Genomic DNA, 213,860 nt, shown 5'->3' on the forward strand with positions numbered 1-213,860 from the left:
AGGGAAGCCCAAGAAGCCCATCAAGTCCAAGCCCACCATTTAAGCCCCCTCTTAAGACAAACACCAGTAGTGCTGTACTACAAGGTCAAAGGAAGTTCTTCAGGTGGAAAGCAAATATTAGATTGAAACGTGGATTTAAACAATGTCGTGAAGAGCACTAGAAATTGTAAACGTGGATAAATATGGAAGACATATTTCTCATCTTTAATAGTTTTTAAGTTGGCTGTATAAAGCAAAGGTAATGTATATTGTTTATAATTTGTTTGTAATACATGTACAAAAATGCATAACAACACAGTTGTACACTGGAATAGGTTTTATACCGTATACATGAAATGGTATGTTATTTGAAATTAGACCATAATAAGTTCAAGAAACACATTCAAAATTGTAGAATAGCCATTTAAAAATATTAAAAAAAAAAAACCAGAAAGTTAATAAGTCAAAGAGAGGAATATAATGGAAACTTTAAAGTACTAAAATAATTTTTAAAAGAAGGAACACTTGGAAACGAACCAAAAAATAACGGATGAAATAAATAGAAAGCAAATAGTGGATAGCAAGATGATTGATGTAAATATCAATAACTGCTGTTTAGTCGTCCAGTCATGTCTGACTCTTTTGCAACCCTACAGATAGGGATTTTCCAGGAAAGAATACTGGAGTATGTTGCCATTTCCTACTCCAGGGGATCTTCCCAACCCAGGGATCAAACAGCATCTCCTACATTGGCAGGTGGATTCTTAACCACTGAGCCACCAGGGAAACACATACACTTGATATGATGCAGCAAAAAATGTACATTACCTCTGTGATCTTCCTCTTCAAATCCTATAACCCTTGTTCAAATTCTATAATCCTTGTCCAATCATTGGAGAAACAAAAACAAATTCCAACTGAGGGGCATCTGGCAGAATTGCTGGCTAGTACTATTCAAAATTGTCCAGGTCATCAAAAACAGTGGAAGTCTGGGAGACTATCACAGAAGACATGACAGGTATATGCAGTGTGTTATCCTAGATGGGATTTTGGAACTGAAAATGAACATCAGGTAAAAACTAAGGAAGTCTGAATAAAATATGGACTTTAGTTAATGATTATCTCTCAATATTAGTTCAATAATTATAACAAATACCATGTTAAATTAAGAAACTAATAATTGGAGGGACAGGGTGAGATATATGGAAACTACTCATTTTTTTCCTATAAATCTAAAATTGTTCAGAAGATTTTAAAATATAAAAATATATTTTTTAATTTAAAATATATTATAAATTTATGTATATATGAATCTAAGACAAATTACTGTATTAAGTATTTAGCTCTAAAGATAAAAGTAAAAGAACAGAGTAAAAACAAATCTAATTTTAAAGTAAATAAAAACCACAAAACATATATAAGAACAAAAATAACTCCATAAAATTTGCTCTTAAAAATAATTTTAAGACTATATATAAAAAAGAAACAAATACTAGATATATATCCTCTGCTGCTGCTAAGTTGCTTCAGTCGTATCCGACTCTGAACAACCCCATAGACAGCAGCCCACTAGGCTCCTCTCTCTCTGGGATTCTGCAGGCAAGAGTATTGGAGTGGGTTGCCATTGCCTTCTCCAATGCATGAAAGTGAAAAGTGAAAGTGAAGTCGCTCAGTCATGCCTGGCTCGTAGGGACCCCATGGACTAGAGCCTACTAGGCTCCTCCGTCCATGGGATTTTCAAGGCAAGAGTACTGGAGTGGGTTGCCATTGCCTTCTCCAATGTATATCCTCAGAGATGTACAGATAAAGAAAATATTAGAGCTAGGTTGAAACAGCAAAACATACACACAAACAAATGCTAATAAAAAGGAAGTTTAGCAATATTAACATTAGACAATAAAAAATATATGATAAAAAGCTTTAATAGAGATGAACAAGGATGCTACTTAAATGATAAAAAAAAAAAAAACCAGACCTGCAAAAATCTAGGAATAAAACCACCATATGACTGAGCAATCCCACTCCTAGGATTCCCATACCCTGAGGAAACCAAAACTGAAAAAGGCACATGTATCCCAATATTCATTGCAGCACTATTTACAATAGCTAGAATATGAAAGCAACCTAGATGTTCACTGACAAATAAATTGATAAAGAAGTTGTGGTACATACACACCATGGAATATTACTCAGCCATAAAAAGGAAAGCATTTGAGTCAGTTCTACGAGGTAGATGAACCTAGAGCCTATTATACTGAGTAAAGTAAGTCAAAGAGAAAGATAAATTTGTATACTAATGCATATATATAGAATCTAGAAAAATGGTAATGAAGAATTTATTTGCAGGAGAAACATTCAGAAAATGAAGAGCATGGCATCCAGTCCCATCACTTCATGGGAAATAGATGGGGAAACAGTGGAAACAGTGTCAGACTTTATTTTTCTGGGTTCCAAAATTACTGCAGATGGTGACTGCAGCCATGAAATTAAAAGACACTTACTCCTTGGAAGGAAAGTTATGACCAACCTAGATAGCATATTCAAAAGCAGAGACATTACTTTGCCAACAAAGGTTCGTCTAGTCAAGGCTATGGTTTTTCCTGTGGTCATGTATGGATGTGAGAGTTGGACTGTGAAGAAGGCTGAGCGCCAAAGAATTGATGCTTTTGAACTGTGGTGTTGGAGAAGACTCTTGAGAGTCCCTTGGACTGCAAGGAGATCCAAGGGACTGAAGATCCATTCTGAAGGAGATCAGCCCTGGGATTTCTTTGGAAGGAATGATGCTAAAGCTGAAACTCCAGTACTTTGGCCACCTCATGTGAAGAGTTGACTCATTGGAAAAGACTCTGATGCTGGGAGGGATTGGGGGCAAGAGGAGAAGGGGACACCAGAGGATGAGATGGCTGGATGGCATCACTGACTCGATGGATGTGAGTCCTGAGTGAACTCCAGGAGTTGGTGATGGACAGGGAGGCCTGGCGTGCTGTGATTCATGGGGTCGCATAGAGTCGGACACGACTGAGCGACTGATCTGATCTGATCTGATCTGATTGGAGAAACAGACACAGAGAATAGACTTATGGACATGGGGAGAGGGGAGGAGAAGGTGAGATGTATGGAAAGAGTAACGTGGAAACTTACATTACCGTATGTAAAATAGATAGCCAATGGGAATTTGCTGTATGGCTCAGGAAACTCAAATAGGGGCTCTCTATCAACCTAGAGGGGTGGAATGGGGAGGGAGATGGGAGGGAGGTTCAAAAGGGAGGGGATATATGTATACCTATGACTGATTCAGGTTGAGGTTTGACAGAAAGCAACAAAATTCTGTAAAGCAATTATCCTTCAATTAAAAAATAAATAAATTTAAAATAAAAAAGCATAAACCTAATAAAGTGGGATTCAAATTAGAGGTGCAAAAAGTAATAGAATTATAAAAAAGAGTTATATATTCATACAAGGACATACTTTAGCACTTCTTCGAGAAATATATTATGCAAAAAAACTAGTAATAATTTAGAAGACTTGAAGATCACTATTAATGAATTGATCTAACCTGCACATAAAAAATAAAAAATATACAATCTTTTCAAAAACATGATCATTTACAAAGTTGAAATTGGTAACAAATAATGAACAAGAACATATTAGAGAAATTTCTAAGAACTATTAAGTCATTTTTCAAAAAAGAATAAATGAATAAGTATGTTGATGGAAAGCCTCAATATTAAAAAAAAATGCAAACTCTCCTAAAGCTAATATAATTCAAATTAATGTTTTTTCTTCATATTACTGTTCTTGTTGGAATTCGGCAAGCTGATTACAAAATTAATGTGGAAGAGAAGTTGTCCAAGCATGGTGAAGTTATGAAAAAAAAAAAGAATGAATAAGTAGTGCCATAATCTTTCCAGATATAAAAAACAGCAACACTTTTCTTCTTTCCTTTCTCCCTCCTTGTTCTTTTGCCCTCACCACTTTATTTTTCACATTCTAGCCTTCCTTAGTTTCTCCTGCTCTCCCTGTTTCCTTCCTTCCTCCCTTCTTTCTTTCTTACTTATTTATGTAACTTAATCCCATAATGGAAAGAGAAGCTTCAGCCAAGATATTGGAAAACAATGTTCTGTCTAGTGACTTCTCACACACTTCTGGCTTACATTATAATTTCAGGAATACCTTATCCTCATAAGTAGTCAATATTCTTTGGCTGAGCCATCAGATATATCCTAATGAAGGAATATCTTTGAAATAATTCTTCTCAGATAGTGAGATGGATTCCAAATTGAATTCTAGTAAAATAGATGAAATAATATTTAGTGAAATAGTACCAATCAGGGGATTATCATAATATTAGTGCTTTATATATTATAAATTAGCATTTATAATTAACATTATAAATCAATGTAAATTTTTGTATAATTTTAATAAATCACAGGATATCTCACTTTATTAAATACTGGTCTTACTCTTAATTCTGATTATGACTTTCTTTTATTCAGTCTATAGATATATAGATAATATAAAAGAGAGATATACTAGAGACAGCATATTTTTTAGTGTAATTTTACCAACCAAATAGCCACAGAAAAATTATAAGAAAAAATGTTTCAACTACATTTGTACTGAACATTTTAGTGCTTACAATAATATAGCATTCATAAAACCCATTTTATGCATAATGCCATAAATTTCACTCCTTCCCTCAAAGGTGATGAATAACAATACTAATAATAGTGGCAATCATTTGTTGAATGGTGACAATAAGCCAAGCTCTCAATCCTGAGCATTTTATACATATTACCTTCTTACAAAGTTTCAGCGGATGGAAATTATTCTTGTCCTCATTTTACAGATGACTCTTAGGCTGGTATATGCTAGAGATATGATTCAAATCTATGTAATCAGACTCTACTACACTTAACCACTTCTAAGTAAAAACAGTGAAATGTCTATTTGGTTTTCTTAAATCAGGAAAAACTTGTATTTGTATAGATGTTGATTTGTAACCCATACTGTTCTAGAATGGGAGTTAAGGTAACTTTCAAAATTACTTATATAGTAGATTGTATTTCTGGTCCCAATTTTTCACTCTTCCCTATATCTATGCCCTTTACTATGTGGTGTTACAGTTTATCTCATGAAAGAGTGAGATATTCATTTCTCCATCCTTGAATCTGAGCTTTATCATGTCATTTGCTTTGGCCTTTGCACACCAGTTCTGAGCACAGGCTGCAAGAGATCTTACATGTTTCTGCTTCTGTGTCGTGTGCCTGAAAACATGAAACCTGCCTCAGCGAGCCTGCAGATGATGAAAGATCTATACTGTAAAACTGAGCTGTCCAAAGTGTCCCAGCTGAAGCCAATCTAGGTCAGTCTAGGTTAGTTACTTCTAGTCAACCTCCAGATGTGTAAGTCCAGTCCAGACAATTAGGGCCACCCATCCAATCACTGAATCAACCACTGAAGAATTGATGCTTTTGAACTATGCTATTGGAGAAGACTCTTGAGAGTCCCTTGGACAGCAAGGAGATCCAACCAGTCCATCCTAAAGGAAATCAGTCCTGAATATTCATTGGAATGACTGATGCTGAAGCTGAAACTCCAATACTTTGGCCATCTGATGCAAAGAATTGACTCATTTGAAAAGACCCTGATGCTGGCAATGATTGAAGGTGGGAGGAGAAGGGGATGACAGAGGATGAGATGGTTGCATAACATCACAGACTCGATGGACAGGAGTTTGAGCAAGCTCTGGGAGTTGGTGATGGACAGGGAGGCCTGACATGCTCCAGTCTATGGGGTCACAAAGAGTTGGACACAACTGAGCAACTGAACTAAACTGAACTGATCCAATCCCTGTGGCAATAAATGCTAATTATTGTATGTCATTGAGATTTTTGTGACTGCAGATTATGCATTATTATTATGGACATAAATAACTGCCAGAATATAAATTTCAATGAGCAGAGATTGTGAGTGCTCACCTTATTCTAGATGCTAGAGCTACAGTAATTATTTAAACAGCCAAGGTCCTTGCTCTTTGCAGAGATTACATTCATACAAGGACACAGATTTTTTAAAATGTGTACAAGATACTTTCAGATAGTGAAAGGTACATGAAGAAAATCAAACCAGATGGTATAACAGAGACTGACTGGGAAACAGAAGATGTGAGGCATAGAATGTGATCAGGGAAGGAAACATTTTGGAGTGACATCACTATTGATTTCAGAAGGGACATTTGGGCTGGTAACAAGGAGTCAGCCATGCTAAGATCTGAAGGCAGATCATTTTAGGCAGAGGAAACAACCAGTGCTAAGTCAAACTCCAGGATCGTGTTGAGAGTTGAATTTTGTCCTGCATAAAGACATGTTCAAGTCCTAACCCCCAGTACCTATGAATGTGGCTTTATGTAAAAAGGGTCCTTGCAGATGCCATCAAGTTGAGATGTCTGGTACTTTTATAAGAAGAGGGAAATTTGGAAATTTGGACAGAGACAGACACACTCAAGGAGAGTGCTTTGTGAAAACAGAGACCAGTTCAAGCATTTAGAGACCAAAAAAAAACCCCCACCAAGAACTGTCAACAATGACCAAAAACCAAGAGAAAGGCATGGAAAACTAGATTCTTCCTTAAGATCTTCTAGAAGGAATCAACACTGCCTACACCTTACTTTTAGATATCTGGTCTCCAGAACTATGCGAGAAAAAAATTTGTTTTTTTTTTTTTTTAAGGCAATCTGCTGTTTGCAGTACTTTATCACAGTAGCTCTAGGAAAGGAATACAGCTCAGAACAAATTCAGTGGATTATAAGACCTGAAAGAAGACTCAGGAGCTACAGTATGGTGGATGAGGATGTTAAGTGTAGAAGTTGAATTGGGAGAGACTCAAGGACTCCAATATTTAGGGAAATGAGTTATTTTTTAGTTTTCAAAGCAAGGAAAGAAGGGAATGAAACTAAAAGAAAACAAGGGAAGGAAAGATATAATGAAACCAGCAATAAATTTAAGTAGGCAAGTATTCATTTCATCAGTTCCCTGTACTTGTTAGAAATGCATTATGAATATTGTCTTAAATTTTCTATCATCCTGTGCAGAGAGAAACTCATAAATCAAAGTTCTCTTAAGATAACACCAATCTGGTTGCCAATCACAAACAAGATAAAGTCTAAGTTCCTTGGCATGTCATGGGACTTTTTATTTGTGATTTCTGCTTATCTTTTCCATTTGACTTTCATTCATTCCCTTCCTCACTGTTGTTTGTTCAGTTGCTAAGTCATGTCTGACTCTTTGTGACCCCATGAACTGCAGCACAGGGTAGGACAGTCTTCCCCGTCCTTCACTGTTTCTGGGAGTCTGCTCATACTCATGTCCATTGAGTTGGGGATGCCATCCAACCATCTCATCCTCTGTCACCCCGCTGTCCTGCCCTCAGCCTTTCCCAGGACCAGAGTCTTTTCCAATGAGTTGGCTCTTTGCTTCAGTTGGCCAAAGTATTGGAGTTTCAGCTTCAGTATCATATATGAAAGTAATCAGATTGTCATAATTTCAATGCACCATTATTTCTGCCTTCCATGTTTGCACATGCTATTTGGTAAAATATTTTATCACCATCAGCCCCACATTCACTTACCAGTTTCTTCATCATTACATTCATTCGTTTAACATTTGAACTTCTTCTCTGTACCAGGCATCTTTAGTGTTAAGGTATAGTAATAAATAGAGTGTTTCCCTGGTGATTCAGGGATAAAGAATCCACCTGCCAATGCAGGAGACACAGGTTCGATTTCTGGGTCAGGAAGATCCCTTGGAGAAGGAAATGACAACCGCTCCAGTATTCTTGTCTGGGAAATCTAATGGATAGAGAAGCCTGCTGGGCTTCACTTTCTGGAGTTGCAAAGAGTTGGGCACAACTTTGAGACAAAACAACAAATAACAACAATAAATAGGATATATATATATATTCCTTTTTTTCCCATAGAGCTATGGTCTAGCAGGCTAGGCTGAAAAATAGAAGATCAATTAAAATTGTGTCAAATGTAATGAAAGAAAAGTACAAAGCATAAGGCAGGGAGAACCTGACCCAGGCTTAGAAGTTGAGAATTGGCTTCAAATTGAGAAATAATGGTTGAAAAGAATTATCAACACAAAGAATGAGGGCGCCTGTCCAGTCAGAGAAAGCTGCATGGTCAAAGGCCGTAGAAATGAAAAGAAGTATTTCATGTTCCAACTATCTGAAATAAACTGCTTCTCCTTTCTATCTCTCTTTCTTTCTTTGTACCTCCCCACTCCTGTTTCTTCCTCCTCCCCTTCTTCTTTCTCCCTCTTCTTCTCCTCCCTACCTCTTTGGTTGTTGATTTTTATTTCCACTCAAAAGAGGTGGTACAGCATCATTTATTATTTGTGTAGAAAATTATTTAAGATATGCCCCTAGTCTCCTTAACTGTTCAATAGGAACAGTAAAAATCCTTAACACTTGGATTGTATTGAGGATTGAATGTGATTGTGTGCCAATTGCCTCAAAAACTGACCTATTGCTCTATTTATTCATCTATTTGTCCTTGAGCATTAACTATTAGTTTTATGTGACAAACCTAGCCATAAGCGCTTTATATAGACAAAAGCGCTTTATATAGAGAGCTTTATATAGAGAGCTTTATATAGAGAGCGAAGGGATTGTTACAAGAATGTAAAAGAAAATAAGTCAAAGTGCAGCCATTATGTTGCTCATTCCTGAGCACTATAATGTCCTTGCCAACCCAGATTAATGATACAGATCATTTTCCAAATATGTATAATTTGGGAGATTTCCAAAAAACTGTAGGGTAGATCATTAAAAGCTACAATTAGCCAGTGGCCATCATTTCAGCCTTCTGTCACCATCCTCTTCCTTCCCCAGTTCCCATGAGGCTGATGCTTTATGATAACAACCCTCAATGTGGGCTAGTGGCCTAAGAGATCAGAAAAAACGTTTATATCAATTGGATCTCAGTTTACAGTTCTCTGATGGTCTGGTTCAAATATATATTTTAGGGGTGTCCATAAATCAGAAGCACATACAATGGCTGAATAGTAGGACAGTATCCCCTTTCTTTCAACAATGCTTTTGAATTACAGAATGTAATACATTCTCTGGTAAGAACCTGAAGTGAAAATCATCTGTACTTATGAAGTCCAGATCTTTTGGGCATCATTTGAGTTGGGGAAGACACTCCATGTTTTTAATCATACCACAAAGTCTATGCAGCCATGAAATTAAAAGATGCTTACTCCTTGGGAGAAAAGTTATGACCAACCTAGACAGCATATTAAAAAGCAGAGACATTACTTTGCCAACAAAGGTCTGTCTAGTCAAGGCTATGGTTTTTCCAATAGTCAGGTATGGATGTGAAAGTTGGACTATAAAGAAAGCTGAGTGCCGAAGAATTGATGCTTTTGAACTGTGGTTTTGGAGACGACTCTTGAGAGTCCCTTGGCCTGCAAGAAGATCAAACCAGTCAATCCTAAAGGAGATCAGTCCTGAATATTCATTGGAAGGACTGATGCTAAAGCTGAAACTCCAATACTTTGGTGACCTGATACGAAGAACTGACTCATTTGAAAAGACCCTGATGCTGGGAAAGATTGAGGGCAGGAGGAGAAGGGGACGACAGAGGATGAGATGGCTGGATGGCATCACTGACTCGATGGACGTGAGTTTGAGTGAACTCCGGGAGTTGGTGATGGACAGGGAGGCATGGCGTGCTGTGATTCATGGGGTCGCAAAGAGTCGGACATGACTGAGTAACTGAACTGAACTGAACAAAGTCTATGGTAAGGAATAATATAAATAGTAACAGACTCTCCAAACAAGAGGTTGTCACTGTTGGCCCATGATTGATACAGATTCATTAGGCGTTTTCACCTGTCCTCAACTTCTGACTTCTCTATAATGGGGATCAAAACCTCCAGTCTACACTCTCATTGTAGGCAGATATATATCTGGCTTGAAGGGATCTGCAGTCTCCAAAGCTCTTTTACCTCCAATTCACTCCCTAGTCTCCAATGCTTTGAATCTCTGACTTTCAAGGAAAAGTCAGAAATACTGCCAGATGACAGAGACTGGAAAATATTTTCTTTAAACTCTCAGTTTCCCCATAACAATATAACAGGGAAGTTGGCTCCACTTTCCTTAACATTTCTGTGCAATACTGACTCTTTTGAGACAGAGGAATCAGACATAAAGAGCAGTGTGGAGGTTCACTGGGAAGTCATCTCAGGAATTATAGCTGAGCAGAAATAAAGGAAGACTAGTTGGGCAAAAGAAATTGAATTTTAGTGCAGTTGCAGCAGCAGCCTCAGTCAACATAGGGCACTTACTACCCTATATCCAGGCAAAGTGGCTGGGTCTATGTACCCTTCCATTAACCAGTCATTGGAATATGGGCTGCCTCTGGAGAGGGGCCACACCTTGAGTTAGGCTTCTTCCTTCATTCAAGGATAACTCCCATATAGGACCATAGCTATAAGCCATGAGGAACCCATACATCTTCTGATTTCAGGGATTAGTTTATTTTTCCTGGGGGATGGGAAACATGCCACAACATCCACCATGTGGAGACATTGTGATACACTGGATGGGGTATACTGGGTATTTGTTTGGTTCTCTTCTCTGTGTTTTGTTGCCAAATGTGGATCCCTAAAGTGACAAGCATAGAGAAGGAAATGGCAACCCCCTCCAGTATTCTTGCCTAGAGAATCTTGTGGACAGAGGAGCCCGGTGGGCTGCTGTCCATGGGGTCGCACAAAGTTGAACACGACTGAAGTGACTTAACATGCATGCATACATTGGAGAAGGAAATGGCAACCCACTCCAGTATTCTTGCCTGGAGAATCCCAGGGACAGAGGAGCCTGGTGGGCTGCCATCTTTGGGGTCGCACAGAGTCGGACACGACTGAAGCGACTTAGCAGCAGCAGCAGCCTCAGCAGCAAAGTGACAAGCATAAGTCAAGAAAATAATTATGAGCGAAGTGAGATTGCCAAATAAAATTGAGTTGTGTGTGACTCCTATCAAAAACACTTTTTTTGAGATTATGTTCTGTGTACTCCTTTGGTGTTAAATATAGGTTTTAAATATCATATTTGGGATTTTTAAAAATGACAATACTATGTTGAGTCCACACATCCAGTTTTCTTCCTGAACACTTCCGCCTGGATGTCCCCCAGCATCTCTTAGTCATCTAATTCTCACATTAAGTCTATTCCTTTTATTCCTCTTTTGGAGAGTAGCCGAGGGTTATTAATAAAATCAACATTGTCATCTATTGCCACTCATTTCAAAAACTTTTGATCTATCCTAAATATCTCAATCTTTTCTCCTGTCTGAATTCAATAAATATGTATTTTTTAAAAAAAATTCTACTTAAAGGAAAAAAAAAAGCAAACAAGTTCTGACTATACTGCTCCATTTGTACTTCGTTAGTTTCTTTAGGTCTTTATTTTTTCTCCTCTGTGTGATTATTCAGACCAATCTTTCCAGTGTTGCCAGAGTAATGTGTATTTTTCTTTTTTAATATAAGTTGCGTTTCTACAAATCAAATATGCTGATGATAATTCATATTTTCAAAACATTGAGAATGTCATCCTTCTGGATTAAGTCCAGACAATTTATCAGTGTACATTCAAGACCTTTTATGACCACATGCCTCCTTCCCTCTTGGTTTATGTTCTCTCATTGGCCCAAATGCTTCCTAAATTTCCTTCAAACTGAAAGTGAAGTCATCTGCAGCTGCACAGGAATATTGCTTCTTCCTGGAAGGCCTTTATCCTCAACGCCATCCACCTGACTAATTCATGAACAGCCTCCCAAGTCCAGCTAAAGCATCACTTCATTGGGAAGGTTTTGCTGGCACCCAGACAAACAGTTACAATAAAACATGATAAATGTTTTGATAAAACAGGGTATAATGGAAGTAGGGAGGAGGGGAATTTAGTTCAAACTTAACACTGCAAGCAGGGCTTAGAGAACGTCACATCTAAGACCCGGACAATGACAGGAGTGAGTCAAGCATAGGTATTGGGGCAGACCGCTTCATTAGAGGAAAGTGCAAGAGCAAAAGTGTTCCTGTTAGAGGTAAAACCTAAGTTAAGAAATTTGACCTTCATCCTGAATGCCACTTGTTAAATAGGAACTGTAGAGAATTAGAATTGGTAGTGCTTAAGCTGAAAAAGCAACGTGTGTACTGTTTATATAACCCAGATAAAAGTTCATGCCACTCAAGCAAAGAGAATGGGAATAGTAATGGAAATAAATAAATTTGAGAGAATCTGGTATGAATACTCTCCCCCACAAAAGAAGTAAAGGAAGGAAGGAAAAGAAAGAAAAAAGAAGGAAAGAAACATCTCCTGGAAAGAAGTCTGCTCTCTGCTGCTTCTTTTCTCCTTTGCTTAGATAGAACAAACATGCTGGACATGTATGGAGGCGAGGTGCCTATGAGAAAGCTCTGTGTCTCCCTTTCAGTTTTGTTGTAAACTTAAAGCTTCTCTTAGAAAACTAAGTTAAACAAAAATAGAAGAAGAAAAAGAAAAGATTACGTTTCCGTATGGAGAAGACTCTTGAGAGTCCCATGGACTGCAAAGAGATCCAACCAGTCCATTCTAAAGGAAATCAGCCCTGGGTGTTCTTTGGAAGGAATGATGCTAAAGCTGAAACTCCAGTACTTTGGCCACCTTACTCGAAGAGTTGACTCATTGGAAAAGACTCTGATGCTGGGAGGGATTGGGGGCAGGAGGAAAAGGGGACAACAGAGGATGAGATGGCTGGATGGTATTACCAACTCGATGGACGTGAGTTTGAGTGAACTCTGGGAGATGGTGATGTACAGGGAGGCCTGGCGTGCTGCAATTCATGGGGTCGCAGAGAGGTGGACACGACTGAGTGACTGAACTGAACTGAACATTTGACTTATTTTGAACACCAGGTGGCAGTAGATATAACCTTTATCTAAAATGAATGCTTAAGGAGAGAACAGTTTGTATTTTGTGTATGCTCAAATTTTTTTCTACTATCTAGGGAGAAGGCAATGGCACCCCACTCCAGTACTCTTGCCTGGAAAATTCCATGGACGGAGGAGCCTGGTAGGCTGCAGTCCATGGGGTCCCGAAGAGTCGGACACAACTGAGCATCTTCACTTTCACTTTTCACTTTCATGCATTGGAGAAGGAAATGGCAACCCACTCCAGTGTTCTTGCCTGGAGAATCCCAGGGACGGGATAGCCTGGTGAGCTCCCGTCTATGGGGTCACACAGAGTTGGACACGACTGAAGTGACTTAGCAGCAGTAGCAGCAGCAGCAGGGCATACAACGGAGAGGGCAATGGCACCCCACTCCAGTGCTCTTGCCTGGAGAATCCCATGGACGGAGGAGCCTGGTGGGCTGTAGTCCATGGGGTTGCTGGGAGTCGGACACGACTGAATGACTTCACCTTCACTTTTCACTTTCATGCATTGGAGAAGGAAATGGCAACCCACTCCAGTGTTCTTGCTGGAGAATCCCAGGGATGGGGGAGCCTGGTGGGCTGCAGTCTATGGGGTTGCACGGAGTAGGACACGACTGAAGCGACTTAGCAGCAGCAGCAGCAGCAGCAGCAGGGCATACAAAGCACACATAAATGTGGAATATAATGTACTAATCTGTTAATTCCATCATCTATATCATTTCTGAGTCTGTTCCTGTTAATTTACTTTTCTGCCAGTTATGGTTCATATTTTCCTTCTTCTTTGCAAGTGTGGTAATTTTTTTAAAATGGATGCCAATCAGTGATAATTTTACATTGTTAGGTCCTTCAGAAAGTGTTGAATTTTATTCTGGTTAGCATTTTAGCAAGTTGAAACCAGTTGGATTCTTTCAAATCTTGCTTTTAAGCTTTGTTGGTGTAAATCTGGAGCAACTTTAAAACTAATTTAGCCCCACTACTAAGACAATGAATACTCTTCTAAGAATTCTACCAGTATCTCACATGTTACAAGGTCTTTACATGTTCACTGCAGGAATGCAAATTATTTCTAGCCCTGGTACAAAGGCCAAGACCATATCAAATTAGATCAGCAAACATTCTGAAGCTGATACATTTTAGGAAACTACTTTTCTCCTGCTGTTTCATTATGCATAATTTTATATGCATATGCATAAATAATCTTTATTACTCCAGATTATGTCTAAAATCTTCTTTGCATATTGTGTAGGTCTGTGCTCAGTTGCTAAGCTGTGTCAGACTCTTTGCCACCTCGTGGACTGTAGCCTGCCAGGCTCCTTTGTCTATAGGATTTTCCAAGCAAGAATACTGGAGTGAGTTGCCATTTCCTCCTCCAGGGTATATTCCCTACCCAGGAATTGAACATACATCTCCTGGTTGGCAGGTTTCCCCAGTGGTAAAGAATCTGCATGCAATGCAGGAAACGCTGGTTGGATTCCTGAGCCAGAAAGATCCCCTGGCCAAGGGCCTGGCAATCCACTCCAGTATTCTTGCCTGGAGAATCCCATGGACAGAGAGAACCTGGTAGGCTACAGTCCATAGTGTCGCAAAGTCAGACACCACTGAAGTGAATAAGCATGCATGCACGCACTCCTGCTTGACAAATGTATTTTTTATCACTGAGCCACCTGGGAAGCCCTTGCATATTGCATCATGTTTCTAGACCTTTGTAATTTTACTTTGAAACTACTTTTGAATGCTACTTTTTAGCTATGTATACAGAAAGACTTGTAGCTGTAGGCTCCCATTTTCACAACATTGTAATTGTCTTATCTCAAATTAGAGTATTGTCATTAGCTGCTGCTGCTGCTAAGTTGCTTCAGTCGTGTCCGACTCTGTGCGACCCCATAGATGGCAGCCCACCAGGCTCCCCCGTCCCTGGGATTCTCCAGGCAAGAACACTGGAGTGGATTGCCATTTCCTTCTCCAATGCATCAAAGTGAAAAGTGAAAGTGAAGTCGCTCAGTCGTGTCCGACTCCTAGCAACCCCATGGACTGCAGCCTACCAGGCTCCTCCGTCCACAGGATTTGCCGGGCAAGAGTACTGGAGTGGGGTGCCATCGCCTTCTCCATTGTCATTAGCACATACTAGTAAAGAAATATATTTCTAATCCTATTTAATGAGAAAAAGCAAAATCTGCCAGTACTACATTGCTTAGTTTATTGTCTCACATTGCTGCCTATTTCTTCTCCAGAGACTTCTATAGTTTTGAAAATTGGAGTGGCAATTGTGAAAAAAACAAATGTGTAGATTTCCACGTTGTGTGTGTGTGGTAATTTGCTTCAGTCATGTCCGACTCTTTGCAACCCTATGGACTGTAGCCTGCCAGGCTCCTCTGTCCATGGGGATTCCCCAGGCAAGAATACTGGAGTGGGTTGCCATGCCCTCCTCCAGGGGATCTTCCCAACGCAGTGACTGAACCCATTTCTCCTGTGGCAGATCCTTTATCGCTGAACCACCCAGGCAGCCCAAAGTAAAACAATTCTTTTCTTTTGCTTTGGTTTTGAATAATAATATTAGTAATTTCAAAATACAAACATCTCTACTTTTTTCTACCCAAATTATAGAAGATCAATTGTGAATAGTTCAAGAATTAATTGGTTGTTGGCTGGTTCAACCAGGTTCTTCTCTGCCTCCTGTAATTCAAGACTACCTTTTAAACTTTTCAATGGCATTATCTAGTTATATCTATATATAACACCATCACTGGGTACTTGGTGAATTCTTAGGGGCATTTAATGTAATACTGAATAGGAGACTCAGATGATCTTTTTTCTGAATTTAGACAGAGACAAAAATATAATAAATAATCCCAGCACTGCCAGAAGAGCAATAAAAACACAAGCAGCATGGACTAAAGGCAGAGATTACAAAAAGCTTGTGAGACTGAAAATGGTACATGAACTAAATAGATGGATGGTAACTAAATAGTTGGGAGATGAAACAGAATTAGAAAAAGAATGAATAATACACACCATACTTTGCAAATAAATTCACAGGCAAAATCTCACCAGGGACCCCTCATACAAATCAAGGAAGTTTTATTTTTTAAGACTCCCAATGAGAACACAGGTATAGTGAAGGGACTCCTACAGTGGCAAAGCGTGGTATACACTCATTATCAAAGCATGGTGTATATTATTTTCTTAGTGGCAGGGGGAGGGAGATACTAAATCCCTTTCCTACCACACAGGTGGGGAGAACGTTTTTTTGCCATGAAGAAAAACAGCTACACTTCATCAAACCAGTGGATCACCCAGCCTAGTACCTCATCACTATCCCAAGAGATGTTTTCTGGACAGTGTTATCTGACATTAACCACCAAAAGTGACTCTAATTTCCTATATGGTGCCATCATTTATCAGTTCATCTTGTCCCTGTCTTGATTTTACATCACCTCTAGGAAATACAAATCTAATAAACACATTCTATACTTTATAGCATGGTACTTTGATTTGTTCTTGATTGCTTCTTTAAGGCTTTGAGTGTTACAGAATTTGATCAAAATTCCTCTTAATCATATTAATAAATTTAATCATCTCATAGGCATTGATCATTATTTCTTTGTCTTAATCAGCTAGAGTCTTTATGTTGTAATTTACATCTTCTTGAGGAAAAAAATAACATGAGGTTGAAAGTCTCTGGGTTCTAATTATTCTGAATATCATATGGATTATTCCCTAATGTAACCCAGATTAGGTGTCAGGGAACTACAGAGAAATGGTTGGTTGAGCTAATTTTACATATCAGTGCATCAGACAATTTAGTTGAAGGGGGACTTCAAGGTGGTAAGAAAAGACAGTGACTTTACCGCATCTAGTCAAAAAGGCTGTCACTCCTACTACAGTTAATTCTTTTTCCTCTATCTGCAAATAATGAAGGAAGAGAAAGTGACTTGGTCACGAAGTGGCATTGAGAATTAGCCCCAAGTGACCGAGTGTACTCTTCAGCTGAGAGCCTCAGAAACTTGACAGCTAAGGTCCAAAGGGCAAATCTCAGATGCTCAGTAAGCCGCCCAGAAAAGTTAATCCTGGGGCTTGAAATTCTGTGTGTTTACCACTAGGTTATCATCTCCATATTAGAAGGTATGGAAGTAAATTACACTAAAGCTGCAAACGCCCATCATTCATATTTATATAGCAAGGTGATCTATCTCTTTTTTAAGGCCGGGATCCACTTTGCCACAACGTCATAAATCCTTCCATTTTCCTCCTTGGTGGAAATTTCCCGTTTCTCTTTGAGAAAGATAATTCGATTTTGTTTGCATCATTCTTCCTCCCAACAGGCTGTTGTAGAAAACGCGCGCGCACACACATGCAACCGCACACAATGATTTATAAAGATTTCTTTTCACAATCGCTCCTATCCAGCTCCGAAAGTCAGAACCTATATGACTGATGGCCTATCCAGATGAGCGGGTCCCAGGTGGGGGAAAGGCAACCTCTGCGTCAAGTCTCCCTCTCGACCCAGGGAGACCTGGGCTCCTCACTCCACCTTTGAAAGGAAATGCATTCTTTGCTTGCCTGGAAGTCTCGGTAGCCTGATCGATCTATCATAAAAAAGGAAAGAAAAATCGCAGCCTCGAAACAGGTCTTGCGCGCCACCATCCCCCCCAACAGACACCGTGGGGAAACTCCCAGGGAGGGAACGGATTCCCAGTATTGAATCACCGGAGCTCAGGGCCCAGGAGGGACTGGCGGGGTCACTGCCATCGGTCCCCACCTCCTCTGCCCGTGGTTCTTTCTCTCGCTCCGCGTCAAGTGGCTTCTCGGAAACGTTAGCCGATTCAGCAAAGCAGGAAGAGTGGAAAGGGTGATGGGGGCGGAGTGAAATAAGGGAAGGACTCTTCTGGCAGCTGGAGGAACACATACACACACACACACACGCACATTCTCACACTAACGCCCCATCCAATGGGGTAGGTGAGGGTGCGCAGTCGTGCGATCCCCTCCTCTGCTCTCTTCTGGAGCACAATGGAGAGCCTGTGGCATCTCCAACCCGGAGGTCTGGGCTAGGTCCCCGCCCAGCGCCCCCAGCAGGAGTGGAGGGCTGCGCGGAGCTAGGGTGGGGCAAGGGCGGGGAGCGAGGAGGGGCCGGAGAGCCGGGGCGGGGCCGCCGCCTTTCTGGGCGCGCCCGGGAAGGAGGGGCGCAGTGGCCCGGCTGGCCCTCGCCCGCGTTCACCAGGCGAGTGTCTGGTTTCCAATTCCGCGGGCTCCGGAATTGGGGTTGGGCTAGCTTGGGTGCCAGCGGCGGGTAGTGGCAGGCGCCGGCCGAGCAACAGGAGCTCAGAGAAAGAGGCAGCGGCAGCAGTGGACAGGACGCCGGAGGAGAGGAAGGGTCCCTGAAGCCCGCGCCCTCCCCGGGGCCAGACTCTGCGGGCACACTGGGTGGGCATGATCGGTGAACACTGTGGCAAGTAAGTGCCTTTTCTCTTGCTCCTCTGGCGTGGCGGGGACGGAGGCCGCCAGTCAGTCTCTCGCCAGTGCTCTGCTCAACCGCCACACCCACCTGTGTCCGTTTTCGCGTCTCTCGGGTTTTGGCCACCTGGAAGTAGAGCGGGGAGAAGTTAGGCGAGGAGGTGCCAGCGACTGGACAAAGGGGAGCTGGAAAGGCAGCTGTTTCCCTTGCAAGGTCGGTGTTTTGCCAGTTTTGACGGTGTGGGTATACTGCCAGATCCTGAAAATGTGGCTGTACCGAATGGCTACTGTTATTTCTTTTCTGTCTACGGTAGCTGAGTCGTCGGATGGGTTTCGGTTTCAGGGTTAGGTCGTATTCTTTAGGAGCAAAAAACATGTGTTCTGTATCCCATTTGCAAAGGTGAGCGTGCAGAACCCGCAGAGCTGACACTACCTGTGGGGTGGCAAGGATGCGCCGCACCCCTTCTGAGCACACAAACAGAGATGATTGACGGGAGGGTTAGCCTTATTTCTCGGCCCAGTTTATTTTCTTTTCAAACGAATGTGCATTTTGTTAGTGAAATTCAGATGGATTTCAGAATCATTTTAACTTTTTATCGACGTCAGCTGAAACTATCATTTAGTTTTTAGAAGAAAATAGTTGTTTTCGTTACTTCTTTTAAATACAAAAGCTTAAAACGAGATTAACAAACTAGAAACTTCAGTGCCAACTTTGGTGATTATAGCAAAGATTTCTCATTATTGTAGTGTTTATATCAGCAGCGTTTGAAATAATTTATTTTAGTGTTTTTTTTTATTATTACAGTAGCAGCGTTCGAAGTAATTTATATCTGCTCTGAAGGTAAGAGCAATTTTTATGTGAGAGAAGCTTAAGGGAAAGTTTTAAACAGCTCACTTCAATAAGATAAATACCAGATCAACATAGGCTTTTAAAAAGGATGATGGATTTTCATCTGTTGTTGTGAAGTCAGTGTTAAAAGGTTCAAGTTTTTTCAGAGACACAATTAATGTTCTTGTCTATTTCTCCTGATTCTACATGGGCAGGAGAAAGGTACTGTCCTTTCTTTCTTTCTCTTGGTGATTTAAAATATATGTTCATGATTTTTGCTTTAATATCAATAAGACTTATCTCTATATAATCTGCAAACCAAGTCAAATTATTCAATAGCCCATTTTATTGAAGTCTTCAAAGTATTTTCCATCATTTAAAAAATATAAACTAGAATTCACTTTTTTAAGAAACTAAGTTGTTAATCTTTATTTATTTAATCTTTGTTTAACATTTTAACAAATGTTGTTAATTATTTGAAAGCTTGTCTTATTTGAGCTCTATATATGGGATAATCATGATTGCTAGAACAGCTTATTCACAATAAAATGCTCGACAAAATATGGCATATGATATAATGAAGGATGTGCCCTGTATTAAGCAACTGACAATAGCTTAAGATAAGTTTTGTATTTTGTAGATGTTTTAAGTACCTGTCTATTTAGAGGTCCCCTTTTGAAGGTGAACCATTGTGAAATGGAGGGACATGGTGACATATTCTTATAGAAGCCAGGGGTATGGTGTGCCATGATTCCTGTGGTACAGGTTAGGGCTTCCAGGGCACCTGATGCTTCTATGGAAGAAAGATGAGTCAGGTTTGTCTCTCTGCCAAGAGCATCCTCCTGCCTCTGTGTCTCCTAGGGCCAGGAGCTAATCATGGGAGCCCTCCTGTGGCAGTGCTTCTGTGTTTTTGCTACCTGTTGCTGAGGAGACTTTTGGCAGCAAAGAAAAAGTAAGAAATTCAGAGGTGGAATCTGTGGGATCCTATTCACCCTATTTAATGTGACGGACCAACTTTCTCTGTGGCAAGGGAAAAAATAGAATCTTGTGTGTTTCATGAATAATAAAAATATTTATCTAATATCTATGCCTATTAGATATGTGAAAGAGTGTGAAGTACTGGGAAGAATTATATGCTATTTTTTCTAACCTTGTAAAGGAACTTAAAGTTTAGAGCTATGAATGAGTCATTCTGAATGTCATAATGGTAACAATTTATGATTTTCCCTAAAACTCTCTCAGGTCCTTTTCCCCAGTCTTTGTCATCTGAATTAATGGTTCCACCTTTCACCAAGTATTTACTGCCTTCTCTCCCTCCTCATAGCATTTCATCCCTAACCAGTCCATATTTCGATCTCTCAATCCTGTCTCCCAAATGCATCTCTATTCAATTATACTTCTCTGCTGTACCTCTTCCACCCTGTTTTCTTTATCTACCCTGCCACCAGATTCGTGGCATCATTATAATTTTAATGGATTCATGCTGCAGCCTTGATGCAGCCTCTCTACTTCCATAGTTTGCTCCCTTGTAATTACCTCTCCAAGAAAGCAACACCATTGTGTCTCCCCTTAAGAACATTCAGTGGGTCATAACTACATAGAAAAAAGGAATAAGTGCAGAAACACAAAAACGGATTATCAACACATTCCTTCTGTTAGCATCCAGCTCACTGTCTAATCTGGCCCTCCGCTACAGCCTCTCTGAGCGCATCGCCCACTCATTTATATGCTCCAGCCACCCTGGTCTTTTAGTACCTGAAACACAAGAAGCAGTTTCACTCCCTAAGGCCTTTTCAAATGTTCCCAGTGCCTGGACTGTTCCTTCCTCTATTTAAATGCCTCTCTCGTTTGCAGACTTAAAACCTCAGCTCAAAGGTCTCTCCTTCACAGAGATCATTCTTGATCTCCTTGTCAAAAGTAGACTGTTACACATTTGTTTCTGTCTTGGTACCTTGTCTGTTTCCCCCATAATGATTATTACAGCATGCAGGTATTTTGTAGATCTGTATATTTTGTGGTTTTGTGTACTGGATGCTCCAAACAAACAGACACCATGTCTTTCTTGCTGACCCTGCTTCCAGAGTCGTACCTGCAGTGGGGAAGTAGGGGGTTCCTAGATATTTATGAACAAAGATAAGACTTATTTCACCATAGAGTGCACTAACCCTGTAAACTTAAGCATTTGAGGATTCCAATTCTTTCTTTGTTGAGCATCTGGTAAGTTTACAATGCAGAACTATGATTCTGAAGAGGTAAAATTTAAATATCTTGAGATCTCTCAGCAGTATAGGCTTTAAGGTATTCAAAGGGAAGTAGATTATAACACACTCTAAAAAGGCAGTAACCACAACTGGATTAAAATGTATTTTAAAGAAACATTGGAGTGCATAATCCAATGACTTTATGACTTTAGTGCAAGTGACTCATAATATACAATGATGACCTTATTAGGTTTAAACCTACATCTTTCACCAGGATTTGAGGGTCGCTTTGTAATCACTAAATTTAAAATCTTGTTTCATAATAAATGAGAACATTGGGCTCAGTGGATGGAAGTATAATCAAATGAAGTGGAGGTCATGGATTGGTGCCCACATGATCCAAATTTGTGTTTACTCCAGACTCAAGGGGCAAATTATCTCACAAATCCAAAATATTCAGTAGGAAAACTCAGAGAGACACTGTGGGCTAACCCAGGAAGATCCATCACTATTTTGGGGATAGGAGACAGGGCTTCAGAAATGCTTGTTGGTTAATGATAGCATTGTATTTATACTGCAGTTTATGCACACACACACACACACACACACACACGCGCTTGTGTATGCCCACACTTTGTGTGGCAATAAGCCCCCTCTTTTTTTGAGCCTATACTTAATGATATTAAATGAAAAATAAGTTTTTATAGTAACATTTGGTTGAAAATGTAGCTTTCAATTAAGCACTTGGCTTTGATTAGTGATATTTTTTGTCTTGCAAGTGACCAAACATTTGTTTGTTTGTTTTTGGTAAAGAATTGGGCAGTCGTGTTTCTTCTTGAAGGACTGCACTACTTCATGAATTGTCACTAGGGATTTTGTTAAATTTGCCCTTATAGTGGTACAGTGGGGTTGTTGTAATGTATTGGAGTGCATCTGTGTACTCATTGAAGTTAGGCTTCCATTTTACATATCCTCCATTAACTAATTCATTCCCACATATAGTTATTAGGCTTCCTTCTTTGGAACTGTGTAGGATTAGGTTACTATTTAGTATGGCAAGGTCATAATGAAATGGATATCCTAAGATTGTATGAAAATGATTTGCTTATGAGAATTTATAAGAGCACATTCAAAAAAGGTGGGTAGATTACTTTTGTGGAATATGAGAGAACAGTTGATGCCTTGCCATCCTGCAGAATGAAATTTCTTCATCAAAGGTTTAATTTGCTTTTCCTTCTCTGTGTAGCTAGCAGCCAGTGGCTTTAGGCAACAGGGAAAACATAAGCCTTGGGCACCTAAAAGTAGAATGAAGTTTGGAGGAATGAAACCCTTGAGTGGTGAGGGAAAATGCCAGACCATGAAAGAGGGGAAGGAGGAGGGAATGTCTCAAGGAGTGCCAATAAACATCATCTGCCACAAACAAATTTGAGTAAATATTATATGGAGAACTGAATTATTCTCTAACTTTTTAGTCTCACTGAGAAAGTCATTCTCTTTTCATTTCTCTTTAAAATAACTGTGTTTTAAGTGAAAAGACATTCTGTCGTTGTGGCTTTTTAATATAGGAAATAGCTTTGGATTTTTAGAATAATATAACCTGGAGCTAAAAGCCATATATTACTGTTAAATTATACCATTACTTTAATTGTAATTTCATGGCTATTCGTTTTATAATTTCCTTTTGTTGTGTCAGGTGTTTGAGAGACTGCCATTATTGATCACAACTTTCTTTAAAATGTCTCTTTGGATTTTTTACAAAGCTGTCTGAATCATTTATCAACATCTGATAAAATTTTAATTGCACCTACGATTGTTCACTTAGAAATTGTTCACTCTTAAAGAGAGTGAGTACATTTACATTATCATTAACTTACCATCCCTCCCCTGAAATGAATGTCTTTTTCTTTCCCTTTCTCTCTTACATCTCATCTTCTAAACAGTAATACAAATTTCGCTCCACTGTTCGGTCAAAGTATTTATACAAATAATTGGAAAATTGAGCCTCTAAAGAAGAATTAATAAGATTAGATAGATGTATTAAAATACAAAGACATTTCTATACAGGTGGTTAATGAAATCTTCTTTGTGTTATATGCCAAACCAAACTTCTTGTGTCACCTGATTTTTTTTTTAAATTGGGGCAATTTCACGATATGTAGTGTCTGCCAACTGTATCAGTCATTCAGTGTAATTAAAAATGTTAACTTCTTCAGGGCCTGTGATTTACAAGTTCAAAAAAGAAGCAAATAGAAGTAAATCGGAGAAGGCAATGGCACCCCACTCCAGTACTCTTGCCTGGAGAATCCCATGGATGGAGGAGCCTGGTAGGTTGCAGTCCATGGGGTCGCTAAGAGTCGGATATGACTGAGCGACTTCACTTTCACTTTTCACTTTCATGCATTGGAGAAGGAAATGGCAACCCACTCCAGTGTTCTTGCCTGGAGAATCCCAGGGACAGGGAAGCCTGGTGGGCTGCCGTCTATGGGGTCACACAGAGTCGGACACAATTGAAGCGACTTAGCAGTAGCAACAGTAGAAGTAAATAGTACATATTCATATTGATACATAAAAATATAACGTGGGAAAATAAGAGAAATGTTGTTTGATAATAAAATATCTCCTTATGACTTAAATTCCACTGAATGTTCATTCTTTCAAGTCCAATGGAACTGCTTCCTTTAGGGCTTTTTTTTTTTTTTCTTTTAATTTTTTTTTCAATTTTATTTTATTTTTAAACTTTACATAATTGTATTAGTTTTGCCAAATATCAAAATGAATCCACCACAGGTATACATGTGTTCCCCATCCTGAACCCTCCTCCCTCCTCCCTCCCCATACCATCCTTCTGGGTCGTCCCAGTGCACTAGCCCCAAGCATCCAGTATCGTGCATCGAACCTGGACTGGCATCTCGTTTCATACATGATATTTTACATGTTTCAATGCCATTCTCCCAAATCTTCCCACCCTCTCCCTCTCCCATAGAGTCCATAAGACTGTTCTTTGAGTAAGGATAATTTGCTAACTATACATATGTTTTAAATGGAATAAGTAAAATATTTTATTGGTAAATTATGATTTTGCTTTCTCTGGGTGATGGTATAGAGTTAATATTGCTTATAGGTAAATTTTATGGGCCCAATATTTATAGGTAATCCTTTCATGGAACAAATTTTACAAAGTTGAAATGACCTCCCTCCTCCAATGTAATACATATATTCTTGTTATCCTGGAAAAATTATGGTAATTCAAGTAGGGAGAAGAGAAATGTCATCATCAGAGGTCAACTGGAAACATTTCAGTTCAGTTCAGTCGCTCAGTCATGTCCTACTCTTTGTGATCCCATGGACTGCAGCATGCCAGGCCTCCTTGTCCATCACCAACTCCCGGATTTTACTCAAATTCATGTCCATTGAGTCGGTGATGCCATCCAACCATCTTATCCTCTGTCGTCCCCTTCTCCTCCTGCCTTCAGTCTTTCCCAGCATCAGGGTCTTTTCCAGTGAGTCAGTTCTTCACATCAGGTGGCCAAAGTATTGGAGTTTCAGCTTCAGCATCAGTCCTTCCAATGAATATTCAGCTTCTTACAATCCTGTGAGATCATCTGACAGACTTTCAGGAATGAATGGTTGTGGAATAATGGCTATGCAAAGAATTTCTTTTGAAAATTCATATTGTCTCTCCTGTAATTCAGAATCTTTGTAAAATACTGTATAATGTGTTGAAAACACAGAGGAATAAATTTGTATTTACATTAGTGTAGTGAAAGAATTGTTTTCTAGATATTTCCTTTGCGGAACATATGATCTTAGTCAAATGCTGAAAAGTGAAAGTGTTAGTCTCTCAGTCATGTCCAACTCTTTGCAACCCCATGGACTATAGCCCACCAAGCTCCTCTGTCCATGGGATTCTCCTGTCAAGAATACTGGAGTGGGTAGCCATTCCCTTCTCCTGGGGATCTTCTTGACCCAGGGTTCAAACCCAGGTCTCCAGCATTGCAGGCAGATTCTTCACTGTCTGAGCCACCAGGTAAGCCCTAGTCAAATGTTTTCGCTTCTCAGATCAAATTTGTTATAAAATTGGTAGTGTCTATTTTTCAGGGTGGCTGTACAAATTAGGTTAAACTATATATATTATCAACAGGCATTTTAGTGTCTCACATTTTAGGGAGGTGTTCAGTAATGTTGGCTAGACATTTGGTAACAGTATATTATAGTCAAAATTTACCCGTTATATTTTGAATACAAATGGTGCAACATCTAAAGTTTAATCCTGTTTCAGTGAATACTAACAATACACTTTATCCTGACTTTTTCATGATAGTATAGTTATACATCTCAAACACAGGACCACTGCATTTATAACACTTGCCAGTGAAGTTTTCAGCTATAAGCTATTTCACATAGTTTATATGAAGTATGTAAGAACTTCTCAGTAGAAATACATGAGAGAGGCATTCAAAGATCAAGAATTTAACCATCCAGTTACACTTTATTTATGACTTTCAACCTGATCCATCAGAATTCTGCATTAATAGAGAGCAGGTCTGTGGAGGTGACCTGTCAGATGTCCTTTTAGTGACCTTACAACAAATACTATCTACTTTGATAGGAATTTAAAAAAAAGCATACATGAAATTTCTCACTTATGTATGAATTCAGACTTACTCTACTAATTCAATCATCAGGAGTATAACTTTGCATTTATAAATCAGTGAATAAAATGTGTGAACTTGAGGGAAATACTTGCCAGTTACATCCATTCTCTTACTTTATTCCGCTAGTGATACATGAACAAAAATCCACATCTTGTAAAGCAAATCATCAAATTAAGAACGATAATTAGTTTTTTAGTTATTTTCTTTAGGCAATCATAAATTTTGCTCAGATACATAGAATAATAAGAGGTGGGCTAGAGCAGTATCATGGAAACATAAAATAAGCATATAATGGATACATTACCATAAGGGAAAATATAGAGAGCACAATTTACATCTTGTTAAAATTACTGATTGCTCCTTGGAAGAAAAGCTAAGACAAACCTAGACAGCATATTAAAAAGTAGAGAAATCACTTTGCAGACAAAAGTCAGTATAGTCAAAGTGATGGTTTTTACAGTAGTTATGTACAGATGTGAGAGTTGGACCATAAAGAAGGCTGAGCGCCAAAGAACTGATGCTTTCAAACTGTGGTGCTGAAGACTCTTGAGAGTCCCTTGGATAACGAGGAGATCAGTCAGTCTGAAAGAAAATCCACCCTGCATATTCATTGGAAAGACTGATGCTGAAGCTGAAGCTCCAATACTTTGGCCACCTAATGGAAAGAGCCAACTCACTGGAAAAGACCCCGATGCTGGGAAAGATTGAGGGCAAGAGGAGATGGGGATGGCAGAGAATGAGATGATTAGATAACATCACTGACTCAATAGACATGATTTCAGCAAACTCCGGGAGATAGTGAAGGACAGGGAAGCCTGGTGTGCTGCAGTTCATAGGGCTGCAAAGAATTGGACAGGACTTAGTGGCTGAACAACAGCAATATTACTGATAATAACATTAATTTAACAGCTTTATGTGTGAGGGTATCCTTTTACACTGAGCAGTACATTAAGGGATTTGCTAATGCTCTTTTTAAATCCCCACGATCACCCTCTGAGGTGAGAAAACACTAAGGCTCAGAAGTTAGCTAACCTTCCCAGAGACTCACTATGATTATGAAACTTGAGTAACATATATATTCCTTTTAATGAAAGCAAAATCTTATTTATCCCAAGATTAAGCTTACAAATATCCCACAGAGATATACCTGATTCCTGTGTATTCTACAAACGCTTTTTTATAAGGGAGCTGAAATAATCTACATTTGCAATTAAACATACCAAACAGTGTAATTATAATATTAGAGAATAAGAAGAAGAAAGGTTGAAGCTTATTTAAATGTTCATCTTGAATATTGATCTTGGGGAGTGCATTTGTATTAAACTGAAATTGAGATGTAGGTAGGAGTTTGAAGACATTATATTATTATGAAATGCATCTATACATTTGAAGTGTTTCTGAGGTTGTTTTAGACATTGAGTAGCTTTGCTTTCTTGATCTAGGGGTATCACTATATTATTCTGACTTGCTGCTGCTAAGTCACATCAGTCGTGTCCGACTCTGTGCGACCCCATAGACGGCAGCCCACCAGGCTCCCCCGTCCCTGGGATTCTCCAGGCAAGAACACTGGAGTGGGTTGCCATTTCCTTCTCCAATGCATGAAAGTGAAAAGTGAAAGTAAAGTCGCTCAGTCGTGTCCGACTCTTAGCGACCCCATGGACTGCAGCCCATCAGGCTCCTCCGTCCATAGAATTTTCCAGGCAAGAGTACTGGAGTGGGGTGCCATTGCCTTCTCCGATTCTGACTTGACTTGGCCATAATTAGAATATTTTGCATGTTATGAGTTTCTCATATTCATACTCAAGGAAAGGAGACTTTTCCAAGGTGGGCAAAAGCTGAAAGAAGGATGATAGTGTCATTGAAAAGGGTATGTGTGTGAAATGTCTGGGGCAGATTTAGTCAGCTATGAGCTATGAAATGGAGTAGAAACGGGGAGTGGAGTGTATCTATGAGATCCTGGGTGTTAGAGGGTGGAGGAGAGATTGCCAAGTGATCTTGTGCAGGGTAAGAAAAGAAGAAGCCAGTATTCATCTAAAGTGTTTTTATGTTCTAAAGCTTAGTATTTATTGTCACACAATCAATTATTTATGTCAATTACAGTGATTCTTTAACATCAGTGCTGCTGCTGCTGCTAAGTCGATTCAGTCATGTCTGACTCTGTGCGACCCCATAGATGGCAGTCCATCAGGCTCCACCATCCCTGGGATTCTCCAGGCAAGAACACATCAGTAATTCAGGGTTAAATAAGGGTTTTAAAACATTTGGGGAAAAATAATTTATTTTATGTGACACATAATTTTCTAAGACAGATGATTTTCTATCAGTATCTGTTATCTACTTAGATACTGTCCTTTGGGTGGTATATAAAAAAAACGAGAAAATGGACCCCTGAGTTCTATGATATATCTCAGTCTGTTCTAGTGATTGTGCCTTGTCAGCTTATCCACTAGACTGTTAAAGTTTTAATAGCAGAGACCATAACTTGTTCATATTGGCATTTCTGCATGGTGCCATATACACAGTCATTCTTAATACATATCTCATCAATAAAAACAGATTTCATCAATACTTATTACACAATCATGTCCTTGACTTTAATTAAAAATAGCTTTTTCATTGAAATGGAACAATTTCTAAGAATATAGGAGGAAGTTAAGAATTTAATAATTTATACTTCTCTCATGTAGCTTTTTACCATCACAAGGTAAATTCACGTTTTTTATTTCTTACTTAGGGAAGGGACAGCATTCCTGCTTTTTTTCTTATTTTCTGCTCCAGTATGGGTTCATCAGTTGTAGATGACAATATTTAGCCTTCTTTGCCTTGAAGAGCTGAAATATTTTGACATGTATGCAAGTTGATGCTTTAAAAAGGCTGAAGCCCAAATCCTTTTCTAAAAGTGAAGGATTTCTGTTGAAGGATTCACATAAGAGATGAATCAGTAACCAGATAGTAAAAATAAAAAGTTCAAAGTAAAATTTTCAACTGACTTGTGTGGAGGTGATGATCAATCATTCAGCCCTATATGGCTGGCCTCCAGAATGTGTAGGTTAGGCGTTCGTATCCAAGGTGGTATCAGTGCCCTTGAGGTTTGTGGGGAGGGAAGACCTGGCAGAGGTCCCAAGGGCAGTGGTAAAGGGATGCAGAGTTGCCCCAGGTCCATTCCTAGAACTCTTAGCCTCACTATTCTCAGCATTTGTACATTTTCTTAAATTTAATGGTATTTCCTTCTTTCCTTCCCTCTTCCTTTGTTCACTCGCTTCAGCAACTATCTGTTGAGTAGGTATTCAGGGTACTACCATAGACACTGTACACGCAGCATTGAACAAAACATGGCAGTTTCCTGCTAGTTTTGAGACTGATAATGAATAAGTAAACAAATGGTTATCACTTCCTGACCTTACACTGTATACTGTGAGAAGAAAATAAAAAAAGCAGGACAGAACACATATAGGAAAGTATGCATTGTTTATTAAGGGTGGCTTTCGTCTTTTAGGGGTGGGTGCTATTTGAGCAGAGACCTGAAAGAGATAAGGAAGTGTGGAAGCCAGCTAAGTGACAGGAAATTTATTCCAGTCACAAGAAGCAGTGATCTCCATAGCCCTAAGGTTTATCTGATGTGTTTACTGAACAGCAAGGAAATCAGTGTGACTGAAGTACAGAGAGCAGAGTTGAAAATGGTAGAAGAAGGCCTTTTCTTAATTTGGAAAAGATTACTAAGTCTGCCTGGAGGCCTCTGTGATAAACCAACATTACAGTGGGACCAACGTCATAGCAAGGGACAAACTTTGGGAGGGGTGAAGTGTGCATGTTTTAAAAACTGGATCCCATTCTTAACGTGAGTACCACACAACCCAAATTAATGATTGAGAAACTCTTAATTTCCTTACAAATTTATCTTTTAGTCATTTTTTTGATGATTTATATGAAAAGGTCATATTATTTTACCAACTGCAATAGATTAGATTCTTGGTAGCCATTTGAAGAAAGAGGTAACATAGAGTTTACAGTTGAGAGTATCTAAATATTTAAATTCTGAAAATTAATATGTGGTGAAAGTACAGTAAGAGTTTGTATATTTTGATTACTTTTTATATCATGCAAATTATTTCTCATGAAATAATGATATTGCATATATGTAATTGAGTCCTGTAACTTCTTGGCCTTTTTGCTAAGATCAAGTTTATAAAGGAGTCCTGCCTGGCAAAATAGATAGCAGGAAAGCACATCTGAATCCCATCAACTTAGACCCAATGCTAACTGCTGTGCCTTTGGTATCTCCTGACTTCTTTACAGTTGTCAGCAAATTTTTGCGAATTAAAAAATAAAAAAATTTTTGTGGTAAAATATACATAGCATAAAATTTACCATTTTAACCATTGTTAAGTGTTTAATTCAGGAGCATTAAATACATTCACACTGTTTGCAACCATCACCACCATCCATTTCCAGAACTTTTTCATCGTTCCATACTGAAACTCTGTACCCATTAAACAATAATTCCTCATGCTTTCTGCTCCCCCCAGACCCTGGTAACGACCATTCTACTGTCTTTCTTTATGAATTTGCCTATTCTAGATACCTTATGTAAGTGAAGATATACATTTGCCTTTTTTTGTCTAGCTTATTTCACTTCACATAATATTCTTAAGGCTCATTAATGTTACAACATGTATCAGAATTCCTTTCTTTTTAAGGATACGTAGTAGTTCATTGACTGGAGAATCCCCATGGTCAGAGGAGACTGGCACGCTACAGTCCATGGGGTTGCAAAGAGTTGGACATGACCGAGCTACTAAGCACAGCACAGTAGCCCCTTGTATGTATATACCACACTTTATCCATTCCTCCACTGATGGATGTTTAGGTTGCATCTGTGTTTTGGCTATTATACATAATGCTCTGATGAACATTGTTGTACAAATAGCTCATTGAGTTCCTGCTTTTAATTCTTTTGGATATATAAAAGAAGTGGAATTGCTGCTGCTGCTAAGTCACTTCAGTCGTGTCCAAGTCTGCTGGATCATAGGATAATTCTATAATTAATTTTTGAAGAACTGCCATACCCCTTTCCACCATGACTGTACTATTTTATATTGCCACCAGCAATGTACAATGGTTCCAATTTCTCTACATCCTCATTAACATTTACTTTCTCTCTTTTTAAATAATGGTCATCCTACTGGGTGTGAGGTTGGGTTTCCCAATGGTTTTGATTTGCATTTCCTAATGATTAGTGAAATTTGTTTTTTCATATGTATATTGACCATTTGTACATTTTCTTTGAAAAAATGTCTATTCAAGTCCTTTGGTCATTTTAGAATAGAGCTGTTTGTTTTTGTTGTTGAGTTTAAGAGTTATTTATATGTTGTGGATATTGATCCCTTATCACACACATGATTTGCAAATGTTTTGTCTGTTCCCGGGTTGTCATTTTACTCTCCAATAATGTCTCCTGACACACAAGTTTTAATTTTTATGAAATCAAATTTATCTTTTTCTTCTGCTACCTGTACTTTAGGTACTACATACAAGAAATCATTGCCAAATCCAATGTCTTAAAGATTTACCGTGTTTTCTTATTTTTATAATATTAGCTCTTATGTTTAGGTCTGTGATCCATTGTTGATTTTTTTTTCCATTCCTGTAGATGTTACAGAGTTTTAGAGTCTCCCACTTCCCTTTACCCATCATTCCCAGTGGTTTGTTCTTTAGTGCAGTATTCCTTACTCTGAACATTTTCCTTTCAATAATGTCCATTGCATTTTTTCTTGTATGGCAAGATTAAAATGCTTAAATTATTGAAAAAGTATAGTAGTGATATAGAGGGATGCCTGGTACAGAAAGAATATTACATATTCACATTCTCCTAGTCTCTAATTGGGTTCTTTCATCCTTTAGACAAATATTATTAAAATTATTTTGTAGTTTAAGAATTATGATTCCTTTCTAACTAATTAATAGATTCAAGAACTCTTTCTATTCTCATTGTAGATATCAGTTCAGTTCAGTTCAGCTGCTCAGTCATGTCCAACTCTTTGGGAACCTATGGACTGCAGCATGCCATGCTTCCCTGTTCACCACCAAATCCCAGAGCCTACTCAAATTCATGTCCATTGAGTCAGTGATGCCATCCAACCACTTCATCCTCTGTTATTCCCTTCTCCTGCCCTCAGTCTTTCCCAGCATCAGAGTCTTTGCCAATGAATCAGTTCTTCACATCAGGTGGCCAAAGTATTGGAGTTTCAGCTTCAGCATCAGTCCTTCCAATGAACATTCAGGACTGATTTCCTTTAGGATGGATTGATTGTATCTCCTGGCAATTCAAGGGACTCTGAAGAGTCTTCTCCAATACCACAGTTCACAGTTCAAAAGCATCAATTCCTTGGCACTCAGTTTTATGTAGAGTCCAACTCTTACATCCATACCTGACTACTGGAAAAACCATAACTTTGACTATATGGAATTTTGTTGCCAAAGTAATGCATTTGCTTTTTAATATGCTGTCTAAGTTGGTCATAGCTTTTCTTCCAAGGAGCAAGCATCTTTAATTTCAAGGCTGCAGTCACCATCTGCAGTGATTTGGGAGCCCAAGAAAATTAAGTCTGTCACTGTTTCCATTGTTTCCCCATCTGTTTACCATCAAGTGATGGGACTGGATACCAGGATCTTAGTCTTCTGAGTGTTGAGTTTCAAGCCAACTTTTTCACTCTCCTCTTTCACATTCATCAAGAGGCTCTTTAGTTCTTCTTCACTTTCTGTCATAAGGGTGGTGTCATCTGTATATGTGAGGTTACTGATATTTCTCCCAGTAATCTTGATTCCTGCTTGAGCTTCATCCAGCCCAGCATTTCACATGATGTACTCTGCATATAAGTTAAATAAGCAGGGTGACAGTATACAGCCTTGACATTTTCCAATTTGGAACCAGTCTGTTGTTCCATATCCAGTTCTAACTGTTGCTTCTTGACCTGCATACAGATTTCTCAGGAGGCACGTCAGATGGTCTAGTATTTCCATCTCTTTGAAGATTTTCCACAGTTTCTTGTGATCCACACAGTCAAAGGCTTTGGCATAGTCAATAAAGCAGAAATAGATGTTTTTCTGGAACTCTCTTGCTTTTTGATGATCCAGCGGATATTGGCAATTTGATCTCTGGTTCCTATGCCTTTTCTAAACCCAGCTTGAACATCTGGAAGTTCATGGTTCATGTACTGTTGAAGTCTGGCTTGGAGAATTTTCAGCATTACCTTGCTAACATGTGAGATGAATGCAATTGTATAGTAGTTTGAACATTCTTTGGCATTGGAATGAAAACTGACCTTTTCCAGTCCTGTGGTCACTGCTGAATTTTCCAAATATGCTGGCATATTGAATGCAGCACTTTAACAATATCTTTTTTTGAATTTGAAATAGCTCAACTTGAATTCCATCACCTCCACTAGCTTTGTTCTTAGTGGTGCTTCCTAAGGCCCACTTGACTTCACATTCCAGGATGTCTGGTTCTAGGTGAGAGATCATACCATCATGGTTATCTGGGTCATGAAGATCTTTTTTGTATAGTTCTTCTATGTATTGTTGCCTCCTCTTCTTAGTATCTTCTGCTTCTGTTAGGTCCATACCATTTCTGTCCTTTATTGTGCCCATCTTTCCATGAAATGTTCCCTTGGTATCTCAAATTTTTGATGAGATCTGTAGTCTTTCCCATTCTGTTGTTTTCCTCTATTTCTTCGCACTGATTGCTGAGGAAGGCTTTCTTATCTCTCCTTGCTATTCTTTGGAACTCTGCATTCAAATGGGTATACTTTTCCTTTTCTCCTTTGCCTTTCGTTTCTCTTCTTTTCTCAGCTATTTGTAACGCCTCCTCAGACAACCATTTTGCCTTTTTGCATTTCTTTTTATTGGGGATGGTCTTGATCCCTGCCTCATGTACAAGTTCATGAGCCTCCGTCCATAGTTCTTCAGGCACTCTATCAGATCTAATCCCTTGAATCTATTTCACACTTCCACTGTATAATCATAAGGGATTTGACTTAGGTCATACCTGAATGGTCTAGTGGTTTTGCCTACTTTCTTCAATTTCAGTCTGATTTTGGCAATAAGGAGTTCATGATCTGAGCTACAATCAGCTCCCAATCTTGTTTTTGCTGACTCTTTAGAGCTTCTCCGTCTTTGGCTGCAAAGAATATAATCAGTCTGATTGCAGTGTTGACCATCTCGTGATTGGCCATATGTCGAGTCTTCGTTTGTGTTGTTGGAAGAGGATATTTGCTGTGACCAGTGTGTTCTCTTGGCAAAAGTCTGTTAGCCTTTGCCCTGCTTCTTTTTGTACTCCAAGGCCAAATTTGTCTTGGAGTTATTCCAGGTATCTCTTGACTTCCTACTTTTTCTTTCCAGTCCCCTATAATGAAAAGGACATATTTTTTGGGTGTTAGTTCTAAAAGGTCTTGTAGGTCTTCACAGAAACGTTCAACTTCAGCTTGTTCAGCATTACTGTTCAGGACATAGACTTGGATTACTGTATTATTGAACGGTTTGACTTGGAAATGAACAGCAATCATTCTGTCATTTTTGAGGTTGCATCCAAGTACTGCATTTTGGACTCTTTTGTTGACTATGAGGGCTACTCCATTTCTTCTAAGGGATTCTTGCCCACAGTCGTAGATATAATGCTCATCTGAGTTAAATTCACCCATTCCATTCCATTTTAGTTCACTCATTCCTAAAATCTCGATGTTCACTCTTCCTGTTTGACCACTTCCAATTTGCCTTGATTCACACACCTAACATTCCAGGTTCCTATGCAATATTGTTCTTTACAACATCGGAATTTACTTCCATCAGCAGTCACATCCACAACTGGGTGTTGTTTTTACTTTGGCTCAGTCTCCTCAGTCTTTCTGGAGTTATTTCTCCACTCTTCTCTAGTAGTATATTGGGCACCTACCTACCTGGGGAGTTCATCTTTCAGTGTCCTATCTTTTTTCCTTTTCATACTGTTCATGGGGTTCTCAAGGCAAGAATACTGAAGTGGTTTGCCCTTTGTTCTCCAGTGGACCACATTTTGTCGGAATACTTCTCCATGACCCGTCGGTCTTGGGTGGCCCTACATGGCATGGCTCATAGTTTCATTGAGTTAGACAAGGCTGTGGTTCATGGGATCATTTTGATTAGTTTTCTGTGATTGTGGTTTTCATTCTGTTGGCCCTGTTATGGATAAGGGTAAGAGGCTTATGGAAGCTTCCTGATGGGAGAGGCTAACTGAGGGGGAAACTGAGTCTTGTTCTGATGGGCAGGGCTATGCTCACTTCACTTCAGTCATTCAGTCATGTCTGACTCTTTGCGGACCCATGGACTGCAGCATGCCAAGCTTCCCTGTCCATCACCAACTCCCAGAGCTTACTCAAATGAAACGTATATCACATCAGTGATGTAATCCAACCATTTCATCCTCTGTTGTCCACTTTCTTCTCCCACCTTCAATCTTTCCCAGCATCAGGGTCTTTTCTAATGAGTCAGCTCTTCGCATCAGGTGGCCAAAGTATTGGAGTTTCAGCTTCAGCATTAGTCCTTCCAATGAATATTCAAGACTAATTTCCCTCAGGATTGACTGGTTGTATCTCTGTGCAGTCCAAGGGATTCTCAAGAGTCTTCTCCAACACCACAGTTCAAAAGCATCAATTCCTTGGCACTCAGTTTTCTGTAGAGTCCAACTCTCACATCCATACATGACCACTGGAAAAACCATAGCCTTGACTAGACAGACCTTTGTTGGCAAGTAATGTCTCTGCTTTTTAATATGCTGTCTAGGTTGATCATAGCTTTTCTTCCAAGGAGCAAGTATCTTTTAATTTCATGGCTGCACTCACCATCTGCAGCAATTTTGGAGCCCGAGAAAATTAAGTCTGTCACTGTTTCCATTGTTTGCCATGAAGTGATAGGACTGGATGCCATGGATTTCTGAATGTTGCATTTTAAACCAACTTTTTCACTCTCCTCTTCCACTTTCATCACAAGACTCTTTAGTTCTTCTTCACTTTCTGCCATAAGGGTGGTGTCATCTGCATATCTGAGGTTACTTATATTTCTCCTGGCAATCTTGATTCCTGCTTGAGCTTCATTCCGCCCAGCATTTTGCATGATACTCTGCATATAGGTTAAGTAAGCAGGGTGACAATATACAGCCTTGACGTACTCCTTTCCAGATTTGGAACCAGTCTGTTGTTCCATGTCTAGTTCTAACTGTTGCTTCTTGACCTGCATACAGATTTCTCAGGAGGCAGGTCAGGTGGTCTGGTATTCCCATCTCTTTAAGAATTTTGCACAATTTGTTGTGATCCACACAGTCAAAGGCTTTTGGCATAGTCAGCAGAAGTAGAGGTTTTTCTGATGATCCAACTGATGTTGGCAATCTTATCTCTGATTCCTCTGACTTCTAAATCCAACTTGAACATCTGGAAGTTCACAGTTTATAAGTATTGTTGAAGGCTGGCTTGGAGAATTTTGAGCATAACTTTGCTAGCGTGTGAGATGAGTGCAATTGTGCAGTAGTTTGAACATGGCTTGGCATTGCCTTTCTTTGGGATTGGAATGAAAACTGGCTTTTTTTAGTCCTTTGGCCACTGCTGAGTTTTCCAAATTTGACTACATATTGAGTGCATGCTCAGTAAATCTTTAATGCAATTTTCTGTTGATGGGCAGGCCTGTGTTCCCTCCCTGTTGTTTGACCTCAGGCCAAACTATGGTGGAGGCAATGAAGATAATGGTGACCTCCTTCAAAAGGTCCCATGCATGCACTGCTGCACTGAGTGCCCCTGACCCTGCAGCAGGCCACCACCAACCCACGCCTCTGCCAGAGACTCCTGGACACTCACAGGCAAGTCTGGGTCAGTCTTTTTTGGGGTCATTGCTCCTTTCTTCTGGGTGCTAGTGTGTACATGGTTTTGTTTGTGCCCTCCAAGGGTCAGTTTCCCCAGTCCTGTGTAAGTTCTGGTGGCTCTATGGTGGGATTAATGGTGATCTCGTCCAAGAGGGCTTATGCCATACCCAGGTCTGCTGTACCCAGAGCCCTTCCTTCTGGGCAGGCCACTGCTGACCCGTACTTCTGCAGGAGACATCAAACACAGATCTGGCTCAGTCTCCGTGGGTTCTCTGGGTTCTGGTGCACACAAAGATTGTTTGCACCATCTGAGTGTCTCAGCCTGGCTTGGGTTTTGATTCTAAACATGATTTCACCCCCCTACTGTCTTACTGGGCTTCTCTTTTGCCCTGGGACGTGGGGTATCTTTTTTGGTGGGATCCAACATTCTCCCATCGACTGTTGTTTAGCAGCAAGTTGTAATTTTGGAGTTCTTGCAGGAGAAGATGAGTGCCCGTCCTTCTACTCCAACATCTTCCTCTGCCACCAGACTCCTCTATCCATAGGGATTTTCCAGGCAAGAATACTGGAGTTGGTTGCCATGCTCTCCTCCAGGGGATCTTCCCAAACCAGGGATCGAACCTAGGTGTTCTGCATTGCAGGTGGATTCTTTACTGTCTGAGCCACCAGGTTACTCTGTGGCCAGTATGCAATCTGGAATTTTCTCCACTATTCTAAGCCTGTTTGCATTTATAAGACTCTAAAATTCTGTCTAAAAATGGTAGAATATAAGAAATACCATCATATTTTAATTCACTCCTCTTTGGAAACAGTCATACTATTCATCTTCTGACTATCTTTTAAACAACTGTCTCAAAAAAGAGTACATTTTAAGTGCTGTTATGTGGATTCCATCCTATTCCCAGATTAAGGTCAGGGCTACTGAATGCCTTGCCATAATGATAGCCTCTAGTTCCAAGAGGGAGTAGAGAAGTAGGGAGTATAGGAAGTTTCTCTGTGATGAGCATAGTAGTTTGATGGACATTTAGTTTGCAAAGGATTTGTAAATCCATGTTATTTATTCAGTGGTTCTTTACCATCCCTAATGAACTTCCAGTAAATAAGTTGTTTGTTTAGAATCTTAAAACCTTCTCTTCCTGCATTATGCATCCTAAAATAAAATACACCAAAAGCCTTATAAGTCGACGACAACTTTTCTTGATAATGCCTGCAAATATTCCAAAGAATCTCTTGGCGTGTGTACTGCTTAATTCACTTGTTCTGATATTGAACTGAAGGGCTTTGAGTCTATTGACCATTCCTGGTCTGCAAGGAATATTTCATCAGCAGCTGTCACTACTTAGATTTTACCTTGAATGAGTGTCTAGTCTTCTCATGCTTTAGCTTTAAGTTCTGGAGCATCCACTACTAATAAAGAATAATCCTCTGACCCCGTATGAGAAATTTTTCCCTTTTTGTTTTTTTGTAAATAATGTGTCTCTGTATCATGCAGACTGTTGCCTACCCTCAGCATTTTTAACCCATTGCACGATCCTGCTCAGTCCTAAAGAAGCATTTCTACTGTCTGTTGATTAATCTTCTATGAAGTCGCCACATTCCTTATTTTCATATACTTTAAATTATTTTATTATTTCCATTTGGATTTCATCAAATTCCAATTTTGGGTTGTCAGATATTTTAAATTCTCAGTATATTTTCATTTAACAAGCCTGATTGATTTACTAGTTTTTATCACGTCTGAAAAGCAATGCACATATTCTACATACACTCCATAAACTGAGCCTTAGGTTGGGCGGGGACCAGATGACGACTGTGTGATAGATATTGTCATCTGTTGATAGAAAGCGGTGTCATTTTGGTTTTACAATGATCATAGTTCAGTTTTAATCTTTAAAATATCCTGAAAGTAGAGACTCACAGACATAGAGAACAAATTTATGGTTACCAGGGGGAAAGAGGAGAGGAGGGGTATTTAGGGACTTTGGGACTGACATGTACACACTGCTAAATTTAAAATGGATAACCAACAAGGACCCACTGTATAGCACAGAGAACTCTGCTCAATGTTATGTAACAAGCTAAATGGGAAAATAATTTGAAAGAAAAGAGATACAGGTATATGTATAACTGAATTACTTTGTTGTACACATGAAACTAGCCCAACATTATTAATCAACTATACTTCAATATAAAATGAAAAGTTAAAAAAAATAAGTACAGCTCCTAAGAAAAGCAAGTTAGGAACCTTCTACAAAATTACAAACATGCATATCTTTTACCTTAAATAAATAAATAAATAAATAAAATACCCTAGAGAGGAAAAGTTTCTGTGTGTAGATAAATGCAAAGTTTATCTATTATGAAGTAATCAAATTTATTATCCTTTTTTAAGAATGTTAGGTGTGCAAAATAAATTGGTAAGAAAGTTGATAAAAATCATTCATAATAATCGGTAGGATTTTTGTGTACTTAAAACGTTATCAGGAAATATGCTAAATGAATGGTTAGAATGTACTGTACACTTAAAATGTACTAAAGAAATGTGCTTATGTTTAAAATGCATTGTCTCATTTTTTCCTCTAAAATGAACTTATTGGATAATCATTTTCAGTCCTGTTTTCCAATGCAGAAACCAAGCTTTAGAGAGATTGACTTGCCCCCAAACACAAGCTTACAAGCAATAGAGATAAGATTCATATTTTTAAGTGATAAATGCAAAATATGAAGTGGTGTGTATATAGAATATTATTAATGTGAAAAGAAAAATTAATAGGTATGTATGTGTTTATTAAAACACATAGATGGATACATAAGGGATTGGACCAATTATTATCTCAGGATAGGAGTCTGGGTGGCTGGGAAAAAAGGGAGAGAGGGAGAATCACTTTTTGTTATATGTACCTTTGTGTTTTGTGGCTGTATTTATTCTTCAAAAACAAATGTAAGGATGCTGTTTAGGGGAAAAGTGAGTCGTAAACCTGTAGTTTGGGCCCAACATTTCAACTTAAAAGTATTCTGTTCTTGGAGTTGCTGATTGCTCTGAAACTTTGGGCTGTAATCAAATAACATATCCTCAAAAATATGTCTAAACTGAATTTGAATGAATGAATGATGCAGGTGAGTGTTTAGTATACCATAATGTATATAAGAATATATGATATTATTAGCCTTATTTAGAATATTCATCTCAATTAAATAAATTTCACTATACAAAAATTTGAAATGCAGTAAATTTTATACAGAAGATCTGAGAATGTGCTTGACCCAAACACTAAGAAAAGCAGAGAGGCAAAAGTTGAGTTGGATGAGTCCAGTTAAGGTAAAATGAGCAACCTCTCTTAGCCTCAGACCTGACTCTAGGGACTGTGTGATTAACTCATTCCTAGGTCTGTGATTCCAGAAACATATCTTGAAAATAAAACTCTGCTTTCACACAATGAAAAAATACATATGCATAAAAAAGTGTGAACATTCTTATTATAAACTAACTATATAGTTTTGTAAAATAGCAATTCTATTTATTTTCAAAAATAAGGTTTACCAAAGACAAAGGTTAAGATGACAAACTGGCAAAAAATGATAGAACTTTTGTAAAAAGGGACCAATGTCCTTAGCATAAAAGACCCCTTATCAAAGAAAGAAAAGATGAAAACCCCAATAGAAAAAGGACTAAGAGAGTAAGTAGATTAAAGAAGAAACAAATGTTCCATGGAATGCACATTTTTAAATGTTTTTTTTTTTTTTTCCTATCAGATTGGCAAGCATTTTTCAAGTTACTATATTTAATATTGTTTGGGTATGGAAAAATATATACTTTTATATTGCTAGAGGGAATATACATTTTTACAGCCTATTTGGAAAACGTTTTGGCAGCAACTTCACTTTCACTTTTCACTTTCATGCATTGGAGAAGGAAATGGCAACCCACTCCAGTGTTCTTGCCTGGAGAATCCCAGGGACGAGGGAGCCGGGTGGGCTGCCATCTATGGGGTGGCACAGAGTTGGACACAACTGAAGCAACTTAGCAGCAGCAGCAGCATGTGCTTTAAAAAGACAAAGGAAATACATCAAAATATCATCAATAATTTGCTTTGAATAGATTACTTTTATTTTAATCTTTATGCTTTTCAATGTTTTCTAAAAATACCAATGAAAATTTACTATACTTATATTCAGCTATATTAATAACTTTAAATTAGTTGTGTGTACAACTTTCTTCAAGGTATCATATGTTGGATTTAACAGTAAAGCCATAGCTTTGACTCTACAGACCTTTGCTGATAAATGTCTGTATAGTCAAAGCTATGGTTGTCCAGTAGTCATCTACGTATATAAGAGTTGGACTATAAAGAAGGCTGAGCACTGAAGAATTAATGCCTTTGAATTGTGGTTTTGAAGAAAATTGTTGAGAGTCCCTTGGACAGCACGGAGATCAAACCAGTCAATCCTAAAGGAAATCAACTTTGAATATTCATTGGGAGGACTGATGCTAAAGCTGAAGCTCCAGGACTCATGTGAAGGGTCGACTCATTGCAAAAGACCCTGATGCTGGAAAAGATTGAAGGCAGGAAGAGAAGGGGGTGACAGAGGATGAGGTAGTTGAATAACATCACTGACTCAATAGACATGGGTTTGAGCAAACTCCGGGAGATGGTGAAAGACAGGGAAGGTTGGTGTGCTGCAGTTATGGGGTCGCAAAGAGTCGGACACAATTTAGTGACTGAATAGCAGCAGCAAGAACAAAAGTATTTTCTATATAACTTGGCCTTGTTATTTACCTACAGATTTTAAATAAACTATTGTTAATGGCAACATTTAAGCTGGAATTAATCAACAATCTAGTATTGTATCTGTGCCTAAGTTTCTGTCACAGTTGAGTAAGTTACCACTTTGCTAGAGATCCAGACATTTAGATATTTGTCCTTAATCAAGTATATGTTTCAAATAAAGTATCTGCAATTTGGGGATGCTCAACCACTGATGACATGGAAAAACATTCCTAATGAATTTTTAGGAGTGACTAATATAATTGTGTGTGCCAACAAAGGTCCGTCTAGTCAAGGCTATGGTTTTTCCAGTGGTCATGTATGGAAGTGAGAGTTGGACTGTGAAGAAAGCTGAGCGCCGAAGAATCGATGCTTTTGAACTGTGGTGTTGGAGAAGACTCTTGAGAGTCCCTTGGACTGCAAGGAGATCCAACCAGTCCATCCTAAAGGAGGTCAGTCCTGGGTGTTCATTGGAAAGACTGACGCTAAAGCTGAAACTCCAATACTTTGGCCACCTCATGCGAAGAGTTGACTCATTGGAAAAGACCCTGATGCTGGGAGGGATTGGGGGCAGGAGGAGAAGGGGACAACAGAGGATGGTATGGCTAGATGGCATCACTGACTTGATGGACATGAGTTTGAGTAAACTCCGGGAGTTGTTGATGGACAGGGAGGCCTGGCGTGCTGCAGTTCATGGGGCCGCAAAGAGTTGGACACGACTGAGCGACTGAACTGAACTGAACTGAACTGAATATAATTGTGAGTATGCATGACTAGTATAATTCAGAATTGAAGAATTTTAGCATGGATTTTCCAGTAGTCATGTATGGATGTGATAGTTGGACCATAAAGAAGGCTGGGCATCAGAGAATTGATGCTTTAGAACTGTGGTGTTGGGGAAGACTCTTGAAATTCTCTTGGACTGCATGGAGATACAACCAGTCAATCTTAATCAGTCCTGAGTATTCATTGGAAGGACTGATGCTGAAGCTGAAACTCCAATACTTTGGCCACCTGATAACAAAAAACCGACTCATTGGAAAAAAACCCTGATGCTGGGAAAAATTGAGGGCAGGAGGAGAAGGGGGCCACAGAGGATGAGATGGTTAGATGGCATCACTGACTCAGTGGACATGGATTTGAACAAACTCTAGGAGATGGTGATGGACAGGGAAGCTTGGTGTGCCGCAGTCCATGGGGTCGCAGAGTTGGACATGACTGAGTGACTGAACAACAACAACATTTGATTAGGTGATGTTTACCATACTATTCTCTCTTCCTATCTATCAGATCAAGCTTTTAACTTGAGTGTTTTTGGTTGTTATTAGAATACTGCTTTCACTAAGGTAGATAGACAGTAGCTTTTATTTTGGTATCATTAAAATGAGAAAAGACAATAAAAGCAGCAAGGTTTTCACTTTCAGTTGCTCAATCATGTCTGACTCTTTGTGGCCTACCAAGCTCCTCTGTCCATGGAATTTTCCAGGCAAGAATACTGGAGTGGGTTGCCATTTCCAACTCTAGGGGTTCTTCCTGGCCCAGGGATTGAACCCGCATTGGCAGATTTATTCTTTACCACTAGCACCACCTGGGTAGCCCCAGTTTTATATTTCTTGCATACATGAGGCTACACATAAAGTAAGGAATTGTTTCTGAATGTGTTTTAATTTTTTAGAAGATAAAAAGTAAGAACATCATAACTTTTTTAAAATTTTCTGATGTAAAGTCAATGACATGACAGTTATTGATTACTGTATTTGAAGATAATCTTAAAATATTAAACTCTCAAGTATTCATGATTTTACTAAATAATAATTGTAATTCACTTACAAATCAGTGTGGCATTTACATTGCCTTAAAGACAGGGTGCTCAATTCTTCCCGTATTTGGGTTAGCAGAAGTTGTCATTCTTCAAATGTTCAACAAGTTCCTATGACATCTAGATGCCATGCAATACGCTAGTGATAAAAGATACCCAAGATAAGTTTCCTGTCTAAGGAGCTTAGAGTCTGGTTGAAGAAGACAGGCATGGAGACTAATGAAAGAAATGAGGCATTATAGGAAATATGATAAAAATCTGCACTGGGGGGTAGGTAGAAACAAATTAGGAGAGGTGAGAGAAGGAGAAGCTGATGAGGAGTTGAATTTATATTTGAGGGAAGAAAGGTAGGAGATGAGATCAGATCTCTTCATATAAGAAGTGCTGAACTGAATTTTTATTTTACTTTTTTTTTTGAACTGAATTTTTTTTTTTTTTTTTTAGATCTTTGGCCCATTTTTTGATTGGGTCATTTATTTTTCTGGAGTTGAGCTGTAGGAGTTGCTTGTATATTTTTGAGATTAGTTGTTTGTCGGTTGCTTCATTTGCTATTATTTTCTCCCATTCTGAAGGCTGTCTTTTCACCTTGCTAATAGTTTCCTTTGATGTGCAGAAGCTTTTAAGTTTAATTAGGTCCCATTTGTTTATTTTTACTTTTATTTCCAATATTCTGGGAGGTGGATCATAGAGGATCCTGCTGTGATGTATGTCAGAGAGTGTTTTGCCTATGTTCTCCTCTAGGAGTTTTATAGTTTCTGGTCTTACGTTGAGATCTTTAATCCATTTTGAGTTTATTTTTGTATATGGTGTTAGAAAGTGTTCTAGTTTCATTCTTTTGCAAGTGGTTGACCAGATTTCCCAGCACCACTTGTTAAAGAGATTGTCTTTAATCCACTGTATATTCTTGCCTCCTTTGTCAAAGATAAGGTGTCCATATGTGCGTGGATTTATCTCTGGGCTTTCTATTTTGTTGAACTGAATTTTTGAAGTAATGAGATGATCAGAATAGTTGAAACTGGATAGAAGGAGCAGCATAAGAAAGCAGGGATCGTAGAATAATCTGGCTGCCCTTTGGGGAAATGAAATGTAGAGAGATGTAGCTGGAATGTAGTAGACACAAACAGGGGAAGGAAAAGAGGCTATCAGCACCTGGCTAGGAAAAGTTTTCTGTGTTTTTCCTAGCCATGGCAGATTATCCTGTAGGCAGCTGTCAGCTACAGAGGATTATTTTTAGCAGGGGAAGATTACTGAATTTCCCATTATAAAGGCAGGGTTTCTTGTACATTGAATGAATACTAGAACTGACTAAATTTCCTTGGTACTACCGAACTACATGCTTTCCAGCATTTTCTGTAGCACAACTCTTTTTTCCCCCTAAAGGAATTATTTTGGTGCTTCAATAAGAAAAACAGATACAAAGGAAATATAGGGTCCTTAACAATTTTAAATCTTGGTCTAGACTAATTCATTGTTCCAGCAACCCCTGATACTCCTAAATTGAAATCCACTAATGTGGCCCATGTCACATGTACAGAAATGACACCCGATTTTCAATTGATAGAGGTACCAAAACAGAGAAGTATGGAAACCCAAAGCCCCTTTTCAGGTGAAGGCTTAGATTCCTAATAAAGGCTCTGTTAGGAATTTCATCCCCTTTTGTAAAGTTTGAAAGTCTGACTATATTCTTATAATTGTGGGGGCAAAAGTATTTTAATAAGATATATCAGAATATCTTACAATATCATTGTAACTAAAGGGAAAATTAACAAATTTGAAGCAGAATATTTTTAATGAATTCATTAAAATTCTGAAAAAGATACCTTCAATTACAGCAGCACATGTATTTTAGCTAATGATTAAGAGTTTGTGATTGAGAATTGCTTTCCTAAGTACTTATTTACTTCCGCAGGTCCTTTCTAGGACATTATTTGGTTTCTTAGTTTCAGCCTTTCTGTACTTTGCTCTTACAGTAGGATTTTTTTAGAAAGTTATCATCATCATTACACTATCATCACATCATTACATTATCACTACAAGGGCTTCCCTTGTGGCTTAGCTGGTGAAAAATCAGCCTGCAATATGGGAGACCTGGGTTCAATCCCTGGGTTGGGAAGATCCCCTGGGGAAGGGAAAGGCTACCCACTCCAGTATTCTGGCCTGGAGAATTCCATGGACTGTATAGTCCATGGGGTCACAAAAAGTCGGACATGACTGAGTGACTTTCACACTTCACATCACCATCATTAATTTGTCGTTGTGTTTCATTTTTTGAATTTCAATTGTTTGGATAATATTTTGTATGTTTTACTTCTTGTCTCAGGGCAAAAGAGTGCACACGTCAACCGTGTAAATGTTTGTTGAGTTGAACAGGCTTTAAAAGTACATCATTAAATCACTATGGATTTATCTATTCTAAAATTTCTATTAAGCTATCTGAAGGAGAAGTGTGTAAAACTGAAACTCATTTAAATTATAATAGGAAATGTACCAATATTCCAAATTAGCAGTTTTTTCCCATTTTACAGGGATGAAGTTTATTTTCTAGTCATGTCAGTATAGTTTCAACATTGCATAATGTGTTGCTTAACAATATGCAGAAGAAATGACAGTAGAAAAGAGTATTTGTGATATAGTAGATATCATATATAATTTAGCCATATAATAAAAGATTATATTATAATGGAGGCTAGACTATGTATGTTTGATATATATATAATATATGTATATATATATATGTTCTAGTGCAGTGTGTTATAATGTTTTCTATTACTGTAAGATAGTAAAAATAAGTATATATACTAGATATATTATATGTATATAATATATATAATGGAATAAAAGACATTTTAACGGTCACTGTATTATTTTACATATACATGTTTGTAGGTGGCATCAGGTATGCTGATATGCTTCATAATAATTGTTTAAAACTCCAGAATGAGATTTGTTCCCATTATAATCAAGCAGGATAAGGCATTTTGGAAAAAAAAAAAGAAAGGACTTATTCTCTGGTAATTAAAATTAACTATATGAAAAGATTTGGACTCTGTGATTCCACATGGTTTTTCTACCCATCCCCCAAGCTTAATGACTTAGATGATCCTGTTGTATTCGCTTGTCCATAGCAAAGACAGATGGCTCAGCCAGGGAATTCTCCACTAGCTCTGCCTCTCTGAAACCACAAAGTCAGGAAATGTAATCAGAGTGCTCAGCTGAACCAGAGCAAGAGCTTTCCTAATGGGTAACTGTGACTTGAGAAATTACATCCATTAGATAAAGTGATTAAATATACATCAGTCCTTTGGCAAGGGAGCCATGAAGATATTGCAATAGAACATCATCATGTGACCTGTCTCTCCTGCTGGGAAAAAGAAACATGTTTTTACCTTTGACATGTATTATCTCTAAATTCCTCAGCTCAGTTTCAGGGAGACATTTTTTATAACAGGATTTATACAGTTCTGATTTTCTGTGAACTAGAAAACATACAAAACATTACAAAATATTTCAGAATTGCTCATTCCTCCACACTGTTTTTGTTTTATATTGTTTTTCTTCATGTTTTAGGCATTTCATACTTCAAGAATTTTTTTAATTCTTCCAGTAGAAACCATTTGTGTCCCCACATTAGACTTTTTTCACTTAGATATACACATCTTAAATATATACTTAGAAAAAATTTTGTTGTGCCAATGTTCATGCAGATTTCTCTTAGCATTCTAAATAGTTTATGTTAAAATCATGTTAAAAGAAAATTTAGCTTTAAAAAGAAATATCACTATAAAATAGCATTGACCTTGAATGTATTTAAAGTTCTAGAGAGTCCTGTTTCTTACTCTTAGTTATAACTACCTTTTGATTAATAATATGCTGCCCATCATATATTAATATACTTTCTACTAACCTACTTGAATCCATGCATTTAAAATGTTCTTTTTAAGTGATGAATAATCTTTCACTTTTTCCCTGGTGACCATCAGCAGATCGGAGAAGGCAATGGCACCCCACTCCAGTACTCTTGCCTGGAAAATCCCATGGACGGAGGAGCCTGGTAGGCTGCAGTCCATGGGGTCGCTAAGAGTCAGACACAACTGAGCAACTTCACTTTCACTTTTCACTTTCATGCCTTGGAGAAGGAAATGGCAACTCACTCCAGTGTTCTTGCCTGGAGAATCCCAGGGACGGGGGAGCCTGGTGGGCTGCTGTCTATGGGGTCGCACAGAGTCAGACATGACTGAAGAGACTTAGCAGCAGCAGCAGCAGCAGCAGATAACTGCAAGATGACTGACAGAAAATGTGTTTACAGTTATGGACTCATAGATAACTAAGTTGAAAATACCCTCCAAAAGAGTCAACTTCCTCACTTTATAGATAAATCCCTGAGTGCTCAACCTGTGTCTAGCATAATAGAAAGCACAATTAAAGACATGAGCAAAAGTAATCATCATTTTTGAAGTTTTCTTAGTGGATTCCTGAGCACACTTATATATACACTAATTCCTCTCTGCCAAACCAAGATTTCTCTTCGTATTCTTTTTTTATAATTTATTTATTTATTTATGCTGGGTCTTCATCAGTGTCAGGCTTTTCTCTAGTTGCAGCGAGCAGGGCGCTGCTCTCCAGTTGCAGTATGTGGGCTTCTCATTGTGTGGTGTCTCTGGTTGTGGAGCGTGGGCTCTAGAGCACAGGCTCAAAAGTCGTGACACCTCTGCTTAGTTGCTCCACGGCTTATAGGCTCTTCCGAGATCAAGGATCAAACGAACGTCTCCCACACGGCAGGCAGATTCTTTACTACTGAGCCACTAGGGAAGCCCTCTCTTTATATTCGTAAATCTCCAAGTCCTCAGTCAGCAGTTTTTACTATCTTACAGCAGTAAAAAAAAAAAAAAAAACAAGTCCTTCTTTAATTAGCTGTAAATTATATACGAAGGAAAAATGGAACCAGAATTGTAATACAGAAAAGTACCTTACAGATGTATAGTTAAAACCTCCCATTGTATAAATGTTCTTGGTGCCAGAGATAGTTTAGCTATAATGTAACAAGTTAAAGTCAAGTCTGTGAAGTCATTTATTGGTAGAAAGGCTTTGAACTAAAAATATAACAGACCTGATATGTTTCTATGAAACATTTTTATGTACACGATGATTCTAGATTCCTATATGTACTACCCTCAGTGTTTAGTAAAATTATGCTGTAACTTACAATGTAGTGCAGATATTATAATTTACAGAATTGACAATATTTTAATTCTCTCTGGCCATTGAAAATGTTCCATTTAATATTCCAAAATTGGGAGTTGAGGAAAAAGTATTCAATAGATAAGCAAAATATGTGGTTCAGTGCAGAAATTGAAATAAATAAAATGGATTATATAGAAAATTGTATAGAAAATAATAACTATGAGAGAAAACTGGAGAACTCTTATGTAATTTTGACATTTCTCTTTTATTGGGGTCTTGAGGTTTGAGCTTCTTTGAACCTCTTCTTGATTAAGGAATAGAGAAAAAAGTATACAACCATTGAATCAACGTTTGTTGTCTGCCTACTATGTGCCTTGTTAGGCTAACCATTGGGAAATGACAGATGAATAAGATGCCACATTATGATGAGAGGAACTACTTTGGAGATTTAATTAAAGTTGTCCTGGGGGAAATAATCCTTGGGCTGGCTCCTGAAGGATGAATGGGAATGCTCCATTGGACCACGGCCACTTAGCTAGATTTCTGGATAGGTGTGTGGGCCTGAATTTCAGGGAATGAGGCTAGGATCACTTAAGAAAGGCTTTTGTAGTTAATCTCATAAACAAACATTGATGATTTTTATTACAAGTAGAGAAGTGATGTTGTCAGTTTTTATTTACCACTTTGCTATTAATATGTAGTCTGTAGATTAGAGGTAAAGAGTGAAAACCTAGACATAAGAAACTATTGTGATAATGTAGATAAGATGTAAAGAATAAAGAGACAAACTGTGGGGGTATAAAAGGAAATGAATTTAGGGGTGATTTAAAAAGAATAATTAGTAGGACTTGTTGACTGGATATTAAGAGTCTATTCTGAATCCCCAAATAGTGGGTGATATTTGTTACTTCTAGTACTGGCTACTGATTAGTTGAGTCATTTAATGATGAGAGTAATATAAAAGTATAGGAAAAATAGATAAGAGTTTGTCAAATCTGAAGGACGTATCTGCTGCTACTGCTGCTAAGTCACTTCATTCGTGTCCAACTCTGTGCGACCCCATAGATGGCAGCCCACCAGGCTCCCCTGTCCCTGGGATTCTCCAGGCAAGAACACTGAAGTGGGTTGCCATTAGTATCTAGGTTGGAAAATAATTGTTTTTTTCATGTTTTTACAATGGAAAGCCTTTCCATCCTTAGTTTGTATCCTTAGTTTGTAAAAAGGCAATCCATATGATAATCAACAAACAACTGCGTATGTGCAGTGGTGCTATTTTAGCTGATTTCCGTTGGCTCATGAGTTGACTGCTGCCCGAAGTCCTCTCTGAGAGGCACCACATGACAGCTAGGAAGTGGGCCATCTCTCTCCCACATCTCTTCTTCCTGAGTGTGCACCTGTTTTGAGTACCTGCCATCTTACTTAGGAAAAAGGCTTAGTCCCTCTGGAACATGGTCATGAAAAGTTGCCAGTTCCTTATGTAGGTCCTGCATCTATTGAAATTCAAATTCAACTGGGCATCACATATTTTATCTGGCAACCCTGTCCTATATTTTTCTAAAATGTTCAACCTTTTCTGTCTCCTCATGACCTCATTATATAAGCTCTAGATTAGAATGTACTCCGTAAATTCTGGGACATGAACTTTAAGTGCATATGAAGGGTGGGGTCAGGGAGAGGTCGTCTACCAGTCAGTTCCAGGTACTTCTGACACTAATTCCTGGATTTATTTTCAGTGTTTTCATTTATCGATGACTTCACATAAAACCTTAATGTGTTTATAACTCAGGCAGAATGATGGAATAGTAATAACAGGGCCCCAGGTGTGTTTTGAGCATTAATTAGTTAATTATGGAACAGTTGAGAGGCATACTAAATAGCACAGAATTCAAGGCTTTTCACTTCAATTGGGGGTCCACTTAAAGAGCACTTTACTAAGCCAGGGAAAACAAATACAACTTGCCCATGAGGTACACAACCCACTAGGAAGGCTGATCTCCTAGTGTGGCCACTTGCATGAAAATATATCCCCTGGGTGTCAAAGGCTTTCTAAGAGCAATGATTCATGAGCCTCTTGGATTTTTAGGATGGTATTATTAAAATATTTTCATCTGTACTCTTAAACAGTTACTTGACTTGATTAAAATATTTTATGCTTTGATCCAGAAGTTACAGGTGTAAGTGGAAATGACAGACTACTCCAGAAAAAAAAAAAAAAAAAAAAATCCTAGAGGAGAGAGGGAAATGAGTTAGGAAGATGGAGAGAGTGATGGGTGGGTCAGTGCCTAGAGATTTTAGACAAACTTGCAATACTAATGCTTCTAGTTTATGTTCTCTAGATTCCATTCTTATTAGTTCAGGATCACTGTAATACATAAAAATATTTATTAAAAAAGACCAATCGGTTATCAGCAAATTGATGTAGAAGAGGAGGAGACATGTAGATGACTCAACCCCAGTCCCAATTCCCCGTCCTAATCTTCATGTGAAATAGTCAACCTTTCAAGCACACTGAGTTCTGTCCAGTCTGAGGCTCAAATGATTTGAATAGTTATCTCAAAACTATTGTGCAGGTGTCTTGTTTTCTATATTTTTGTTGTCTACGTTTTTCCTCTCCTGGCTTTCCCACCTACTATGAGAAGTCATATACTGTATCATGTACATTTGTATATTATATGCCTTTTTCATTGAGCATGACATTCCCACCTGAACCCATGCTGTAGCGAGAACAATGATAAGTTTCTCTGCACCTGTTCCATGTTTAGTAAGTTTCCAGTTCCTTTTGGTGTCAAACAATAGCAGGTATCTGTGCAGTCCCTCAGGTCACTACTGTGCTTGGTTTGTTGTCAAGGTAGCAGCTGAACTATATCTTTCACAAACAGATGGTAAATTTTTTTCCAGCTTGAGCAGAGCACCTCCCATTCATTAGCAGAAATGCCCCTAGAGACCCATTTCTGTGTTGCCTACATGGCTCAATCATTGTATACTTTAAAATGTCTAACATGTTCAGTGTTGAATTGTTTTAAAACATTTAAGTATCCTAGTAAATCCTCTGCATTGAGATGAATAAAAAGGGGTTCGGTTTCTCAAGTCAAGACTGAAAAGGTCTATGAGAAATGCCAAGTCATGGTAGATTCATTTGGGAAAAACAGAAAAGTTTTGTGCAAAAGATTCATGATCTTCGGTATTAAATTTTGGAATTAAGAATAGACCTAAATAATGAGATTTTCTGATGATCTTTTCCATTTTTATATCCCCTGAGCAAGCCCATTTTCTTTTTGAGAAATTGACTAAGGCAGGAAAGAGGGGGCAAGTGTTAGGGCATCACTGGTCCTTCTTCCCTTGTTTGTTTACAAGTGGTGAGACAAATGACCTCCCACAGCAGCACAGGTTAATCAAGAGACTCAGAGGAGCCGCGGATGAGACACTCCTTATTGATATTTCAGTAAGAATTCTCCATTTTGGTGGTTTCAAGGCAAATGACAATAGCTCCTCAGCCTATACATCCCAACAAGCAGACCTATTGACATAGAACTTCATCATGTGTTCCAGGAAGGCAATTTTAAGTGTAGAATACTCCCATGTTTTAGCAAGGATGCTAGGTCGCTGTTTTTCAACTAGACTGGAAAGTCTAATCTATAATACCTTTGTTCAAACAGTCTTTGGTTTCTAACAGATTATAACTTTAGAAAAGAAATTTTCTTGGGAATGAGAAAAATACAGGATAGGCACCGTTAGTTTTATTTTGGGTGAAGTTGATAGTAGGGAAAACATAGCCAAGGATATCATCCTTGTTCCTAATACTAACAACATGGAACTTTGGGAGCTCAGGAAGAAGGTAAGCAACAAATGTTCTCACCTTCAGCAGAACCTTCTGGTAAATATACTTGTTCTGTTCATTTGGTTTTTATTTTATTGGTTTTTAAATTTCTGTATTGACTTGAAATACCTGTTTATGCTGTGTGTTATCTTATAACTTGCACTTTTATCTCAGTCAGTATCCCCCTTTCCATAGGTTTTTTCCCCTATCACCTTTTAAAGGGTCTACTGACCTGAACATGATGAAAACTTTCAAAGCAGGGAGAATTGAGTTTGGCTTGCCTCGGCCCCTTTCTGGTATATTAGTATCAAAGTAATGTCTCTAAGTCTCTGTAAATTGAGATGAGAATAATAACTGTTTCTGAAAAGATTATAATTCTAACACAGTACTTAATGCTGCATTATCTATATATTAGTTTTCTTCTATAGGACAACCAAACCCCACCTTCGCTCAAAAATCATGTTCTCTCCTGATGGCATTTATAGTTTTGTAAAAGCTCTCTTATCACTAGCCAATTTTCTAAGCTATGCACACCACAACTCAGTACCAACTTTGTCATGAAATTACCTAAAGATAGCCTAAGAGTAGAGATTCTATGAAAGAACTTTGGGAACTCCTAAATTGAGATATGTATCATCAAGCTGCAATTTGCTGGCTATTCTTCTATACAGATGAGAGCCAGGGCCTCTATTTAGGCCATTTGATGCCCATCTTACATGGCAGCTGTGATATTTTAACTCATGCAGTAATTGGGGTTGTATTTGCAATACAATCAGCTCAAATCTAATTTATCAATTTTATAAGGTCTGAAACATGGTCAGAGCTCCCTTTCAGAGCCTTGAGGAAAAGCTGCTTTGCCAAGATAACAGAGGGCATGACTCAGGCTTTTCTGACTTGCAATCCTGCTTCACATCAGACCCATAAACTTTTATATTTAGCGACCTTCTCCTCCCATGTGTTTTGGATTTTTTCATCTAAAGGCACAGCTGTGATGTCAGTGATGTCAGCGGTGGGAATTTCCATCTCTGGGTTTATTATCTTGAGGAGTTTTTCCTGCTTGGACAAAGGATTTTAGGTGGCTTTCCGTAAAACACACGTGAAAGGGATCACTAAAAGGAATTTCAAAATAAATTAGACATTATTGGCAGTGAAGAAAACAGTCCAAGCAACAGGGAACTTTGTTTTGTGTTTGACAGAAGGGCTTCCACATACTTGTGTATTGCTAGGATGAAGATTATTTATACAGGTCAGATACATCTTCTTAAGGTTTGTCCTCTAGTCTGTTTTGACCAAGCCCAATACTCTACAAGGTTGAAAGATTCTGATGACGCATGAGTAGGAGGATGTCTTTTTAAGCCAAAGTATATGATTACACATCCTTAGTTTCATAAGATAACTTCTCACCAAAGGGCTTTACTTTGTGGTTTCTCATGGTTCACACTTCTGATAATTCCTAGGTGATGGTTAATAGTTCAGTGTTGTTAGGTTCCAATGAAATAATATATACTAAAAAGCCTCTAAGTGTTGTCAAGAAGCAACAGTTAGAACCGGACATGGAACAACAGACTGGTTCCAAATCGGGAAAGGAGTAATTCAAGGCTGTGTATTGTCACCATGCTTATTTAACTTATATGCAGAGTATATCATGCAAAATGCCAGGCTAGATGATGCACAACCTGGAATCAAGACTGTCAGGAGAAATATCAGTAACCTCAGATAACGGAGATGACACCACCCTTACATGGATGGAGGAGCCTGGTAGGTTACCATCCACGGGGTTGCAAAGAGTCGGACATGACTGAGTGACTTTACTTACTTACTTATGTAAGAAAGCAAAGAAGAACTAAAGAACCTCTCGATAAAAGTGAAAGAGGGGAGTGAAAAGTTGGATTAAAGCTCAACATTCAAAAAACGAAGATCATGGCATCCAATCCCATCACTTCATGGCAAATAGATGGGGAAATAGTGGAAACAGTGGCTGAGTTTATTTTTGGGGGCTCCAAAATCACTGCAGATGGTGACTGCAGCCATGAAATTAAAAGATGCTTACTCCTTGGGAGGAAAGTTATGACCAACCTAGATAGCATATTAAAAAGCAGAGACATTACTTTGCCAACAAAGGTCCGTCTAGTCAAGGCTATGGTTTTTCCAGTGGTCATGTATGGATGCGAGAGTTGGACTGTGAAGAAAGCTGAGCGCCGAAGAATTGATGCTTTTGAACTGTGGTGTTGGAGAAGACTCTTGAGAGTCCCTTGGACTGCAAGGAGGTCCAACCAGTCCATCCTAAAGGAAATCAGTCCTGGGTGTTCTTTGGAAGGACTGATGCTAAAGCTGAAACTCCAATACTTCGGCACCTCATGTGAAGAGTTGACTCATTGGAAAAGACCCTGATGCTGGGAGGGATTGGGGGCAAGAGGAGAAGGAAACAACAGAGGATGAGATGGCTGGATGGCATCACTGACTCGATGGACATGAGTTTGAGTGAACTCCAGGAGTTGATGATGGACAGGGAGACCTGGCATGCTGCAATTCATGGGGTCGCAAAGAGTCAGACACGACTGAGCGACTGAACTGAACTGAACTGAACTGAAAAGCACTGCAGATGGTGACTGCAGCCATGAAATTAAAAGAGGTTTGGTCCTTGGAAGAAAAGGTATGACCAACCTAGACAGCATATTAAAAAGCAGAGACATTACTTTGCCAACGAAGGTTCCTCTAGTTAAAGCTAGACTGGTTTTTCCAGTAGTCATGTATGAATGTGAGAGTTGGACTATAAAGAAAGCTGAGCACTGAAGAATTGATGCTTTCAAACTGTTGGAGAAGACTCTTGAGAGTCCCTTGGACTGCAAGGAGATCAAACCAGTCCATCCTAAAGGAAATCAGTCCTGAATATTCATTGGAAGAACTGATGTTGAAGCTGAAACTTCAATACTTTGGCTACCTGTTGCACAGAACTGACTCACTGGAAAAGACCCTGTTGCTGGGAAAGATTCAAAGTAAGAGGAGAAGGGGACAACAGAGGATGAGATGGTCGGATGGCATCACTGACTCAATGGACATTAGTTTGAGGAAGCTCCGGGAGTTGGTGTTAGATAGGGAAGCCTGGCATGCTGCAGTCAATGGGTTTGCAAAGAGTCAGACACGATTGACCAACTAAACGGAAATAAACTGAAAAGCTTTATAAAGCTTTAAAAGCCTTATAAAGCATATCAAAATATGCTTTTAATGATGATTCATTGATTCTAAATAATATGATATGGTTGATCATTTTTCAATTAAGTATGTGTCTGTGCTAGTTTAGGTTGGTTGATTGAAATGTGATCCTTCTAAAGCTAATGCAGTGGATTGGATCCATATAGGAACACTTAGCATTTATTTCTCCATGGAAAGATATATTATACTCTCAGACAGTCTTCCATGACCCTAGCCAGTTATCCACATAAGCACAGAATTGAACCTTAGCATTTTGAGTTTTACTATTTTATTGAGTCGTTCTTATGTTCAGTACTCCTTTCAGCACCATCTATATAAATAGATGGCTTTACATGCACTGTCTATTGTAATGCACACAATAACATTATGAGGAAAAGCACTGTTGTTGTCATCACTTCTTAGATGAGCAAACTTGATCTTAGATAAGACACTAATTCATTACACACAATCAGAAAATGATAGGACTGGATTTCAAAAGCTCATTTGTCTGACTTGTTCCTAATACAGTCCTATGTTCCTCAAGTCGAAGGCTGTCTTTTGACTGATTTTGAAATATATAGAGTAATTCTTTGGGCAAAAAAAAACAAAGTTTTATTTCCATTTTTTCCCTTTCCCAAAAAAGGTATCGGCAGGTATTTTGCATCAACTATAACTTCTTTTTTGAAACACAAACATTCCCAGTTCTGTAAAATATCGACATATGTAATGTCTCCTAAAAGCTTGGGGCTTCCATATGTAAAGACTTCTTGTTTTTGTTTCAAAATAAAACACCAGTTATAATTCTAAATGGGTTATCTCAAATATGTAATTTTCTGTAAAACTGGTGAAGAATATGACAAAAATTTTATGTGTTTTCTTTTTCACCACACTGAGAAAAAAAATCAGTCTTCTAATTATTTTATATAAATATAAATTTAGTACATATTTCACCTGCGCTAAATTTTGTGTTGGGTTGGCCAAAAAGTTCATTTGGGTCTTTTCCAAATACCTATAAATGCTTACTATAATAATCATTTACAGCCAGGAAAATCTGAAGGAATTTTTTTGCCAACCCAATAGTTAATTTCATGACACCTAGAAAGATGTAATACAGATATTACAATTAATTTTGATGTTGAAAAAAATTGCTAGTTTCAAAACCTAAAGTATTCTGTGTTCTAAAAGTATTTTTGCAGTATGAAGGCAGGAATAGATAGGGACATGCTTTCCAGAGTTCTCCAGGGAAGTTTTGGTGGTGGTTTTGAGGCCTGAGCAAGTCAAATAAATTGTGATTTGAACATGGGAAGGGCATATTCTGCTGTCTCCAAGTGGATTATGCACATCTAAGAAGGATGTTTGAAGATTTTTTGAAAAATTATTGCCTTTAAATTTTCAATCTTTTATGTCCACATTTTAATGTATATGCTATTTTGTAGTTGTACATGTAAACTACATGTTAGTAGTTTACACTAACTTTACCACTGCTTTAAAATTTAGCAGTGGTATAAATTCATGTACTGGGAGATGCTCAATTTATTACTATTGTTATTATTACTTTGCTAGTAAAAATGAGTCTGGGAGGTTTTCTTAATGATAAGGATTGCAAACATGATCCTGTAAGTATCACAGTCTTAAGGAAAGGCAGGAAAACTAACTGTAGGAATTAATTGTAGGGCTCATGATTGGCCTAGTCACAAACCTCTATGTGCCATTGACTGGCATTGATTGGCCTCACCACTGATTGAAAGCATTTATGTTTCCTAGTCAACCTTGAAATAACACAATAATTCTACATTATTTTAAAGTAAATATAATGTATTATTATAATATATCTAATATATATTGATATATATTTATTTGCTCTTTTTTCTGTTTGTAAGATATCATAATTTCTCAGATGTCAAGAACAGAATCTTCATGACAAGATTTTTGGAAAGTATATGCAGTCATCACTCAATTGATTATTATTTTGTAGATATTTATATAACATCCACAGAAATAAGTCTGAGACATTTCCTGTGTATTGACCTCATTATTCTGCAAGTATGCTTACAAGACAATAAAAGAGAGATGAGAATCTCCTAGTTTTCTTAAAATTAAGATCAAAACTTGCCTCATATTTCCTGAATGAAATGACAGGTTAATATTATTGATGAAATGATTATGGCTTGGCTTCTTTGAAGAATAAGCTGTTTTAGTTTTAAAAAAAAGCAATTAGGAAAATAATAAAGAAATGAAATAGCAATTCCTCTTCCATTTTTCCCTTTCCTCATATTGTCATAAGCAAAGTAATACAATAGCCACTAATTATAGGAAACCTCTCAGACTTTGTAATTTAATTTCCCATTTTCCCCACACAAACTATGAACTAAAAATTTCTTCACGCAAAGGCCTGGTTCATTCTCTTGAACTCTTATCAGTGTGTCTTTATGAGAACCATAAAAAAACAGAGACACATTTAGACTTATTGGCTAAGCTGGTTCCTTTTTCAAAAAAGAGCAAATATATGTAGGCTTATTATGCTCAATTCTTCCATCTACTATCAAAGTAACTCATCTTAAGCATAATGAAGTGGTGGAAGGCACTGTACTAAAGCTCAGAACTTGACCTCTAGTCATGATTCCAATATTTCCTTCAATATAACTTTGCAAATACTAAACTGTAAACCTCGATGTCACCATTTATTTTTAAAACAGATAGAATATCTACATTTTACATTTCAGAGCATTCCCATATGAGAAACAGGTATAAAAATTATAAAACCATTATAAGTCAGTGTATCTTTATGTAAGTCTATGTTATTCTTGAATGTAATGTTTCAGCAACCAGTAATGCTGAAGAAGCTGAGGTTGAAAGTTTCTATGAAGACCTGCAAGACCTTCTAGAACTAACACCCAAAACAGATGTCCTTTTCATTAGAAGGGACGGGAATGCAGAAGTAGGAAGTCAAGAAATACCTGGAGTAACAGGCAAATTTGGCCTTGGAGTACAAAAAGAAGCAGGGCAGTGAAAGGCTAGCAGAGTTTTGTGAAGAGAACACACTGGTCATAGCAAACACCCTCTTCCAACAACACAAAGGAAGAATACATGTGGCCATCACCAGATGGTCAACACTGAAATCGGATTGATTATATTCTTTGCAGCCAAAGATGGAGAAGCTCTATATAGTCAGCAAAATCAAGACTGGGAGCTGACTGTGGCTCAGATCATGAACTCCTTATTGTCAAATTCAGTCTGAAATTGAAGAAAGTAGGGAAAACTACTAGACCATTCAGGTATGACCTAAATCAAACCCCTTATGATTATACAGTGGAAGTGACAAATAGATTCAAGGGATTAGATTTGATAGACAGAGTGCCTGAAGACCTATGGACGGAGGTTCGTAAACCTATACAGGAGTCAGTGGTCAAGACCAACCCTAAGAAAAAGAAATGCAAAAAAGGCAAAATGGTTGTCTGAGGAGGCCTTACAAATAGCTGAGAAAAGAAGAGAAGAGAAAGGCAAAGGAGAAAAGAAAGATATACCCATTTGAACAAAGAGTTCCATAGAATAGCAAGGAGAGATAAGAAAGCCTTCCTCAGTGATCAGCGCAAAGAAATAGAGGAAAACAATAAAATGGGAAAGACTAGAGATTTCTTCAAGAAAATTTGAGATACCAAGGGAACATTTCATGCAAAGATGGGAACAATAAAGGACAGAAATAGTATGGACCTAACAGAAGCAGAAGATAATAAGAAGAGGTGGCAGCAATACACAGAAGAACTATACAAAAAAGATCTTCATGACCCGGATAACCACAATGGTATGATCACTCACCTAGAACCAGATGTCCTGGAATGTGAAGTCAAGTAGGCCTTACGAAGCATCACTAAGAACAAAGCTAGTGGAGGTGAAAGAATTCCAGTTGAACTATTTCAAATGCTAAAAGAAGACACTGTTAAATTGCTGCACTCAACATGACAGTGAATTTGGAAAACTCAGCAGTGGCCACAGGACTGGAAAAGGTCAGTTTTCATACCAATCCCAAAGAAAGGCAATGCCAAAGAATGTTCAAACTACTACACAATTGCACTCATCTCATACGTTAGCAAAGTAATGCTGAAAATTCTCCAAGCTAGGCTTCAACAGTACATGTACCCTGAACTTCCAGATGTTCAAGTTAGGTTTAGAGAAGGCAGAGGAACCAGAGATCAAATTGCCAACATCTGTTGGATCATCAAAAAAGCAAGAGAGTTCCAGAAAAACATCTACTTCTGCTTTATTGACTACGCCAAAGCCTTTGACTGTATGAATTACAAGAAACTGTGGAAAATCCTTCAAGAGATGGGAATACCAGACCATCTGACCTGCCTCCTGAGAAATCTGTATGCAGGTCAAGAAGTAACAGTTAGAACTGGACAGGGAACAACAGACTGGTTCCAAATTGGGAAACGTCAAGGCTGTATATTGTCACCCTGCTTATTTAACTTATATGCAGAGTACATCATGTGAAATGCTGGGCTGGATGAAGCACAAACTGGAATCAAGATTACTGGGAGAAATATCAGTAACCTCACATACGGAGATGACACCACCATTTGGCAGAAAGCAAGGAAGAACTAAAGAGCCTCTTGATGAAGTGAAAGAGGAGAGTGAAAAAGTTGGCTTAAAACTCAACGTTCAGAACTAAGATCATGGCATCTGGTCCCATCACTTCATGGCAAATAGATGGGGAAACAATGGGAACAGTGACAGCCTTTATTTTGGGGGGCTCCAAAATCATTGCAGATGGTAGTGCAGCCATGAAACTAAAAGACCCTTGTCCTTGGAAGAAAAGCTATGACCAACCTAGACAGCATATTCAAAAGCAGAGAGGTTACTTTGCCTACAAAGGCCCGTCTAGTCAAAGCTATGGTTTTTCCAGTAGTCATGTATGGATATAATAGTTGGACTATAAAGAAAGCTGAGCACTGAAGAATTGATGCTTTTGAACTGTGGTGTTGGAGCAGACTCTTGAGAGTCCCTTGGACTGCATGGAAATCCAACCAGTCAAGCCTAAAGGAAATCAGTCCTGAATATTCATTGGAAGGGCTGATGCTAAAGCTGAAATTGCAATACTTTGGCCATGTTGTGAAGAACTGACTCATTGGAAAAGACCCTGATGCTGGGAAAGATTGAAGGTGGTAGGAGAAGGGGACAACAGAGGATGAGATGGTTGGATAACATCACTAACTCAACGAGTGTGAGTTTGAGTTAGCTCCAGGAGTTGGTGATGGACAGAGTGTGCTGCAGTCCATGGGGTTGCAAAGAGTCAGACATGACTGAGTGACTGATTTGATCTAAATTATCCTTGAATTGGAAATGTATTTTTAATTTTTTTGCCTAAAAGGGTGCTATCAAGGGGTATTGACAAAACAAATTAATTCTTTAGAAAATATGTTGGCATATTTTCTAGCCTTTCCCTTCTCCAGAGCATCTTCCCAACCCAGGGATTGAACACAGCTCATAGCTCAGTAGTAAAGAGTCTCCCTGCAATGCAGGAGACCCTGGTTCGATTCCTGGATTGGGAAGATCCCTTGGAGAAGGGATAGGCTACGCACTTCAGTATTCTTGGGCTTCCCTTGTGGCTCAGCTGGTAAAGAATCTGCCTGCAATGAGGGAGACCTGGGTTCAATCCCTTGGTTGGGAAGATCCCCTGGAGAAGAGAAAGGCTACCCACTCCAGTGTTCTGGCCTAGAGAATTCCATGGACTGTATAGTCCATGGGGTCACAAAGACTCAGACACAACTGAGTGACTTTCATTTTCACTCCCACATTGCAGGAGATTCTTTACCAGCTGAGCCACAAGGGAAACCCAAGAATACTGCAGTGGTTAGCCTACCCCTTCTCCAGGGGATCTTCCCACCCCAAGAAACCAACTGGGGTTTCCTGTATTATAGGTGGATTCTTTAACAACGAGCTATCACGGAAGCCCTGGCATGTTAATGTCTGTCAAAAGTACAAAGAAATATAGATATAATAATAAAATATAGAGCAAGTACACAAAGCCATGTTCTTAGCATAAATTTGTACATCAGGAAGTAAACTTTATAATGTGATGAGAGGACTAAAACATTGGAAACCTGATAAAATAAAAATTAGAAACCTAGAATCAGTAGGATGAGTTGAAATAAAATGAATCCGAAGTCCATAGTGGAACTGATGTGGAAGCTGTGTTTGGTAAAATACACATGTGTCTTTGGGCTTCCCAGGCAGTGCTAGTGATAAAGAACCTTCTTGCCAATGCAGGAGACTTGAGAGATTTAGGTTCAGTCCCTGATTTGAGAATATCCCCTGCAAGAGGAAATGGCAGCCCACTCCAGTGTCCTTGCCTGGAGAATCCCATGGACTGAGCAGCCTGGTGGGCTGCAGTCCATGGGATTGCAAAGAGTCAGACACAACTGAAGTGACTTGGCACGCCTGAACATATGTGTCTTTGCCTTTAGATTGTATATATCAATATTAAAATTGTATAGTTTGAGAGAAAACCCAGGTCAAGTGCAGTCAATATAAATTATAAAATTTCTAAAATATTTTCTTTTTAGTTTGAGTTATTTGGGAATTTTGTTTTCACTCATTTTCATTAAGAGATGGGTTTCCTATTTGCTTCCTTCCTCCCTCCTTTCTTTCCTTCCTTTATCCCTCTTTCTTGCTTGCTTGCTTGCTTTCTTTTAGCTGTAATGCAGTAGACTAAAACTAAACAGTTTGTAGACACATATATCTCATGGTTTCTTCTCAGCAGATTAGCCAGTTAGGTTTCTTACCACTGAAATGGGATGTAGAATTCTAGAATATTGGGGAGAGTAAATTTCTTGTTGTTTATGTTGACAACAAAAGTGTTGTCACAGCATTTGCTTTTGTGATAAGAGAGCTTATGATTTGCCAGCTATAATTTGCTGCCTCTCTGGACAGTAGCCATTAGTTTCAAAGAGAAATCTCATAAGAGATGTTTTATGTATTTATATTCTGCACTAAGGTGCTCTTTATTTTATATTTTTGCCATATTATACAGAGATTATTTAAATGAAAGTCGGTTCATCTTACTAAGATGATCTTTGTACTAATACCAAGTTTCTTCTTTGCAGTGGTGAATTTATAATTAATTAACCAATACTTATTTGCAGACACTTAGATATAAGGGACTCAGTTTTGTTAATATATTTCTTTATTTAAATATAGAGTTCAGTTCAGTTCAGTTGCTCAGTCATGTCCGACTCTTTGTGACCCCATGAATTGCAGCACGCCAGGCCTCCCTGTCCATCACCAACTCCCGGAGTTCACTCAAACTCAATGTCCATCGAGTCGGTGATGCCATCCAGCCATCTCATCCTCTGTCGTCCCCTTATCCTGCCCCCAATCCCTCCCAGCATCAGGGTCTTTTCCAATGAGTCAACTCTTTGCATGAGGTGGCCAAAGTACTGGACTTTCAGCTTTAGCATCATTCCTTCCAAAGTAATCCCAGGGCTGATCTCCTGTAAAATGGACTGGTTGGATCTCCTTGCAGTCCAAGGGACTCTCAAGAGTCTTCTTCAACACCACAGTTCAAAAGCATCAATTCTTCGGCGCTCAGCCGTCTTCACAGTCCAACTCTCACATCCATACGTTACCACTGGAAAAACCATAGCCTTGACTAGACGGACCTTTGTTGGCAAAGTAATGTCTCTGCTTTTGAATATGCTATCTAGGTTGGTCATAACTTTCCTTCCAAGGAGTAAGCGTCTTTTAATTTCATGGCTGCAGTCACCATCTGCAGTGATTTTGGAGCCCCCAAAAATAAAGTCTGACACTGTTTCCACTGTCTCCCCATCTATTTCCCATGAAGTGATGGGACCAGATGCCATGATCTTCGTTTTCTGAATGTTGAGCTTTAAGCCAACTTTTTCACTCTCCACTTTCACTTTCATCAAGAGGCTTTTTAGTTCCTCTTTACTTTTTGCCATAAGGGTGGTGTCATCTGCATATCTGAGGTTATTGATATTTCTCCCGGCAATCTTGATTCCAACTTGTGTTTCTTTCAGTCTAGCGTTTCTCATGTTGGAGAGACTTGATATCAAATATTAGAACAAAAGGCAATAGATTTAAAAAGCTTCTCTTCCATCTTCATAAATTCATTATGTTTAGGGATGGGGGCCTATAAAAATACAAAGACCAATAGGTTTATTGTACTTCTACAAAATATGAGAAAATGTGTTTCCTCCCCAAGGCATATCTTTCATGTCCTCTTGGCCTCACCTATTTTTGCATATTTACTAATCTTTAATTACAATGTCTAAGTTACAGACTCAGAAATTCCCAAATTGTGTGCCTATCAATAAAAAGTTGCTGCCTATGAAATCCTTTTCCTTGACAGATTAAATTTCAGAGTTTGCAGTTACTTGTTTATGCCTTTAAGGAAGTTAAGAGCAAACTGTCATTTTAAATTTGATTTTCAAAGAGCAGTGTGACAGAAATGTGACATAATCACACCAACAGAGTATATGTACCTTCTCAGTGTTACTGATGTGTAGACATTCCTCAATTAAGTTTCTGGGGATTGTTTTATTTAATTATGAAGTCAGTTTACTAGATAAACTACTTGCTGATTGAATTTCTAAACTCAAGCCTGCTAAACAAAGCCAAATGAATCATCAATTAAGAACTCCAGTGATTCACATACCAAGACCTTTGTGACAGGTACATCCTCTCAGCCATATACTTCTGCATTTTGAACTTTTAAAATCATGAATATCCCTTTTCTAGTGTTATTTTTTCCTACATTGAGAATCAGCAACCTTAGTTGCTTAGTTTTGACTCTGCTTCACACAGCTCTGTCATCTTGGACAAAGGCACACTCTAGATGACATTTCGGTTAACATATTTGTAAATTGAGACGTCTGACTTAGATTTCCTCTAAGTTCCAGTGACTCTAGAGTAGTGTTTTTATACTGGATTAGTGAGTTGTGCATGTAGGTTTAACACACAGGCACACATACTCAAGGAAATGAGGGTAGACTAGAAGAGAGAACATCCGTATTATTTATAGTAAGAGTAAATATTGTTTGTGAAGTTTGTTTCAGATATAAGTGAACATGTATACTCAGCCTCAGTGTAAAGTTACACTGTGGGTCATGGTCATAAACTGTGAGGACTTCTCTAGAATCTTACGGATCTTTCCCACTCTGTTTATAATGGTTGGTTTGCAAATACAAACTTAAATAACACCTGTTCCCACTACAGAATTTTAATTGTCTTAATAGCCTTAAAAACACCATGTCCCCAAACAGTAAACCTCAGAATAAAGTAAACACAAACCAGAATAATTCATGCCTTGAATATGTATGATATAATTTTTTGATTATATTAAAAGTAGTCACGAGGGGAGGGAGGCAAAGGAGAGAAGGAATATATATACATAAAATTATGACTGATTCATGTTGTACAGAAGAAACCAACACAAATTTGTAAAGCAATTCCACCAATTAAAAAAAAAGTAGTCATGGAAAAGCAGAATGTGCTCAAGGCACTGAATACTATTTTGCCCTGTTAAGGTGAGGGCAAGTATTTCAAGTATTTTCTGCATCCTAAAAGTCCATTTGGTGGTTAAATTTTAATGTTGACTTTGCTGCACCCTATTCCTCTCAGAACAATGAGTCTGATCCTGCCGTCCAAGATTTGCATATTAAATCAAGATGATAAATAATTGTTGAGCCTCAGTAGATAGTAATTAATGTAGTCTACTTAAAGTATTCAAATTGTCTTTTTATTTCTAGGCTATAAAACAGATTTTAGTACTATCTTGGAAAATCTTGGTTTTGGAAAACTCCAATTAGGAAAAATTATTTTAATATAGCCATTTATATGCAGACCATTTGGACCAAGGTCTGAATGTACTATAGTTGTTGAAGTCCTATTAAAATATTACCTCTGGATTCATGAGAATAGTCCTTGGAATTTTCTTATAAGTGAAACTGTTATTTTGCTGTGCTTTGAACTTCCTCTTAAATGGCACCTACGATGTAGTCACTCTGTTCTCTTCTCTTTGGAAAAATAATACTAATTATGATATTAAAGTTGTTCAATTATAGGGTTGTTTTTATAGCTGTCTGCAATTCATAAGGACTGTACATCTTGAAGAACAACTTGCTTCTTGAAACCAACCTGTGTGGTAACATGTCAAACACTGAATAAGATAATTTTTTAAAATTAGAAATAATTGTGAAAAATGATATAATGTTTCATAAATGTAAAAAGCAGAAGCACATGAAATGTGTTTCCATGTGGTATATGATGTTATTAAGAGTGATTTAATTCAGTTAATCAGTTTAATTTAATATGAATCAAATTAATATCACAATTTGATAGTTATTCAATATTGCTTCAGGATTATTTGGAATTACATTCCGGTGCTAATAATAGTGACCTGAACACAGTAGCTTAAACTCCCATATGCAGAGTACATCATGAGAAATGCTGGGCTGGATGAAGCACAAGCTGGAATCAAGATTGCTGGGAGAAATAAAAAATAACCTCAGATATGCAGATGACACCACTCTTATGGCAGAAAGTGAAGAAGAACTAAAGAGCCTCTTGATGAAAGTGAAAGAGGAGAGTGATAAAGTTAGCTTAAAGCTCAGCATTCAGAAAACTAAGATCATGGCATCTGGTCCCATCACTTCATGGCAAATAGATGGGGAAATAATGGAAACAGTAGCTGACTTTATTTGGGGGGGCTCCAAAATCACTGTAGGTGGTGACTGCAGCCATGAAATTAAAAGACGCATACTCTTTGGAAGAAAAGCTATGACCAACCTAGACAGCATATTCATAAGCAGAGACGTTAGTTTGCCAACAAAGGTCTGTCTAGTCAAAGCTAGACTGGTTTTTCCAGTAGTCATATATGGATGTGAGAGTTGGACCATAAAGAAAGCTGAGCACCGAAGAATTGATGCTTTTGAACTGTGGTGTTGGAGAAAACTCTTGAGTCCCTTGGACTGCAAGGAGATCCAACCAGTCCATCCTAAAGGAGATCAATCCTGAGTGTTCATTGGAAAGACTGATATTGAAGCTGAAATTCCATTACTTTGGCCACCTGATGCGAAGAGCTGACTCATTTGAAAAGACCCTCATGCTGGGAAAGATTGAGGGCAGGAGGAGAAGGGGATGAAAGAGGATGAGATGGTTGGATGGCATCACTGACTCGATGGACATGGGTTTGGGTAAACTGTGGGATTTGGTGATGGACAGGAAGGCCTGATGTGCTGTGGTCTATGGGGTCGCAAAGAGTCGGACACGACTGACTGACTGAACTGAACTGAATGGAAGGCCAAGATAGACATCCAGGATTTGTCTAGTTCCTGCAAAATATCAGTAGGTACCTACACGGTCCTTCTCCTTCTGTTACTCCTGACTTCCAGCCAGAAGGTCCATTATAGTACAAGATGGTTGTTGGAGTGCTAATGCCCAAATTCAAGGCAACAGAAAGGAGGGAGGACTCAGCTTCTCCTTTTTCAGGCATCTACAAGGTAGTTCCATCAATACTTATTACATTTATTTAGTCAGAACTAGTCATACCCCTACCTGTGAGGAAAACTGAGTAATGTAGTTTTTCAGTACAGCTGATAACCCAGGATTCTTGTGTAAAAAAAGAGAGTGAGAATGAATATTAGAACACATACATTTCCTCTTTTGTTCCAAATGATGGGACCATTTGAGGTTTTTAAATTTTTCAAGAAGCAGTCTCATTATCAAGTAATACTGAAGGGTTTATTAAATAATCATTTATAGACATTGTGCTTTTTATTCAGAAAAAGTTACAAGTTTACAAAAACTTTTTATTCAGAACTTTTGGTCAGAACAAATTACAAGTTCAGGAAAATTATGAACTCTTTAGACTGGAAAAGAACTTAAAGATCATCATCAAAATTTTTCATTTTCCCAGTGGAATAACTGGCGCTAGGGTAAGCTGAGTAAAACCTGCTCCGGGTCTCATGGGTGACAAGAATAAGAGCCAGAACATAAATATGGTTTCCTAAGGTTCCTACTAATATTCTTCCCGCAACGTAATGGCATAAAAATTGCTGCACAGATTCCTATAGAAGTGGTTAGTCACACAGTCATCTCCGACTCTTTGCTGCCCCTTGGACTGTAGCCTGCTAAGCTCCTCTGTCCGTGGCATTCCCCAGACAGGGCTGCTGGAGTGGGTAGCCATTCCCTTCTCCAGGAAATCTTCTCGACCCGGGGATTAAACCCTCTCTTACAATGCAGTAAGTTCTTTACCATCTGAGCCACCAGAAGAGGAATGCCAGTGAAAGCACTACTCTGCTAGGAAGTTCTGGTTCATAATCATCTGTTCCTGGGTTTAATGCTACCAAGTACTCCATAGACCTCTCATCATTTCTTTAGTTTGCTCTGTGTGTTTTGATGCATCAGTGCCTTGGTTCATTTTGTTCCCACTGCCAGATCAATAATGATAATAATAGCAATCATCATAGTCGTTTATTAAAGTCTTACTGTTTTAGATGCAGTTCTGAGGAGTTTATATTTGTTGATTCATTTAATTCTCCATCATCCTTTCCATACTCATCTTACATGTGAGTAAATTGAAATGCCCAATTAAGTTATTTGACCTAGGTAACATAGCTTCTAAGTCTTGAAGTCAGGATTAAAAAGAAGTTCTCCTGCCTGGGTTATATAGTCAGGATAATTAGAAATATCTATTCAACCATGAACTTCTACGGAATTCTGGCTTATCTTTCCTACCCTAGCTCAAACACACTTCTACATCCTCATGTTTCTTTTTTTTTTTTTTTTTTAATTTTTTTTTTTCATCCTCATGTTTCTAAAGTACTTTTTCCATTCAGCCTCCCTTGTATTATGCTAATTTGTACATAAGTCTTTCTTAAAGACTATTACCCTTTAAAAATAGAATTTTTTCTGGTCTGTGTCAAATGGTTCTTTATGCTGATGAGTCCAGAGTTACTATTTTCATCCCCACTCATATACTGAGTGGGTCACTGAACATGGCTCACTACTTATTCACCTGTATACTTTATGTCTGCAGACATCTCAAACACATTATGTTCAAAACTGGACCCGTCATTTTTCTCTCTTGTTTAAGTCTCATCCTCCTAGTTTTCTTACCATCAGAAATTATGGAAGCATTTACTTGGTTGTCCAAGTTGGATACCTGAAAGCAATTTTTGATTCTCATCTCATTCCTAGGGTACCACATTTAAGTGTCAGTTTTAACTTTTCATGTGCTCTCAAATATGATCATGCTTCTGCACCTTGATATGCTACATTTTTGTACTCATTTGCTAGCTGATCTCTATACTGTAAATTCACCCTCTGCACTGTGGAAGACATGAGTTTTACTAAATACAGATTTGATCATTTTCCTGCTTAAATTAATTCACAGTCATTGCATCTTCCTTATTCTCCAACCCTCCTTTCTTTTCATTATTTTTTCAAGGACATAGTTCCTTTAAAAGGAATGGGAAGAGTGAATATTTCCCAAGTGAATTAGTGTCAATATCTAGGTCTCTAGCTCTGCACAGATATTCTTTATAATGAGTACTATAGTAGAAGTACCAAAGGTTGGACCAAAGCTAATGATAATGTAGTGATTATAACTGAGAAGAGTGGAGCCATTGTGGATTTATTGACAGCCTACAATACCCATCAGGAGAAGGAGAACCAAAAACTGAGCCATTTGCTCAGGGAGTTTACAGTGTAAACAGCAAGTAGACAATGTAAAAATCAATGAGAGTCAAATTAGCAAGTAAGTTCCTAAGAACCTTGGCCAGTGCTAAATCAGAGGGGCCCGTGGATGAAACTGTGGTCTAACCACAGGTTTCTCAACTCAGGAAGATTGACATTTTGGGCCACGTAATTCTTTGTTGTTGGAGGTGTTCCTGTAGGATGGTTAGCAAGCTCCCTAGACTCTTCCTGCTTGATGTTCATGACAAGCACTCCTCCTCTTACTGAGTTAGGCGTTAATTATAAGAATTGTACTTTTTTGGTGGAGATAATACAAGTATAATTTGGTGATGTGTGTGTGCTCGGTCGCTCAGTCATATCTGACCCTTTGTGACTCCATGGACTGTAGCCTGCCAGGCTCCTTTGTCCATGGAATTTTCCAGGCAAGGATATTGGAATGGGTTGCCGTTTCCTACTCCAGGAGATCTTCCCGACCCAGGGATCGAACCCATATCTCTTGTGTCATTAGCAGGCGGATTCTGGGACATTCATATTTTGGTGGATGTTTACCTAAAGGTGTGTTGTTTATTCAAAGTTGAAGCAAAGTATAAATGAGTCTCCGAGTGTTGACGGTTCTGCCATGTTTTACATAATGAGCAACATCTGGTGTCCTTTATATTGACAGTAAGGGCTTCCCTGGTAGCTCAGTCGGTAAGGAATCTGCCTGCAGTGTAGGAGACCCAGGTTCATTTCCTGGGTCAGAAAGATCCCCTGGAGAAGGAAATGGCAACCCATTCCAGTATTCTTGCCTGGAAAACCATGTGGATAGAGGAGCCTGGTGGGCTATAGTCCACAGGGTCACAAGAATCAGACATGACTTAGCGACTAAGCACCATATTGACAGTAATGTAATCATTGTGAAATTATTTTCTTATTTTAAGATTCTGCTCAAACAGAATGATTGGAGGATTTTTATAGTTTGTTTGCGTTCATTACTTTTCAGTTCTCTTGCATTCTAAAAGCTAGTGGCTTTCTAAAAATGCAGTGGAGACAGTCCTTGACTATTTGAAGCATTGAAATCATATATTCATTCTGAAATTCTTGTTGACTTTTTAAATAACTCACTGAGTGATGCCTACTTATTTCCTGTTTATAGTTTTCAGTATCTCTTTACAGTATGATTATGCTGTTTGAAAGCAGAGAAGAAAGTATTATTGAAGTACTCCACTGCTTAAAAGAACTTGTTGAATGAAAAAAATTAAGGAAAATGTTATTCCTTAAATACCAAGGCTGTTTTTAAAAGGGACAACTTTACTTAAGAACAAGTGGGGGAAAATCCATCTTCTAATGAATGATTATTATGGCAGGCGTGATGAATGTATTTTGAAATGACTCATCTCTTGAAGAATTTGATTCTTGCTTATGAATGTTGCTAAATTCTCTTCCAGAATGGGGTTACTGGAACCATCTGTAGTCAAAGAAAAAGAGGTTAAAAATTCAAGACAGTGTTTGTTTGTCAGTAGACAACATTTTAAAAAGTCATAGATCAAGAGAGATGACTTAGTCCTAAAAAATGCAAAAGCAAGTTATATCATGAAAGGTAATATTATACACTTCAAAGAAATCAGTCATATGACTTCAGAGTCATTGTACATATGTGCTCAGTATTTCAGCTTGAAAGGCTGATGTTGACCATGTTTTCTCCTTAATGAATGTTCAGTAGACAAGAGAATGAAATAAGTGGATGTGAACACTATACCAGATATGTTACAATGTAAATGGAACATAGACTCTAATTGCAAGAAATTTTATATAAGGAAATTTAGCAAAACAAGGAGCTGTTAATGAAAGCCAAAACACCAAGGAAATATTTAAGAAAGGTATAGATAATTTAGATACTGATAATTTTAGATACACAATGAATGAAATTTTAAAGTAAGTATGCTCTATGTGTGTGTTTTATTTATCTCAAAATGGGCATAAGCAATTCAGTTCAGTTCAGTCACTCAGTCGTGTCCGACTCTTTGACCCCATGGACTGTAGCACACCAGGCTTCCCTGTCCATCACCAACTCCCAGAGCTTGTTCAAACTAAGGTCCATTGAGTTGGTGATGCCATCCAACCAACTCATCCTCTGTCACCCCCTCTCTTACCTCCTTCAGTCTTTTCCAGCATCAGGGTCTTTTCCATTGAGTCAGTTCTTTGCATCAGGTGGCCACAGTATTGGAGTTTCAGCTTCAGCATCAGTCCTTCCATTGAACATTCAGGACTGATTTCCTTTAGGATGGACTGGTTGGATCTCCTTGCAGTCTAAGGGACTCTCAAGAGTCTACTCCAACACCACAGTTCAAAGCATCAATTCTTCAGCATTCAGCTTTCTTTTTAGTCCAACTTTCACATCCATACAGATGGACCATGGTTGGCAAAGTAATGTGTCTGCTTTTTAATATGCTGTCTAGGTTGATCATAGCTTTTCTTCCAAGGAGCAAGCATATTTTAATTTCATAATTGCAGTCACCATCTGCAGTGATTTTGTAGCCCCCCAAAATAAAGTCTCTCGCTATTTCCATTGTTCGTGCATCTATGTGCCATGAAGTGATGAGACCGGATGCCATGACTTTGGTTTTTGAATGTTGAGTTTTAATCCAGCTCTTTTACTCTCCTCTTTCACTTTTATCAAGAGGCTCTTCAGTTCCTCTTCACTTTCTGCCATAAAGGTGGTGTCATCTATGTAATCTGAGGCTATTTATGTTTCTCCTGGCAATCTTGATTCCAGCTTGTGCTTAATCCAGCCCAGCATTTCGCATGATGTACTCTGCATATACGTTAAATAAGCAGGGTGACAGTATACAGATGTACTCCTTTCCGAATTTGGAACCAGTCTATTGTTCTACATCCTGTTCTAACTGTTGCTTCCTGACCTGCATACAGGTTTCTCAGGAGGCAGGTCAGGTGGTCTGGTATTCCCATCTCTTGAATAATTTTCCACAGTTTGTTGTAATCTACACAGTCAAAGGCTTTGGCATAATCAATAAAACAGAAGTAGATATTTTTCTGGAACTCTCTTGATTTTTCTATGATCCAAAGGGTGTTGGCAATTTGATCTCTGGTTCCTTTGCCTTTTCTAAATCCAGCTTGAACATCCCGAAGTTCATGGTACATGTACTGTTGAAGCATGGCTTGGAGAATTTTGAACATATCTTTGCTAGCATGTGAGATAAGTGCAATTGTGCGGTAGTTTGAACATTCTTTGGCATTGCCCTTCTTTGGAATTGGAATGAAAACTGACCTTTTCCATAATTGCATAAAAAATTAGAAATGATTTAAATTTGACTGAATGTTGTGATTTTTTATTTGCTAACTCTGGTAACTCTACCTGAGTAGTGAGTAGGGGAGTATTGCCCTGTTGAGAGAACCACTAGTTTAGGCCAAGATCAAATAATATAGCATTCTTATGATTATTTAAATTACTTTATTATCAATCTTTATATTTCTCATAATCACAATATTCCTGTTTATCCCAGACTTTCCTGAGGATAAAAAACTATAAATATTCTATTAAAAATGTAACATTAAAAGAAAATTTAATTTTGAAGTATTTTAATCACTTAGCAAAACTGCCCTGTCTAAAATTAGCCTGTTCTTTTCATAACCTAGTTTCCACACAGTGAGTCAGAAGTAATTTTCCCTTATTAAGCAAGAATATTAGTTGAAAGCAAGAGAAATAAACATTGGCTCTCTCACACCAAAAGGAGTTTTATTGGAAGATTCTGGGTTCTCACACGGTCACTGGACAGCTTTGGGAATGTGGACAAGCTGGATGGGGAAATGAACAGACCAACGGGAGGGCCAGAGACTATTTGCAGACTCATCTGGCCAGGACAGAACTGCTGGACAGTTCTACCACAACTGGACTTTACTGTAGTTGCACAAAGACTCAAGCACCTAGGAATTCCAATTTGACCTTCCTCCATCTTGGCTTCACTCAATCCAGAGTAAAAGTAAAGGGAAAGTTAGTCCATTTGGATCAACTTAGGAGATGAGGCCTCACTATTCTAACAAGAGTAGAAAGGAAGGATAATTCACCTTAGATTTTTATAGTAAGAGGTAAAGGCTCAAGTTCCATCACCACTACTCTCCAAGGGACATCCCTGTTCACTCCAGTTAAGAAGGAAGATTGGTTGTTGGATATAAATGTATATACATATACACATACACACATACTTCTCTGCATAGACATATCTGTAATTTCCTTTGAGGTTAAAAAATGAAGCAAATTAATATCTGACTATGTCTAGTCAAGGCTATGGTTTTTCCTGTGGTCATGTACAGATGTAAGAGTTGGACTGTGAAGAAGGCTGAGCACCGAAGAATTGATGCTTTTGAACTGTGGTGTTGGAGAAGACTCTTGAGAGTCCCTTGGACTGCAAGGAGATCCAACCAATCCATTGTGAAGGAGATCAGCCCTGGGATTTCTTTGGAAGGAATGATGCTAAAGCTGAAACTCCAGTACTTTGGCCACCTCATGCGAAGAGTTGACTCATTGGAAAAGACTGTGATGCTGGGAAGGATTGGGGGCAGGAGGAGAAGGGGACGACAGAGGCTGAGATGGCTGGATGGCATCACTGACTTGATGGACATGAGTCTGAGTGAACTCCGGGAGTTGGTGATGGACAGGGAGGCCTGGCGTGCTGCGATTCATGGGGTTGCAAAGAGTCGGACACGACTGAGCGACTGAACTGAATTGAACTGATGTAAGACTGATCTGTGTGTGCAGTGAGTTGGAATAGATATACCTTTTATATCTTCCTTTGCTTGAAGCAAAGGAAGGCATTTTACCTCAAGTAGTATGACTTTTCAATAAAGTATCATTTTATATTTGAATTTGTCTTATGGTAGCAATTGGTAACCCCTTCTCTCCAAAGTAGGGGTTCCCTTGTAACTCAGTCAGTAAAGAATCTGCCTGAAATGCAGGAGACTCAGGTTTGATCCCTGGGTCAGGAAGATCCCCTGGAGAAGGAAACGGCAACCCACTCCAGTGTTCTTGCCTGGAGAATCCCATGGACAGAGGAGCCTGGCTGGCTACCGTCCATGGCGTTGCAAGCATTGGACACGACTTAGTTACTAAACCACCACCACCCCAAAGTAATAGATAATTTGTGGTGCTTTTCTATCTATGTAGTTGTAATACTGTTGTTCAGAGAATTCCCAAGTGATTTAGAACCCAACTATGCCTACTGTCTAATTTGATAAGTGAACTATGAAATAATATAATATGAAAAGGTAACACAAGTATGAAAGATAATGCACTAAAAGTAGATTATAGTACAAAGAAGCAGTTAAAATGATTAAACCTTAAGAATGTAAGTTTTAAGTTCTGCTTATGTTTATTTTAGTACTGCAGTGCAGCTATAACATGTATCTTAGAGCAAAGCACACAATACCAAGATTGCATACCTTGACAGTCATCAAGACAATTAGTCTCACATGCTTCCTGAAAGAGGAAAATTTTACTACAAGCGAGTGCCTTTATAAGGCTCTCAGGTTCTTTTTGGTAACTTCTATGATGTCTCAAGAGGAAGATAGGCATATATGTCTCTTAAGATTTATGTCTTTCGATTTATGTCTTGGTGTCTGATGTGATACAGCATTTAATCTTGACAAAATATTTTGCTTTGCTGTGTAAATGCCGCAGTTATCCTGCCAAGGATGGAACCAGATTTGTACACCCAGGGCATATCTGTCTATTGCCTTCCTCCAGTGATGTTATCTGGCAGATTCTTTACCACTAGCGCCACCTAGGAAGCCCCTATCAGGTATTCATGTGTGAGTAAAATGAACAACTATGGAGAGGCCTTCTAATTATGATTCAGAAAGCAGCCAGTACTTGCCCCACACCTGGTTCAGTTACTGTTTTTCCTCTGTATTCTCCAGATTTAGTTCTCCAGCAGCTTTCCCTTTCTTATCTAAGTAGGAGAGCTAGTGGTTGACGAATGTGCAAGTCCTCTTATCTCGAATTGTTTCACCTTTGTCTTCCTTGTTGTTGACAGTTAGGATCTAATTGACCTAGGTATTCCTCTCCTGTGCTGAAGCTGGGTGTAGGAAGGATCCACATGTTTCCTTTGGAGCCAAGAGGTAGAGCAGAACTTCCAAACTCATCCGAATTTTTTCAGTTCTCATGAAAGAGAGCTTGTATCACGACAGTCATACTAGAAGGTTGCCTCTCTCGTCTCCCCTGATGATGACTTTCTCTTTTATCAAGAGACTTTGGATTTTATGAATAGAAAATTTGTAAAGGGGATGTCATTGAACATAGGTGAGGATTTTAAAATGTTTTGGTGGTGGGACTTTCCAGGTGTCCAGTGGTTAAGGATCCACCTTGCAGTGCAGGGGACACTGGTTCAATTCCTGGTTGGAGAACTAATATGCCACATACTGCAGAGCAGGTAAGCCCACCTGCCATAACTAGAGCATCTGCACTGCAATAAAAGATTCTGCATGATGCAGCGGAGATCCCACATGCCACAACTGAGATGCAAGTCAGCCAAACAAATTTTTTTTTAATACTGTGCTGGCAAAAGAGCACTTTGGTTGTAAGAAATGGTTAATCAAGTGTATCCCTGCTAGCCAGAGTTGTCTGTTGTCTTGTTTGTTGTTATCAGGTGTTTGTTGTTATTTAGTTGCTAAGTTGTGTCTCACTCTTTTGAGACTCCATGGACTCTAGGCCACCAGGCTCCTCTGTCCATGGGATTTTCCAGAAAGAATACTGGAGTGGGTTGCCATTTCCTTCTCTAGGGGATCTTCCTGACCGAGGAATTGAACCCACATCTCCTGCAGTGGCAAGCAGGGTCTTTACCACTGAGATACCTGGGAAGCTCTCAGGTGTTTAGATGTCAGTAAAATGAGAATTTTGCAGTCAGATTTCTTTCATCACAGTATTATCCTACAGTTCCTAAAGTAATACAGAAATTGGAACAGAGCCTTTTGTAACTTAACTGTATCATCATGCAGATATATAATAAAGCTTTAATTTAACAACTTAGAAGATATTTGGCATCTTAACACTACGGAGTGAGTGAAATTGCCCTTGCAGGTTTGTGCAAAGTCGCTTCCGTCGTGTCTGACTCTTTGCTACCCTATGGACTGTAGTCTGCCAGGCTCCTCTCTTCATGGGGCTTTCCAGGCAAAAATACGGTAGTGGGTTTGCCATTTCCTTCTCCAGTGGATCTTCCCAACCCAGACCTATTCTAAAAGAAAACACACATGAATCCCTTATAGATGAATTTTTTAGCCCACTTAGTCATAATGATCTCAAGTATAATTAGGGCTCAGACATTGTGAATCCAGTCAAGTTCTGTGTTTATAAATTGTAAGCTTATTCCTTACCCAAGAGGGCACATTTATAAAAATTACCTCCCAAGCATAATAACTTAAAAATTGATCAGCATTTCTAATGGATCTCATATTTATTAAATCTATGCTATCTTTACTGTGTAAAACATTATTTTTATGTATTAAGTATAGCCCATTTTAATTAAAGTAGTTCAGTTTTGTAGATCTATTATCGCAGGTACATTCTAAATAATAGCAGTGTATTTACTTGATAAAATCAAATTACTGAGACATTGGTAATGTTACATAATATTAGTATAATTTTACACCTGTGATTTCTTCTTGTTTTAAATGAACTACTGATCTTGGAATTGCTTTAGATTTATGGAACAATTTTACAGGTAGTACAGAGTTCCCATGTAAACCATACTCAGTTTACTATATTAATGACAATTTACATTGTTATGGTATATTTGTTGCATTAATGAAACCATAATGATACATTATTATTATTAAAGAATGCTATTACTATACTTAGATTTCCCTAGCTTTTCCCCACTGTCTTTTTTCTCATCCAAGATCTTTCCCACATTACCAATATTACATTTAACCATCATGTCTCCTTAAGCGTCTTCAAGCCATGGCAGTTCTTCAGACTTCCTTTGTTTTTGATGACTTTGATGATTTGAAGAAGTACTGGTCAGGCATTTTGTAAAATGTCCCTGACTTGAGAGTTTCTGATGTTTTTCTCATGATTTAGATCAAAGTTTTGGGGAGGAAGACTATACAAGTAAAGTACCATGATCATCATATATCAAGTGAGCATGTTATCAATATGTTATCACTGTTGATGTGAGGAATGATTTGTCTTAAATTGCTCTTTAAAGTGCTTGTGTGTGGATTCCATGGTGCCTTCAGAAAGCTTTAAAAATAATTGGTACTCTAGCTAAAATCTTACCTATGGGAAAATATCACCATTTGTTTCTGGACAAGTGGCAGTTTCAAAGCAGGTTTTCGCTTGACAACCGTATGTATCAATACAACATTCTATTTTACTTCCTTTTACATTTGTCCACTGTCTTAAATAGTTTAGATTTGACTGAAGCTGATTCAGATTTTGACAGATCTTCAAAATGGTTTATTGAACCTATTTTACTTTTATATAAATTTAAATTAGCCATAGGTAAGAACCCAATGAGGAAATATAAAACAGAATCTGAGATTATGAAAGAATTTTGAGCATATAATTATTCTCCTGCTCCTTGAAATGAGTAAGTATATCTTTAATTGTCTAATCTCAATGAAAGAAACAGGAAGTTCAAATGGTGGTTTCTTTCTACAAGAAATATTGAAAGCTGTCAAATGAAACTAACTGCTAAAGGATTTCCACAGGAAATAAGAGAATAATTGTATTTTTAAATCTGTATTACATGTGTAAGACAAAATATGCTGATATCATTACAAAAGCCTGACTCTCATTAGAAAATTATATGGACAAAAATATATACATATGCTACCTGAACCACGATAGACTAGATACTGTCATTAATAAACCTGTTGGGTTTATTAGAGTCAGCATTAGGCACCTGCCGTGGCACTTGGAAACAGGCCACTGAGACCTTTGTCAGCATAAGATAATGGGCACAGACATTTTCCCCTTTCAGTCACTTATGTAAGAACTGGTTTGGGGTTTACTTCAGTGATTTCTGTGAGAGTCCCAATTTGGATTGTAAATATCTATGGGACCCCATGCCCTTCTTACTCTCAGAGGTTATTTCTATGGCAAGGGCTTCATAGGACTCTGAAGATTAAAGGAATCCCCCCAAACAGCTTCCTGATGGCTGCAGCTAATATATGATGACAAAAATCCAGTTTTTGAAACAGTATGTTCAGAGCCATAGAAAGTACCTATAGTCCCTAAAACTCTCTAGAGACTGTCATATTTCTTTGCTTGAAGGAAGGGATCATTCTTGTTCTCTGTTCAGAGACTCTATTAATGATACTTAAATGCTTCTTAGAAGGTGAACCAAGTGGTTGAATTCATTTCCTTTTGAGTCTGTTCACAAATACAAATTTAAGTTTAAAAAAAAAAAAGAAAAAATCTTAATGATAGTTCTTGAACCACCTAACTTTGTCTAAATAAAAAAATATCTTGCAAATCTTCATATAAAGTTCAGCAAAATAATGGGGATTTACTTAAACGAAACTCAGTAGCAGTCTAAATCTCTGAGTAATCAAAATGCCTCCTAGGGATATTTGTACTGTTTAACATTATGTTTATGAAGTAACCGGTTCTTTTATAAATGCTTTGCCATCTTTGGGCTCAGAGAGGTTGCATAACTTTGATATACAAGATCACGTACCTAGTTACTGGAAAACCTAGGATTCAAACTCTAGGACTTTTAGCTCCTGAACTTGCACTTGAATCATTTCTCTAAATCAAATCTCTGCTCATGTTATACACATATATTGAGCTATGTTTCATGTTTAAAAGGCTAATCATTTCAGTTCAGTTGTGTCTGACTCTTTGCAACCCCATAGATTGTAGCACACCAGGCTTCCCTGTCCATCACCAACTCTTGGAGCTTACTCAAACTCAGGTCCATCGAGTTGGTGATGCCATCCAACCATCTCATCCTCTGTCATCCCCTTCTCCTCCCACCTTCAATCTTTCCCAGCATCAGGGTCTTTTCTAATGAGTCAGTTCTTTGTATCAGGTGGCCAAAGTATTACAGGCTAATATATATCTATAAGCTGAAATATCCTCAAGTTGATCATGATTAATAGATCTTAATTACAAATTTATGATGAAATTGACCCCAGCAAGAAATTTAAATGAAAGAATGAGACAAGTTAATAATATTAATGGCCCCATTTATGGTTACTATATGAAAAACTCTCTCCTATCCTCTTTATATACACTTAATCATCCCAATCCTAACCACTCTTTGAGGCAGTGATTATTAACCCCATTTTCAAACTAGGAACCTGAGGCTCAGAGAAGTTAAGTCATATGTACGGAGTTAATAGCTGTAGAACATAGAATGTGGATTGTGATAGGAAAGGTCAAGATGATGAAATGATCTGTGAGCTACTGAAACCAGTTCAGATTTTCCTGTATTGAATGCAAGTATACCTCATGAAAACTTTTGTCCATTTTATATTTTACATTTTGGAAATTGAGTCGTACTTTCTTTTTTTTTTAATTTATTATTATTTTTTTTTACTTTACAATATTGTATTGGTTTTGCCATACATCAACATGCCATACTTTCAATATCTTATAGAAACTCAAATTTGAAAAGAAACTGGAGAAACTTATATAAAGTGAAAAATTATTTTTTTAAAAGTGTGCACATTCCTAAATAGCATTCATAAATTACCACATACCTTTAGTTTTCAGGGCTTCCGTGGTGGCTCAGATGGTAGAGAATCTGCCTGCAGTGCAGGAGACCTGGGTTTGATCCTTGGGTCGGGAAAATCCCCTGGAAAAGGGAGTGACTACCCACTCCAGAATTCTTGCCTGGAGAATTCCACGGACAGAGGAGCCTGGCAGACTAAAGTTCCATGGAGTCTCAAAGAGTCAGACATGACTGAGCAACTAGCACTTTAATTCTTAAGCTGATAAACATGCATCTTTTAATATATTTTTTTTTGCAGTGTTGTCATTTATTCCTGAAAGTTGAAGATCAGCTTTTTTTAAACTGAAGAATAACTGGCATATAACATTGTAATTAGTTTCAGATATACAGCATAATAATTTGATATTTGTATACATTGTGAAATGATTGCCACAGGAAGTCTAGATACCATCTGTCATACATAGTTAATTTGTTTTTCTTGTGATGAAGGTTTTTAAAGTTTATTTTCTCAGTAACTTTCAAATATGTAATACAGTATTATTAACTATAGTCACCATGGAAGAACAGCTTTTAAAAAGACATACTTGGAAAGGCTAAAGGTAACTCTTGGTATTTTTTTTTTTTTTTAAGCAGTATTAGCTAGTCCTCTCCATACTTATTGCTTAGCAAACATTATCTGGGCTCGCGTGAGAGACCACAGATTTGAAGGATGAGTGAGTGTGGGGGACACTCCCAGGAGGAGCATTGCTTACCTCAAATGAAAATGGAGAGCATAAAGGATACAAAACTGAAATTTCCAGGCTTAATAGTGATGAAGCGATATGAGTGATACAACGTGTGGTTGAATTGCCAAGTCATGTCTGACTCTTTGTGATCCCTTGGGCTGCAACTTGCCAGGCTTCTCTGGCCATGGGATTTCCCAGGCAAGAATACTGGAGTGGGTTGCCGTTTCCTTCTCCAGGGGCTCTTCCTGACCCAGGGATTGAACCCACATCTCCTGCATTGCTGGCGAATTCTTTACCAACTGAGCTACAGGGAATACAGCATGAGTGATGCTTAAAATGTTGAGAATTAAAAATAAAAATTAATATGGCAAAGAACTTGCTTTGCTCTTTTATTATCTTGGACTTTGTAGCTAGAAGGGAGCTAAGGGATTCAGGGTATTTTTGTTAGTCTTTCCCCCCTTTCCCCTATTACACTCTCCTTTTGTGTTTGGTTTGTTTATTATCTTCCTTCTCTTGCTCAACCTCTTTCATTTCCTTCTTTCCCCACCTAATCCCAAAATCTTCTTTCTTTAACTGAGCATGATAGAGATTCGGAGTTCAAAAATGTGTTGTTTTTATTGAATGGAATTTATGTTTATCCTTTCAGTTTTAACATGGAGACTTTAAATTTTCATATTTTACTTCCTACTACCTACTGTTCAAATAAAGCATAACCCAAAAAATTTTGTGTGGTTTTAATTGCATTTGTTTTCTCTATTAAATAATGAAACCTGGTAATTAATTTACAATGTTCATCTGATTTTTTGTAACAGTTTATGTGATTTTGGCTGTGCTGGATATCTGTTGCTGTGTGGGTTTTTTCTGGTTGTGATGAGCAGGGCCTACTCTCCAGTTGCGGTGTGCCAGCTTCTCACTGTGGTGTCTTCTTGTTGCAGAGCACAGGCTCTGGGGTGCACGGGCTTCGCTAGTTGCCGCAGTAGGGCTCAGTAGCTGTGGCTCCTGGGCACTGGAGCACAGGCCCAGTAGTTGCAGCGCACAGGCTTAGTTGCTCTGCAACATGTGGGATCTTCCTGGACCAGGGACTGAACCAATGTTTCCTGTGTTGGCAGGTGGATTCTTTACCACTGCGCCACCGGGGAAGCCCCAGTCTGATGTTTTGATTTGGTGCATTTGTTCCTTTAAAAAAATGGTTCTTAAAAGAAGTCACATCAATATTTTATGATTTTTTTAAAAGTAGATAAGCGTAAACCCTCCCTGAAAAATTTTATTTCAGCATTACTTGGATAAACCCTGACAGTTGTATTTTTTTAAGTTATACGCATGATTCCTTTATATACCTATGTTGAGAATGGAGTATACCTTCATTCTGACATAAATATTTTTTGGTAGCTATAGGGAAAGTACTTACTATTTTGAAATAGTAGTATTTAAGAAAATGACAGGGAATAAGACTCATTAATTTCATATTATGGATTCTTGATATTGTTCTCTATCCTCTCAAATTTCTCTGGGAATGCTAATTTTAAACTCTTAATATTCCCCTATGTTTGCTTTTTCCTTTCTTCTGGAGTTAAGAGTTTGATCTGTACATCTTAGTCCTTCAGTTTCATGTTTGGTAGTTTTGATTACCAGTTTACCCTTAGTTATCTATTAGTAGTTATAAATAAAAGGTTGTGATGTTGTTGGTCAGGGTTTCTTCTGCCTTTATGTAGGCCTGTTTTCCAAATAAGTACTCCCTTGAAAGGGCAGGATGATTTCAAGTTCTCTATATGTATCTGATGAGTTGATAGACTGGCTTCATTTTAGGATAGGTGAGCAAGAAGAAGAATCCATCTTTCCCCAGACTCTACTCCGCTTTCACCTAAAATGAATATGGACATTCTAGAGGTCTTATCTCAGTTAATTCAGAGATTAACTCTTTGGTTTTAGCCTCAGGATGAATTCTGCTGCCTTATACAGAAGTATAGAGGGAATTGTGGGATAGCGACCTGCAAGTTGTTAAGCTGATAATCCTTGGTTAGTCAACTTGGTTTCTGACATACTTGCTCGTGTGCCAACTCTATGACTTCTGTGCTAGAAAGAAGTATTTCTTTCTTGAACATTCTCAGATGATTGTTTTAGGCCTTGCCTTCTCCTTTTATCTCCTCTCTAGGGTAATCCCATCTGCTATCTCTTTGAAAGTGAAAGTGAAGTCCCTCAGTGTCTGATTCTGCAACCCCATGGACTGTAGCCAGCCAGGCTCCTCTGTCCATGGGATTTTCCAGGCAAGAATACTGGAGTGGGTTGCCATTTCCTTCTCCAGGAGATCTTCCCGACCCAGGGATTGAACTTGGTTCTCCCGCATTGTAGGCAGATGCTTTACTATCTGAGGTACCAGGGAAGTCTGTCTGTATCTCTATCGCTGCTGCTGCTGCTGCTAAGTCACTTCAGTCGTGTCCAACTCTGTGCAATCCTATGGACGGCAGCCCACCAGGCTCCCCCGTCCCTGGGATTCTCCAGGCAAGAACACTGGAGTGGGTTGCCATTTCCTTCTCCAACGCATGAAAGTGAAAAGTGAAAGTGAAGTTGCTCAGTCGTGTCCGACTCTTAGCGACCTCATGGACTGCAGCCTACCAGGCTCCTCTGTCCATGGGGTTTTCCAAGCAAGAGTACTGGAGTGGGATGCCATTGCCTTCTCCGATCTCTATCACTGTCTATCGCCATCTCTAGTTTTGTGAAAACTCTTTAGTATCTTTTTTTGGTTTTCAGTGATGTCATAAAACCCTTGGTTCCCTTCTGTGCATCTTTGTTTTCAATGTAGTGGGGATTTAGAAGCCAAAGAGTGATAAACACATGGAATAAGACCATTGTCATGAACTGGAAGCAGACATTGCTTTGACTGGAAAGATGTATAAGATAAAAATAGGTAGATGGTAGATGCATACGTACATAGGTAATAGCTAGAAAATAAGAGAGTTCAGAATACTTTCATAGATATTAATGCATGGAAATATGGTATTTTCAAATTATAAACTAAAAAGGAAAGAATAAATATTGGCTAATTTTATTAACTGTCTTGTTGCTGTTTAGTCACTAAGTCATGTTCGACTCTTTTGTGACCCTATGGACTGTAGCCTGCCAGGCTCCTCTGTCCTTGGGATTTCCCAGGCAAGAGTACTAGACTTGGGTTGCCATTTCCTTCTCCAGAGGCTCTTCCTGACCCAAGGATTGAACCCATGTCTCTTGCATTGGCAGGTGGAATCTGTACCGCTGAGCCACCAGAGGTCAAATAAATTTCAGTGCTTCTGTTTTAAGTACATTTTTTTGATAAAAAAGTATGACATTTTTAATGTTAAAATTTGAAAAAATATAAATAAATTAGTAAATAACTCCTAATCCTTCAGCTAGGAATAGCATTCATTAAATATACAGTACATTTAATTTCATACTTTCAATACATTTAAAAAAAACTAATACAATTATATAAAGTTTAAAAATAAAATAAAATTTTAAAAAAATTAAAAAAAATAAAAAATTGAGATGAAAGTAAGTATATGTTTTTGTTTGTGTACCCTATATTCTGTTATTTATATAAGATTTGTAAAATATATTAAATAGTCTTTAAAGCACTCCTTAGACGCCACTCAGTTTCCTATTATATGTTCATTTTTCATTTAATGAAACCCTGACAGTTAGACTTTTGGATTGATTACACTTTTTCAATACTATAAAAATATTGCAGTTATATCTTCATAAATGTTTAAAGACATCTGAGATTATTGCTTTTGGTTACTTTCTTAGAAGGGAAGTTATTTGGCAATAAAAATGAATCAACATATTTGTTGATAGATATTGCAAAATTACCCTCAAAAATTTGTACACATTATTTTTTCCCATCATCCAGATAGGAGGCTGTGATTTCCCCTCTACCCACCAAACTAGAGGATGATTATGGAATCTGACCCAAAGCTCTTTAACTTACTTTTTTCAAGACCCTCATGTTAAGCAAGGGCTTAACGTCTTCCTTCAATTTAGCTTGAGGAAAGTATCTAAAATTGTGGTACCACTGACTTGAATCACCCACCACCCTCACTGTTGGCATATACTTTAGTGACTTTTAAACTGTATGTTGAGAATGTGCATGAATAGAGAGTGAGGACAAGAAAAAACAGGGAAAAAGAAAATAACAATATTGGAAGAGTATTGGATATCTGAGGTCATGACATCTACTTACCAGAATTTCTGTCAAATAATTCTTGAAAGATGTGACACCTCCATTTGAATATAAGATGTACAGAAATACCAGCTCTTCAGCCATCTCTTCCCCCAGGAGACCAAGTATGTGTACACTTAAAGTCAATCAGGACAAGTAACCCCTCCTTACCTCTATGATTTCTAGAAGAGTTGAGGAATCTCCTAAGCCCAAACGGCAACTACACTCACCACCTTGTTTCTCAGAGAGAGGTAGTACCATTTCCAAAAGGCTACTAACTTCTGGAATCAAGTGATTTGTGACCACAGTTTTATAAATTGTACCAGGCTTGGCCTGCAAGTGCTAAAACTAAATCATAGCTTCTCCTAAATTAGTCTTACATCAAAAGATATTCTGTGTTTATACTGAGACCATAGAGACTTATGCAGAGATTGGTGTTGAACGTGTGCATTTGTTTCCATTTTCTAAACCTCTTTTCTTGACGTAGGACAGTTTTCATGGATTTCATGATTCTGTTTTCTTAGAAATTTTTTTTAATAGTTTTATGAAGGTGTAGCTTACATATCATAAAAATCATCCTTTAAAGTGTAAATTCAGTGATTTATAGCATAGTTACAGAGTTGCACAATCATTGCGTTATCTAATTTTAGAACTTTTTCTCATCTCTCTGAGAAGCTTCATTCCTATTAACCATTAACCCCATCACCATTAATGGTCATTTCTCACTATCCCCACCTGCTGGCCTCTGGCAACAGTAATGTTCTTTTTGTCTCTGAGGATGTATCTATTCTGGACATTTCACATGGATGGAACCATCCAGCCTTTTGCCATTTGGATCTGGCTACATTCATGGGGTTTTCAGGGTTCATCTGTATTGTAACATGAGTCCATATTTTGCTAATTTTTATTTTCATGTAATATTCCATTATGTGGACACACTGCATTTTGTCAGTTGACAGACATTTGGATTGTTTCCACTATTTGGCTATTAAGAATAATGCTGCTATGCACATTCATGTACAAGTTTTATGGGGACGTGTTTTAAATTCTTTTGAGTACTTACGTAGTAGTGAAATGATGAGTCATGATTCATTCTCTCATGAGTCACCCTGGCCTGCTTTTGAATGTGCACATTGAGATATTCCTTATCTTTCACTACTTTCTTAAAAAAAAAGTCATCTCAGCTTTAGTTTCCATCAAAATAAATAAATAATAAATGTTTCTTCTTATTGGTTTGAATTTATAGAAACAATGGAGTAAATGAATGCATGCATGCTAAGTTGTTTCAGTCATGTCCAGCTCTTTGCAATCCTTTGGACTGTAGCCCATCAGGGTATATTCTCAACTCAGGGACTGAATCCACATCTCTTACAATTCCTGCATTGGCAGGTGGGTTCTTTACCACCAGCACCCCTGAGAAGTCCAATGAAGTAAATAATCTTAGTCAAATACTTTAAAACCCAGGAAAGCCAGCAAACATGTAGTCATTAACTGTTCAAAAGCAATATTATTAGCTGCTTGTGGCCAGCAGCATAGACTTTGTTCTTCTCTATAATTATAAAATTCTATAATTCTGAATCCAGGTAGAGATATGTTCTTATTTCTAATTATGCCATTGCATGGCTTTCAACATGTTCTTTCCCGTGAATGATTGCTATATGTCTACTATTTATAAAAGGGTTTTAGTTCTGCATATTTGGAGAGGACACTAAAAGAGTCCTGGAATTTGTCAGAAATGTTTGAAATTTTGTTCTTAAATCAGAGAATTCACTACTTCCTCTTACATATGGTACCCTCTCTCCTGATCCATGCCTAATCTCTCTATCTTTGTTTCTACATTCAATATATAAAAAAAGAATGTGAGTTAAACTAATTATATTGTCCTTTACTATGGTCAAACCAGGTTTGTCTGTATGATTCGGTTCAACTGGTATTCCTTTTTAGAAGTTTCATAAACACAGAAGCTGTGTTTTCTCCTTACTCTCACAGCTCTATATATCCGATATAGAAACATGCCCAGATTAACTATTTGGTAAAATTATTTTAAATGAATATGAGTTAGCAAAGTTAAAAAGAAATGTGATAAGACACTGCCATGGCAAAACCCAGATTCAAGTGTGTGGTGGTTTAGTCGCTAAGTTGTGTCCAACTCTTGTGACCTAATGGACTGTAGCCTGCCAGGGAATCTTCCTGACCCAGGGATCGAGCCTGGGTCTCATGCATTGCAGGCATATTCTTTACTGACTGAGCTGTGTGATAAAACATAAAAAGGTTATTTTTCAGAAAAGCTAAATTTGCTTTATAAGTTTTTACATAAATTTACATTGCAAAATGATTGTTTTTATGTTGTTTTTAAACTGGCTTTCCACCTTTAAAAAATACATAGATTTCTGATAAGGGCTTCCTTGGTGGCTCAGAGAATAAAGAATCTCCCTGCAATGCAGGAGACCCAGGCTCGATCCCTAGGTCAGGAAGATCCCTATAGAAGGGAATGGCAATCCACTCCAGTATTCTTGCCTGGAGAATTCCATGGACAGCAGACACAGGTGGGCTACAGTCCGTGGTGTTGCAAACAATTGGACACGACTGAGCGACTAACACTACTACTTACTAAGGGTTGTTATTCTTATACTGTGCTCAAGTAGCTAAGGGGAAGAGTCATCCATCTTGCTCTAAACATAACTAGAGTTGATTTTAACAAAGCGGAGAAATCTGTAAAAGAAAGAATAATTAGTTTCAGCTTCCTTTCACTTCTTTTTCTGAATCTATATAACCTGTGTTGTCACTATTGTGATTTGCTTAATTTTTACGTTTCACAATGGAAAATAAAAGAGCAGACCATGGCTTCTCTTAGCTCATCCTCCCTTTGTGTATCAAGATATCACTTAATGCACAGTCTTTCAAGCTTTTCACAGCGGGTTGACATACTAGAAGTTGGTGTATCTCAACACTCAGGCAATCCTGATGCAGAAGGACGCATTTTTATTTCCCAGTGGAGGCGTTATGAAGTTACCTTGACTCAATGAAATAATGCGCCTATCATTTTAAAAATAAGAACTGTGATTTTTATGCTTTTATTTAGAACATTCCAAAATAATAATATATAATTTTTAAATTTTTCTTTCCTGCACTTTTTGTGTTGTTTTGTATATATATGTAAGTCAATTAAGGAAGTCATAATTTGAGTGCCTATCATAGTTTCCCACCACTTCATGGGAAATAGATGGGGAAACAGTGGAAACAGTGTAAGACTTTATTTTTCTGGGCTCTAAAATCACTGCAGATGGTGACTGCAGCCATGAAATTAAAAGATGCTTACTCCTTGGAAGGAAAGTTATGACCAACCTAGATAACATATTCAAAAGCAGAGACATTACTTTGCCAACAAAGGTTCGTCTAGTCAAGGCTATGGTTTTTCCTGTGGTCATGTATGGATGTGAGAGTTGGACTGTGAAGAAGGCTGAGCACCGAAGAACTGATGCTTTTGAACTGTGGTGTTGGAGAAGACTCTTGAGAGTCCCTTGACTGCAAGGAGATCCAACCAGTCCATTCTGAAGGAAATCAGCCCTGGGATTTCTTTGGAAGGAATGATGCTAAAGCTGAAACTCTAATACTTTGGCCACCTCATGCGAAGAGTTGACTCATTGGAAAAGACTCTGATGCTGGGAGGGATTGGGGGCAGGAGGAGAAGGGGACGACAAAGGATGAGATGGCTGGATGGCATCACTGACTCGATGGACGTGAGTCTGAGTGAACTCCGGGAGTTGGTGATGGACAGGGAGGCCTGGCGTGCTGTGATCATGGGGTCACAAAGAGTCGGACGTGACTGAGCAACTGATCTGATCTGATCATCGTTTTTTTTTAACTTTAAAAATTGATGGAGTAGGAAATGGCAACCCACTCCAGTATGCTTGCCTGGAGAATCCCATGGACAGCAGAGCCTGACGGGCTGCAGTCCCTGCGGTCTCAGAGTCGGACATGACTGAGCGAACCACAGCAGCAGCAATAACAAAGGCTCTGTGTGGAAGTCTTCAAAATTGAAGAAGTCCTTGAACAAGCAGACTACTTATATGAAAGTGGAGAAACAGAAAAACTTTACCAGTTGCTAACCCAGTACAAGGAAAGTGAAGATGCAGAGTTACTGTGGCGTTTGGCACGGGCATCACGTGATGTAGCTCAGCTTAGTGGAACCTCGGAAGAGGAGAAAAAGTTCTTGGTATATGAAGCCCTAGAGTATGCGAAAAGGGCACTAGAGAAAAACGAATCCAGTCGTGAGGCCCATAAGTGGTATGCAATCTGTATTGGTGATGTTGGAGATTATGAAGGAATCAAGGCTAAAATTGCAAATGCCTACATTATCAAGGAGCATTTTGAGAAAGCAATTGAACTGAACCCTAAAGACGCTACTTCAATTCACCTTATGGGTATTTGGTGTTACACAGTTGCTGAAATGCCTTGGTATCAAAGAAGGATTGCTAAAGTGCTGTTTGCAACTCCGCCTAGCTCCACCTATGAGGAGGCCCTAGGCTACTTTCACAGGGCAGAGCAAGTGGATCCAAACTTCTACAGCAAAAACTTGCTCCTTCTAGGAAAGACATATTTGAAGCTGCACAACAAAAAGTTCGCTGCCTTCTGGCTAACAAAGGCCAAGGACTACCCAGTGCACACAGAGGAGGATAAACAGATACAGACAGAAGCTGCTCAGCTACTTACAGGTTTCAGTGACAAGAACTGAGAATTTTTCAATGAAGTACCTAAGGAGCATTGCCTTTTCATCAGATTTTAAAGATAATAAATACATTAACTATAAAAAAAGAAAATTGAATCTTTCCCCAAACATTTCCAAAATTCCTTTTATCTTCTTTGTTCTTCTAAAACATTTCCCTAAATCATTTTTAATTCAAAATGTAAAAATGTTTTCTGATTTGTAAAATGGCATGTATTTATTGTGTGTGTGTGTGTGTGTGTGTTAGTCGCTCAGTCGTGTCTGACTCTTTGGAACCCCATGGACTGTAGCCCGCCAGGCTCCTCTGTCCATGAAATTCTTCAGGCAAGAACAGTGGAGTGGGTTGCCATTCCCTTCTCCAGGGAATCTTCCTGAACTAGGGATCAAACCCAGTCTCCTACATGGTAGGCAGATTCTTTACCATCTGAGCTACCAGGGAAGCCTATGTATTTATTGTAAGAAAATCTAAATGTGTAAAATAGAGTAAAACAATCTTCTACCACTTCACTTTATAGAAATGAGTTTCTTTAAGAGAGAGAAGCAGAGACTGTGAGTATGTCAGAATAGGATCAGGTGATGCAGAAAGAGCAGAACTGGGACATGGTGCTGTCAGAAGTCCTATCACAGAGATTTTTAAACAAGGGAAGTTGAATTGCACTAAGAGTAAGCACAGATGAAAAGAAAACTGAATTAAGCATTTTTAATTAAGTTGTCACTAAGATCCACGAAGTACTAAGTTCAAGTTCTTAAGTAAAGTTCATTAGAGGGCATGGGAAGTAAGTCATGTACATGGTAGTCACTTAGTAAGTGCCCATTCAACATGATGGTAATTATGTGAACACATTACTTCTTGCAATTGAAACCAGAATCTGTTTTTTATTATTACTATAATTATTATTATTATTTGTTAAGTGTCATTCTTGACTGGCAAACAGTTAAAGCTTTCTTTATTTCTCCTTAGGCCTCTTATGTAAGGAGTTGAAGGGGAAATAAAACATACAGGATGAAAAGATGGCAATGTTGCCTCCCCCGGGACCTCAGAGCTTTGTCTTCTTCACAAAACAGTCTCTTGCCCTCATTGAACAACGTATTGCTGAAGGAAAAGCAAAGGAACCCAAAGAAGAAAAGAAAGACGATGACGATGAAGGGCCGAAGCCAAGCAGTGACTTGGAAGCCGGCAAGCAGCTGCCCTTCATCTATGGGGACATTCCTCCGGGCATGGTGTCAGAGCCCCTGGAGGACTTGGACCCTTACTATGCAGACAAAAAAGTGAGTTTATTGTACCTGCAATGGTGTAGTTTCTCTTTACCTCTTTTGTACAAACAGATACTGAGATTAAGAGGAATTTAGTGAAAAATTACATCATGAAAACATGTTTAGTTAAAAATGCATATGTAGGATATTTCAGAATATGTACTTTTTCTAATTTTTCATCAAAACTGATTCTGTCACTGGCATACTATTTTGATTTTTTTTTTTGAAAATAGTGTTCAGTATCATGTTCTGCCCTTTAGACATGACATAAGTGCATCCTCATAGAAACAAAATAACTGTCAATGTGAGAAGTAAGACCTGGGTAAACGTCCAGAATGCATTTGCATGGAGGTGTCAGTTGAATCCGTGGGAATATATAAAATCACTTAACTAATTATAGGGTTTTGAGAGCCACTCATTTAGGGGGTTGGAGAGAATGGAGAATCTGAGATGGTCAGAAAGGTAAGACATAAATAAGAAAATTTTCCACTATTCAAGAAAAAAAGGAAAGAGAATATCTTATAAAATTACTCAGGAAGCTGAGGCTGGATAAAGACTATTGGAATGAACAAGGAGGATGAGTTGGTAACTTTTTTGCAAGCAGTTTATGTTGATGGAAATCAAAGCAAGAGAGTAGTAACTCTGCTCAAAACTCTGTAATGGCCTATATGGGAAAAGAATCTTAAAAAAAAGAGAGGATATATGTATAACTGATTCCCTTTGCTGTATGCCTGAAACTAATACAACATTGTAATTAACCATACTCTGTTCATTTTTTTAAAAAAGCAAGATAGTGTTGGACAGCAAGTGAAAAGAGGAAGTTTGAGAAATTTCCATCAGAAAGATGGTCACTTAAGGCAACAGAAAAATTGAAAACATTTTTTTTAAAAATAATGAAACGTTGCAGTTACAGTTTTTTTAGTATTTATTTTTGGCTGTGCGAGGCCTTCCTTGCTGTGTGCAGGCTTTCTCTCGTTGCGGCGAGCAAGGGCTAGTCTGTAGCTGTAGTGTGTGGGCTTCTCATTGCAGTGGCTTCTCTTGCTGTAGAACATGGGCTTCAGTAGTTGTGGCACACAGGCTTAGTTGTCCCATGGCATGTGGAATCTTCCAGACCAGGTATCAGACGCACGTCGCCTTGCATTGGTAGGCATATTCTCAACCACTGGACCACCAGGGAAGTCCCTTGAAAACCTTTTTTACATAGGGTATAAATAGCATGTTTAAAAGTGGAGAAAAATTATTCCCAGAGAGGAAAATACAGAAGGTTGAGTAAAGTAGTTAGTTGCTGATGTTAACAGACAAGGGATAAACCACAAGTCGACTTGAATTTGCATTAGAAAACTTCAGAAAAGTGGAGAGAAGCCTTACTGTGTGAGCCTTGTAGGGCAAATACGATGATTTAAGATATGTTGAAGTAAATGTAGGGACATCTGAGGAAATGCACGTTAAATACTGTCAATATTTTCCATGCTACAGGAGTGGAAGCTGTCCTTTGAGAGTCAGTCTTGGGAACAAGGAAATGGGAGAGTTTGAAACAATTGCTGTAAAGATAATTCTACCAACAAAATGAGAAGGAGGTTACCGTCATTTTTGAGACAGTAGCAGATACAACCAGATATAACTTGACAAAGAAGAGACAGTACAGGATAAAATCAGCAGGTTCCCTAACTTTCTCCCAATAACGCTTTGCTGCACAGCACCTGCAGACTTACCGTCAAGAGGTCAAGAGAGGCAGGATAAAGTCCGTTTAAAAGTTATTTTGATTTAAGATATAAATAAAAGGGCACATTTCTTGATAAGATAACTAGCAGACAAAATAAGGAATAGTAAAATGTCTTGTGAAATAGAAAATGTGATTAACTTAATTTTGATGGTATAAACACATCTACTATGAATAACAATGCATAATTTTTTGCCTTATATTAAAATCAGCATGTCAACAAACTGACAGCATGTCAAACAAGCAGAATACCTGAGAAGCCTTTGAGATAATACCCAGCATTCTTATTCACCCATCGGTACTCCGACACAGAAGAAAAGAAAGCTAACATGTTTTTAGGGTCTCTGTGATAGACACTGGATTTTTCATACAAATTAGCAACATATTCACCACAACTGGGAGAGATAGGAATTAATAAAGGATTCAAGGAAATTAATTAACTCACAAAATGTTACATAAACACTCGTAAATTCCGTCCTAGATTTTTTAGTTCAAGTTGATTTGACTCCCTACTGAGATGTTGTCCGGCATCTCTTAGTTTGGTTTTGTTTCTGTTGTATAGCAACTACTGTGCTCACAACTTTACAAAAATGAATGAGACAATGAGTGGATAAATAATGGAATAGGCAAAATTAAAAATGCTTTCTCATTTTACTTATTGATGTTACTTCATCCTGAAAAATGTCTGGCTCCTGCATTTCCCATTTCCAGAGAGGGCCTGGATGTAATTTAACCAGCCTCCTTAAGGAGGAAAAAATCTTTCTGGAGTAAATCCCAGTTCAGAGACATAAACTAATATTGGCTTAAAGTGACTTGGGAGGTAAGAAGAAAATGTTTGCATTTGGAGGATGAAAAATGGAATCATTTAACTCTGGGATAGACTAATGTAACAGAGAATATTTGGGTGGGACTCCAATCGCTCGCTTTGGCATCAGCTCCTTTCAGATGTGACACCAACCATGTTAAAAGCACAACGCACATCTGCATCAGAATATAATACTTAGGTAGAGCTAAGTCAGACTAAGTAATCTATTTTTCATGGCCCTTTCTTAACAGATAAATAAATACCCAAAGGGATTATTGAGTCTTCTTATTTTTATTTTTTGGTTTGGAGCTTTAAGTGATCAACTTTTGGTGCTGTGTCCTAGCTCCTCAATCATTCTTGGTTAAAACAGTTTGGACTTCCCCTTGCAACTTCAGGGTTAACTTTCATGTGGATTGAGTCTTTAATGTTTCAGGTTATTCGCACTAATAGATGAGAACTTTGTTTCTGCTACACTATAATCATTGCTTGGATTAAAAATCTTAATGACTCCTGATTTGACTTAGGTTCAGATTTTAACTTATGCTTGAGTGTAATGGTCAATACTTTGTTAAAAAAAAAAAGAACATTTAATAAATTAATGTAGAGGTATGCAGAGGTTAGGGCTTCATTTTCATATATGATGAATATATTAAGTGGCTTCCCAGGTGGCCCTAGTGGTAAAGAACTCACCTGCCAATACAGGAGACATAAGAGATGCGGGTTTGATTCCTGGAGTGGGAAGATTCCCTGGAGGAGGGCATGGCAACCCACTCCCGTATACTTGCCTGGAGAATCCCAGGGACAGAGAAGCCTGGTGAGCTGCAGTCTCTAGGGTCACACAGAGTCAGACAGGACTGAAGTGACTTAGCACGCATACATGTTCCCAGCATTTACCAAGAAGTTACAATGTACCAGAACTTAAAAGCTTCACAGACACTGAGTGCTGGCTCTCAAGTTGTGAAATGGTAGATCAAGTATTTAGAATACTATCTGTCCAACTCCAAAGCTTATACTCGTAATTTCATAATTCTCGAATTTTATGTTCAATAAATTATTAAATAAGTGAGCCATATTAAAATAATTTATTCAGACATTGACATCTGTGCATTTGCTAGCAGGAATTTAGAATTTTCTAGAGATATTCATTCTGCTACTCAAAATTTCATATCTGTTTTCCCGTCTGTAATTAACTAGTGGCTATGTATAAATCCAGATAATCCTAAAGAAGTTTTTAATGTAAATGAAAATTGGGAATTTGAATTTAAAAATAGTAAGCCAAGTTTTTTTTTTTTTTTTTAATTTCAAGTACAAGTTAACTTGATCTTGCCAAGTTGAGGCAGTAATATTTTCATGTTAGCTCAGGTGACTTCTGTTTCATGAAGCCTCCCTGATTATTCCAATAGACATAAGACCCTGCTCCCTCTTCACTCTCATGCTCTGCCATTTGAATTTCTCTGTATGATACCTGTCATGTCATGCCTTCTATTAGAGTTGTGCTGTCTGCTTAGTCACTCAGTCGTGTCTGACTCTTTATGACCCCATGGACTGTAGCCTGCCAGGCTTCTCTGTCCATGGGGATTCTCTAGACAAGAATACAGGAGGGGCTGCCATACCCTCCTCCAGGGAATCTTCCCAACCTAGGGATCGAACCCAGGTCTCCCTTGTTGATTCTTTACTTTCTGAGCCACCAAGGAAGCCCTGTATTAGTTACTGTGCTCTTAATCACTTTTCTCTGAAACCTCTTGAATGCAAAATTCATGCCTCACTTATGTTCAAATTCATTTCAGCATCTCTTATGCCATAGTTGCTCCCAGGTGGCATTAGTGGTTAAAAAAAGGCTTGTCTATCAATGCAGAAGAGACCTAAGAGACACTGGTTTGATCCCTGGGTCAGGAAGATCCCCTGGAGGAGGGCATGGCAACCCACTTGAGTATTCTTGCTTGGAAAATCCCATGGACAGAGAAACCTGGCAGGCTACAATCTAAAGGGCCGCAAAGAGTTGACAAAAGTGAAGCGACTTGGCACACACTCACGTTCACTAGACAATTGTAGAAAATATTAGATGAATGAATTTTAAAAAGCACAGTGCATCGAGATTTAAGAGAGCAATAATTGTACTCAAACATGAGGTATTAATTTAAAAACTAATTTTCAATATAAAAGTGAACTTTATGTTCAATTATGTTTTAACATAACTGGTATAGTAAAAGAGACCAGGAGTATAAAAAGTTGACCTAAGATAGTTCTCGTTTGTTTTCTCAGGAACACTACCACATACAAAAGCAAGATTACCCAGTTATATCTCTAAAATTTGGTGGAAAATATTTATTACATATGTTTACCACTCATAAACATATGTAAAATTCAGAGTCAACATCAAAAACACCAAAAATAAGTGTCTTCTGTTAATAGATAGCACGAGGAATTTGCTTGCCAGCCACAGATAAGTAAGAGCAGGCTTTGAGCTTAAGTGTTTCTGGTTTCCAAGCCAATTCCTTAGGTTGTTTTAATGTTTTGTTGTTATTGCTGTTTATTTATTTGGCTTTAAAATTTTTCAACTAAATACCAAGCCATGGAGAATGTAACTCATTATTCAGTGGTTACATATTTTTTAAATGGTTCTATTCACATTGGAGAAGACTTTTGAGAGTCCCTTGGACTGCAAGGAGATCCAACCAGTCCATCCTAAAGGAGATCAGCCCTGGGATTTCTTTGGAAGGAATGATGCTAAAGCTGAAACTCCAGTACTTTGCCCACCTCATGCGAAGAGTTGACTTATTGGAAAAGACTCTGATGCTGGGAGGGACTGGGGGCAGGAGGAGAAGGGGACGACAGAGGATGAGATGGCTGGATGGCATCACTGACTTGATGGATGTGAGTCTGAGTGAACTCCGGGAGTTGGTGATGGACAGGGAGGCCTGGAGTGCTGCGATTCATGGGGTCGCAAAGAGTCGGACATGACTGAGTGACTGATCTGATCTGATCTGATTCACATTTCAAAAAATTACCATGAATAGTAGCAAGCAAGTTCTTTAATTTGTGTTCTTTTATTTTAGCTGTTATTAGTATTATATGTAAAATAGGAAAATCAAATTGAGTAATAGGATTCTTTCAACTCTAATGTTCCTTAAATTCATGAAAATATTTTGAAAACTCATATTTTAGAACATTTGCTACTAACCCTGACAATAGCCAGGAAGTATTACAATTCTCAAAGCAACATGATAAAAATCAGGGATAGCTGGTTGCTATTGGGTTTGCATAAAATGCAATGTAATGATACAAGGAAGTTGTACTTAAAATAATTCCAGTGGCCACAAGTTATTGTTACTGATTTGAATGTTAAGGGATATGAAAAAGAGAACACTGCATTTTGAAAGCTGTAAATAATACATACCCATAAATGGCTCACTTCTTATTTTATTGAAGAAATGGACAATGGACTTGGAGTTCATTGGCTAACATGACGTGAATATCTCCATCAATGGCTTTGGAACCATATTGCTTGAGTCTGATGGCAGTGTTTCTTTAATATGACTCTACCACATGCAGAGGTAAACTGTAGCTATTAATGTACTAGATTGAAATTTTGGAATTTCAATTCATACTGTTTTCTTTTTGCTCCTGCAGACTTTCATAGTGTTGAACAAAGGGAAAGCAATCTTCCGTTTCAATGCCACACCTGCTTTGTACATGCTCTCTCCTTTCAGTCCTCTCAGAAGAATATCTATTAAGATTTTAGTACATGCATATCCTTTTTAAAATGCTTACTTACAGTGGTTCTTTAAAATGTAGTTTTTGGCTATTTTATTTAAACATAGAGTTTTCTTTCCTACCTGAGAAGACTCAGGTCTATCAATCTCAGTATAATTTGGTGCAGATCTCTGCATAGATTGGGAGTTTGGCAATTTGGGGCTTCCCAGGTGGTACCAGTGGTAAAGAACCCACCAGCTAATGCAAGAGACGTAAGAGATGCAGGTTTGATCCCTGGGTCAGGAGGATCTCCTGGAGGAGGGCATGGCAATCCACTCCAATATTCTTGCCTGTAGAACCCCATGGACAGAGGAGCCTGGTGAGCTACAGTCCATAGGTTTGTAAAGAGTTGGACGTGACGGAAGTGACTTAGCATGCATGCATGCGTTCATTATATCATCATCATCATGGCAATTTTAGTATTTTAGGATAAATTGCTTTTATCCATTACTCTTTTGTTCGGAGAGGTTTTTTTTTTTTTTAAGTCTATAGGCTCTTTTAGAATTATTTTCTAAGGAAAATTGTCAGCATTTCAACAAATGTCGTTATCAGATATTCAAAGTTACCATGTGTTCTTTGATCATATTCCTTGACTCTAAGCTACCGCATTCAGCATGCTTATCATGTGCACTATTCTGACGAACTGCATATTTATGACCATGAGTAATCCTCCAGACTGGACCAAGAATGTAGAGTAAGTGGGTATAAGTACATTTTAATATAGTCTTACTATGGTTGTTATCCTTCCTTTTTCATACCAGGAAGTTATTGCATGTATAAAAATTGTGGTGATTATCTTCCCATGTTCTATAGTTACTGTACTTTCAATTAGTTTTTCTCCTTTATTAACCTGCTAACATTAGAAAAGAATAATACATGTTACAGTCTTTTCTAGAAAAAAAGATCTTACCAGATACCCTGCCTGTTCTTAGACATGTCACGTCCTTGGATGTATTTCAGATAGGAACAATACAGGAATTTTCTAGGCAGATCTCATACCTGTGTTCTTAGTAAATACCTTTACTTTAAAATACCTCTACTTTCTGGGAGTGTTTCTGACATATACATTTCAAGATTTTCTGGAAAGATCTTAATTGTAATTTATTCTAATAGTTAGAATGGGCCCCTTAATCATCAGCCATACTCTAATCAGTGTCTTCCTTTGGTTGATCTGAGAAAAATAATTATAAAGGCTTACCTGGTACCATGTTCTTTTCACAATGGATTAATATCACAATGGACTCTTTTACCTAGGTACACTTTTACTGGCATATATACTTTTGAGTCACTTGTGAAAATCCTTGCAAGAGGATTCTGTGTAGGAGAATTCACTTTTCTTCGTGACCCATGGAACTGGCTTGATTTCATAGTCATTGTCTTTGCGTAAGTATTTTTTTTTTGAAACTCCAAACTCATGAAAATCTCAAAGAGCACAGTGTCCCAGTGAGAAAGAACTTTGGGATCAGACTTTTCCTGCATATAATAGTTTGATTTAAAAGATACTGCATGGAAACTAGTCATCAAAAAATGGTAATAATTTTTCAGAAAGAGCATTTCCCACTCAAACATGTATATATGATATTGTTATAATAGAGGATCTTTCTCTGTGCTCAGCATGTGGATGGATAGCATATGTGGTGCCAGTTAGAGTCACACTTTTCCCAAGTTCCTATTTAATATCTGGTAAAACTGATAAGAGAAACAGAGAAAACTCAGGCATTTATTATTAGCATGGTGCTCTTTCTATTAATGTATATTATTCAAGAACTAATAAAATATAGAAGCAAATCTTTTCATAAGGACTGTCACTGCATACTGAACCTAACATTAATGCATTGTGTATATATTACATAGGCATCTACAGTTTATTTTCATGGGAAAAATATCACATTAAGATATAATTTTAGCTTATTTATATTGCTGCTCTTTTCCTAACTATATTTGTCAGAACATTTCTTTAGTTTTAACATCTCAAACCTAAATGCAATATTTTCCCTCTGTCATTTTGAATTGTAAAAGTAATATATGTTCATTGGAGGGATTTAGACAATAGAAAGGGTCTTGAGATTTCTAGTCTCCAATTCTGTACACCTGCCCCACCTCTTTGTCCTTCATCCATGACTACTGTAGGTCCACCCACCACCTGCTAAGATAACACTGTGTCAAAGAAGGCTGCATCTTCTCAGGGATCTCCTTTTTTACTGAGTATAAATTACATGCCATAAACTTTATCTTTTTTTAAAGTATAAAATTCAGTGTTTTATAGTATGTTCATGTTATGCAACAATCACAGCCCTCTAACTCCAGAAAATTTTCATTATCCCAGAGAGCAGTCACTTTCCTTCCCTTCTTCCCCCAAGTCCCTGGAAAATACTCATCTATCTTCTGTATCTGGATTTGTCTAATGTAGACATTTCACATGAGTGGAACCTTAAAATATGTGGCCTTTTGTGGCTGGTTTCTTTTAATTAGCATACAGTTGTTAAGATTTGCTGATGGTGTTTTGTAGAACATTATCAATATTACCATAATATTGAAGTCTAGTCATTGAAGCATTTCATCGTTTATTTAGGCATTTAAGTGTATGAAGCCATTTTAATATTTGCATTTTGCTCACATCAAATGACTCAAATCAAATTAAATTAGTAATGATAGAAGCAAAAGATTTGCACAACTATAAATTTAAATAAGAAGTTCCAAGCATAGGAAACACCTTGACTAAAGGCACAGGTAAGTATCATAGACTCTATCTAAATTCTGAATAACTCTGATTTAATTCTGCAGGTATTTAACAGAATTTGTAAACCTAGGCAATGTTTCAGCTCTTCGAACTTTCAGAGTGTTGAGAGCTTTGAAAACTATTTCTGTAATCCCAGGTAAGAAGTAACTGGTGCGAAGCATTAGGTCACTCATAACTCCAACTATTTGGGAGTTGTTCTTTGTGTGTGTGTGTGTGTGTGGGTGGGTGTGTGTTGTCACCGTGTTTGTGTATAAACTCCCCTATTTCAGATATGTGACAGAGTTTGTGGACCTGGGCAATGTCTCAGCGTTGAGAACCTTCAGAGTTCTCCGAGCTTTGAAAACAATTTCAGTCATTCCAGGTGAGAGTGGGGTTAAACACCAGGGCTGACTTTGATCTTTTGAAGGAAAAAACAATAAAAACTTAATCTTAACATAATTTTAATTAAATTTGATCTCATGTCTTTCATAATTGTTATGAAAAGTCAGCCTTTGAGTTTAATCAATTGCATGAGTCTTAGAGGATGAAGATGGCCATTTGGTTCACATCTCAACTTGAAATTTTTCCTCCTGTTTAACAGTTTATTTTCCATTTTGCTTATCCAGGAATAAAAATTTCAATTTGTTTTACTGCTTTTCTTAGAGTGAAGAAAAGAGATATAAAAATATTAGCATGGGGAGGATTGCATGACACAATGCTTTTTTCTTTCCTCAACAAACCATTTCTTTACTGAAAACAGTTGTCACTGTATCCTGTAATTCAGCCTCTGTTTTGGTCATTACAAAGAGATGGTTTGTCTGACAGACATGTACTGAACTGACACAAGTTATTTTTTCAAGTGAGTGTGGCTATGATTTGAGCAACCAAATTATTCATTTTGACTGGTTATTCTCTGGAAATACTTTAAAGTTTTTAGTCACTTGCTGCAATATACAGAAACAAAATATATAAAACAGCAGATCCCCCTTTTGAGCTGGTAGACTTTTTTTGAACTAGGTTATTTAAGATCATTGATTTGATAAAGTGCATGCACTTCTAGGAAAGCTTGTATTTTGCTTTTGTTTTTCATTTAGAAACTTTATTTCATTTTGAACACCATTTCTTCGCTGTATTCAGGCCTGAAGACCATCGTGGGGGCCCTGATCCAGTCTGTGAAAAAGCTCTCAGATGTCATGATCCTGACTGTGTTCTGTCTGAGCGTGTTTGCCCTGATTGGGCTGCAGCTCTTTATGGGCAACCTGAAGCATAAATGCGTGCAGAGTTCACTTGCAAATAATGAAACAATGGAAAACATATTGAACACCCTCGATGAAGAAGAATATGCAAGTAAGAATACCTCTGTAGTTGCTAATAGGTTGAAATAAGGCTAAGAGCATTGTTCTTTTTTGGCAATGAAATGTTGCTTTCATTTTAATTATTTCAAAACCACTCAAATATACAGAAAGTTGCAACAGTGTGAATTTTTATTATGTTGTATTTTCATAAATTTCCCTTGGATCTGAGCTTTCTAGCAGCTCTAATATTGAGAACTTGGGATAGTTCCATAATTCTCAATTTCTATAAAATAAAAAAGAATAAATTCGGCTGTAGAGAAATAAATCTAGCTATAAATTAATGGTATTGACCATTAGATTTCATCATGAACTATATGTTTATATACTGTAGTTTTATTGTACAGTTTATGCTTACATTTTTTATAGTATGATTTATTATATAATAATACAATTACATTTTTATACTGGTATTATTTTTATAACATTAATCATGGTACAATGTCAATTATCACATATTAAAATATTTGTCTCAATATATTTCTAAAGATTTGTATAAGCAGAGAAATTTATTCAGCTTCATCTTATTATATTAAGCTCTATCCTCCTATTATAACCAATGATGTGTTTCACAGAGCTTTCTAATGGCTCCCCTCAGTCTAGCTAATAGACCATTGAAGTTTAATTCCTCAGAACTTGTTCTGTAGGTATCATTTCAGATGATATGTATACACAGTCCCAGAAGTCTACTTAATTCACGAATATATCTTTGAGTATCTTACAGAAAGCATAAATTGTATGTTTCCTAACAGTTATCCCCTACCACAGTTTCTTTCACCAAAGCTGATTAGTTTGAGTGAGAATGAGGTCTGACAAGATTGTACTTTCTGTCTCACACCTGCAGTGTGTCTGTATGATGTTACCCACAGAACCCATGAAAGTTAATAGATAATTGAATCCAGAGGTAAATGGATATACAAGTGCCTTAGATAGAAGGGGATCAGGAAAAAAAAAAAGAAGAAGAAGAAGGGGATCAGGGAGTAAAGGTCAGGGGTTAATTCTCCTTAAATAATAAAGAATCATATGCATCTTTTTTTTTTTTTAAACTCAGTGTGTTTTTCCTACTCACTGAGAAATATAAAGGCAAATAAAATCTAGATAATATAGGAAAAAACTGTAAATAAAGAAAACTAAAAAAAAGGAACCTAAAACAAGAAAACTGAAGATTTTCAAAGTAAAATTTTAATGTATTTTTTTTTACTAACTGAAGGATAAGGAATTTAGCAGATTTTCCTTTCCTTTTTTAATTTATTTTTTTAGCTTCTGATATTATTAATATGATCCTAAATTTTATATATTTCCCAAAGACTTTATTTCTAATTTTATGCCATAAAAATTTATATATCTTACAGGTAATTGCTGACGTTTATATTCTGTTTTATGAATTGGTTTACAGCACTTACTTAAACTTGACTTTTTATACTGTGATCACTATGTCCTTTTTTCAGAATCTTTGTCTCATTCCTGGGTTGATGATTTGAGTGATTTTTAAAAACATTTTAGAATTGCTATAAGCAATTTTTTTGAAAGGAGTAGTAAAAGCTCTTAGATTTTGCAGTGTGTCCTCTTGTTGTGTTTACAATGACAGCTTAGCTAAGAGTGAAATTTTATACCATCATCTTCTCCCTCAATTCTGTATATTATTCTTGATTTTAGTCTGAAATATACTTTCACAGCAGAGATTACTGTGTTAAATCTGAGTTTGATGTCCCACCTGTTTGTTGTGTCATGGAAGCCTGGTCTCACTGCAATATTTATTCAAGCATTCATTTATCATGTCTTTTTATTGAATGCTTCCTCAAGCTAAGCATTGTGCAAGTTTCTGGAGCTGCAGCAATGAGTATGGTAGCCTCAGACCCAGCATCCACAGAGCTTATCATCTTGGGGGAATAAAAGAATAAAAGGAGGGGAACAGACAAATAACAATATTATAAGTTATAATAAATGCTATGCAAAGAAAGTAAATCTCAGGGGCTGAGATACCAACTAAATGAGAAACCTTCTCTGAGGAGGTGGCATTTAAGCAGAGATATGAAGGATAAGAAGAAGTCATAACACAGTGTAAGTGTATATGGAGGCTGTTCCTTGAGTTAGAAGGAAGAGGCTATGGAAAAGCCCTAAGACTGAAAGAGTATGTATTTAAAGAATGGGAAAGAAAAAAGAATGGGAAAACAGCAGTATGGTTAGACTTTAGCAAAAGAGAGGCAGAATGGCAACAGAGAAAGTAAAGGGAAAAGGCAGGGGTCATTTCATGAAGGATATTTTAGCCCAAGGAAAGGAGTTTTGATTTTATTTTAAATGCAGTGGTTTTGATCACTTTTGCCATATGGAGAGTTCACTGCACAAGAATGGATAGTAGACTGAAATATTGAAGGCCATAGGATGTTGTTTCTGTCATCCAAACAGGAAAACATTGTGACTTCATCTTGAGAGAAGTCAGAAAATGAAAAGGGTGTGTTCAAGATGACCTATATAACTCATGGATGGATTAAAGAGGAGAGGAGGGCTTGGGGATCTCATCTAGGTTTCTGGCCATAGTAACTGGATAGGTGGCAATGGGAAATGAGGGAAGAGTGGGCAGGTTTATAGGAGAAAGTCACTATTACCCAGTTAAAATTGAGAAGTCACTCGGACATCCAAATGGAGATAGAAAGTAGACAGTTGGAGATTTAAGAATAGAGACCAGAGGAACTGCCTAGTTTGGAGATACATACTTTGAAGTATTCATCAAAAGGAAAAGATATGTACACACCTACCCACATTCTTCTGAAAAACCCTGATGTTTATAAGTAGGTAGAGAATGGGCAATCTGGTTTTTAAAACAAATTTGGTGGTTAGAAGCTGCTAATCTCCACAACCCTAATGTCTGAAAGCAGGTAGAGAGGAGTACCCCAAAGAAGACATAGAGAAAGAGTGGCCAGTAAAGCAAGAAGCAAAGATATAAGTAAGGATGCCCAGAGAAGACAGTAGACTGAGAAAAAGGGAAAGCTTGTGTTGAATGATGCTGCAAGATCAAGGATTAAGGTTAAGGTCAAGGATGATGAGGATGGAGAAATGTACATTAGCTTAAACAACATGGGAATCATTAGTCACTTTCATGCAGAAATTTCAGTGAAGTGGTAGGAGTACAGGGTGGACTAAGGCGGTGACAGGGGTGAATAAGACAGCAGAAAGAAGAGAAGACTGTGTGTGTAGACAGTTCTTCCAAGACATTTGTCTATGAGGGAATCAGAATAACAGGGACAGTGGCTGGTGTTTTCTTTTTAAGGTGGATTTTGATAGAGATATTTTTCTAGCGCTAAAGAGGAATGAGTAGTAAAATATGGATTAATAATTCAGGAGAGTAGGGAGAGGCAAGTCCTTGAGAAAATGGAAGAGCGAAGGGGAGAGACATCTCCACCATTGAAGCAGGAGGAAAGATGGAGGAGCAGGCTGCAGTGTTCATCAGAAGAGGATTAAGTCAAGCCCAGGAGTTTTTATTTCCACAGAAAAGTGTGAGATGTATCATTGGCTAGGAGTAACAGAATTCTTCTCTTCGTATTACATTCTCCCATTACATGTTAACCTTAAATTCTCTCGAGGCTAATTACCTTAATACTTTACTGTTTACTTGTTTAGGAATTATTTTCAAGTGTTCCACCAGACCAGCGTGAGCTTTCCCATTGCTTTCCCTTTCATCATTCATGCGCTGAATTGAATAGTTAGCCCTGCAGCATGCCTATGCAGGCAGCTGTAGAGCCCACCTTTATAAAGCAACTCCTCAGTGATTGGCCAATATGAATCAGCATTACCTTAAAGGATGACTCTAAAGTAGTCTTTCCATAATAAAAAAAGTCTCAGAGATTTATGGATAAAAAGTTACATGATAACCTCCTCCATCCTCATTCTGCCATGCCCACCCTCCCTGAGGCACAGGATTTTTTTTTTTTTTAAAGCACAGTGTGAGAATTTTCTCCCCAAACTAAGAGGCTTTATTGCTTTGTGTCTTCTAAGATTTGTGTCTTCTGCATAATGCCAAACGGTGATGTGTTAAGTCGGTCAGTCTTACCTGAAGTTATTTAATAAGAGCTGTTTCTCTTTGAGTATTTATATAGAAAGTGTGCGGCACTGTGTTAAGTGTTTTACACGCAATATCATATTAGTACTATTCAACAGCTCTTTGAAGTAGGTGTTCCTATCCACATTTTACAACTGCAATAGCCAAATCATAAAGTGGTAAAGCAATTCACTTACATATGAAAGGGTGGAAGCAATATTCAAATTTAAGTACATCTGACTTCAGAGTTTTTGTTCTACTGTTGCTCCAGAGGCTGCTAAAAATGATATCTTTATTTTTTTTTTTTTTGACTTGAGCCAAATAGGAAGCTGAGCCCCTATTAAAATGTTTTTTTCGTCCTTTATACCTTTACTATGTGCTTTTGGATTGGCCCTCTGTATTAAGAATAAGTTGTTGCAGTGAATAAAGGAAGAGTTATGAGTTCCTTTACACCTGAAAATGGGCACCAAGGGTACCATGAGAGGGGAAAATGTGCATTTATTTCAGTTCAATGTCCTCAACATTCCAGAACTTAGTAAGTCGTAAGTAGATATTGATTAGTGAATAAACAATGAGAGAATTTCAGAAAATACATTTCCTTTGCTTGTGGTTTTGCCTTGCCGGTTCTTCCTCTTCTGGAATACTTGGAGCTCTTTCCCTTCTCTTCTCCCTCCCTCCACTCCCCTCCCTTACTCCACTTCCTCTCTGGGTTCACTCATCAGATCCCCTTGGCCTGACTGTAGTTGATGCTTTCACTGACCTTAAGACATATCCATCCACTTACTTAGTTGACAAATACAATTAAATACCTAGTAATCATTTCAAACAAAGAACAGCTAAAACAGAGATCCTGGTTTTCCTTCAGGCCATTTCTTTGCCTCAATCTTCCTTATCCCAGGTAACTGGCACCGCTCTGACCAGTTGACACATCCCCGTGTCCCCTGTCTTCCACACATCCCACACACATTCCTAAAGGAAGAATAGATACCTTTATTCTACGCCCTTCTCTCCATATCCATGGCTACTCTCTGGAGACCTGTCACCTCTCACTGTAGTCTCTTAGCTTGTATCCCTGCCTCCACACTTGCCCTCCTATTGTCCAGAGTCCACAAAGCAGCCACAGCAACATTGTCTTGTATCTCTACTTCCTACTTCTATTGCTTCCTATCATACTTAAAATCCAAACTCCTTTCCATGTCATGCAAAGACTTGCCACATGGCCCCTGCCTATCTTTGCCACCACAATACCCCCAACTCACTACACTGTAACTGGGCTGACCATTTTGCTGTTTTGTCCCATATACCAATTTCATTTCCACCTTAGGGTTTTATTCTGCTCTTTACTCTGTCAAGATGTCTCTTCATCAGGATCTTTGAGTAGCTGGCTTCTCTGTAGCCTTTAGGTCCCAGTTTAAATGTCATCTCTTTAGAAAAGACTTCCCGGGCCACATTTGGTCACACTTTCTTAATATATTTTTATGGGGCATCTTCCCCTGTGTGAAAATCCCTTGTATATTTATTTATATACTTGTTAAGTGTTCTTCACCATCCCTAGCCTCCACCCTTACCTGAGCATAAAGCTTCATAAAACTGATGATCTTATTTATCTTGTTTGTCATTGTATTCACTGCCTGGCCCATAATAGGTTATCAGCATTTTTTGAGTGAGAATTTATAAGAATGCAATAAATAAATGAATGCCTATCGCCGGGCCTGAATGTATTTGTAAATATATCTGTTTTAGTTAACTTACCTGCTCAGCCACTCTGAAAGCTTACACTGCATAACGTGATGTTGTCCAATTTCTTCCTAAACAGAATATTTTTATTACTTGGAGGGATCCAAAGATGCTCTCCTTTGTGGTTTCAGCAGTGATTCAGGGTATGTAATATTTGTTTCAATTTTAGTCTAAAGACTGAAAAATAGAAAAAGCAAGTTCAATCAGTTTGCTAAGAAGGACCTTTGATTCTATGTTATTTTCTTAGATTTCATGACATTACTTGACGCATTTTGTCCCACAGTGAGTCCAGACTTTAAAACGATCATGGTTAATGCGTACTTTTGAAAGCAAGACGTAGGTATGCTTGGATTAAAACAAGATACCAGTCATACATATCTTAAGGAAGTAGAAAAAAAGTTACTTCCAAAAAACCCAACCAAGAGTTGTTTGGATAGTTTCTAGCCTTTCTTGTTTCCAGAAAGAAGAGTGATAAAATCAGCTTTTCTTTCCATCCCTAAATTCTACTCATTCTCCCATCGAGTACAGTTCATAGGTGACAGAATGCAGTGACAGTTTGGCCACTCTAAACAAAAGGGTCCCACGGACTTGGGTAAAGCTATTTTAAGGTATCATATTTATGTAAGTACCTGCTGTTTCTCCCATACACAACTTCATTTCTGCTGTAGGGCCTTTGTTCTTGCACTCTCCCTGCCCAGAGATCCCTTGACCAGACTCTGTGTACACAGGGAACATAAAAATAAACAAGATAAAGTTGCTGCTCCCAAAGACACATCAAAACACCTTTTATCTGTCATTGTGGATACCAATCTACCAACTTTAAAAAGACAAAAAGTCTAATTATAAATCTCCATGAACTTACACAATTGCTATCTGTTGACTGTTGTTGATTCTAGTTCACCTCAAGAATAATTTGGGGAAACAGTTTTATTAGAGACCTGTATATTAATATCAATCTTTGTGAATATAAGAATTTTTATATGATATCTAGTGAAAGTTTTCAAGTTTTGATGATTGTTGATGATGATACTAATAGCAGCTACCATTTATAAAATGTTTTTTATGTACAGGAAGTAGGTTAGGTAATTTGCATACATTATCTTTTTTAAACTTTAAAACAATCTTAACCTTTGGAAGTACGTATTATTATCTTGTCTCATGGAAAGAAGAAACGGCCTTGCAGAATTTAAGTAATTTGACAAAGTCAGCAACTAGTGAAAAGTAGGGATGGGGTTGAAACCCACTTCTTTCTGACTTCAAAAAGTGTGTTCTTAAAAATTATTCGATATTGTCCCCCTGAAAAGGAAATCTTGAGTTTTTGACTTCTCTGTAAGACTCTTCAGCTTGCATCCTCTGACTTGTGATATTCTTTCTCACATGTAGTCAGTGTCCAGAAGGGTACACCTGTAAGAAGATTGGCAGAAATCCTGACTATGGCTACACGAGCTTCGATACTTTCAGCTGGGCCTTCTTAGCCTTGTTTCGGCTAATGACCCAGGATTACTGGGAAAACCTTTACCAACAGGTGCGTGCCAAGAGAAGCATTCATTGTATTCACTCCACAAAAAAACTGATGTATGTGCTAACCAGCTTTATGTATGAGATATTTTATTCGATTTAGAATGGAGAAAACTCTATTGTATTAGTCCTGTGTGTTCTACTTCTAGTATTATTAGAATGGATCATTCTTAAATCATAAATTATTTTCTTATCTTTTCTGGGCTTTTTGATCTCCAGATCTCTTTCCCTCTTTGTGAATGTAGCATCCCATGGGGTCCTAGGTAAATAGCAAGAAATATCCTATAACATTTTCTCATAGCACTGCTATACACTCCATGCTTTCTACACATGCCTCCCTGCTTACAGTGCTCTAAATAGCAGGCTCTCCTGTGCTCACCATGCTTTGTCTTTTAACTACCTTGGACACTTGTTCTGGACTCAGTAGTATCTCCCCCAAATTCATATGTTGAAGTCCTAACTCCCAGTACCTTAGAATGACTATGTTTGGAGTTATGGCCCTTAAAGAGGTAACTAAGTTACAATGAAGGGCTTTCCAGGTAGCTCACTGGTAAAGAATCCACCTGCCAATGTAGGAGATGTGGGTTCAATCCCTGGGTCAGGAAGAACCCCTGGAGAAGGAAATGGTAACTCACTCTAGTATGCTTGTCTGGAGAATCCCATGGATAGAGGAGCCTGGCAGGCTGCAGTCCATGGGGATGCAAAGAGTCAGACACGACTAAGCAATTGAGCACAAGTTAAAATGAGGCCATTTGGGTAGGTTCTAAACCAATCTCATGTTCTTATAAGAAGGAAACATTAGGACATGAGTGAGAGACGCCACACACACACATACACACACACACACACACAGAAAATGCCAAGTGAGGACTTAGAAGGTGGCCTCAGGAAAAACCAAACCTGCCAACACTTTGATCTTGAATTTTCATCATCTAGGACTATGAGAAAATACACTTCTGTTGTGTAAGCTACCCAATTTAAGGGTTTTGTTATGGCAGCCTGAGCAAACTAGAATAGGAATGGAAGACTCAATCCATGACTCTAAGTTTTCCTCTCCTAACTCAACTGCAGGTTTCATCATCCATCTCTTGTAGTGGAATTCTTCATTCACGTGGCCATCTCCTCCAACTTACATGTGGTCTTCTGGGGACTGTGGGCTCTATCTTTTCACCTATATGTTATCAGCACCCAACCTCAAGAGAAAGGAGACCAAAAATGATTATTTTGTATTATAAAAAATAGGTTTGTGACATTGTACAGGAGACAGGGATCAAGACCATCCCCATGGAAAAGAAATGCAAAAAAGCAAAATGGCTATCTGGGGAGGCCTTACAAATAGCTGTGAAAAGAAGAGAAGCAAAAAGCAAAGGAGAAAAGGAAAGATATAAACATCTGAATGCAGAGTTCCAAAGAATAGCAAGAAGAGATAAGAAAGGCTTCTTCAGCAATCAATGCAAAGAAATAGAGGAAAACAACAGAATGGGAAGGACTAGAGATCTCTTCAAGAAAATCAGAGATACCAAAGGAACATTTCGTGCAAAGATGGGCTCGATAAAGGACGGAAATTGTATGGACCTAACAGAAGCAGAAGATATTAAGGAGACATGGCAAGAATACACAGAAGAACTGTACAAAAAAGATCTTCACGACCCAGATAATCACAATGGTGTGATCACTGGCCTAGAGCCAGACATCCTGGAATGTGAAGTCAAGTGGGCCTTAGAAAGCATCACTACGAACAAAGCTAGTGGAGGTGATGGAATTCCAGATGAGCTATTTCAAATCCTGAAAGATGATGCTGTGAAAGTGCTGCACTCAATATGCCAGCAAATTTGGAAAACTCAGCAGTGGCCACAAGACTGGAAAAGGTCAGTTTTCATTCCAATCCCAAAGAAAAGCAATGCCAAAGAATGCTCAAACTACTGTACAATTGCACTCATCTCACACGCTAGTAAAGTAATGCTCAAAATTCTCCAAGCCAGGCTTCAGCAATATGTGAACAGTGAACTTCCTGATGTTAAAGCTGGTTTTAGAAAAGGCAGAGGAACCAGAGATCAAATTGTCAATATCCACTGGATCATCGAAAAAGCAAGAGATTCCAGAAAAGCATCTATTTCTGCTTTATTGACTATGCCAAAGCCTTTGACTGTGTGGATCACAATAAACTGTGGAAAATTCTGAAAGAGATGGGAATACCAGACCACCTGACCTGCCTCTTGAGAAATGTGTATGCAGGTCAGGAAGCAACAGTTAGAACTGGACATGGAACAACAGACTGGTTCCAAATAGGAAAAGGAGTTCATCAAGGCTGTATATTGTCACCCTGTTTATTTAACTTATATGCAGAGTACATCATGAGAAATGCTGGACTGGAAGAAACACGAGCTTGAATTAAGATTGCTGGGAGAAATATCAATAACCTCAGATATGCAGATGACACCACCCTTATGGCAGAAAGTGAAGAGGAACTAAAAAGCCTCTTGAGGAAAGTGAAAGTGGAGAGTGAGAAAGTAGGCTTAAAGTTCAACATTCAGAAAACGAAGATCACGGCATCCGGTCCCATCACTTCATGGGAAATAGATGGGGAAACAGTGGAAACAGTGTCAGACTTTATTTTTCTGGGCTCCAAAATCACTACAGATGGTGACTGCAGCCATGAAATTAAAAGACACTTACTCCTTAGAAGGAAAGTTATGACCAACCTAGATAGCATATTCAAAAGCAGAGACATTACTTTCAGAGACATTACTAGATGAACCAACAAAGGTTCATCTAGTCAAGGCTATGGTTTTTCCTGTGGTCATGTATGGATGTGAGAGTTGGACCGTAAAGAAGGCTGAGCGCCGAAGAATTGATGCTTTTGAACTGTGGTGTTGGAGAAGACTCTTGAGAGTCCCTTGGACTGCAAGAAGATCCAACCAGTCCATTCTGAAGGAAATCAGCCCTGGGATTTCTTTGGAAGGAATGATGCTAAAGCTGAAACTCCAGTACTTTGGCCACCTCATGTGAAGAGTTGACTCATTGGAAAAGCTTCTGATGCTGGGAGGGATTGGGGGCAAGAGGAGAAGGGGACGACAGAGGATGAGATGGCTGGATGGCATCACTGACTCGATGGACGTGAGTCTGAGTGAACTCCAGGAGTTGGTGATGGACAGGGAGGCCTGGCATGCTGCGATTCATGGGGTCACAAAGAGTCGGACACGACTGAGCGACTGATCTGATCTGATCTTTCTCAGATTGCCACAGGTTCTTCTTTTGGCCTGTTTTGTCTGTTTCATATCTGAGAATATTATAAATGAATATAGAAATTATATGAAAATATAACTTTACAGGAAAAAATATGAAATATACAAATGACTGTTTAAGGATGCAAAAAGATACTCACCTTTACTGCAAATTAAGACTAGAGTGACATATAACTTTTCATCTCTTGGAATGACAAAGATCAAAAAGTTGATCAAAAGGAAGATACTGTCTGATTAAGCTATGGGGAGGCAGATTTTCTCACACATTTCTGTGAACCACTGGAGAGGCTAACATGGGAGTTTCTATGAAAATTAAAATGAATATGCCTGTTGACTTAAGAATTCCACTACTAAGAATTTATCCAAAAGAAGAATTCAGTAACAACTGATACTGATAGAAAAAGGAACTGAGTTTTTAGAGAAAGGATAAAGAGACTTATTTTTCAGTTAATATCTGTTGGTACAGTTTAATTTTTTAACATGTATTACATTTAAAAATGTTTAGTGTTAATTAAAAATATGTAAAAGTTGAATACATAAGTTCATTTAATAAGGCTATTTACCTTGTGGTAACATAAACATTAATATTTAATATATCAGAATGTGATACTATAGAAATTATCTAGTCCTATAATTTGAAAATGAGTAAAAACAGCTAGTTTTTGAGTAATTTTCAGACTAGGGGAGAAAAAAATTCAGAGTTATTATTAAGCTTATCATAGTGTAGAATCATATTTAATTTTGGTACAGGCTTAATACATTGCTATATCTTTTGTCTTGGAAAAGTGTGTGTTTTAATACTGATTGTTTTTTATGAAGATACAATTTTATTCCTTTATTTTTTGATAACATGAGACTATACAGAACTGCTCGATTTACCATGCCTTAATATGCCATTCAAGTTGAAATGATTTACCAAAAAAAAACCCTTTGTGTTATTAAAATAATGATTTCCTTTTTTGCCTAGACCTTGCGTGCTGCTGGGAAAACCTACATGATCTTCTTTGTTGTGGTGATTTTCCTGGGATCCTTTTATCTAATAAATTTGATCCTGGCTGTTGTTGCCATGGCCTATGAAGAACAGAATCAGGCAAACATTGAAGAAGCGAGGCAGAAAGAGTTAGAATTTCAGCAGATGCTGGATCGACTTAAAAAAGAGCAAGAGGAAGCGGAGGTATTTTTATTTGGTTTAAAATTCTTCCTAGAAGTGAACAGGCAAAGGGAAACAACAGAACCCCTGTGATCTCTGTCCGACCTTTCCCAGGGAGATTTTCTCTCCTGGATTCTTTCCTATAAACTGAATTTTCATTCTGGTGTGGTCAAAGGAAGCAATTCTGTATTGAGTTAGAGTTGACATCTGCTTCATTCTACCTTCCCCCTTACTCAGCTCACTTCAGCATGGAGAATGTTCTAAGCTCTTTTTCCTAAGCCTGTTCCCCATGATTCCTCAGTGTGTATGGTATTAAGCAAAGTCCCGAAACATTTATGATGTTATTTCCCCACACTAACAACTGTACACATGTCCTTAGGGAAAATTATGTTGATATTAGAGTTAACAAATACACTGTGGAGTAGAAAGCAAATGGGCATCAGTTTTGGTTAAAGTTGCAAAAATTTTAAGGTAATGTGAGATGTTGAAAAAATCATACTTATGATTGTGGCCACTTTAGGTTAAGTCACAAATTTTTGTGGATTTTTCCTTACTCCTCCCTCCAAAGGGGTACGTCAGTGGAAAAGTTTGAGGAAGTTTGTACTAAGAGAACCAAAATTTCAAGTATTTTACATAAGTTGATGGTTTGACCTAGTAAAATCTCTTCAAGAAATCTAAACTCTTGGGAGGAAGGTAGTAATCTGTAATGCAGAGAAGCTTTTAGGCAGAAAGATGTTCAGTGTAATATTTTAATATTAAAAATCAGAAAGCATTTAAAGTTCCAAAAATTAGAAAGTAGCTAAGAGGATTATAATATTTTTGTGTCTTGAAATATTACTCAGCCATAAGATATGTGTTTTAAGAATATTATGACAGGAAAAGGTGTTAATATAATAATATGTTAAGTCATAGAATACAAAATTGAATGTAAGATATACATTAAAAATATATGAAGACTGAAAGACGTGTTAATGCCAGTTATTCCTGGGATGTAGGATTGTGTGTAATTCTTGCTTTTTATTCACAATATCTTTAATTCCAAATTTTGTAAGGGTTGGAAGGTTTTACAAGGGTTTTTAATAATAAAACCTTAATTTTTATAAAAGGGTTAGCACTAGGCTATTGCAGGAATTTCCTGGGTAATCCCTAAAAGTGTCTTTTATTTTCTTGATATATTATTCTGTAATAATTAATATTATTTTAAAATAATTCTTTCTTCATTTAACTATAGAAGTGCATGAATCTATTGATAATATTGAATTATACTGTATACCTGAACAACTTATACAAATGAATTATCTTATCACATGGTTGATATGAGTTTTATGTCCCAGAATTATCTACAGTTAAAACTTTTACATATACTATTTAAAATTGCTTTATTATAAGTATAGTAATAGTATATAATTGTTTAATTATGAAACACAGTAGGGCTTTATTAACAATGCAAGAGAAGTGATAAACATACATTTTATAAGCTCTCAGTCATGATGCAAAGGAAACATTACTTCCCGTATGAGGGACATGATTATATGCACAGTATAATTAAATTTGTGGTAAAGAGGTGCATTTTGCAGTTCTTGGAATTGACTCACTGTATGTGTGTTCTCTTGGTTCAACAGGCAATAGCATTAGCAGCAGCTGAATATACCAGCATTGGGAGAAGCAGAATAATGGGTCTGTCTGAGAGTTCTTCTGAAACATCCAAACTGAGCTCTAAAAGTGCTAAAGAAAGAAGAAACAGGAGAAGGAAAAAGAACCAAAAGAAACTCTCCAGTGGGGAAGAAAAGGGAGATGATGAGAAACTGTCCAAATCGGAATCCGAGGAGAGCATCAGGAGAAAAAGTTTCCACCTTGGTGTTGAAGGTCATAGGCGAGCACGTGAAAAAAGACTGTCTACCCCTAACCAGGTACCACTGACACCCTCACATGTGTATTGCCAGAGGTGGGATCACGGAGTTCTGTCTGAGGGGAGGGTGCTCAGGAGAAGAGTGAGTGACTTCGTTAGTATGTTTTTAGGTAAAAACCTATTGATGACTGGGCATTTATGGAAAGAACATAGAGATGTATAGTCTTCCATTTAAGTTTGACCATTTTGAAGGAGCTTATAGTTTTAGAATTGTCATATCTTCTCCAATATAAATATCCAAAACACATGTTCATGAGAACCAGCGTAGAAATGAAGAAAACATTTACAGTATCAGTTACCTTTTCTTGTTTTTATTTAGTCTTCATTTTGCAGTGCCTCATTGGTTAATGATTAGTTTTGATTTGATTACTAATGATTTTGATTACTAATGATTAGATTAGTTTTTTTCTTTTTTCACCAGTGTAGGTACACCAGACTACTGTAGGTAGTCACCACATGACTGCAAGGAGTCACCACTTTAGGCACCACCAGAATATCAGTCACCCAAACCTTACTGCCTCTACCCCAAAAGGTACCAGTCTCTACCATCTAGTCCTTCCCATAGTCTCTTATTTCTCCTTGTGTGGAATTTCTCTTTCCTTTTTTTTTTTTTTCCCACTGACACCTCTGTATTTCAGATCTTCCTGCCTACAAACCTCCAGGAGCAAGAATTCCTATTCCTCTTTATACTTCCCTGGTTTCCACTGCACAGTCCCTTCAAATAAGTTTTCTAAAACCAAGTAGTTTTTCTGCTCAACTTAAAATATAAAAAGCAGACAAAAACTATGTTGAATAGCCACTGACTACAGAACAAGCCCCACGTCTTGTCAATGCCTTGGCTCTGATCTAGTCCCACTCTTGTCAGCCTGCATGTAGCCTCGGTCCACCACCACGGTGACTCTCCGCTCCATGCCCTATGTTCTCATGGCTTTTGACTTGGTGCACATGGTTTCCTCTTCTTCCTTGTTCTCCTCCTGGCATGGGGCCACCCATTCGTTGCCCCTTAGCTCAGGGGCCACCCATCCACAGAGTCCTCTGTTCTCTCTGCTCCTCCCAATCTGCTCTTCAGTTACCCACTTAGAATTACTCTCATTTTCATTTATGTCATTAAAATTTCTAGCTTCTGCTGCTTAAGTCTGTAGGACCCTACCAGATATATACAAAAGTGAAAGAATCCCTTCCTTCAAAGATTTCATAATCTAGTTGGGGAGATAGAACTTGAATGTAATATCGGTTAAAAAAAAAAGCAAAACAAAACTATGAGTGGAGCAGTTCAAGCTAGTTTTAAGGTAAAGACGTTACTATATGCATTTCCCATTATTCTCAATGCCTATCACATTGTCCTTAACATAGTAAGCACTAATGTTTATTGAATTAGATACACCCAAGGAATATGCAGTGTGATTTATACACATAGTTTATCTTGGACACAAGTCATATAAATGTGACTTGTTTTCACCTCTTTAGTATTGGACAGCTTCTTCTCCATGTTCTAATAGTATTATGGGGGCTTCCCTGGTGGTTCAGTGGTAAAGAATCCACCTGCCAATGCAGGAGACAGGGTTCAATCTCTGGGTGGGAAAGATCCCTTGGAGAAGGAAATGACAACCCACTCCACTGTTCTTGCCTGGGAAATCCCACAGACAGAGGAGCCTGACGGGCTACAGTCCACAGTTTCCCAAAAGAGTCAAACATAACTGAGTGACTAAACAACAACGACAAAAAATATTTTTAAGACTTTGTAAATCCATTGGTAATTAGAATGTCTTTCTTAACAGACCGTAACTGAGCCCTCAGTGTGCAGGGTAGAGTTGCAAGCAACGGAATGCAAAGATGCGTACAGTGTGGTCTTAGCCTCAAGAAAGTTTCAGTACTTAAGCAATGTAGGGGTTGATGTATGAACAGCTCGGTAACAGCTATTAGTATCAAATTCTTTTTTAAGTAATAATTTGTTTATAGCAACATGAATGGTACAGAATGAGTGGAGAGATAACTTGATGCCAGAAGTATAGAGAATGATACAGTAGCAGATAACGCACTTGGTCCTGAAAAGATGAACTTTTCCAGTCTCCTCATTCCTTATTTGAAAGAATTTGTTGTTTTGCTGAATTTCTTTGTTTTTAAATATGTTTCTTTTAAATCCAGTACAGAGCCCTCTGCCCTCAGGTCCGTGGTCTTCATAGGAGTTCTAGGAAATGCACGTCTGCTTCAGCAGATACACATCACCTTTTATTTTTCCTGCAGTCACCACTGAGCATTCGTGGCTCCTTGTTTTCTGCAAGGCGGAGCAGCAGAACAAGTCTTTTCAGCTTCAAAGGTCGAGGAAGAGATATTGGATCCGAGACTGAATTTGCCGACGACGAGCACAGCATCTTTGGTGACAACGAGAGCAGAAGGGGCTCCCTGTTTGTGCCCCACAGACCTCGGGAGCGGCGCAGCAGTAACATCAGCCAAGCCAGTAGGTCTCCCCCAGTGCTGCCAGTGAATGGGAAGATGCACAGCGCTGTCGACTGCAATGGCGTGGTCTCCTTGGTGGATGGACCCTCCGCCCTCATGCTACCCAATGGACAGCTCCTGCCAGAGGTGATAATAGATAAGGCAACTTCTGATGACAGCGTAAGGACGTTTTAAATAGCTCAGGCATGGTTCGGCCCTTATTCTTGCATCCATCACTCTCTCTGCTGGAGGGGCCTTCTCTCTGGTCCTCTGAATGGCTCTGTATCTTGCAATACTTTTTATGCTAGAAACACACCTTTAACTGATTAATGTAATCCTTATACTATTGTTGTAGGTATCCAATTCCAACATATTTAAAATCCCATTTTTGAAAAAATAGTACTTATCTACTGATATTATACTTGATTATGACTCACCCCCTTAGAAAACAATTTATATATCAGCATAAAATGCATTGATAATGCTAACATTATTAGTTGATAATAGGTTCCATGTCTGTAAGGAGATTTGTGTTATTTGCCACCTACTGCTATTTTTTCAAGTCACTACTTTATATATACCTTGCTCCAAGGGATCTTATTTGAGTTCTTAATAATTAATAATAGTAATAATAATAGCAGACACGTTAGTATTTATAGCAGCCCTAGGAGGTGATATATTACTATCCCTTTTATACACCTGGGGAAACTGAGTCACGGGGAAATGAAACAATTTGTGCAAAGTCACTCAGCCAATAAATGGTAGTCCTGAAATTCATAAAGAGGCCCTCTGTTTCTGAGCTTGTGGTTTTAACCACCACACTTTCTCTCCAGGATGTGGTAAACTTCTTAGGAATAGTTTAGAGTAACTGTGATTTTCCCCCACATATAAATGAAACACACTGTTATCATTAAAAGAAATACCAAAATTCTTTCATCTGAAATCTGTGAATAAAAACATAATATCCAAAATACATAGGTAAATGCAAACATATACATATAAGATAAAAATAAAACACCTTTCCAAAACAACAATTTCAAGAGTTCGGGAGTCATTGAGTGGTATGAGAAAAGGGTGTGATGAAGCCTGAAAGTGAGATCTTTCTGGTTTTAGAGTTTCTTGGTTATGTGTTAAGGTCACTCACCATGTTACATTGTGTTGCTTGATATCGGAAAGGCTTTGACTAACTTAACAAGCTCTGAACTTGTGCCACCTATTCATAAATCATATTTGCAGACAATGAAGTATTTTAAGTGAGAATGAAGTTCCATCAAAGCCATGGCCACGCATGCATTTCCGTTTGAATGCATGCATATGCTTTTAGGTCATATGTGACCTCTGTGCTTGCATGATACAGCTTCAGCCCTCTGTCAAGGTGTTTTTCTTATCAAACAAGCATGTTAAATTTCCATGGAATCATATCTTTGCTGTGTTTTGCTTTTCAATAATGTGTATTACCTATAAAAGATTATATAATGTATATCAGATTTAGAGATTATTTCCTATTTTTAAATGAAATGTTTCACTTAATACTTTGTTTTACCACAGAAAAATCATTATCACTCTAAATTCTAAGACTAAAACTACAGAGCTGGAGTAATTAGTGGATACTTTATAATTCAATAGAAATAAATGCAAAACATAATAGCGTGTAATAATGTACAGTTTAGATGAAAAAATTGCATGAGAAATAATATAACTTTGAGACCTGAGACATGTCTACATGGAGAAAAAAATGCTTTATCAACACAGCTATTTGTTTGACTTGGGGAAAAAAGAAATCACTGCTTCCAGAAAGTCAGTAAATTAGAGAGTATTTCAGCTAAAACATGGTTATAGACAGATCTCCGTGAGAAGCCACCTGCAAATATGTGTGTGTGTATCCTCACACATATATGGACATGCATGCATATATACACACATACATCTATTTATGCCTGTTTGTTTAATATACAAGCATATATAACTGTATCTAAACAACTATACTTTACAACTCTAAATCTGTATATCTATGTATATGTTTGTAGAATGGTGTGTGTGTGTATACACATATATATATATACATACCACATATTGCAACCCCATGAACTGTAGCCTACCAGGCTCCCCCATCCATGGGATTTTCCAGGCAAGAATACTGGAGTGGGGTGCCATTGCCTTCTCCATAAAGTTGTCTGAAGTCTATATGTATATATGTGTATGTGTGTGTGTATTGTTGGCCTGCACTGAACTGGCACAGTGTTTTAACTCTGAATTAGCTGCCAAGATTTAGAAATAAGACATCTTTACATAAATATGGTATACCTGGTAAAATTGAGCTCATATTCCTGCATGGCAGCAATCCTTTGAAGCCTCTTTTAGATGGAGCTTACATTCTCCATTTTGATACAGTGTCCATCAGTCTTAATCATTGTTTTTCTACTGAGTCATTCATCTTGATAGAGCAGTTCATGAGATCTGCTTTGGCAAGAGAAACAGTCATGACCATTGCCCTGTTATTGCCCCAACAAAGAATAATTACAGAAGTTTATCAGAGAACACTGAAGTTCTTCCTTTACACACACACACATACACCATTGCAAAACTTATTTAGCTGTTTTCATGTTAGGACTCTTACATAGTAAAGCTATCTGAATAAATTGGAGACCCAGAAAGATAGATAATGATAGTGATTATAACAATGAAAGCAGCTCATTTTAGTTTTTATTTCCTTAGTGTTAAGCCATTGAATCCTCATAACAAGATTGTGAGGCAAGTACTATGATTATTTCCATTTCACCAGTGATGAAATGGAGACAGGTTAAGTAACTCTCCTATGGTACACAGCCAGTAAATGGCAGAGCCATGACTCAAATCAACAGTCTAGGCTCTAATTACTCACTACAACTTTGTGGGCAAGATTTTATTTTCTACCTACAATTTATTGAAATTCCATTCTTAAACTGTAATTAATCATCTTTTTTTTTTCAGGGTACAACCAATCAAATACACAAGAAAAGACGTCACAGTTCTTACCTCCTTTCTGAGGATATGTTGAATGACCCCAATCTCAGACAAAGGGCAATGAGTAGGGCAAGCATATTAACAAACACTGTAGAAGGTATGGAATAACATTCTCTTAACCATACAGATTTTTAAGCAAAATTCAGGTAAGTCCTGGTCAGCCTCGAATAGATACAGCAAGTACTTAGGAAGAATTCAAAGAATGTAAAATGGTTATGAGCAATGGTAAGACTAACCAATAGGTACTAATGGAATTGTCTTTAGTACTTAAAAAGGGGATAAAGTTCTTTGTGATTAAAGACAGGCTTTGGGTGATAAGGGCTTCCCTGGTGGCTCAGACGGTAAAGCGTCTACCTGCAATGCAGGAGACCCGGGTTCGATTCCTGGGTCGGGAAGATCCCCTGGAGAAGGAAATGGCATTCCACTCCAGCACTCTTGCCTGGAAAATCCCATGGACGGAGGAGCCTGATAGGCTACCATCCATGGGGTTGCAAAGAGTCGGACACGACTGAGCGACTTCACTTTCTTTCTTTCTTTCTTTCTTTCTTTGGACGATAATGACCTTTCAAAGATAAATAGCTTTATGGTACTAAATGAAGACAGTGAGGGTGGCCCAGGGCTATGTGACTCTTTTACTGTATATACTCTTAGAAATCTTACCTAGTCTCTCGAAATTGATCATTTTTCTAACAGGCAAGAAAACAGTACCAACTTCCAGGTTCTGTAAGTTTCTGCTTCTGAGAACATTCTATAAAATTGTAAAATGGTAATATGTGACACAACATCTTTCAAGATAGTGATGCAAAAGCGCTAGAGAAAGCAGTTTAGAGAATATGATGTGAACAGTAGTGATCAGCCAAAGGGCGGCAATTTCAATAACGTATTGGCGCCCACCTTCTCTCCCCACAACAAGCCTCTGGTTCCACCTTATCCATGGGCTACCACCTCATCCCCCAACACACCCATGATGGGCCCAGACAGAGTTTTCACCCACCTCCTAAATTTATGATGAGAACTAAATGGGCTAATGGTGTGTGCTACCTATTGCATGAATAGCTCTATAAATTATTTCTAGTCTCTTGGTCCTGGGATTATTTTCACCTGTGAGCTGGCAAAAGCTTTTCCTGGAGAGAATAGAAATGTGTTATTATTGTAATGGATTCAGGGCATAGGGGAATGTATATATTGGGGTGTGTGTTTGTGTTTGTATGTATATATATTGGTTTGTATACATTTATCTTAAATATATACATTATCTGAATTAAGAAAACATCAATTCTTTTAACATCATATGTTAAGTGCTTGTTTCTCTCAGAGATACCCATAAATGCTCTTATTCATTAATTTCACTGCCTTCTTATGATTGATCTAATAAATGAATGCATGATATAAGATTTTTATGTTATATGCTATGCTTTCATAGAAAGGATATTGTTAAACTTACAAAGTATAAAGCAGAAGACTTGTTTCAATGTTAAAGTGTACTGCTGATGTGTATCTGGTTAGCAATAAAATATATAATATGCTAATGATTAACTTGGTGATCTCTGTGGTTTTTTCTTCCAGAACTTGAGGAGTCCAGACAGAAATGTCCACCTTGGTGGTACAGATTTGCACACACATTCTTGATCTGGAATTGCTCTCCATATTGGATAAAATTCAAAAAATTTATCTATTTTATTGTAATGGATCCTTTTGTAGATCTTGCTATTACCATTTGCATAGTTTTAAACACATTGTTCATGGCTATGGAACATCACCCAATGACTGAGGAATTCAAAAATGTGCTCGTTGTGGGAAATTTGGTAAGTCTGTTAATGTGTATTATGTACCCAGCACGTCTCTCTTTGGTTGTCATGATTATCATTCCTGTTTTTTTTTTTTCTTAAGTCAGATGGATATTTAGCTAGTTAGTTATGCATGTTCAGGATTCATAATGTGAATCATTGTACAGAGAGAAGTTTCTGGTAATAAACACTATGTTAAAGTAATTCTGCAGGCATATTGAGGTCTATGAATAACAGCCTTATCTCCATAATTGGTCACCATCTTGGGAGTAAATATGTGTGTTTTCTGACAGGCATGTCTGTTAGCAGCAACACTTTGAAAACTTGATACTTTCTAAGCCATTTTATAATTATTTTGCAGCTTACTTGTGAGTACATACCCTACAAGTTTTCAGAAAAACTACAGACACTTTGTTTTGACATATAGGCAAAGGATTCAGGCCTTTGGAATCCCAAAGTCCTTAGTTTGAGTCCTGGTTTTGCCTCCTACTTGTTATATGACCTTGGGAAAAAATTTTAATATCTATACTCTTTCATTTTCTCATTTATGTAATAATAGTATTTTCTTTATAAAATAATATTTTATTTTTAATATAACAATAATGCTTTATTTATATTACATATATAAATAAAATTAATGCTTATTTATTAATATTTATTGAGAGGAATGAAGACTTTCTACTTATTAGCCAGGCATATAGTAAGTACTTAAACCTGTTTTCATCAGTCATCACCATCATCATCGTAATCACCATGCTTTCTTTTTTTAAAATTTTTGTTGGAGTATAGTTGATTTACAATGTTGTGTTAGTTTCTGCTTTACAGCAAAGTGAATCAGTTATACACATGACGTATATCTACTCTTTGTTAGAATCTTCTCCCATATGGGTTGTAATAGAGTATTAGGCAGAGCTCCCTGTGCTACACAGTAGCTCCTTATTAATTATCTGTTTTTTATAATCATCATGCTTTTAATGAATCAGCAGAAACAAGCCTTAAGAACAAGAATATTTAGAAGTCAAAATGATTAAACTGGACACAGAAGAAATAACAGCAGCCTAGAAGGGATCTGTAAGCTTCAGGAAGATATAGGATTCTGTTAGGAAAGTTGATGCCAGAGTGACCTCTTAAATGGGCAGTGGTGATCACACTCAATTAATGCCTTATGGCAAACAGAAAGTGCTAGTTTCCAGCAATCTGCATAACCAGGCAGAAGTTCTATTTCACAGCCAAAAGGTCCCAGTGTGTAACTCTTGATCAATCATGAATAACTCTGGATGTCTTTGCAAAATGTCTGTATAAGATAATTTTGCTTTTGCCATGGTCCCAAATCAATTGCTATTTGAAGTCAAAGAGTGTTTCTGAGTTGGTCTTCTATCCAAAATTTCTTACACATATTCCAAGGCAGGATGTTTAAACTCATGTGCCCTGAGTTAGCATTCTTCTTTCTATTCCTAATTGCAAAAGGGCAGGACCGTCTAGTTTCTAATTGTTGGTAGAGGTCAGATCATGAATACCAGTACCTTCTCACTGAGTTGTCTGTATCACTGTGAATCCACAAATGATTCATCATGTTTCTTGTCTATACAGTCCCAAGTCTGGGTGCTCCCTGCCAGTCTTCTTGATGATGTATTATTTTACAAATGACTCACAGTTATAGAGCTAACCATTTCCCTTTGAACCTTCTTTGCTGTTTCTTTGAATCAAATTGTACCCAAGTGATTTATAAGACTTCTGCTGTTGCCTTTTTAAATGAGTCCTTTTGATGCCATGTCATAAATTAATGATGTTTTGTGATGTACTATTGTGTCAACGCTTTGGAAATCTTTGGGGCTTCACTGGTGGCTCAGAGGATAAAGAATTTGCCTGCAATGCAGGAGCCCTGAGTTCAACCCCTGGGTTGGGAAGATCCCCTGGAAAAGGGAATGGCTACCCACCCCAGTATTCTTGCCTGGAGAATTCCATGGACAGAAGCGCCTGGCAGGCTACAGTCCATCAGGTCATAAAGAATCAGACATCACTAAGTAGAAAATCTTACTTTAGCTGCCACTGTATCGATTAAATACTTTTTCCTCTTCTACTGATACATCTTTGGAGTGAGTCAACTTATTCCTTATTACTCTAAGAGCAGTCAGACCAAAAAAAAGACTGGCTCAAAGTTTCAGTATCAATATGTTTCCTTTTTACTATCTTCCAGAATAACTTGTTGACATAAGTTATTTAATAAGTGTTTTACAAAGAGTGCCTATCTTAATTTTCAAAGGTTTTATGTATCAGAGATTTTAGTGTGCTAGAAAAATGCTCTCTAAAGGTGATGAAAACTGATAGAGTCAGAGCTTCTTAACTCTTCAATGCTTATAGCTATAGGAATAGTGATAGTTGGTTTATAGGATTAAATGAAATAATAATATATGTTTATAAAGTATCTTTATAAAGCACATTGTCTGAAACACAGTAAATGCTGCACAAATAGTCATTATCATCATTAGGTTGTTTTCATACCTTTTAATACTAGATATATATTTTATTTCTCGTGTAGGTCTTTACTGGCATCTTTGCAGCTGAAATGGTTTTAAAACTAATTGCCATGGATCCATATGAGTATTTCCAAATAGGATGGAATATTTTTGATAGTCTTATTGTGACCTTAAGCTTAGTGGAACTTTTTCTATCAGATGTGGAAGGATTGTCAGTTCTACGATCATTCAGACTGGTAAATATAGACCCAACCTTGCCTTTATATTCTATGTATAAAGGGGTGATTCTTTGGTTTCACATTACTATTTTTTTTTTAACTTTTGGAGATGTGATTCAAAATATAAGATTAGATCTCAGTAGCTAGTAAAATGAAGTTCCTTCAGTAGCAAATGCACTTAAAAGCTCAACAATATTTGAATGTTTTAATTTTGGGATCTTGAAGACGTATTCAGTTCTACATGCTAGTATAATGATAGGGCAGTAATTTATATCACAATAAGAAGCTTATGGTTTATAGAATTTCAATCATTATAATATGTTCATAACTTTGTGGATTTCATAAAGTTTATCCCCTCAAAATTGCTGTCTGATGTCAAAAATATTAAAAAAAAATGACTTTTTAATCCTTTTCCCTCTAATATATTGAACTTTCTCCTTATGTCAGCATGAAAAAAAATTGTGAAAGTATCAGAAAATAGAATTAAGGATAAATGATCAATTCTAAATCAATTCTAAAGGATATAATATCTGATACTGTGATAAGAGATTTCCATAACTATCCTGAACTAAAATTACAGTTTCTTCAAAATATGTGTAGTAATTGTATAGTGGCAAATATAACAAAATAATAGGAATATTGACAGTAGATTAAAAATTAATAGTAAAAATAATTGATTTTAACTAGATAATGATAAGATTTTAGAATTAAATTTTGAAACAAAGTTCAAGACTGGAAACATTGAGAACTTTTTCATAAAAACTGATAATAAGTTTTGTGTTTACTCTTAGCTCCGAGTTTTCAAGTTAGCAAAATCTTGGCCAACACTGAACATGCTGATCAAGATCATTGGCAATTCAGTGGGGGCTCTGGGAAACCTAACCTTGGTGTTGGCCATCATCGTCTTCATTTTTGCTGTGGTTGGCATGCAGCTCTTTGGTAAGAGCTACAAAGAATGTGTTTGCAAGATCAATGAAGACTGCACACTCCCACGCTGGCACATGAATGACTTCTTCCACTCCTTCCTGATTGTGTTCCGGGTGCTGTGTGGAGAGTGGATAGAGACCATGTGGGACTGCATGGAGGTCGCCGGTCAAGCCATGTGCCTTATTGTTTACATGATGGTCATGGTCATTGGAAACCTGGTGGTATGTAATCGCCTGTTCATACATTTAAAATTCTCCATAGAAAATTATTATATGATGATATGATCATTTATTTTTATAATTATAGGGTTAATTAGGTCTAAAGCCATTAATTGTAATAGAATATTGACTATTTTAATCCAGTGAAGAACAGAAAAGATAATGAGTTATTGTCTTAATTTCTCTGCCAGATAATGCTTATTTATAGCTTTCACAATATTTATTTTAATGGAAAGTTTTCATTTTTCTACTTCTTTCATTTTGATAGTAATGTCATATGAATTAATCCATGGTTTTCATATCTTTTAAATGTTGATTCAAACATGAAGCTATGCTGGTAAACAGAATATGATTAAATTAATAATAACAAAATGAATTTATAATGGAACAAGGCAAATGGAAGGCCTAGTCCTGCTGTGTTAGTCATATATAAGACTAGCATCTATAACAAGTATCGGCAAACTATATGGCCCAAGGGCCAAATCCTGCGCACTGCCCGTTTTTGTATGATTCCTGCAAAGCTAAAATGTTTTCTACATTTTAAAGTAGTTTAAAAATATAAAGAAAAATATTTTTTTGGCACAGGGAAATTAAATGAAATTCAAATTATAGTTTCTATAAGCAAAATTTATTGAAAACAGATATGCTTATTCATTTTCATGTTGTCTGTAGCTGTTTTACTCTACATAGACAGAGATCCTCTGTCCTACAGAGCCTAAATAATTTACCACCTGGCCCTTTTACAGAAAAAGTTTGCCCACCACTACTCTATAGCATCTCTTTTACAAGTGATCTGCTTCTCCATTACTGTTTTCTTAGCTTGTATGCCTTCTGTTTCCTTCTATCTTATACCTACCTGTTGGTGGGAATATTCAAGCTTAGAGGCAGGAGAAAATTGCAATAAAATGCTTTTCAGTGGCTCACTTCAGTTTTCAAAGCCATCATGTTCATTTGATGTAGTTGGTCAGCCAGTCATCAAGTATGGTTGTATATGGTAACAGCCATATGATTAGGACCTTCACTTCCCATTGACTTGAAAACAAGTTGCTAGATTTTTTTTTTTTTTATCCTTGTAGCCCCCATGACAGCTTGATAGTTGGTAAGAGAGTAGACGTAAATGTTCTCACTGCAAAAAAATAGTGGTAATTATGAGACATGATGGAGGTGTTCCTTGACACTATGGTGGTAATCATTTTGCTGTCTATATGCTCATCAAACCATGTTGTACACTTTAAACTTATACAATGTAATATGATAATTATATCTCAATAAAGCTGGAAAAGCTAAATCTAATTACAAATTTGAAGGGAAAAAAACTATTAATATTTGCAATGATTAAGAAAACTAAAGGGAAAATGAGCCCTTGGTTTGTCATCACCATTCTTATTAGAACACACACACATCAACGAACATATATTTTATAGCAAAAAATACTTTTTTATTGACAATGAAGACCAACAGGAAAATAGTCTCAAAATTTCTTAATGATTCATCAAATTGATTTCTGTGATTTTCTCTCCCCTCCATCTCAGATTCTTCTCTTAAGCCTGATATATTAACACAGACATTTTTTTACTTATGCTTTTCTACTTACATTTCTGAGAAATTATTCTAGATGTGACCAAAATTAGTGGTGAGTCCTTTTTCCTCAGTTTGGTATAATTTTGATTGTTTAAATGTGAAGTAGATGTTTCTGGCCATGAAAAGACTTACACGAAAGGGTTTTTCAGTTATCTTTTTTTATATAAAATATTTTAAAAATATAATTTACATATTTTGAGCCCTCTGTGAGAATTTTTTTAAAAATAATATTCAGTTTACTTGTACCCTTACCTCTAGGAGGAAAACAGAAATGGTTTTGCACACAAAATTGTGCTTCAAGGACAGGAGTTATCCTGACCTGTTTTATAATATTTTCCAGGGCCAAAATGATTGACAGTAAAGCCACCCAATCATAATGCCATTATCTCATTTGAATTGGGTTCAATGGGCAGATCTTTTTCTTTGCTTTAAAAGTCTCATTAAGTTGCAAGTTGGCACAATTCTTGGACAGAATATTTTATTACAGGAACTCTGAAAGCATTATATGTTCCACTTATTGCAATAAGTGAAGTTTATCTTCTGGGAAAAGTAAACGCAGATCTTGGCTTAAGTTACCTTCAGCACAACAGACACTAGTCACAATTTTCTTGTTCTACTTGTTTCTCACAGGTAACAAATATTAAGTAAAGGCAAATGTCAAGAGGGCATTTTAGGTGCATAAAAGGGAATTTGGACACAGGTTTTCTGCTGTAGAAATGAGTTTAGGAATGACATCACGGTAATGGTGAGGGAGCATTCTCTTTGCTCCTCATGCTGGCCCTTTAAGGGTCGGGCTGACCTCTGCTCCAGCGTTCACAGAGGCTCACACATGGGAGATGATGAGAACTCTAGCTTCTCCTCTGCTGCCCCATCCTGTGTTCTTATCTATGGATGAAGATGTATAGAGCTCTTCATTGCTGGTTTGGATTTTGGCCTATATTTCAGAAAACTGTATTTATGTTCTTTTTTATTTCCCATCTCCCTGTTTCTCCAACCCTATTCTCCTCCTGACATAGGTCCTCAACCTATTTCTTGCTTTATTACTGAGCTCATTTAGTTCAGACAATCTTACAGCCATTGAAGAAGACACTGATGCAAACAACCTCCAGATTGCAGTGGCCAGAATTAAGAAGGGAATAAATTACGTGAAACAAACCTTACGGGAGTTTGTTCTAAAAGCATTTTCCAAAAAGCCAAAGATTTCCAAAGAGATTAGACAAACAGAAGATCTAAATTGTAAAAAGGAAAACTACATCTCTAACCGCACACTTGCTGAAATGAGCAAGGATCACAAATTCCACAAAGAAAAAGATAAAACCAGTGGTTTTGGAAACAGCATGGACAAATACTTAATGGAAGAAAGTGATGGTCAGTCATTTATTCATAATCCCAGCCTCACAGTGACAGTACCAATTGCACCTGGGGAATCTGATTTGGAAATTATGAACACTGAGGAACTTAGCAGTGATTCAGATAGCGAATACAGCAAAGGGGTAAGATTGTTTTTTACATATATTGTTTAATGTTATTTATTATGAGTTAAAATTTCAGATTTTTGCTGTCATGAATTCTTTTCTAATATGCATACTAATAGGTACTTTGTGAATTTGTACAGTAACTTCCTGAAGGTGCACGTGGTAAGGTTTTACCTACTGGTTCTTAATAACTGATACAATCTTATTTAGCTAGATTTGAAAGTTCGGGAATATGTAAGTCTTCCTTTCCTTTATTCCGTTTGTCATCAACGGTAAAGTCACACGCAGTCTGCTTTAATCGTGTCTGTTGAACCCACAGCTCTTCTCCATCACCTTTACCTTTGCCCTCTGCTTGGCTAAGCCATTTCCACATGGTGTCCCCACCCATATCTCTGCCTACATTTTCCATCTACTCTAATCCATCTGTTTGATTAATTTTACTCAGGTCCAATCCTAATCACATCACTCCTTTGAAGTATCCTTGATCCCCAAGATAGATTTGAATTGTACACTGTAGGTAAAAGCCTTCATATCATGCCCTCACAACCAACTGACTGGCTGTGTCACCCTGGGGCTCCTACCCCTGAACCAAGCCAGTTTTCTTCTGGGCCACATACAACTCACAACCTGCGTGATTTTGCTTGGGGTCTCCTTCTTCAGTCAAAATCCTGAGTATGCCCTTTAAGACACAGCCCTCAGTTTCCTTGTATATAAAATTATTAGCCCTTATTAAGAGCTAGGTGACGGTTAAATGAATTGCACATGTAAAATGCTTAGAACAGTATTCACAGTGCTCAGAAGTTGTACTGATTATTTAGCATTATATTTTATATTCTTAAAAAATTATTATATGCATCAAATGGTACTATAAACTCATTGAGAACAGGAAGCTTCATTACAACTTTTTTGTATCCTCCTTCCCCACCTCCAGGGGCATATATTCAAAGTATTATTGAGCTGCATTTTTATTAATATAGAATATAATCATAAGTGAGCTTTATGACAGGATTTTTATGGCATCTCTCTAAAGTTTTAAGATACCATTTTACAATATTTTTCCTCTCTTTAGGTCACATCTGAAAATATTTGACACGTATTTCCCAAACATCTTCTATCTGCTTGGCCCTATATTAAGATCTGGGTTTCCCAGGTGGCACAGTGGGAAAGTGAAGAATCCACCTGCCAGTGCAGGAGACCCAAGAGATGTGGGTTCAGTCCCTGCATTGGGAAGAACCGCTGGAGTAGGAAATGACAATCCACTCCAGTATTCTTGCCTGGAGTATTCCATGGACAGAGGAACCTGGCAGGCTACAGTCCTTGGGGTCACAAAGAGTCAGACATGACTGAGTGAAGGAGCACACACACACACACATATTAAGACCTATCCTTCTTAAATTTAGAGTGGATTTTGGAAAAAGATACACAGCTCTGTGTGTATGTGTGCACATGTGCATTGGCCATGTAACCAATACTAGGTACATAGTAAATGCTCAATACTTATTCACTAAATAAATATATGATTAATAAATTATGAATATATGTTTTAAGTAGCCAAAGAAATTATCTCCAAGATCACAAAGTAAGGAATAAAATATTTTATTTTTTATTTTAAAAATCTTTGCGTGGAAGAGGTTAATAACTCCAAAGATTCAGAAGGTATAGTTGTTTTGGTTTGAAAGTAGAAAATTCGATTCCTCATACCCTGTGCAGAAGCAGTAATCTGGGTCTAGACTCATGTGAAAAGAAAAACAAATTCAATTACCCATTTTTCTGCCTACAAAGTTTAGAGTTGTAAAACCCTAACTGCCTAGCAGACTTTCTGAATAAGCTTAGATTCTGGGTGTTAAAGCACTGTGGTAGCTTGGGCTTCCCTTGTGGCTCAGCTGGTAAAGAATCTGCCTGTAGTGCGGGAGACCTGGGTTCGATCCCTCAGTTGGGAAGATCCCCTAGAGAAGGGAAAGGCTACCCACTCCAGTATTCTGGCCTAGAGAATTCCATGGACTATACAGTCCTTGGGGTCGCAAAGAGTCGGACATGACTGAGCAACTTTCACATTTGAGAGGAATAATTTCTTACCTGGTCATTTTTTCTTTGCTCAAAGCTTGTGGCTATCCTTACATGGATCTCCTTAAGTCGCTGGCAAATATCATATTCTTAGTATGTTGAATTATAACATTTTAAAGGGAATCTAATAGACCTGTCCCATATAGCACCTCATTTTCTAATTCAGAAAGCCAGTAAGAGAAAGCAACTTTATCTACAGTTATGAAACTCGTTCAGGGCAGAGCAAAATCAAGTCCCAGTCTTGATGTGCATAAGTCTGCCTTTATTCTCCTGTCTTTGTCCCTTTCAGGGATAAAACTCACATTCCTAATGGGGTTCATACCCAGTTTGTCTCCCCTGGGATACTGAGCCATGCTTCTGAAGAACTTACATATCCTGTGGTATCCAGAGAAGGTTTGTGATGACATAGTATCCAACTCGGAGAAGGCAATGGCACCCCACTCCAGTACTCTTGCCTGGAAAATCCCATGGACGAGGAGCCTGGTAGGCTGCAGTCCATGGGGTCGCTAAGAGTTGGACACAACTGATCGACTTCACTTTCACTTTTCACTTTCATGCATTGGAGAAGGAAATGGCAACCCACTCCAGTGTTCTTGCCTGGAGAATCCCAGGGACAGGGGAGCCTGGCGGGCTGCTGTCTATGGGGTCGCACAGAGTCGGACACGACTGAAGTGACTTAGCAGCAGCAGCCGTATCCAACTGTCTATAATTAATGATTTCATCTGTAAGTTATTTGGTACTGAAATAGACTATTTTAACCATTCATAAAATTACTCTGCCACCTGTCCCATAAACCTTTCCTAAACCTAAAAAGCATGAAATTTAGTGCACTTAAACTGTGTTATCCAAAGACCATTTGATGGTAACTTAATATTTTTAATTATCATTGAGTTTTTTATGACATTGTAGTCATAACTACTTGAGAAAAAGTACATTTTTTCTACTTCATAGAAATGGAAATACGTGGCATCATTTTCGGGAGCTTGAGGCTACCTTGTAGGTCATAATTTAAAATACATAAACTAGTTTCTTTAAGTCATTTGCACAGTATTTGAGTTGGTAAGCCCTAAACAAATTGGAGAAGGAAATGGCAACCCACTCCAGTATTCTTGCCTGGAGAATCCCAGGGACAGAGGAGCCTGATGGGCTTCCGTTTACGGGGTCGCACAGAGTCAGACATGACTGATGCAACTTAGCAGCAGCAGCAGCAAACAAATGTTAGGTATCATGTTTATTATTGTATTCATCATCATTATTAGCCTCTAGAAATTCAGATTTTAAATTATGGGCTTTGAAATTTTGTCCTTAAGACATTTTCCATGACATATCTCAAAAGTGTGTCATCCTGAGTGTATTCAAACCTGCTTGACTATATACTGGACTTGAGAAGTAATGAAATTTCAAGATCTATAAGAAATTTGTTATGTAGTATTAAGCAGTTGCCAACTGTAACAACCTGCATCTAGTCTTCCTCTCCAGTGCCTTGTGATTTAAATGTTTCTAGTTATGACTTTGTTTTATTTTTCAATTCAGAACACTAAAAGGAATTCACATTTCCTTATTTACCTGAAGTGTTTCTACATCATTTCAGGCTAAGCTCTCTGCTCTAATTCCCCTAATCTTCAGCTCCCATTGAGTTCCCAGTTTTTTAATTGCTTATTCTCTCCTTTGTATCTTTCCTATATTTTCATCTTTGAAATAATTCTTGATGAACTTTTCCCAAAAAGGCAAATCATGATTATCCGATAGAAAATATTGCCCAACTGAATGTCGGTTATTTAAGTCTTAAGCACTACCTGGAGTATGGTGAAGAAGGCAGCCTCTGGAGAGAGAATTCTTGCCTTAGATCTTAGCCTTAATATTTACTGTCTCCATGGTTTGAGCAATTTACAAAATCCTCTGGTTATTTTTTTCTAGTTTACTTACATGCAAAATAGAATTATAATCAAGATTACTTTATTTGGGTAAACAAACAAGTGCTTGCTGAAAAATAAGTGCCCAATTAACAATTGCCATAGGTATGAAATTGAGTAGTCATGTACATACTGTAAGCAGCTATTTGCTACAGGTTAAATTTTTATGTGTAAAAACAAATGTAGGAGCTTGCTGCAAATGCCCGTTCTGGGCTGCATCCTGCAAATGCTCTCTGTCTAAGTCTGGATGCACTCAGAATCCTTGCCGAGGTGCTCCCAGTGACCACTGTGATGGATTGGTGGGCATAAATGAACCTAATTCATCTCTGGCTTGTCTTGATCCAGGTTTCTGAAAATTCATTTTCTTTATTCAAGGGCTGGGGATATATTCTACATTTGTCTGTTTAAGAATCTGCATTTTGAACAGGGGGAAATAAAATCTCTGACCTTTCCTACTTTCCCCTTCCCCATCTGGAAAATAAATCCACCCTGTCTGTTATGACCTAACATCCTTTTTTTCTTTTTTCTGCCCTCTTCTAGCATTAGCTCTCAGGCAAGTTTTCTTCTTCTGATAGACAGTTAGATATATACACTCCAGAATGAAGGCAAAATACTTTGTCATCAAATACCTTATCAGAAAATGACCAGAGATGAGTTCAAGTAAGGTGTTGAGTAAAATATCTTAAGAGTTTTGAGGCAATAATTGGCATTAGAACGCCAGCATTTCTCTGAGGATGAGTCTGTCTCAGAATCAAGAAAGACATGCTGTCATCTCTAGGGACCCATGAGAATAAGGCTCCTGTCACTGCTTCTCGGAATACACGCTGAACTGATGGCCACCCTCAGAATCAATCTCCTCCTGGGGTGCAGTGCAGCCCTCAGCAAACATTAACACACTGCAGATTTTCACCATTAGCATTGAAGTGCTTCACTATTATGAGCCTCAAATGAAGCATGAAATGCATCCATTCATTCAATAAATATTTATTGAGATCTACTATGCTCCAGGCATTATGCTAATAGTTGCTTAGAGAAAAAAAAAATTTTTTTTCAGCCAGGTGCAATAATTCAATGTGATTGGCATCTGGCTTAATTTTTTTTTCTGTTTTTAAATCGTGCCAAATCTCAAAATTGAAAGTTGTAAAAAACTAAATTACTAAGCTTTTTTTAATGGAGAGCTCTTTCTTAGAGGGTTAAAGGGACATCCTTTTGTTTTCCGTTATTACAGATTACTTCCTTTTTTGCTTTCAAGATGAAAGAAAAATAACCAGTTTATAGACTTGTGATGTTAATTATAGACTTGTGATGTTAATTTTGAATGTGTGTGTAAATTTCAGGGGAAAACGTTAAATTTATCCATTTTATTTCTCCAAATATTTTAAAACATAACAGTCATGTGGTTTTTGGAATAAATTCTGACAGGTTTCAGAGACGCTGGTAGCTATGAATCTAAAACCCTAAATCTTCTTTAATGCTCTTTTGACGAATGTATTATCAATGCTTGCTAAAGTGAATTTGTTCATCTTGTGTACTCAGCAGAGAGGAAAACATCCTCACAGAAAGATCTCCCCATTCATTCTTCCTCTACCCAAATGCAAATACTTAGCTTTCCTCAGTGGTTTTTCAGTGTTTTGAAACATTGTCTCCAAGTTGTGATGGAGCTAGCAGAGGTCCTTAGAGAAAGGAGAGAGAGCAATGAAACTTTCAAATTTACCTAATCAAACTTCTCACCTTCAAGGGAGTGTCATTTAAAACATTGCAAAAACAGTTATGCAAAATTTATGTTCTTAAAGGAAGTGAAAGCCACCTAAAGCCCTCATTCACTTTGATTATTGTGGGAGAAAAAATTGCAAAGGAATCCATGAGTAAATATTCCATTAACTGTGGCTATTCATTTTTTCAACTTCCATTTCCTAAGCACCTGCTTGTTGCCGTATGCCTGCTGGATTCTAGAAAGACGTCAGCAGTGTACTCATTTCCTCAGGAGATGTGGTTCAGAGTCTTCTTGGTCTATGGTGTTGTAAAGTGTTGTAAGTGGTAAAGAGTAAAGCTAGGTTCCTACCTTTGAGTTAAAACACCCACAAAAATCAGGAATTATAAATATATATATAAAAATAATTAAAACAGATTTTTTAGAAAACATATTGAGGCAGGATAAGGATAGGGTGACTAACCTTGACAATAAATTGGAGTACTTCACAATGGGGATGCCAGTTGAAGTATGTTTTATGATAAAAAGAATTCATCAGGTGAGAGAAAGAGTAGGGAGAGAAGGGGAGGAATGGAGGGAGACATAGACGAAGAAGGACAAAGAAACACCTTTCTGGTAGATGTAAAAGGCCCAGCCTGTGTGGAAGCATCCAGATACAAAAACACGCATTAAATACATGAGAGGATGGCCACATAGGATGCAGTAGGTGACTGAGGTTGATTGGAGCCAGATAGTGAGTGACGACTTACTGTGATTTGGAGATTGAAGTAGGTTTCTTTTTATTTAACAGAAAGGGAAAACTTTGTCTTGTGTTATTCTTTGTTGTTAGCAGACTTCTACTTTTAAAGGAAGTTTGGGGGTGTAATAAAGGTGAGGAAGCAGAGAGGATGGAAAGTTGTTGCAACCGTCCTAAGGACACTTGATGGAGGCTCAAGGTCAGGGAGTGATGGTGACACTTGGGATAAGTGAAAGACACTTCCAAGCTAAACTATAAGGGCTCAAGGTCTGGATATGTGAATTATGAGCTGTTTCAAAGGGCATATTCATTTTCTGTGGCTGCCATAACAGCGTATCAGAGACCCGGGGCTTTGTACAACAAGAACTGTATTCTCTGATAGTTCTAGAGGCTGTAAGTCTGAAACTTATGTGTCAGCAGGGCTATGCTCTCTCAGTGGGCTCTAAAAAGGATTCTCCCTTGCTTTTTCCTAGCTTCTGGTGGTGGTCTTTCATCCTTAGCCTTCATGATTAGCAGCTGCATCACTCTGATCTCTGCTTCTTTTGTCACATGGGATTCTTCCTGTCTTTTCTTTTTATAAGGACACTAATTATATTGGATTAGGGCCCACCTCAGTGACCTCATCTTAACTTGGCTACATCTGCAGAGACCCTCTTTCCATGTAAGTTCATATTCAAAGGTAACAGGCATTAGAACTTCAACATATATTTTGGAAGATACAAAGTAATTCATAATAAAAGAGTTTTGGCTTAGACGACTGGATGGATATTGATGCTGTTAAAAATATGCAGGAGGGAAATATTAAGGGGGTAGGGGAGAGAGAGTTTAATTTGGGGACATCTTAATTGTATTCTACTCACAGGATAGCTAAGTGATAGTGAACAGTAGATATTTGGAGGTTTTAAGAAGATAACTCAGAGTTGTAGACAGCTTGGAATTTTGTATGTAAATTTTAGGTCAGGTTCCCTGGGAAACCAACTGTGAGTAGTGTTTTCAGGTTAAACACCTAACGCCTGTATGAAATGATGGAAGCTAGTTGATTGGGCCGAGGGAGGAGTTGACATGCTCTGCAGTTGTAGCAGAGGGTTCAGCTGGTTCTATAGACATCGCTGGTATGTATGAGCCTTTGGAGTAATCCCAGATCAAAGCAAGGCTCAGGACCTGTGTGCCCTGAACCCATCAGTCATTGGATACAGGTTCTCCCTCCACTCTTCCAGGGAAGGGAGTATGACCTTGGGTAAGGCAGCTCCCTTCTGTATTTCATTTCCCAGAGAGGGACTCAGCTGTGAGCCTTCAGCTGCCAATACTCCTAGAAGGTGGAGGAATGAGTAGCTTGTTTGAAAGGCAGATCTGGGCAGTGCAACCACAGTATCCACTGCAATACAGGGACCACAGGAGGAAGAGGACAAGTGAATAACTTGACAAGTGGACATGAAAGCAAGCACCAAAGAGACCAAGGAGAGAATGTATATATTAGCCACTTTCATATACGCTATATAACTTTCCTCCTTACAGCAACCTGGGAAAGAGGGTGATGTTAATCTATATTCACAGATAACTAAAATGCTAAAGGATTAAGAAATAGTGCAGGTTAGTTGCTGATGTTTCTGAGAGTCATTTTAAATTTGAACTCCAGGCTTTAACCACCTCTAATACATATCATGGAAAGGCAAAAGCATGAGTAGGAATGTATTCTCTGTTATATCCCTGTAATGCGCAATTCATGGTCAGATTTTCTGTTACAATGGTATTGTGCATTTGCTGATTCATGTTCAGTTTCTAGTCCTCCTTAGTGCTAATTTATTAGCTTATAGTCTACTTTCAAAATATAACACAAAGCAGAACAAAGCACATTCCATGAGAAAATGAGAAGCCAGTCCAATGAGGATGCGTTGAGTAACGGATTCTATTAGATTGAAGGCACATGAAAGGAAGTGGCACCTAAGCTAGACATTAAAGAATGGAGATCATATTTTTGTGTGAATGTGGTAGGGGTGGAAACCCCAGGCAGAGGAACAAACAGTCGTGCTATTCATCTGATTCACTTAATCACTTATCCATCCACCCATTCATCTATTCAGTATTCAGTTTCTGCAAGCCATCATGTTTTGAGAAACTTTGTGTGCTTACTTGTTATTGCTTCCTTTTATTGATTTGATACAAATTTTAAATATTTGCAGTCATCGAGGTTGAATATTTTATGTTTTTTACTATATGGTGGTTTATGTTGAATATTTTATGTGTTTTTACTATGTGGTGGTTTTATTACACTCTTGTCAGGTCTGTCTCTCCTAAGATTTTTGTAAAGTTTTTTTCTGCTAAGAGGCAGTTGCAGGCAGTTTAGATTTCTTCTCATTATTCCATTTTAGAAAATATATTAATTTTTCCAGAAATTCATTTGATTTGGCAATATTCAATTATGCTTCTGGGGGGAGCTGACATCCCTATCTTTTATGCATAGATTCTTACAAAGACAAAACAGAATACCCCTATAGGATTTCACTTAGATCATCTTTTTGCAGATTGGTTCTAAACTGTTTAAAATTTTTTCCGCTTTATTGAATTTGTTCATGTGTCTAAAAATGATGAAATTTTGGTCTGATGTTTTTAAATCAATGTTTCTTAATTGTTATATTTTGATAAATTTGAAAACAGTCCTTTCATGTAATGTCGTTTGAATGTCAAAATTAAATCATCAATGCTAATTTTACAGTATGCTTCAAAAACCATATACTGGCACTCTCACCCCACTCCAAAATTGAGGATGACTTCCTTTAAAATGTCTGTTATGAACAGCAAACAGAATGCAAAAGGTTGCCCTCAGAAATTACAGTATTTAATTCATCTCATAAAAAACAGAATGATGTAACTGTTTAGTTCATTGTTTACAGTCTGTGCTATTACTCTGTAGCAAATATATTTCTATGTGTTTAGCATATAGCATGCATTGTCAAATGTAACTAATTTCTACTTACAGGTATGTGACTTTAAACACTTAAATCAGTTGATTAAGCTGTTCCATCATGCTCTACTTCCACACCTCAGTACCTAACTTTCTTACTTCTCACAGGGGTAAAAACAAACTGGATCCATCAAGGATGCAGCTCTGTGCTTTTAACCAGGCAGAGACATATGTGACCACTTTTACACAGGTTACCTAAAAAAAAATTCATACATATGTATATGATATTTTTTTTCAGTGTCATGCATGCTGTTCAGCTACAAAATCTCTCTGCCTGACCCATTGCAAGAAAGTAGAAACATACAATTGTGCCATAGATAAATTGACATCACAGCATGTCACGGGCAGTTCTATCTATTTTTGTTATTCTCTCGATGACTCCCTAGATATATCTCTCATGTCCTTAGGTGATTTCAAGTGCATGAGCTATAGATTTTTATTGGATAGATTATTAAAATAAGGTATAGCATGTAACAGAAACCACTGAAGCAGCATTTAATTTAAAAACCTCTATCAACTTCCCCTCCTAATTTAAGCTTTACGGTTGACCCTTGAACAACAGGGGTTTGAACTGCATGGTTCGACTTATAAAGTGATTTTTTTCAATAGTAAATAATACAGTACTACATGATCCATGGTTGGTTGAATCCACAGTTGCAGAACAGAGGATCTGAGGAACCGTGAGTGTGGAGGGCTGACTGTAAGTTTTAATCAGATGTTAGACTGCATGGAGGATTGTGCCCTGACCCCCATGATGTTCAAGGGTCAACTGTATATGTATAGATATATATCATATTAACTTGTCAGGCTTACTGAGATAAGAGTAGAGTTTTAATATTCTCACCATAACAACAACAACAAAAACGGTGATTATGTGAGGTGAAGGATGTGTTAACTAACCTTATTATGGTAAACATTTCACCGTATATTCATGTAATCTAATCACCTTGTTTACCTTAAATTTACACAGTGCCATATGTCAATTACATCTCGGGGGAAAAATTAAGATTGTCACATTAAAGTCAGTAAATTAAAATTTTATTAAGAAATATTTTGTGGGAGTATTATTTCAGGTATAAACATAAAAATCTTGTAACAAGAAAAGACCATTCTAGTGCTGGTCTTTTATTCACAGGTTAAGGAAATTGAGGCTCGTGCAGTTTCTGAGGACGCATGTAGAACCCTGAAGACAGAGACAGGGTTACCCAGCTTCTAAGCCAAACTTTGCATATATTTTGAAATAGTTTTAAGCAAAATGATAACTAGGGCTTTATTCCCTTATTGATTCAGTAATTAACATTTGATTTTTATTTGATCATATGTAAAGTGTATCATTAATAATTTACTGGGCCTATGAATGAATGAGTTATAAATGTCTGAAATGATTAATTTGATTCCAGAATCAATTTTATACACTGATGAGAGTAAGTTTCTGATTATGTACATTTGGCGCTCTGTACCTATGGCTTCTGCATGTGCAGATTCAATCAACTAGGGATCAAAAATATTCCAGAAAAGTCCAAATAGCAAAACATGATTTACCTGCATGCCAGCAAGTATTTACATGCATTTGCATTGTATTTACAACTGTTTACATAGCATTCACATTGTATTAGCTATCATAAGTAATTTAGATATGATTTAAACTATAAGGGATATATAAAGTATAAAGGATGTACATAGGCTATATGTAAATACTATACCTTTTTATATAAGGGACTTGAACTTATGCAGATTTTGATATCTTCTGTGTATATCTGTGATTATCTCATAAGGAGATAGATACACAGAGTAGCCTCAAGAAGATAAAAAGTTTAAGTGGAACATATTATGAAGTGGACACTAAATCTGTCAATAAGACATGAAACACTTTCTTAAAATTAGAAACAGATTAATATGAATTGCTATAACTAAAGTCTAACATATAAAAATATGCTACTCAGATATAATATCTTGTTTTAATTTTAGTATAGCTTGTTGAATGACTGAACTGGAAGGAAAAACCCATGTTAATAGGAATCATGCTTTTTTTTATACTTAATAGAGTTCATATTTTTAATTTATTTGTCATTGTTAGAATGTTTCTATTACTGTTTTCAATAATGAAAGCAAAACTTTATCCTGAAGTTCATACACTCTAGGAATAATAATGCTCAGTTTCAAATTTAAAAAGAAGCATATAGTTTGTTCTAGTTTACTTGCAGTTAATTTTAAAGGAATTCCTGAGTAAAAGACATATTTTTGTATTTGAGATTGATGATGATTTAGAGGCAATATTGTCTTAGAAAACTATTTTGCTCCAAAGTGTAGTCAGTCCTCCTTCTAGAACCTAAGTAAAGATACATACATATGCAATAGCATCTATATATGTATAGGTAAAACACTATTTTTGAGAAAACTATTTTTAGAAATACATATAGATACACACATATATATGCATGTATGTGTGTATGTGTGCTTAATTACTAAATTATTATTACTTTTTTCTTGTTATCAAACTATATTAGAGAACATGAGGTGCATATTAAGGAATGGTCATTCTCTAGATAAAGGCTCAGTTGCAAAGAATGACTTGAAATATTTTCTTTGGCAGAAAAAATATATTTTTATCTGTGCCAAATTCTATTTTTACACTGTGTTTGCATTATTAGAAGCCTGGATATATTTTTAAAAAATGGTAATTGTTGTATTATTGGAATTGTCATTCCTTGTCCTTCCTCCTTACAAGTGGATAGTTTTAGGAAATAGTATTCATCATTCAGAGGTACAGGCAGTTTGTTCTTCGTCATTTCTTTTTTATTATTGATAATTTGTAGCAATCTTAAGTCACAGAGTACGTGCTTTTACCTCACATTTTGCTGTCATGTTTGCCTATGTCCCGATCCTTATTTACCAACTTGCAGTATTCTAGCAGGCCTTAAAAGTAGAACTGTTTAAATATTTGTTCCCAAAACTTTTAAGGTATTCTTTCTGATTTGACCCACTGCATTCCAGCTATTTATATACTCTTCTCTGCAAATAGCACAAAGCCCCTGAATACCAATTGTTGTTTTACCTTTCAAGACCTTGAATGCCAGGGTGAATGCCATTTTCCATTAGAAAGAAGTGGATGAAACTGTAGGATCTGGCTGGGAAGTCTAAAACCAGTCCAATCTTCTTATATGACCAAACTTGCTTGCATTTTTTTGTTTGCTTTTATATGCAAGATCGTATCTTTCAGTCGCATAAATTGTCATGTATTGGACAGAAATTACCCTAGGTACAAGACTTTAAGAAAACAAAGAACTTTTAGTAAAGTGTTTGCTTTGAGTTTCCTGGTGGTGACTGAGATTTTACTTCATTATTTCTCCATTATCTAAAACTATAAACCAATTGATCATAAGATGGAACTGTTAAGTGGGTTTCCTGCTGAATGAACAACAGCTGTTCCCCCAAAGCCTATGCAGCTTCTCTAATATCAATAAACAAAACACTAGGAAAGGAAAAACTCTGTTTTCTTGTCCTTTATTTTAGACAGTGCTGGTGTTTTAGTTGCCCTTAATGTGGAGCCCCATGCAAGGTCACAGGTATGGAGCCCTGTACCAGGGTCACAGGATAAAAATCTCTGGAACTACCAAGCCCCATAGCAACTGTTTCCATGAGCCTCTGGATCTAAACTGGCCAGTTCCCTGACCCCATATTAAGTAAAATACCCACCCTATTATCCACTCCATAGTATCCTAACCAATCACCCAGTGCCACCATTCCAGTAGGAATTTTCTCTGTCTTGAGACTATAAAAAGTGGCTGCTAGCCTGCAAAAGGGTTCGGCTCTCCCTTGAGCCAGCCCACTGTTCTAATGGTGTCTCTCACTCTAATAAACTTTATTCTCTGCTCATTCTGTCTCATGTCTGGAAATTCTTTTCCAACCCGCACACAGACCACAACATTTTTGGTGGCCCGTACTTGGACTTGGGGTCTCTTCCCCTACCTCCTCACTTCTCCTTTCTCATAAGGACCCTCTGCAAACAGGCAAGTGGCTGTGGAAGCAGCTGAGGAATTCTGGCCAGGGTTACTCTCCAGTGTAACTCTCCACAGTGAGCGCCACTGCTCACTGGGCCCCAGTAGCTTCCGCCCAAATGGGTGATAGTCTCTCTGACTCCTTTCCAACTGAGGAATAGGCCGACCAATATTGCTCTGGGGCTTGGTCAGTTCCAGAGATTTTTATCCTGTGGCCTCGGTACAGGGCTCCACGCCTGTGAACTTGATATAGGGCTCCACACTTAACTATGTGAGAAAAGAATTTAACTAGTAAATAAACTATTTTGTACTAACCTAAATGGAAGCAAAATGAAAATTTAGACCACAGAGAGGAAAAAATATTTAATATTCCACTGATGAATGATATCTGGTATCATTGATGAATGATGTCTGGTTGCAAAGACACAACTGAGCTAGGAAACTGAACTTAACTGATCTGGTACATTTTTTACCTTGGAGCATTATGTTTTAAATATAATCTTGAGAGAAAGCAGAATTCCAGACAGACCAGAAGAGGATTTGAGGGACTTTATGGGGCCCAGAAGCTAAATCATGTAAAGAAAATAAATACCATTACTCTCAAGATAAAAACAAACATACAAATGGTAATATCATAGGTAATCTCTAGTTTTAAAAGTGCTGAAGAGAGTAGTGTTTGCATTTCTGTAGAAGGTGGGGGGAAAAAGGGGGGCCTTTCAATTGCAAGAGAGAGGAAAGCATATTTTGGCTTTAAATTCAAGTTATCCGGTAATAGAATGGTAAACTTGGAAAACTGGACTTCTAGTCACACAGAGCATAGTATAGAATTCTATCTATAGAATTCTTCTCTAAAGGTGCTTTGATCCTTTGTTATAAAGTTTACCATTTTACTCACTGTAGATTCAGAAACTTCACTATATGTATAAATTGTAAAACGAGGCTGTAAAGTTAAAAGATGCGTGATATTGGATCTAATCAAGTCTTTGAATCTAATAAAGTCTTCCTTGCTTACTGACGTACAGTGGAGCTTTTTAATCACTAATGCTTCCCATAGTTTTTTGTCCTTTTATGGCCAGCCCTTCCTTTTGATTTGCTTCTTTCAACCTTCTTCCTGTCCCTCGTGTTTCTCTGATTTGATGCTCAGGTGAGATAACTATTCTAGACTGTGCTGTTCAAAGAATATCTTTCTTTTGTTGTGTGAAGCAAACAGCCTTATAATATGTACTTTAAATGTGACATCTTTGGGATATTTTCAACACCAGCCGTCCTCTTTGAATAAGGCTTTTGTTGACTTCTGTGTTTCCTCAGTGCTCTATGTTGATAGTGTTTTTTGATTTTGAGTGCTAGACTATCAAGTTATTAGACAATCCTACTTCAAACTTCTCAAGATAAAATATGACCAACATTAATGAGCATCCATACTAGCATGAAGTAGGCTTACAGTGTGAATGTCTATTTCAGGAAATGTCAGTAAGAAATTTGTAAATGACCAACCTAGGGCAGTTTTTCATATGACACCTATATTTAACAGAATCTCTTCTTAAATGCAGTTTTGTAAAAAGCACACCTTCAAGGCAATCAAAAGGAAATGCATAAAGAATAGTTGAGCTTTACTTTGATCATATTTTCAATAGTGAAATAGCTACAGAAGTTTGTAGTCAAGATTAGAATGTTACAAAACTACTTTATTATTTTATGGATACACACTGAATATAGAAAACTATGTCCAAAACACATGTATAATATAATAATTACCTAAAGGAGACATAATCAGGGAGAGAGTGAAGGAGACTTGTATTTTTCATCATATACTACTGTACATTTGAAATTTTTGAGGCAAGTATATAGACTTTATTTAGGAAAGAAGGAAAAAATTAGAAAGTACCTACAGTCATACTATACTAGTGATTCTACTAAAAATTATCCTATTTTTACACTTGTTTCCACTTCTGTGTAGAACACCAAAGAAGAAAGATTCTCTGTTGACAAGCAAAGAATAGGCAAAAAGTTTATTTCATATTTTACTAAAAATAAAATCAACATGAAATTATAAAATGACCTATTTATAAAACCAAAGGAGAAATTTTTCATTCTGAAGTATTTATTTTACTGCTTTTAGTATAGTATAGTTATTCTTCCATTTCCAAAATCACAAGAAAGAAAGCTAAATAAATAGCAAATAACTGAATTTATAGAAATGAAAATAACCATATAATTATTTAAAATAACACAAATAATTGACTTGATCTTCTCTGTATACTAAATAAGAATAAAAAAACAGTCAGTAGTTAAAATCAGAACACCTACTATGAGATTTGAAAAATTTATCTTCAAGAGAAAAACTTTGTTACAAATGTAAGCCTTTCTATTTACCCTGTTAAAGAAACTTCTGCTTTAGTAAGTATTAAATTTAAAAGCTGAATAGATTAAAACTAAACTATCTATATTGCTAGGACATGCACATAAATATTTGAAAGTATATACAGTACTGAAATTACTACTGTGTGAATACTTAGTACATTCCCAGGAAAGCATTGATTTCCTAAAAACATTCTAAAGATTGAATTTGAAAGCCACAAGAATTTGACTTGTGATACAAATTATAGTACATATTGAATATTTTGATAATTTATGTTCCAGTGAGGAATAATTTTGAATAACTGTCATTTATGATATAAAATCTAAGTCAAACTCTGAATTTCATTGACAAAAAAAATTGCCATAAAACTTATGGGGGGTACATTTCAATGGCAAGATATGCTTCGTAAAATCATCTTAGTTTTTACTTATAAATTAACTTGGCATTAATCTGCTTTGTTAATGCTCTTTTGAAGAGTGGGATGCTTTCATTAATTTAACCCATGTTACAGCTCTGCGAATTTTAGTCATTTTATTTAGAAGTTATTACCAGGTGAGAGAAAATCATTATAATTATATCCAAGTGGTCAATGTTTTGGCTAAGGACAGTAAGGAGTTTTTTATTCTATCAACTGTTTCACCCACTGCTTTGCCTCAAATCCAAGCCAGTAACTTTTTTTCAGGATGGCAGTATTTGATTTTAGCTCCACAGAATCAAAGTGTCTTATCTTTCATGTCCCTAAAGGTCAAAATTGAGGGTATCAAATAATTGTAGTCTTTGGATATGGTACTTAAAATTGGTTTTTGTGGTAGTTGGCACAATAGGACATATTAGTAATTACAAATTTCCCCATTGTTTCCAGGAGTAATAAATATTTTAAAACCTTAAGTCTTACGGAATATCCAGTCTTATAATTAATTTGTATTTGCTTTAAAGTAATTTTAGATGAATACAATCAGTTTAAATAACCTACTTCTTAAATGAAATTTTATATTGATATTGTTAATTCATAATATTTTTAAAATCTTTGACATTGTGGGAAAAATACTTCTATGCTAATATAGATTAGAAGTATTAATTTTAATAGAGTATTCATAGTTCTTTACTTCAGTTATACAAATAGCTTTCCTTACTTCATTGCTTATGCTCATTACTTTATCAATGCCTTTTTTTTACTGATGTTGAATACTGTGTGGTAATAATAGTGTTGAGAACATAATGTGGTACCCATAAAGCACACTTTTAGCTTCCAAGTCATTCACTAAAAGTTAATAGTCTAGGCTGGGCCTGTGATCTTAATGCAATTCAGGAGACTGAAGAATAAATCTAAATGAAATAAGAATTTTCTCCTTTTTAAAACTTGCATTTTTTTGGGAATTATTCTTTTAAAAAAAACAAGTAAAGCTGTAATCTTAATAAGAGACTACATGCTGTAATAACTAGAGGTTTCCAATAATCACATGTCATTTAGCAAATGAGAATGAAAATTGAACTCTTCCATTGATGTGCTGCTCCATTATAAAATAATTTTAGGAAAGTCTGACAGAGTTTTGCTACAGTTGCTGTATGTATTTTTTCGAAAACTTTCTGTGTATCTGTGTGTGCGTAAACATCCTGTTTGATCACAAAGTCCTGGGTGGGAAAAAGCCTGTTTGTGTTATGATCAGTTTCATGATCATAATGACAATGAGTTCATTCCTCTCATGTGTTGGTCTGCCGTGTTCAAGTTCATGGAATCTTTGTTTCAGACTTTGCATGTGGTGCGCGCTTTAGTAGCCAGTATCTCTCGACATTATAAATACTAGTTATGATCTCTTCTACTCTATCCTGAAATTCCATCACTAAGATAGGTGATGATGAATAATTGCTATAGACGTTGACATTCTGATTCTGATACAGTATTTGACTTTTTTGTTTGTTTTGATGAAAGGCCTTCTATCTATATCATCCTGATACATATTCTTAAACCCAAGCAATGATAGAAAAAATATGTTTGGATTTCATTTTACACTAATTTTATTATTTTTTTAAATTTTAAGTATCAACAAGCTTTTTCTGCCAATTGTCAGATCAGACCTTTCCGTTATCAGGTGTTGGCAATTTGGCATTTGTATATTATTGCTGTTAGGGTCTTAGTTGTTCTAAAATAGTAATTAGTTGTATATATAAACTTATATTAAACATAAAACAAAGGTGTGGTCAATACTTTGCAAATGTTATAGTTTACATAAAAATTGTACCTTCAGGCTAATTCTGTCCTAATAATTGTTGACATACTAAAAATAATGAAATGTATTTTGCACAGGATGTGTAGATAGAAAGATCAAGCATAGATGCATTGTAAGGTGACCTGACCTCAGTGTATGTTTATATGTTTTTATGGCCATCGTATTGTTAATCTTTTTTTTCATAACACTTTGCATGACTCTGATGATCAAATATGGTTTTTAACAAGAGATTTGAATTGAACCCTAAATGAACTCTCTGGTGGGGTGGTGATTTCTTTTTAGAGGCTGAACCAATCAAGTTCCTCAGAGTGCAGCACAGTTGATAACCCTGTGCCTGGAGAAGGAGAAGAGGCAGAGGCTGAGCCTGTAAATTCAGATGAGCCAGAGGCCTGTTTTACCGATGGTAAGAGAAAAATTGAGACCTCACTTAACATCCATTTGTTAATGTTTTGGCCTCGGTCTTAAAGCCTAATGCTTACTTGGGATTGATGAATAAACTGTCAGAAGACTCCATTCCATGCTGATTTAGTCATGGCTCTTTGACTAGGCTTCTGTTTCCATACTTATGCTACTAATAGTAATTTAGAATGTTTATGTGTGTGTTATGCTGTAAAGCACTGCCATTTTTTGAGAGAAGCAAATAAGTGTGATACCCGATTAATGGAAATTTGTGTTTGCTCAAATTAGTACTATAAGCAAAACACATGGAGTTTCCTTTAGAAGTATCCCTATTAAAGGCATTTAAGGGTCTCATCTGGAGAAGGCAATGGCACCCTACTCCAATACTCTTGCCTGGAAAATCCCATGGACCGAGGAGCCTGGTGGGCTGCAGTCCATAGGGTTGCTAAGAGTTGGACACGACTGAGCGACTTCACCTTCACTTTTGACTTTCATGCATTGGAGACGGAAATGGCAACCCACTCCAGTGTTCTTGCCTGGAAAATCCCAGGGACGGTGGAGCCTGGTGGGCTACCGTTTATGGAGTCGCACAGAGTCAGACACGACTGAAGTGACTTAGCAGCAGCAGCAGCAGCAGCAGCAGCAAAGCCTCTGTGGAAAGTATTAATGCTAAACTATTTCAGACTGTAGGTGCTATTTTACTGAGATCAAACTTTACAAAGGCTATTTTAATCCTATAAAATACCAATGAGAATACTTATATAATAACTTAGAGATATTCATAACTTTTCAAATTCACAACTCTAATTTGAGTCTAGTATATAAGAGATATTACAGAAACACATTTTCAATGAATTGTAGCCTTCAACACTGAAAACATGCTGTAAACCAAAGTTTCAGTTGTGTAAGATGAATGCATTCTGAAAATACAACAGGCAACAATATGATTATAGTTAGCAATACTTTATGGTATACTTAGATACACAAAAGGGTAGATCTTATATGTTTTTGATTACCCATCCCCCAAAAAAGAAGAAATTGGTAACTATATGAAGAGATGGCAATTTAATTAGCTTGATTGTGGTGATTATTTCACAGTGTAAACATAACATATTTACAAGCTGTATAACTTAAATTTTTAATTGTCAATTATCTCAATAAAGCTGAAAAAAATGGACAGAATAAGAGAAGAATGTTTGCATGCAAAGTCACTTTAATCATGTCTGACTCTTTGCAACCCTATGGGCCGTAGCCCACCAGGCTCCTCTGTCCATGGGATTCTCCAGGCAAGAATACTGAAGTGGGATGCCATGCCCTCCTCTAGGGGATCTTTCCGACCCAGGGGTCAAACCCATGTCTCTGGTGTTTCCTGCCTTGGCAGGCAAGTTGTTTACCACTAGCACCACCTGGCAAGCCCAGAAGAAGAATAGGCAAAATCAGTCTAGAAAGGTAGAAGTCAGACTCATACTCACCTTTAGGAGGTACAGATTGGGAAAGGGCATGATGGTGATTTCTGGGTGCTTGAAAATGTTATATCATGACCAACATGGCTATTCCATGAGAACATTAATCTATATAGTTAAAATATATATACTATACTGTATGTACGTTCTCCTCAAGAATTTAAATAAATAGATAAATATATTTTTTAATGACCAGAACACCAAAGAAAATCTATGAGCAAACACACATCTCTTAGTTATATCATTTTGAGCAGCTGTGTTCCACTAGAGACTTTATACTCATTGGACCTGCTGGGGTAAGAGGTTCAGCCTGATGAATTAAACAGGGCAACCAATGAACAATGGCAACCTTCAGCTTATCTACTTATTTTATCCAGTCACCAAATAAGCATTAAGTACTTTCTGCCAGGCCTAGGCCTGAGCACTAGACAGAGCAGTTGAAAAATAGAAAAAAGTTTCTTACCCAAATGAAATATGTAAGTATGTAGTAGATCAGATAAGCAATATGTGCTCTAGAGAAGTAAAATGAAAATAGGAGTACCAAGGTCAAGGGGTAGAAGCCTACTACAATATAAGTAGAGTGATCAGAGAAGGACTTTCTAAAAAGATAACACTTGATCAGAGACCTAAAGGAAATTGAAGCAGATATATGAAGGAAGACTGTTTCAAGCAGAATAAGGAAGGCATATGCCCTGAAGTGGGGATATGCACATTTGAAAACAAAATCAAGGGGCCAGTATGAGTCGAACAGATTGAGAGGTGGGAAGATTGGTAAAAGATGAGGTTAGAAAAAAAAAAAAAAAAGATGAGGTTAGAGATGCAACAGAGGCCAGATCATAAGAGTATTGAAAAAACATAAGAATCTTATTTAGAAGTCTCACAACATGCCATCTTATAAGCAGATGGGTGGGTAGCAAGGGCAGAAGTTGGAAAACCTCTGAATGTTCCTGCAGTAATCCAGGTGAGAAGTGATGGGAAATTAAAAACTACTGTGGGAGTATAAGTGTCTGAATATATTTTGAAGTTAAAGCTGAAGGGATTTGCTGATGGATTAGATGTTGGGTGTTAAAGCTTTCTTTTCTTTAGAAGAGTCAAAGATGACTCCAAGCTTGGGGCCTCTGAGAAATACATAGTCTCCACACGAAGGGTTAAAAATGAGCAGGCTTGGTCTCCATGGGAAATCCACAGTTTGTTTATTTATAGTAGAAATGACCATGACCAAGCTGTGATTGGCTGACAGGCGTTGAGCTAGAATCAATGCCAATTTAGAGCAGTATTTGGCCTTCACAGGTTTTTGTTACCTGAATGGCAGCAGAAAAATCAAGGCAAATGTGTGAGTTAAGTCAGAATAATTGTGTTTTGGTGAAGACGAACACTAACAGGATTTTGTTGTTTATAGTCTCGCATGCATTTTTTCAGCTTCATAACTACCACTTTATCAGTTTGCACCTTATTCCTCTTCACCTTTTTCTCCTCCCTCTTCTTGTGTGTCTTTCTTTAGTTCTTTGTCATTAGTGTTATAATTCAAGGCTTCAGGTTCCTGCCCCAGTTCTAGTACCATTCTTTACTATCCTTAATTCTAAATGTCTTTGCAATCTGTATAATTATGAGCATGACATGACTCTGGTTCTGCTTGGTTTTATATTGTACTCCTGTTGGATTAAACAATTAGTAAATCAAAAAATTAGGATTAGGGTGTGAGAAGGATACACTCTTCCTTAAAAGGATGTGTTTTCTATTAATTTGATAGGAGGCACTAACTCAGCTCTGCCCTCAAGTGTTCTGAGTTCAACTTCCTAAAAAATAGCTAATAACTAATCCTAACTTTGATAACACAATAACGAACTCTTTTGTGCCTATTTTGTCTTTTTTTTTTTTGAAGGAATATATGGACAAAACATTTGTTTTAAAGGATTTATAATTTTTAAGTGTTTAAAAAAAGACATTTTCTAATCAGTTTTTACATTAATTATACTGATCATGCTGTTACATTTTTATTAATGGATAAACTGTCTTAGAAGAAGTCTGTGGTTTTTTTTTATTTGAAAGCGTTAGTTTAACATGATGAAACCAAGTGGAGATTTGATGTAATGGCTCATAAGAGCAAATAAATGAAACCACCCAAAAGGAATAGCATTTACCCGTGGGGACCCATTAAAATGTTTGAGAGGTTCTCTGTTATGTTTACATTTAATTAATAGTCCTTTTAAAAAAGAAAGTGTGATTCCATTGCTAACCAGCTAGGTTGGAAACATCTTGGGATATACCTTTCTATGATGGTCAGACAGGCAGTGGTCTTACACTCCTGTCTCAAAATAAGAGAGAAACTCTGTGAGGTATGATAAATCCTGAGGAAAATATTTATGCACCTTCATCTCAGATAAAAGGTTTATCTACTTTTCTAATTATAATATATAGTGCCTTTTCCTACCTGAATCATAAGAATAATATTCTCTTCAATCTAAATACTGACAAAAATAAATCCCAAATGGTAAAATCTTCTTGGGGCTTCCTTGATGGCTCAGTGGTAAAGAATCCGCCTGTCAATGCAGGAGATGCCAGAACTTAGAAGTTCCCAGAAAGGACAAGAACACATAAAATATACATGCCAGGGAAAATGTCAGAGACTTGGGGGGAAACATCGCTTGCTGCATTTCTATAAAGCTGAAAATTATTTACTAAGACTTACCTCCTATTAAGAATCAATGAACTAATTTCACTACAGAATCATAAAAGAAGTACAGTACATTGTCCAAAAAATGTATTTCATTAAAATTCTAGCTATGTTGTTTCAGGACATACAGTTTATGATTATATGAAGTTATTACTTGATAGGCTCAATATTTTAATGAAATATATTGCTTGATAGACAAGGAAATTATTTTTAAAGCACCCATGAAATTAAAAGGCACTTACTCCTTGGAAGGAAAGTTATGACCAACCTAGATAGCATATTCAAAAGCAGAGACATTGCTTTGCCAACAAAGGTCCATCTAGTCAAGGCTATGGTTTTTCCAGTGGTCATGTATGGATGTGAGAGTTGGACTGTGAAGAAAGCTGAGCACTGAAGAATTGATGCTTTTGAACTGTGGTGTTGGAGAAGACTCTTGAGAGTCCCTTGGACTGCAAGGAGATCCAACCAGTCCATTCTGAAGGAGATCAGCCCTGGGATTTCTTTGGAAGGAATGATGCTAAAGCTGAAACTCCAATACTTTGGCCACCTCATGCGAAGAGTTGACTCATTGGAAAGACCCTGATGCTGGGAGGGATTGGGGGCAGGAGGGAAAGGGGACAACAGAGGATGAGATGGCTGGATGACATCACCAACTCGAAGGACATGACTTTGGGTGAACTCCGGGAGTTGATAATGGACAGGGAGGCCTGGCGTGCTGAAGTTCATGGGGTCACAAAGAATCGGACACAACTGAGCAACTGAACTGAACTGAAACTTCTGAAACAAGTTTCTGAAAGCACTGTTCATTTTTGCTCTCCCAATTCTACTTTCTTTCCAAATGAGGTTTTATGTCTAAGATTTTTAAGAGAAGAATTAACTATAGTACCTCTTTTTAAATTCTTTCTTTTTTTTTAAAGTAATTTTGATTGTTTATTCTTTAATCAATTTTAATTTTTAAAATTTTCAATTGTTATTTCTCTAAGCCTCTCTTGGTCATAGCTCTGTTCACAGTCCTTCAGGAAACTTCTTCCTTTCTAACTTTTCTTTTACTTCAGCCTCTTGTACATTTCCCCCACTACCGACTCTGTCATTTCCTTCAGGGTTTTCTTTTCTTCCGCCTATCCCAGTGATGTACAGCTAAATGTTTAACAACCAGTTCTCCAAGAAAAAAAAAAAATGGTATATGTACTGCCATCAGTTGACCATATTCTGTTGATGTAAAGGATATGTGGTACACAATTTACAAATAATAATATAATCAACATCCTTCATTGACTATTCCATATAGCTATTCTCACAGAGTGTGAATTTTGCCAATTTTTTAAATTTATAACAATGATTGCAATTGATAAACAATAATAGTTTTAACCTGAAGGTTGCTTGGTATTTTCATTTACATTAATCAGTAACATGAAACAGACTTCCTGTCAGAACTTGACTCATTCATCAGTGATGTGAACAAATTTTTGCTGAATCAGATAATAGGATTTGAGCAATGAAGGAATATTTCCTCAAGTTTTTCATGCTATTCACAGTGTAATGGCTGCAAACATACATAACTTTTACTGTTTTATTAACATTTTATCCATCACTGTCTTAGTCTACTCTAGAAAATCAGCAAGCCTTGATTTATAGCACTTGATAACTTTTGTAAAGATTCCCACCATGACTCATTTCAAACTACTGGTGTCACTTTGCTGCATGTGGAGTTGAAAAGAGACACACAGTAGCCCAACAGTGTAACATATTTCTACCAACCAGGTAGAATACATAAAGATACTCAAGAGCATTCAGTTCAGTTCAGTCGCTCAGTTGTGTCCGACTCTTTGCAACCCCATGAATCGCAGCATGCCAGGCCTCCCTGTCCATCACCAACTCCCGGAGTTCACTCAGACTCACATCCATCAAGTCAGTGATGCCATCCAGCCATCTCATCCTCTGTTGTCCCCTTCTCCTCCTGCCCCCAATCCCTCCCAGCATCAGGGTCTTTTCCAATGAGTCAACTCTTCGCATGAGGTGGCCAAAGTACTGGAGTTTCAGCTTCAGCATCATTCCTTCCAAAGAAATCCCAGGGCTGATCTCCTTCAGAATGGACTGGTTGGATCTCATTGCAGTCCAAGGGACTCAAGAGTCTTCTCCAACACCACAGTTCAAAAGCATCAATTCTTCGGTGCTCAGCTTTCTTCACAGTTCAACGTTCACATCCATACATGACCACTGGAAAAATCATAGCCTTGACTAGATGGACCTTTGTTGGCAAAGTAATGTCTCTGCTTTTCACCAATTGTAAATTGTAGTAAAATTATTAGAGTAGTATGTTTTTAGTATTTATTACCTTTTCTAAAGTTATACTTTTAGGTTTATACACTTTAATTTTTGATAACAGCTGCATTTAACAACAGGCTAGCAAAATTTTCCTGACAATTTAACAATAAGTTGTCAAGACCAATGTGAGTTAGTTCCAGCATACCTTTGAATTCTCTTAATATAGCTGTTCCAGAATGTTCCAGACTTGCCCCTTTTCTCTCTTACCCTAAATACTTTTTTTGTGTGGCCTTAACAACTATCCTGATCTCAGCTGACACATACATGCTAATTATTCCTTCACATTCTTTTCCAGCCCAGACTTTTCCTTTAAACTGCACAGATTCACACCTTCAAATATCTACAGGACCTCTGTGCTTAGAGATTTCACTGGCATCTCAGACTCATTACCACCCCAAGCAGCTCCTGCTTCTGTGGTCTTCATTCATTGCTGACATCCTCACAATTGTCTGGGCTTCTCCCTTCTTCTTACATCCCATATCCAGTCAGTCAGCAAATCCACTGATTATACCGAATATGTCTTGACTCTGTTACTGCTCTAGTTCCTAACAAAAGCTACCCTAATCTGTTTTTCTTGTTGAGGATACTGAACCAGCACCCTAAATGGTTTTCTAGTCTGGGTTTTTCTTTGTACCTTCCCATCCCTCTTTTTTCTTCTCTTCCAACTTATCCTCCACAGTTGTTGGAGATGTCTATTTAAATTATGATCTTCCTATGTAGTTCTCTACCTACAACCCTTCACTTACCCGTCATCAGCATATAGGATATAGACCAAACTGCTTAAGGTGGGGGAAAAGATTTCTATAATCTGACCAATTTCTCTGCCTCATCTCTCATGCGTGCCTCTTGTGTACACTTTGCTTTCATCACAGTTCTGAAATACATCACAGTTCTGAAATAATCTCTGTACACATTTTGCTGTCTCTTGGCTGGAATTCCACCCAAACTCTTCTTGACTAACAATTTGATTTAATACACCTCTTCCAGAAAACCTCCTCTGACCTTACTTTTTTAACAAATTAAGCCAGCTTAGGTGAATGTCTTCCATGCTACCAAAAATAACCCCGGCATATCTGTCCTTTTCGTTGCTTTATCCTATTGTGGCCATTTATTTCTATATCTAGCTGCCTAGCTAAAAGCCAAAAGTAGATTCCATAAGAAGAAGAAACTATGTACACAGCTGAGTAAAATGCTTGCTCAATAAATGTTTGATAAGGATGTGAATGAATAAACCTAAACAACTTTAAAAATTCCTGTTTTTTTTTTATAGAAGTATGTTTTACATCTGTGATTCCAAAGTCAAATTGGTTTTTAACCTACATTATTTGAAAGTTTTATCTGCATCTTATAATCAAGATCTCTTTCTTTTGAACTGAATATATAGGTCCTTCCACTAATTTTTAAAATATTACTTAGAATGCTGTTTCTCAAAAGTGCTTTTTTATAGAGGAGTTGAAGCAGCACCAGATTGTAGACTAAATTCACATCAAGAAGGTCATGAAATGCAATATTATCTTGAGATTTATATTGATTCACCAATCATTACTTACTGCTCATTGTGTATCAGGATTACGATTGTATTAGGGCTGCAATAATAAATAACAGTATGTGGTTTAAATACTGTAGAAGACGTTGATGAGGAACTAGAGAAATATCCAATTTAGAAAACACAAATATATCCAAGTTAGAAATTACTGACAAATATTAAGAAAACGCCATGGAGATTTAGGAGATAAGAAAAAGCAACACCCAAGTTAAAATTATTTGAAGCTTCAGATGTGCTTGAAAGTATTTGGTTGAGGAATTATCATAGGGAGCACTTTGCATTAAATAATATTTCTTAAGTATTTTATTTATTCTGAATATCCAGATTTTACATGCATGTCTTTCTTGCCAGGTTGCGTACAGAGGTTCCCATGCTGCCAAGTTAACATAGAATCAGGGAAAGGAAAAATCTGGTGGAACATCAGGAAAACCTGCTTCAGGATAGTTGAGCACAGTTGGTTTGAAAGCTTCATTGTTCTCATGATCTTGCTCAGCAGTGGTGCTCTGGTAAGTGATCTGACACCTAATGCTTAAATGGATGGTCATTATTTTTAATAAATGTGTTGGAAGTTAAAAATATTGTGGCATTTTTTTTTTTTACTTAAAAATTAATCCCTCTGACCAGTAAAGGACAACATGTTAGTTACCTTAGTAAATACTTACTACATGCCAGGCATTATTCTTCCTCCTGGAATGCAATGATGTTTAAGACCCACAGACTTTTCTCAAGGAGATCAGAGAGCTTTAGGGAAGTAAGAAGCACGAGTGGTACAGAACTGGGATATGTTTGTAAGTGAAGTACATGCACGTTTAAGCTCTGGAGCAAGAAGAGTCATCTGCTTGGGAATTCAGAAAGGTAGATGATGTTTTGCAAAATCCATAAAGATGAATAGGAATTTTCCAGCCAGGAAGGTGGCCTGAGGGGAATGAAGCATGAAATAGCATGAGACATTTAGGAAATTGAAAGTTGTCAAACTGTAGAAAGTGTTGTGGGAGGAAGAGCAAATCCAGAGAGGTGGGTGGTGACCAGAGATACTGTGAAAAAGATAGACAGTGTCAATTTAGGAAGCATCTTGCATAAAAGAAAATACTGTAGTTTTAGTATGAGAATGGGATAGGTCTCTCATTCTTATACATGTGCTAACACTTTCTATGAGATTTGAAAAGGATCTGGGAGAGTTAGAGGCTCCCTGAGCTTTTTCTTGACTTAGAGAAGGGAAGCAAGAAAGTCCTGAGGGCTTGACTTTAATTCTTGCATTTCAGTTCCACTGTCATTCAGAAACTCTGCCAACTGCTGGAACCTTCTCTCAACATCTTAGTAGGTCTGTCCATTCTCTGTATCCCAACGTCTGTGTTTTCCTCAATATTGACAATAAACTTGTAAAAAGTGCTAAGGATTATTTTTAAAATATCGATAGAAAAACTTGGAATAAGATGAATAAGAATGGCACAAGTCCATAACTGTGGACAAGTAGACCACTGTTAACCACTAAAGATAAAGGTCCTTTTGCTTTAATTTTCTCTAACAAGGTGAATATTATTTAAACTTGAAAGAGAAAATTCTAATCCTTTAGACCTGTCTAGGTCAGCAGTCATTTTCAGTGGCTTCAGTTAACTCAGTTCTTTAAGTCCTTTCAAACTATTTCTCAAGGACTTTGTGGCTGTAACCACAGTATCATCATCTACCACTCACTAAAAGTTCTTGGGAAGGATCAAAAGGTGTCACATTGATGGAATGAATATAACAGATATTAGTAGAGCTGAAGCTTTTAATGAATGATAAAGGGTTGGTGAAAAATTCAAAGAAAGAAACCATCTTCTGTGCTCCATAGCCCTGTTAAGCTACAGCACTTGATTTTACAAACCTTTCCTGCTGTGTTCTTGACATAGAGCTAGGTACCGAGAATTCATAAGCACATAAGAGCTGAAGGAGAGGCTCTAAATCCTACTGCTGGCTTGAAGAAGAGTGCAGGGTGAGAGAGATTTATAGGAGGGGCTGACCCTGGAATCATGTCTTAAATTATTAGAACTTACTAGTTTGCAGGAGCGTTTAGGGGTGTCAGATAGTGGAAATCACTGAAAGAGTCAGAGATCATGGTTCTTTTATAGGACTATAGTAATTTCATTTTTTTGCACCCTATTTCTGGTGACCTCTGGTCACCAGCCTCTGGTGACCAGCCACCTGTATTGATGAGAACTGAGTGTTACACCTGCATGTGTGCTTGTGTGCTAAGTCACTTCAGTTATGACTGACTCTTAACAACCCTGTGGCCTGTGGCAAGGCTCCTCTGTCCATGAGATTCTCCAGGCAAAAATACTGGAGTGGATGAGAATGGGATAGGTCTCTCAATCCTGCAGGATGCAGGATCTTCCCAACCCAGGGGTCAAACTGGTGTCTCTTACGTCTATCTGCATTGGCAGGCAGATTGGTGACTCAGTGGTAAAAAAAAAAAAAAAAATCCGCCTGCGATACAGGAGATGCAGGAACCCAGGTTTGATTCCCTGGATTGGAAGATCTGGAGGAGAAAATGGCAACCCACTCCAGTATTCTTGACTGGAGAATCCCATGGACCGAGGGCTGCAGACCATGGGATTGCATAGTAGGAAACTTAGCAACAGACTTTCTTTCTTTTTCTCCCTTTGCCACTAGCGCCACCTGCGAAGCACATGTGCTCCACTGTAACTGTAAACCAGAAGAAAGCCAGCAGCCCCGTAATAGCATAATACGTCAGTGATCTCTTTATCAGAATTTCAGTTCCTGTTTTGGTCTTGAATCATAAGCTTTAAGTTGTACGGAATTTAAATTCAAATGTTATTTTCACAGGCTTTTGAAGATATATATATTGAAAAGAAAAAGAACATTAAGATTATCCTGGAGTATGCTGACAAGATATTCACGTATATCTTCATTCTGGAAATGCTTCTAAAATGGGTAGCATATGGTTACAAAACCTATTTCACCAATGCCTGGTGTTGGCTGGATTTCTTAATTGTCGATGTAGGTACTTTTGAGTAAATTTTAAAGAGGGTTTATTCTTAATAATAAGAGCTCTGAAAAATCTCACTAATGTTGTGTATTAATCATATTTAAATACGTGATATGCAAGAAACAGTTTTTTCCAAGGCATAGCTATGCCTTATAATCTCCTGTGTTCTCTCAGACTTCCTCTATGAGAAATTTGATTTTTGATACTTATACTAATAATTTCATATTTGATTTTTTTATTCACCCTTTTAATATATATGTTACATAGTTACTGCCTAGAAAAATGAATGGTAAGATGAATAATTTTGCAATATAATAGTTTTAAAGAAAGGCTAGCCAAAATAAGAACAGAAAGAATTTAGATCTTTTCTCTTAACCTGTAATTATGATTGAGTCTTCTAAAAATTATTATAAAATATTTAAAATCTTCACAAACTTCTTAAAATATTATCCCAAACTTTACTCTTTTCATCTCTCAGTTTAAGAAAAAAAGTTTACAAGCAGAGTTGAATTTATTTTTAGTTAATAAAGGGATATGGCTATTTAATAATGGAATTTGTTTGTATTTTGAAAATATGAAGTGTGATTCTCAATATTTTGGAGTATGTAATATGCAGAATTCAGAAAAGTTATATAGCTTCAATTTGAATTTTTAAAATATTTTGCAAAAAGCTAAATAAATTATATACACATATATATAATATATATGTGTATGTTTACAAAATGTCTTAATAATGCAACAGAGCAAAACTTTACCCAATATTCACAATATTCATACACATCTAGGCATATGGATTTAGGGGAGGAGTTGAGATTTTTTTTTTTTTTATTATCTCAAAAACAGAAATTTGTCTATCTAGCACTACTACTGCTACTGCTAAGTCGCTTCAGTCGTGTCCAACTCTGTGCGACCCCATAGACGGCAGCCCACCAGGCTCCCCCATCCCTGGGATTCTCCAGGCAAGAACACTGGAGTGGGTTGCCATTTCCTTCTCCAATGCATGAAAGGGAAAAGTGAAAGTGAAGTCGCTCAGTCATGTCCTACTCTTATCGACCCCATGGACTGCAGCCTACCAGGCTCCTCGATCCGTGGGATTTTTCAGGCAAGAGTACTGGAGCGGGTTGCCATTGCCTTCTCTGAACAAGGTCTATACTAGGACATAAATTTGGCTGAGTGAATGCCACACTCTTTGGACTTAGCTTTAGAATCACATAGTTCATTATTGTTGTTCAGTCACTAAGTCGTGTCTCTTTGTGACCCCATAGACTGTAGCATGTCAAGCTCCTCTGTCCTCCATTATTTCCCAGAGTTTGCTCAAACTCATGTCCCTTGAGTTGGTGATGCTATCTAAGCATCTCATCCTCTGTCACCCCCTTCTGCTTTTGCCATCAGTCTTTCCCAGCATTAGGGTCTTTTCCAGTTAGTTGGCTCTTCACATCAGGTGACCAAAGTATTGGAGCTTCAGTTTCAGCAACAGTACTTTCAATGAATATTCAGGGTTGATTTTCTTTAGGATTGACTAGTTTGATCTCCTTGCTGTCCAAGTGACTCTCAAAAGTATTCTTAAGCACCACAATTTGAAAGCATTAGTTCTTCTGCACTCAGTCCTCTTTATGGTCCAACTCTTACAACCGTACAAAACTACTGGAAAAACCATAGCTTTGACTATGCAGACCTTTGTCTGCAAAGTGATGTCTCTGCTTTTTAATATGCTATCTAGGTTGGTCATAGCTTTTCTTCCAAGGAGCAAGCATCTTTTAATTTCATGGCTGCAGTCATCGTCTGCAGTGATTTTAGAGCCCAAGAAAATACCCTGGACTTTATTCCAATTGAAATTTTGATAGTTGCTTTAATTAAATGTTCAGAATTAATAAGCAAGTAAAAAACCTACAAAAGTATGAAAAGCATATGTGATTTTATTATTCAGATATAAGAAATAACTTACTTTCCTTCTACTATTTCTTTTTTTCTGGTTAACTTTCCTTTAAATCTATTTCCTTAAAAAGGCATCTATTTTAACCAATTTTTAGACAATTAGTAGATAACTTTATATATAAATCATGTTGTTCTTGTCGAGTTACTCTTCAGTTCAGTTCAATTGCTCAGTCATGTCTGATTCTTTGCGACCCCATGGACTGCAGCATGCCAGGCCTCCCTGTCCATCACCAACTCCCGGAATTTACTCAAACTCATGTCCATTGAGTTGGTGATGCCATCCAACCATCTCATCCTCTGTTGTCCCCTTCTCCTCCTGCCCTCAATCTTTCCAAGCATCAGGGTCTTTTCCAATGAGTTAGTGCTTCGTATCAGGTGGCCAAAGTATTGGAGTTTCAGCTTCAGCATCAGTCCTTCCAATGAACATTCAGGACTGATCTCCTTTAGGATGGACTGTTTGGATCTCCTTGCAGTCCAAGGGACTCCCAAGAGTCTTCTTCAACACCACAGTTCAAAAGCATCAATTCTTTGGCACTCAGCTTTCTTTAGAGTCCAGCTCTCACATCCATACATGACTACTGGAAAAACCATAGCCTTGACTAGATGGACCTTTGTTGGTTGCTCTTAGTGATCTTTAAAATTGACTTGTTCTCATCATGCTTTATTATTTAATTGAAATGATTAGATGAAATTTTTGATTAATGAAAATTTTCTTTTTTGTAGGTTTCTTTGGTTACATTAGTTGCAAACACTCTTGGCTACTCAGATCTTGGTCCCATTAAATCCCTTCGGACACTTAGAGCTTTAAGACCTCTGCGAGCTTTATCTAGATTTGAAGGAATGAGGGTAAGAAAATACTAAACTTTCTAATATATTCATATTTCTTAATAGAGTATGAAATATGAAAAATGGGTAATTAGGAATTATGGACTGTTTATACACGTGCATATATATACATATGTATGGTCTGTTTATGTAAATAAGTGTGTATACATGTGCATATACACACATTTCAGTGCATATTGTTTAACAAAGAGTACGTGAAATATAGTAATGCCTCCTTCATATTATATTGTTAGGCAGTGATTCAAATAAGTTACTTTTCCCTTCCTAAATGAAAATCTTTCCTATGGTAGGAAATGCAAATGAAGGGGACACTATTAGTCCTGACAACATCTCTCAAATACAAGTCATGAAGAACTTGCCTGTATCAAGTGCTTAAATAATATTTTTTTAAGGAGTCACTCTGGGTAGGAAGCATAAGAAAAGACAGAGAAATAGCATCAGGCATCACTTTAAATTTCATTCTTGAAATATATGGTTCAATAAAAATGGAAATATCTCCAAATTATATTTGAGAAAATGGAAGCTCTGAGTTAATTTGCACTAGTCTGTATAGTGCCTGACAACTGATTCATTTTTCAGAAACAAACCAGGTGAGATAAATAATGAGTACCAGAAACCTAGCTTTAGGGCTATATTAAACCAGCAACTTCTTCATAAAATACATAGAGGATAAGAGGACAGTGACTTTATTTTCTCTAATGAGTCCATGTCCTCATTTGTTGCTACTCCCCTCAAATTTCTTCTTTTCCAGATAGGTTCCTGCTTTCTCATGCCTCCATTCTCTTGGCTGGGAATGCTTCTCCCTCCCCTGTCTCAACTCTAACTCATCAATATAGCAAATTCCTACTTATCCTTTAGACCTAAATTTAAATGTGCCTTATCTGTCCAGGTATAACTGGGCATCCTTCCTATGTGTTCAAACACATAAAATCCTTATTATATTGCATCATACATATTTATCTGACTGCCTCTCTGTAGTCTCTGAACAATTTAACATGCAGATTAATCTAGCTTGCTGCTTCTCTAAATGTAGTCAGCATCATTTGAAAACTTAGTAGAAATGCAAATTCCTGATTGCACCCTAGATCTGCTGAATGATAAACTCTGGAGTGGGGCTCAGAAATCTGAAGCCTCTGGGGAATGGTAGACGTCTTTTAGTCCAGCAGATCTTCATTGTTATTCTTACTAACCTAATTAAGACTATTACCTCAACCAGTTAGTGTATCCACTGCATATTGTTCCAATGTATATGAGAGATCATGATTATACAAAAAAAATTTCATAAGTAAAAGTCAATTCCTGTTTGTCATGTAAGAACTGAAAAATTACATTTCATTTTATACACAAAGGTAATATTGGAATTGACATTAATTTTGCTCTTTGAACATTAGTATATAGAATGTTGCCATCAGAACTTCTCACTGATCCTTGGACTCAAGCGGAGCACTTATGACATTTTCATGATCAAGGAATATACTTTGACCAACAAGACTACTTCCCTCAGTGATTAAGTCACTCCATTATTTTACCCTGTTCTTTGTTCTTTATCTGTAATACAGCTGAATAGGATGAAGGAGAATGTTTTAATGCATTTGGAGTGACAAATGTATCTATTTAGTTATGTTTATTAGCCAGGCAAAAAAAGGGACTTTTCTTCACAATGCAGGGTCATTTTTAAGAATATGATTGGAGACATTTTATAGTTAGCTTCCTTTGAAAAGACTTGAGGTTCTTGAACTTACTGACTTCTCCAAATGGCTTCTCATCAGAACAACATATATCCATCTCCCTCAGAGACCCATCATAACGCGCATTCTTTCAGCAAACATTTTCAACACCAACTATGAGTCAAATTTTGTTCTATAAAAGAAGTACAATGGTAAATAGACCCCAGCCCTCCAGGAGTGAGTCAGGACAGTGTCCATGGAGAGCTAGACAGGGGAATATTAGTTATTCTGTGGCTTCTGCTGTAAACAGTAGGCACCCAGTGCTACGGGAGTGAAGATGAAAGTGGCTGCCTGGGGGGACCTTGGAGGGGCTTCATAAGGAGGTGACCTTGGAGCCATGACTGAAAGAATGGACCCTAGCTCACAGGCAGGTGGGCATTTCAGACAGAGGTGCAACTCGGTAGAGAAGGACAGAGTTGCATAGGCAAGGTGTGTTTGAGCAGCGACTAGAAGGATCAGCACGCCTAGGTGATAAGCACAGTGGGAGGAGAAAGGAAATGAGGGTGAAAATGCAGGTTTGAATCATAGCTGACCACTTTGAACTCTCTAATCCTGTTCTTCCTAACCCTTTTGAGGGTGATGTACACTATAAAACTCTTGTGAAAGTATAAATCATCTCCATAAACAAAGCATGCCCATAATATTTTCATATAATCTCATGCCCCCATGGAACCTCTACAGGTCCAGAAATCGCAGGGTAGTAACTGTAGTTCTGGGTCAAGAGTCAACAACCAAAGCCCACAAGCTGGATGCCTGTTTTATAAAGGAAGTTTCTTTGGATCACATTGCGTTCTTCAGTCACTAAGTTGTGTCTGACTCTTTGTATGACCCCATGGACTGTAGCCCACCAGGCTCCTCTGTCTATGGGGTTTTTCCAGGCAACAATATTGGAGTGGGTTGCCATTTCCTTCCCCAAGGGATCTTCTGAACCCAGGGATCAAAACTGTGACTCCTGCATTGGCAGGCAGATTCGTTACCACTGAGCCACCTGGGAAGCCCCACTGGATCATAGCCACACCCATTGGTTTATGTATGGTCTGTTGCTACAATGGCAGAATGGAATAGTGACAACAGAGATCATATAACCTGCAAAGCCTAAAAACATTGAAGACAATATTTGCCAACTCCTGCTCTAGACAATCTCAAAAGTAATCAGGGATCCTTAATGTCTTCCCTTTTGGAAACGTCTTGAGAGCCTGCTCAACATATTGCAAAAAAAGAGGGAACATATGCTTTTTACTTATCAAGTTAGTCTTTAATGCATTTATCCCCAAATTCAGGGTAAAGTTTAAGAAGATAGTAAGTTTGGAAAGATGAGGTAATTAAGAAAATCTGGAGAGTGATAAATGTTACAGTAGTTGCCATGCAGTAGGAAGAGGCATTGGTGAAAGGTAGTAGTAGAAATGGCTGAAAAGCAGAAATAAAGGGAGCATGAAAGATAAACTGTATTGCATTTTTGTGTTAGCTGAGACTAGCTCTATCTGTATTTAGCCAAGGCTTATGTGTAAAGTTCTTTTTAAAGTTAGAATAATAAATTTGAAAAGATTGCTCTCATTCTGCAGAAGAGGAAACAGGGATCCTAAAGTCTTAAAGATATTTATGCATCACATAACTAGTGTCCATGCATGCTAAGTCATTTCAGTCGTGTCCAACTCTCTGCGACCCTATGGACTGTAGCCCACCAGGTTCCTCTATCCATGGAATTCTCCAGGCAAGAATACAGGAGTGGGGTGCCATGCCCTCCTCCAGGGGATCTTCCCAACTCAGGGATCGAACCTGAGTTTCTTAAGTCTCCTGCATTGGCAGATAGGTTCTTTACCACTAGTACCACCTGGGAAGCCCCATCACATAACTAGCAGAACCAATTAAATCTAAGGAGTTCAAACCACAAAAAGATTCCTAGTCTTAATTCCAGTTTATACATAGTAATGGTTTACATGGAAGACTTTTAGCACTGGTAATTCTAGGACTATGAACCTTTAAATGTACATTTTGTTTATTTAATCATTTATATTTATAAATTTCTTTCTTTTCTAGAGCATGCAGATTTTATGACTTCACCTTACATACATCAGGTTTTTGGTTTATTCTTTTATTTATTTAATTTATTTGAACTGTCATTTAATCTTAGTAAATTGTTTTGTATTGTTGCTAATAGTTTCACTGTGTGATCCTCATGTATTTTTGTAAACTCATTGAGCACGGGGCTCCTGTCTCATTTTGTCCTGCTTAGCACACTGCTGAGCGTATAGTAGGCATTCAGTAAGTCTTATGTCTTAAACATGTAAGGGTAGCTCTTCTAACTTTTTAAATTCTGCATAATGTTTCATTAATGTTGCCTACTTAACATTCTTACTGGTCCTAACCCTTCTTTTCTTTCTTTTGATGCTAGGTGGTTGTGAATGCACTCATCGGTGCAATTCCTTCTATCATGAATGTGCTACTTGTGTGTCTCATATTCTGGCTGATATTTAGCATCATGGGAGTAAATTTGTTTGCTGGCAAGTTTTATGAGTGTATTAACACCACAAATGGATTACGTTTTCCTACAAGTGAAGTGGAAAACCGTTCTGCCTGTCTTGCGCTTATGAATGTCAGTCAAAATGTGCGATGGAAAAACCTAAAAGTGAACTTTGATAATGTTGGACTTGGTTACCTGTCTCTACTTCAAGTGGTAAGTGACTCGTTTTATGAATGCTTGATATTTTAGTGCACGTTGGATGGAGGAGCTGTCATTATCATGTAGCTATTAACTAAAAATTAAAGATAAAGTACTGTGTGACAAAAAACAGAAGTGGTCTTTCGTAGAACATGTGCCTATAAACATGAGTTAAGAAGCATGGGCTCTATTGCACTGCTGTACAGGTGATTAATCCATAATCACCTTTTCAGAGTCACCTGACCCCCTGCCATTGTGCCTTCTGAATTGCTCCAAAAATGAATAGTCATTTTTTGGACTACTGCTTTCACACTACAAGGAAATCAGAAGGACTTGCCACTGGTACAGAAAGTCCTTAAGATATGGAGAAAAATTGCTTCTTTCCTTAGTTGTAAAACTCTCTACCCCCTCTGGAAAAATAAAAGTTCAGGTACAAAACTCACAGGCAATTCTAACAACGTGGAAATTCACTGCTGCTGCTAAGTTGCTTCAGTCATGTCCAACTCTGTGCAACCCCATAGACAGCAGCCTACTAGGCTCCCCCATCCCTGGGATTCTCCAGGCAAGAACACTGGAGTGGGTTGCCGTTTCCTCCTCCACTAGGACTGAGATTTAGAACGTGACTTGGCAATGTGCCCCCCCTCTTTTTCTTCTTGACACAGCATCTTTATGTTAAGTTGATATCTTGAAATATAATGGGCTCTCTTTATCCATGGCTTTGCATCTGCATGATGCAAGGGCTTGAGCATGGGCAGATTTTGGTATTTTCAGGGACTGCCCTGGAACCAGTCCCCCCTGCATGTACCAAGGGACAACTGTATAGTTCACTCACTTAATATTACTTAAAAGTTGTAATATTAAATACACTTACTCATTTATGGCTATTTTAGACTATGAGCTTTACATTCAGAGTCTATCAATGTTATATTTACAGGCAACATTTAAGGGATGGATGGATATTATGTATGCAGCAGTTGATTCTGTTAACGTAAGTATTGGTAAACATAACACCGAACTCTACAGTTTTGAAAAGCTTCTTTGTTGAGTTAGGCTGTTTCCAAACAGCAGCTCCAAGAAGCTCTTGCTACGGGCATGCTCACTGAAGAAAATCCACCTGGTAGTTGCCTCGGTTACCTGTGTGGCATTTGGAAACAGAGCTTGACTTAAATTCTGTGACTCTACTGTATCAGACAAGCTTGCATCTGACTTGCAGCGAGCCACTTTATCTCTCTGAGCCTGTTTATTGATCCATAAAAAGAAAATAATTCACCACTACCTCATGGGGCTATTCTCTGGATCCAGCTAGAAAATGTAAATAGAGAACTTAGTTCATCCTGGCAGTAATGTGTTCAGTAAATATTTATCAAAATAAAAATGAAATAACATGTTTTACTTATCAGTCTTACTGCTTTTATATTTTAAAGTGCCTTGGAAGAGTTAATGTGAAATAAGTCTCACACTAAGGAATTTTGAAAACTACTGACTAGTTTATATTATCACAAAAGTGATAATATTAGTGAAGATATTTCTATAATCAAATTTAAAAAGGAAAAATTTATATAAATATGATGTCATCTCTTTTACTGTTTTTTCTGGAAATAAATAACATGGATTGTAATTTACTTACTACATTGTCCTATAATCCAAGAAAGTGGATAAGCCCTTTGTAGTTATTTGAAAATTATATTTAGTATTGAGTAAATGTTTAAGAATGATTATGTTGAACTTTGACAACACTATGGCTTCTGTAAAACCACATTTACCTAGGATTGCACTATTTGAATTTCCTTGTCAGAGCATGTGAGAAAGAAAATGATGAATTTATTGTCAACATACGTTAACTTTTGTTAATTCCGTAGGTAGACAAGCAGCCCATTTATGAATACAGCCTCTACATGTATATTTATTTTGTCATCTTCATCATCTTTGGGTCATTCTTCACTTTGAACTTGTTCATTGGTGTCATCATAGATAATTTCAACCAACAGAAAAAGAAGATAAGTATTTCAAGTTTTTGTCATTGCCCTGAAAGACATGAACATTATTTTTCCAAAAAATATAATGTGAAATTTAATGTCAATTACTTCATTAGAATTTCATTAATTTTCCAAGTAGTTTTTAGTATCCAGTGATGGATATGCTTAATCTCATTCATCTCTGCACAGAAAATAATCACCCTGCGATACATGAGACCTGGGTTCAATTCCTAAGTCACGAAGATCCCCTGGAGATGGAAATGGCAACCGACTCCAATATTCTTGCCTGGAGAATCCCATGGACAGAGGACCCTGACAGGCTACACTCCATGGGGTCACAAGAGCTAGACACAACTTAGTAACTAAATGACCACAAAGTCCTAATTATTTTTAAGCAATACATCAACTATTCAGGTTTTTTCCCCCCAGTGTTCCCTGTGGAGACTTGATTAAGAAAACTCAGTGCATTAATTATTTATTCAAAATGCTTTTCATAAATAGTTCCTATATTCTGTTCTGAGCCATAAGAGGGATTATTGTTATAGACTTTGTCTTATAAACGAGAAAAGGCACAGAGATTTTGTGTAATTTACCAAAATTATGCACCTGGTAAGTGATAGGGTTTTAATAGTCAGTAGTTGATCTTATCAGAGAAGGCAATGGCACCCTACTCCAGTACTTCTGCCTGGAAAATCTCATGGACAGAGGAGCCTGGTAGGCTGCAGTCCATGAGGTCGCTGAGGGTCGGACCCGACTGAGCGACTTCACCTTCACTTTTCACTTTCATGCATTGGAGAAGGAAATGGCAACCCACTCCAGTGTTCTTGCCTGGGAATCCCAGGGACGGGGGAGCCTGGTGGGCTGCTGTCTATGGGGTCACACAGAGTCGGACACAACTGAAGTGACTTAGCAGCAGCAGCAGCAGCAGTTGATCTTATATACTTTGTATATTATTTAGGCCCCTTTCTACCCCCCAAATACTGTAATATGATATAGTTATAAATGCAGTAAGAAGTTAACAAGAAATGTAAATAGGCAGTTAGAAGAAAGCTAGATACAGCTAAAACATTTTTATGATGTATGTGACAATTGAGCATGCCTTGGAAGATGGATGAAGAAACACATAGCAACGGGGAGGCAAAAGGATAAGTAGTCCACAGCGGGTCAGAGATATGTCTGAGAACATGCACAGTGATGATAAAGGAGGCAGCAATCCAGGCAAAATACCAGTCCATTCAGTTGGGATGTAGTTTTGAGAAAAGAAATAGCAAGAGGTCTTGATTTGCTTGAGCACAGATCTGAAAAGCCATATTAGATATTTTTCAATAGGAGCTGATGTCATTGAAGTATTAAGGAAGAACATACAAGCAGGACATACACATTTATTAAGATTTGATGACATGTCTGATCCTGTGTAAAGTACTTTACACAGTAATCTTCATCACATTCTGTAAGTGTAGAGGGCATAGTATCCGCATTTCACCTCTCAGAGGGGTTATGTGCCTTGCACATGATTGGATAGCTCAGTAGTAGCTGCATCGTAGATCCAACTCTGAGGTCTTTTTTCCCAGAATTTATGGAAATCCAGCTTTAATTTAAAAAATTAATCTATCAGTGATATAGAGAATGACTGTAGGAGCCCAAAGACTAGGTTAGGCTCTCCTTTACCTGCTACCTAGACCACACTTCGGAGAAGGCAATGGCACCCCACTCCAGTACGCTTGCCTGGAAAACCCTATGGATGGAGGAGCCTGGTGGGCTACAGTCCATGGGGTCGCACAGAGTCGGACAAGACTGAGCGACTTCACTTTCACTTTTCACTTTCATGCATTGGAGAAGGAAATGGCAACCCACTCCAGTGTTCTTGCCTGGAGAATCCCAGGGATGGGAGAGCCTCAGAGTCGGACACGACTGAAGTGACTTAGCAGCAGCAGCAGCAGACCACACTTCATTCTCCAAATTAGTCATTTGCAGCACTGGAGAATGTTTGTGTGTGAGTGCTAAGTCGCTTCACTCTTTGCATCCCTGTGGACCATAGCCACCAGGCTGCCCTGTCCATGTGATTCTCCAGGCAAGAGTACTGGAGTGAGTCGCCGTACCCTTCTCCAGGGTATCTTCCCAACCCAGGGGTGGAATCCCATGTCATGTCTCCTGCATTGACAGAAGGGTTCTTTAGCACTAGCGCCACCTTGGGAAGCCCACTAGAGAATAGGGGATACATTCAATTAAGAGATTTTAGAGGGTAGGATCTACCGTATTGTTTGTGGTTTGCAGGAGAAAAAATTGTCTATGAAGTCTCAGTTTTCTCAAAGTAAACTGGGTTACTGTGGCTGTAGCACCACCCACAGGAAAAGAGACTTTAGAAGGATGAGGTATAGAATAACAAGAGGAAGTGATTTCAGGTACTGGCTTAGTATCTAAGAAAAGACAGATGTACTTGCAATGAAATGTCATTCATGATATGATTGACTGTTCATGGGTGAAAGAAAATGTAGTAAATATTGTGTTGTTTATGCTTACATTCTGAATACAGGTGTTTATTTTTCAAAGAATTTTTTAAATTCCTTGTTCCATTCTAACATTTTATATCTGACAGTCAAAGTTAGTATTATCATATATTCATGCCTTTAGGCAGAGAATCTTAAATAAATAATAATCTTGAAAAAAATATAAATTATACCTTCATTTCCAATGTAGTTATTTTTCCTACTTTGGTCATTATATATGTGTACCTGTGATATATAAGCACACATATATAGTTCTGCAGCATTTCCTATAGAGGATGAATTATACATGTATCTAGAAAGAGCAGTATGACCATGACAGGACAGCTACAGCCCTCACTGCTTTAGTCCCCTTGCTTTTAAATATTATTCTTACAACAAGAATTGCCACTGCAGGAAGATGGGATGAATAGACACCATTCCCAGTAGCATCAGGCAAAATTACTAATTTCAAAACCCTGTCAGCTCCTGTTATCCCCTACCATTCTTCCCGTGTTTCATTTGCATTTGAAACATGCTTTTTATCTTCTGCCCCTTTCTGAGTAAGTTTACAGTTTCTTTCCAACCTACTTGGAGAATGAAAGAAGACAGGAACAACCTGTCTTCAGTTAATAACCTACTACGTAGGAGGCCTCCTGTGCTATACAAAGTGTGTATGAATTCATCTAATCCATAGAACAAGCAAATGAAAGTGGTACCTTTATACGTGCGTATAAACCGAGGCCTATAAAGAGTAAACAGCTTGTTTCAAATCAAGAACTAGGTCATTGGCAGTCAGGGTCCAAAGTTGTGTTTGAGTGCAAAGCCCATCCAAAATGAAATGTGGCCTCTTAGTGCTTTTTAACTTCAACACTTTGATCTCGGTTTGGTATGAAAGTGTTAGTTGATCAGTCATGTCCAACTCTTTGCAACCCCACGGACTGTAGCCCACCAGGTTCTTCTGTCTATGGAATTTTCCAGGCAAGAATACTGGAGTGCGTTGCTATTTCCTTCTCCAGGGGATCTTCCCAACTCAGGGATCGGACCTGCATCTCCCACTTGGCAGGCAGATTCTTTACTGCTGAGCCACCTGGGACGCCCACCATTACCCATACCTCTTTCTAATAGCCAACCCCACTTTACTAGTTTTTCAAACTAGTCTTTGAAACTAGTCCTTAAGTCTTATAAATACTGTTTTTATCTTTAACAAATCTATGTGATAATTGGGTTTTAATAGTTCATCAGAAAATATACTTCTAAAATTTGAACTTAACGTTATTAATGAGTTCAGGTTATAAAAGCGAAATGTATGCAATGTATTTACACAAATGACTAGTACAGACCTTGGTACATGTAAGTAAATTCTAAGTAACATCAACCCTTTTCAGTAACAGTAACCTTATTTGGAACGTTAATAACAACCACAGGAATTATAAATAATTATTGAATGTTTGGAATGCAGTATCTTAATTGATCCTCACAACAAACCAATGAGGTAATTACTCTTGCAGTGTGAGATTATTCAACCTTCATTTCAGTTCAGTTCAGTTCAATCACTCAGTTGTGTCCCACTCTTTGCGACCCCATGAAACACAGCATGCCAGGCCTACCTGTCCAACACCAACCCACGGAGCCCACCCAAACTCATGTCCATTGAGTCACTGATGCCATTCACCATCTCAGCCTCTGTCGTCCCCTTCTCCTCCTGCCCTCAATCTGTCCCAGCATTGGGGTCTTTTCAAATGAGTCAGCTCTTCACATCAGGTGGCCAAAGTACTGAAGTTTCAGCTTCAATATCAGTCCTTCCAATGAACACCCAGGGCTGGTCTCCTTTAGGATGGACTGGTTGGATCTCTTTGCAGTCCAAGGGACTCTCAAGAGTCTTCTCCAACACCACAGTTCAAAAGCATCAATTCTGTGCTCAGCTTTCTTTATATTCTAACTCTCACATCCATATATGACTACTGGAAAAACCATAGCCTTGACTAGACAGACCTTTGTTGGCAAAGTAATGTCTCTGCTTCTTAATATGTGATCTAGGTTGGTCACAACTTTCCTTCCAAGGAGTAAGCGTCTTAATTTCATGGCTGCAGTCACCATCTGCAGTGTTTTTGGAGCCCCCAAAAATAAAGTCTGCCACTGTTTCCACTGTTTCCCCATCTATTTCCCATGAAGTGATGGGACCAGATGCCATGATCTTCGTTTTCTGAATGTTGAGCTTTAAGCCAACTTTTTCACTCTCCACTTTCACTTTCATCAAGAGGCTTTTTAGTTCTCCTTCACTTTCTGCGAAAGTGGTGGTGGTGTCATTTGCATATCTGAGGTTATTGATATTTCTCCCGGCAATCTTGATTCCAGCTTGTGCTTCTTCCAGCCCAGCGTTTCTCATGATGTACTCTGCATATAAGTTAAATAAGTTAAATAAAGAAGCTGAATAACAATATACAGCCTTGACACACTCCTTTCCCTATTTGGAACCAGTCTGTTGTTCCATGTCCAGTTCTAACTGTTGCTTCCTGACCTGCATACAGATTTCTCAAGAGGCAGGTCAGGTGGTCTGGTATTCCCATCTCTTTCAGAATTTTCCACAGTTTATTGTGATCCACACAGTCAAAGGCTTTGGCATAGTCAAAGCAGAAATAGATGTTTTTCTGGAACTCTCTTGCTTTTTCGATGATCCAGCAGATGTTGGCAATTTGATCTCTGGTTCCTCTGCCTTTTCTAAAACCAGCTTGAACATCTGGAATTTCACAGTTCATGTATTGCTGAAGCCTGGCTTGGAGAATTTTGAGCATTACTTTACTAGCATGTGAGATGAGTGCAATTGTGCGGTAGTTTGAGCATTCTTTGGCATTGCCTTTCTTTGGGATTGGAATGAAAACTGACCTTTTCCAGTCCTGTGGCCACTGCTGAGTTTTCCAAATTTGAAGACATATTGAGTGCAGTACTTTCACAGCATCATCTTTTAGGATTTGAAATAGCTCAACTGGAATTCCATCACCTCCACTAACTTTGTTCGTAGTGATGCTTCCTAAGGCCCACTTGACTTCACATTCCAGGATGTCTGACTCTAGGTGAGTGATCACACCATCGTGATTATCTTGGTTGTGAAGATCTTTTTTGTACAGTTCTTCTGTGTACTCTTGCCACCTCTTCTTAATATCTTCTGTTTCTGTTAGGTCCATACCATTTCTGTCCTTTATCAAGCCCATCTGTGCATGAAATGTTCCCTTGGTATCTCTAATTTTCTTGAAGAGATCTCTAGTCTTTCCCATTGTATTGTTTTCCTCTATTTCTTTGCATTGATTGCTGAGAACGGCTTTCTTATCTCTCCTTGCCATTCTTTGTAACTCTTCGTTCAAATGGGTATATCTTTCCTTTTCTCCTTTGCTTTTTGCTTCTCTTCTTTTCTCAGCTATTTGTAAGGCCTCCTCAGACAGCCATTTTGCTTTTTTGCATTTCTTTTTCCTGGGGATGGTCTTGATCCCTCTCTCCTGTACAATGTCACAAACCTCTGTCCTTAGTTCTTCAGGCACTCTATCAGATCTAGTCCCTTAAATCTATTTGTCACTTCCACTGTATAATCATAAGGGATTTGATTTTAACTGCTATGTAATACATCTTTGACATAACATGTAAAGACCAGCCTGACTTACAGAATGTCTGCCACCTAGGTTTTAAAGGGATGCATTTCACAGGGTCTTTATAAGCTATGGTTAATTAAAATTACAACACGAGTTTCTCTACTGGAGTGTTTTGTAATCTCCTCTTAGCTTCATCCCGCTCTTCATTATACTGACAACCAGGGTATCGTCAACGGAAGACAAGACATGTAATTATAAGTTAATAGGCTATGATATTCAACCCTTGGGCTTCCCAGGTGGCACTAATGGTAAAGAGCTCGCCTGCCAGTGTAGGAGACATAAGATGCATGGGTTTGATCCCTTGGTCAGGAAGATCCCCTGGAAGAGGGCATGGCAATCCACTCCAGTATTCTTGCCTGGAGAATCCCATGAAGAGAGGAGCCTGGTGGGCTACAGCACACAGGGTCACAAAGAGTTCGACATGACTGAAGTGACTTAGCATGTACTCACTTTCAACCCTCGTCACCAGACAGTGAAGGGTTTAGGTTTCTCTTGACATTATCTTGAAAGTTCTTTCTTGTACATCAGTAGATCAAATGAATACCAAAGTTACACAAAGACTGCGTATCAATTAGAGGACATGTAAATTAAAACACATAAGACAGAAAGGGAAGACTGGTTTTCATTAGGTATTTGATAGATAAGAAAATGCAATCCAGGAAAACCAAAGGGAAACCATATCCAAATCACCTTTAACTCCAGGACCCTACAAGTAAAGGAAAGATTTCAGAACTATAAATTTCCCCCCCAATTCCTAATTACATGGATTGTGCTAATTTATGCCATAACTTAAAGTTTATATTTCAGGTCAATGAGGAATGTGCATGAATCTGTATAAATTGTAGATAATTTTAAGAAATCAACAGAGTTTAAAAGAATAGGCAAAGCTTCTAGGTCTCCTGTGTGAGATTTAGACTTCTACAGTGAAGAAAGGATCAAAAACTTTATTTAGATGTTACTTTATTTACTGTTGAATCTTAAATGTTGTATATTCAATTAGAAAGTCCTTCAAGTCAGAAACCCTAGAGTATTGATAATTTTCTCAACATCTAAAACTCTATTATGTATATTGTTTATATCCAATAAAGTGTTTATGTTGAAATTCCTTTATTTGGAATTAAAGAGGTAATGAAAGTTTTTTTTAGTAAATAAGTAAATAAATGTACTATGTGTATACCAAATATATTTGTGTGTGTACACTATTTATCAATGTGTTATCATAACATATATAGTATATTCATTTGTATGCTAAAGGAATATGGTATGATAAAATGAATACAAGTGAATACAAAAATATTATTACTTTTTGCCCCTACTATTTATGAGTCAGTATGGCTAATAAGTAAACATTAGCCAACTTATTATTACTTACTTTTTTTTCTTATCACTCTTCCTGATATATTTGTTATTTAACAATGAAATGCCTGATGAGACAAGTAGCAGATAAAATGAGATACCAGCATATCATTTAAAACAAAACAAGTTAGGCTACTAAAAAATAAGTGAGCCAATTATTATTTCACGTAATCCATATATGTTATATATTATGCATATTACATTACATACAGAGAGTCATGTCCCTATGTGTAGGTAATCCTTTAAGATAGATTTGATTTATAGCTACCTTGCACATAATAAGATACATTTCATTTTATTGAAGTGTAATTAACATATAACAATATATTAGCTTCCCAGGTGGTACTAGTGGTAAAGGACCTGCCTGTTAATGCAGGAGACAACAGATGATGGTTAGAGCCTGGGTTGGGAAGGTTCCCTGAAAGAGGAAATGGCAACCAACTCCAGTTTTCTTGCATGGAAAATCCCACAGACAGAGAAGCCTGGCAGGCTGCAGTCCATAGGGTCGCACAGAGTCAGACACAACTAAATGACTCAGCACACAGCACGTACAATAGAATCATTCAGTACTTGCATACATTGTGAAATTATTACCATAAGACTTTAGTTACATGTGTCACCATCTGTCACCAGAAGTATGCAATACTTTTCAAGAGCCATACTAATCTCTATATGGTTCCAATTTTAATATATGTGCTGCTAAGTCGCTTCAGTCATGTCCGACTCTGTGCAACCCCATGGACAGCAGCCCACAAGGCTCCCCTGTCCCTGGGATTCTCCAGGCAAGAACACTGGAGTGGGTTGCCATTTCCTTCTCCAATGCATGAAAGTGAAAAGTGAAAGTGAAGTCGCTCAGTCGTGTCTGACTCTTAGCGACCCCATGGACTGCAGCCCACCAGGCTCCTCCATCCATGGGATTTTCCAGGCAAGAGTGCTGGAGTGGGGTGCCATTGCCTTCTCCAATATATGTGCTACTGAAGTGAAAACACATTTCATTTCTGTATGAATACATTTTTAACCTGAATAATCACCTGAAGGAATATCTGGAAAATGATTCTGGTTTTAACTAGATTTATTTTTATTTCTTTACCTTGGAGGTCAAGATATCTTTATGACAGAAGAACAGAAGAAATATTATAATGCAATGAAAAAGCTGGGATCCAAGAAACCACAAAAGCCAATACCTCGGCCAGGGGTAAAAAATATTATATTTAGCATGTAAATTTTAAAATTATTTTAATTCATCTTTAATGTATAATTATTTCTTAAACATGAATGTATAATTTTAACATTTTAAAGAAAAGTCCTTATAAAACTGAATATATGTATTTTGAACACTATCACAGCTCTTAATAGTCTTTCATATATTTTCCTTTTCTATAAAAATGAAAAAATAATTATATATGCTTTTACTCTACATTAGCTGTACATCTTACTATTAGTACAAATGTTCTATAGAGAATCAAAATAAAATGTACTTCTGACTGAAATTTGATTATCTTGATGACTCTATGATGTAGTCACAGCATGTAGTGATAGGTGTCTTTAGTCAGGTGAAACCAACCTTGTAGACCTTTGATATTACAACAGACAGAACACCAGGGAAGCAGTCAGACTGGTCATGAATCTAAACTTTATCCTGCCATAAGATCAAAGACCAGAATAGGCTCAGGTGTAAATAGTGAGTCTTAGCAGTTAAATAGTTTGTATTCCTCTAATAGTTAAAATAAATTTAAACGCATTTTATGTATCTCAATTTCTGTTTTGTATAACACTGTAGAGCAAAGTTGTGGCTGAAGACAGAGCATCCTAAAAATGGGAATATGTTTAGTACCAGCTGCCTACATGAGGATTATCCAGCACTTTTTAAATGGACACATGGCCAGGTTTCATCCAGACCTACAGAACCATAATCTATGAATTTAAAGCTCTAGTATTTAATTTTCTCAGTACCCTACTTGATCTTGATAGAGTGTCTTAAAACTTGCTTATGTAACCAATAAAGTGATTTTGAAATTGAGTTTCATGAAAAGCACAGTACTGTTCAGTGAGATTGATAAGAAAAGTGATATGTTAAATATGGATATGTTTGGAAGTATATATTCTATACATGGAAGAGACAGGAAAGTATACATCTCTGATATTATAGCAGTAATACCAGTGTAAGACAATGATGCCAACACATTAGTCAAAATAAGGTGACAAAGTAGAAATTTAGAGATGTCATTTTATTACCTTGAAACACTGTAGGTAATGGAACTGAGATTTTCTTTTTTTTTTGTCTCTGAGAGTTTCTTAGTAAAAAAATTACCTTGTGATCCTGGCAATTCCTGTATGACATACTAGGGTGGATAGACTTAAAAGCAAATGTTAGTTTACAAGGTTAATTGAAGAATTGGTACACTGAAAGTCAACAGCAAGTTGTCATGTACTCTGACTTAGATCTAGCCCATTAATCATATTCCTTAAACAAAGCAAGATCTTATAACCAAGGATAATTTATGCAAGTTTTGAAGACAGGTACCTTTAAAATTTGTTTTGTTAATGTAATCATTTATGGATACTACTTTGAAAATTTACTGTACAATTTCCTATCATTTTTGTTTCTTTGCAGAACAAATTCCAAGGATGTATCTTTGACCTAGTAACAAACCAAGCTTTTGATATAGCCATCATGGTTCTGATCTGCCTCAACATGGTAACCATGATGGTGGAAAAAGAGGGACAAAGTGACTACGTGACTGAAGTTTTAAATTGGATCAATGTGGTTTTTATTATCCTGTTCTCTGGAGAATGCGTGCTGAAACTGATCTCCCTCAGATGCTACTACTTCACTGTAGGCTGGAACATCTTTGATTTTGTGGTTGTAATTCTCTCCATTGTAGGTAAGACCATTTATTAATCAGATTTTAATTCTGAGTCAAACTAAACATCACACGTATTCAGAGAAGTTTCTGAATTCATGACTATAAACCTACTTTTGAGTAACACTGAAAAAAAATGAAGTAACCTTTAAAGCAAAACTAAACAAAAACATCTGCGTCAGAATTCCTAGGTTCACGTTATGAACCTGAAGGATACATTTTCTATTTGTTGGAAGCACATAATACCCCTTGATGTTTGACTTCCAGGATACCCTTCACAAACGTAGCAAGTGTGCCAGTAGATAGATGTGTCTTAGACCAATGTAAACTGGCAATGTAAATCTAAATGTAGAATCTGAAATCATTTCTAGTTTTTGCATATATGAGAACTATCCCTTGATTAGTGATAATATAACTAGCCAGAATATTGGTGATTGAAAATTCTCCCTGAAATCAAAGTGAAGTTAAGGTATGAAGAAATGCCAGCTTCATTTCTTACAGCTTCATACTTGTCAAGTCTGTAATCATTTTCAGCCAACCACAGTCATGTCTGTGAATCACAATATTTGATTTTATACTTCCTCTTGTTTCATTCCCATAGCTGTTTTCCTGTCATCTTGTTTTTCATTATTTGTACATGCCTTTCCCAGTAGTTTAGGTTTGAATTTATTTTTATAATTATAAATTTTAGACAGAAGAGATTGTGGAGATTATTTAATACAAACTCACTTAGAGATGCTGAAACAAGGAGACTCAGAAAGGTTGAAAGTACTATAATCTAAAACTGCCATATTGAGTACTGCAACTTAGAATAGGCATTCAAAATCAATTTTTGAAAAAAATAAAAGAAAAATTAAAATTTAGGTAGGAATCACACATTAACAGCAAGCAGAAGAGAGGAAGCATTCCACTTAACTTAGGAAGAAGAAAGGAATATCCCTCTATCACTTCGCTTTGTAACAGTGTTGGCTGATCCAATTAGATGAGAAAACGGAGAGGTACATATATTTAAACAATGGAGCAAATGATCAGTTTCACATCTTACTGTGGTACTCTAAAAATGCAAGAGAATCAACCAATAAAATGGATTCAATTAAAGTTCAGAAGGTACAGATTTTAAATTGCATGAACCATGAACCAATGTTAATAATTGTTTATGTGGACCAAAAGATTAGAAAATATATCTAAGGAAATCTGATTCATGATTCCAGTAAAAATAAAGGAAAATACCTAGAAATAACTGTAATAAGAAATGTATAAGACTTCTATGAGGAAAACTAACAGAAACAAAAGAAAGTTTAAATACTAAATCCAGTGTTACCCCAATGAGAATATGAGTGGGATAATAAATTGGCAACATAAATCTAAATGATTCTAAAATTCATCTGGAAGAAAAATTAGAGTAATGAGGGGTGACTTACATTGCCAGATATTAAAGATTGTTTTTACGTTGATGAAGTAATAGATTCAAATAAATAATCCTAATTTAAGCTTCAATATATGGAGAATTACTAAATTACTCAGTTAAAAGATCTCATGGATCAAGATTAATGGATGTGTAAAATTGTATTCTAGTAGAAATAGATTTATAACCATGAGCTTAAATAGCCCTTTCTATTCATGACAAACAACTCCCTTGAGACAAAATAATAGATATGACCACATAAAAATCAAAATATTTATTCTATGGAGGAAGAATCACTACCGCCACCAAATTAAAAGAAAAAATAGTTGAAAAACATGTTAAAAACAAGGAAATTGTTAATGTAACATTTATGGCTAACAAAGGATTAGTACTTGTGAACACATGTACACCCGTGGCGGATTCATGTTGATGTATGGCAAAACCAGTACAATATTGTAAAGTAATTAGCCTCCATTTAAAATAAATAAATTTTAAAAAAAAAGGAACCACACACAAAAAAAATATTCCTCATAAATCAATAAGAAGTAAATCTCCCAACAGAAAAATATCCAAAAACTAGACTAGGCCAAAAGGAGAAAGTTGAAAATAGTCAACAAGCATACAAAATGTCCAATAAATTAAGAAAATGTGGATTATTTTTCCCCAAAAAAATGCCACAATACTGAGATGTTTCAAACATCACAGAGATATTTTTGGTAAAATTACAAAGAAGAAAACAGCACCGGTGAGCATATGAAGTGGGAGCACTTTCATAGACTATCATTATAAAAGTTAGTTTCTACAAACTTTTTGGAGGTAGATTTGCAATATATAACAAAGATTTAAATCACTGTTTCACCTACCTTCTATTATTATCAAAAAATGCTCATGCAAAAAATATACCTGCTTAGATATTCATTTCAATCAAAACAATTGGAAACAGCATAAAATTCTTCAAAATATGGTGACTTTGACACAACATTATACAACTATAGGGAATTGTTCTGTTGTCATTTATATGGAAATACCTCCATAACATATGATGAAATAACTAAAACAGATGACCAAAAAACCCTTCTATTATCATGCTTACATTTGTATATGTTTGTGTGCTTGCATAGAAAAATGGAGTGATCCTAAACAAAATACTAACAGCAGTTAATGGTTGGTTGATATTTCAGGTGATTTATATTTTCTTTTTAGCATTTTACTATGTGACTTTAATTTTTCTACCCTTACAAATTAAAAAACTGTGCATGAAAAAATATAAGGTTCACAAACCTACTAAAGTAGAAAAAAAAGTCACAGTGGTTAAGGCTAGCCATTTTACTGTGGGATTGCTCAGTCCTTGGATTGTTATAATATTGTCTTCAATATAAAATGAAAATCCTGAAATCACAAGAGATAAAATGGCACATAAAACTATTTAGAGTCATAATTTTCTGTAGCATAGATATTTAAATATTTACCATTTACTCCTCCACTCTTCACCAGGTATGTTTCTGGCAGATTTGATAGAAAGGTATTTTGTGTCCCCTACCCTATTCCGAGTGATCCGTCTTGCCAGGATTGGCCGAATCCTGCGTCTGATCAAAGGGGCCAAGGGGATCCGCACGCTGCTCTTTGCTTTGATGATGTCCCTTCCTGCGCTGTTTAACATCGGCCTCCTGCTCTTCCTGGTCATGTTCATCTATGCCATCTTTGGAATGTCCAACTTTGCCTATGTTAAAAAGGAAGCTGGAATTAATGACATGTTCAACTTTGAGACCTTCGCCAACAGCATGATCTGCCTGTTCCAGATTACCACCTCTGCTGGCTGGGATGGATTGCTGGCACCTATCCTCAACAGTAAACCACCGGACTGTGACCCCAAAAAAGTTCATCCTGGAAGCTCAGTTGAAGGAGACTGTGGGAACCCATCTGTCGGGATATTCTATTTTGTCAGTTACATCATCATATCATTTCTGGTCGTGGTGAACATGTACATTGCTGTCATCCTGGAGAACTTCAGTGTTGCTACTGAAGAAAGTACTGAGCCCCTGAGTGAGGACGATTTTGAGATGTTCTATGAGGTTTGGGAGAAGTTTGATCCAGACGCGACCCAATTTATAGAATATAGCAAACTCTCTGATTTTGCAGCTGCCCTGGATCCTCCTCTTCTCATAGCAAAACCGAACAAAGTCCAGCTCATTGCCATGGACCTGCCCATGGTCAGTGGGGACAGGATCCACTGCCTCGACATCTTATTTGCTTTTACAAAGCGTGTTTTGGGGGAAGGTGGAGAGATGGACTCTCTTCGTTCACAGATGGAAGAAAGGTTCATGTCTGCAAATCCCTCTAAGGTGTCTTATGAGCCCATCACAACTACACTAAAAAGAAAGCAAGAGGATGTGTCTGCTACAGTCATTCAGCGTGCTTACAGACGTTACCGCCTACGGCAAAATGTCAAAAATATATCAAGTATATACATCAAAGATGGTGACAGAGATGATGATTTGCCCAATAAAGAAGATATGGTTTTTGATAATGTTAATGAGAACTCAAGTCCAGAAAAAACAGGTGCAACTCCATCCACTGTCTCTCCACCTTCTTATGATAGTGTAACAAAACCAGACAGAGAGAAATATGAAAAAGACAAAACAGAAAAGGAAGACAAAGGGAAAGATGGCAAGGAAGGCAAAAAATAGAGCTCATTTTTGATATATTGTTTACAGCCTGTGAAGGTGATATATTTGTGTTAATAAGACTCTTTTGAGGAGGTCTATGCCAAATCTCTTTTTATCAATTTATTCTCAAAGTCAGTGCATTTGCTAGCTCTGATTCTCTGACATAGGTGGGCAGCATTAGCAGATGGCTATTTTTACATTGGTAAATGTATCTCTAAGAATTGTTAAGAGTGAGTGTACAGGAATTATTGATTACAGCAAACAGAGGTGATTTAATTTTATTTACTTTTAATAAATCAGAAAAACTTGTAGAAAATATTCACATCTGCCTTGTCATCTTTTCACAGGATTGTAAACATTCATGTTTCCCATGCATGTAGGCATGTGTGCGTGCACACACACACCAATACCTAACATTTGGATATCTACAAAAGTATTTTGCCTTGACTTTTCAATGTAGTGCTCTGATAGAAGGCACCAGTAATGAATGTTCAGTTAAAACATCTTGTTATCTTGTTATTAGGGGGCAAGACTCTTTTATCCATGTCCAAAGGTCATTCTATATTTTGAGGTGCTTAAATTTATCCATGTTACATGAAAACCAATTTATATGTGCCCACTAAATGCCATGTGACATGTAGGCTGGTCAGTTCTACCAATGCTTTTTGTTTATCATGATGCATATACCGATTAGGATAAGTTACCTTTAGAATATTGTGCTCATGGGCTGCCTTTTTCCATATCTTTGTTTGTTCATTCAGTAATCATGAAACATGAAAAATTATTTTCAGTACATATCACGTTCCTTGAAAGAAAAAAATGAACATGATTGAGAAAATAAGCAACTAAAGAAAGCTTTATCCATTTTAATTTATATACTGTAATACCGGACTGTGCTGCTCCAAAAATACCAGCAACGACCCAACTCTTATCATTTCTGTCACAGTTTTCTGCTTTCTCATGCAGTATTGTTGAATCATTCTTCAGCACTGAGCAAAGCTGATACTGTCTTCAGTGGAGTGCTTCCAGATATGCAGAAAGATATTTGATATCATGATACATGTTTGAGCAGATAATGACTTGGGCACAGTATTTAGTATTTCACCTGCATAATATCCTGAATGTGTATGGCAAGCTTTCAAGTCGTACTACATGGCAGGCTTTCAACACAAACTTGTGTGTAGTAAGAATGAAATGGCATTCAACCAGGATTCTTGCCAACTTGCTTGCCTGATTGGTTCTAGTAATCCACTTGAACCTTTGTTCTTTCATCTACAAAATGAGGAGGATGTCACTTTCTCCTTAAAATTCTATGACTATGAGATATATTATGTATCCATCAATAATGTACCCTGAGCTTAAAGTTTACCAAACACACATTCATTTTGCTTCTGCTGTTGTTCTTCTATCAAGGATTATATCTCTAGTTTAGAAAAAAAACTTGTTAATACTGGCTTGAAAAGAAATAGCCATAATGCATTTTTTATGAGTTTATTCCAGGAACGTGAGATCATTCTTCTATCAAGTTATTCATGCACAGGCAAAAACTGAGTTACAAAAGTGGAAAGTAATTTTATTTAGAAGATTTTGTGGGAGGTTTCAAAACAAATATATACAACAATATTTCATTCATTTGCTTTCCTCAATGAAAAAAGAACATAAACTGTATTTCTATATTAAGTGCTTAAAACATTTTTGTTGTTGTTCTTTTGGCTAGTTAAAAATAAAGGAGATTTAAGCATACCCATAGAGATGAAGAAGTACAGATAGAGGATGAAAGGCAAAGGGCAAAAAAAAAAAAACACAGAAATGAGAAAGACAGACAAAAACAAAGAAAGCGACATCTCCACAGAACTTCCTACCTAGAATATTTCTAAAGTATGATGTGTTTTACAGCATTAGTGAAGGAGATTATCACATCTAGACATTTGTCCTAAAGCATGAATGAAATTAAACCTAGGGCCAAAGATTCTTTACCAATCATTCATCTTACATTATTTGGGCCTCTTTTTTATTTACTATATAAGATACCATGCAGTGTTTTCCTAGACTATATAGAGCATTGTATCACCTCCCTGCTAAGTCTGTTGAAAATAGGTTTTGACCAATTTAGAGAACCATGCAAAATATATTACCTTTGTAAGATTTTTTAATACACAAAATTAAGAAATTAATATTACCTTAAATGTGAAGTTTATCCTCATCATTTTAAATCCATATAACTGTACTTTGCGTATTTATAAAATATAGTGGGAAAAGATGTGGGAAGGTTTATGTGTGATTTACTATTCATGTTTTTACATTGCCTGATTTTTATGTGAAAAAAAATATTAGCAACTTGTTCCTCAACACAATTTATTCTAAGCATTTCAAAAAAAGAATTACACAGTTGCACTTCCATTTCATGCTGAACTATAATTTTTTAATGTAACATGGTTAAGTTTTTTTTATATATATGTTTTCCCAGGAATGTCTAATTGTAACTTTTTATCAATTAATAACAATATTTTGGAACCAAGTGCTCATTTAATATATTACAAGCTTGAAGGGAAGTTAGACTTCTCTTTTCATACAGATTACTGTTTGGTACTAATAATAAGATACCATTCTCAGCACTGTCATGCTAATATTTAAGTCACACTATCATTGAACACATTTAATCTAATGATATAAAATGATAGTTACACTGTACAATTTAAATTGGAATAAAGTGGCAGGGAACAGATTTGAACACAAATCCATTCATCCAATGGAGATAAACATGGGAGAATCTCATTTTATCTTTTTGACTGTTACGTAGTTTGCAAAAGATGTAAGTAACTTGTTGGCTGTTTCTAAATGCTAACTGATGAAAACTTCAACTCTAAATGTTCAGCATGATTTTATAGAATTTTGATAGCTTTATTCAAAAGTTAAGAGGAAATGCATATGTAAATAAAGCAGTTCTAAATAGCAATTTCAGAGAAATGTTAATGGGAATGATGAAAGTGGGCCAGCTAAATTAGAATGGCCAAGTAACTGGCTTGGGTTTAGGACCTATGTATAGAGGCCACCAATTTCTTTTAATAACTGTGGTTTGTTATGTTATATTCTTGAGGAAAATAATTGAGTTGCTTCATAAAAATAAATGAATAGCCATGAATATAATAATGCTGTTTACATAGAATTCTTTATAAATTTCATAATATATGAATGCTCAAAATGTTTGAGTTTGTCATAAATTATATTGTAGTTATACTTGAGACCTGCACATTGTAATAGAATCTAAAAATAAAAGTCATCAAAAAATAAAATCATGTTTGCATGTATTTTCTGTTTTTGTGAGAATAACCTTTAACATTACACCATAACCCAGGCAAAAGGAGCTGCAGAGTACATAGTTAAAATCTCTTTCAAGGGAGGGAAAGGTTGCGTACTGATTAGAGTGGAGGGGACCTTTGCTGCAACAGAATTTGATGCACGTGGGGTGAAACACATGACTAGTTGAGAGCTGTAAACAAGCAACAGGGGAAACATGCTGTACTTTCTGTCTATTATTCTGAAAGTTGTGTAATTGGATACCCATATTGACAATCTGTCCCAGAAGAAAAAGCCAATTTTAAGAGATTTAGGAAGCTTGTGTCATGTCTGTATCACGTGCTTTAGCTTGACCCTCAAATTTATTTTTCATAAGCAATTTAAATGCAAAAAAGCCATGGATGAAACTATAGGTAGTAAGTATATAGAAAAGATTCAGAGCTTATTAACAGTTTTGAAAACCTAGTAGCATTGAGGAAAAATTATTCCTCTTCCAGATGTGATATTTGCTAGCATGTGCTAGTTTCCATTGTATTTTGTGCAAGACAATATGACTTGTATTTTGTTAATTTCCACTCAGTGACTAGCAACACCTTGGGATATCTCTATGGGCCTACAAGAATAAGAAAAGCAAAAACAAACCATGTTGCTAAGTGAAAGAAACCATTCTGAAAAAGCTATGTATTGTACAAACTAGCAGGTGGCACCAATGGGAATATTTCAACCCAGGCAGAATGTACTTAGAGAACCTTAGAGACCTTAGAGAAATTTAAATAGAATTGATTTTCACTGCATAAACCCCAGGGAAAATTGAAAAGAGAACTACTGGAGAAAATTTCTATAATTTATTGAAGGGAAAGAATGCAACTCAAAGTCTGAGAAAGACTGTTAATAAATTGAGACTACAGAAAAGAGACATTTTCCAACCTTCTGGCAAAGCCACCCAAACCCCATCTACTTTTGGTCTTTCTGCAGAGTTTTAGAACTGCCAACACTCACTTTCATGAAAGACAAACATGATGATGACATCTGAATGTAAATATCAGAGTGTAATATTATATTATCATTCATTATAAATCATCTATTTGTTAAATTCTATTTTACTATTTCTTCTATAACCTATGTTATAGACTATTTTCTTTCATGATACTTTGAAAGACAGTATCTGGATGCTCCACTCTCAAAAGCTTCATAATTCTGGGCATAACTTAAAAATAGTGACTGGAGGTTGTGCAAATTCTTTTACTGCACGTCTGCCAGTCCCTGTTTTCTAGCTTAGTTCAAGTCAAAGGGCTTTGTTTTCCTATGGAAGCACTGACATCCTTAGACCAAGCTCATCATGTCTCTTGTAGCTCTTGGCATGAGAGTTAAGTGAAGTTTTAACTTTATTTCAGTGAAAATGATTAAATTATGCTTGCTCACATTCACTTCTTACCTGCAGTTATTCTTCAGATTTCTCATGTAGGCTGTGGTTTAGTATCATGAAGCTAAAGTAGATCGTTTATTTCTTTTCTTCTCCCTGGCTACCTCCCAGATCCCTTTCTGCCTATAACCTGGCTCTTAAGTGGTACTCTGGCTGTGGTTTGTAGGAGGCAGACCCATTACCTCTCAAATAAATGGACAATGTGTGATTCCTTAGAGAGAAACATCTTTTCCTTTACTTACAAGTATCAGAACCAAATTAGGTGACTCCAAACCAGTGGTTAGAGTAAGATGAATATATAAAATAAAATAAATTAGGCAGGAAAATGAAGCATGAAGGAATTCGTTTCCCACCTCTGTTTCCTCTATTCTTTTAACACAGTTGATTTTATTAAATTCATCAACTAGAACCACTATATCAGGACAGGCTGAGTTGTTAGGGAGATTACAAGAAACTTACGTCTTTACTAATCTCTTCAAGCGAGTCAAAAGAAGATATTTAGAAGTATGATAGTTGTGGGTTTCACAGGATGTTTAAGAAAACCAATGTTTTCTGTGGAATTTTGATACCTAATTCTTATTCATAGCATTTTACTATAAAATTAATTCTTAATTTCCAGGATTGAGAAGAACATCCAGGAAAATGAATCATTCTGGCAGCTTAAAATGACTGAAAATGCCATTAGCATTTTTCCTTATCAGCATTTCCTCCTGTTCAGTTATCTCCTCCAAGAGTAAGAGAACTCGTGTTTACCCCCAGTATCTGTCATCTTCAGAGCTAAAACTAACAAAACAAACCTCTCCCTCTTTACAAGATCATTGAAAGCACTTAAAGAAATCTAAGCTCTGCTTTTCAGAGTCTGATACCATCTTATGCCTTTAAGATTTGCCAAAAAATACAAATATCCACCCATATACACAACAGCAGCATATTACATAGTATCATGAGTTTAAATCTTTCTTGCACTTACTAACAATGTGACTATAAGCTTAAACAATGTACTGTATTCTCTAAGCCTGTTTCTTCATCTATAAGAGACCAGCACTTATTAGATCCAAAATACATAAATACGTGGTAGGAGTTTTAAAGGCAAACACTTTATTATGCATTTTCTGAAGTACTGCTCACTCTTAGGATTCAGAAATAAATTCTATCAGATAATATTCAGCATCTGCTGTATCGTAGAAGAATCAGTCAGTGATGGTTGTTCAGTGCTAATGTACCATGGGAGCACGAGGAAGATGAGTTAAATCTAGTAAGGGTGGACTAGAGTCAAATATTGAAAAGTGAATAAGAGTTAGTTTTGAGTGTGTTGAATTTGAGTTACTATGGGTCAAAGTAAAAAATGTACTGAAGGCAACTGAATATATAAAGGCCTGTAGTTCGATGAAAACACCAGAAAATATCTATTTAGACAGAAGAAGTCAATAAGAAAAGGATATAAGGAGGAAAAAAACATGTAAGAGGTATAAAAAATAAACTTCAAAATGTCAAACAAATACTACCTTATTAATGCATTGAAATTTCAGTATTTTTCTTTTTTTAATTTTTGTTTTGTTATTCATCAGACAAATGAAAATTAAAACAGCCATGAGATATTATTAGACTATCACCAAAATGACTACATATAAAAGACAGACAATAACAAGTCTTGTTAAAAATTTGAAGCAGGTAAGGCATTTAAAGCAAAATTAAAAAAAAAATAAAGGAGAAAAAAGAGTGGGTATATGTATATGTATAACTGATTTGCTTTGCTGTACAGCAGAAGCTAACACAACACAGTAAATCAACCGTATCCCAATAAATTTTTTAAAATGTGAAGCAAAAGAAATTCTCATACATTGCTGCTGCTAAGTCACTTCAGTCGTGTCTGACTCTGTGTGACCCCATAGACGGCCTCCTATCAGGCTCCTCTGTCCCTGGGATTCTCCAGGCAAGAACACTGGAGTCGGTTGCCATTTTCTTCTCCAATGCATTAAAGTGAAAAGTGAAAGTGAAGTAGCTCAGTCGTGTCTGACTCTTAGCGACCTCACGGACTGCAGCCTACCAGGCTCCTCCGTCCATGGGATTTTCCAGGCAAGAGTACTGGAGTGGGGTGCCATTGCCTTCTCCGCATACGTTGCTAGTAAACATATAAATTTGAACAATTACTTTGAAAATACGTTTGTCAATATCTGTTTAAACATATATGTATTCTATTACTGGAAATTTTGTGATGCACAAAAATGAGTGTTTATAATCATCAAAAGAAATTTTTATGAAAATTCAGAAATGCAGATTCAGTATTTCTATCAGAAAGGATACTGTGGTAGAGTATACAACAAAATGCTATCCACTGCAGAAAAGGACAGCTAGCTGATACATGCAGTATCATAGAGAATCTCACCAACAAAATAACGAGCTAAAGAAGCTAGACAAAATATTATACATTGTATAAATTAATTTATAAAGTTTAATAACAGGCAAAACTCATTTCTGATAATAGAAGTCAAAAGAGTAATAACCTTTTGGAGGCTTACTGACTTGGGCATTAGGGAGAATTGTAGAATACAGGATATGTTTTATATCTTAATCTGGGTGGCATTTACATAAGAGCATAAATATGTATATTAGAACTGCATGATTTTTCACTTACTGCATATTTATTATACCTCAATAAAGTAAGAATCAACAATTAGAAAGTATTCTGAGTTAGAGATCAGCCACCAAACCTCCAAGGCAGCTCAGCTGCAGTGTTTTCTCCTCTGTGTCCCGCTGCTTCTTTTCTTTTGGTTCTTAGAAATTTCCTTTAATTTCTTGCAAGCTTCGTCTTGCATTCAAAAATATACCTATTAAATTCTACTCAACACGCATCTTATATTAGAATTTTTTCAGGATATCTGTTCATCTCATTGTTGAGCATTAAATGGACATGGGCTTCCATGATAGCTCAGTTCCTATCTTTTCTGATAGTAATACTGAATACATATTTATGCTCTTATATAAAGCTTATGGGCATCCCTGATAGTTCAGTTGGTAAAGAATCTGCCTGCAATGGAGGAGACCTGGGTTCCATTCCTAGGTCAGGAAGCTCACCTGGAGATCTTTCCTGAAAGGCTACCCACTCCAGTATTCTGGCCTGGAAAATTCCATGGACTTTATAGTCCCTGGGGTCCCAAAGAGTCCGACACGACTGAGTGACATTCACTTTCACTTTCAAATGGACATGAAATGATATCCTACTTAAGAATCTCTTGTGATGTTGTCTGAAAGTCATAAAAGCTAAGATCATCCTAATGATACTTTGGCTCCCAAGAGAATTTTTTTCTCCATTTCTAAAGCCTCCCAGAGCAAACCTAGAAATAGCTTTTATAAAGCAGTAGGAAAATGGGGGAAAATAATTTATTCAAAGAGACTCATTAAGCCTGAGACTTAAGTTTGTAAATTTAGATAATGTCTTAATTATTTTAGAGGAGAGTAATTATTTGGTGGTCTCACTGAAACATCATTTTCCTACTGCATTGTAATTGCATTTCACTAACAACACAAAGCTATCTGAGAACTTGGATGTACGATAAACACATTCATTATTTATCTTTTGAGGAATGGCTTGAAATAAAGAATGCAATATGAACAGCCTTCTTTTCTCCAGCTTGCAGTGTCTTAAAGTTTTTCTTTTCTTCATTATTTAGACTGGTCATTCTTTTAAATTGACCTCAGACTAGAAATTAGCTGATAGATAATAATATCTACCCTGTTCCTCAAATTAAAAAAACAAACCTCAGGGCATACTTTTATCCTTCCCTTATATAGGCATCCAACTCATCAACAAGTACTGTTGGTTCAAGCTATAAAATATACCCCAAAGCTGTTCATTTCTCCTTATCTCTATCACCTTTACCCATAGGTCTAAACCACTATTGTTTTTGGCTTGATCTGTTCTGGTAGCCACTTTACTGGTCTTTTGGCTCCACTTTTGATTCCCTACAATCTTTTCTCCATAGAACAAACAGAATGATCCTTTGAAACCCTCATTTAAACAAACCATTCTTCCTTGGTGTCTCAGACAGCAAAGAATCTTCCTGCAATGCAAGAGACCTGAGTTTGAACCCTGGGTCGGGAAGGGAATGGCAACCCACTCCAGTATTCTTGCCTGGAGAATTCCATGGACAGAGGAGCCTGGCTATAGTACCTGGGAGTTGCAACGAGCCAAACATTACTGGGTTACGAACACACACACACAAATTCTCCCCCATTGCCCTACTTCCTCTTAAGGTTCTTCAGAGCTTCCTCTTCCACTTAACATGAGGGGCAGACTTCTTAGCATAACGGGCCTGATATGACCTGGGCCCTGCTTAACTGCACGTCCCCCTGCCATACTATCCACTTCTGAAACTCACAGAGCCTTAGCTCCACTGACTTTCCTTCTGTTCTTTGACTCATTAAATCTACTCTTGCCTCAGCTCCTTTGTGTTTGCTCTTCTCCCCTTTTCTTTGTGCCTCTGATTCAGAACCCAGCTGCAGCCACTTAGATTTCAGCTCAGGTGTTTCCTCTTTAGAGAGGCCTTGCCTTACACTCTATATAAGGTAACCCCACTGCCCCAGCCACTCTTTACCAAGTTGAAGTTCCGTCTTCATCTCACCATTTACTCTTACCTAAAATTCTTATGATTTTTATCCATTGGTTGACTTGTCTCCTCTCAGCTGATAAACAGACCTATGTGAGGTAGACACACTCTTTATTTTTGCCTTCTCTAACCCTAGAAGGTCTGACCTCCAACAGAGGCTCAGTGAGAATTAGTTCAATGGGTTATTCTGAGGCCTGAACTCCATCAGTTTGGCTTCAAAAGGAAAAGCTCCAATGGACTCCTATTACGCAAAGGTCAGTGTCTACTTATAGTGTTACCTTTTCCACAAGTCTGTGAATTTAACACAGAAATCCTGGGAATATATGGTGGGGAATGCCTAGCAGGGAAGGGCTTTCCTGAAATCCTCCCACACCTGTCTCGTATTTGGGTTATGTTTGGTTACTCTGTTTCACAAGAGAAAAGCAAATCACCTCTCCTCAGGAGTAAATAACCACAAAATGAATGCCTACCAGTAGTGTCCTGGTGAATGTTTACTAACTGGCTCTTCTTCAGGACTAAAAAGCTCTTATTTGTATGTACCTGTTGTCAATTCCTATAGTATAAATACTCCTACAACAACAAAGTTCAAGCAAACAACCTGAAGTCTCAGGATGTAGCGTTGGGAGGAGATGGGCGCCACAGGCCCCCCCAGCCGGTCCAAGCTGGCTCTGGCAGACCACTGCTGGCTAGCATGTGCCAAGAGCAGGGTGGAGATTTCAAATTCAGTCTCTCTTTTCTTAAAGCAGCCTGTGAATGGATAGGCATATGTCAGAGATAAGGACTTAAACTTAGGTAACTTGCTCATGAATACACATCTGGAAAGGGGTAAAACCAGAGCTCAATTCCAGGCTTAACTTCAGAAACCACATTTCTCATTTGTTTCACAGAGAGGCAGTCAAAGAAGGCAATCCTAACCTCAACAACAAACAGGATTTTGGTTTAATGTCAAGCTGCTGCTTAAGATCATGTCAGTCAGTCAGTGTTAGTCGATCAGTCTGCCCAACTCTTCGTGACTCCATGGACTGTAGCCCAGGCTTTTCTGTCGGTGGGATTCTCCAGGCAAGAATACTGGAGTGGGTTGCCATTGCCTCCTTCAGGGGTTCTTCCTGACTCTTGTATCGAGCTGTCTCCTACATTTCCAGGCAGATTTTTTATTGCTGAGTTGAGCCACAGAGGAGTGGAGGGGAAGCAGATGCAGGGTGTGGCCCTAATTTGCATTTCTAACAAGTTCTCAGGTGATGCTGAGGCTTTTTATTCAGTTCAGTTCAGTCGCTCAGTCGTGTCCGACTCTTTGAGACCCCATGAACCACAGCACACCAGGCCTCCCTGTCCATCACCAACTCCTGGAGTCCACCCAAACCCATGTCCATGGAGGTGGTGATGCCATCCAACCATCTCATCCTCTGTCGTTCCCTTCTCCTCCTGCCCTAAATCTTTCCAAATGAGTCAGCTCTTCTCATCAGGTGGTCAAAGAATTGGAGTTTCAGCTTCAACATCAGCCCTTCCAATGAACACCCAAGACTGATTTCCTTTAGGATGGACTGGTTGGATCTCCTGCAGTCCAAGGGACTCTCAAGAGTCTTTTCCAACACCACAGTTCAAAAGCATCAATTCTTCGGTGCTCAGTCTTCTTTATAGTCCAACTCTCACATCCATACATGACCACTGGAAAAACCATTGACTAGATGGACCTTTGTTGGCAAAGTAATGTCTCTGCTTTTGAATATGCTATCCAGGTTGGACATAGCTTTTCTTCCAAGGAGCAAGCGTCTTTTAATTTCATGGCTGCAGTCGCCATCTGCAGTGATTTTGGAGCCCAGAAAAATAAAGTCAGCCACTGTTTCCCCATCTATTTGCCATGAAGTGATGGGACTGCATGCCATGATCTTAGTTTTCTGAATGTTGAGCTTTAAGCCAACTTTTTCACTCTCTCCTTTTGCTTTCATCAAGAGGCTCTTTAGTTCTTCTTCACTTTCTGCCATAAGGGTAGTGTCATCTGCATATCTGAAGTTATTGATATTTCTCCCAGCAATCTTGATTCCACCTTGTGCTTCCTCCAGCCCAGGGTTTCTCATGATGTACTCTGCATAGAAGTTAAATAAGCAGGGTGACAATATACAGCCTTGACGTATTCCTTTTCCTATTTGAAACCAGTCTGTTGTTCCATATCCAGTTCTAACTGTTGCTTCCTGACCTGCATATAGTAACCACATAATAACCCAATAATTTGCATACATATTACAGATTGGAAAGCACTGGTCAAGACCATGTTTCTCAAACTTCACATTGAGAGGGTAACAGGCAGGAAGGCCAGGGGTCTCCAAATAGAGGAAATAGCCTGCAAGTGTCAGACATTTTTATCTCTCTTAAGCGGCAGGAGGAAACAAACTAGCGATATTTTTTCCTTCTCTATACAAATTTAAAGGGAGGTTTCTCTTAAAATATTGTGTTGCCATAATGACACCTGGTTTTGCCTGAAGTTAGCTATTCTCGAGCCTAGAGATAACCAATGCCTTTTTCTTATGGAAATGTTCGTCTTAAGCTATGCTAATGTATTATGCCTTTACCCCAAACTCTGTCTCCAAGTCGGTTCCGCCTCTTGGGCCAGAACCTACTTGACAAACCAGTATGGATATTGTTCCCCTAATCTATGTAAATGAAACTATTTGTATGGTGGTCTGCCCTTCTTCAAGATTCAAGTTAATCATTTTATGGCCCAGGATAAACCATTTGGTGCCAAGATTATCCCAAAATGCATCTTATGGGTGAGGGGCCTGGTGCCATTCTGAATTTTAAGACATTCCTTTCTTTCATTAACAGACTGCTAGTGACTATATAACATCCAGCTAAAGACTAGCAGGGGGTACTCTTTCTGCCCCCTTCTGATGCCTATGTCAGAAGCTTTCTCTATCTCCTTTATACTTTAATAAAACTTTATTACACAAAAGCTCTGAGCGATCAAGCCTCGTCTCTGGCCCCGGATTGAATTCTTCTCTTCCGGGGGCCAAGAATCCTGGTGTATTCGCGTGATTCAACAACAACCTTTCAACATTGAATTACAAGGGGACTTTAAAACCAATGCCTGGATTGAAACTCAGAGATTCTGATTTAATTAGTCTGCTGTGCAGCCTGAGTGTTGTAGAAATAGGAAGAACTCCACAGGTGATTCTAATGTGCGGCTAAGTTTGAAAATCAAGAGAAGTTGCTCTGGCTTTAATCCATAGAGGCCATATTCTTTGCAAACAGCTCTCAGTGTTCCCCCTATAACTGACCCATGAGAAAAGCACTCATTCCCACAGTGTCCTGGTTTGTTTCAAGTGTGTATTGAATGACATTAGCTGCAGTGCTGATTTAGGACCCAGCAGACTGCCTCAGCTATGAGTTAGGAAGTTCTCCTTAGGGTCTCAGTCTCTGCTGCTTACTGAGTGTTTGCCTTACTTAGTTAAATATGACATTTAATTTCTGTTTTGTCTTTTTCTTTTGTGTACATATTAGTGAGTAGTATTTAAAAAAAAAACTTGGAAAATAATATATTATTTCTCTGTATATGTGAGGTTAAAACATGTTACCTCCTGTCCATTGTTAAAGAAAAATGGCATTCAGTTTACTCAAATTGCATAAAATGGTTGAAAATATTAAAGAGAGAAACTGCAGATCAATTTTGGCCTGAAAATTTTAAAAATTCTTTATATAATGGCTCCATCTTCTGGTGAATGAAATAAAAGCGTTTTCAAGCTTGAAAATGCAGTTATGTGTCATGCTCCACAAGTTAACCAGTCTGAGTCAGGAAAAGAATAAGGTGACTTCTTAGAATAAGGTGAATTCAGAAAGATTCCATGAATTTGACTGAATTTCTTCCTTGAGAATCTTACTTTATTGTTTGAATCAAGCTCAATCTCTGTAACATTGTCATGTGAAAGCAAACGGTGCCATATTTGCTTTGTTCTCTCTGATTTCCTTCTTCATTATTCCCTATCCTCCTTCTTGCTGTTTCTTCCCCTTCTTCTGTTTCTTCCCCTTCTGCTGCTACCCTGAGATTTCAAGAATGCTGATACTTCACCCTCTTCATTGAATTTTTCATTCTGATTTGGAAGAAATTTTATGATACTTATGCTAAAATAACAATGAGGAAGTATGGATACTAACTCACAAACAAGCTTTGCTTCCTAGAGATGGAACGCTCTAACAGGAACAAAGACTCTCAATAGTAGATCTGAACCCAGTAAGTATATGAGATCTTTGGGGGCTAATGGGTTTAGCTTAGTAGGAATGAAGACCTGTTGAAAACGGAAGTTAATTATAAGTATCAATAAGTAGAAAAGATGTGTTCAGTTAGTTCAGTCACTCAGTCTGTCTGACTTTTTGCAACCCCATGGACTGCTGCATGCCAGGCTTCACTGTCCATCACCAACTCCTGTAGCTTGCTCAAATTCATGCCCACTGAGTCAGTGATGCCATCCAATCATCTCGTCCTCTGTCCTCCCCTTCTCCTCCTGCCTTCAATCTTTCCCAGAATCAGGGTCTTTTCTATTAAGTTAGTCCTTCACATCAGTAGCCAAAGTATTGGAACCTCAGCTTCAGCATCAGTCCTTCCAATGAATATTCAGGACTGATTTCCTTTAGGACTGACTAGTTTGATCTCCTTGCAGTCCAAGGGACTCTCAAGTCTTCTCCAACACCACAGTTCAAAAGCATCAATTCTTCAGTGCTCAGCTATCTTTATGGTCCAACTCTCACATCTGTACGTGACTACTGGAAAAACCATAGCTTTGACTAGACAGACTTTTGTTGCAAAGTAATGTCTCTGCTTTTTAATATGCTATCTATGTTGGTCACAACTTTTCTTCCAAGCATCAAGCATCTTTTAATTTCATGGTTGCAGTCACCATCTGCAGTGATTTTAGAGTCCAAGAAAATAAAGTCTGTCACTGTCTCCATTGTTTCCCCATCTATTCACCATGAAGTGATGGGACTGGATGCCATAATTTTAGTTTTTTGAATGTTGAGTTTTAAGCCAGATTTTTCACTCTCCTCTTTCACTTGCATCAAGAGGCTCTTTAGTTCCTCTTCACTTTCTGCCATACTGGTGGCATCATCTGCATATCTGAGGTTATTGATATTTCTCCCGGTGATCTTGATTCCCCTTGTACTTCATCTAGCCTGACACTTCTCATGATGTACTCTGCATATAAGTTAAATAAGCAGGGTGACAACATATAGCCTTGACATACTCCTTTCTCAGTTTGAAACTAGTCTGCTGTTCCATGTCTTGTTCTAACTGTTGCTTCTTGACTTGCATACAGATTTCTCAGGAGGCAAGTAAGTGGTCTGGTTTTCCCATCTCTTCAAATTTTTCCACAGTTTTTGTTGTGATCCACACAGTCAAAGGCTTTGGTGTAGTTAATAAAGCAGAAGTAGATGATTTTCTGGAATTCCCTTGCTTTTTTGATGATCCAACGGATGTTGGCAATTTGACCTCTGGTTCCTCTGCCTATTCTAAATCCAGCTTGAACATCTGGAAGTTCTCTGTTGATATACTGTTGAAGCCTCGCTTGGAGAATTTTCAGCTTTACTTTGCTAGCATATGAGATGAGTGCAATTGTGCAGTAGTTTTGAACATTCTTTGGTGTTGCCTTTCTTCAGGATTGGAATGAAAACTGACCTTTTCCAGTCCTGTGGCCACTGCTGAGTTTTCCAAGTTTGCTGGCATATTGAGTGAAGCTCTTTAACAGCATCGTCTTTTAGGATTTGAAATAGCTTAACTGGAATTCCATCACCTCCACTAGCTTTGTTCATAGTGATGCTTTCTAAGGCCCAATTGACTTCACACTCCAGGATGTCTGGCTCTAGGTGAGTGATCATACCATCATGGTTATCTGGGTCATGAAGATCTTTTTTGTGTAGTTCTTACCACCCCTTCTTAATATCTTCTGCTTCTGTTAGGTCCATACCATTTCTGTCCTTTATTTTGCCCATCTTCTCATGAAATGTTCCCCTGATATCTGTAATTTTCTTGAGGAGATCTCTAGTCTTTCCCATTCTATTATATTAGATCTCTCAGATTAGATCTGACAGAGTGCCTAAAGAACTATGGACAGAGGTTCGTGACATTGCACAGGAGGCAGTGATCAAGACTATCCCCAAGAAAAATATATGCAAAAAGGCAAATGGTTATCTGAGGAGGCCTTACAAATAGTTGAGAAGAGAAGAGATGCTAAATGCAAAGGAGAAAAGGAAAGATATATCCATTTGAATGCAGAGTTCTAAAGAATAGCAAGGAGACATAAGAAAGCCTTCCTCAGAGATCAATGCAAAGAAAAAATGTGTAGTTGAATGGAAAAAAAAAAAACAGCTATGAGCCCACGTACTGCCTGGATATAAATCTCATGGAAACGTTTTATTCTTTATTAGTATATCCAGTAGCAGATACAATACAAGTTACCCATATATTTTTTAGTTCATACAACATAGTAAAATGGCAGACCATTTTAAACTGTATCAGTGTCTATCTGGGGCTTAGCAAATATGACTTACTGGTTCAATGTAGCTGAGTATTAATATACACAGGTTATAGCTGTTGATTTACTTCTTATTAAGAAGAACACAGTCTTTTCTTATACTAGGGAGATAGTGACGTACTTAAATTTAAATTGTATTTTTACATTTTATATTTATGGAAATTGTGATTTATTATTATATGCATTGAAATATTATATCAAGACAGGTTGAGTCTAATATATTATTTATACTAATGCATATTGGATCTATTAGTATGTCTCAGAATAAAACAAGTACAATAATAATAATAATTGAATAATAAAAGAAATTTTAGGGAGAAATACCATAATTTTTGTACTATAAGTGCTCTATAAGAATTATATCATTAATTATTATTATCTTCTAATACTTCAGTGTTGAGATATTTTAAATGGTTTTATTAAAATGAAGGTACATGAAAAGTACCTCAAAAGTAAAAAAACTAAAGAATAAAATATTGTTGTTGTGTTCTAATATCAAATTAATCAAGTCTCTAGCAAACTTTCAATGGACACAATATTTTCACTAACTCACTAACAAGGTCTTATATTCTCTAATATGAAATGTACAAGGAAAAAAATAACCAATGATGTTTTGGTAGAATAATCAACTCAGTTGATGCCTTCTTTGTAACATAGTATTATAGGAACTAGGGGGGAAAGGGAAGGAACAAAGAAGACAACAGTTTGTCTTTAGAAGTAACAATAGCTAATCATTGGCTAATGATTAACAATAGCTAATCACCTAATAGTAACAATAGCTAATTGTAGTTGGGTGTGATTACATCAGATCCTGCAGGATCTCTTCATCTAATCAATCCATCAATCATATTTGTGACAAATTTCTTCTAGCACCCTTCTTTTCTTCATTATCCTTCACTTCCTTCATTTGTAGTTTAAAAAAAAAAAAACACAACAAGCTGACTTCATTCTGTGCAGTGTGGCAGAAAAGGAACTTTGTGGGTAGGGAGGGGTGCTAAGGATTAGTGTGATTCTGTTGTAAATTTCATGTGCCTGGATGCTCCTCCTCACTGCAAGTTGTTTGGACAGCCCTGAGCAATACTCGGTTTTCTGGGGACTTTATGCAGTACTTACACAGTACTGGGATCTATACTTAAAACAGGCCTCTTAATCACAGTCTCACTTATATGGCCTAAAGAGTCAAGAGAACTAAGCAAAGTAAGGCATGGACTAAGCAAGCTAGAACAGTGAGGAATAACGGGTCAGGAATACCTCAGACCACTACAGGTTGCTATTACTGTAAAAGGTGCCCCTGTGGGATTAATGGTAAGAAATGGACCTAGAAAGTGAACTTGTAGACCGCAAAGTTTGCCCTATTTGGTAGTAAGTAAGTCTGATATTGTGACGTGGCCTCCAAAGATATGGAAGCTCCAAAGATCTAGAGCTCACAGCTTGCTCACTCTGCTTGTGGCTAGCTCTCTTTGGGTGTCCCTCCAAAGGGGAGGAGGGCTCTAGGGAGCTGCATCCACTTTACCCATTTGTGTCTGTATCTGGTTTTTAAATCTTTGCACCAGTCATTGCTGGTTTGGTATAAAGAAATAGCAACCATGAACCAGATCTCAGTACGCACTCACTAGTCAATAATCACAGACCAGCTCTGTGCAGTCGGCAGATGAAGGTAAGCTGCTTAACCACATTTCATCAGGCTGTACAATTCAAAGGGGTCTGTGTCTCCTGATGTACTGGGGGAACACATTGCACTATAGAATATTTATTTTCTTAAAATCTAGTACTTATTCCTTGGATTGCAAAAGTAACATGTTCTTTGTAGGAACTGGAAAAATACAGGAAGAAGAAAAAAATAAGGTCACAGTCTTGAGATAAACAATTATTGAATTTTGATGCATTTCTTCCCATTATTTCTATGTTAGTAAAATTGATTTTTATGTTTTTGATGTATTTTAGATAGAGTCATGGTTAGAGTAACCTAAGGTCATCTGTTTCTTAAAACTGTCAGCTGGCAGCTGAGTGCTATATTTGGTTCATCTTACAGAGCTCTCTTTCTCTCTCTGCGTGCCCCGCTCTCTCTCAGCAGTGAAGGCACTGTTGCTGGTAAAAGGTTCCAACTCTCACATCTGGAGGATATACTATTTAACTGAATTGACTCCAGTGAACAGGGAAATGAAGCTGGGTTTTGCGTGCTGTTTCTTTGTGATAGCAAAGACAAAATCATCAACCAGCCTTGCTTCCAAGTATTAATCCTCCTAGGGGAACACTTTTAAATAAAATCTGTATAGAAACCCTTAGCTGCAAAGGCTTACTAACTCAGCCTCTGGTTCTGGGGCAGGCTCCCATGAGATTCAAGGTTTCATCATAAGCAGCCTCAGAAATGTGTTCATGTATTATTGCTCCTATAGTCACAACTAGAATGGGTATATGTATATGCATTTGAAAATACTTGTCAAAGAGGGGAGTGTGTTTGAAATATTTCTACTTATTTTAACATTTTCCAACTCTTTAAAATTCTTACAAACCTAAGTTTGTGAAAATGTGTAGAGGCCTATACATTAAGCACTAAATATCTTGGTGGTGATATTTGGATGTGTTTTAAGAATTGTTGTTGTTTTATGAATTTCATCTCTAGCCTGAATTTTTTGAAAATGAAGTATGAATTTTACTAACAGAAATGAGATATCTTCTAGTTTGTTTAAAAAATAAAAAAGTTTTAAGTGATTAATTCAGCACTTGCCCTGGTTGTATCTGTGTTTATGTAAGGGGGAAGTTCAGGATGGTGAAACCAGCAGAGAAAGGAGCAAATGCAGGCCTCCCTTATGGAGCAAGGCTTATTTGCTGTGTGTCCCCTGCTCAGAAACGGTTGAAATGATTCCTAGAAAAATGATATAGCATTTGTCTTTCTGAATATGGCAGCAGCATGAATATTAATTTTCAAGGATTACTTCAGAATTTTATATGCTTTCCTTGCCTCCATTGATGGATTTTGAAAACCTTTAATCAAAACTATAATGTGACAAGTAAATATCATCCTATGCAATTTATATCACATTACTGAAGATACTGGAAGACTATTATTCTTAATCATTAAAAAAATATACTAATCTGCCCTCTACAGAGGCCAAGGCATATAGGTAATGCTTAAAACTATATTAAAATTGGAGAAAATATTCCTGTCTAGAAGAAACCTTCAAATAGGCTTTAGAATGTGAGTTACTGTAATATTACAGTACTGATTACTCCTTTTTTAAAGTATATTAAAATATAGTTGACATATAACAATGTAAAAATTTAGGTATTCAATGTGATGATTTGATACACACACACACACACACACACACACACACACACACACCAAGAGAAAGAAATGCTTACCAGATAAATAAACACATCCTATACCTCACATAATTACATTTTGTAGTTGTTTTTATGGTGAGAACATTAAAACTCCACTCTCATAGCAACTTTTAAGTATAGAATACAGTATCATTAGCTATAGTTGCCATACTGAACATTAGATCCCAGAATTTACTCATCTTTTAACTAAAAGTTTTAACATTTGACCAACATTTTATTTCCCCCACCCCTTAGCCGTTGGCAATCACCATTCTAATTTGTATTTCTATGTATTGTTTTCAGCTTTCACATATGAAATCATACAGTATTAGTCTTTCTCTCTCTTGCATTTTCAAAGTTCACCCATGTTGTTGCAAATGCCAGGATTTTCTCCTTTTCTGACTGCCTAATAGTCCATTTTAGGTATATTTGCCATGTTTTCTTTACGCATGCATCCATCAGTGGACACTCAGGTTGTTTCTATGTCTTGGCCATTGTAGATGGTACTGCAATTAACATGGGAGTACAAATATCTCTTTGTGAGATAGGGACTTTATTTTCTTTGGAGATATATCCATGGGTGGATTTGCTGGGTCACATGAGAGTTTTATTTTTAATTTTTTGAGGAACCTCAATACGATTTTCAAGAGGGAACGCACCAATTTGCATTCTCACCGGCAAGGTAACAATATTCCCTTTACATCACATTATCATCATAATTTATTTACCTTTTCTTTTTGAAAATACCCATTCTAACTGTTAGGGAATGATGTCTTATTGTGGTTTATATTTGCATTTTCCTAATTGCTAGTGATGTTAAGAAACTTTTCACATACTTGCCTAGCTTTCCTGTATTTATTTTTGAAAAATGTTTAAGATTTCTGCCCATTTTAAAATTGGACTGTTTTGGAGTTTTTTGGGAATTGAATTATGAGTTCCTTACATATTTTAGATACTAACTATATCAGATACATGATTTGCAAATATTTTCTCTCATTCTGTAGCTTGGCTTTGCATTTTGTTGATTGTTTCTTTTGCTGTGCAGAAGGTTTTTTAGTTTGATGACTCCTACTTTCTGATTTATGCTTTTGTTGCTTGTGCTTTGGGTGTCACATCCAGAAAATCATTGCCAAAACCAATGTCAAGGGGCTTACCTTCTACAATTTCTTCTAGGAGTTTTATGCTTATAGACCTTACATTTAAGTTCTTAATCCATTTCAAGATAATTATGTAAGTCATGTAAGCTGGGGGCTCAGTTTCATTCTTTTGCTAGTGAATATCCAGTTTTCTCAGTACCATTCATTGAATAAAATATCCTTTCTCCTTTCAGTATCCTTGGCTCCACTGTCAAATATTAGTTGATCATATGTGCATGGGTTTATCTCTGGGCTTTTGATTCTGTTCCATGGATCTATGTATCTTTTTTATGCCAATATAATTCTCTTTTCATTACCATAATTTCATAATATAGTGAGGCTTCCAGCTTTGCTATTTCTCAAGATTGTTTTGTCTGTCTGAGATCTTTTGTAGTTGTTTTGTCTATTTGGGATCTTCTGTGGTTCCATATGAATTTTAGGATTTTTTTCCTATTTCTCTGAAAAATGCCATTGGAATTTTGATGGGAATGCATTAAATCTATAGATGGCTTTGGGAAGTAAGGACATTTCAATAAAAACTCTTTTGATCCATGAACATGGCCATTTGTTCATTTGATTACTGATTCAATTTCTTTTTTTATTGGTGTATAATTGCTTTACAATGTTGTGTTAGTTTTTGTTGTACAGCAAAGTGAATCAGCTATGTGTATACATATATCTGCTCCCAACCCTCCATCTCACCTACCTAGGTCATCACAGAGCACTGATTGATTCAATTTCTTATTTAATATTGGTCTGTTCAGATTTTCTATTTCTTCATAATTCAGAGTTGGTTGTCTGTTTCTACGTATTTATCCATGTCTTACAAGTTGTTCAGTTTGTTGGCATATAATATTCTTTGTGCTTTTCATATATGTGTGTAGTATGAGTTGTAATGTCTATCCTTTAACTCATAATTGAGTTCTTCTCTCCTTTTTTCAGCTGAAGCTTTGTCCATTTTTGTTTCTTTCCAAAAAACAACTTAGTTTTGTTGATCTTTTCTATTGTTTGTTCTAGATTTCATTTACTTCTACTCTGATCTTTGCTATATCCCTCCTTCTGCTAACTTTTAAGTTTTTATTTTGAAGTTTTTGTCAGGCATTTCATATATCTCCACTTCTTCTGTGTCAAATCCTGGAAGCTTACTTCTTTGGTTGCTGTCTTATTCGCTTGATTCTTTGTAATCCCTGTAGCTTTGTGTAGGTGTCTGTATTTGAAGAAGTACAGTTCTTCCAGATTTTATGGATTTAACTTCAGTAAGAAAAGATCTCTGCCTGCAAGTAGAGGCATTCTGGAGCATGCTGTGACCCCAGGACTAGAGGTACAGGGCATTGAGAGCTGGAGCATGTGTCTGCTTCAAGTATAGGGGAATGTGATGTCTCATCTTGAGCTGCTGGGTTCATTGTGTAATCCTTGACAAACCCTGAGGGGAGTCCACAGTGTTTTCTAGGACTGTTTGGATTCTCAGAAGCACTAATAGTCCCCAAAAGCTGGGGACTAGGACAAACGGTGGTGGTGGCTGGAGTAGGCAGTGTGTACACACTCAGCCGTGGGCCCTAGCTGCAAGTACCTGGCTAGAGTAGGGCCAGTGGAAGACTCCCACTTAATGCCAGGGCCAGCTGCAAGAGCCAGGGTCAACTATATAATTACTGGCAGCTGTGGGAGTCCTGACTATCTGTGTGCACTCCTATGACCACAGGATTTCACTACAGGCACATGTACAGTCGTAGAGTCCAACAGCAGGAGTTGAGCAGGGGTCATGCAGGTGCATGGGTAAACAGGCAGCTGGAGCTGAGCCCAGTGATGCAGGAGATAGGAGAACAGGAGACCATTAAGAATAGGAGATAAGATGGAAACTGGGCCAATGCACAGCTCTGGTGGCCTTGGCTATTGGTGTGCACTTCCATGGCTACAGGGTCTCACCACAGAGGAAAATACAGCAGTGGGGGCTGTGACAAGCATCAGGCCAGGAGTGTGCAGGAGCCCTGCTGGAGAGGCTGGCGTCAAGTGTGGTCATGGTGGTGGGGGTCAGCTATGGGGGTCTAGGCTGGCCTCTCACACAGATAGAAGGCTGGGATAGCTGCTGTGTGTGAGAATCCTGGGACCTGGCAGGGGCAGGGAAGAGGAAACAGAAAAGGACTCAGGATAGGTGCCTGCAGGTGCTACTACCTGGGAGACAAAAACTAGTGAAATCTGCAGGAGGTCCTCAGTGTCCATGGTACCCACTGGTTTCTTCGGTGGCAAAAGTTCCAAGGGTTCTGTCCAGGGCAGATCACTGGGATCCACAGTTGTTCCCATTTCAGGGCTGATGTTAGTCCAGTCTGCTCTCCTCCTTTGTGTCCAGCCTTTTCCATCTGTCTTAGCTTTACCACTCTCTTCTGTGAAACTGAATTGGGTTGTTCAGGCCCAATTGGAGTGCCCCCAAACTCTGGGTAAGCTGGTCACTCACCCATTTTCCCTTTCCCAGGAAAGGAAAATCTTTCCAGCTGGGGAGTTCCCTTTTGGTGATGAGCAGTGCCAACCTAGATGCTGGGGTGATGCAGGCAAAATAAAGTGGTTCTTCATTCCAATTTTGTATTCTCAGGTTTTTTCTTCCACTGTTTTGCTGAAGTTTCTTAAATGGGCTCCTGAGCTCTCCCAAAGCTGTTTTTGTTCATAATTGCCTCGTGGTTGATCTTCGTGGGAGGATGGAGGTTGGTGTCACCATTTTGGTAACAGTACTTGTAACTCTATGCCTGTGTGTCTCAAACAGAAGAATTTTGAAGAATCAGTCTATTTTTGAAAACCAACCTGGATAAAATATTAAGAATAATTTTTCTTATTATCATGGCTTACTCTGAAATATATAATCACTGGTAATTTATTCTGCATAAGCTTAGCACAATAAAAACCACCTGGGGTCTTAGGAGCATTATTATGCCTGTCATCTCAGTCACTTATTTGCTGTTACCATCTAGCCAACCTTCGTATCTAGGTTACTGCAAGAGTTTCTTGTTTTCAATCTATTGGTTAGAACCTTCCCAAATTAATCTTTCTAAAATCCAGTCAAGGTTTATATAGATAGTGCTGCTTAAAAACCATTGGATTTTATTCCATTACCTAGAGATAAAATCTATACTGATTATTCTGGTGCCAACACTCTTATCAACTCCAACCTGTTATATTATTTTAATTTTTCACAATTCCTCCTTTCACTCCTGTCAACTCAATCAGAGCTGCTGTCCTGAATCCATCATGTACTTTCTACTTCTGCCCTTGGCTTCATGCTATTTTCCCTGTACTTTATCACTCTTGAGTCTCTTTCCTTAAATCTCTCCAACTCCTCTCAGTTTTTGAGTACAGCTTATGGGGACTGTGAAGGAGAGAAGCTTGGCACATACCCAGGAGGTGCTACTCAAAAGGCCAGTCTTCTATCAGGGGAGGAACCAGTTATAAGGCCATTACCAAGAAGACACTTTACAATCAATATTGGAGAAAGGAGGCAGTTTTCAACCTGTGAGTAAATGGGGGGACCAATAGCCCTGAGATTTGATCAAAGGAGTTACCGAGTCAGATGATCTGAACAAACCGAAAGAAAGTGAACGTGAGAGTTGAGTTGAAGGATGTAAAAGGAGTGAGGTATCAGTGTGCCAGAGGCCAGTTTGGGAATTACTGTGTATCTTCTACTGCTGTCCTCTGTTTTGGTTTGGTATGCTTTGCAGAGTTGAGGGAAATGCTTAAATTAAAAACACTGCTCAACTGTACACCCCATGCTTTTTGGCCCAGTTCAACCCAATCTCCTCCAGATCTCTATGAAGCCTTCTTAGATCATTCAAGCATAGGTGTCTCACCTTCCTCTGACATCATAGCACTTGTTACTCTGTCTCTCACTTGGCAGTAAGCCTGTGCTTGCCTTATGACACTTTTTGTATTATGATTTAATTTTTATTTAAAACATTTTACCTGTTAAAAAAAACTTTCTGTGGTTATGTCTAACATAATCTCATTAGATTGTTAAATCTTCCTTCAGTATGGAGATGTGAATCTTTTATTTTATATCTTCCTCTTAATCTAACATAGAAATATGCTCTTTATAGGCACCTAAACAAATACTTATCACATGACCAGGAATCTTATATTTTAAAGCACTCTTCTCTTGAACCTGGCCTAAAATGCAAGCTGATATCCTAACTCTCCCTGAAACCATTTCTAAAACTCAAAATTTTCCCAAAAGTATACATTCAGAAATAATTATGTTGATTATTCTGTAAGGAATATAGATGCAGTTCAGACCTATGCTCAAGAGAGAAACATATTTCAGCTAAAATTTTTTTGTTACAAGCAACAAAATCAACTCTGGGTAACTTAAGGAGAAAATAATGTATTATAAAGATACTTTGTAGTTCAAAATTTACAAGAAGGCTAAAGAAGGGGACTCAGGGGAAAAACTGTGACCAAGACTCTAAGGCCCAATGTAACAAACCCATAAGAGTATCCCTTCCAAAAAGAACAAACTCTGACCACTTTTTTTATCCTTGTGTTCAGTTTGAAAATGTTTCCGAGTCTACAGAAAGAACCCAGTTGACCCAACCTGTCCTCTTGACTGACAGAGAGCAAACACCTTGACTGCACAAAAATATGAGGAGAGGTTATTTGCCCAAAGTGAATCCTGGTATTCTTACCAAAAGAAGAAGAATGGAAACTAGCCATCCAAATAAAGAATAGCTGGTATATTTCTCCATCTATTAGTGTCCTCTTTGATTTCTTTCACCAGTGTTTTATAGTTTTCTATATATAGGTCTTTAGTTTCTTTAGGTAGATATATTCCTAAGTATTTTATTCTTTCCGTTGCTATGGTGAATGGAATTGTTTCCTTAATTTCTCTTTCTGTTTTCTCATTATTAGTGTATAGGAATGCAAGGGATTTCTGTGTGTTGATTTTATATCCTGCAACTTTACTATAATCATTGATTAGTTCTAGTAATTTTCTGGTGGAGTCTTTAGGGTTTTCTGTGTAGAGGATCATGTCATCTGCAAATAGTGAGAGTTTTACTTCTTCTTTTCCAATTTGGATTCCTTTTATTTCTTTTTCTGCTCTGATTGCTGTGGCCAGAACTCCCAAAACTGTGTTGAATAGTAATGGTGAAAGTGGGCACCCTTGTCTTGTTCCTGACTTTAGAGGAAATGCTTTCAATTTTTCACCATTGAGGATAATGTTTGCTGTGGGTTTATCATATATAGCTTTTATTATGTTGAGGTATGTTCCTTCTATTCCTGCTTTCTGGAGAGTTCTTATCATAAATGGATGTTGAATTTTGTCAAAGGCTTTCTCTGCATCTATTGAGATAATCATATGGTTTTTATTTTTCAATTTGTTAATGTGGTGTATTACATTGATTGATTTGCGGATATTGAAGAATCCTTGCATCCCTGGGATAAAGCCCACTTGGTCATGGTGTATGATCTTTTTAATGTGTTGTTGGATTCTGATTGCTAGAATTTTGTTAAGGATTTTTGCATCTATGTTCATCAGTGACATTGGCCTGTAGTTTTCTTTTTTTGTGGGATCTTTGTCAGGTTTTGGTATTAGGGTGATGGTGGCCTCATAGAATGAGTTTGGAAGTTTACCTTCCTCTGCAATTTTCTGGAAGAGTTTGAGCAAAATAGGTGTTAGCTGGAAGAATCAATATAGTGAAAATGAGTATACTACCCAAAGCAATTTACAGATTCAACGCAATCCCTATCAAGCTACCAATGGTATTCTTCACAGAGCTAGAACAAATAATTTCACAATTTGTATGGAAATACAAAAAACCTCGAATAGCCAAAGCTATCTTGAGAAAGAAGAATGGAACTGGAGGAATCAACCTGCCTGACTTCAGGCTCTACTACAAAGCCACAGTTATCAAGACAGTATGGTACTGGCACAAAGACAGAAATATAGATCAATGGAACAAAATAGAAAGCCCAGAGATAAATCCACGCACATATGGACACCTTATCTTTGACAAAGGAGGCAAGAATATACAATGGATTAAAGACAATCTCTTTAACAAGTGGTGCTAGGAAATCTGGTCAACCACTTGCAAAAGAATGAAACTAGAACACTTTCTAACACCATACACAAAAATAAACTCACAATGGATTAAAGATCTAAATGTAAGACCAGAAACTATAAAACTCCTAGAGGAGAACATAGGCAAAACACTCTCTGACATACATCACAGCAGGATCCTCTATGACCCACCTCCCAGAATATTGGAAATAAAAGCAAAAATAAACAAATGGGACCTAGTTAAACTTAAAAGCTTCTGCACATCAAAGGAAACTATTAGCAAGGTGAAAAGGCAGCCTTCAGAATGGGAGAAAATAATAGCAAATGAAGCAACTGACAAACAACTAATCTCAAAAATATACAAGCAACTCCTACAGCTCAACTCCAGAAAAATAAATGACCCAATCAAAAAATGGGCCAAAGAACTAAATAGACATTTCTCCGAAGAAGACATACAGAAGGCTAACAAACACACGAAAAGATGCTCAACATCACTCATTATCAGAGAAATGCAAATCAAAACCACTATGAGGTACCATTTCATGCCAGTCAAAATGGCTGCGATCCAAAAGTCTACAAGCAATAAATGCTGGAGAGGGTATGGAGAAAAGGGAACCCTCTTACACTGTTGGTGGGAATGCAAACTAGTACAGCCACTATGGAGAACAGTGTGGAGATTCCTTAAAAAACGAAATAGAACTGCCTTATGATCCAGCAATCCCACTGCTGGGCATACACACTGAGGAAACCAGAAGGGAAAGAGACACATGTACCCCAATGTTCATCGCAGCACTGTTTATAGTAGCCAGGACATGGAAGCAACCTAGATGTCCATCAGCAGATGAATGGATAAGAAAGCTGTGGTACATATACACAATGGAGTATTACTCAGCCATTAAAAAGAATACATTTGAATCAGTTCTAATGAGGTGGATGAAACTGGAGCCTATTATACAGAGTGAAGTAAGCCAGAAAGGAAAACACCAATACAGTATACTAACGCATATATATGGAATTTAGAAAGATGGTAACAATAACCCTGTGTACGAGACAGCAAAAGAGACAATGATGTATAGAACAGTCTTATGGACTCTGTTGGAGAGGGAGAGGGTGGGAAGATTTGGGAGAATGGCATTGAAACATGTATAATATCATGTATGAAACGAGTCGCCAGTCCAGGTTTGATGCACGACACTGGATGCTTGGGGCTGGTGCACTGGGATGACCCAGAGGGATGGTATGGGGAGGGAGGAGGGAGGAGGGTTCAGGATGGGGAACACATGTATACCTGTAGCAGATTCATTTCAATATTTGGCAAAACTAATATAATATTGTAAAGTTTAAAAATAAAATAAAATTAAAAAAAAGAATAGCTGGTAGAATTGATGTACATTATAGTCCAGTGAATATAATGGTGAGGTTTTATAGAACAAGGTTCTTCTGTTGCATGAATTTTATAATCCATTTAGACATAAAGCAAGCTTAATGAGCATAGGGTAAAGAGGTTATTTAAAATTGGAATACTAGACTGAGGCTTTAACCTTGAGGTAGACTTGGAACCATGGTATGAGTCCAGGCTTTTGGACAGGAAGCACAATCAGGTCAATGCAGAGAGGGCAGAGAGTGGGCAAGTTGCCATGTGAGGATGCTTTCAGGATTTGGGCCTCACTGTTTGCTTGTATATTCCTTTAAGGTCATGTTGGCAATCATTCTGTTTTGTATTTAATTGGAACTTTATGTGTAAAAGGTAACTGTTTTACATTAAAGGGGAAAAGAGAAAAATTAACAAAAATATAGCAATGCTGTACCTGAGATGGATTTCTATTGTCCAACTGGTATTTAGGTTGCACAGAACTGTATTTAAGGACACAGGCAGTGAGTGAGATAAGCTGCCCAGTTACTCATCAAGCATCTCCAAATACAAAGATATTAAAACTGCTGTTTTCTTTTTCATTTAGTGTTTGGATATACTCATAAATTTTCAAAACATTTATCAAGTAATTTTATCTTGAAAAAAAAATAATACCTTAAACCTGAGAATAAATCACAAATTATGAATTTTTTTAAAAGGACAGTTTTTCTACTGTCTGTGTTTCTCATACTTGTATTAGTTTTAACTGCTTCAGTTAAAGAATAGTGAGCACAAAGCTTACTATGTAAGAAGATTCTAGTTATTCTACTCTAAGCAGAGGGTCCCAAAGCTCTTGTATCTTCTTGGAAACAGAAAAATGTTCATGAGAAAATAAGATTCATTTAGAACGAAAGGGGCTAATGTTAGTATGAAAATGCTTTACAGAATGATTCTGGTTGCACATTCTCATCAAAACTGAGCAAGATATTTTATTAGTGAGTTTAGACATAAAAAAAAAGGGCGATTAGAACATAAACAAGTAAAGATGACAAAAAATCAACATTTCATTTCTGTAACAGAGATGAACCAGTGAATAGTTGCTTGATATTTTTTATAAAAAGCACAGGAAGCAAGAAGACAATAAATAAATTGCATTTTCATAGCAAACATGGAACATCACTTAGCGAATAGACATTACTAAACTGATGAGATAACTTTGAATCTGTCATTAAATATTTAGAGCTTGATTTCTAAAAAATGATACTCATCTTTTAATCACTAACTAATCTGTGATTAAATGTATACAATATTTTACTTGTTGGATCAAAGGAACTACAAAGTAAAAAGTTTTCATTTTTATGGCGCTTAAGGATTAGGTAGGGAGATGGATTCATATCCACCCTTTCCTTTCCATCAATTAGTCCTGGAATAAAAGAAAATTAAGAGATGTGTTTTATGGCAAAGTGAAGCTCCCCACAGTTGTATACAACTAAAAGAGAAAAATACAGAGCAATTAAGACATCCCAGTGTTACACCTTCCCAACAATTATATTTAAGTATTTCATCCAGTGTGCATAGAAAATATCCAGTATCTCGTGTTTAGTTCCCATCTGTAAAGACAGTATGGGAGACTTCAGACAAAAGCCCTGGTGAAATATTTTACGTGCCTCACAATCACTGTTTAACATGAATATTGCTACTGGCAGACATCGAAGCACTTAAACCCAATTTTAAAATGGCCAGGAAGTGGTAATATTGCACTGAAGGGCACATTAAAGTGTTTTTAATTCCATCTGCAGACATTAAACCAATGTGGAAGCTAGCAATTTTATTGGCTCTCTATAGAGCCCTTTCTACCACAGGAAAATAAAGAAAGCATGTTATAAAAATAAAGTTCTGTGGGGATGTCTTTAACAACATATAGTCCTTTTTTCTAAGAAAAACGTTCTTATACCATATCCCCAGGACAATGAACTAGGATGTATGCAGTTGTATGTTCTATAACATACATATAGTGTGTTTGTGTGTGTATACACACATACTTGACTGAAGGCTCAAATGTTAAAAGAATCTGCCTGTAATGCAGGAGACCTGAGTTCAATCCCTGGGTTGGGAAGACCCCCTGGAGAAGGGGATGGCAATCCATTCCAGTATTCTTGCCTGGAGAATTCCATGAACAGAGGAGCCTGGCAGGTTACAATCCATGGAGTTGCCGAGTTGTACATGACTAAACGACACACATAATATATATACACACATATATATACACACACATACTTTTTCACATTACTTATTTTGAAAAAAGTGCATAAAAGTGTGTCTTTGAGGGATGAGTAAGGAAGTATAGAAGAAATTGACATCTCCACATAGCTTCCAAAGCTCTTGGGAATTACTGACCTGAGATTTTAACTCCAGGAAGGGCTTTCTGGTAGCAGCAGCCTCTCTGACTTCTTTGTCAGCTGGTGGTTAGAGCCTGTTTCATACAAAGGTGCCAAGATGAGACTGAGACCGTCACTCAGCCTCAGTAGTTAGGACCTCTTGCTTCACTAACTGATGTCAAAATCCTGGTAACAGCAGTGGGAGAGAAAGATCTTTTAGATCACAGTGGAGCAGTTAACTAGAGGTTGCTCTGGGGAAGCTCGGTCTTAAATTCTACAGGGAAATGCCTCATGTATTTGCCTGCAATGAAAGCAAAAGTAGAATCATCTCAACTTGAAGACTTAGGTACTTCTGTTAGACATAGAAAATATCAACTACAAAAATGTGGAAACACTAATACATTCAAAAATTCCAGAAAGATTATAATACACGTTTTAAAAGGGACAGCAGGTGGTAACATAATCTGAGAGTTGAAAACAGTGAACAGTTAGTTCTTCCTAAGGACTTTGCTACCCTTTACTCAATTTTTCAAAATTAGTAGCTGAATACTGAGTTTGTTGTGGAGCACTTTGATCAAAGACAGAGCTCATTTGCTTGTTCTTCCTTCATGGGGTGCAAGTTAAAGCTGCCTGAGGTTTCAGACATTTCTAAGATGAAAGAACTTTTTAAAAAATTTGTGATTCTTTTATTTATTCCTCAGTTCAACAAATATTTATTTATTGACCATGGACTCTGGAAGCAAAGTCTAGGTATAATTTAATTATCTGCCACTTAATAACCCTGTTTTATTTTAATCATTTTTAAACTAATATAGATGCTGTATAATGTTATATAAGTTACAGGTATACAGTATAGTGATTCCCAATTTTTAAAGGTTATGCTCCATTTATAGTTAATATAAAATACTGGCTTTATCTTCCGTGTCGTTCAATACATTATTGTTGTCATAATAGTCTGTACATTTTACTCCTACACCCATAGTGTACCTCTTCCCTCTCCCCAGTGGTAACCACCAGTTTTCCATATCTGTAAGTCTACTTCTTTTGTGTTATATTCACTAGTTTGTTGTATTTTTAGGATTACACACATAAGTGATAGCATACAGTATTTGTCCAACTACTTTCTAGTTTAGCAATTTATAATATGTGCCAAGTTTCATAGTCAGTATTTAGGTAGCAATTCCCATGTATTTTTCATCTGAAAAACATGATCTCATTTAAAACCCTTTCTCAATTTGATTTAAAGCCAATTTTCACTTAAGGTATTTTTCCTTCTTTACTGTCCCAAAGATACATATTTAGATGATCTTTGGTTTTAAACTACAACTGTTCAGTCAGCCTGTTAACAAACACTGGTAGTTTTTTAAGCTGCAGCATCTTATGATTCTATAGAACATTGTTGAAGACAACATGATTATGATCAAATCAAACCTGCAGTGGGTCTCTCTAGAATTTGACCATTGTGTGTTTCTATTGAGTTTCCATGTGGTCCCAAATAAGGCTCTCTGCTTATCCAATAATGGAGTGTGTAAAAACTACAAAAAAGACTGAACTGCAAAGTATCCTTTGCCAACTCTACTTCTCTGACTTTTGATGAGTCAAAAACAGTTTGAAGTTATAGTTTCTGACAAGGGCCTTAAGTACTAGTATTCCTGGGATATTGATAAGGGCAAATTCTTTTTTTAAAACTGTAATTAAAAAAAAATTTTTTTTAATTGATGGAAAATTGCTTTATAATGTTGTGTTGGTTTATGCCAACAGTGCGA

General features: G+C 37.4%; 1 protein-coding gene, 2 long non-coding RNA genes and 1 pseudogene across 8 annotated transcripts; 2 read left to right on the forward strand and 2 right to left on the reverse strand.

Annotated features, from left to right (window-relative positions):
• Positions 1 to 17,307: 17,307 nt before the first annotated feature.
• On the reverse strand, positions 17,308 to 17,804 carry LOC113903129. The gene is made up of 2 exons (XR_003514030.1): positions 17,713 to 17,804; positions 17,308 to 17,539 (listed from the first exon to the last, which is right to left on the reverse strand). It is a non-coding gene; the product is annotated as an uncharacterized LOC113903129 (long non-coding RNA).
• A 520-nt stretch (positions 17,805 to 18,324) lies between these two features.
• Positions 18,325 to 183,829, forward strand: LOC113903104 (sodium channel protein type 9 subunit alpha). Of its 5 annotated transcripts, none has more exons than XM_027558765.1 (27): positions 18,325 to 18,406; positions 90,740 to 91,047; positions 97,188 to 97,306; positions 97,915 to 98,004; positions 98,565 to 98,693; positions 100,095 to 100,186; positions 101,167 to 101,376; positions 107,234 to 107,297; positions 108,538 to 108,679; positions 112,885 to 113,091; positions 114,690 to 114,977; positions 117,221 to 117,592; positions 120,383 to 120,512; positions 121,982 to 122,220; positions 124,742 to 124,915; positions 125,689 to 126,045; positions 128,640 to 129,116; positions 147,352 to 147,472; positions 155,828 to 155,982; positions 158,300 to 158,473; positions 161,121 to 161,243; positions 165,363 to 165,644; positions 166,564 to 166,617; positions 167,489 to 167,626; positions 176,179 to 176,283; positions 177,703 to 177,973; positions 180,852 to 183,829. In XM_027558765.1, exons 2-27 carry the CDS (start codon positions 90,790 to 90,792, stop codon positions 182,042 to 182,044), a joined length of 5,964 nt encoding a protein of 1,987 aa, XP_027414566.1. In that variant the 5' UTR covers positions 18,325 to 18,406; positions 90,740 to 90,789; the 3' UTR covers positions 182,045 to 183,829. The 5 variants fall into 5 exon arrangements, with proteins under 5 accessions (XP_027414566.1, XP_027414596.1, XP_027414584.1 ...); XM_027558795.1 differs by lacking the exon at positions 100,095 to 100,186 and adding an exon at positions 100,320 to 100,411 and having other exon boundaries at positions 117,221 to 117,559; XM_027558783.1 differs by having other exon boundaries at positions 117,221 to 117,559; positions 180,852 to 183,825.
• On the forward strand, positions 89,062 to 89,867 carry LOC113900196 (annotated as a pseudogene). The gene has a single exon (XR_003513084.1). The product of XR_003513084.1 is annotated as a regulator of microtubule dynamics protein 1 pseudogene (transcript).
• On the reverse strand, positions 107,246 to 180,980 carry LOC113903127. Its single transcript, XR_003514029.1, has 3 exons — positions 180,898 to 180,980; positions 107,784 to 107,870; positions 107,246 to 107,331 (listed from the first exon to the last, which is right to left on the reverse strand). It is a non-coding gene; the product is annotated as an uncharacterized LOC113903127 (long non-coding RNA).
• Positions 183,830 to 213,860: the final 30,031 nt, after the last annotated feature.

The sequence above is a fragment of the Bos indicus x Bos taurus genome, chromosome 2 (assembly GCF_003369695.1).
Source record: "Bos indicus x Bos taurus breed Angus x Brahman F1 hybrid chromosome 2, Bos_hybrid_MaternalHap_v2.0, whole genome shotgun sequence".
Lineage (NCBI taxonomy): Eukaryota > Metazoa > Chordata > Mammalia > Artiodactyla > Bovidae > Bos > Bos indicus x Bos taurus.

What these genes read in the sequence shown, in the direction of transcription:
- LOC113903104 (XM_027558765.1), top strand. Translation starts at nt 90,790, where the DNA reads ATGGCAATGTTGCCTCCCCCGGGACCTCAGAGCTTTGTCTTCTTCACA. An exon ending in ATTAAGATTTTAGTACATGC is followed by an intron (nt 97,307 to 97,914) that starts ATATCCTTTTTA and finishes ACTCTAAGCTAC; the next exon opens with CGCATTCAGCATGCTTATCA. An exon ending in TTCATAGTCATTGTCTTTGC is followed by an intron (nt 98,694 to 100,094) that starts GTAAGTATTTTT and finishes TTAATTCTGCAG; the next exon opens with GTATTTAACAGAATTTGTAA.